Source organism: Chlamydotis macqueenii, chromosome 9 (assembly GCF_036417535.1).
Source record: "Chlamydotis macqueenii isolate bChlMac1 chromosome 9, bChlMac1.mat, whole genome shotgun sequence".
In the NCBI taxonomy this organism is placed as follows: domain Eukaryota; kingdom Metazoa; phylum Chordata; class Aves; order Otidiformes; family Otididae; genus Chlamydotis; species Chlamydotis macqueenii.
In genome coordinates this window covers 13,799,316-14,072,034 of record NC_141564.1, presented here as the reverse complement: position 1 = coordinate 14,072,034, position 272,719 = coordinate 13,799,316, and the positions used below count along the sequence as shown (strand labels likewise).

The window sequence follows — 272,719 nt, the reverse complement described above, 5'->3', positions numbered from 1 at the left end:
GGGGGTCACCACCCGCCCAGGGGCTCCCTCGCAGAGCCCAGCGGTGGGGCTCAGCCCAGTCCCCCCTGTTTAAAAAAGCCAGCGGGTCGCCCAGCTCCTCTTCTTCCCAGCCCGACAGGAGCGCCGAGGGGTCTTCCCACGCCCCGCTGCCAGGTCCACGCCTGCCTTTAATAACGCACCTCTACTTCTGTCAGCTGCCTTTGCCTGTAGCTAACGGTAGCTTGCCCAAAAGGAACGCTGCCCAAGGAACGCACCTTGCGCCCGGCTGCCTGTGCTTGCCCCACCAGCAGCCCTCTCCCGTGTCGCTGCTCTCCACGGCGTGCTCGGCTGGGACTCGTCAGTGCGCTGCTCTCAGTGCCTAGAAGCCGGCGGTTAATTTTACAAAATTTGCATTGCTCAGAAATTGCCCAGCCAAGAAAGCCAGCTGGGGTGCCTGTCGGCCCGCTCCACTACTGTTCCACCGGCTTACACATCTCTCCAGACACTACCTCACAAATTATTTTTACTACTTCCAGGTAACATGTAAAGATAATATTGTAAGGGCAGGAAGGGACACTTGTGTGACTTCACTAAACGTCCCCTCAGATGGATGACAGGGTAAGTTTTCAGATACAGCACTTAAAAATTTTGAAGAGCGCTGTAAACCATTTAGAGGGGTCTGTGAACCACAATAGGGTTTACATTTATTTTCACATAGTACTATTTTTTTTTCCAGTAGTTGTCCTCCATTGCAGATTAAGGGAGCCGTTGACCATTATATCTCATCAGATGCAACCCCAGCAGTGACTGAATAAGGGCTACATCCATCTGGCAGAGTATCCCGTCGCCCCAGCAGTGCTCTCAGCGTCCCATACCAGCTCCAGTGACCCCACAGACCCGGGGTGAGTCAGCCCAGCATGGAGATCCAGCAGGAAACTGCCAGTAATAAAAAGAAAAGGCATAGTTTTCTGTTGGCCCAGTGAGCTGAACTGGCATGGCATGTGACCACTATTTAAGGGAAAGAGAAGAAAAGAAAGGAGAAACAAAACTGCCCATTTTGGCAGCCACTCACAGATCAAGCGTAATACTGAGCTGCTCTAACTCAAATCGGAATGGTTGCCTTCCTCTACTCAAAAAAAAAAAATTAAAAACATCTATTTTCTGTTAATGTGTTAACTCTAGTACTGTCGCAGTTCAGTTCTGTGTTGACTACATGCTGCAGCGACCTCCTTACCGTTTTTGCTAAAGGCTGCTGTCAGCCTAGCCGAGCTTTGGTTCCTGCTTACCCAGGACACATCGGTTACTGGTTTTTATGTAATGACTCAATCATTACTTCCCCTGATTCTCTGGAAATTCACAGTGGTGCAGTATTTGCTAAGAGATCAGTACTAAGGGTTTGGTGATCCTCTCAGGCAATTTTTAAAATACTTTCTCATGCAGGTTTTAAAGATGGGTGTTACACGTGGAAGGCAAAAATACCTCCAATTAAATATGGGGACATTGTGCTGTCCATTTTCAAAATTAAGAACAGAAAAGTTAACTGAATAATTTGAGCTTTTTTTTTCCACTGGATTGTTATTGTCTTTATCCAATATCCAATCTAAATCACTGCTAGGATTTTCTTTGTACCTCAAGGAAATGCCACTGGGTGGTGATCAGTGGTATTGGCCGTACATATTTTCACTGGATTCCCCTAATTCATTACTCCTCTTTGCAAACTGTTGATTTACCCATTGCTATCAGTTTGTCAAGTTTCCACCCATGTCTTTGTTGTTGCCTATACCTCCTCTTTTGAGCAGGGTGTTTTGTTTCATTTTAAAACCAGAAAAGCCTCCTTTGGTGACATTGAAATTGTGAGCATTTGAGTCATCTAATAGCTCATCAGTGAAGAGCTCTCCCAATTTCCATTCAGATTGTGCTGAAGTATTTCCTCAGGCCCACTTTTGCTCATAATGCTTTTAGCCTTGCAAACTTGGCAGCAGTGTCCTCAGTAGAGTTATACTAAGGCGGGGACATTGAAATGGGTACCGCTCTGCCTGGATATTGAGAGAAAGAGAAAAATAGAGGCAAAACATGTAAGTAGAAGTAGCAGACACCCATACAGACCAAGAAACATTACTATGATGAGGAGAAGATTTTTTCTGAACTAAGTATTGGCTGGTAAAAAGAGCCTACCATATGACTCAAAGGAAAAATATTATGAAGTTATTTGTGCTGTTAAACAGAAGCTCTTATTCTGTCATTCCCTATTAGTAATAAGAGTAAAAAGATTTGCTTTGATACATGTATTTCTATATTCTTCATCAAAATTCCTTTAGTAATTTTCAATTAAAATTAATTAATCATCACATTTTTCAACCCATTGCATATTCTAATGTGTTATCTTTATCCCCATTAGAAGGTTTCCCTTAACACCTAATTGCTTTTCTTTTTCAGTCGCTGGCAAATTTGAACTCGTTTATTGCTTCACAAACCTCAAACCATGCAGGCTTTTATTAATTCAGAGATTAATTTTGTGGTTGGCACGTTCCTTCCACCCATCTCCTTAAGCTGTTTCTCAGCAGCTTTCCAGCTGTCTTGGCATCATTCTGGTTTGTACCGCTGAAAGTGCCTCAAGCTCCACACTGCTCTCCCGCAGCATCGCTGCTTCTCTAGGGAAGGCATAGGTCACAGGGCATCACAAGTTATTTCCAGGTATACACCTAGAAATCATGGTGTTCAGTGCTTTTAAAGCATCAGGTGCTCAACCTGGTGGAAAAAAAAAGGAAAAGAAATATTACAAGAGAAACAATATTTTTTCTCTGTTCAGTTCACCTTAGTAAGGCTGGTTCACAGGAGGAAATGAGCTACAGCACACAAGCCAGCACCGTCACCACTGCTGGAAACATTGCAGCCATTCACAGCCAGTGTAATTCCTCAAGACTTTGCTCATTAAGGTGGGAGGAGGCAAGCAGCTTGGGGCTTGAGGACAGAAGGAGCAGTAAGTCCTGCAGCCTTTCTTAATGGGCTTCCCATGACTATTCTGATTTCATAGTTACATACATTGCACCTGAACCTGAACTGGTCCCACAATAAAACTTATCAGCTCCTTTACAACTTTTTGTGACTAGAACATTTTTCACCGGTGATGTTTCTTGGTTGCTTCCTCCCACCACCTTTTCCCTAGTGTGGAGGGTGTACGCTGTTTTCCGTGTCTGGCTTTGCCCCACCAAACCCTGCACTCTGCCAGACGAGGCACAGATGTGCTGAACGATGCTCATTAGGTGCACAGCATTTAGTGAGTCTCAGGCTGACTAATCACATTTTATATGCTTTCCCAGTCTGACTGTATCCACTGTTATCTCTCATCTTAAACTGTAAACCCTTCAGGGCAGAGACTGGCTTTCTTACCTGTTGTACATTATCTAGCTGATGGGGGCCAAGGATTTTACATGCTTCAGCAGTACACAGTGTAAATATCGTTTGCTGTAACAACATTTGCAAAGTTTTTCTCCTTTGCACATGATTTCTAAATCAGCCAGGACAAGAACCTATCTGGAGATCATGTTTGTGTACAAAGTCTGTCTCCTGCCAAAACTAAGATATCCAAGTAGCAGAGAAAATAAATCAGAACCTACTGTTTATTTATTCAGTCTCTTTAATGTGTATATATTAGCATGTTCCACCCTGCCTTTTCTGGTAGTGCTGTATAAATACGTGCCTTAGCTCGGAGGAGGTTATGGGAGCCACCTCCACAGTGCACAGGCGCCCAGCTGGCCATATCTGGTCCCAGATGCTGCAAGGACACCTCTGCCAACCCTGTGCCACCAGGCCCTCCCTAGAGACAGCTGTGGGATCTCCTGTGGGATATCTCTGGCCCCATTTGTTTGACTTTCCTGGCAGGGGCGTTATGTGCTTAGGGGGTGAAGTCCCCTTGGCCCACTCTCTCTAATCCCCACACATACTTAGGCAAATAAAAAGAGCCTCATAAGAAAAGGGGCTGAGAGTGGCTATGGCCCCATGCCTTCCCCAAGTCACACAGGGGAAGGAATTGGCTGTGGGTGGATATGACATCCCTCCTCCTACCTTTATTTGTTTTTCTTGACTTCAGTTGCTTGCAGGTTCTGCCAGCTGAGGTTTTCAAGTTCAGTAAGTCAGCAATAGCAGTGGTGTCACTGCCACGCGGGGCTCTTGGACCCAGGCATGGGATCAGCATGGGAACATCTGCCTCTTGAACTGAGGGCTGGAACTCATGAACGCACAGACAGGTATATGGTAACCCATGAAACGGGGGTTAGCAATCTGCAATTACACTTTCGCTCTTCAAGAAGATGAGTCACACTCAGTTGGAAGCTACAAGTCTTCAAGACTCCTTTGAAAGCTCCTTAAACTACTTTGGCAAGCCTGAGTTGTTAAACAATTTATTATCACTTCTCTGCCAGAAGAGCTTGTGAAACAGCTTAAAGAGCAAATTGTACAAAGTGCCTAAGATTGTTACAGATGAAGCCTCTCTTTTCTCTTGTGCCACCCAATCCTTTTTCCTCCCTTTCCCCAGACATCCAGTTCTTGGTTTAAAATAGCCTGGCTAGTTATTTCCATTACAACAGCAGCATATCTAATAAGTCACATGCCTGCAGCAGCAGTCAGAGTGAAAGGGGAATTCATTGCTCCATTTGCTCGAAACAGTCACTTTTTATAGTAGATGGCATAAATAATACTGTGCTTTCCCATTCCTCTCGCTAGCCTCACAACTGCCATGGGAAGCAGCAAAGGAGGTGATGCCTCTCTCCAGGTTACTTCTCAGGCCCTTTAAAGACTATTCCCTCCCTAGAAGTTATCATCCCTTCTCCTCTTCTGGATCCCTGCTGCCACAAAGCCGTAACTGAATCACTGTGCAGCTACTTGGCACGTCATTTTTGTTGGTACTTGTCCCTTTCCCACCTCTCTCCTTTATTTTGGATAATGCAGAAGTCTTTCAGTCGGACTTTGCCTAGCCTGTGTCAGACCTGAAGAAAAGTGGGATCTGAGTGCCTTTACCTGCCTTCACATCTCCACTGTCATGCAGCATGTACCCCAAATCTCGCTGGTGGATCATCTCCACCAAGGACACCAGTCTCCCAGTGGTTTGCAGAGGGCTTGTCACATCCAGCCCCTGGGCTGGGCTGAAATCCTTGGGCACCACATCAGCACTGGTGATGGTGACAGCAGAGCAAAGGCTGCTGCACTGTGAGTTTCATAGCAGTTTTCCCAGCCAGAGGGAAAAATTGCTAAGGGGACCCAGCAGGTACCTGCAGAGCTACTGACTTCACTGGGAGATATTCCAGTAAGTGGGGGGAGCTCCATCCATACCAATGGACAGCATAAATGCAATACTAGGTAACTTATTTACAGGTAAACTACCCCAGGACAGCTAAGAAAAAATGAAGCAATTATCTGAACAGAGCTAAAAAAAAACCAACAAACAAACCAAAACCAGCAAACCACACAGGCAAATCTCAAATGCAAGACTCTTGCGAAACAATCACTTTTACTTAACAGAGTACAATTGGCAAAGGGCAAGTGCTCGGTCATTTATCAGTTGGCCGCAAGTAAGGGGACTGTGAAACGAATCTGCCTCTCGCTGCCCACCCAGCACAGAGGACAGATTCAAGCTCTCTGGCAGCTTTCCTAGCTGGAAAAGGAGACAGCCGCTCCGGCTGAAGAATGCATGCACACCGCTAATGGACCTTGCCATCTAGCAGGGCAATGTTTTGATTTCATATTAGAATTGCTTGAAAATAGGGCCTTTAATACCTCTATTGTTGTACATGTCTCTCTCAAAGTATGTTTAAAGGTCTTAATCAGACTCATTTCCTTAATTTCCAGCATATCTCTGAAAATGTATTATCCCAGGCTGATGGCATCAAAGAGTGAATTAGGAATAAAGCCAAGTGAATAAAAACAAAGATATTTCCTTTCAGTTACTGTGCAGCCTTCACAGACTACAGAGCATCAGAGCTGCTGAAATACCACTGGCACATTCTTCAAGATCTGCAAATTAGCGCCTTGCTTTTACACCCTTGGTGGGAAGCGGGGACACGGTCCCTGTTACACTTAGCCCGACAAGAGCTGTGCTGTGATGAGCAGCTTTAGATTTGCAGCACTAGAAAAATGTCTTTGAACTATTGCTGTTTGGGTTCCCAGTTTCTGAGATGTATTTACCATAGCAAAGTTCCCCTACTGAACCAAAGAAAACCCTGGATTTTCGTTTTATAGCATATGCAATGCTTGCTTTCACCTTCTGTCCTTCCATGACCTTCCGGCCATCCCGGGCCAGGCTGAAGGTCCGTGCAGACCACCAACCCATCCATCTCTGAGGGAGCTGAAGTGCTCTGAAATCCAGGGTGAGGAGACAGCTTACATACCCTCCCATCAGGGAATCAAACACAAGTATCCCTTTTACTGCCGTGCCAACGAGGACCGCAACATGGGCAGGATGTTTGGCACCAACAGCTTCTCCGGAGGTTTATAGCAGATCTCAAACCAAGATGCCCCTGCTCTGCCACAGATCTCAAACCAAGATGCCCCTGCTCTGCCAGGCTAAGGGACAAATCCTGACTGCTGCTGTGCCTGGAGACAGGAGATGATTTTTAACAGCGTGATCCAGGGCAGAACAAGCAGAGTTATTGCTGAAGTGACTTATGCAACCTTGTTCTCACAGCACCTCCTGGGAAACCGCTCGGCAGACTGGCAGTCTGCGCTGTTACAACAAAGCGGAGGGCTGGGAAGCCTTTCTTCTGCTTAGTGCTCTCCAGAGCAAGGCTGAGCCGTGCCTGTTTTCAGAGAGCACAGGGAACCACGGCCTGCGTGCATCTCCTCTCCTTGGCACGGTGCCTTGGAGAAGGAGGCTGAGCAGGTTACACTGTCTGGCTATTTGGCCCACCGTCCATCATCCTCATTAATAACTTTTTCATCTCCGTTACTTCAACTAAATGGGCAAAATCCACAAGTTTATTACGGTCTGAGGAGCTCTGCTTCTGCAATGCCCTGTGCCACACCAGCGGCTCCATTTGCCCTGCAGACCGGCGACATCGCTGCCATTGGGACCAGTGAGCCCAGTTTCACCGGGCCTGGCATGAGCTGGAACTCAGGAGCAGGCACTAAATGTGCTGATGGGAAAAGAACATCTTGTGCAAGGACCAGATAAGATCGGATCACCAAGACACTGAAAAGCAGTGTCTAGGGTGGGCAGAAAGCCTTGGGAACACAAGCGGCACCGCCTGGTAGCTGCAGAGCGACAAGAGGTGAGCAGCTCTGCACCAGGGATGCCTGTTGGCCTTGCTGGGTCTGGGCGCGCTGGGCTGCTGGGCACAGCAGCATCCAAAGGCTCCTGCTTGTGAGCGGCTTGCAGAAACCGGGGGCAACCTGCCACTAAACCCAGGCTTGGGGGTCCTGCCTCCAGCTCTGCTCCGTTCCCAAGCTCCCCAAGCGAGGCAGGGGAGCGCCCCCAGCACGGGAGCCCAGTTTCCCCACGTCGCGGTGGCTGGGTTTGCTGGCAGGCAGCAGCACCCCAGAGCGCTGCTGGCAGAGCTGCACAGCCAGGGAGCCCCTGGGCTCCCACAAAACAGCTTTACAGAACACGAGTCAAGATCGTGTTTGAGGTTCATTTTGCTTTTCTGAAACTGCAGACTTCAGAAATCACCTGCTTTTCTTTCGTCCCCTGCTGCTCAGGCTCCCTCCATCTCTCCAGCATTTCCTCAGCAACAGCAGGCCAGGAGACAGCGCTGCAAAGAAGCTGGGGAGGACAGTCCTTTGCTGACAGGAGCCAGGGTTTTCCATGCCCACCCATAGTAGCACCGTGACAGAGCTCGGCAGTGCTGCCACCTGACAGAAATGGGCAGCTCTGGGCTTTCTCCTTCCCCCAGTCTGTACCAGAAAACCATTTCCCCATGCTCTCCATCCCACAGCTCAGCAGGGTGGGAGCTCCAAAGCCACCACTTCTAAGCAGCAGCTAAAGCAGAACAAGAAGCTGCTGGATCCTCTCCACCATCCCCTGCCCTCTGGGGTCCTTTCTTTTGCAACAGTAAGGTATTAGCGTAAGAAATGACTAATTACTTTTGCAGCTCCACCCTAATGAAGCAAGCTCACCTGCCTCCTCAGGACAGGTCATGCCCCAACAACCACCTGGCTGCTTGGTTGCTCTAGACACCTCCCGGGGCTCTGTGGACACGCAGGCTGCAGCACGTGAGGAGACAAGTGGATGTTGAGCGGCTGTGGGGTGCAGCAGCGTTTAGCCCCCTGCCCCGGGCTGAGCGAGCAGCAGCGTGCTCTTGGTGGCTGGGAAACCTGAAGAGAAGGCTGTACGAGGAAGAGGGGTGCTTGTGTGACAGCACTACCCACCCGCTCACACACATGTGTGAAGGTGTGCATCCGTGTGCACGTGCCTATGCACCACATCGGGGCTTCCTGCAGCCTTCCTGTGCGGCAGCGTGGCATGTGCTGATGGAGACCTCCCCAAAGGGCTGCGTCCATGGACAGGGTGATCTTTGGGCCCTTGAGGGCTTCATCCAAGACATCTGGCCACACTGCTCCAGCAGCTGTGCCTGACACCCAGGGACCTGGCTGGACACTCCTTTTCTCTTGTCCACAGCTACAAAACCAGCAGATTTGAAGGTCCTCCTTTGAGCCCGAAGCAGGTGAGCTCAAGTCACCCCATGGAGCAGAGGACACTCAGCAAACATACTGAAACCACTACATCTGCCCAAACTCGAGCTGGTGCCAGCCCTGTTGCTGGTCTGGCTGGTGACCTTGGCTGAGCACAGCATCCCCATCGCATCTCTGTCCCCGAGCGGACAGATGCAGTGCAGCCCCTCAGGAAAAGTCTTCTCCAAAGCTGCGCCCACTCAGAGCATTCCCACCCTGGCCATTGTTTTGGGAACGGCTGGAAAATGTCAGCAGGGCGCTGGGTGCGGGTGGGGGGGTCAGGAAAAAGGAAAAACAGATGATTAGGTTTTTTTTTAAATCAGCCAATAAATTATATTAACTTTTCCATTGACCTTTTGTGGGGTCACATTATCAGACTGGTGAATGTGGTTCATGAAGATAGTATTATGCTCAGATTTCAAACTCTGCAGAAAGTGCATCCCAAGCAGTATGCCAAAATGGAAACGTCAGCTCGGCTGGAGGGCTGTGCTGCTCAGCGGCGGGTCTGCACGTTACCCTCTTGAGGAAGGCCACATCCAGCAGCTACATATATTACATATATTGTTCCCAGGGAGGCTGGGGATTTTGTAAGGTCTGACTTTGCCAATGGGGCCATTACTGCTTTCTTCTTGAGGCTGTGGTGGCACCAGAGCTGCCTGCGGAGGGGCTGGCTTGCAGCGGGCAGCCGAGATGGCCTTGCTGCCCGTGCTTGGCCAGCGAGCCGTGGTGCAGGCAGCTGGGGACGGGGACGAGCAGCTTTCCTCGGCCAGGCTATGAACACTGGCCCCGCACCACGGTGCCATGTGTAGGACAGGATAATGTTCAAAGCTTGGGAGGGAAGAGGGTGTGAGGGTGCAGCTATGTGCCTTGGGTACCTGCAAGGGTAAGGGGAGCGCTGCTGATCCTGGCTGCCCCAGGGCAGAATTTACCAGGTGTTGGCAGGACCGCAGCATCGTGCTGCACTGTATTGGCTCCATACTGCAAAGCCAGCAGTGCCAGCCCCTTCTTCAGCTGTGGCACCTTCCAGGAGTGCCGGCAGGGAGCAGGGACCGTGCCAGCCCATGGGAGCCAGCGTGACCCTGCTGCCCCCAAACTGTCCTGGCCCTTGGGGCAGTCACGGCATGGACAGAGGCCTCGTCTCACTCTCTGTCAGCCAAGCAAGGCCAAAATTAGCCTCCCCTGCATGTGTGCTGGGTAGAAGAGCCACAATTGTATCTCAGGAAAGCATTATTGTACTCCGTGAGCCCTATCTTATCAGGGAAAGGAAAATGGGACTTTGACAAATTGCCTCTGTCGCAGCCGGGGCAAGCACATGATTTTCTGTAATCGCCCACCCTGGCTGCAGCAATGCCACGGCCACTATTGTTCCTGGCCCTGGCGCTGTGCCGTGCAGGGTCCGGGCAGCTGCGACCCTCGTGAAGGCGAAAGAGCACGAGGGGTCCCGGCCACGCTCGCTGCGGCTGCACCCCATACAGTTGAAGTTAGATGAGCCTTCAAGTGCTGATAAGGTGACATCACCCGCCTGGAACGGGGACTTGAACTCTTTTGCAAGGGGAGATGGTTATCAGCGGCTCTGGCAGGGCCGCGCTCACTCTTCATCCCCGCAGCTGGAAGCAGAGCCACTCTGACACGATAGGAAGGGTTTGTTTTGCTTTGCACAATGGCTGCTCGGATCCTGTCCCTCAGCGGTGCGGAGTACAGCACAGGGCACTTCAAAGGCTCTTGGCTTCGAACCGCCATAGCACAGGGGACCCAGCACGGCCAGCAGCCGTCCTGCCCTGGGGACACTCAGCTGGCCCCAGGGTCAGCTCAGTCCCTGAAACACAAGTTGCAACAGGAGGCACATTGTTCCCAGTCCCAGAGCAAAGAGGATCCTCACCTGAAGAGCGTATGTCATCTCACCAGGAAGCCCAAGAGAAGCCCACAAACCCACCTCCACCTGCCAAGCATCCCCACAGCGAGAGGAGCAGGTCACTGCTGCCATCTCTCTGCTCCTCGCTGCTGTGAGGCCACCCTGGCAGGGCAAGGAGGGCTGAAAGAGCCTCTTCATTGGGTCCAGATCCCCCACAAACCATGTGCACAGCAGGGAGCAACAGGTGCTCGGCTCACCTCTGTTGCAAGCTGCATGGCAGGAGAAGACCCAAAAAGGCAGCTGTGATGGCCATTCATTGGGAGATCCAGCAAAGCCTGCAATGGCATCCCACAAGGGACATCTGCCTGGCCTGCCGGTTCACCTGTCCGAAGGGATAACAGCGAGGCCACGCTGCGTGCACGCAGCCAGCCTCATTCTGCGACTGCCATGCACGGCTGCAGCAGGTCTGGCCTGGGAACACTGCAGCGCACTGCGCACCGGGAAGAGGTTTCCATCCCCCAGGCACAACCGTGGTTGCTGGTGAGGTGATCTCCATCGGAGGTGCCAGGGGTAGCTCCCCAAATATCCCAGCAGAAGCAGCCACTGAGGGAATGGGCAGAGAGGTTACAGCAAACTGCACAGGTGTGTAATGCTGCACAGTGTTACGGTGCTTTGCACCTATTTTTGCTCTGCTGCCAGGTCCCGCTTCCCACGGCAGGATGAAGGGACAGACTGCCAGGCATTGCAAGAGTCACAACTGTGCGACCAAAGCTGCTGCTGTCCTGATTCCTGCACATCTCCCTGTGCCTACAGCTCAGCCCTCCGCTTTCCAGAGCTGGGCCATCATTGTAAAACCAAATGGAAAAAAAAACCCAAAGAAACAGGTGGACTGAATACAAAATCTGAAAGGGCTGAGACAACTGATCTCCCCTTGCTGCACCCCAGGGCAGAGAGCAAGCGCAGCTGCTGCAGAGCTGCAAACCATGGTAATGTGTGATATGCCCGAGCCCCAGCACCCTCCCCCACAGCTCCTCCTTTTCCCCAGGTCCCTGCAGCCTGCAACATCCCTTCCCACAGCCTGAGCGAACACCATCGCGCCCCTTCACAGCTCCCATCCCGGAACCCAGCAGGACAAGGGCACAGGCACCGCCTCGCCAGGCACTGCATCCATCCCACTGCTGTCTGAAGCTCAGCTGTTAATGGCGGGACACCAAAGCAGCCCTTGGGGAGGACCAGAGGCTCAGCTCTGAAGCCAAAGCAGAGCAGGGCAGTGCAGGGTGACCTCCTGCAGCCCACCCTGCCGCTCCCAGCAGCCACAGCCCGGGGGCTTCCTGCGCCACAGGGGCAGCCCTGGCTTGCCTCCCTGAACTCCGCTCATCATTCATCCCAGTCTCACTGCCCAAAATAGCCCACAATGACTTCCGCAGTTAATTTGGGCCTGCTCTGAGCCTGCAGGCTGTAATCTGAACTTGTCTCTGGCTAGCTTCATTCCAGACCTCCCTGTCCCTGTGCTCTGAGATGCAGCAGGGGCACTCGTCCTTTCCTTTCCTCTGCTGCCCCGATGGTACTCACCCCATCACATCACACCTTTGGGACAGGACACCTCCTCAGAGGGTCACCTCCATCCTTACTCAGGTGCTATCCACGCCCCCTCTTCTCATGGCCTACGCAGCTCTGGGCACTTTGGGGGATGCCCAGCACTGTACACGCTCTGGCATGGCACAGATCCGCTCGCAGCCCTTGCTGCAGCAGCTCCCTCACAGCACCGCGCTCCTATGGCCAGCCTCTATGGCAGCAGCTGATCCTGCTGCCAGCCCTGCTTGCGTGGAAGAACCGTCCCTGTCCCCACCACTCGGACACATACAGCTCATCACCCTATCCCCCAGCCCCTCAGCAGTGCTAGACCCTTTCAACACCTTCTGCCACCAGCTTTGGGATGTTCATACATCAGCAAATGCTGTGGCCTCACCTTTCTCAGCTCTTTCAGACCATTTAAAGCAAGATTTCTCTTGTCAGTGCGTAAATGAAGGACACGGATGGGCTCACAGGATGGAGCAGGAGCAGGCCAGGTTACCTGTCGTTTCAAGACTCACTGGAAAGCACCACAAACACCGCAGCCCTGTGCCCGCCCATGCAACAGCCTCACACCCCAGCTGCACCTCGCTGACCCAGGAGACCCTGGCTCAGGCAGACATCCTCCTGCTGCGCTTTCGAAAGCGGCTGAGGTGCCCACCCCACCGTCTGCAGCGGAGACTTTTGTTTCACTTGGGGTTATCTTATCGCCATAGGAAAGGCAATACAGCAGAAGAATTTCCTTTCCTTTATGTTTCCAGCCTTTCCATTGTCTGGCGTCTGGATTTCTAAGCCTTGCCACTCAGCGATTGCTGGGGCCTTTGGAAACATGAATGCAGGCGCTTCTTATCAGCAGGAGCTCTGCAAAGGCTCCTTTTGCTGCTGCAGGCAAACCAGGCAGGGTCTGACCACCTCGGGGACCCCTCCTCACCCTGCTAATGAGCCGTGCATGTGCATTTTCCACTGCCAAGGCAGGTGCCAGCTCAGCCTTCACCTGGAGGGATGGCAGTGCCATGCTGCATGGCTCGATGAGATTTGACCATGGCATTGAAAAACCATAGTCTCCCAGTTCTTGTTTCCTTCCAGTTTATTTAGCAGGAGCAGACCCCAGAGCAGGATGTGTGCCATTGGGAAGGAAGGACAGCTATAAGCCGCCAGCACCTCAGAAAAGTCCGCGAAAAACACCATCAGCCTAGGATGATAGGAAAGGTTCTTTCCTTGACGTGCTTCTTCTAGGAGCCACCACCACACATCCTGGGGCAAAGAGCTAAGCTCTGGCTGCAGGGAGCAAACCGGCCCCAGCTGTGCACTCCTGTGTAGAAAACTCTTCCTCCTTGCTCTGTAAAGGAGAGGAGCAAGAGAGCAGCCAGGCAGGTCCCCAAGTCCCCAGGTGTCCAGGGCACCCAGGGCTTGCCCTCCCAGCATCCCAGGGCTGGGTCAGCAGGGCACAGCACATGGATTTGAAAGACAGAGACAAGGTTTGAGACAAAGCAGTGCTTCAAGTGTCACAAATCCATCAGATCCTAGGGATCCCCGCACTGTAGCTGTGGCCTCACCAGCGCACACGGGGCCCAAGGCAACTGAACACGGCCAGTGCTATGAATGCAAACTGGCTGCTCCCTCACGACTTTGGCATAGGCTCTCACATTTCTGCAGCTTCCTCTGGTCTGCACCACACACATTTTGAGGCACAAAATCATCCCAGGGCAAGAAATTCACCTCCCCGTCGCAGGAATTGGCAGCACTGTCTCTACGGCAGCCGGTGTGAGCAGACAGTACCTGCCAGGCAGACCACGAGCGATGGGTCAATCCCCCACGTACAACACTTACACATATAGAACCTTCCAAGTGGTTTTTCTCGCTGGTCCCTGGCCTGCAGTGCTAGTGTTTGGCTGGAAAGGAAAGGGTGGCAGCCACCAGCAGGAAGCCACAGTGGGGACTGTCCCCATCTCCTGCCTTGCTGGGCGGATCAGCAGGCTTCAATTCCAGAGCCTGCAGAGCATGACCAGGGTGCACAGCGCTTGTAACACCCAGTGCTGGGGAAAATACCAGCGCAAGCAAAAGAGGAGACTGCTGAGTTTAAACCCAGCCATGAGGCTGCACCTTTTCCGCAGCCCCAATCCCAGGGAGTGCAGCCAACAGCAGTGGGGAGTGGGGACCCCCACACCCCGCTGCAGCAGGACAATGGGGAAAGGAGATGCTGGAAGCTGTCACCGCTCCACGCAGGCAGTGCTCCTGGCATGGCAGCCTGTAATGTAACAGCACCCCAGAGCTTATCACCTCTCCCAAAGGAGCCATGAGGAAGCACCTTCTGCCTTTTACTGCTTGCTCAGCTGGGGGAATGGGCGCCTGGGATGTCGCAGAGGGGCTGTACGTTGTCCAAAGCTTCCAGGGCACAGCATGGACTGGGGCTGAACAGCAGGGCTGGGCCAGCTCCATTGCACGGTCAGGTCTTCAAAGTCCCACTGCAAAGAGAAAGTGTCAGGCGGTGGCTGAGCTGGGTGCAAGGGAGCCCCAGCAGCATGGCTCCCCATGGGCAGCACAGGGCCTGCGCTGCCTCTTTCCAGAAAGGGGAATTGGCTACTAGAAACCAGAAAGTATTTGGTTCTCCCTTTCTCCACGATAACACAAGCAAAGCTCAAAGCAGAACAACGCTGGTTTCCATTTTACTCACACACTTCCCTCCCCTGAGTCACAAGGGGCTGGGGATCAGAGGGGGACATTTCCAGTAGTGCAAACCCAAATCTGCTCCACCCAGGAAGCCCAGCCCTCCTGCCCTGACACCACCCATGGGACAGACCCTTTTTCCACAGCCTCAGCAAGAAAAAACCCTGGGGCAGAGGTCCTCTGACCCAGGAGAGGTTTCTTTTCCTCTTGTCCTCACCATGACCTCTCTTCATGTCCTGAGATGTCTTGGGCACCTCAGGCATTTAGCCCTGAGAGATTATACTCTGAGGCGCCCTGTGGAGCTGCTCCCTGCCTCTCTCCCAGCAGCCCAGTGATATTTTTCCCCAATATTTTTGCTGCAAAAGTAAAAACAAACAGAACAAACCCACAACTAAAACAAAAAGAAAACCCAAAACAAACAAACAAAAAACACCTCAAGAAAAAAGCTAGACCAGAGCCACCACATAGAGGGAGTGACAGCACAACGGTTGGAGCAGAGGAACCTGCTAGGGTCAGGCAATGGCATAAAGCTCATGAGAGCAGGAAAGGAGCTGTGAGCAGAGGGAAAAAAAAAAGCTGCTTCTTACTTTAAAGCAATGGTGTTTCAGGACAATCAGGAAAGAGCTGCTTAGCTTCAGCAGAAGCATCTTTCAAGGCCCTGGACCCAGCTCCTCACTTGGCAGGGCAAGAGCCGCTTTGCCCACCATGGTCCTGTTGATCACCTTCTGGAGCAGGCTGGCTGCGAACAGCTAATTTGTGTGCCACCGTGCCGGGGTGCGTGCGGGGGAGTCCCTGGGGACCTGCACCTCTGCGGGGACCCCTGACTGGAACAGGACCCAACACTGCAGGCTGGGCGGGGGACGCCCGCCTGCATGGCCAGGGCTGCTCTCCCTCTGCCTTGGAAAGGCCGGCCCCTAACGGCAGGAGAGAAGGATTTCAGCCTCCTCCAGAGAAATAATGAAGTTTTTTTTGATCAGGCAGCAACTGCAGGAAGCTGGCGAGATGCAAGCATGGCAGCCCCTTGCTGCAGGACTCCCTGGTGCAAAAGGCAGCATCCTGTGGATCCTTGTGCTGAGATGTCACGAAAAAAAAGAATCAGAGAAACCTGACCCTGCCCAGCCACACAGCCTAGCCTGCAGATGGGGAAAGGACTTTTTTGTGTAGTACTGCCTCTGCAAAGCTGAGGGAGGTGAAGCTCATACATCACCTGCCATGGACCACAGCGTTAGAAGGGCTGTGGCACCCCACAGCAGAGCGGCTCAGGCATTTGCAGTCAGTGAGTGCATCCTGGTACCCCCCTCTCTTGCTCACCCACGATGCTTCCATTTTCAGGACAGAATTAAAAATATTGCCTTCCCCCAAAACAGACCCTGCAAAGCACATTTTCCAGGAGATGGACAGCCTAGGCAGCAGTTCTGATGTGCAATGGCAAGTCCTACATGTGAAGAACAGCCCCAGCCTCCTGGCCCTCCAGGGCAGACCTGGGCCAGTGTTACACCAGGGAGACCTGCACTGAAACCCTCTTGCAGCCAACAGCAGCAGCCCAAATGGGAAAAGTCCTTGGGAGAAGCTACAAGACCAGCAGGAGGTAGCAGGGAAGCTCTGAGAAGGTACAATTCTTACCCCTCTCTTGATAATAAAAACTCCACTAACTAGTAGGCAGACAGGAAAGAGAAAGGCTAGCGTAACAGCTCCAACAGGAGCCCTGCAAAATCTGGCTTCTCTGCCAGCCAGAGTAGAAACACCTTTCAGCGAGCCTGGATCTCACCCTGGCCTCAGCCTTTTCTGGAGCGGCCATGGACAGGGACTCCCCAGGCAGGCAAGGGAGGCTGCAAGAGGGCTGCCACACTTGTGCGAGGGGACGCAGAGATGCCATGGTGGTTCACCCACATCTTGAGAGGGTAAATTAATCTCCGTGTTCCTTTTTTGAGCTCTGCTCTGCAAAGCAGCCTGTGTGCCTCAGCAGCGTCCTGGGCATTGCTCTGGGAGGGAGCCATCTGAACAGGGCTCAGTACCAGGGCTGTCACCGCATGGGGTGGATGGCTTAACGTATATGCTGCAGCGGGGCAGAGCCCCAAGGGGAGAAGAAATAGCATCTAAAGAGCCAGGAGCAGGCACTCACCTCAAGGTCTGAGTTGATGGAGGCAACATCAGAGGAGCTGGATGAGGACAGCCCAGTGCCCAAGGCTGGGAGTGGGGGGCAGGAAGGGGGCTGCAGTGGCACAGGGTGGGCTGCACCCATCCGTGTACCCCTGGGCAGCCTCGCCACGCCGTGACCAGTCTGATAGGCAACAGAAAGCAAGAGGAGGACGTCAAAAGGAGACATCACTGGGGACAGCACCAAAACCCAGCAGCCCTAGCACATGCAGAGCACCTCAGGGCTCACATTGCACAGCTGGCCTCTCCATGCTGTGCAAGACAGCAAGGCAGATGCATCACGCCCCACCACACACATCTGGGCACACACCCCACAGCCATGCACAGAGACACCATTCTCTGTCAGAGGGGTGAGAGCGTCCCTGACCCCCTCCCCGGATCCTGCCCCAGCCCCAGGGGTGGACTGAGCCCTGACAGCCTCTCACCTGCTGCACCAGCCTGATCATCAGGTCTAGGCAGTGACTGGTTGCCACCGTCCTGGGCTGAGATCTGGATTTTGGAAACACGTTAAGCGGAGCCCAGTTTGCAGCCTGCAAAGGAGAGTGAGCCACGTCAACTACAAGCAGGAGAGCTGCGCCCGCACCACAGCCTGCACACCAAGGGGTGCAGCAGCCGTCCCCATCCCACAGCAGTGTCACTCCAGCCACACCAAGAACTGGGGACCTGATGGTGCTGAACAAGATCCCTGCCTGAGCAGGGCATGTCACTCAATGAGTGAGACATGGCCAGATCCTGCAACCTGGCCCTCCCCACCTTCCAGAGGGAGCCGAGAAGGTGAGGGACCCCCACCAGCCTCCCTCCTCACAGCAACATTAGGGCTGAAGGAGCATCTGGGAGCTGCACACCAGTGTCAAGCTGCTTCCAGGTCAGCATAGCAGGAAAACACGTGTGGCCCTGTGGTGAGGGTCAGGTTCCCAGCACCACGTATGTCCTGCAGCATGCTAACCCTCCATAACCCTCCTCCATGGGACCCCGACATCCCTCCACCTTCCCCTGGGGAGGGAGAGCAGTAACGCTGTAATGCTTCTGAGCGGGGCAGCTCTCCTTTCCACCCTTCAACCAGAGAGAGATAAAAACACCCTCCTCTTCCTCTGCTCCCCCGCCATCTTCCTCTCCAGCCGGGAGGGCCCAGGCATGGGGAACCTCTGGTACAAGCCGTTGGCCCATCTCGTTCTTGGTCGTGCAGGCAAGGAACAGAAGCTGAGCCTCTGTTAAGGGTATTTCTGGAGTGACAGCAGAGCCCCCCTCCCCACACCAATCCCACAGCTCAGGCACCGAGGCCAAGAGAGGAGCCATGCCCCATCCATCTCCATGTCCCAGCCAAGACCCCCAGGAAAGGAGCTGGGAAAGGATACGGCCATGTCCAGCGCAGCCGAGCCCAGGGCGATCAGGAGCCAGGGCACAGCCCTCAGGACACGCGCAGGCTGCTGGTTGGGGGTGACAATCGCTGCTGCGTAGAGGACGCCGGCTGCGGCCGAGCAGAGCGTGGCCCATAGCCACCTCCACGGGCATGGCTTCCCCCTGCACTGAGCAGCCCAGAGGCTGCTTCGCTGCCACAGACCCCATCCCCAGCTGGGGACACCACATCCCACTGGGATGTGGGCTGCTGTACCAAACCCTGCAGCTGCCCCAAGGACTGAGTAGTTGGGAGGGGCTGTGCAGAGGGAACAGGCACCCCGCATCCCCCCCAGGGCTTTTGCGACGGGATGCAGAAGTCACCATCACAACTGGGGAGCCCTGCCTGGGACTGGGGGGCATAAAGGCAGCCACGCCAGGCAGACACTTACAGCTCTGGAGAGCGTGGGGATCCTCGCCGTGAGGGCAATGAGAGCAGAGAGCAGCCCAAGGGCAAACCCCAACGCTTCCCTGTTGTCCTGAGGAATAGAGAAGAAACAGGGGAGGCAGGGGAACCCCTCCATCACAGCCCATATGGAGAAGGTGGCCAGGCAGATCCCAGCACACACCATCCAGCATGACCCCTGTGCCCACCGCCCCCACCAGCTGCTCCAGGCCCCTCTGACGATCCCAAGGACTTCACTCCCCTCCTGCCAGACCAGAAGTGCTGAGGTCCGCAGGGGCTGCCTTTCCTGGTCCCCATCCCCTGGGGTGTAGGGGCTGGGGTGGCTCCTGGGGGACCAAAACACTTCCCCTGGACCAGCCTCAGGCACCCCAGGGTCATGGAGACCTCGGAAGCCGAGATGCCAGCTTTGGCAGGGTTACTAAAGGCAAAATGCAACCAAACCGAATCCACTGGTGCTCAGAGCCTGGCAGCTGCCTGCGGTTGTCCAGGCTCTGCCTGCTACACGCTCAGTCCTTGGGGTGGGGATGAGGAAGGGGCAGCTCACCTCAAACACAGCCCCGAGCAGTCTCCGCTGGGCTCCCCGGAACTGCTCATGGAAAGGCCCGGTGCTGGGTGCCAGCAGACACCTGCCAGCACCCACGGACAAGGGCAAGGCAAGGGCAAGCAGACCGTCCCGCAGCTGCCGCCTCCTCCTCCTCTGCCGGTGGAGGGGCAGACCTGCATGGGACACAGGCTCACTCTCAGGGCATCATCCTCAGGGACAGGCTTTGCCCCATCCCACCCTCATGGGTCTCCCACTCCTCGCCCATCCCAGGGGCCACCCACCCACCTCCTGCTCGCCCGGAGTGCCATGCTGTTACCCCAGGCGCTGCTGTCCCCAGAGTGCCCACACCAGGCAGCCCAGGCAGGGGCATGCAGTGGGTGCTCCTCAAAGCCCTCAGGCTGCCACTGACCTGCACCCATGGCAGGAGGGGCACCTCTGCACCAACCTGCTGTCTTCTGGGACTCAGGCGAGCACGGAGGAAAGAGGGTGAGCAGGAAGCGGACGATGTCAGCCACAGCCATGTAGGCACCTGTGAGGATCTGGGGAGAGACACCATGGCCCACAGAAGCTGAACCTCCCTGAAATGCAGCAGCTCACAGCCCCTCACGTGAGGGGCTGCATTTGCCATGCTGTCTTGAGCCAGGCTGCCAAAAACCTCCCCACCCAGGCCCAGCACCCCAGGGCAGCAAAGCTACCAGGAATGGGTCCCATGACAGCAGGATGTCCCCACTGCCACAGGGAGCCTTGCCCACCTGGATGCCAAGCTGGCTGGCGAGCAGTGCTCCAACTGCATTGCAGATGTGGCCCAGGAAGCTGTACAGGAGGCAGAGGATGGGTGCCTGCCGCCGGCCCTGCCCTGGGCACCCGCAGGACAGCCTAGGGCAGAGGGACAGGCTGCTCCAGCTGTGCTCTGTGCTGTGGGATGCCGGAGCTGAGCAGCCCCACAGCCTCCCGCAGCCCAGCCGAGCCCTGGGGAGTTACAGCGAGCAGGCAGCGATCCAGCACAGGGCAGCCAGCGTCCAGAGCCCCAAGGACACGCAGTCCAGCTCCCCAGCCAGACAAGCTGCCGGCCAGGCAGCAGAGCCACTGTGCCCCACGGCCAGTGTCCCCTGCATGGCTGGCTCAGAGTCCCTGGGCAGGGAGTGCCACCACTGGCTGCTGGCACCGCCCCACAGGTACCCACCCAGCACCACCCTCCACCCACGGTACAGCACCCAGCAGCTCCCCTGGTGTAGAAAATACCATGTGCTGCTGGGAGCAGACTCTGGCCCACACAGGGCTCCCTAAACTGGGCAGGAGAGACCTGGAGGAGAACGGCAGCTCCTGCTTCTGCTCTGCAGGGAGGAGAGTTGCAGTTCATGATGCAAGCACAAGATACTGTAAAAGGGGAATTCAGCTTCAAACTGTATTCCCAAACCATCTCTGCTGCAGACATCAGTGCAGCAGGTAACATCATCAGCCAGGAAAACAAACTGCTTACATTACAAAGCAAAGCCCCCTAAGAGAGGAGGCAGACTGCCGGGGTGCCGAAAGTGCTGCAGATCTTGAAAAAGAGACCGGAGGCGGTTGCAGCCTGCAGGCTGCCTCTATGTGCGTAAAGCACTTCAAGAAAACAGCACTCAAATGCTGAAACTTGCCTTCTGGGGAAAGCAATGGGAGCAGCAGAGGCTCATTCAGCAGGTGGCCAGGGTGAAGCACAACATCCTCTTTGTGCAGGCTCCTGACAGCAGCGCAGACCTCACATCGCCTCACGCCTACCAGCTGCTTGTATGCACTGTACTGAGTTGTCAACACAGCCCGGCCGGCATTGCCCAGCAAGGGTAGGGCAGGGTGGGTGCAGTTCAGCAGCAGACCAAATCACCACAGGAAAGCATCAGTTTACCCACGATCCTTGCCTACTACCTAGTTTGCCCGCTGCCCAATAGCGCCATAAAATATTAATAAGCCTTTGGGTCCACAACTCTTGTTTATGGTCCTTCCATCAAGGCAAGAGTCCTTTAGCACAGCAAGGAGCAGTTTGTGTTTAACAAACCTGAGCAAACATTATTTGCTCAGTCATATTTACACTATCCTCCACTCACCCACACAAACACTGCAAGTGGTTTGGCAGGTTTTGTGGCCAAAGGTTCCTGCGAGCAACAAGCAGAGCTGTCCCAAGCTGTCTCAAGCCCTGGGGAGTGCTGTTACTCACTAGACTTAGAAGGGTCTACACCAGGACACAGCCTGTCCAGCAAGGAGGCTCATGGAGACCCAGCTGGCAGGAAAGGGCTGAGAATGCAATAGAAGAAAATAGGCACATGCAACAAGAACCAAGAATTCAAAATGCTTTGAAAGGAGAGAAACAGAATAGAAAAATATTTTACAACTTCAATAAAGCATACTCCAACTTCAATTTGACAAATAATAGCTTCACACAAGACATGACAAAAAGAAATGGGTGCTTCTGAGTGATGAGGTCCCTAAGTATTATAAGGGACAAATGCAGAAACCATCCCTCCAAGGAGAGTGGGGAAGTCTGATCAGAGACCAATTTGGCTAGGGCACAGCCTCTTCCAGAAACAAAGGCAAAAATCATCTTCTTCAAGAGAATCAGATTAAACAGTCTCTCCTGAGAATCTACTTTCCGCTAGGGTACACTGATTTAAAATACCACTGACGATCTTCATTCAGTATAATTAATGCTTTAGTTTTACAGGTGGCAGGGAAATATCTTCCCTCCAGTGACGTAATTAAGAACTTGAGAGCTGGGACTCCAGGGGAAGCAGGAGCCTAGGCGAGAACTCTGCTGTTAGGAGACCCTCTGCATAAGCGGTGCGGTGAAATCAGCTGTACAGGACAAGCACGCAAAGGGTCACAAAGCCAAAACCAGCTTGGTTGCACGCCCTACATCTGCTGTGGCTTTGCTCAGCAGTTGCTTTCTTCTCTCCATCCACACTTAAGGCCTGAGAAGTACAAAATTACAAGGCAGCAGTCCCTTTTTTAGTATCGGAGATCAGTGTTATCTGTTACTCTGCTTCACCACCTAAAAACAAAGTATAATTTGTCTCTCCAAGCCTTTTCAGTCCTATCATTACTCCCTGTGCTGGACTAGGAATGGAAAGCACTGATCAAGTGCACATTTTCTCAGCAGGGCAGCCAAGGAGTAAATCTCACTTAAGTCTGACCCCAAGCAAGTACAGTCTTTTTAGCATCAAATACTAACATACACTTTAAAATCCGCTACTATGACACTTCTGCAGCTAGGTCAATGCGTAACAGATTATGAGACAACATGACACCATATGGGAAGTATAATCTCAGATATATTTAAGGACAAATTAGCACCAGATTTTTGGCCAGTCACACAGAGCTAATGTTTTAAAATACTAACAGGAAGTCACACAGAAAAACAATTGATACCAGCTCAGTGTGAAGGACATAAAAGCAGCATTTTCCCTGCATGGTGTGCCATGCTCTGCTCTGCCTTAAGCTAGGAGACAGGGAGTGGTTTCAGTACCGGATTCTACAGAGTAGGGCTGGTATAGCACAGAAGGAAGAGGGCAATAAAGATCTTTTAATTCATTTTTTCAACACACTGAAGTGTTCTGTCAAATCAACAAACAAGCCTAAAAAAAAAAAAAAAAAAAAAAAAAAGGAAGAGATAAGCAATAGTGTCCCAAAATGTAACAAACATCACTCATTGAGATTCAACTGTAAAGATTTTAGTCAGTTTTACAGGGCTTGCTTTGATCCCAGCAGCTATAAAATACATCTTCTATGGAAGGAAAAAACATTCCCGTATGGCTCCATCTGCTCCCATTGAAAGGACATTTCAGCAGCAGTCAAATGTCTGGGCTGGCTTCCAGATAACCCGAACGGCCAGGTCTCTTTTGTTCTCAGAAGGGATGAGCTCAAACTATCAGAGCTGACTCTTACCCCCTGCCCAAGCCAATCCATAGCACACAGCTCCCAGGTGAGCTAGCGATGCCCACTTTTCCTTTTCTTCCCCTCAGTTCAGGCCCGCAGGACAGTGCAGTCCCTGCCCTGGAAAGGCCAGATATCAGTGCTGCAGCTAGGCCTCCAAGTGCTTAGTGATCCTGCGAATTTTCTCCTTCTTGTTCCTGTTTCCGTGTTTCTTCCAGGGCTTTCCTACTACACTCCCAGGATTGGGCGTAGTCACAGGCAGAAGGCCGCTACCAGGCCGGTATCCCATTGCAGCGCGGACTCCTTTCATCAGGGCACGAACGTTCTCCTGGAAGAGGAGACAATCACCAGTGACCAATGAGAAGATATTTAACCACAAGGAACTGTGATACGTTAGTAAAACCAGACACAGGCAAGCTCAAACCCATCAAGACCTGCTCAAGCCCCAGCTCCAGAGCTGCAGGAAAAGTCACGCCACACAGCTGAGTCAAAGGCTGCCAGCACACTCCAGTTCTGTCTGCCACCAAGCCCTGCTGTGCCAGGTCCTCAGTGTCTACCACTGCAAGCAGAGGTAGTATGTTGCCAAGACACCGAGTTCCGATAGACATTAGCTACGGCACTAGGACTGATTCTCACAGTCTCTGCTTTGCACACAACAAATTGTCTTTGCAAATACATCTGGCGTCTGTGAAAGCCAGAGACTAAAATAACTTGCTCAAGTCTGGAGTGTGGGTAGCACTGCTGGGGCTCACAGCTCATGCCAACACTTTGGGCAGCCAGAGCAAGAGTCTGGTAATCCCAAAAATTCTTTTCAGGTCGTAGCTGTCTGAAACAGCTCACTGTTTTTCAAAAAGGGCCCAAGTTCTTATTTTCAAAATGCATGACTATCTTTAGCTGTGCTGAAACAAATACACATCCAGCTAAGCAAGCAGAACAGATCATGCTATCTATGACTTGTCCTCTTCACTGCTGAACACCTTGTTCTGATCTTTGTCAGGTACACAGACCTGACAAATCCAGTTACAGATTTCACACTTCATTATGAATCATTAATAATTTTTTTCAGTAGTACAGGGGCAAAACAGGTCCTTGTGGGACCTAAGAAGCAGCATACAAGTTAAGAGAAATTCCCACTTTCCACTTCATTTTGAGATTTCTCAAATTAGATTTAAAATCCATTTCTGTGTTCTTTTAATTTGATTTCAGGTTCTGAGTCAAAACAACCATGCAGCATTAAATCGATTGTCTTAAAGAAGCTTAGCGCGTCCCCTGAATACATCATCTCAAGAAAGAAAAGTTAGTTTGAAGGGTCTGTTAGTCCAAAACCACGTTCTTGCTTGGTTGCAGTGTCACGTCACCCTCCTTCCCTATCTTTCTTCCCAGCCACTCTCTGGTTGGCTGAAGATTGATGCTAGGCCCATAATGACCAGCATCACCCTGCTGACCTTTTAAAAATCAATCATGTGCACCCCATTAGCTATCTTTCAGTCACCTAGGACATTCCCAGTGACTTAAGAGATAATAAAAAGAACAGAGCTCTCTTGGGTAGAAATTACGTGCAAATGCCAATGGCATCTAACTCCATTAGCAACCCAGCACCTCTCCATCCTCAAAGCTATTTTTTTCAGTAAATATGACACCATCAGTGCTGCAGTAAAAACACCTAGAATAAATCTCCTCCAAAATTTACCTGGTGGAAAAATGTTTTATCCACCACGTTTTCAATTTGTTTTGCTTTGGTATTCTTCTCAGGCTTCACCTGTCCACTGGCCTGCACAGTTCTGCCCTCTGGACATCTTTGGTGCTGGAAACCGTTTGGGTCAACACCAGGAGGTGGATGGCAGTATAACAGCTTCCCCTGTAAAGCAATGGGACACAATTATTACCAAAAAAACTCAGAGACCCAGAGAGGAAAGAAAACAACTCCAAAGCTAAGAAGAGCCCTGAAGTCTGGGGACTCACACTGGCAAACTATCAGTACACTTGATTTCTCCTCCCATGCAACAACTGGCTTGACTTCTAAGTTAAAGTACCATCCTACCTCTACTCCAAAGCACCATTTCCAGCTGCACACAATACAGCACAAAACTCTCAGGAGTACTGGAGGATCTGATTAAAAAATACTCAACAATAAGTTGCTGAGAGGTGCTGTAGAAGCCTGCAGTATTACAACTCTCATTATAACTGCAGTCCTTAGTGCCAAATGCTGATCCAACTATACAAAAAGGGGTTTGTTTCCTGAATATCTGTTGCCTGTTTTAGAGATATGATCATTTATTTAGCTAGTATCTTATTTTTAAGCAATCATCTTTCTAAGATTAAGCAGCAGGAGACATTTCATTTATTCCTTTAAAATACAAAAATAGCTCAATTTAAAGAGTACTTTAATGTATTTTGATTTTTTCCAGAGAAACAGAATTCAGTTTATTGTGCTCCTTCCTGCTCCAGTGAAACCTTCAATTCACATCCTAGCAGGAAAGAAAACCCAGATGTAGGAAGCACTTACACTGACATAGTCTTTCAACACGTATCGAGCTGACCTCGGCTGGTCTGGCTGTCCATGAGCTGTCATAAAGCCTCTCATATCTGGAAGACAAATCCAAAGTACATTCTGTGTCTGTACAACAAGAGCATTAACACATTCTTTTCTGCTGCCTAACTACACATTTGTATCCTCTCTCTCTCAAAAAAAACCCCTACCTTAGAAAGAGGCTTCTGTTGGGGAAAGCAGGGAGGAAAGGGGGACATTGCTGAGTGCAGAGGTGCGCAGAAGCATCCTAACCTGAAAGGAATGGTAAGGTCTGACTTCTCCCTACCACCAGAAAACCTGCTGTTTTTTTATTTTTGTTTTAAGGACAGAGAAGATTAACTGCATCAGAGAATCAGACAAGGGACATAAACTTTCACCGCGTTCTTCAAAGTCTAATTCAAGATACAGCTGATGGGAAGAATCTAAAAGGATGAGAGCACCACACACTGCACAGACTGGCAGGGCATTTACAACATCCTCAATACAACCAACACACCTGTCAGATGAAACTGGCAAAGCACCACTGCAATGCACACATAAGACTGGACATTAACAAAGACCCTTCCTGAGAGGAGGACAAGTCCTAACGGGGAGGTTCAATGCACGACAAACCTGAGTCAGGCCTAACTTTAAAGAGTTCTCCTAAGGCTGTGTTTAGGACCATGCACGCAGCGTAGGCAATAAGTTTTAAAGGCACCACCACTCACATCCATATGCTGTTAGCAGCTCCTCAGCTGTCGGCTTTCGATCTGGATCCTCATCTTCCCTTGGCCTTATGATATTTATTCCATAGGTTGCTTCCAAAATATTTCGTGGGATATGCTGGCAAACGTAAGCTAGTGAAGGAAACCACCTGGTGATTTTCAGCTACACAAGTCATCTTGCCCTAGTCGCTCCAAGAGACATTAAGAAATACTATGAAAAAATATTATGAAAAATCATTCATATCTGACAAGATAAACTTGAAATGAGATGGGGAAAGACCAATACAGCAGGGCTGTTTTACTCAATGCACATCCCCACCACCCTCAACGCAGGAGCATGCATGCCCCTAGCAGGGCTGCAACATGCTACATTGCATACTCCAGATACAACTCTTGCAGACACTCTCACAAACACTATGCAAAGGATATTAGAGAAATGGGTGGGACATGGTCCCTCATCTGGTCTATAGGCAAAATTCCAGAACAAATCATTTCTGCCTTGGTAGAGATGAAAGATGGCATCACCAGACCAGGACAATCACAAAGGCACAGGCCAGGCTCCACATACAGGGTCTACACAATAAATAACCAATTAGGTCACCATGGCAAGTCAGTGCCCACAGAGGAAAAAGGAACAACAACAACAAAAAAAAAAAAAAAAAATCAAATGCATAGATGAAACATGGATGCAAACGAGAATAAGCAGAAATTCTACTAACAGACACATCTGCCCTGCTGGCCTCAGCCAATGAATTAAGGAAATCTGATGTGGAAGACAGCAACACTTGCAAAGTTCATAAATAAGGTGTCCAGACGGGGGCAGCAAGATCTTCAGCTCTCCAATCTGATGGGAGAGAAGAAAGCATTCCAGAAACCTTTAACTGTGTTGGACCTTTTGAAACAGGTAGGAAGTTGCACAAGTACAAATCCCACAATGCTCGTTATAGCATTGCAGTTGCTACCTCAAAATTAAGAGCCTGATGGATATGAAAAAGGCAGCGTAAGTAGACTCATTCACAGCAGTGACTGTGGACAAGAAGGATGGTTTGAAAGCTTGACCTTAAGCTACTCGGAGGAGCACTCACTTCTCAGGAGTTCTCTCCTCATGACTGCTGTTGAAAAAAGAAGGGCCAAGCTACCTAGATAAAAATCAGGAGATGGAAAATATCTCCTGTTGCCCAGCAGCTCACACGAGTGATTCTCAAACTGTAGCAAGAGACTGGAAGCAATAACTAGAGTTCCAAAGTTATATACCTCAAGCCCACCAATCTACATCCTACTCTGCCAGGCAGAGCTCAGGTTGCAAACAGAGTTCTCAGCAAGTCCATGTGCGTGCAACTAGTTCATAATGAAGCTCTATTCCACTGGCAAAAAAAAGAAAAAACAAAAAGATCAATGCTCTTTGTTACCAATACCTGAAAGTGTTTTGTTCGGCCTGGTGTAGCAGACACTGACACTTTCTTATTTCCAAGGATTGTGTTGATGGTCGAACTTTTGCCAACATTAGGGTAACCCACCTAGAAGTGGAATGGTAACAGTGAGATCAGGTAGCACGATATCAGAAGATTGGCAGAGCTGAGACACAAAAATACTTCAATAAAATGTACTAATAAAATTAAGGCAAGCAGTGGGGAACACTGAGCTCCAGGAACTTCAGAATTAATCTTTGCACAAAATCCTCAGTGATTTGTGCTTGCTAGTTTTTTTTACCCTTATAGGAAGCCAGGCTACAGGATGAATTCTTCCCATGAAGGCATATGGAATTAAAATTTAGATTAAGCAAATTCCATTAAAGCACAAAGTCCAACTCACCAGCCCAACATTTACTTCCCCGTCCTTCACCCTTGGTCCATTGTGCATGGTTTTGAATATCTCCAGCAGCTCATTTCTCTGTACCAGATGACTGAAGTTCCTGATGTTCCTGTTCTGCTCCTGCACTACACGCTGCACTGCGGCACCACCAGTCCTGCTTTCCATCCTCTCTGGAATAACAGCATTTACTTTGTCCCCACCTTCATCTTCAGAACAGGTTTGCCAGGCCTCATCTTCATCATCTTCACAGTCTTCATATTCATCACTAGTGCCATCATCACTAACCAGAACTTGGTTTACAGTTTGCAAATCATTGCCTGTGGATGTGCTTTCTGCACTGTCTTGTTCTGTGTTGTCTTCTCGACTGGAGCTTTCATCCTCAGAACCACTCGAGTCCTCTGCTGCATCTTCAGCGTCTAGTTCCTGCGTGAACAGTATTTCATAGGTGAAATGTAAAGACAATACTTGCAAGACAAGTCTTGCTGTCGACTGCAGCTGCTGCAGTGCAGTCAACTACCTTTTCACCAGCCAGATCCCAAGGACTGACAATTCACTCCTGACAATGTCACATAAGACTCCTAAAAATCCTAACCAGGATGGAGAAACAACTAGCTTGTTTTAGAAGTATTCCAAGAGGGACTGCTAGCTTCATTGTGAAGTTCTTAGAGGTTTTCTCTCCAGAAGCACAACTGTGAATGCGCACACACCCACAGCATCCTTACAAACAGCAGCAGCAGAGCCCAGCAAATTTTTTTTAAAGTTATCAAGTGTTCCTAGTAGTAGGAATGAATGTAAATTTTTCAAGATGTTTGGAACACAAACATTCTGTTTCAAGAATTAAAATAATTTCAAGCTGTCTTGTTTTCAGTACAACTCTTTACATTTCTTCCCTGCAAACAGTTCACATTTAAGAAGAAGACCTTTTCATAACAGTAGTATCTTGAACTTTCTTTCCAAAAAAGAAAACAGACCTAACACTTTCAGTGACGCTTTTAAATCAATCTGTAAAAACATTTTATTCAAGAACCATAAACTAGCTGAATAGATTAGGTATTTTTGAAAAGAGATGTGTGATATTCCATAGCTGAATAGCGATGGCTGTAACAGATGAACCCTGTAAAACCTGGAAGTGGCATTTACTGGTAACAGATAACTTCAGGCAACAGGACAGTTTGTTCCACTGGGCAGAGGGGAGAGAGAAAAATCCTCTGTACAGATAATCACATCCCTCACAGCATCCCTCTTGGAAAAGATTCCAATTCTTTCAATGAGTTACGAGTTTGCAAACAGATCTACAAAGGCTGTTTCTGTAGCTATTCATCAGCAGCCTCAAGGAACAAATTTACATTCGAGTTCAGTATTACTTATCAAGTCATTAACCTCGAAAGAGAAGTTCTAAGCACCACAAACAGGGACTGAAGAGCGTACCACTTTGTTCATCATTGTACTCTCACCACTTTAGTCTCCAAATCAATCATTAAAATGTTGGTTTACAGCCACACAGGTCCTTAGAATAATCCTTCCCTGAGTCAAGGACTGTGCCCTACATAGAAAAGTGCTCAGGTATATCACAAGCATAACTGCAAAGAAAGTTATCAGAGGCAGCCAACACATACTGAGTTGGAACTGGTCATCTACAGTACCTGTGCTTCTCCGGAAAGCCGTCTGCACTCTGCCAACGCTGACCAGAACACCACCTTAACACCCTCCTTCTCAAAAAACTGTGCCCAAGCAGCCCGCTGCTCCTCACTCAGCAAATCTGCTTTGTTTATCAAGATCATGTTCTCCTTGTCATTGCTGACTTCCTTAACGTAGCTTTCCTGAAGAAAACAAGCAAAGGATCAGTTCATACTCCTCCTCCCCCAGTGTGATATAAGAGCAACAGGACAAGTCAGCCCACCCAGCTCCATGTGAGTGTAGCTAAGCTTACTGTCCCCCGGGCTAGACAGAACTGGTGTTTAGCAGACAGCTACAGGAACAAATCGGAGCATGCAACTGCCACAATATAGGTTGTTTCTGGCCACGTGTGCAAACATCTTGTGTGCTTTGACCCACGGCAAGACATTAATCAGCACCTCACTGCAGGAACTCCTAAGATTAACTGTTTGAACAATTTCATATCTAACTGATGCACAGTGTTCTATAGTCTAGCATTACAGAGTTGTCACTTCAATAACTCTTGATCCTTCAGTTTCAGCGCAGTAATCCTCACCCATTTTCATTCCCCTATCCTCTTAAACAGAACAATTCCTTTAAGTGCAGACATTTTAGTAGGTAATAAGGAGTAACATAACTTCTGCTAACATCTGCAGAACTGCCTCTAAATCCACAACACTCTGTGTCAACTATCAAAAAACACTGAAGAAAAATAATTTACTTGTGTAAATAAGATATCCAGTTAGGCAAACAGCGGAACAGCTTCAAGGCGGCTGAATGTGTTAAAAAATAAATCATACAGACTCTAAGAAATAAAATGATGACAACATTCAAGAAGGTGACTTACTTACCAGATCTTGGCATCTAAACAGAAGGGGGTTTCTAGCATCTACTATCTGGACTACAATATCACTGCAAAAACAAAAGAAAGCCCCATAAAGTACTCTTTGTTACAGCAGCAAGGCACAGCACATTACTCGCTTTCAGGTTTTGTTTGGCATTTCAATGGTTTTAACCGTATTATCCTACCAAGTACCTTCACTGAATTAACAAAGCACCTGAGCATCCCACACGCCCCAACAGAGCCATACTTACGCTACGAGCCAGTACTGCTGTACAGTATTTCTGCCTCACTTGGCTGATTCTCCTGTACAGCCAGCAAGGGGAAAGCAAACCTGTGAGTTTCACCAACCCACCTACCCTTCAGAAACGCTGAGCAGGCAAGAACCAGAGTAGTGGTATTCTATCCTTTAGAACATTACTAAAACCTGCAATAATACAACTTTATTTCTGCCTATTCTCATCCCCAAACTGCAGCAAGGTGGCTACAGAGAGGAAGAAGAGGTGGTTTTCCAGATATTCTGGAACACTGTTGTCCCCTTTGCATGGAGCAAGATGTACTAAGTCTCCCACAAATGACTTGACCAAGCATTGGCTGTTAGGCATCTTCAAAATTTATCTTGTGGTTTTCTTGTCACACAAATCATAGAACAGCATCCGGTAAAACATGCTGCTCCCTCATATAAGCAAGGCCTTGCATGTGTGCTTTTAGGAAATGTCTTCCAAATCCAGACACCGGGTTGTCACCACACATGTGAGCAAGACTCACCAGTTAGTTCAACATGCAAATCAAATGCACTGGTTTCAGATACCAGAGGCATCCATATTTCTTTTTTTCAAAAGGAGGGGGAAAACTTAACTACAGCCTCTTCCACTAAAACTTCTCCAGGCAGGTAATTTGAAATACTGGTTGCCACATACTGATTCTATTTGTTTGACAGGGATTTCTGTTAACTCAGGATAGCCTCAGAACACCAGGTGGTGAATGGAAGAATTTCAAGCCTCACTATACAGTTGGTTACATACAAAAAACAAAACAAATAAATCAATAAACCCCTCAAGGGAATAATTTAATAACCTGCATGGGTACAAAGAGGTACTGAACAGTTACGATATTCAAGGACCAATACGAGAGAAAGCTGACACCACGGCACTGGGCTGGGATACAGAGAAGTTACTGAATCACACCCCTGGGAGCTAGTTTGAAGCAAACAAGAAGAGGCTGATAACGGACCAAATTATCTAGCAAGGTAAGGGACTGGACAACTTTTCCGTTCGATTCTGAGACAGCGTCCTCACTCTACATGAAATAAAAAGCTCCAGCAAGAGCCAAAACGCTTTAATGACACATTCCAGCCACCTCAAAATACACAATAAACTCACACTGCACATCACGATACCCTGTAGTGGTTGCTCCCAACCCAGCTCTTGCCCGGCCAAAGGCCCAGCAGCACCCAGTACAAAGCCACTTCTGTGAAAGGACCAGCTCACCATGACCTCACTGGTGAAGTATTTTTCAATTTTAGGAAAATCAGATGAGATGATCTCAAACTTAATTACTACTGAAATTAAATGCCCCAGTTAGATTAACATAGCAGATAGCACTCCTATTGTATTACAGCTCAGCAAGGCAAACAAAGCTATTTCTGTGATATGACAGGCTGCTGCCTTTTGTGCTCTGCTGCAATTTCTCTGCATGGCAAGAGGCCAAGGACCAAGAAGCTCGCTCTTTCCCAATGTTATTTAGTTGATCTCCCTTGCCTCCTGCCCCTCAACGTCAGGCTGCAGCTGTGCGGTTGCGAAAGAGGGGAAAGGGTTAAAGGACCTCAAAGACACATTCTAAAACAAGGCCTCCCACACAGAGTTACTGGAAGAGGTGAGGAGTAGCAGCATCTGAAGAATCATCAGAGACTTGCAGTGAACCACCTGCAGAATCGCAGTGCTGAGAGGCAGCACGTACCACTAAGCAGCTGCCCTTCTTCATGTCACATTTTGATCACTTCAAAACAAAAATCACTTCAATGCTGATAATAAAACATTACTAACTGTAATTGTTTTTCCTGTGCGCAGACACTTGAAGCTTAACTCAAAAGCTTCAATTCAGGAAAACACATTAAACATTATTTTAAACAGCAGACAGTGATATACTTTACCTTCTTTCAATGACTCTCCAAAGCTGCCGCCAGAATTCCAAGTTTCGTTCAAATGGGGTTAGAATTAACTTTTTTTCTTCCTCAAGGCTAAGGCAAAACAGAAAAAAAGACATCATAATTGGCCCACATCAGGCAATAAGCACACCATCAGTTCTTCTTCAGATCCAAGAGGCTTTTGTTTCAGACACAGCTGACAAATGGGACTCGCACAGTAGGCACTATTTCTGCTAGTTTTGCAAATAGATCAAGCACTTCGGTTAACTGCCATCATGGGCACTGGTTCAGCGGTGACACAATGGCTCCTGATCATGGCAACGGAGAAGTGGCAAGTGACAGAAAGAGCAAAGACTCATCACAAGCCTGTCTGTGAAATTTCAGAGCCACAGTAATAAACTAGAGAAGCTATCCCAAATGCCAGCAGTTATTACTCAATCGAGTACCACCTGGAAAAAATAACAAATTTGAGGATGGCATGTGAAACAGCTCCACACAACCCTTGACTTGCTGTTACCACCACTCAAACAACTTTACCCGGGGCAAGTGTGGGCTGGTAGGGTGTGAGCAGATACCACCTAACTCCACAGGCCAGGGGATGCAGCGCTGGACCAGCACAAGCTGCTAGACGCAAGCTGGCAGCACCGTACTCTATTCAGAGCAGCACTGTTGCTTTTAGAAGACACATTCACCACTCCTCTACTTCACACTCCATCCTGAAAAGTTTTACCTGTAAACAGTACAAGGACATGCACACACAAGAGAGCTTTGCAGAGCTCACCAGAGAGATGCGTCTGGGCCATGGCTGGGATGTCTAGCCTTCCAGAACAAGTACAGGCGGCTACTGACAAGATGTTCATTTTATTGGTCCAGCAACAACGAACAGAACCCACTGCTTCCTGTGTCTCCAAATGCCACTAGCCACTTACCCAGACACAAGTGTCATACTCACTGGGCAAGCTGTCGCCTCCATTCGAGAAAGCTCTCCCTCTCAGCTTGTTTCAAGTCCTCTGGACTGGTTGTCCTATCCCAGCGTGGCCTGTAACAAGCACATTCTGGAGTGAGTGGTCAGAAGTGGCAGTTAAAATATTTACATTACTGCAATAAACATCCATAAAGAACACAGGTACCACACACGCAGCTACACCGAGACTGTTCTAGTTCAGATGTGGACGCAGCTGTTTTCAGCAGCTTTAAGTACATCTTTTTTCCTTGTTCCTTCTAAACTCCACTAGCTAGGAGGGCACTATCCTATGCAGAGTAGATCTCACAAAGCTGTTTTCTCAGGCTAAGATTTCCGGGTCATTTAAGATGGAGGATTCACCTCTCTGTCTACCACGTACAGAGATCTGGAAAGGCTTACTAGGTGGCCTAGATGCACCAGCTCCAGCAGTGCCGGGCTCAGAGCAGGAAGCCCACAAAATCAGGACAGACTGGCTGAGGCTGGCAGCATCCACACGGCAAGCAGGCACCTGTGCTGTGTGTTACAGCAGGCTCATGCAACCTAGGTAGTAGCTTCCCCAAAAACAGGCTATGGACAAGGCAGAGGGCTGTCCCCAGGCTTGTAGCCACAGAGGGGCTGAGCCCACTCAGCAGCGTGGGATCCAGGCCCAGCCCTGCAGGACTCACCTCCGTGGGATGCGCAGGAACTGCCGGTTCTCCTCATGCAGCTGCTGGACACGCTGAGCCTCCTGGGCCGTAAGCAGGCCGGTGCGGCTCTGGGCAGACACGATCTGGATGTTCAGACGCTCTGCAGGAAGGGACAGACAGCCATCCAAAGCCAGTTGTCCCCATCTCTGCCTGTCACCAGCCCTGCTCGGCCCTGCTGCCCCACCCCACCCCTGCTCACCCCCAGCTCTGCCTCAGGACCCCACTGCCTGTCTCCTGGCCCCCTGCCCGGCCAACCCCATGGCCTGCCCCAGACATACTCCCTGTCTCCCATCCCAGAACCAGTCCTGGCCCCTCGCCCAAGTCCCCAGTCCTAGGACCCCCTCTCCACCCGCCTCGCCCCCCAGGTTCCCCTCACTAGGCCCCTCCCCAGGCCCAGCCGCAGCCCAGGACCCGGCCTGGCCCCTCACCTGCCACGAAGCGGGTGCCAGCCAGCTCGGCCGTGGCCAGGAACTCCTCCAGTGGGCTCTGCTCGGGCGCCGACCGCAGCTCCGGGCCGCGCTCGCCGGCCACCTCGCTGGCATGCAGCTACCGGGATAAGATGCCACCGTCAGCCCAGGCCGCCCCGGGTCCCCGCCGCCCCAGCCCGCCCGTCCTACCCATGATGAGGTGCCGCGGCGCTCCAGGCCGCGCTGCCGCTGCAAGCAGCGGCCCAGCCCCGCACCCCGCTTCTTGCCCATGCCGCCGCCGGAGCCGGAACGGGAAAGTGCAACCGCCCCGCCTCCGTGGCCGCACCCTGGGTTCCTCCGCCGCGCCCCGCCGCCCGCGGAGCAGCGTTCCGGCGAGGCGGGTTCCGGGGCGGCTCCGTGCTCCCCGCGCCCGCCTCCGGGCGGCGCCACAGCACCGGCCCCGCCGCAACCCCGTGACCGTTCCCCCCGTGACCGCCCCCCGTGACCAGCCTCCCGGGGCCGTCGGTGCGGGGCCTGCTTCTCCGTCGGTACTTGTGCTAAGCGCCCATCCGTCCGGCAGCCTTCCCGCCCGTCCATCCACCAGCAGCCCTGCGCGTCCCCACGCTGCCCTGCCTGTCCGTCCGTCTGTCCACCCACCCACGCCCCCCAGGCTGCCCTCCCCGTCCATCCAGCCCCATGGCGCTCAGCACGGACACAGGCCTCTCCGACGCTCCCCTCCCCACGCCCAGCTCTGACCCTCTCCCTCCCACAGAAGCCACCAGCCCCACTGTTAACACCCGGCACCAATGCAAACCCGCGGCACGGCTAAACACGGCGCCCGAGATCTGTGCTGCTCCATGGACCCCAAAGCAGAATTTTGCTCGCCGGTGGGGCCTGGCGCAGACGCTGTCTGCGGGAAGCAAACAATGCCAGCAGCGAGGCATGCGAAACCCTGTCCGGGCAGCTGGTGATGGGGCAGGGGTTTTGTGCGTCCCCCTGGGCCAATGGTTGCCCCTGTGCCCTGTAACACACCCAGCCCAATGCAGGATCCCTGTTCCCGGTCTCCATCATCCCAACACAGCAAACAGTGCACACGAGGAACAACGGTGACAAAGAGGGATCCCGGATGTGGCAGTGGAAGGTGTGCTACGAGGCAACCGCCAAAATCTAGCCAGAGCCTGGGCATCTCTGCAGTCTGTCCTGCAGACATGGCCCACCCAGCCAGGGAACCATCAAACGGATTTTGGCAGCAGCCATTGCAGCCGGTCTGGGTCAAGATGGGAGAGGAGGTTAAATTAATAAACAACTTGACCTGTTCTTGTACAGTGAACTGATTTATGAACCATTTCTCCTTTATGGATGTTGGGTTAAGGCCAAACATTTTTGACTACAACTCCATCATGTGTATCAGTGGTAATCGGAGAGTAACCCGGCCGATCCCTGGAAAACGCAGGCACTGCCCGCACAGGTGGGCAAAGCCTAACCTCAGGTGCTGGCCGCCAGCAGCACGGCAGCCTGCAAAGCCCCGTGGGCAGGAGTGGTCTTTTCTCACGCTCAGCACTATGTGATGCCTCCCCATGATAAACGCTCGTCAGGAAGACACAGTTCTTCCTTTCTTCTTTTCAAAGTCGGCAACCGTACAGCATAAATTTCCCGAGTACCTCTGAACGCTTGCCATGCTCATCCCAGCCTCTGCCACCACCGCCATCCTGGCCCGGCTCCTCCTTTGCTTCCTGAAGGCAAATAAGACAGATGAAAGGGGACCAGCGTTCGCCTTTTCATTTACATGAGGTGCTCCATTGGAAGGTTAGTGGGCTGCAAACAGCACACAGTGGTTTAGTAAATTCATTTTTAATCAAGTCATCTTTAATAAAACCATCTCAGGTCTTCATGTGGGCATGGAGGCAGTAATATAAGTGCTCATTACTGTATTTCTTTTGTACTTCAGTTAAAAGTTACCTTCCTTCTACACTGCATAATCAACCACCAGAGCAGCCAGCCTGGCCCTTCCCCACGCCTTGGGTCTGGCAGCACTTCTAACCCCACAGCCGAGGCACGCGCAATGCCGTTCCCAGGCTGCCCAACCAGCGGCAAAATGCTTTAATAATCCCATCGACACGGCCTCAGCAGTGCAGCCTCAGCACCACCAAGGTCCTTGGCTGGCAACACAGGCACCAGTATGGAGCGCAGAGCCCGATGTCCCTCCTTGGGACACAGACAGCCATGACCGGTGGCAAGAACTGGAAACAGAGACACTCTGGGATGCACAGAAGTGCTGTCACAGTGGGGAAAGATGGTTCAGGCTTGCTCCACCACCTGCAACCCTCTGTGCATCCTGGGGACAGTGAGATGTGAGGGTAACCTGAAAAGCAAAATCTGTGCGTTTTGATTGGGATGTTTTACCCACACATTGCCCTTTTTTCGCACAGCATTCACTGATTCCAGACTGAAGCGCTCCAGTCACTGCAGGTATTTTCTGCCACCTCTGTGGGAGCTGCTGAAGAAATGCCCAAACTGCCCTCAGTCTTGCAACAAGTGTGTTTCTGGGTGCTTCATAAACACTAAGGAATTATTTCTGTCCGCTGATGCCGGCAGCACAGCGAGGATGACTTTGAGCAGAGCGATGCTGAAGGAGATACAGATTGGGTGATCCAAGTGACAGAGACACCAGAGTCACAGCTCGAGTCTTAATTGCCTGTTTTTAATTCCAACATTTCTCAGCCCATTCCTATCGCTCTGTGCATAGTAGGCTTCTTCTGGTTTTACCTAAACACGACAGCCTGCTTCTCCTAGGAGACATTCATCCATGGATTAATCACACGCAGTGAAAAGGGCCAGCGAGGAAGAGACGCTGTCACAGCGCTGCACAGAGGCATCTGTGTGTGCCTGCCGAGAGCGTGGACGGCCAAGGAGAGCGCGGAGGAGAGGGGCATGCTGCTGCTGAGTCCAACAAACCTGTTGATTTGCAGCCTGCTTCCATACGACACGGCAGCTGCCATGGCATAAAAAACGAACACGATTTTTGCTGCTGGCCTTGTTTTCACAACTCAGCTCTTTGACAGCAGTGCTCGGGCTGGAGTGTAATGCTGTCCCTGGGGAGCAGGCACCCTCTGTGCATCACCAAACCTCTCTCCACTCCTTTGAAGTGCGTTAACTGAGAGCCCAGTGCTGCCAGCTCTTTGGAGGGTGGCCATGGCTTTGGGACTTCTCACAGAACCCATTGCATGGACGAAGTAAAATCTGCCATCCTCCTAGCGCACTGTAATCATCGACTTGTGTCAAAAGGGCTGGCTTCCCTCCCAACTTCTGCCTCTGAGCCAAACCATTGCTCCAGTTTTTGATGCAAATCCTGAGAATTATATAGCAGCAGCAGCTCTTTTTCAAAAGCCAACGACACCAGTGCATTTTTTGCCTAAAGGAAACATTGTTCTTTCTGGATAACTTTTCCTCCATTTTCCTCTAAGGCAGCACTGGGAGATCTCAGGACTGTGTCTCTAAAATATTCATGTGATGGCTATTCATTATTCATCTCGGCTCACAATGCTCAATTCAGCGGTACTGCCAGCCTCAGCCTGACAGGCAGACCCATTAAGAACCCCCCCCCGAAGCACCTCTGAAAAAGCACGAAGACAATTTTGCTCTGTGCACAACTGCAGCTGCTTGAATCCCCTGCCTTCCAGCCACACGGAGAAGCACGCTGGCACCGCAGGAACAGGGGAAGCTCGCTGCGTCCTGGGCCTCTGCACCCCCACAAGCTCCCCCACCCTTTGGGGACAGGCTCACTCCCCTCTAGGAAGAGCAGCACACTCAAGGCTGAGCCCTGAGAAGGCACCAACCCCACCAGGGCCCTTGGGCAAGATTTTTAGACTCCACTTCTTCCACCAGCCCTGTGAAGATAAAATCGCCTCTCCGCCTGGCAGGGTGGAGGAAGATTAATTAGAAAGAGCTGTGCATGTCTTTGAAGGTGCAAAGCGCCGGGCAGGAAGCTGGGAGAGGATTTCTCCAGCTCCCGGAGTGCCCGCTTTGCCTGGGCAGGCTCAGCCCCGCTGCCCACCACTGCCTGTCCCGGCTGCCCCTCTCCACGGGCAGGGATGGCCCGGTGGCAGCAGTCCCCAGGATGGGGCATCAAGCAGAGGGTGCCGCCCTGACACCACCTCTGCACCCCTTGGCTGGCAGCATAGCAGGAGGACGGGTGCCTGGCACAGCCCCGTTGGCACAGCAAGCTCCCCTCAAGGGTGCCGTGACCCCCAAGGGAGGGCTCTGCACCCCCAGCCACCGGCTACCCTTCTAATTATAGCTGTGGGCGCAGGAAGCGCCGGGGCTGCCTGTGCAGGAAGCGGGGTGTGCCGCCCTTGGTGACTGCAAAACAACCTTGGCGGAGGTGTGCTGCCATCGCCACGGCCCCGCCAAGCACCACAGCCCTGGCCTCGGGGCTGCCCCTGGGCTGTGGCACCCCAAGCTGCACCGGCATTGCCCTCGGTGCACCCATGGGGGCCTAGGGCCATCGTCACGTGGACCCTCGCGGTCCTCACACTTTAGCATCACGCATGCCACCGGCCCCAACCCCTGGAGCCCCATCGGGGCAGGATGGCTGGCAGGATGGGGTGCTGCTCCCCTTTGGAGAGGCAGGAGGGCTGCAGGGACGGCATGAGGCACCCATTAAGGACCGTTAAGAACCCTTCTTCCTGCGCGAGCAGGAGATGCTGTTCCCTGCCCTGCTGACTTGTCTCAGGCTACAGCTGCTGCCAGTGAGACCCGGATGATGGCTGGCCAGCGGGGCTGGGGGCCACGGCACCCTGCCTGCCCCCGCTTACAGCTCATGGGGCCGGGGCACTGCTCAGCCTTTCCGTTTCGTGGAAAATCCTGACAGTTCAGCATTTCCTTTGTCCCAGTTCGAAACAAAGAGTCGAAACTTTGACGTTTAGCACAGTTACAGAGCCTCTGAAATACTCTGTTTTGGAAAATACTGAAATGCCAGTTTGAGATGTTTCACTTTGACTGTGTCACTTTGTCTGCTGCAGCACGATGAGCTCTGTTGCTATCTGAGAGGAGAAAGCCTGGGATGTTTTCATACACTGACAAAATCAACACATGCCCATGAATTATTTCGGTCTTGTCATGCCAACTTTTCCCAGCTCCTTTTTCCCGTTGCTCTCCCCAAGCAGAGACCCACATCAGCTCCAGTCCCAGCCGCTGAGCACAAAAGCCATCCCCGAAGCAGGGCTGCTCTCTGCAGGGTTTTACCCTCTCCCATCGGACAGGCTCCGGCATCTCCCCACGCCGCGCAGGGCAGCCTGGCGTCCCCCTCCAACAGAGGCGGTGGGCAGCTGCCCACCTGCCTGCACCCCGGCACGGCAGCACGCCCCAGAGCCTACGGGCTCACGGTGGGGTGAGACCCCGGGGCTTCAGCACAGACTGGAGCGGCCAGAGGAGGAGGAGGATGGCACGGGGCAGGGAGAGGGGTGTCTGCCAAGGGCCAAGGGCAGCACTCGCCGCGCTGCCGGCGCGGGGCAGGCTGGGCCACGGGTGAGAGATGGTATCTTACAGACTTTCCCACGCCTCGCACAAGCTCTCCAGGTGTGCGCGCGCAGGCAGGTGATGCAGAGTAGCTGCTGGGGTGTTGCATAAATGGAGAGCAGGCTGCTGTGCTTCCCCCGGGCTACAAGGCTGTGCAGATAAGCCCCCAGCGTGCGTGTCCTACCCAGCACGGGTGCTGCTGGCCTCGCAGGCGGGGAGGGAGCCTCCTGCTCACTGGGAACCGGGCAGCATGCCCTGGCCCTGCGGGGCAGGCTCCCCTCTCCCTGTGCCTCAGCTTCATCTCCTGGCAGTGAAATACGGACATCCAATGTCACAGGAATAGCCCCACGCTTTGGGCGGGTGCCCCAAGCTTAACTGGGCTGCTCCCTGCTGCCAAACCTCACCCAAACACTGCGGCACAGCTCCTCAGCCCAGCACGGGACTAGGATGGGTCAGCATTTCGTCTGGGAATTGCCGTCACAGGCCAACAGGACTTGCAATGCGCTCTTCTGTTGCCAAAGTGCGTGGTGAGTCTCCATACCCAGAACTGCAGCAGCTGCCGCACAGCAGGAAAGAGACAGTCCTGAAGCTCATTTGGCCCATTAATGAAGCAAGGAACGCTGCGACGGTCTGGCACACCAATTGGTGCACATGTATGGTGAGGAACTGAGCTGAGACAGTTTCCATCCTCGAGCAGGTCTGTAACCACAAGACACCTTCCCTCCAGCTGCACTTCCAGCTGGCCCAGAAGCAGCTACGCTGGGGATGCTGCGGCTCCCCGGCCACCACCTGGAGCCCCCAGAAGGTCTCTGAGGGGCTGATGAGGAAACCTCCACCCCGATGGACACACAGATGTGGAATGGCTGCCAACTTGGGGGCTGGGGAGGTGAGGGGAAGGCAAGGGGGTCTGAGCTCCTCCTCACCTTACATGCCGCTGGGGTTTGCAGACAGGTATGCCCAAGGACTGTCAGAGACACAACAGCTTGTGCCAGCCGTGCTGTGAGAATTTAAGATCTTCATTCCTGGAAATGGGTCACTTTAATCGGGATGGCAGAGCACAGCGTGGCTCTGCAAACAGCTCTGTGGGAGTCCTTATCCAAAGTGTCCGTGTATCAGTCCCAGCCCCCCAGGCTCCAACCCCCCCTCTGGAGGCACTGCTGCAGGGAGGGGTGGGGGGCTCCTTGCCAGCTCCCTCCCACCCGCAGCAAACACCTGCCTGCAGAGCCGCCAGCCCAAGACCCAGGACAGGCTCCTCTGCCCGCAGCCGCAGGCAGGCAGGGCCTTGGCAAGGCAACCCTCTCTCCCACGGAGAGGCCGCCGTGCCCACGCGTCTCGGAGGAGCAGCCAGGGTTGCTCCGGGCCTTGCAGCGCTCAGGCACTCTTTGGGGAGGCGGCGGCCGTTCGGCACAGGACAGGTGTGGGTCTGGGGGCACAAGCTGGGAGCTGCAGGCTCGCAGCACAGTGGTTCAGCGGGGCACCTCGAGGGGAGAAGGCAGGTCTGTGGGCACCGCGGGAGTGCCACGCCGCGTGTGGGTGTCACATGTCACCTTAAGCTGCCGGATTTATTTTATGTGCACAGCAGCCTCTTCTGTTTTCACCTCGCAAGACAAAGGAAAAGCACATTGGACACTTCTGGAGGTGAAATGAATTAGCTCTACAAACCAAGGTCTCCCTGCTAAGCAGCAGCGTAGTCCTGCAGGCTGGCATGGCCGAAAGCAGGGACCCCCCAGCTGGGCTGGGCTGCTGCTGGGCCCCGCTGGCTGGGACAGACCTCAGCCCCTCACCAGTCCTCCTGCGGGGTCCCAGCGGGACTTTGGCCAAGAGGCAGAGGTCTCGGTTCAGCAGGGTGCTGAGCCCAAAAGGGCATCTCGGTGGGTGCTGGGCTCACACCAACAGGCCCGGCCAGCTTGTCGCAGACACGCAACAGCTCGTGTGTGCTGACCGGTGCGTGCCTGGCCAGTGCAGCTCTGCCACTGCAGTTTTCCCAAAAGAAAATGGGAGCATTAACACGTTCACTTCTCAGGGCCAGCAACAGCCTTCCTAACGCTGCAGAAGTGCTGCGCTAGAGCCACCGAAGACAGGAAACGCAGCGTCTTACTGATCCACACCCACCACCGGCCTCTGGAAACCATCAACGCGGTCAGGCGTCCCCGGGTACCAGCTGTGGCGGAGCAGCCTCAGGGGACGATGCTGCCCTCCAATGCGGGGGTGTTTTTGAAATGTAAGCAATTGGGCAAATGCTTTTAATAATTTGACACCAGTCACTGCGGTTACTTGCAGTTCCCAAGTCATCTGCTAGATGGCATAATGTAATAATGATAATAATGATAACGATAACGATTCACGGGTTTGTTCGAATTGATCCAAACTCTAGAAATTATTTGTCAAATAATTTAAGCAGGTGTTTACGTAATTTACCGCACATGTACATACTGCTCCCCTTTTGTCGAGCGTTTGTTGAAACCCTGGCAAAGCGCCATTCTCTGCAACCCGGGAATTTCTGTTCTTTCTGGCAGAGGATATGATACACGACACGGGAAGCTATAGCAACGACACAGAGACCAACTTTCTCGTTATGTCCGTGACTGTACTCGAGCAACCCCAGCAAGAAGTAACAAGACAGCTTCTTGTTATTCGGCTGCTATGTACAAATAAAGAGCAAAGCATTACTCATACATAATAGCTTTTATTTGCTGCAGGCCCTTCGGCTCCCAGAGCCGGACTAACCAAATCAAAGGGAAGATTATGTTGCAAGAGCGGGACTCCTCCACGGCACGCCCTGGCCGGGAAGGCTGCTGGGGTTTAGGCTCTCCCGGGCGTGGGGACGGTTTTTATTAATTTTATTAATTTGGGAGAGTTTGAGCTGCCTGTTCCCCCTGCGCCGGCTGCCTTTTCTGGCACCCTCCGCGCGTGGTCGTGGGGCCGGCTCTCGTCTGAGCCCCAGGGCGGCCCGCGCCGTGGGGAGTGGGCCGGAGTGTGCGGGGCACATCGCGAGCCGGCTCCCCGCTCCCCCACGGCCCGGGCGGCAGAGACCGGTGCCCCCGCTGGGGGCCGCACTCCGCGGGCCGGGGCGAGCGGGGGCAGCGGGGGGGCTGGGGGCCGCCCGGCCGGGCTGGCACCGCCCCGCGCCCGCCCCCTGCCCGCCCCACGGCGCGGCGGGGCCGGGGCCGGGGCCGGGGCCGGGGCGCCGCGGCGGGCGGCGCAGAGCGGCGACGGGCGGCTCGGAGCGCGGGGGCCTCCCCCTCTCCGCGCCCGCGGAGCCCCGACGCCTGCCTATATCTACGGCCGACGACGGCCCGCCACTCGCAAGGATGTGAGGCGGGCGGGCAGCCCAGCCGCCGCCGCCGTGGGATGCGCCCCCCCCGTGCCCGGAGCCGTCGGCGCGGCGCGTAGCCGCGGCTCCGCGGGGCGATGCTGCCCTGGAAGCGGAGCAAGGTGGAGCTGGTGGCGGGCGAGGCGCGGCGGCAGAGCAAGCCCAAGGGGTACGCGGTGAGCGTGCACTACTCGGCCCTCACCTCGCTGGCCCGCGCCTGCCCCGAGAGCGCCCTGCACCGCGTGGGCAGCATGTTCCGCTCCAAGCGGCGGAAATTCCGCGTGACCAGCGAGGACCCCACGTACACCGTCCTCTACCTGGGCAACGCCACCACCATCCAGTCCAAGGGCGAGGGCTGCACCGACCTGGCCGTCTGCAAGATCTGGAGCAAGAGCGAGGCGGGGCGGCAGGGCACCAAGATGAAGCTGACCATCAGCGCCCAGGGCATCCGCATGGCCCACGCCGAGGACAAGGGGCTGCGCCGGCCCGGCCACCTCTACCTGCTGCACCGGGTCACCTACTGCGTGGCCGACCCCCGCCTGCCGCGCGTCTTCGCCTGGATCTACCGCCACGAGCTGAAGCACAAGGCGGTGATGCTGCGCTGCCACGCCGTGCTGGTCTCCAAGCCCGAGAAGGCAAAGGCCATGGCCCTGCTGCTCTACCAGACCTCGGCCACGGCGCTGGCCGAGTTCCGCCGGCTGAAGAAGCGGGACGACGCCCGGCACCAGCAGCAGCAGCTGGTGGGCGAGCAGAGCATCCCGCTGGTGCCGCTGCGCAAGCTGCTCAACGGGCAGTGCTGCTACAAGCCGCCGGTGGAGCGGAGCCGCAGCGCGCCCAAGCTGGGCTCCATCACCGAGGACCTGCTGGGCGAGGAGCAGGAGGAGCGGGCCATGCACTGCGACTGCGAGGACATCCTGGAGGCGCTGGGCGAGCCCGAGGGCGACCTGCTGCGCCCCGGCGCCGGCCGTGGCGAGGGCCCGGAGCTGGGCCAGCTCCTCCGCGACCTGGGCGAGCTCAGCTTGGGCAACGACCTGCGCTCGCTGCGTGCCGACCTCCGCGTCCGCCGCCTGCTCTCCGGCGAGAGCACGGGCAGCGAGTCCTCCCTGGAGAGCAACGGCCCGGACGGCGCCGCCCCGCCCTGCGACGGCGCCGAGCAGCCGCCCTCCGGCGACCCCGACACCGGCTGAGCGCTCGGCCTCGCCGGGGCTGCTCCGGGACTTTTCCGGGCGTGCGCGGCCCCTCCGGGAGCGCGCCGGGGCGCCTCCGGGAGTGCGGGGTTCCCTTCCCGGCGCACCGGCTCCCCAGCGGCCCCGCCGGGACGCACCGCAGACGTGCGCGGTGCCTCCGGGAGTGCGCCGGGGTCCCCCCGGGTGCCCCGGTTCCCCGCGGCGCCAGCGCGTCCCGGGGAGCGGCCCCCCCTTCCCGGTGCCGGTGGCCGCCGGAGCCGGGCCCCGGCCCGCCGTGGCCCGCAGAGGGGAGGCGGCCGCGGGCTGTTTACCTCCGGCTCGGCCCTTGAAGATCTGCCAAATTCCTGGAATAGCTTTCCCCGGGGAGGGCGGCGGGAGGGAGGTGTTGCGCCTTGTTTACAGTCAGAAATCTCACATCGGAGAGGCTCTCCCCCCGCCGTTTTATCCATTAAAGTCACTCCATCGTGCTGTCGTGTCCGAGAGGTTTGCACTGTTGTTAATTTTTTTTAATTATTATTATTATTATTATTTTTAAGTTAGACCCTTTTTTTGGGCTCCAGTCCTGTCCCCGGTCTCAATGCTCTTAGATCTTTTGCTGTGCAAAAGAAGACTCTACTTGTGGCTGTTCACCTGTACATAGGGAAATGTATGCAAATACATTTTGTTATTTTTAAGAACACCACCATTGCGATCTCCTTTGTTTGCACATACGTGAAGAAAATAAAGATGACTGTAATTTAAAAGAAACTGGGGTCGCTGTGGCGATCTGGCCTCTCTGTGTGTGCGTTCCTGTAAGGAGATGGAGAGCGAGAGATCCCCTGGGATGCGTTGCAGCTGCAGGAGGGCCCTCGCCAGCACTGAGCGCGATTCCTGAGCTGGCTGGAAATCTTACACTGCAGGGAAACACACCATGTGCTTGAGTTCTCTTACAAAAGACACAAGGATGAGGTTTTTTTTTCTTCTCAGCCTCTAATAATAGAGGCAGGAATGTGTGTGAAGCCTTGTGTTGGGGCTCTCTGGCTGGATAATGGGCTCGAGAACCCTAACTGCATCTCTGAGGATGCCGTGGGGCTCAGGCGTGGGGCGAGCTGCCTCATGCTCAGCAGCACACTCGTGGGCACTGGGAGCACCGTGCAGCCCTCACCAGGTTTGCAGTTGGGCACTGCCACTGCAGATGGTCCCTCGCCGCTCGCAGTGCCCGTCCCAGCCAATTTCATAACCTCACCCAGGGTAAGCAGTGAAGTTGATTAGCCACGGGACTGCTGCGGTATTTTTAGCTGTAAATCTGTAAGTGGCAGGCTCCCAGGGCAGTAGAGATGTTCCGGTTTCATTTGTCCCCAAGTGGAGGTATCAATTAAGAGATAATTAATCTGGCATTTCTGATGTCTAAATTGTTTCCACTGTGCCTGTGCTGCAATCGGGAGGGTTGCAGGAATGTCAACGAAAAGCCCAAGCAGCTGCCAGGGCCAGGCCGTGCTCCTTGTGCAAGGAGCCAGCCTCTGAACTTGTAAATATCTCATTAAAACGGATTGCAAAATCTGCCACCGCACCAGCGAGAAGCTTTTATCATTGCCTCAGTGTGAGCCAATCTGAGGAGCGAGGCACGCCGGGGTGGTTTGCATGGGAAAGGGCAATGGTGAGAGGTGGGAAGCCCCTCTCAGACAGGGGCCACACTCAGCCCAGGTCACATTTGGCCCGTGACGGGCTGCGACACACAGCAGGTGACAGTGGCCACGGCTGGATTTGAGGCCGGTCAGGCTAGCACTGCTGAGACACACCTCGCAAAAGAAAAAGTGCCTCTTGCAGCTCTTCCTCAGGCAAAGCTTCCCTCTCCTTTCCCAGGGAGGGAAGGGGCAGGCGATGAGGGGGAAGCAAAACACCAGGGAAAGCTCATCCTGCAGTGCTTTCCCCAGGGCGGGGGCTGCGAGGCCGCCTTGCCCGCAGCAGGGAACCTTCAGTGCCCTGGAGATCACGAGTGCCCCAGCTCTACACCGAGGGTGCTCGGTCGCTGCCTGCTTTCTCCTGGGATGGGGGACGCTGGCAGCACTTGGAGCAGGGCAGGGATGCGGCTCCCCAAGAGCAGGGCACCCCAGCAAACGCGCGGGCTGGTGTGAGCCAGCCCCAGTTGCTGAATGACCGGGCAGTGTTTGCTTTTACATCCTCTGTGTGTGCTCAAAGGCGGTTAATGGCATTAGCTCAGTCAATGCCTTTCCTCTCTCCAGAAGAGCCATCATGTCTGCGGCGGTGAGGAAAGGTTTTTATCGCATGCCGGAGCTGAAAGCAGAATTCCCTGAGCAGCACCGGCAGCAGCCAGGGCCTGAAGCATTTCCCCTTGAAGGCATTAGCAGGGCCACTGTACAGCTTCCTTAGAGGCCTGTACAGATCATTAGTTGTAAACGGCGGGTCCAAATCCCCTTGTGCCTTGGCTATTTTGGTGCCAGAACCATTGAATAAAAAATCATACAGATGTCTGCAGTGTTACCATGAGGTTATTTATGTGTGCTTAACTGCTGTGCAGCATGCATGAGCCTGCGAGTGAGAACAAGTGCACGTGAAGAGAAAAAGGTCATTGTTTTCTGCACAGCAAGTCTGAAGGAGCATCTCCCTAGGATAAGGAGAGGAGGAGAGAGTGAGACCCTCTCTTAATAGGTTCTGGTAAAGGGCTGAGTTGCTAATGATTTTCCTTTGACACTAGTAGCTTCTTGCCAAGCTGAAAAGCCTGCTGCCGGCTGATGGGGCGGCAGCCTGCGAGAAGCACAGGGCTTTGGGAAAAGCTTCTGTGGGACATACAGGTTCTGCTGACTGCTGTGAAGCCGTTCCTGTCCCAGGCTGTGCTCCCATCAGTAGAGGACAGACTGTTCTGTGGTCTCTGCTGAGCGCTGGGGCTGATGCCCCTGTGCCAGGGCTGCTCCCTGCAGACAAGGTGCAGCGTCCCACCGAGCGCGGCACAGCCCCTGCTCAGGCTGTGGGCAGAGACGTGCGCTCCTCCCTCAACCGGGCTCCATCCATCAGTGCTAACTCAGCTCTAGAGCTGAGGATGGTGAATCAGCCCCTGACGCAGCTGAGGCGTATGGGCTGCACAAAGAACAGTGCGGCCTCTGAAATGTTGCTCCCCACCTGCCCCGTCCCAGTGCTGCTCTCCCAGGGACGGGCTCTGCCACTAGGTTTGGACTCTGTGGGGAGAAGTCAAACGCAGGAGCAGATGTTTGCAGAATTACAGGTCAAGCATTGCTGTCTGCCACGGGTGCAGATCACTGCCCTGCTCACGGACACATCAGCCAAGGCTCGGTGGGCCGTGCTCCTGCCTGGGCTTGGGCAGCCCTTGGAGGTTTCCAGCACAGCAAGGTTGAACACACAGCACCGACCTAGCAGACAGCATATGATGAACTGGCCAGAAAATACCTGTAACAAATGATACAGCACCAGGAAAGACAATGATCCCACTCCAAAGGTTTCAGCTGCTGGTTTGAAACCAGCACATGGGGCTGATACCTTGGCAGGTCAGTTTAGGTACCCCACCAGGTGCCTGCGATTTCCCGAGCATGTTATGGCTAAACAGAGCGTGGGATTATCCCAGGTCACAGCGATGATTCCCTGAATGTGAAGAGATTAAGGGAAAAAGAGCACTTGTTGCTAATACTATTTGTTGACTTTGTGTATTTGCTGGTCTACTCCAGACCTGCTCTTGCACATGAGGCTGATGGGGGCCAGACAAATGTGGAAGTGTGTGCAGGATCCCACGTGCAGCTTCTTGTTTTTCTCTGCCCTTCTCCTGTCCTTAGGTCTTCCTCATCCACAACAGGAAAAAAATATAATTTACAACCAGAAAAATGAGCCAGTGGTCAAGTGGAGCGAGCCAGGTCACAAAATGACTTTTAGCCCAGACTGCAGTGCTGATTTAGATCCAGGATTATTTGCAGTCAGTCTGGGGACATGCCTCTATGGGTGACATCCAGTTCGTCTGGCCAGCAGTGATACTGCGAGAATTGCTGGCTGAGGGGGTGGTGCAAGGTCTGGTTGCAGGTCACCAGGCCAGTGGTGAAAACCTCTCATTTTTGGGGGTCTACAGGCAATACCAAGTACGGAGCACAGCTCCAGCCCCCGGGGTGGTTCCAAGTCACCTTCAGCACACACACTGCGACTCTGACGGGGAAGCAGGAAGGCATCAGGATTTCCTCCTCAGCAATGTGTTGGAGAAGAGCAGCTGACCTGCCCCACTGCTGTTAGTCATCCCCAAGACACCACAACTCTCCTATTGCCCAATTTTTAGCCATCACACAGAAACTCCCCATTAGTTAGGGCGAAAACCCTCAAATCTCAGCTGCAAAAAGGAGGCGTGGGGCCAGATCTGCCTCTGTACCTTCCAAGCAGCGTGGGTGGCAGCAATGCACAGCCCCCAGGGTCCCATCAGTGATGGAAAAAACCTGCCAGGCTGCAGGCTGTGCACAGTGCCTCACCTCCTGCTTCTCCAGGAGCCCAGAGTAAAATAAAACAACCCTGCATTTCTAAGGCCAGCAGCAACCCCAGCTCCTGCAGAGCCTGTGTGCTGCGAAGGCGGCTCCCCCTCCGCACCCCAGTCGCTGGTGGCAGCGGGGGCTGTTTTCCCCAGCAGCTGGAGAGGGATGATGTGCAGGGACAGGAATGCGAGGGCAGGCAGCTAGGGCAGGGCACGGACAGCGTGGGGTCCCAGAGGCCAGGCCAGGTCGGTTCATCCGTGGGGCTTGAGCCCCACAGATGAACTGACCTGGCCTGGCCTCTGGGATTCTGCTTCTCCCCACAGCTCCATCACCCACCCCAGGCAGGGTGTCTGGGGGCTCATTGGGGCTGCATTTTGGTTAATGCCCTGCAAGGTGCATGAACTGGGGGTGGGGGGGATCAGCCGCTGCTACGAGCCGGTGTGAAATCAAAGCCATGCATTCAAAAAAACATGACATTCCGCTTTGCCGGTGGGGGCCTCTGCCCGGCGGGAGGGCTGCGTGCTATGAAAACACTTGGAGAAACAGTTATATAATGAAGGACATGGGCCCAATCCTGCCCTCAGCTTGACACAGCGTCTCTACAAGGAGCTGAGCTCCAGGCTGCAAGTGCCCAGCATCCCTCCAGGATCCGGCCTTGCTCACTGCGTTCCATGCCACTGCCAAGGGGTGGAGGCGAGAAAAAGGCTGCAAAATGCTTTTTCCCAAGATGAGAGATGCTCTGCATGCTCAGTGTCGGTAAACCAGAGCCCAGCTTCAATCTGCAGGCTTAAACCAAGCCCAGCTGCTGGCAGGAGCTGGACAAGGTCTGGCATGGGATAGCTCAGGTTTGCCAAAGCACAGAGGATGCTCACTGCAAGTGTCTGGGCTTTCATGCTACTTCCCTGAAGCTCCATCACAGGTGCCCTGGGCTCGGTGATGGCACATCATGGTACATATCATCTGTCCCCATGCCCCAAACGTGTCCTCAGCTCTGCGGAAAGGCCGTGAGCTCTCCTCTGGAGAACTGGCCCCAGCAAAGAGCTGTGCCTGTAGAGCTCCTCCTGTGCTCCGAAATGGGGGGCAGCTGGCCAGCCTGCCTCCTGCAGCCCACACAGATGGGTGCCACGCTCAGCATCACGTCCAGATCTGGAAATCCCTGCTGCTCAGCCGCGGGCCCTCTGCAGACCCCCGGAGACGCAAGGAAAAGGCTGCGGGACGGGATTCATCATGCTTCCCATGGCACCATGAAGTTGCATGCAGTCTGCTCGGATGCATGAGCAAGCTAAACTGTGATGCTAATTAGAGCTGACAGCATTCCTGGAGGGAGTCGGCAGAGCAACAGCACCGAAGCCGCTGCTGCTGGTTCTGCGTGCAGTTGGGCTCCACAGGAGGCTGGCCTGGGCACGCCACGGCCCTCGAGTCCTGCTACGCTGAGCTCTGTGCTCACTCCAGCTCCAAAAATCAGGGTGGCAGCTACACCCCAAGGGACAGGAGATGCGGTGCCAGAATCCAGCCCTGGCAGCCGTCTCCTGCTGAGCGTCTGCCCAGCATCACTCTGCCCTTTCCAGCCAGCCCTGCCTGCAGCTGGGCACTGCCTTTCCCAGCCCCGCACGCTCCCATCCGGCGCCCTCCTCTTGCTCTGGCTCCTGGGCCCCTGAGCGCTCCAGCCCTCGGGGCCGCTGCCTCTCACACAGCTCTTTTCCCATCCCAATTTTATGCTGAGTAAGAGCTGCCACTTGCTGCTGTTTCGGCAAGTGCTGGCGGGGATCGCCTGCTCCGACACACAGTGCGGGCAGCCTGGAGCGGTGAGGGCTCCTTCTCCTCTGGGCAAGGAACGGTTAAGGGAAATAGGATGAAAAGTTGGTATAAATAATTCTGTAGCTCCTCTAGGAAGATTGCGATTTAGCTTAATTACCATAATTACATTTTCAGTCTCTCTGCTAATAACTACGAAACAATAGAGCCAAATGTGCACGCAGCCACCTGCTTTCCCTACCAGCTACTTCTCATTCTGCTGCACGAAGCAGGTCCGTGGGGACGGCAGGGCAGCCGGCAGGGATGGCAGGTGGGGATGCAGTATTTCCCCAGCACCTTGTTCTGGGCACTGGGAAGCCTCATTGCCCTCTGCCTGGCACAGGGATTTTAACTTCAGCTACAGGATTGGTAATGATCCATCTGAGATCGATGATCCATCTGAGAGCGGCCCACTTTGGCACAAAAACATCTTCTCTTCTCCTGAAAGTTGGGAAGAATAGTCTGGATATATTTGTTTCTGCCCATGCATCCTGTGGTTGCTGACCCCAGGGGCAGCTCCGTCCACATCTGCGGTGGCCCAGGAGATGAGACCAGTGTGAGCAGCGAGCCGGTCCCAGGCAGGAATGTTAATTGGCAGTAGCTAATTAAAGCTGAGCGTTAGCAATGAAGGCTTTTGAACATGGACAGGAGCATGTTCGCCCTGCAGCCTGCTTCTGGCTTTGCTCATCTGGGAGGAAACAGAGGCTTCCCAGCAGTGGTGGGGGGCAAATCATGGGATCTGTGTCCTTCTGTGGGGAAGCCCACCACCTTCTCTGGGGGTCCCAGGAGAGCATGAATTGAAGGCAGCCTGCCGGGGCCCTGGCAGCAACAGGCAGCATGGCCAGGAGGCAACATGAGCAAGGGGAGGATGCAGCTGAAGAGAGCAGAAGATATGCTGCATCTCCATCATGCACAGACCCCTGAGGAGCAGCCAGGGCCATAGGGAAGCCCTTCCTGATCCCACCATCTGCCCTCAGCTAGGATGTAGCCTGACCCGCCTGGAGGCATCCCCGATGCAGGAGCAGCAGAGAGATTTCTGCTCTACTCTGCCCTAGATCAGCAGTAACAATGCTCCGTGTCCATGTCCCGCATCCCCCCAGCATCCTCAATACCTCCGCACATCCAGCTCTGAGCAGTGCAGGGCTGGGGCAGGCCTGCCACACTGCTCCACCAAGGTACGGGACAAGAACTGAGCCGCTTATCCTTAGTGCTGCTCTGATCTAATTTTACTTTCTTAAGCAATGGCCAGGCTTTAGAGAGTGTCTCATAATGAAAAGGCTCTGCATGGTAAGGAGGGGATTCCCTGCACCAGTACAGTAGTTATCCCACACACACCAGTACAGCAGTTATTCCCACAAGACCAGTACACCAGTTATCTCCCATGCACCAGTACAGCAGTTATCACCCACGCACCAGTACAGCAGTTATCCCCCATGCATGACTTTGCTGCAAAATACCTCTGGCTCCAGCCCTGGCTTAAGCGATGTCTCAGCAGATTTCTAGCAGAGTGTACAGCACGATACAGTCACGCAGGAGACCCTAAGGTCCACGAGGATCTGCTGGAGGTGGTGGCCAGGAGGTACACAGCCATTGCTAGGAAAGGCCACCGGAAGATCTACCTTCTCCCTTTTTGGACTCCCAGTCCAATCCCATAGAGACCTTTTGATTGTTGCTGCTTTGAAGTGAGCTGAACCCACTGCCTCAGACCAGGTTTCACTGCTGTTACTGAAGGGAGAAATGCAAAGGAAACCAGACCCTCCAGGGCTCCCACCACTGAGCGAGGCAGAAGAGTGAGGACCACTGCGGACATGAGGTATGGCAAGGACCTGCTGTGCAGCAGTAAGAAGACTGAAAGCCTTTATTGCAACCCAGACTTGGGGCTCATCGGCCAGGCCATGACAGTTATTAGTCCCACTCCCCAGTTCGGGCTGCCAGGAGTCAAGACATGACCTGTCCTCAGGTGTGGTCCATGACCACGCAGCATCCCAGCACCTGCGAAAGCGGCTCCGTGGACACTTATGCCCACGCTTCCTCATGGCACCTTTGCAAGTAACTGCGCAGAAAGCTATTTTGGGACCCAACAGGACTCTCCCCGATGTCAGGTCCAATTAGTTATATCCCACAAGTGAAAAAAGTCCCCCTAAAGCCAGCTCTGGCGGGACAATGACATTAAGACGTTGCAGGTGCTCATCTGAGTTTCCCAAGCAAACCAGGAGCTAAACATAGCCCTGGGAAAGTGGCAGGAGAGGGTGGCTGCCATCCTCTGCACTGAGGTCTCTTGGAGAGGTCTGCTGCTGTGCTGGCCATCCCTTCTCTTTCATAACCTGACCTTCCTGTGATCCGCCCTGAACGGCAGCAGGCAGGATTCACCTGCCTGCAGCAGGACTAAAGCAGGGATCAGTTTGGGCTCATCTTGGTAGGGCTGACTCATGCTTTACCCCTCCCACCAAGGCCCATCAAATCTCACCGTAGTTTTCCAAGGAAAAACCCATTTGAAAAAGAAAAAAAAGAAATTAGTCAAAATAGTGAGAGACAGAGAATTTTAGGCATTTAATATTCTCATTGTCCTCCTCCACAATGGCATTATCCTTCTCTAAATAGATGCAGAGCTGAAGACATAACAACACCCTACTTCCCCCAAATAGCCTGAATGAAACAAATGCAGGAAGTCTGAAGGGGTTGGAGCAGAACTGCGGCCGCCGGGAGCCCGGGCACCCCGTGAGCTCCTCAGGGCCGCCGCGGCTTCGAGGGGCTGGCAGCTGAGCTGCAGCAAGCCAAGACCGAGGGTCCTGCCTTCCAGAAAATGGCGATGCTGCCCTCACACTGCGAAAGAGCAGATATGGGAGCACCTGGCCCTCGACCCCCGTGTCCAGCCCCAGTGTTGCCCCCCGTCCCTCGGGGAGACACCGGTGGGGCAGCCCTGATGCGTGAGACCCAGTGGGAGAGGTGCCGCAGAGACACAGACCCTGCACCCCAGTAGGAGCTGGCATGGCTCCATCCTAAGAGCTGGTGACAGTGGGCTGGCCTGCCCGCTCCCTGTGCCATGGCAGCCCACCCGGGAGCGCCCGCCAGCCCGAACAGCCCCAGTGCCAGCTGGGGACAAACCAGAGTCCCCCAGTTTGGTGCATCCAAGCTCCCCTCAGGCGCCGGGAGCCGTGCATGGGGTGAAAGGGACGCCCCAGGCTGTTCGTAGCCACCACAGGGAGTTGCTTCATACGGAGGCTTGCAGTTCGCCCGTAACGGCCGCGTGCCGTGGGGAAAGCCCCCTCCCTGCCCTCCGCCCCAGAGCAGCATGACTTTCCCCCTCCTGTGCCGGTGCTGAATCCCAGCCAAGTGCCCAGGGCTGTGCTGGGACCCCAAATGGGAGCCATTTCATCCGGACTGGGGGCTTTCACACGTGAGGGCAGAGCTCCCAGCAAGAGCCATGCGGAGACGGGCAGATGAGGTTCCATCCCGGGGAGGGTAAGCCGAAAGCTGGAGGGCTGGCGCCCGAGGCGAGGCTGCGTGGGCCCCTCTGGCCAACATCTGCCTGAAATCACAGTGAGCATCATCCGGGTTCGGCTTTAGCGCAAGGCACGGGAAAGCTGCTCCCGGCAGTTACGGCACTTAAGCAACTTTTCAAGATCGTCTGTAATGGCAGAACCGGCAGTAACTCACTCGGAGGTGTAGTTAGACTTTCCGTCCCCGAGGAATACTGTTGACTGAAACCGAAGTGCAGAGGCAGGGAAATTGCTCGATGAAGTGGTTTAGTAATTGTGAAAAAGAACTTGTTTTCTTTGTCTTGCAACAGCAAATTGCACAACGTGACCTACAGCGGCTTCAGCTTGGCAGGTTTTCAGGAGGAGGCTGTGGGGCAATTCAAAATTCAGACTGTAAGGAGTGAAATTATTCCAAGGCTGTTATGGATTGTACGGGATCCATAAGGAACATGGTGGTGGGAGACTGCGGCGGCAGCGATTGCACTTGCTTTGCTACTCGGGTGCCCTCCTCCTGTTTAGGGGGCAGCTCAGTGTTCCTGGGGGTGAGGTAAGTGCAACAGCCCACATATGAGAGATGCATTAACAAGGGGAGCTTTTAAGAGCTCCATTTGCTGGGTTGCCATAAGAACCATTACGGTGATGACTTTCAGCCATTTAACATAAAAAAAAACCTCTTTGGCAAGGTGAAGAGATGCTCTGCAGGTCAGCCCGGGGTGGAAGGAGAGCAAAAGCCACTGGGCCAGCTCCAGGGCTGCGTAACAGCTCACACTCAACTAGGATTAATTGCTTGTCTTGGTGTTACTCCTATGTACGCCAGGCCCAGACGTTAGCTGGATGTGCTAGGACAAAAAAAGGAGAAAAAAGTAGTGCTGAGAGAAACTGGCAGCAGAAATGACAACGAGTCCTGGCCAGGAGAGCAAACCTGAGCTGGGGTCTCTCTCTCCTCCTTTTCTTCTGCTTCCTTCCCCCCTCGAGATGTTGCTGCCCCATCCTGACTTTTCTATTTGGATGGGAAAGGGAATGTGCTAGCATGAGGCAAAGGGACACTCTACATTGAATTCAAGTCTAAAAAAGCTACCTGGTGTTAAAAGGAAAAAGAAAAAAAATAACCCAACAAAAACCTTCCAGCTCTGTTTTGTCCCAGTTTTAAATGTTAAAATCTGTACTTTGTTCTCAGCTATTGTTGCAAAATTGAACCACTTTCAGCCTCTCACCTTACTTAACCGCAGGCTACCCTCACGCAGAGCTGCTGAGTGCAGCACGGAATCAAAGCTCTTGCTTGGCCTAGAAACCTGAAGCGCATGAACATCGCTAAAACGCACACAAGGAGCCTGGGCTTTGAAGTGGAGTGAAGGCAAAAGCCAGCGAGCCCCCGAAAGGACAGTTGGTGCGTACTGCTCCCAAGCTGCCGTGTGCACCTCCAGCTGAGAGACATGCTGTGCTTTACAGCCCCGTAAAGCCTTCTCGATAACCGCCGTGGCCTAGAAATGACTCGGTGCTAGACGATGCTCTTAGGAGGCTGGCGGATGTTGCCAACTTTCTGCAGCAGCCCAGCAGCTGGCTCCCAGCTGGCTGTGCCGCCCCTCGGCTCGCTGCACCGAGGGCCCGGCTTGAGGACCTGCAGCACCCGTGTCTGACGAGCGCTGAGCTTTGCTCAGCTGACCCCGAGAGCATCTCCTCTCTTGGGATGGAGGGTAAACACCTCCGGCCCAGCAAATGATGCAGGCGCGTTGGCCTCCCCGGGGGCTCTGCCTCCATGACCAAGTCCAACACGCAGAGCTGCCAGGATGGTGTTTCTGTTTCTCCTTGGAGATGCGGCCCTGGGAGAGGACCAAGCTCCAGCAGCTCCTCCAGCTGGGAAGACGCCAGTGCTCAGCAGGAGCATCCTGGCAAATGCCAGCTGGTGTCCTCCTGGTGTCACTGAGTCCTGCTCAGCCTTGGGCTGCACACAGCACTGGACTCTGCATGGCAAGGGATGCTCCAGCAATGAGACCCACAGCCGCTCCAGCCCCATTCCCAACCCTCCACATGTCCCCTTTGCTGCTGCCACTCTCCTGAGCTGGCTGTGGGGCGGCTGCCCCCCGAGCCTCCCCCCAAGTCCCCCTGCACCCAGCGGCTGCGGGAGAAGCCCTGACCCCTGCCAGGAGCAGGTTGGTTGCTCAGCCCTGGACAGGTGATGGCGAAGGTGACAGCCTGCCAACCGAATTCCTCCTGCCACCCAGCCAGATCCGTACTCTTGGCCACTGTGCAGGATTGCTGTGCAAAGCCAAACAGCCGCTGCCCTTCCTTTCCCAAGTGGCCACTACTTATCAATGAGCAAAGCAAGTCCTCGCCTGCGTGAGCATCATTTTGCGAGCGTTTCCGCACGGAGCAAGCGACCAGCAGTGCTGGAGAGTCAAAGTCAAGAAAGCCATGCTCTCAGCCATCCATTCTCTCTCTGCAGAGGAGGCAGGGATGCGCCCGCTGCCAGCAGGTAATGTAGGGAGGATAATTCACTTATCAAGTCATTTAGTTCAATTCTCAGTTATTACTACTGTGCTTTCTATTTCTTTTAGGTCTTGTGTAATCTCCCCTGCTCTGACTCATGCTACCCCAGTGTCAGAGCTGTGTACTCTGTTAGCACCACTTCTGAGACGCACAAGCTGCTTAGCTGCTGCATGGCCTTGCCAAGGGGACCCTCTCCCCTTCTTCCTTCAGCACCAGACCCCGACCTGTCCCCTGCAGCGCGGCAGGAACAGCCGGACCTCTGTAACCTGCCCCAGCTCATGGCCCCGCGCTCACTCAGCAGCACTGATTTGTCTGCAGTCACTCCACAGGGGAAGGAAAAAGCTACCTGGTGTCTGTTTTATCTGTCTCCATCTTAAACATTGAAGAAAGGTGTTATTTGAGCTCAGCCGAAGGGTAATTTTCTTTTTTTTTTTTACGATTGGAACTAGAGTTATATGTGCAAAGCCGTAAACGGTACCTGACACTCATCTGCTCTTGATCACCCACTGTATCTTTCAAATACAGGATCCCAGATCAGTGCCACGGATGCACCCACAGATCCCCAGAGACTCCAGAACAGGCTTTGGGTGCTTTCCTCCTCCCCAGTTTGCCATCCACGAGGCCCCTTGCATTGCTCCTGGAGGCCAGGAAGGTGAAGGCTGCGTGTGAGCATCCTGGCTGCTGAGCCAGGCTCCAGCCCCACGGCCAGGCTCCCTGCCTCAGCATCCTGTCCCGGAGCTGATTGAGCTGCTACTCTCTGATCCCGCCTTCCCAGACAGCACATCTTGCTCAGTTGCAGCTCTCATAGCTTAATTACAAATGACGTATCTCATATCACGGGGGATATTATTTACACAACAGCTCTCATCGTCTGATACCTGCAGCGAGATGACAGCATTGCCATAGAGCCCAGCACAACACGTTTGGGTTACTGCTGGTGCTGCCTCAGTTTCCTTTCTTGGTGCCTGAGCCAGGAGCTGGCACCCGCAGCCCTCCACCCCCAGCAAAGACCCTGCTACTTGTGGGCTTTCCCTTTGGCTCCTCAATCCCACCACCCTGTCTGCAGGCAGGGAACCACGACCCACACCAGACACCGTGGGAAGAGCCAGTGGGACGTGCAGGGATGCGCACAGAGGCATCCCACGGCGAGGCCAATGCCACCCTGCATTGCCACCCTCTGCCAGCCCTCTCCATGGCAGGGCCTGGAGGCAAGGAATGCTCTGCGTGCGTTGAGATGCCCAGAGCTGGCGTGCAGTGGCAGCTGCTTTAGGTAGCCAGCCACAGGCTGTGCTGGGCAATGAGGCTTCATGAGTTATTTATGAGCTACAGGAGGGAAGTGGCGATAAATAATACATTGGCACTCTCACATTCTGCACGCGTGTGTCTATAGATAAATATTTCATTCTCCAGGAATACGCATAGACGCTTGTTGATAAATAAAAATTGGAAAATGTTCTATTGGATGGTTTTAAATGTGACTCTCAACTTGCATCCGAAGAACACAGTGTACCTTGTGTACAGCACAAAGATGCTAATTTCCCTCCGCAGAGGCTGCCTCAAATGTATCACTGCAGCGTGCTAGGCACCGTGCCTGGTGTGGCATGCACTTCTATAACAACACTACTCAAGCGGCTTCTCTAATCATACCTTGTACTGACTGGGCTGGGACATAGCTGTCAGCCTTCTAAATATTAGCAGAGAGACCCAGAAGGCAGCACATTGCCTCTTCTAAGTGTCTTTGCAGTGTGCTCAGGCATGGCTGGTGATGCCAGGCTCGTTACCGCTGTTTAATGAGGCAGGTGGTTTCTCACATTGGAAAAGCATGAGATACGGAGCAGGATGTGAGCAAATCCATAGGTCCCACCAGCCCCACCACCGGCATGAAACCGCCGTGTGCTGCTCCCTACGCCAGCCTTGGCAAGCAGCACGCGCCGGCAAACAGAGTGCTGATCGCACTGTTCCTGGACAATTCGCCTGGTAGACACCGATGTAACATATTGACATATTTGGACTTTTTCCAGTGTCTAGGTTTGGCTGCACTGGCTTGTGGGTTTGGTTTTTTTTTTGTTTTTTTTTTTTTTTTTTTATGAGAAACCCTTTTTCTCTCCTGTGCCCAGTTATCACCAGCTGGCTGCAGTGCCATGCTGGCTCCGGTCCCAGTGGTGTGCAGGCAGATCCCAGCACTCACCATGCCATGCTTCATGCCAAGACCCAGAGCAACACCAAGGGATTTCCCACCTGGAAATCCCAGGGATTGGGCCAGGCTACAGCAGCAGAGCTCGGCGGGGAGACTTTGATAGTTGGCCAGGGCTCGTCCCCATCAGCAGTCCCAAGCAGTGGAGTGCAGCACATCAAAGGGCAAAGAGGAATAACTCCTGCTGAGCGCAGCAAGGCTCCATGCCACAAGAGATGGTAACAGGCCCTTGGGAAGGGCAAGGCGCAGGGAGCTGCTGCCCTGGGGAAGGGAAGCTCCAGGTGGCTCCGAGGAGCTGCGGGGCAGATCCAGACTCAAGAAGAAAAAACAGGGAAGAGGGTCCAGGTCAGGGAGCAGAGTGAGGAGACAGCAGTTGAGAACTCAGGCAGGAGGCTGGCAGCGTGCCTCCGAAAGTGTAACTTGTGCCTCTGCAGCCCAGCACCAAACCACTGGGGATCGTCTTTAGCAGCCCTTCTCCTCATCCTTTCCTTGGCTCCCTCGCCAACAAACTGTCCATCCAGTTGGCAATGAAGTCGTAGCTATGTTTCTCTCTCAGCATGCCCTGACGGGCATTTTACTGCAGGGTTTCCCCAGGAAACTGCCTGTCCAGTGCCCGCTCCGAGGGGCATCGTTGAGCCGGAGGAGGTAGAAAACACGAGACTCCATAGGGAGCAGGACTATTGAAAGGGGTGCTGCTAGCCCCAGGTTTGGGAAACCGCACTGCCACGGGGACACACACGGCAGCGTGCCAGGGATGCAAGCAGCACCCCAGAACTTGCCCAGACCACGTGAATGCGGTGGTGCAGAATCACACCGTGCAAAACATGACTTGGCAGGCAGTGCTGGTGGGGAGACGTGCTTTGATGTCGTGTCAGCCAGCTGGAATTACAGCCTCGTCGGCTCTTCCTCAGGAGGAGATCTGCATCACTGGGAGGAGGCTTCACGACAGGCATGCAACAGGAGGGCACTACGTCAACACTGCCTGTCTGCTCGCTGTAGCCATGTGCCACCATTCCCACTCACTCCACACCTTCATCCCCTGGCACCTTCTCCTGCTTACTGCACCGCATCACTGCTGTCTGCCAGGAGAGTTTCATTTTCCTTCTTAGCAACGCTTTTTGTGTGGTGGCACCTTTTGCTTTTCCCCCACCTGATACTTGCATGAAGCATGCAGAAAGAGAGAATTTTTTTAAGCTGAACAAGTCTGAAACCACAGTACGCGTATCTCTAGCCTAGGAAGTGGGGGAATTTTACTTCTAGTCTGATCTAATCCCTCTGCTGCAGGTCCCTACTTCTTCCAGCCCCATTAGGAGATGTCCAGGCTGTGTTATACGGCAAGAAATAGGTTCAGAAAGAAGATACATCACTCCCATGCCTCATCGCCTCCTTCTTTAGTACGGGTTTATCACCCTGAATAAACTGGAGCAATTGTGCAGAAAATTGCTCCATCCACACCATGCCCATGAGGAATTTCTGCTCTGAGTTACTGGCTGTCACCAGTGGCCAGACCCACCACTGACAGCAGTTTCCCAGGAACATCAGGCAGCATAAAGGTGCTGTGGGGGTTGGGGGCTCTACCCCGCAGGGCAGGACAGTCCCAACACCCCAGAGCAGGGCACTGGGGGCAGTCCCAGCCCCATGGTTGAGGTCACAGTGGGGAGGTCATGGTGGGAAGTCCACCTGCAGGTCTGGTCCAGCGGGGCCCATGGCTGGGCAGGCACAGCATCCTTGTGCTCTTCTGCTCCCTGCCGCTCTGAAGAGCGATGCCATCACGTGCATGGGGTAGGGGTGAAAGCACATGTCCCCAAAGGTACATGTCTCCCTCAGGCTGGTGCCTGCACGCTGAGCAGGCAGGGCAGGCTGCACGCTGTGCCCAAGCCTGGAGCTTTGCTCTCCACAGGACGCTGACCCAGTGTCCTGCCCCTGCTGGTCCCAGTGTGCTGGGCTGGTGGGGACAGGAACAAGCAGGGCACGAGGACAAGTGGCTGAAATGTCCTACATAACAGCACAGGGGGAGGAGAGCCTCCACCTCAAGGACTTTTGTACTACCTGTGACAACCAGAAAGGGAATAAAAATAGTGCCTATTGTGGTGTGCAGGCAGCGGGCTGCGGCAGGGTTGTGTAACGTGCCAGCCAGCGTGGGCTGGCTCTCCCCGGGATGGTGGGGTGGCTGCAGGGATGTGGGTCACCCGGGCACAGCCCGACACAGGGCCAGGCAGCAGTGGTCCCCGGGGGAGAACAATGGGGGTCCCAGCCACTGTCCTAACACCTAGCTGGACCCCTCAAGCCCCAGTGTGGGGCTGCTGCCCCTTGTTGCCCCACTGCTGGGAGTAGTCAGCTCCGTCCTCTGCCACTCATCCGCAGCAAAGTACCAGTGGCCATGCCTGTATTCCCCCAGCCTGCCCTTCCCTGGAGCAGCCCAGATCCCGCAGCCTCTCCTCCCCACACTCCAGCCCTGACCAGTATGACAACTCTCCTCTGGATGCTCTCCAGTTCCCCTGCCTGCCCCAGAGCTGGAGCCTGAAGCCGGCCAGAAGCAGCCTCACAGCTGCCCAGGAGAGGAGATACTCTCTCCCTACTGAGCCCTGCTCTGTGCTGGCATATTTTCCTCTAATGCTCGTGCTCAAAACTGTGAGATGAAGAAGGGAAAGACCATTGACTGCTCTCCAGCAGCCAGCATGGCATCAGCAGGAACTGGGAGACCTGGACTGTGCCAAGACAGCCGTGCTGACGTCCTCACCCTGCGAGCTGCCAACGTGCCCGACGCCGCAGCTGGTGTGCTGGCCTGCTTTGCCGACTGGCTTGCAAATTGCTTTCCGATACCACGGTCCTGTCAAGTGTTTCAGCAAAAGCTTGATTTTGCTCTTTTATGGATTACACACAGGTCTGTCGGCACTTCAGCAAAGAGCTCAGGTAATAAAAGCAGAAGGGCCAGTACCTGCCTGCCCAGAGCATCTGAACTGTACCCCAACCAGTGGCAAAGCATCCGCCAAGGGCAGGCACCGGTGTGGTCAGTGCTTGGCTCATGTTCCCTCTCTAGGCCTAGCCAGGTTGTCAGTGGGAAACAGATTGTGCCAAGAGAATATAAAATGTTTGACACTGCCCACCCAGAATATGCCATGTTTTTCACTGCCTCATCCCACCCTTAGGTGCAGACAGGAGCAGACCCAGCCAGAGGAGCACCACTGCTAAAACGCGTGGCTCAGGCCAGTATTTAAGACATTCACCTCAGCAACAACCCCATCTTGCTGCTCCGTGACAACCCTGGGCACAACTTCAAAAGCGCCAGGAGAGCATCTTCCTGTAAATCTTCAGTGCCCTCACCAGTGAGTTTGTCCCTACTTCATCCCTGTGTGGCTTTTTCCCTCCTTCAGGGGAGCATGCAAACCTTGAGAGATAAGTCCTTTCTATGTGAAGTTTCAGGTTTATTTATACAGCAAAATGCCACTTCAGTATAATGCAAATGGAGGAATCCCTGGGAAGCAATCAAAGCAAGCAGGGAGGTTTGTTCGCATCATTTCATGTCAGACAAGCTGGGATGAAAGGACCGGCTAGCAGGAACCACTGCCTACAAATGCCACCGCGCTTTTGCTGCTCCTGTGCTGATTGTGCTCGTGTGGGCACAGGGCTGGAGTGAGCCGGGGCTCTCTTCCACACCAGCTCTGGCAGATAACCTGTCTTCCCCCTCAGCCTGGCTCCTGGCCCGCTGCCTGATCCGTCGCTGCCACCAGAACAGATTTCCATGAATTGCAGCACTTTCTGCAGCAGATGCCAGCGTGCTGCCCACCTGGCCACCCAAAACCTAATCCTGCCCCACAGCCTCATGCTCAGTCCTGTCTCTTTGCCCTGCTCCTACATCTTCATCTCCCCCCTCTCTGCTGAAAGCCAGCTCCGGGTAGCTCATTGCAGCCCCTGCCAGACAAATAAGCATGAGCAGCTGGAAGGCAGGTCCTCAGGAGGGGAGGGGGGCTGTTGGTGCCCATGCACACAGCAAGGCAGCATGGTGGGTAACGGGAGATGGCAGCAGGACCACCAGCAAAAGAGCTGGCAGAGGAAAGTATGGTGCATGCTGAGTGGCCATCACAAGCACCACGCCACTGCCTGTCCCCAGGGGAAGGATGGGGACCACAGTCACCATTCCGCAGTGTAGGAGTGCCCGGCTCCTCTGTGAGTGGCCCAAAAGCATGCAGGGGTGTGGGGACAGCACCCCCTCCCCAAAGGCACTGTCCTCAGGGGACAAAGCAGGCTAGCCATCAAAGCCAGACGTTGTCCTGGGCACGGACAGGTAGGCAGGGCTGTGCCCGCAGCCCCGCGTCAGGCACATGCAGAGCACCAGGGAAAGAGGGACTGGGCTCCCACACAGCCCCTTCTTCCTGAGCAGGGGAGGACAGGCAGGACCCATGGAGGAGGAGAGGCTGCTGGAGGCTCAGAAGCTGCAGACCTCGCGTGCTGTTTGAGGGTTTGGATGCTTGCAAGAGGAAAGCCTCTGGCACAGCTTAATCCAGCTGAAGCAATTGTGCTTAGATAAAGCCACTCATTGCAAATAGCTCATAATGAGGGAGTTTAGCTGGATGAATATTTCTGGAGTAATTGCAGCTTTGCCTGATAACACAGGCAGCTTAAATGGGTTTGCGCTATCCCATTATATGGGAAGCAGAGAGCTCAGTGCCGGATGACAGCGCTCCTGGCCCAGTGCTCAGGGGTGCCCAGTTTCCACTCCCAGGCAAAAAGGGCTGATTTTCCCCAGGATCCAACTAATCACACTAGGATGCCTGCCACATGAGTACCAGCCAGGTCATCCAGCATGGGCGAGGCTCCTACCCGGGCAGCACAAAATATTTAGCTGGAAAGGCTCCTGGGACACCAGGCCATGTGTCACCCTTGCCCTAAGGGGGCTGCACTCCCTGCACATCCCCAGCACAAGCTTGATCTGCTCCAAGGACCTTCCCATAGGAAGACATGGACATCCCAGAAATAATCAGCCCATTTTTAAAGTTTCGGAAGGCTCCTAGCAAATCCTCCCCTGGATTTCCTTCCCCCAAGCTTTTTCTCACCCTCTGCCTCTCCCCTGAGATAGCAATCAGTGATACCGCAGGTTTAATTAATGTTTTTGACTTCCAGCACAGGGATGTGATTTCTCATCTGTGCTTTTGCCAGAAGTTGTCCTATCCTGCCAAGTGGGCTGGTAATCTGGGCAGGCAAGACTGGCTTCATACCTGCAGCTGCTAACGAGGCAAGGGGTTGTGCCTTCGGGATCGGTGGCAGATCCCCAGTGCTTGTGCCAGGCATCACGCGCCACTGCTGAAAAAGCTGCAAGCTGAGGCAGAGCCAGGACCTCCACTGGGATGGGAGGAAGAGGAGGGACCACTCAGCAGAGAGGCGACCAGGCTGGGTTTCTCCCAGAGGGTGCCCTGGTGTGGGGGTGCCAGCGGGCAGGACGCGGGCCTTGGGAAGGGACGCAGTGTGTTTAACCAGATAATCCTTGTTTTCAAGCAGTGGCAGCATCAGCGCTGACCCTAGCTCCTGCGCTGCAAGCCTCAAGCTTGAAAAGCCCTGGCAGTGACTTCTCCTGACAGCAAAGAGGGACAAGCTGCTCCCATGAGACCCCAGCCCATCTCCCCCGCAGCCCCTCAGCCCCATGCAGCGCCAGTGCAGGCTGACAGCATGGCAGCACCCAAATAGCCCTGATAACAGCTGGGACATTGCCGTCATCCAGGGCTGTTTTGGGGCCTTTCTAGTTTTGTCCAAAATACTCAGACAATGTAAAATTAGCTTTTGCCCTACTGCTAAAAAGAAATGCTAATGACATGCAGCCCAAGGGCTAAAGATGGAGCCACGTCTATTAATACACTAGTGTCTTCACCCTCTGGAGCGAGATTTCCAAGCCAGCATGCTCCAGCACAGCTGAGGATTCGCTCAAGAACCAACTTCAGCCATGACTCCCTTTACTGCAGGGTGGCAAGAGCACACAACACAGGTGGCTACTTCTAATTACAGGGAGGGCTTTTTCCCTGGGGTGTTTCTTTAGTGCTGACCAGCAGAGATGTGCCATTACAGCCAAGGCAATCTCTGTAGGTCAGCATGGTCTGGGAGACGGTCAGGCAGCCCTGGAAACAAGGCAGCGGTGGAGGCAGGAGGAGTGGGGAGCTCACTCCATTGCGTGCACTCAGCAGGCACAGGCTGGTCCCTGGGCAACCGGGGCTTCAGGTCCTCAGAGATATCAGCACCAACCCAGGAAGGCAATCTATGCCAGCCACAGCAGGGAAGGGGAAGAGAGCCCAGACAATGCACTGTGCCATAGGTTTCAATCCCTCCTGCAATGTGCGTGCAGATGGGAAAGGGAAAGCTCAGACCCGCTCCCATCACAGCGGCACCCGCCCTGTCCCGGGTGGAGCAGGGAGACATGCGGTAAGAGGAGGTGATGATCCTGTTTTTCCCAGTCTGGCCTGCATTCCTGTGTTACTGCACTTCTGAGAGCCCCAGAAAACCCTCACATGGACCATAGGATTTTAAGTCTATTAATCAATTATTAAACTAAATGTGGGAGATAAAAGCTTCCCAGAAAGTTACTGGCTGCATGCAAAGCAGGAGATGTCCAGCTTGTCTGTGGCTGAGCAGGAGTACCTGAGGCAAAACCCCTTGCATTGAAATAAAAATCCATGGGTGGATAACGTGTCCTGGGAGCAGAGCCTTGCCTCTTCCCGGCCATAGATCACCCATGAAGCGGGCTGCGCTTGTTATCCCTGCAAGAAGAGGGCTGGCAGCTCAGCCCAAAAGCAGCCAGAGCCATAAATGCTGGGTTGTGCCGACAGGTCTGCTGCTCATTTACCCATCCCCAGAGTGCTGCTGGCGGCTGTGCTAAGCACAGCATGTCCTGTCCACCGGCCGGCTTTACACCTCTGATGAGCAAAGGGCAGGAGGGATGCGGGTTTCTCTGGCCACGCCACATGCCTGGCTAGGCTGCTGGGAACCACCAGCTGGGCTGAGGAGGCTGCAGTTGGTGCTGGAGGGTGGTGGGGGGAATTTGTTAAACGCCTGCTGTGAAACACTAGTTTCTCTGAAACTTGCAGCAGAGATCTGCTCGCTTCCAGGCACATCTGCCCTGGTGATTGATGCGCACTGACCTCGCTGCTCACAAGGCTTTCTGATCGGTGAGCTCAGCCCTGGCTCTGGCTGCGTCTTCTCATCTACTTAACTATTTCCCTGGCAGTGGCAGTGGGGACACAGCCAGAGCTGTGGGCAGCAAAGATGGAGTCAGGGACACTGAGGGCTATGCATTCTCCAGGCTGGGTCCCTGCAGCACTGCAACCGGACTGACCACATTGGGCCAATGCAAGCTTCCAGGAGCATCCTTGGCCCTTGCTCCTGGTGGCACCCAGCTCTTCTTGGGGACCTTCATGTACTCCAAAGGCAGGTTGACAGGCAGCATCATCCACTCCCTTGCTCTCAACCATCATAGAGTGGCCATGCCAGAGGAGTCTTGGCGGGGGGGGGGGACGACGACGACGACGACGACACAGACACACACAACCTGTTCCAGCCTCCCCTCCCAGGGTGGGCAGGGAGGCAGCAGAGCCATGACACCAATCACAAACTCTGTTAAATGGTCCATGGTGCTGAGTGGCAGCTCCGAGTCCTGAAGCTCCCAGGGGACATAAGGCTGCTTAGGACACCCTAAGCTCTTCATGCAGATGAACACTTGAAGCCATCAAAGAGGCCTTAAAAGCTTAAGACAGGTAAATGTTTAAACTGCTCTAAGCCATCACAGTGTCACAGCCAGGTCAGAGGAAAGTCCCCAGTGCAAAACCATCCCTGCGTGGTCACTCCCTGTCCTGGCAGAGCAGCCTTCCAAGGCCATCAAGCTCCTGCATCCTCAGCTGTCTTTCTCCCCTCATCCCATCCCTCCATTCTCACTATCCTCCCCATACCACATCCGCACGGCAAAGGGTTGGGTCACCATGTCCCTCCCAGTACCATATTTATTTTCTGTCTAGACACTGGCGGATTTGACATGCAGCCCTCCAAACCCCAGCCATGGCTTTTGCTCCCTGTCATCAGGAGAGCAATAAAATAAATATGTTTTCTGTGGGCAGTTACATGCTTAATTCAAACTCTACCCACTGAAAAGCCTGAATGAAATTGCACAGAGTGCAGTTGGTGCCCCAGGAGTGCTTTCATAAATAAATCTGAAGGTTTCAGTGGGATGTTTAATACACACTAAATAGGAGTCTGCCACAAACGTGTCCTCTTGCTAAGAGACAGCAGAATATATCTCATCCACAATAGCAGATCAATCCACACAGATTTTCCTCAAGTGGTTTCTCAGTATCAGTAATGACTCGTTCCTTCTAGTTGCAAAGAACCGTATTTGCAGTAATGGGATACCACAAATTACTTCACTTGCTTCCAAGATGCTGAAGCTGCCCTTAAGCTTAATACTGCAAGTTATTGCAGGTATCTGCTCTTCTTTCCTCTGAGGTATCATGAGAAAAGCCTTACTCCCTGTCTCCCTCCCAGGTCTTGTGTTCCTACATGTTTATTTTCAGTGTGGGAATAAATTGAGCTCTCCAGTTTGGGACCCTGGGTGCAGGATGCTCGCCTGCTGAGCTTCAGCCCTGTACCCACAGTCATTTCCCTCCCCAGACTGTTAACTCAGCGAGTGCCACCAGCGTAGCATTTCCAAGCATACTCTTATGGGGCAGAAACACCATGTCCCTTCCCAGAGCCCTGCCTTGGAGCAGGGCTTGCTTTCGGATTCCCTCTTTACTTTTAGGAATGTTTATTCCTACAGCATCAACCTTCAGTTTGCTGTTTAACTTCCCTGGGATACACACCACCTGAAGCAAGCAGGCTTTGCAAAGTCAAAGCAAATTAATGTTTTACTTTGATGCAAGAAACACCACATCCAGCCAAGTGATTTGACACCTGCACAATCCTTTTCAGCATCCTCCCCGGCCCAAGTCGTGTTCCCACCATAGCATCCCATCCAGCGCACAGCACTGCCGCCACCCCTCCAACCAGTTCAGTCCCCTAAAATTACTCCAGAATAGACCTCTTATGATCTTCTCAGCTTTTGCAAGGAAATGACAACTACCAGTTGTGACCAGCGCGACCCATATAACACACTGCTTGCTCAGAAGTTCAGCCTTGAAAGTGCCCCAGCAGCCACGTCGCCAGCCCTGCGCCATGGAAAGGAGGGATGGCCGGTATGTGATCAATCACCACTTTTAGCCCTGCGACAGGCGTGAGAATCTGCTGTTGACTTCTTTCATAGATTTTTCTCTCTATGCAGAGCTATAAAGAAAATGGAAAAGGCAGCCAAGTACTTTGATGTGGATCAGCACAGAGTTCCCAGCGTTCGGGCAGCCACTTCAGACTCCCCAGGTCACCAGAGGATGCTTCTTCCAGCTAAGGGCCCAGACCTCTGAGAAAATCCTGCTCCAGCCCCAGGAACCTGGCATGGGTGAAAATATATTTGGAGAGACGGAAGGATTTCCATATGAAAGAAGGAATAGACTTGGGAAGAAATAGGGAGACTGCAGTGTGCTGCTAACGTGAGAAGTACGCTCATGAATATGGACTTGGTAGGAGAGCCTATGAACCCTCATTTCCACGCTCTGCAAATGCATGCAGACTTATTTTGCATGCAGGAGAAATCCTTGCGTGTCCCAGCTCGGTACCTGCGCTGCCAGAGGGGCTCTGGGCCCTTCCAGCAGAAACCTGCAGCGGCACGCTCAGGAGGCTTCTGTGCCGCTGCCACGAGACTCAGACCCTGCGGATGGGGACATACCTGCAGGTCTCATCCCAAAAAGCACTGCTTCCCACTGCTGGAATGGGAACCAGAGGTCAGCAGCATACTGCTTGCAACACCACCTATTCCTCCTCCTCCCCTGTTTGTGACCCTATTCCCTAACTCACAGTCCCAGTCTGGGAGACCCCGGGACCCCAGCACAACAAATACTGGGAGGCAGAGTTCCCTAAGGATGCGGTACCTTTTGTGTTGAGGATTTTCACATGTACTTCACAATTTCTTAAAATAAAATCCAAGCCCAGACCAGCAAATTGAATCCTTTACAACAGTGCCAAATTTCATAGAAATTTCTAAGCCTAAAAAAAGCAATTGATTACGATGCTATTTAAATAATAACCATGCAATTACATCACGAGAGACAGGAAAATAGCAAGAGAATTTATTTAAAAAGCCAGGCTTACTCAGCTCTTAATGGAGCACAAGTGTTCACTCAGGCATCCTTGGAATGAGATTTTTCGAATTAAGGTTGATGATAGCCTGAAATCATAACCTCCGTACTGTCTACAAGGCTTTCATTCTATTAACTCCTGCATCTCGAGCAGGATGATAAATTCACTCAGTAGTGGTAAATTAGCACTTTTTCTTACAGCTTGTATTTTCTGCAGATACTGTCTGCAATCCAGCCTGTGCTGGTGCCGAGAGCACTTGCAAAAAGCCTTTCTATTCAACTGACTTTTAATGACTCAGAAGCTTTGCTGCTGGGGAAATTTTGGTCCCTGGGATGAAAATAAATGGGGCATGCCGTTATGTCTCGCTGCTCTGTGCTTTGCCATTTCTGTTTTTTACAGAAATATCCCTGGAGTCCCCAGAACACAGACCAGCACATTTGTAACCCCAGCCCTCTGGTCTGTGACCTGGTTCAGCTTCATTTCTCCTCTCTAGGTTCATAGTCCCTGACATTTTTTAGGAATATCTTGACACCGTGAACTGTCATTTATATCCCACAACTGGTCTGTCACCAAGTTTGTACCAGGATTGCTGCAAGGGTGACAAGGACACATGCTGACAAGTGAGGCCACTGAGAGCAGGCATCTCAAGACCTTACTTCATTGCACAGCCACCAGCATCCTGAGGACCCTCCTCTGTCCGGGACACCTGGAAGCTACTATAAAAAAAAAGTGACTCACTGCTGAAAATAAAAAAATACTTAGTAGAGAAGCAGCTGCCTTGAGTAGCAGCAAGGGGCTATCCTGCTTAGGATGCCATCTCGCCCAGTATCCCAGCTCCAGCTGTGGCACACAGCTGACTCCCAGAGAAGGGTGCAAGAAGAGGGTAAGTTTAAGGGCATGTCCCAGATGTGCCACATGTTATCAATAAGTTGTGGCCGTGGGACTTCCTGAACCAGGTGACATCTTGCCTTTGTAGCCTCCAGCAGACAGCAGCATCAGCTGCCTGCCTCTGACATTCAGCCCTCGTGAGGGACTTTTTTGCAATGGCAAAGCCCCTCCAGGAATGCAGTCCCCATATCAGCAAGTGACACCACAGTAAGGCACAGAGAGGCTGAGGAACACATACACATCTTTTCAGACAAGCTCTGGATGGGAGCCAAGCACAGCACGGACTCCCCACAGCAACACATCTGCTCCCAGTGCTCCCAGGATGCTTCTTCAGTCCCACATCCTGACTTGGGAAATGATCTGGTTAGGAAAAAAAGCACAAGTCTCATCTACAGCTCACGTCCACTAAGCAGAGCCATCCTCCTCCAGAAGAGGTACAAGGGGAGACATAGGAGGGGACACTGTGGGGATTGAGAACTGCCTTGGCAGCAAAGTCTTACGAGACCAGAGCTACAGATTATAGGTGAGAAGAAGCAGAAAACCACTGTTCTGTGCCTGTGGCATTCCATGGAGAGGAGAAACAGGGAAGACTGGTCTCTGGCACTGCTGCAGGAGTGTGGAGGTGACTTGAACAAAGCGTTGCCTAAATACAGTATTTTGTCTATGGACAAGAGAGGCAGCAGCAAAGAGCTTTTCTGATTTATACTCAGGGCACAGGTACAAAAAGTAATTCAGTAAATAAAATTAAATTCCAGCTGGGATGGGCTCAGGCTCCCAGAGAAGCTTCCCCTTAGGAAGAGCTGATTCTCCAACAATCTGACATTTAAAGTGTCCTAAGTTCCTTAAACTGGACTCATAACTGGAAAATGCAGTGGTGGATACCACCTCTGTAGTGACAAAGGGAAAAATTCAAGTCCTGATTCCCTCAGCCCCTTCCCCTGCCTGGTATTTTTCCATGGCCTGCTTACCCTTTGGAAACATCCCAAGTTCCTTCCTGTGGTGGTCTCTGAAATTCATTTAAATCAGGAAATTACCCTGCCTGTTTTTCTCCATAGACTACATGTGTCCAGGTTGACAAATCACAGCAGGACTGGATGTCAACCATGATTTAACTCCTCGCATCCAGGGCCAGGCCCTTTTGAAGGACACCTGACTTCTCAGCTCCATGGTGCAAAGCACATCAGGTCTGGCAGCTCCAGGCGAGCGTGCCAAACTCGCAGCCTCTACAAGAGGCTCGTCGTAGTTACCCTTTGCTGGATCCTCCCTGACTCCCCTTCTCCCTCCTTGGGACTGCTTACAGCACTTGGGACATGGGCACACTGTGGTTTTATGCAGGTGTACGCTCCACTGCATAGCAGCAGTGATGCACGGAGCAGTGTGTGGATACCATCAGAACATGGGGTGCTACGTATCATCCCAGGGCACGTGGAAGCAAGACCCATGGCACTTCTGTGACAGGATGGAACAAGGCAGAACATCTGTCAGCATGAGGGAAGGGGCATCAAGGAGCAGAGCCGCAGGGCTGTGCAGAGAGCAAGGCTGTTTCCCAATGAGACCAGAAATATTGCAAGTGTTGCTACAGGACAGGACACAGCCGGGGTCATTCTCCAGCCGACAAGCTTGCAGGGGCTGAACAGCTCTCATCTCCCCAAGGTACAGTTGAGCCACAAGTGCCCTCAGTAATTAACATCAGTTTCTCACAGCTACATCAGTCTTTCTGGTGCATCAGGTCCTGGGGGAGGACCAGTGATTTTCCTGAGTCTGGAGCAGTCCTGGCACAGATGCAGCCTCAGCAACCAACCTGAGGTGCCACATGAGCTCTTGCTGTGAGCACTGGAGCTGTGGAGGCCCTGCCTGAATAACAAAGGCAGGACGGTCACTTCTGCTTTTTAAAAGACTCCTGTGGTCCCCATATAGGAACAGATCACACCCATGGCTGGGCATGGCAGCCATGGCAGGTGGCCAAGTACAGATTTAGGGTTGACTGTAGCCTTTAAACTCATGTTGTGAATGATTTGGAGAGCTCCCGGTCCTTCTGAAATGATGATTCACTTGGCAAGCTCATATACATGGGCAACCCAGGCAACCTTCTGACCTAGAAGCATATCTCAAGTAGAGAAAGTGCCCGGTGCTCACTCCTACCACCAAACTGCCCAGACCCATGTTGCCCATCCTGCCTGGCAAGGTTTTCTGCAGAGGACCAGGGTCAGAAGGAGGGAGCTTAAACTGCAGGACTAGGCCAGGGCTAAGCCCAGCCAAGGCTGCCATATCCTCCAGCTCAAATGGCCAAGCAGAGCCCATTGCTAGAAGACAAGAAGAGTTGGAAAAGATGATTAACAGAGACTTGGAAACAAAGCTGGCTTGATTTCTTTTGAAACGGAGAGCAGTTCCTCAGACAGCAGCCGGCATGAGCCTGCACAGCTTCCAGTGGGAAGGAAGATAAGTGTTTGCCTGGACGCCATCCAACTCAGTGAGAAGGCAGACGCATTAAGGAGGCGAGAGGTTCACAAACAAACCCATGGCTCTCAGTCCCAAGGTGCTGAGACGGGCTTTTGGGACCCCAGCTTGGGCAGAGGCCACCCTGGAGCACCCTGCCCCTTTCCTTTACACCTGGAGACAGCGCCAGGCATGTCTTGTCCCTGTGCAAGGCAGAGCAGAAATCAGGCAGGAGATGGACCCTTCCAGCAAAGCCAGCTGGGCCAGGAGACATATGGAGCTGGTTTACAGCCTCTGGCAGAAGCTCCAGGAGCTGTGACAGGAGCTGGCCAGGACGGAGAACGTTGCTGCTGGTTGTTTCAAAGTCTGCATTGCACTGGCCCTATAAATCAAATGGGGAGATGCAGTAAATTAATCATGGTGGGATTAAACGGATTTCTCACTGGTATTACACCAATGCCATTGAGCCTTGCTCCATCTCACTCATTTACAGGGGCTTTAAATAAAAGCTTCCCTGCATCGTTAGGGATGTGGGTAAACAAAGCACCAACTCCTGACCAGAGCGACGGGGAAGGTGGCACTAGAAATTTGTGCTGCACACCACCTTCTGTGAATGGGAGGAGAGATCAGGGTGAGCTACTTCCAGCCAGAGCGGGAGGAGAGCTCTGCTCCCCATCACCCAGGATTGCAAAAGACCTGGTGGCCTCCACCGGGCTGCTCCAGCTCGCAGCTGCGGCAGGTAGTCCAGCCACAAACCACACAAGCTAAGAGAAGGATTCTTCTAATTAGAAGTAAGTCCCATGTATTAAACAGCCTACAACACTTAAAGAGCTGTTTGTAAAGAAAATGGTTTATTTCCAGGGAGATGGCTCACTTACGACAGCTGTAAAACCCCATTAATGAGAGGATATGAGCTCTGGAGCTGTTACGAAATCCACTGGCTCATTTCTTGCCTTTAGTGTTGCTTACAATTCAATTTGTACTCAGGATCATTTGTTTAGCAGACCTTAGTACAGCTAAGGCAAGTTAACTGCATCCAGCCCTCCTTCATTCCCAAGGCACAACCGCGTGCTCCCAAAGCCGGCCTGCATGACCCATGGAGTGCAGCTGCGACCCCCCTGCCAAGACAGGGCCATCCCACAGCCTCTCCCCACCACAAGCACTGGTGCACGTGTCCCAGCCGCTGCTTGCTGGGCTCTCGGCAGCTCCCCGGGTGACGCCAGCCCACTGCCTCTCCACACCCCATCCACGCCCAGGGGTGCTCATGGTGGCTGAGGCAGCCCTGCAGAGCCCTAGCATCATCTTTTGGGCTTTACCCCACCATCTCCACAGTGCTCAGCGCACCTTGCACCCAGCCCATGAGGGCAGGCTCCTTTGCAGCTCCGCTCTCATATGGGGCAGCAGCCTGGACTATGGTTGTGACAGCACTGGGGGTAGGAAAAGTGGGGCAGTGCCCCATCCCAACCCCAGTCCCTTTCCCACAAGGACAATTAAAAAATATGTATATTCCCATAGGAACACCACTCAGCTTTCCACATTGAAGAGTCAATTAAACCAGACAGCCTCTCCTGGAGCTTATTCTGTACGGTAAAATTAAACGCTACCGACAGCTTCACCCACTCATCTTCAACAAGTAGGCAGGAAAACCCCGCTGCAACAGCTCCAGCACCAAGTTACACCAGGGCAGAGACGCCGACCCATCGGGTAGGAAATGTCTGGGGCAGAAGGGCTGCTGACACCACCAGCCCTGGGCATCCCCATCGTCGATGCCTTCCCCACACCAAGATACGAGCGCAGCTCGTGTTGACTGCTGCGCAGAACTGCAGTGCACTGTCTCCATTTATTTGATTTGTATCGCCTGAAGGAAAACGCTTTTGCTGTCTTCATGCACCGCAAGAATTTGGCTTCAAAATAAAAGCTCTGGGGACCTGTCATCACATGCTTTCCTTCCCATAAAGAAAGGGCAAGATCCAGTCTTTTTGAGCTGAATTGCAGAGAAGTGCTCGAGCCCTCTGCCGCTGCTTTGCCTTGCTCACAGGTGACCTTGCAAAGGTTCTGTTTGAAAGCAGCCCAGTCCTCCTGCTGCAGTTTTACATCAGAGCTGTCATGCCCTGACTTCCCCACTTCACCTGGAGGACTTTGATAGCCTTTGGAGGAGTCAGAGAAGTAGTAGCACAGCTCAGGCTCTTCCACCCTCAACAAATGCTCTCAGGCCTGGACCGACATACCCACATGCACAAGTGCCGTTACGTCTTCCACCGCCATCATGCGAGTGCTCACGTGCATGGCGCAGCCCTGTGCAACGCCGCGGGATGGGAACAGATAGTGTCTGCTGGGGGTCTGGGTCATTCCTCTCTGTGTCCGGTGAGCTCTGGCAGGATTTCCTCCTCTCAAGGGCTGTGGGGAAGGTACGTGATGGTGTGTGGGTATGCTGTGCTCAGCCCTGCTCCGCTGGCCCCACGCATGTAGACGTGACCCTGCAGCTCCCAGGGACAGTGGCATGGATGGGAATGGCCTGCAAGAGTCCAAAAGAAAAGCACAGGGCAGAGCTGCTGGGAAGGAGCTTCCCTTTGCTCTTGGGAATAAGGAGTTGAAATTCAGTTCCTGAACTTCTCCCAGTGCAGGTATTGGTTTCTTTCTCATCTCAGACACCTCACTTTTGTGCAATGCACTTTGTGGTCCATAACACAGATGCTCAAACTGAAGCCCATCATGTGGGATGTCACTGCCTGTGGGGACACCAGGCAGCTGCTGCATGCCCTGGACTCCACCTGCTTCCAGACACCTTCACGCCTTCACCTGGCACCTCCACAGCCAAGGGCACGCCCCCACCCACTGGAGCACAGCCTCCCTGCCAGCCCACCACCACAGCCAGTGCCAGCCAGAGAGCTCATTCCTCACTCTGAGAGGAAGAAACAGAAATATTTCAATTATTTACTTTGCAACGGACTCCAGTCCCTCAGATCAAGACAGTCAGAACAGCAAATAAAAAAAAAGTTTCCTTAATTCTGTGTTACTCCAAAGCTCTGTTTTACTCTAAAATATTTGGCTTGCTCCAACACCACTGTTGGTGTTGTACCAGATCTCACTCCTGTCTCTCACTTTCTCTCTGCCTCTCCTCCCTCCCCCTCCTGTTTTTCCCATCTGTGTTTGGAGCAGAGGAAGCAGAGATGAAACACAGGCTGCTGCCTCTTCCTGCAGGCTCCGAATCGCCCAAACCAGTCGACTCAGTTCAGTCTGTGTTTCTTTGCCCACTGATGACAAGCTCTGCAAAGATCACGATGTATTTACTCTTCTCCCGGTACAGTGAGGAAGATGAAACATGAATACTCAGTGTATTGTTACAGAAACTGCGAAGAGAGGCTCTGCAAATGCGATGGCTGGAGGATCCAGGAAGGCTCTGACCTGACCCAGCGCAGGGCCCTGGTTAAACAATTTACCAAGGGCTGCCTAGCAGCTGTGCAAGCTTCATGCAAGGCAGCCCACAGAAATTATCTGCTTATTCCCTTTGTTAGGATCCCCCCCGCCCCCATCCTCCAACTGCCTCTGAAGGGAAAAAAAAAGGAGGGGTCTTGAAAGCTGCCACCAATTCTGCAGGGAACTGTGGCGTTAAGGATGCCGAGGGAGGTGACCCCACCAGATTACGGTTCATTCAGCAGCAGCCCGTGGGTGTTGCTCACCCAGAGAGCAGAGCCATCCCTGGCAGCTCCCTGCCCTACTTCTCTTTCAGAAATGCATAATTGTGACACTGCGTTACATAATTTATCATGTTACATGGAGATCGGGGCCGTCCTTGCGCAGCTTATTCCTCTGGGTGTTCGAGCTGCCAGGGAGGAGAGAAAAGAAGTCCTTGCAAGGGGTTTTCTCAATTGGAGGATTGATTTTGGGAGGCCCTGTGCTGCAGTCCCACAGACACCACTTCAGAAAAAGCTTTTAGAGTTCAAAACAGAGTCTGAGAGACAGTATCCCACAGCACGCAAACAAGATGAGTGGCATGGAGACCACGGTCTAAGTTGAGAGTGGATCTGCAGAGGTGGCATCCCCCGCCTGCACTGTCCACAGCTCCCTGGCACGCTGCTCTAACCACAGGGCGCTAGAGAGGACCCCAGAACATCACCAGAGGCTTCCCCAAACAGCCTGCTGCTTTTCCAGCGCTCCCTTATGTGCCAACCGAGAACGCAAGAAAGGGGCAGCTGCGAGGGGGTAAAACCCTCCCTCCTGCCACCTGCGGTACCCGCAGCCAGGGGACAGGCTGCAGAGCCAAGCCAGCGGTTGCTGGACCAGCATCGTCCCAGGGGAGGGTTACACGCTCACAGCCACAGTCAGACTAAACCATCCAGAAAACATCTGTGCGGAGCAGCGGGAATTACCGTGCGAGGGCTGATGGCCCAGAAGGTGCTAATGCAAGCAGGGGCTCCGGGTGCCAGCAGCCCCGCGGTGCCTCCACACCTCCCACGGGAGAAGCTGCACGTGTGACATGTTTCTGCCTCCTGCACTCCCAGTGCAGGCAGCACAGTCCCAGCTGCAGCTCCCTGCTCTTGGCACGTGGGATTTCACTGGGATCCAACACCACGGCTCATCCCACCAGCGGCAGGACGGCCGGCTCCAGCCTGCATCCTCCCCCACGCCAGGGCGGCAGGCGTCTCTCGCCTCTTCCCCAGCCCGCCGGCGTGATGGGTTTTGCAGACACAGCAGGACTTCCCGTGTCAACCCACTCAGCTGTTTAACCTGGAAATGAGTCTGTCAGCCCCAGGAATGACCACACTGCCCCAGCTCTGGAGCCTCCAGCCTGCGCCAGCTACTGGACCTACCCATCAGGGAGGGGAGACCCACCATGCCTGGGGCAGGGCAGAGGCACTGGGCTGCTAATGGTCACGGCTCAAGCCATTTCTCCCAACACCGCAGCAGCAACCTTCTGTGCACACCATCGGACAACCCCAGCATAGCCCCGTAACCACTGCCTACACCCAGGCCTCCTCACGAGACAGGGTGCTCAGCAGGGCACCACCAGGAACAGACGGCAGACTGCAAATCGTCCTTGCTGTCCTCAGAGGGAACTTGCTTCTCCCGTCAATATTTGTAATTGATTGCCGCTGATTGTTGTGTCGAAGGCTGTGCAGCAGAGGAGCTGATGCAGCGTGGTACCCAGGAGCTGCAGGAAGGATGGCTGCAAACCCAGCACTGGGCAGAGCCTGGGGCCTCAGCTCGGAGATGGACAGGGCCAGGAACACCCCAGTGCCATCCGTTCCTCCCCTGTCGCCAAACAGCTAAGGCACCAAGGTAAAAAGAGGTGTCCAAACACAGCAAACACAGTTAAGCACTCTGTACTCTTTGCCAGCATGGTTCTTGAGAGAGATTTGCAAAAGAGCTGTTGTCCCCTTTTTTTTTTTTGAGAAGACTAGAGCCCTGCCTGACAAGCTGGGCTCCTGCCTTGCAATCCAGTTTCCTCGAGGTTTTTAATGCCACCTGACGTTCTCAGCTAAAACATCACATGCAAACAGATGCTCTGACCATGTTTGAAGTGCAAGAGAGAATTAGAGATGCCATTCGACTGTTACGAGCAGCTCCTAGGGGATCAGCTCCTGGTGTTGCATAATTTAATACTTTAACCAATTAACTAAACGACTAGAAAAATCTTTCCTGGTAAGACAAGCAGACAACATAGGCTGATGGTGCCATAAAGAGCAAGGAGCACATGCTGTTAGTGCCAGTGATCTGAGTCACCCAGGGAACAGCCACAGCCCCAAATACACCTTGAAACCATGAACACAAGGGCAGGCTGGAACCTGAGGGCAGAGATGCTACGAAGGATGAAAGACTCAGAACAGGGAAGCAATAGCTGATGACATGACCTAGGGACCACAACTGCTGAAACCAACCAAGTTGCCCTGTGATGTGAGGTCACTGATAAATCATTGTCCTGTGCTGGACACAATACCCAAAGAAAAATAAAATGCAGGTTAGAAAGGTCTGGAGGTTTCTGGTCCAACCTTCTGCTCCCAGCAGGACTGTTCCAAACACTGGACAAAAACATTTGAGTTTTGGAGACTGCAAAGAATGGAGACCCCTCACAATCACTTCTCTAGTGACCTTGTCCAACATCACACCAGCCTCTTGGCACAAACAGGTCAGGGAAGCAGCCTGACCAAAAACAAGCCTTCAAAGTGGATAGCACAAAGGGCAAGATATTGCAGGCACAGCTGGTGGACACAGACACATGGGAAGGCAAACTGAGCCCTCCATCATTGCAAGGGGAGACCAAACAGCACCTCAGGGCTAAAATGTGACACTCAACAAAAGCCACCTCAAAATCACTAGCAGTCTTCCTACACTGAGATAGATCAAACACTGATCAGCTTACCATGAGCTGGGGGAGCCAACTACTGCTGCAGGTCTCGAGCAGAAAGAAGAGCAAGCCCTCCTCCACAAGCAGGAGAGTGCCTGTGCCTGCCTACATCGCCTAAATAGCCCGACCGGGACCAGCTGGGCTGCACAGAGCCCATGGGCGGCCAATAAAAAAAGCAAGTGAGGGCAAGGCACAGGTGTGTGCTGCTGTGGGGTTGGTGCCAGGAGAGGTGTCCATCTTACTCAGCTGTCAGAGCTCCCTAAGGTAGCTGCTGACCTGCAGCTGTGAGAAGCCCCCACACCAGCTCAATCAGCCTTCCATTGTACCTCTGTTAGCCTTTTTGTCCTGCTCATACCTACCGGCATCCGTCATCACAGCTTCCTGGGGTGTGGCTGTGCGTGTGCGGGGCAGTGGCCGGGGAGCAGCGCTCTGGGATGCTGCCCTTCCCATGGGCATCTTCCTCTTTCCTTCCTCCTTCTTGTGACTGAGTCAGTCCCCGCACAAGCCTAGCACGGTGACAGCAAACCAGACACGCGAGCTCTCGCACGGGGCCTGCAGCTCTGAGGGAAGTGCCTTGGGGCTGGGACGGGTGGCGAGCCTTTTTGGGGTGTTGGGGAGCAAGCTGGGAAATGAGTGATGCTGGATGCAAAACCCTGGGGCTGCCGCACAATGAGGTCTCCACTCCGTGGTTGGGCAGCCATGGGTTGCACCAGGCTCTGCTTCTGCATCAGACTCTGCTCAGGGATGTGGAAAGAGGCATTTGGGGTGCGGAGCACCGTGCGTTTGCTGGGGTGAAGGCGGCCAAGGCAGGAGGGAGGGGTTGGAGCTGGGTAGCAGCCCAGGGGCACTGCTGTTTAAGCTGGCTGGAGAGCCCAGCCACCAAAAATAGCTGCCACACAGCTCTTTGGTGATCTACAGGCAAAAATATGTCCCAGCCACACGGTGGCATCCTTCAAAGAGTGTACAATTAAAAAGCAAGTTTGCAATTTGATAATTTCTAGAGAAGAAATTAATTGCTACCTGCACCTCGCCTGGCTCTGCCTGCTGCGATGACCGGCGCACACGCCAGTTCGGGAGCTCCCGGGGAAGGGTAATTATGGGAGGAGGGAACCGCAGGAGCCCGGCTCAACTCTGAGAGATGCTGCTCACCCTACGGCCTCGGCCATGGCCATGCACACGTGTGCGTCGGGCACACCAGAGTTAGAGATGTTTGGGTTACAGTGCCCGCACGGAGGGGACGGGGAGCAGGCTGATGGCCCAGTGGAGCAGTTGGGGGGTCGGAAAGCCCCATGCCATGAAATCTAGAAACGATCGACCAGGAACGGGGCATGTGACTAGAAAGGCCGGAGCAGTGGCCAGGAGCTGCCCCAGCTGCCCCCCAAAGCTGCAACCAGGAGAAGGTGCACGTCTGCGTGTCACAAGCTTCACGAGAGGTGAAGGCATCTGCAAAAATAAAGGCAGGAATAAAAAGCATAAGTTTATGATGAACTGCCTGTACGTCAGGAGCCCACAAGATTGATGAGAGAAGCAGTGAGCACAAGGAGAAATCTCTGCCCAAAAAGGCAGAGGGTGACAAATCACGCAGGCAGGAAGAAAAGGAAAGGTGTTTGATAAATATTTCTGCTCAGCATTTGGGAGACAAAAGCCAAACAATACGGCATGTTAGAAAATAAAATATAATGGTTATAAAACGCTTTCAATCCTATGAGGGCTTCAGGAAGATGTTAAACAATAGCTACCGCGGTCAGATTTTCAAATCAGCAGGTCTGACACATGGGTGAGCGTAGAGGAGCAGGGCGAGGAGCCGCCTAATTAGCACCTGCGGGTCCCTGGGACTTCCCCCAGGGTCCGGGCGCTGGCGCCCTGCCCGAACCTCCACGGAGTAAACAGGATGTCCCAGGCCGGCCCAGCCGGCATCAGTCCCGTGCCGAGGGGCGAAACGGCTGCAACCGGGTTCGATCAATAAAGCTTTGAAGCAGGGAAATGTCATTAGTGTCAATTAGCACCGTTCTATGGAGAAGAGATCTTGGCACAGCTACGTTCTTGAGATCGCCTGGATCAGTCGAATTTGTGACAGCGCTGGTGTAAGATGCTTACGTAAGGCGTTTGGCAATTCCAGCGGCGTGGAGCAGGCGCACAGAGTTAGTGCCTTGGAAATCCAGACACTCCAGAGGTCCCAGAGCCTTGCTGCAAACCCGGCACCGCCGCTCAGCTAGGGTGTTTCCAGGGGCCTCCGGAGGGGACCAATTCTTGTCCCTCCATTATTTAACACCTTCTCGGTTTCTCGGCGAAGGCAGAAGATGCCCAGGCCCCGGTGAAGCGATCCCAGCACAGACATGGCCCCAGGAGACGGCTGTACCGGACACCTGGTGGGGGGGGCTGCACCCGGGGAGGCTGGGGACCTCAACCAAAAAAGATGCCCCCTTAGGGAAGGGACGGAACGCAGCCACCCAGGACAGGTTTGAAGCTCCCCGACAGACCCGTGCCCAGTGTGGGGGTCAGCGTTTCACGAGGAGACAGGGAAGATGGATAAAGCCCAAAGAAAAAGCCAGGGAGCGACGGAGGGATGGGAAGACAGACTTTTCATGGAGAGAAATTCCCAGGAGGCTATCCACGCAGACCAGAAAAATAAGTTAAAAGGCTAACTTGATCCCAGCTTATTAAAGCTCTTTCTAATGTGATTAAATCTTCGGCAGTGCCTCTGTTTGGCAGACAAGGATGAAAGAAGTCTGCGGTTGGAAATAGGCACGGATTTCAACGGGTGAGGGTAGCTGGCCCCTGAAATGCTCTGCCAAAGCCTGCAGTGCGTTCCCCATCCCTGGCAATACTGTAACTGAGGTTTGGGTAGGCTCAGCTTGTGTGTCCCAACCTGGTTGTCCTGCCACCTTGTCTCCAAAGCCACACGAGGTCCCTGTGCATGAAACAGGTCTTCGCAAGAAACGTGTTATGGAGAAATTGGGAGTGGGTCTGTCTCCACCCCAAGGGGAGCCTGCGGTGCCTGAGCAGCTCCAGCGCACAGGGGATGTCCCATTTGACCACGCGCCGGCACTGCAGCTTGGATGGAAACTCTGACCCGTCATTTTCCTGCTGGGGACACAGCTGCTTCCTTAGGGATGGGGACACATTGCTTCCGCATGCCGGGTGATCGAGGACACGCAGCCGGAGGGCAGGACTGTGGCCAAAGTGGGCGCAGCTGCTGCCACCCAGGCACCCTGGGAAGGTTGTGGTGAAGCAACCAGGTGCACACAGTGATGAGCTCCCAGGAGACACAGATCCCCCATCCCTGCACCACAGTGGCCCCCAGCATGGCCACCATCATCGGCCTGAGTTCAGGTGGGTCAAGGAGTGTGACACAGCCCTGCAGCTCCACTGCAGACAAAATCCGTGCTTATGGACCGGCCTCCTGCCACGGGGCTCACCTTCGTGACAGCCAGCTCAGCGAGGTGCACTGGGACTGTGGGCAGACCGAGAAGCTATTGATGGGCTTTCATAAATACTGGCAGAAAGACAACCCCAGGGAGAGACCTGGATTTACAGCTGGGCTCTCCCTGCCTGGCTGAGCCCCCTCCTTCATCGTTTAACTGGAGCAACAAATCACAGTCCCCGTGGGCTTGTCACTTGCCGGGTTTTGACGGATGCCTCTCCTAGGCAAATCCACGTGAAGACACCTGGTTGCTGCTTTTTAGAAGAGAGTTTGCTGCTGAGAAGAAGCAATACAGAAAACCTGGCTGATTAATATACTGTCTTCTTTGACATGCATGCTGGAAAAGGAGGAGTGGATAAAAAGGTGATGATGAGCAGTATGATTAGAGACCCACAGGGGGAAATGAACGTGTACTTCAAATTGGAGGCAGCAGAGCACAACACCCGAGCCACGATTAAAGATGGATCCTGCAATCTGTCCCTGTGTGGAGGCCACTGGCTTCTCTGTAATTCGGCATGTAATTGGAGTAATTACTCAGAGCTCACCCTAAGGAGCGTGGTGGAACATCGTGTCGGGTTGTTTCTCTCTCCGGTGATGTGACAGCTCCATGTAAATCGCTCTGAAGTACCTGGCTGTGATGCTGAAGGAGCTGGCTGCAGGCAGGGCAGCTCCATGCCACCATCATCGTGCACCAGGGCCACAGCTGAGCGGGGCTGTGCTGGCCCCTGCACCCAGCCCATGGGAATGGAGCAAGAGTCCCTCAGCCCAGCACACTCGGCAGCAGAGGCAGCGCCCAGGAATTAACTGCCTGGCAATCATTTAATTCACGCTCCTCTGTTCCCCTCAGTCCTTCACATCAGCACCGCTTGGCAGGCTGGGCTGCCTGTAATCCCTGCTTCGCATTCAGAGCTGCATCTAATCCCTTCAGCGGGCAGCTGCCCTTCCTGGTTGTTTCCCTCTGCTCCAGCCTTGGTGCATCCCTGGTGTGCACGTCGCCATGGTGTGCCAGGGTGATGTGCTGTTGGTCAGCGGCAAAGCATCCGTCAGTGGTGTGGTGATGCCCACTCGTATTAATGAAGGCATAATGAGCCTGCCATGGTATGCTCATTACGGCAAGCCCAGATATCGGTTCCCAAAGGCAGCCAGTCCCCAGACGAGCTCCGTGGGTGCAGCGAGCCTGCAGCATCCCCTGACTCCCTGCCCTGCCAGCGGCTGGGCGCTCCTGGCTGGCAACCCCCCCCCAGCATCCCACTGAGTGTGCGAGCCCCGGGCTGGAGGCATCTCCCCAGCGCGAGCCACGGGGCAGCTGGGCAAAGGGCCACAGCCCCTGTCCCCTGGCACAGCGTCACGGGTGAAGCCATGTGCCAGCCAAGTAAAGACGAGGACATTTATTTGCCACCTTGAGACCATTAGCTGAGGAGCATGTTTTGCAGAGGATGCTGGGCAGCTCCTGGCTCTGACCACCAGCAGCGTGGGGGACGCAGTGACTGCTGCCGGGGCTTCCCCCTCACCATGAAGCTGGTGGGATGGCAAAGCAGGGGCAGAGGGACCTGGCCCGGCTCTGCTCATCCCTGCTCCAGCACAAGCCAAGAGCAACACTGACAGGCATGAAGATGTGGGAGATCCTGGGGGCAGGAGGGTGCCCTGCGTATTTTGAAACTCAAAGGGCGGAAGATTGCGCCTCACGAGCAACAGGGCACAGAATGGCCCACGGCCCAGTTTCGGTGTCTCCTCTTCCCAACGGAGGAGCTCAGCAGCACTGGAAATCAGGCTGTGACGTTATGCAAGACCTGTACACGGCTGCTTATTGCTTCCTAGAAGCCACATAACAACCCTGCTCCCCATGCCCCAGAGCATAACCTGCCAAAAAGCACGTGTGCTGCAAACTGTGAGGGCTTCCCTCCCCACGGCCGCTGCTCCTGGGGGGTTTGAGATGTCACCCCCCGGCAGGCAGGGACTCTGCTCCGCAAAGTGCCCGCTTGGCCGGAGCTCGCGGTGCTTCCCAGCACTGGATCAAGCACACACTGTTTTCCTGGCTGCAGCCCTGCGCTGTCGGGAGGTGTTGATTAGCTTGGCTGGTTGCTAATTGCCAGGAAGGGCCGGGCGCGGAGGTCAGGGCGTTCGTTCTCCGGGAAGAGTCAGGTCAGGGCAGTGCCAGCTGGGTTAAGCCGGGGGGGGGCTCCAGTCCTGCTTGGGGAGAAGGGGTCCCACCAGTGCCAGGGCTGGAAAAACCCTGCTGCTGGAGGGTGGTTCCCTTTTAAACTCCAGGGATTTACATTGGTTTGGAAAAAACCCAGCCAGACCCTTCAAAATTTCCATCTGCACCTCACCTCGCATCTGCATCTCACGTGTAGAAAGAAAACAAAGACAAGACCTCAATATACAAAATGTTCCTCCAAGGTGCATTAGGACAGCAGGGCCACAGCCGCATGGTGAGCTGCTGCATGGCCCTGTGTTGAACAGAGACCAGCACCTCCCTCTTCTGTTTTAATTTTTTTTTTTTTCCCAAATCGCCTGCAGCTCTGCCCTGGCGCTCTGCCTCAGCTTCCCCCAGCAAAATGCCTGCGTGCCCGTGGAAACACCCACGCTCCTGTTCCGCAGCGCTGCCGCGCGTGCCGGGAAACGCTCCGTCCCACCCTGCAGGACCCTGCCTCTGCTTTAAAGGCTGGAGAGGACGCCGTGAAGGATCCCACACACCCACGTCCCCATGCGCAAGTGCACACCGATGTGCGCTCCCCCTCCCTCAGGCACTCGTTCCCCTTGGCCAAGTGTCCCGTAGCGCAGACAGAAGGGACACCCAGCATTTTGGGTCAGGTCTTGCATGAAGCCAGTCTAGGAGAGACAGTGAGAGCATTTAAAGCCTTTTTGCTTATGATGTCTAATAACGATAAGCCTCCTAAAAAGATGAAAGATGCCCTTTGCTGCACTTTGGAAGCAAGAATAAGGCAGGAAGAAATGCCAGCCTTAAATTACTGTGAAAGCTGACACTGCCTTTTAACATTTAATGTGCAAAAAGTCTCTGTCCCACCACATCTTGAAAGAAGCCTGTTGCATTATAAGTGTGACTGATAACGACTGGAGATAATTCGTGCCTCTTCCTGGCGGGTGCAAAAGCTGCCAGCAGATATTATCTTTCATGCTATCATTTTTCCCTCTGGAGGCGTAGGTTTGCAAGGTGTGAACATACATAAATCCATGCAGAAAGCCCAGCTGATGTCCTCCTGGTGCAGAACATGTATTGTGAAGAATGGGAGCCCTGGCTACAGCACGGTCTGGGAGCAAGGAGTGGCCAATGTTTGTGGTGATCTCCTGAACAGGCAGAGTAAAGCACCACATCTTGATTTATTTTGCTTTTTGATTTATAGCTGAAGACTCTTGATGCAAAGCCTCCCATGGGAAGTGTTTCTCTGAGGCTGAAATTGTTTATTGGACTTAATGCAACCAGCAATAGGTTTCTAGTTTCCCCTCAAGCTCTCAAGGCTTTAAAGACAACACCCTTGGCAGGTATTTTCACCTAGCATCGCTCTGAAAGAGGAAGAATAGCTGAAGCCCCTGGGATTAACTGCCCTTTCTGTGAGAAACATTTATCACTGTTCATGCAGCTCTCCGCAATCTTTATTTCTATCAAACGCCCGTGACCAAAGGTCTTTGCCCTATCTGAAAACCTTTCTTCCCCATCAAACACAGATCATGCAACGCTCCCCCCTACCCTCACAAATTTCATCTTGCTAAAACATTACAGTTTCCAGATCAACTGGGCAAGGAGTTCTGCTGCTCCAGTATACTCTCTGGAGCACGATGTGCTGCTGGAGAGGAGTGGGACCTCCCCAGCACGCTCTCAGCCTGGGTTTGCAATGGTCCCCAGTAAGAGCCGCTCCATGGGCCAGGAGGTCGTTGTGGACCTTCCCAGGAGATGCTCCTGCTCCCTTTTCTTACAGCAGTGCTCAGAAGAGGTCCCACAGGCTTGGCACTGGCACCACAGGGCTGGGAACTAGCTGAAAGTGCTGAGATAAAATTTTCTCCTAAAACAGCAGAACACCCACCGCCCATTCGCAAGAGGGAAGGGACAGCTGTGACCCACATCTCTGCTCCATGGTGGGATGCTGCAGAGGGAAGGCAAGCAGCCCCACGGCCTTTCCCACACCACACCAGCCATGGGCAACAGGCTAAAAAGGTGAGAGAGCGCTTTCCTAAAATCCTCCTCTCCTCTACTTTGCTTTGTTTGAACAAGGAGAAAGCCGGCACAAGCAGAGGAACCACGGGAAAGCAATCCCAAACAGCTCTGGGGGGACCTCATGCTCAGCGTGGGAGTCAGACTGGAAAACCCAAACCCTTTCACATGAGCCCACACAAACCCTTTCACATGAGCCCACACAAACCCCTTCACATGAGCCCACACAAACCCCAGCAGAATTTTTCCCTCTGCGTTGTCCCAGCACCGCCCTGGGCCGCTCTCTGCGGGGAAAGCCCACACCGAAACGTTGTGCTCAGGACTGGGCTTACCCAGTGAGGTTACCCCAGGCTTCTGCTCTTCACACTGCCAATCCAGGCAGGGAAATGGCAGAGCAAAGATTTATATTTATCCACAGCGATGGAAAAAGCATGCACCTGCCCCCTCACCCCCCCCTCCCCCGCCCCCCCCCCCCCGTTTTGTTGCGGAGGTTTGTCAAAGGGCTGGAAGGCAACATCAAGCTGTGCCCGACACTGCTGGTGGCTCTGAGCTGCTGAGAAGGTTGTAGGAGACACGGGAGATGAGCAGCAGACAAAAGTTAGGTGTATTGGATACAATAGCTTAATTCTTTCATCTGGAAAATAAACTGTTAAAGGGGCATTTTCTCTGATTGCCATTTATACTTCTAGCTGTAGAAATATCAGAATATTTCCAACCGTTGTTTGTTAATGGCAGTTTGAAGGGAGAAGAAACCATTGTCTGATTATTTCCAAGGCAGCAATGAAACTGAATTGACAGCATTTGAAAATACAAAAACTAAACTCCAAGCAAATGGTTTGAACTTCAGCAATATGTGCAGCTGATAATGGCAGTGTTCAACCGGTGAGACACTGTCCTAATGACACACTCACGGAAATGAGGAGAAATATTTGCTTCCAGCTAATTGCTGAGCTTGTACGCTGTGTAATACCACAAAGTGCATTCTAAATAAATTATCATTTGATCTTGAAGGTTGTGCAACAAAACTTTAAATTGCCTTTTCTCATCATCAAAAGAATTTTGGGATTACAGGGGAGATTTCATTTTTTCGGCTCTGAGTCCATGGAAATGCAGAGGCGTGCCCTGACAAGCCAGTTATCTTTACACTTTGCCATCTGCGATGCTCTGGAGATGTTTCCCAGCTCACAGACGTTTCCTCATGCACGAAGTGAGGGCTGCGGAGCCGCACCGTTCAAGGTAGGGATGGTGGGATCTGGGCAGAGGACCTGCCAATGCCTGAGCCCGCGCTGTGCTGCAGCCCCCTGCGACGGGCACGCTCGCAAAGACCGGGCAGCGGGAAGCAAAGCAGCCTTTGGCATCACCCTTAGCCCAGGACACCCATCCGAGATAAACACAGCTCCGAAGAAAACGAGCCCGGTGCGGGTCCCTGCGTCCCTGTTCCCAGCAGCTCACGCAGGCGAGGGGCAGCATCTCCTCCCGACGTTACCCACGGCGCCAGTCCCACCACTGCTGAAGCACTGCGGATGCAGCCTTGGCAATGAATTCCTCCTGTGCTACAAACCTCAGCATTCCCCCATTTGTCATTTCAGCACAATTTATCTTTTCAGCAGAAATGCTACCTCACCTAACACGGGAGCTCTGTCTCTGCTGTCCCAGGCAGGTGTCCCGGAGCGAAGCATCCCCTCTCCTGGGGCAGGCGCCTGCCCCCTCCCCTGCCCAGCTGAGCCCATTACCTCTCTGTTGGCCTGACATCTTCATTTCTTCCACGATACGCAGCACATTTTTTTAAGGGGCCTGGTTAAAAATAACACGGTTTGATCTTCTGTGTGAGAAAAAACTGTGACACCTGTTCTCCGAAGGAGAAATTAGAAAAAAAAAAAGCAAATGAACTTGGCTCTTAACTAAAACCAGCCAGCAGCGGGGCACACCGCTCTGCCAGGGACCTCCTGCAACCACACCACGGAGCCCCCAGGTCTCCGGCTTCTGTAAGCGAAACGAATGGGTTCACCCGTGCTCCACACGTCTGGAATTTGGAGCACCGAACATGCATTTTACTGTGTTGAAATCTGACAGCAGCCTGGACCTGGATGGTGTGTAAGAGGAACCCTGAGAGCCCGATGCATACCCAGGCAGCTGGCGGGCGGGCAGCGGTGCCCGACCCCCAGGACATCGCTATTGTCCCGGTGCACTCCCTGCTGCTCACAGCCACCGAGGGTGCCTGCAGAGCGGGCTCCATCTGACACATGCCTTCCCTGGGCAGGTGTGGGACAGCCACGAGCGTCCTCTCCGTCAGCCAGTCCCTGCTGCTGGCCTCAGCACTGATTTAGCTTTGGTCAGGTCCACGCCTGCTCTTGTGTTACCAGAAGGTCGTATTTTACAGGAGACTAGAAAGGACTTGGAGAGTATCAATTACGGTTTTCAGACAAGTGATCCACAAAAAGCAAAGTTATTTTGAGAAGGATAAATGTAGCTGAGACCATTATATATATAATTCATGTCTGCCCACAGCATTCCTGCTCTGCTGAGGGCGGTGGCACTTCAAACTCCATGGCTTGTGCCAGATATGACATTGAGGGCAGGAGGACTTTGCTTTCCAATGCTCCTGCTTCCCCAGGAGGACTTCTGTTTGCAGGAGGTCCCCCCAGAAGCTTGCCCTGCCACCCTCCCATGCTGCTCTGCGTGCCCCCACAGCTCTGGTGCTTTTCCAGGCATGTCCCCAGCACCCTGCACCGCATCCTTCCCAGCGCACATGCGATGCTCTGGGTACCTGCTGAACCCACCAGAGCAGGATGAGCATCCCTCCTCTGGGAGAGATATGAAAATGAAACAGGGAAAAGCACACACATCAGACCAGGACACCTGGTTCCCAGGTGAGCGTCCTGTCCTCTCCAGTCCAGGACTTTTGGGACTGGCAGCTGAAAGGACGGCCAGAAAATCCAGAAATTCCCTCCCAGCTCCAAGTCAGACAGTGATTTCTCAGCCTCTGCTTGTTTTTCCCCTCTAAAACTGGGACAACACGGTCCCTTCACAGGGAGGCAGGGCTGAGCACAGGCTGCAGAAACCCGCGGGCAGGAGGAGCTGCAGAAGTGCAAACACCAGTAACTTTGTACTGGAGCCCACAGAGTCACTTTCAGACTCTGTAAGTGATGCTGCCGACACCCACTCAGCCTGCCTGATGCTCCTGCCCAAATTCAGCTGACACATTCGTTCATTAAGAACCCGGTACCCCGTTTTTATGACAAGTGTATGACTGCCTTGGCAATCCCTACTCAGCCCAGCATTATTTAAATGCTTCTCCTATTATTATTACTCGATAATGCATCCTATTACACACAGCTCTTGCGGGAAGGAGAAGATGAAACACTGTGCATTTCATATCCTCGTTCTTTGCCGGAAAGAACTTCACTGAAGCAGTGACGGGCAAAAGAAATCTAGTGGCATCCGCTGAAAAATTTTTGAGGTTTACAAGTAAATGATTCATGATAGGATATTTCGTTACATTTGGTTTAATAGTGCTGACTTCTTCTGTTTCCTATTTTTGCAATGTTTGCTGCTTTGAAAACGCGAAGCACTGGTGTGTCAGCATGGGCACAGCATGCCGGCCTCCAGTTTCTCTTCCACTTTACGGTATTTTCTTCCAGGTCAGTTACTGCTTCTTTTAAAAACGTGGTGTTCAAAACCCTGCTCACTGCTCTCTTGCTCCGGGTCAAACCTTTTTGACCTGGAAAATCTACTATCCACTGTGAATCTTACACCAGTTTTCCCATCCTTTTGCCCAACTGGAGAGAAAGGCTGCTAGCTCGGAGTTGGCAGCCTTCTCCTTTGAGCACCAGCGCAGGACCAGCATCCTCCTTGCCCTCTGCACCGGCATTAGAGTTTATTCGCATTATTTAACTGGAATATTCTCCAGGCCTGCTGGACTCCTGCCAGGCACTGCTGTGTGCTGTGGTTTACAGTGCCAGGACATCTTTCCCAGTTATCAGACAAAAATTCCTGCTGGGCACCTCTGCCTTTTCTATAGCACCAAGAGCTTCCCAAACCGCTGAACAGAGATCCTATTTAATTGCAAAATTTCATTTCTTCCTGGCAGAGGGTGTGAACGTTGTCCATTCTCCTCACTTGCACCATCCTTGTCCATAACCTGAAGGCTGCTGTAACCCCTGGAGAGGTGCTGCTGCTCTGCCACCCGACCCCAGCTCTGCAGCGCCCAGCCAGCCCGCAGGGACGCGCGCAGCCCGGCAGAGCAGACGCCGGCGGCTGCAGCCACGTAACCCATCTGCCTGCTCTGCCCTGGAGCCGCTCCTGCCCTGAGCCCCAGTGCAGCTGCTGGAACAGGTGCCCCCGGGGCACGGCTTGGCACGGGCAGCGAGCGGAGAGAAATCCCACCCCGCTCCCCCGTACTTGGGCGCGTTGCTTCAGCAAGGCGAGGAACCGGGGGACAGGCTGACACGGAGCTGCCTACTCTGCCTTCCAGATTGCCTCCCTGCTCTCCACGGCTCTTCCTTGCACCCCTGGGTTATGCCCTTCCGCATCTCCACCACCCAGCATCTGCTGAAGACAAAAGTTGCTCCCATTTCAGTACCTATCTGCTCCGTACCACGCACATCTCCTGCAGCTCTTCACGTTGGCTCTGCATTTCCCTCCACTGAGCAGCTCAGCATCCGTGGCAGGTTCTGCCGCGTCACCATCCACCTCCATTTTCCAGATAATGGTTTTTGACTGGTTTTGCTGCAGGACCAGAGGGCCTGTCGGTTCAGCTGAACATCCTTTACCTGGACAGCTCTTCGTGCCCTGTTCCACAGCCGAGGGGCTCAATGTCCGTTCCTTTTTCCCCGCTTTCCCTGTGGGCATTTTCAGGCACTCTGTACAAAACTTCCCTGTCTCTTGAGCACAGCAGGTCCTGCTGGAAGGATCTCTCTGCTCGTATGATTTTGCTGTGTTCCCCAGGCAGCCAGAAAAGTCCTCCAGCATAGAAAACAGATGAGTTTGAAAGTAAAAAGCATGCAGCAAAAAAAATACACCTCTTCTTTCTGACACACTGCCTCAGGTGCCACAGGGCATCTGCAAGCATCTTGTTCCCTAAACGGAGACTGTCTTTTCAGCTTACAAGGGCCTGTTTACCCTGACCAGCTCCGAGGAGGGGATGCGTTATGACAAAGGCCCTGAACCTTTCAACAGCTGCACAATGCACTCAGAGCGAGCAGTCTGCATGCGATAAGTGGAGATACTTCAAGCAGTGTCTTCTGTGAACAGGGCCCTGCGCGCAGCCCGAGGCTTGAACGGCTTTGGGATTGTCACCAGAAGGGTCACAAATTGCTGCTGAACAATGGCCAAGTGGGAGCAGGAGGAGAAGCTGGTGCGGGGGCTGTGCTGGCCAAGGCTGGCACCGGGGGACAAGCGCCCTGCCAGGGCTGCAGGGTGCCAAATCCATCGGGAGCGAGCTGGGAGAAAGAGCTCGAAGGTGCCCGTCTGCTCAGAGGGGAGCTGGAGCCCCAGGGCATGGTTTCCTACCTGCCACAACAGTGGTGTGGCAACATCTGCCCCAGGAAAAACACATCTGGCTCTCAGGAACGCCCCGCAAACTGCTGAGCATCCCTGTTCCCAGATGGGCAACGCCAAAGCCTCCCATCAAGGCCAGGCCTGTGGCCCACTCTGGCAGCTCCGGGCTCGGCTTTGTTTCAGCCTTTTCTTCTGACAGGCAAATTGCCCAAATTAACAGTGAGACTTTAGGTACAACATAGTTAATTCCCCTGAAATATCTCAGTAAGGTGATTTGCTCCAAGTGCTCCCCCCATTAGCAGCTGGCTAACGAATAAATAATTTCCAGAGGAGAACTGCACAAATGGAACCCTGACGGCACTGAAAAGGCTAACAGCACCAGGCAGCAATTTCTTAGCGATTACTAATTAAAGCCGCGGAGGTTCGTGACAGCCAGAGATGGAGCCACTAAAAATCTGGCTGACATATTCACAAGCAAGGTGCTAGGGAACGCGTCCCTCCACGGCGCTCCAAAGGGTTTGAGAAAAAGCTCACAAAACAGTGCTGCAACCTAATAAAAATCTGCGTTAAAAGGGAAAAACAGCAGCTGCCAACCCACGTTCCAGGCTCACTGATCCTTTTTGCCTCTTTCTGCTTTCCCTCGGGGCAGATCTGGCGCTGCCCGTGGCTGCGCTGAAGGCAGAGGGGTGGTTCGGGCGGCCGCTCGCTCTGCTGCGGCCGGGCATTTCTCAGGGCAGGCAAAATAATAGTTTGGATTTTTTGTTGGTTTTTTTTTTTTTGTTTTTTTTGTTTTTTTTTTTTTTGCAAAGTCAGGAACTCCATCTTAGCTCTTAAGCCTGTTGTTATGGTTTGTGTTATTCTTGGCACGCTGACTGGAGTGCGCTCAGTGTGAATAGCAGAGAGCTGCAAAGTAAATAGAGTCTCCTCTGGGAGCAGGGAGAGGGGAGGGGGGTGGATTGCTTAATGGAGCACCCCAGCGCCTGTTTGGGTTAGGCTTACGGTAATTGCTCCCTAGGTGAGTTTATACCAACAATTGATCGTTTCAAATAGGAAAGAAGTACAAATGAGTAAGAGAATAAACACTGACAGTGTTATGAAACGCAGGAGAGGAGAGCAAAAATCCCATGCAGCTCAAGCGCGGGGCTGAAAGCGAAGCCGGCCAGAAAAGAGGGGATGCTGTTTGCTTTACGTGCAATTTCTCATGAATGCTGAATGACGCAGGGAAAGAAATCGAATATTCTCCTTCAGGTCAAGCTAAAGAACTGCTTTCCACAGCCTGATCTTCTACAAAGAGTTCAAGGAGACCCCTCTGCTCTCCCATCTCCTGCTCTGTCCTGGAGAAGTGCGGGGCTCTCGGCTCGAGCAGCGCTTTGCTGTGAGCAAGCTGGGGAGAAGAGAAGGAGCAGGAAGCCCACAGGTGTGACGGAGGAGGTGAGCTGAGTAACCTTGGTGTAAAGCTCACCATCCCCTGGCCTGGGCCACTACAACTCTCCTGGGGGGTGCAATGCCCATGGCCCGTGGGGCACGGCCTCGTCCCCTGCAGCCGGCCCACGCTGGCAGGGTGTCCCCTGCTCCCCAGGGCTGTGTCCCCCCCATCACTGTGTGTCACAGCACTATGTCCTCACATGCCCAGGGCTGCCTTTCACCCCCAACCAACCCAAAACCAGGCCCCAGGTTCTGCAGGTTCCCTGTGCTGGGCAGGGACCAGTGCTGGCCCGAGGACATGATGTCACTCCCTGGGGACCAGGAGCTGCCAGCCAGCCCCAAGGCTGCTGCCGCAGGGCCACCACAGCAAAACCCCAGTGCCCAGCAGCAAACCAGTGCTGCTATGTGCTTTCTGAGCATCTTCCATCTTGTGCTAGCGGTTGCTAGTGCTGGTTGCAATGGCCACAGCCCAGCGTCACAGGGAGCAGGAGGGGATGCTCAGGTTTGGTCCCGTGCGTCTGGAGCAGCGTTTGCCCGAGGCTGGGCTGCGCAGCTGGAGGCTGAGGAGGCATGGGGACAGCAAGTCCCCATTTGCTCAGGAATTACCACTGAAGTGAGGGCAAGGGATGGCCCAGCAGCTCCCAGCCGGCTGGGCAGCAAGCACAGCAAGGCCACAGCATGCTCACAGCAGTGCTGTCACCCTGGCCAAGCACAGCAACCTCTGCTTCTGCCCCAAAGCGAACTCAGCGGCAGCACCCTCCAAAAAGGCTGAGCCAGCAGCCGCAGGCCGGCGGGCCCCAAGCAGCTGCGGTGGCTTCTGCAGCTGAGCTCATTAGTGCCTGCAATCAGCAGGGCATGAAGGGGAGATAATTACACAGGCAGCACGCCCCGGCTGCGTGCAGGGTCTATATATAGCATCGCGCGGGTCCGCGCCGCCCGCGGTGCTTAGTCACGGCCCTGGGAGCGCGCGGGTCGGGGGGTGCAGGCACTGCCGCGTGGGGAGCTGCGCCGTCTGCGGTGCCTGGGGAAAACCACCTCGAGCTGAATTAAACATTTCACTAAGTTTTTCCCAGCTGAAAAGCCGCAGCGAGTTTCCCAGTGGACTGCCATTTTGCACAGAAAAAATCTGGAAACGTTTTTTTTTTTTTTGTAAAATACCTAAGCAAAAGGTTTCAGCCTGTGGGCCAGGGTGGCCGCACCAAGGTGTACCCCCACCTCACAGGCCCCAGGACCCCACAGAGAGGGAAAGGTGCTCCCAGCCCTGTGAAGAGCATCCCCTGGCCGCAGGCAGACGGTGCCCAGCGCCTGGCTCAGCCCTAGGGGCAGCAGTGGGGGACTCGGCCCCACGCAGCCCTGGCTCCCGAGGACGGCAGCCTTGGTGTCACCGTGTGGCAGTGCCATCCCAAACCCATAACGGTGCTTTTGGGCCAGTCCCGACACAGAGAGCTACCCCAGAGCTCAGCCCCCTGGAAAAGCTGTGTTTGCTCATTGCCCTGCCGCTCCCCAGGGCCGGTGACATGAGCCACCTGGCCTGTATCTCCAGTATGGCCATTTCCAGATGGATGGCAAGGTCGTGTCCTGGCACGTGAGGCCCTGTGTGTCACTGGTGCCACCAGTGTGTCACTGGCGCTGGCAAGCGCAGGGCTGAGTCCCTGCAGCAGCAACTGGGGCACGGCGGGGGCTGTGCACATGGGGCAGCCCCGGGAGCCGCTCAGGGCAATCGCAGGGGCCTTGGGACATGCCGAGGTGGTGACAAAGTGCTGATGCCAACCACGGGCCTGCGACACTGCACCAGGAAGCCCTGCCCTCTCTCTGTTTCACCCAGCACATCCGGGAAAGCAGCGTGGCACTGCCAGGGCACGGGTGAGGTGGGTGGCTCCCAGGGCTGCTCCCAGCCACGCAACACAGGGACGTCCCCACCCAGCTCACACCTAAAGCAGAGCGGGCGGCATCGACCGAGCAAAGTTTCACTCCGGAGTCCCTGGGAGGGCACGTGCTCTCTGGGCATGGCAGCAGCTCCGGCTGGCTGAGCCACCGCAAACCCTCCTCGCTACAAACCCTCCTCGTCCTTCAGGATGCATCATCGCGGTGCACCGCCCGCCCTGAATCCCGACCCGCTGCAGCCTCCAGCACTCTGGCTGCTTGCCTTGCCTTGCACAGCGAAGCCTGATCACCTTGGTTTTTGGTGAAAATGTGAGCCTAACACAGCAGCTATTGCTTCCTTCACCAGCCCTTGATCACCTCTTCGCGATTCCTTCCCTGCAGAGCTTGTGTGCTATTTGGAAATGGATCGCTTCAGTAAATCAAAGACAGTAGGGTTAGGGCTGCAGCCTGCACCGCAGCCTGCCTTCCCCTCACATCAGTTAGAGGGAGGGGAGCCTTTCCCTCAGAAAAGATAAACGTTTGTTCATGGACACAGGGGAAGGAGCCCAGGAAACTCCTGCCGCACGCTGCACGGGCTGCTAGCAGGTTAAGCCATAATTAACTCCCCATCCCTCTCTCCCGCACGTGCTCGTCACACAGATGCACGCACAGACACACACCCAAGCACACGCTGGTTCGGTGTAAAAATAACCAGGGTGGAAAGCGTGTTAGCGCGCGTGTGCAGCTCCTCTGACAGGCACTCGCACAGGAGCTGGCAGGCACCAGCCGGGCCAGCTGAGACAGGATTTATTTGGGAGTGCTCAGGCCTGAAGCCCGGTAAGTCATGGCACAGGCAGCTCCTGGCTTCTTCCAAACCAACCTGAGTACGGTGAGGATGATCTTTTTTTTGAAATCTTGTTTGTGTGCCAGCCCAATTACTTGCATCACTCACTTGGGACGGGCGTGAGATTAAGCACAGCAATAACGTACATGGGGCACCCTTCTCAACTGCCCAACAGATAGACATCAACTAGCCTCTAATCATGACAAAAAGAGCACAACCCTCCTAGCTCACAGGACTTCAGTTCTGCCACAGAAAAACAGCCGAGTGCGTTTCACATCTGCAGCTTTATTCTTGTACAAAAGGTTAAAGACAAGGCTAAAAAAATGAACCTATTGGTGCACGCTCACTGAACGCTTTTAAGACAAGACAGGGCAGTAAAGCTTTTATTGCTAAGAACCACCAATGGAAAGCTTTAAAGCTCACCTAGCATTCAATTTCTGTTTGTAAGTAACTCAATTCAAAGCAGCTTTTCAGTCTTTAAAGCCCTCTTGCCTTTCTGGAATGCTTCAAAACAAAGATGACCTGAGGACGGAGTCTGCTCTCCAGAGGGACCAGACGGATGCCCTGTGTGAGGTGCAGAACTGGGCCACCAACAAATGCCAAAACAAAACCCAACTGCGCAGCTGTGGGCTCTTGCTGATCACTGGCCAAGGCAAGGGTGCACAGCACCCAGGGAGCCAGCACCCTGCAATGTGCAGAAGCAGCAGTCGCCTGATGGGCCCTCGGCTGTCCCCATGGCCCGGTAGCAGTGGCACAGAGCGGCACCACGGACGTGCCTTGAGCAGAGCCAGGAGCTGAGCCCAGGCACGGCGACTGTGAATGTCCTGCTCCAGCTACCGGACTGCGCTTCCTCCTGGAGGGATGAGGCTACAGGCAGCGGGATACTGAACAGTCTTGCGATCCCTAGGGATCTGCCTGGGTTGCAACAGATCCAGGCTGGCCACCCTTCCTGAGGGACTGCTGGTGCAGCCACCACGGCTTTGCAGGGCTTGCTGCAGTCAGTGGCGGGTGCCCTAGTCTTCAGGGATTGGGGTGTTGCAGTTCCCATGGTAAATCTTGACCTCACCCTCACACTGGAAGTACTGGTCAAACACGTCGCTGTAGCCATGATCCCTCCACCACGTGCAAAGCTGCCGGTTCCAGGTGCAGTCGAGCACGTGGAAGAGCTCCGGGTGCTCCATCCCCACCATGGTGAAGAAATCCTGGTCCCCGAGGTGGCCCTTGAAGTGGTACTTCTCCGTCAGCTTCTGCACCATGGCGGGCTCCAGCAGCTGGTTGTAGAGCTTGGACTGCCTCATGGCTTCCAGGTTCAGGAGCAGGACACCGCTGTTGAATCCAGGCAGCCCGTCAGGAGGGGGGTCCCCCACTTTGGTTTGGGGGTTCTCGCGGCGATACTGCCAGAATGTGTGCCTGGGAAGAGAAGAAAAACAGGGGAGTCAGTGAGTACAGCCTGAAGAGCAGCCACCTCAAGTCTGGGCAGGCCTGGATCACAGCACAGGATCTACCACCCACCCAAGGGATCTCACAGTGTCTGTTTTCCACTGGCTGGAGGCATCCAGCCTCCCTGCGCAGCCCAGTCCTTCACAGACTCTGGCTCTCTCCATCCCCCTGCACAGCATATTGCCCAGACCTCAAACCAGTCTTCTTGCTCTCTCCTAAAGCCTCTTTTGTTTCTACCAGCATCGCCCCGGTGAGCCAACAGGGCAGAGGATCGTGTGACTGCTCACATGGCTGTGCGGGAAGACGAAACCACATCCCCAGTGCCTCGGGCAAACCACTAGAAGTGCCCCCATGGCTGGTAGGCACCAGGAAAATGTCCTGCAGTTAATGGGATTTCAGCAGCAGAGCTTGCATCATCATCATCATAATTATAATCATTTGATAACAGGGAAGCTCCAGATCAAAGATGGGCCCCAGTTTGAGGCTGTGCAAAAAGAAGGCTTGAAATAAATCTGAGTGGCAGAAATATTCTTCAAAATAAAAATGAAAAAAATAAATCCAATGGCAACATCTCATTAGCTACACAAGCACTGCCTTCCCTTCAGCATTTGCAGCCCTCGATGGGCTCAGCGGTAGCAGCTCCGGCAGACAGGCTCTTCACCAGCTGATTTCCAGCTGCCAAGGAGAAGAGCGTGGTGCAAGTCTAGCAATGCACAAAACTAACTCCAGAGGGTGATTCAAATGGGAAAAATTCAGAGTACCTAAGCAAGCAGCCCAAAAATGTCTTTGTCTCCTTCCTCAGCCCTGGGGTGGTGAGCAGACCCCAGCATACACACACTGGCTGCTCCCACCTGCAGGAAATTAATTCATCCTCATGCCCATTACCAAGCAGCTGGGGTTGAATTCACCCCTCAAAATTGCTCCCATTCAGATCGAAAGTCTTCTGTCCCCAAGCAGCACCCTCTGCTGCAAAGCGGGACAGCTGAGAGCTGGCCAAGCCTGTGGTTTGGAGGAGGGCACTCACCGGCTGACAGCCCAGGGCTTCCAGCACTGCGGTCTCCTCCCAGCTTTAAGGCTTCAGGCAAAGCTACACCAGTTTTTTTTTTCGCATCTTGCTGTGAAGATGTCAGAGGGAAACACTGTTAGAAAGAACAAGCCAAGCCTGCCACTGGTTCCTCTCCGAATCTGTCGGACACTGACCGAAGCCTCTATGTACCTCCAGGAAACAAGAATTTGTTGGTAGATGGCATGGATTTAGCACCCAAAGGTTTAAAGCGGTCCCAGGCTTGGAAGCTGAACTAATTCAGATGTAAGAAGATGCAGGGACAGCCCCTGGGACAGCTCCAGAGTCACGATGGGTAGTCCCCCACTGCAAACATTTAAATTGGAATTTTCCCTGTAAGAAGCTGCGTTCAGCTCCAACAGGCACTTGCTCAGGGAATTCTATGGCTTGTTCAGAGATCAGTCTGTTAAATCCACCCTTCTGGCCGTTCCCCGGGTCCCCAGCACAGCACTGCGAGACTGGCCATGGCGAGAGCCAGGATTCAACAGCCACCAGCAGAATTATCCCAGCAGAAAACCTGGTTCTATTAATGATGTCAGCCACGAGCACCTTTTTTATTTCCTGATCCAGAGAACCACAACCATCACACATCATCACTTCCTTACAACGTTCCCTTTACATGCTTTAGATTCAAACCTCTGATACTTCTCATTTCGTTAAGGGTCTTTACACCGCTCCCTTTCGCCTGACTCAGGGCAGAAAAGGTTTCTCCAAGCGCCAGTTTTCCATGGAAGGAGGGCTCAGTTTTTGAGCAGCCGTCTCCACGCCTCCCAGGGAAGGGGAGCGGAGGACTGGCTGCCTCATGGGAACCCACGGGCAGCGGCGCTCGTTTGATCTAAAGGGCAGGGGAGGGATAAAAGGGCTCTGCCTCTGCAACGAGCAGCGATGTCTCGGGGACAGGCACCAGGCCACCACAAAGATGACTCGTGGATGCTCACGAGAAAGGGAAGGCAAAGTCCTCTCCAGGCAGTGTTAGAGGGAAGCTCAACCTGCAAAGACAAGACCCAGTCTTGCACCCATCAGCCTCCCAGGGCGCTCAGGTCCAGGGGTCTGAGCAGAGACTGGCTCAAGCCCAAGCAGTGCCAGGAAAGCCATCCTCGTGCACAAAAAAATATGCTGGAAGCTGGCAGGAGGGAGAGGAGGGGCAGTGCCACAGAGGGAGGCACCTTTCTAGCTTCACAGCAGTGGAGCCAATTTCTTTAACATTATCTCCAAAACCACACTGCCCAAGCTAAGGGATGAGATTACAGTCCCTGCAAGCAGCTAGAATAGGAAAAATACAAGCGCCCAAGCCCTCGGCATCGCCAGGCCGCAGCAGGGCGAAAGCAGATCAAATGACTCAATTTTTCAGCGATGCTGATCCCCAGCAGATTACTTGGTGACAGCTGATAACGAGAAGGGAGCAACGTGCCCTGTTCTGCAGGGAGAGAACACAGACCGACACGCAGCAACTGTTCATCCCTTCCTCCCAGCGCTGGCCTGACGGAGCCATCCTCCCCCGGCCGCGCACAGGGTCTGCAGGGGAGTGGGGCTGGGGGGGAGGACAGGGCCGTCCCCGGGGAGCGATGCTGGGGTGACATCCAGGATATGACGAGCTGCGGGCGGCTCTGCAGGGCCGATGGCTCGGGAACCTGCTCGCAGCACCATGCCACAGCCTTTCCAGCACTGGGCTGGGGCCAACCGAGGGAAAGGTATTTTGGCAGGGCTGCCGGCAGCATCTGTTTAGCCTGGAGTTCTCTCAGCTTTTGTCCTTCTAACAGAAGCTTTCAGCTCTCTCCTCCTGCAGGGGCCAGGACACAGAACAGCACGGCTGACAGGCACTCTGTCCAGGTGGAAGCGGAAGAAGCTGTGGGTATGAGACCAAAATTTTCTTCGGAGGAGATGGGGCTGGGGAAGGACAGTGACAGGCCAAAGAGCTATCTCAGCCTGCAACCGCGCCGCCCTGTCCTGCCGGCCATCGCCTCGTGGCACCCGCCTCAAATTTTGGCAAAACACGGGAGGAAAACACCAGGGGCTTGATCAGCGCACTGCCAGGATCCAAGGAGGGGCTGCTGGGGATGCAGCTGCCCAAAACAACCATTAAGGCACCAAACCCCAGTTGGATGCAACGGAAATGAATGCCCGTCCCAAGCCCTTGGAGCAGCCGGGATCTCCCATGGGACGGGTGGTTCAGGCAGACCCAGAGTGCCGCTGGCCTCGGCTCCGGGGTGCTGGCTCCCTGCTCCTTGGCAGCGAAAGGCAGGGCAGGAAGGCAGCCCGGAGATGCCGGCCACCGCAGGGATGCAATGGGACAGGAAGTTGCTGGCCGGGAGGAGGGGAGGAGAAAGGAAAAGCAGGCATTTCGGGCTTTTGTTAACTGCCCTGGCCCCTCTGGATGGGAGGGGAAAGAGGTGACCCTGGGCCCCCGACCCCGTAGCGGGGTGCGGGGGAGCCGTGCGGGGCCACTGCCGTGAGTGCACGCTTGCAGCCCCAACGGGCTTTGCTTTGAGGAGCTGTTTATAAACAGAGCCGGCGTGTGCTAGGAAACATCTGGAGACGAGCATTTCCAACCATTCAAACGCTGGGCCCAGGCAGCCCAGATAAAAAAACCCTGCTTCCACCAGGACTTCCCTTGCTGGCCCAGTGCAGGGCGCTCCGGCCGCACCTCCCCTGCCTCGCAGGCCAGCCGTCACAAGCCCTGACTTGCAGAACTGCCATCGCGCGTTAAAATGCCTTGGTGGGGATAGCTGCCAGGGGGAGAAGGGACCGCGCCACCCGCCAGCTGTGTTTTGCAGGTCCTTCTCTTGCTGTCGTGCACAGCAAGGGGCAAAGGCTGGGTGGGGGGAAGACTTTGTCCAAACCCATCAACTTCCACTAGTTTACTTCTCTTCTGGGTTATGGGACAACCTGATGGGAAACCACTCGTAAAGCAGCACGGCACCCTTGCTGGCAGGAAAGGCAAGGTGGAGGAGTTACTACCAGCTGGATGACCAGCAGTAAGCCCAAAGCACGAACTGGGCCCATAGGCAACGAACTGGTCTTTCGTGCTGGTACCCACCTGAGATGTTCAAGAGGCTGCAGCCCTGTCACACCAGCTGCACAGCCACCACTGGCCTTGCTGATGAGAACATGGATCCTCCCCATGGAGGAAGCGAAGCCAACAGCCACAGGACATATCTGAAAAAATAAGGGGTCTGTAGGATTCTGGATGCTATAAACATTCCTGGACCAGTAAACTCGCTGGAGCTCACTGCTTTGCACCCACCTCTTACCAGCACTGACAGAGTTTCGGCCAGCTGCCTGGGAGGGCAGGACAGGAGCAGTGATGGGCCAGTACCTTGAGGACACACTTTGTAACCAAGCCTTTCTCACGGCGGTCAAGGGCTGGGGAGACCCTGAGCCCCATCCAGCCTGGCATGGAGCTCCTGGCACAGCAGGGAAGCACAGGCTGCCAGCCGTCCCTCTCTGCGCCACTCCGACAGCAGCCCTGCCAGCCCAAACACCAACTAAAACAACAAGTGCACGCTCTTGCTACCTCTAAATAAGCTTTTCGGTTCCTGAGCCAGAAAACAGGCGGCTGGCGGTGTTATCCCCAGCTGCAGCTGCTGGCAAACGCGGCTGTTCCTGTGCAACAAGCAACAAGGCGCGAGCGTGCCGTCCTCCTCTGCTCCACACCAGTGCTCTCCGGGGTGGGCAGGAGGACATGGCGCATGGCTGCGGTCCCGCTGAGCTGCCCACCTGCCCGGTGCCCAGTACCTGCGGGGCCCCGGCGAGCCGGCTGAGGGGGCAGACGGGATGGGAGCCCCAGTGGGAAGTATTCAGTGTCCTGATGGGGACGGGGGGACGTGTTTGAAACGGAGGAGAGAGCAAACAGAGAGGGTAAATAATTGTAAAGGATTCTGGCGATGACAGGTACAGGCTTAAAAGCAGCCTGGCTCCCACAGCAGCCCAGAGGCCCCCTCAGCAGCGGCTTCTGCCTCACACGGAGGAGAGAGCACAGGCGGTGGAGAGGGAAGAGCGATGGCACAGTGATGACCGTGTTATCCATCCAGGGGATGATGGTGGCTTTCCCCTCTAATCCTCAGCAAGAAGAGCACAGGCAAGACACCTTCTCCTCTTGGCTAAACCTCACTGCGCGGAGCAGTAGCCAGCCCCTTACCACCACTGTGATCGACCAAAGTCAACCCTGGGGAAAAGGCCATCTCCCCTTCCTCCAGTTCCCCTCCACCCAAAGGCATCGCTTCAGTGAAGTCGGGCTCTTCCAACTTTCTGCTGCAGCCAGAGGGAGGCGGCCATCCCGGGGCCATACCCAGAGCAGGATTTGACCCACGCTCCCCCTTCCCGCCCCAGCGCTGCCAGACCACAGCCAGGCGAGCTCAGCCCTGCTGCAGATGGAGGCTTTGAAACAAAGCGGCCCTTGTTGCTAATTGCTTCTTTCCCATGTGCAAACGCTAAACCCCTTAAGGAGCTGGGCCGCACGTTCAGTACCAGCCTGGCCCGGAGTGCCTTAGCTGAGGCTGAGCAGCTTGTGTAACCCAGGAAATCTCAGCTCCACGCTTGTAAGATGTACCCAGCGACATGCAACGGCATCGCCAACACAGCAGCACCCCCAGCTCTGTCACCCTGGGGCAAAGTAACCCCAATTCCCAGCCTGGGACAAAGGGCAGGATGCGCCGGTGTGCACGCCACGACTGCCTTGCCCTCCTCCGACAGGTTTGCTAGGTTCAGGGTGAGGGTCCAGTTCAGGCAGGACCTCCAGCCCTCCCCTGGAAAACACTGATGAACTGATGGACTGAGCTCTTCAATGAAGACATCAGTTAATTCCTTAATAAACTTCTCACGTAATGCACAAATTATGTCTGTACAGCGCTGGTCTCTAATAGAGCATGGTCTGCATGCCAAACTTTTAAAAGGCCTGTATTTGGAGCAGCAAATTGATTCTCGATGATTACATTTCTGCGTGGACTTAGCAGTCCAAAAATGAGCACACTTAAATAAGATGATTAGTAGCAACTTGCAAACGCGGTTTGCAAGCCAAACCTTTCCCTGGGAGACGGATTTTCAAGGCCAGACCCCCTCACCATGTAAAATCACCCTCTGAGTAGACACGGGACCATAAATCCCTGTCTGGGTCACATCGGTTTCCTTCCCTCTACAGCCCAAATGCCGGCGGCACCAGTGGCAGTGCGGAGCGGTTGGCTGTGCGTGTCAGACCATCCACTCATTCAGCAGCGGGGAAGGACAGCGACAGCCTGTTCAGAGGGCACTCTAAAACACCACAGGTCTAATTATTCCAAAAATGGCAGATTTCTCTAACAACCCTGAGTGGATGCCACTCTGGCAGCACTCAGCACTGTCTGCCTGCTGGCCTCAGAGGCACAGGCAGCCTCTCGCAGGCCACCCTCACCCACAAACGGGGCTTTCAGGAGCAGGGAAGATGTTTTCCCTTCACAGACATTCACCTGCTGCCGTGGGGGAGAGAAATAAAAGGCCTCCATCCCTCCATCCCTGTTCAGGAGTCCCAGCTGTGGGACACTGCACTGCTGCAGGGGAGTCCCAGCATGGAGGAGAGCCACCACTGAGCTTCGGAGAGCAGGCAGGTGTTGCCAAAAACTCCAGAGGATTGCTGTGAGCTTCCCCCTGTGGCCCCAGCACCACACAGCTCCAGAAAGCATCCCAGCTATGCAGCAAAGCCTTTTGATTTCCTGTTGTTTGTTTGTTTGTTCCTTCGTCTAGGGGCTTCAGCTCTTGGAATCTCCTTCTCCACTAAGAGCTGGTGAGGAAGCCCTTGGCCGAGCGGCACCAGCTGCCCTCTGGCTGCCAGAGTGGCTGCATCTGCTCCTCCCAGCCCATCTCTGGATGCTCAGCTCCAGCAGCCACTTTCTAGAGCAGATTCAAGAGCTAAGCTGGGCTGGTTTGAGACCTCTGCTAGCATCTGCAGCTCAGAATCCCCTCCCTACATACTGCAAACCCTTCACTTGGGTGGAAGGAGTCACGAATACCTGTGCTGCACAGGCCAGCTTGAGCCTCGCCACTGTCCGTGAACAGCATTTCTCTCAGTAGCCCCAAACCAAGCTGTGACCTCCCAAAAAGCATCACTGCACAGCACGGACCTGCTCTTTCTTTAGTTCATGCTCTCCCATGACAAAAAAAGTAACCACTGAAGATGACAGCCATTGTGCAAATGTCCAACCACCCGCTCACGGTGTTTAGCGTGCAGGTGCTGACAATCTTCCAGTGCAGCCAGGTACTCCAGCAACCCCAAGATGCCACCAGTGTGACACTTGCCTCCAGGCACTGAAACCACGGCGTTCAGAAGCAGAAACTGAGAAGGTCAGGAGTTGAAGACAAGTGCAGGTACGGTAACCAATACATGCTCACCTGACACACCCTGGACTTGTGTGCTATAGCCAACAAAAAATCCCGTAGCAAAGTCACCGCAAACTTCTCAGGCAGCGCTGGCAAACAAGGACCACCACCCATGTGTGCTCTTGTGCAGGATGGCAAAGTCCTCGCAGGAAAAGCTTGAACCCATGCTTGAAAAGTCCTGACTGCCTTACTCAAACACACAAAAGCGTCTCGATTGTTGGAAAAAAATCATGTTTGTAATGCCCAGTATCCCAAAGGGGACAGTTAATAGCATTAATATTATTAATAGCATTCATGCTAATCAATGCACAGTTGTGGTTGTCAGATCTTGTCAAATTTATTAATTGTGTTTCAGGTTTTGTTGCTAACAGGGTAAGTGCAACGGGCCCTACATATTAATGATGTGCACAGATGTAAACAAAAACCTTTACCTTCTTGGATAATTTTTAATCGGAAAGTAATGCTGAATTCCTGAAATCAATTCTGCTGCCAGTTCCTTGTAGGTTCTGCTTGTTCTGTAATTTTGGCTGCTTCTTGACAGCCACTGCCAAAGGATTCCTAGAACTGTTCCCCCCACACATCAAGCAGCAGCATTTGCCCCAAATCAAGCCAAAGCCTCGAGAAGGTTTAAAATCCAAAGTCTGGCTTGCAGGACTGTGGGCAGGCAGCACTGGCATCACCATGCCTGGCGGGGCACAGACAAGGCAAATTCTCCTGCCTTCGCCAGCTGAGGGGCTTGGGAAACACAGAGCCCGTCGTGACAGGCAGCTCACTGCTTCCCCAGGGCAAAAGAACTTGGAAAAGAGCAAAGGCTCCAAACCAGGGCAACCTGCCTGCATGAGGAGCCCGTGACACCAGACGAACTCAGGCAGGAGGACCTGCCCGCTGGACATGGTTATATCTCCAACTCCGGAAAGCTCCATCCCAGGCAGAAGCCCCGGTGTGACCTAACTATTTATACAGAGCATCATTGTCCACCCTCTGTAGCCTGATGAGCAGGACACTGCCAGCTCACCTGAGTAGCTGAAATGCTGCAGGGGAAAACAAGAGTTTTAATTAAGGTTATGACTCTGCAGAAGCACTTCCTTGCATAGAAAGCCTTTTGGACTAGGCAAACTTCAGATGCAGATTTTAATCTTTCCATCAAAATCATTCTTGCTGAAGCAAGAGCTCCCGGTCTCGCCACTGCCGTGGTGTGGATCTTGTGCAGGCAGACACACGAGCAGGCATATGTCAGCACTGGGAAGAGGCTGTGCATGCAGGCCAGCATGGAAACTTCAGCCTGGCAGGAAGCAGCCAGTGCTGCCATGGGAAGCCCACAAGCGCCTAAGAACCGAGTGTATGGTACTGAGTGTCCCCAGCAACCCTGACAGCGGGGGCAGCCCCTTGTGGGACAAAGCTCTGCCTGTGACCCCATCCACAGAGGTGGCGATCATACCTCGTGTCACACACTGGATCCAAAAGCCACAGGGAGGACAACGTGTCTGACCCAGGGATAGAGTGCCACCTCCCTCCACTGCGGCTGAAGAGAAGCAAACCTCACAGCAACAGCCTCAGACCTCAGAACGACTCCTGCACCCCATGTGGGCTCCCCCAACCTCTCCCTCCGCACCCAGAACCCCTGCCAGACACCGCCCTGCAAGACACAGCCAGGAGGTGGATCTGCAGGGCGATCCACGTACAGCTTCAGCAGGAGCTACTGCTCTCCACAGGCCACTCCAGCCCATCCTGAGAGACCCCAAGGGACAAGCCAGCCCCAGGCTACGCAAGAGTTAAACCCCAGCATTTGCTTTGCAGGAGGGCCAGGAGATCCTGTTGCTCAGAAAAATGCATTTGTCCAAGACAAACAGCAGCCGGGCATTGTTTCAGCATGAGTCAAACAAGTGGAAACGCTCCCGTGCCATCCTGTTTTGCTGTCTGGAGGTTTCCCCCTACCTTCAGGATGTGCAGGCAGGCTCCGGGACACTTCCTATCTGCTGTTCTCTTACTCCTCCACTTCCCGCAAGCGTCAGTACCCAGTGCACAGTGTGCTCAGTGCAGCAGTGCAGCATTCGAGCGCTGGGCAGTCCCAGCCTGACCCTGAAGTGCAACCTACAACCAGACAGCCAACCAGCAGCTGGTAGGAACAGCATCGCCTCCCAGAAAATAGTGCATCATTTACAAAATACACCAGTCTGCACCCATTTACCTCCTCTGACAGGCCAAGCAAGTAACAAGGATCCAACATAGCCAAGTGCATTGATCTCCATCCATCCCCTCCATTGCTACAGAGAGGGAAAGATGGCACCCAGACCTTTCCCAGCCACTGGCTTACTCTGCCCCGAGGGTGCCAGTCTACAGCTCTGTGAGTAAGCTCAGGAAAGCTTTGCTGACTCACCTCTGATGTTTTGCCCCACACTGGCTATCCTGTTTTTAAGGTTTTGGTGTTGTATGTGTGTCCACACAGCCACAGTTCACACAGACACAATCACTAGGCAAGGGTGCACCCACACTTTTGCAGAGTCACAGCCACAGGTACAGCTCTGGGAGCCATGTCCTGCTTGGAAAACACCTCCTGGTCTGCTGTGGGAGCAGGCACGAGGATGCTGGCATCTCCTTTGGCTGCAAATCCAACCACATCACCTTGCTGTCCTTGCTGAGAACGCTGTGAGTACAGAGGAGCAATGTTGGGATAAATCCCCCTGGGCAGCGCTGATGCTGCAAAGAGTTGCATGAAGTGGGGAGGAAAATACAACTGGAAATTGAGAGACTGCCATTGCCTGTGCAGCCTGGTAACCCTCCTTCACCCCCAAAACCAGTTTTCCCAGAGGCTTCAAACCTGTGCACGTGGTGAATCACACAGCCGGAGCTGGCACCTCGAATCACACAGCCGGAGCTGGCACCTCTTATTTCACACCTACAGCAGGTTTTTATCTTGCTAAAAGTACAAAAATAGCAAAGATTTTTTTTTTAATACAAAGACACTCATGCTTTGTCAGCTCGTGTTTTTGTCTGGAAACCCTTTTAGCAGGGAGGTGCGAGCCCCACAGGGCAGAGGGCTTGGTGGGAGAGCAGGCTGGCGTTTGCACAGCTTGCCTCACGCCGGGTGATCTGGCGACAAGAAGGATCGGAAACTTGTTTTCACATGAAGATCAAAACAGCACAAGCACAAAGGCACAACATAGCCCAAAGTGACCCAGAACGTCAAAACTGCAACAACAGAAAGTTCAGCCCAAAAATGCAGCCTCTGAGGGCTGTTATCACTTGGCTTGTTTGTCCCCACCGCAGGCGGCAGGAGTGGGGAGAGCAAGGGTTCGGCTCGGGTCAGATATTCAGTGCTCAGCCCTGCTGTCCCATGCCTTGGTCCTGTGCCTTGTCCCCTGCAGTGCCAGAGATCTCTCCCTCCAGCGGAGCACCCCAAAGCTTAACTCTGTCCCCTCCAGGCATGCCCGGTCCCACAAACCATATCCGGGCAGTGGGACACCACCTCCGCTCCCTAGCTATGCGTGGAACTAACACAAAGCCGATCCCTGCAGAGACAGGAACATGGAGCAATTCCACCGTGCGCTAACTGCAGGCGAACACACGCTTTTCTTACCCCGATACAGGCTGCACCACTTACTAATGGGATCTGCCCTGCAACGCCGACGGAGGCTGACAAGCTGGCACAGCACCATGGCCATGCTCGGCTGTCACTGCCCCTTCTGTCCTGTTTTAAGGTCTAACAACTGGATGTAATTAACTGGGGCTGGATTTACCATTCCAGGCACCAAAATCCTGCCAGGACGCCCAAAGCAGACACAGAAGTCCTCCATGCTCCGAGTGTGGTGTTGCCGTACAGAGATGATATCTTAGCATCCATGTTCCTCTGGCCCCAGCTCTCCCTGACAAGAGCACAGGCCAGGAGGGGAGGTGACATTTCTGCCATGGGCACAGAGATGTCGTTTTCCATGATGCCTTCTGCAGTTTAAGCAACCAGAAACGCTCTCGTGAGCATGCTCTCAGCTGGCTTGGGCTTCTAGGAAACAATTGGTTGTGATTAACAACCACAGGGGTCACCAGCAGCTGAGCAAGGCTCTGATATCGGAGATGCTAGGACCAAATTCACATTCTAATAACGGCGCTGTGTGATTTGCAAACTTCAGCTCCAAGTATAAATCACTTAAACCAAATAAAGTCATGTTTGAGAACAGTACTATATCATTGAAATGTCATTGAAACCTTGATGGAGGGTGAAGAAAAAGACACAATAGGACAAGTTTTATCCCTTTCCATAGACAATCTGTTTTCTTATATTTATAATTATAAAGAAAAGGGGAAATTTCAAAATTTCCAAAATGCAAAGTGAAAGCCTCACTCCAAAAGTGCAGCCTGCAGAGGGGACCACCAGGAAGTTGGGTCCTAAACTACCAGCAGACCCAACTGCTGCATGGACCTGAACCTCCACGACCATGGCCAGGGCCAAGGCGGAATCCCAAACTGTTCTCATCCAAAGAGGATAAACAGGAAGCTCAAATTCTTGCTTAAATTTAAAGAAAGATATTTTGTTGCCCAGACATGAGGGGTGCCTGCCCTGCTCTGCAAGAACCACGTGAACAGCTACATGTGGTCCCAGCATCACCTCGTTCTCCACAGATCAGCCCAGGGGTGATGACCCTCCATTCCTGGCCTCTAGTCAACCCTGCAGCTTGCAGACAATCTCCTGGTCTTCCAAAGAAGTGCCTGTACAGCTTCTTTTCCATCAGTCCCCTGCTGGTGAACTTCTCTCTGAGTCCACCCTTGTCCCATCCTGCACATGCAGCTGGAATGGCTGCTCCAGATCTTTGCAGCTCAGCCTTTGCCCAGGAGTGCTACTGGACCTGTCTTAGGAGGTTCAGTTATTGATCTCACTACTAAGGCTCCCAGTAGGGAAGGAAAAGACATACAGAGCTCTTAAGCTTTTTTTATCTTTCTCCAAGAACATTTCCATTAGGATTAGCAAATCTAGCCAAGCCATCTCAGACGCTCAAATTCTGCTCAGCTGAGAAACCATTAAAGCATCCTGAGTTGATGATCTGATTCACCCCGGACTAAAACAAAATCTGAGTTTCATCCGTGGAGCAACACAGGCTAAATTAAACCAATTTATTTAAATCAATTTGTTTAATTTAATTAAAATGAAACAAATTTATTTTATCTAGAAATATCTAGAATAGAATATTTCAGTTGGAAGCTATCTACAATGACCATCTAGTCTGTGTCCCTGAAGCTCACCGGTGGCTCACGAGTGGGAAGAGCAGGACCACCCATTGGTGCATGGCTCCCACTGCTAGCTGCCACCACAGCTGGCACCAGCTGGTGGACCAAGGATCTGAAAAGCAAGTGACCGCAGGGCTATCTGCATGCTTGCAAACCCAGGTCACCAAGAGAGTTGCCCACTCGCACTTCCCTGGGGAAATATTTCTTCAGCAGAAGGTGCACTGATACTCCAGGGACCCAGAACCTCACTGTTGCCCAAACTCAATCCCTACTCTCTGCCTACAGAGAAATAAAGCAACCACCAAAAGCCTCCAACCAACGAGCACTGGAAGATGCATCTCTCCACTCCATTGGTCATTTTAGACATTTCCCAAATGATTTCTCACATCAGCACACTTGCTGCAAGCAAGCTAATGCCTGGAGAAAGCAGACTGATCTGCTTAAACATCATGCCAGGGGGATTCTCCAGATGCTGGGTCAGATATTTCGTGGAAAACACAGGTGGAAAGCAAAAAGGAAAGCTAGACAGCAGAATGCAAGGCAACCACACTGCTCAGAGCGAGTCCCCAAGGCAGTACTGGCAATACTTCCCTCTTTGTTGGATGAACATGATGTGTGAGTACAGCTGAAACACACTCACCCCAGGTCCACGAGGGATAGGAAAATGTTGCTCCTGCTTGGTTGGGCAGAGCAGCAATATTCACAGCCAAAACCTCTGAGCCCCAACGTACAAACTGATGCTCCAGAATACAGAGCACCTCAACAGGGATGGTTAGGGAAATACACCTCTAGGAGATACACTATAATCTCGGTGTGGATTTTGGCACTCATGACCAGGAATTTGGCTCTGGAAGCCTTGTCACGGTGTGTGAGAACAAGGAAACCATAGTGACACTGTACACTTCGTTCATACTGACCTACAAGTTTCAGATTAAGTTCCCACGCAGGGATTAAAGCAGGGAGACTGCATTCCCCTAGATTTCCTTCCAAAGACCAAGCTGAGTTGAAGAGAAGACACGCCAGCCACCCGCTGTTCACTCTCTCCTCCCCATGGGGAGGGGGCCATACCTGTACACTGGCTGCATTTCCCTGGCAATCCCAATGACTGCTCCCTCCGGGAAGTTGTCAAACTCATCAAACAGGTCTCGGATGTTGGTCTTGTACTTCAGGTCCAAGTCTACCTGGATGATCTGTGTTATTTCTGAAAGCACAACAAAGAAAAGCCAGCTATATAAGACGAGATTGTAACCAGTGATTACCAAAAGCTATTTGACAAATTACACTCAACGAGGATTTGGTGCAATCAACTCCGTGGGCAAAACTTGTCTGATTCAGGGCAAATGCAATCCAGCTGCAACCTCTACAGAAAACTACCAACCTTCAACCATCACAACAGCATGCATCACTGCGCATTTCAGGCATGATTTACTTCAGAAACCACTTCTGGTGACCTCCTGCTTCTACCCACCCCTCTCTCCTTCCTTCCAGAAGACTGCTTTTCCATATGACTGGCAAAAGCCAGAGGGTAGCTTCAGCCCAGCCTCTCCCTTTCTGGAAGTGCTTCTGCAGGAGCAGCCACACAAAACCGCATGGTCACCTTATGCACTTCTGGGAAAACCTTGCTGTTTGCTTCTGGGAAAAGCTACCAACTCCAGGAGCATTTCCCAGCTCCAGCCCACAGAGCATCCCCAGCTCGAAGCATCAGAGCATTTCCCATCACAGACAACATCAATAATTCAGTAAGCCACATGACACCCTCAGCAACACCTGCACAAGCTCATTAGCTGCCAGCAGCCTGACACGGGCTTCCCCGAGGGCAGAGATTACAGCCCCCCGCCTGCACAGCACTGCTAGCAGCCCGGAAAACTTCTTTATTGCCAGTGGTACTCTGTCAGAGAAACAGAGGATTGTGCAGACACAGAAGTGTCTTCCACTTGCAGTGGGAAAGCTGATAGTGAGGAGAGGCTGGAGGACATAATTCTCAAGACCAGACCTGAGCTCATTAACATGGTCAGGCCCCTGCCTGCATTTGTCACAGTCTCCTCTGCAGCACATGAGACCGATTGATGGAGATGTTGCTTGGGAGAGGGTGCAGAAGACGCGCTTTGTCAAGACTGCTTGTCCCAGCTGGATCTAGGGATGTTGTATGGATTGCAGCAGGCCAAACAAAATGCACCAAATGCAAACACTGCGAGAGATCAGACCACTCCATGGGTTTCCCCCGCCCTGGGCAAAGCCATGGTCACCTTCTGGCCAGCCGGGCTCAGCCCTACCTGCAGACTGCGAGCGGAGTGGAGCCATCCCCCGTGGCACTATGTAATGCCAACACTATACGCGTTATAAAAGCCAAGAGCAAACTGGCTAGGTTTCTTAGCAGTTGGCACTAACCGGATTAAAAATACTGTATCAACCTGTTTGGGCCCCACTCATCATTCACAGGTGCCGTTACAGCTCTTTGCAGCCTAGACAGGCACATCACCACCGCTTTCACAGCGATCAGCAAACAAGGCCCTCACCCTTCCTCCTGCCCAGTCCTTGCAGACAGGAGGACGAGCCCAGCCTGCCCTCACCCCCTGCTGCCTGCATCCTCCCTGGCTACGGGCAGGGCTTCCCATCAGGCTGGCATTTCTGGGGCGCTGCCCACGCTCCAGCCATCACTCCACCGCAGTTCCTCACCCCCTTGCCCCGCCGTGCTCAGGACAGGCTGCTGGCTATCCCCAGCCTACTGAGAGCAGGAGGCGATCGCTCTGCTTCAGGCCCCAAAGCCACTGTTGGGACGAGAGACCTGGGGATGTTGAGAGCAGCCAGGCACGGGCAGCTATCCTCTGGCACAGGAACGGAGCTTTGCCATTTCCAATGCCTTCGTCACTTGCTGTTTTTGTTTCAAGCAGATGCTGGCCTGTACAGCAGCTCTGAATTTTTTGCAGATCTTGCACTAATCCAGGGCTCTTGGCAACTGGTTGTATCTACCACACTGTCCTCATTTAAGAAGGAAAAAGCCCCATGAGGTTAAGCAAGAAATATACTGCTTACTCTGCAAAGCATCCAAGCAGAAATATAAATCAAGGAGAAATAGTGTCTAAGCTACAACCCAGGCTGTATCTCAATTTATTTTTTTAACATCCATCACTCCCTATCTGCTAAAAGGAAAGGCCACACACCCTTCAGCCAGCAGTACGGCAATCCCCAGGCCTACCCAGTATTTACCATCACCATAATCCTCTGTTTGCAAAGATTTAAAACCCAGGCGTAGTAATTCACTACAGGCTAAAGCAGGTCTTGATCCAAAAGCAATTTCCCTCAGCCTTCCTAACAGCCTTAGAAATTGCTAGCACAACTCAAGCAGACGAATAGGCAGAGTGGAGGATTTCTGCAGTGAGGAAGGAGACGTACCCCAAAGACACCAGACCACAGCCGTGCAAAAACCCAGACCCTTAATGCTACTGCACTTGAGAACATCCAGACTGGTCACAAAACTCCAGGGCAAGGAGACCTGGACCTCCAGTGTGAGGGGACCCAGACCTCTAGCACAAGCTCAGCCCAGCCAAAACAGGGTGGGAGCCGGAGGCCAAGGCGCTGTGGAGGACAAGGAGAGGGGCTGGGGTTCTCAGGAGGATCCCAGCACAGCTCACCCCGGTGCTCAGCAGCCTTCCTCATCAGAGGAAAATGCCTCATCATGAGCAGATGCCTCATCAGGTTTCAATTAAATCAACCGTGAGGCACGTCATCCGATTGTTCTCTACAATTACAGATGAGCACTAACTGCAATTAATCACAGCACAGAACAAAAGCTGAGCCCAGGGGAAGCACTAATCCCAGCCCTGCCTGCCCCAGCACCAGCACCCCACACTAGTCCCACGCTGTGCTGGCAGAGCCCCCCAGGAAAAACTCACTAACAAATCAGACCCAGAGAGCGCAAAGTACTTTTCCTTTTTTTTTTTTTTTAAAAAAAAAGCAAGCATGAACTGCAACACTGAGACAAAAACGAGCATGGGGGACAATAAGTGCTGCTTTGCCAGATGCAGCTTGCACGGACAGATTAATGGTCAAGATGATTTCTCTGCCTGTGACTGGCAAGGGGCCAGGCACTGATATTTATGATTTATCATGTTCTTTTGCTCTTTTACCAAGCACTTTGTCCCAGCTGCCATGTGGGGGTGGAGGAATCACGTGCTGCCTTAGGCACAAACAGCTTGGAGGGGTCCAGCTGGAAATGTGGAGAAAACCTGAAAGTGTTTTGCTCGGGAAGCGAGTTTTCTGACTCTGCCATACTGCACCCTCTGCACCATTCAATTCTGGCTCTGCCAGCCACGGCACATAAAGGAGAGTTATGCCACTCAAAGCGGAGATGATCTCCATTAGCACGGACAGCTTTACGGCACAGGCTGGCCCCATTTAACGCTCATAATGTTTTACTGCAGCCTCGTACCAGCAATCACAGCAGGGCTGCTCTCCAGGCTCAGCTCAAACCCTCCCTCCAGCTGCGTCCAGAGGAGAAAGGCCAGCTTCAGGGATGTGCGATCCCACAGCAGGGTCTGCGGCACTGGAAACCAGGAGAGAAAACCACCACCAGTGCCCAAGCCACCTTGCACCGGTGCTCAGCTGCCTAAGCCCTTCTCGGCTATTTGCCTTTTCCTGCTCCAGCACCTTTGCCACCAGCGAGCCGCTGCCTCCCAGGCGCTGCAGGCAGCAGCAGCAGCGTGCACTCCCCTTGGGGCAGACGATGTTGACACCCTCCCTGCACAGTCGGGGCATCCATGGGTCACCTAGTGATGGCCAGAACTAGGCTCTGGAGTACGACATGCGATTTGAGAGGCTCCTATGCGAGCTAGCACCATTTACACTCATCCCAACAACTTTCTCCGTACGGGGGTTGTCACCCTGGCAAAGCCGAGCCTAGACAGCAGGCGCAGGGCTAGGGCGTAAGTACTGGCCTCAGCTCCAAACTCTCTTCTTCTGTACAAACCACGCCAGATCTGGGGCAGAGGGATGCCACCACCGGCCGACGCAGTCACTCTGCAGAGAGGGGAAAGGAGTGAAAATAATAACAACTTGTATCTAGGAACAAACAGCGAAACAGAGAGCTGCCATCACAATGCAAAAGGCAGCAGCTGTCCAGCAAGTGGCATGGTCTTAATTACTGTTAATTAAGCAGTGGTTTAACAGCTTTAGACTAGAAAAAGCAAGAATTGAAACCTCCTGGAGGTAGTGTAGCTGTCCAGCCCATCGACAGGCTCATGTTGGCGCAAGCTCGGCTCCCTCCTCAGAGTAACAAAATCCTGCCTGCAGCTGGTCTGGCAGTGGAGCCACTGCAGGGAGGAGTGGGATGGCAGGAAGGGACAGGCCACCGCCCGGCCAGGTTGCACGTGCATGTGCCCAAACTTCAAACACACTCCTGAGGCAGATGCCTGTCACCAAGTCTGGTGGCAATTTGGCTCTGCTCCTGCCACCCTCTGCACCGGGGTCTCTACCTATCTCAGCAAACCTGCTTTTAAGGACCTAAGCACCCTGGTGCACCACGCCAATGAGGAGAGACTCCTCCAACACGTACCAGATGGGAGCATCCCCATCTCCCTGTGCCTCTTCTGCACCACAGCAGAGACCTCTGGGGCCAGAGACTGGCGCCTTGCGCCCATGCAGAGCAGAAGAGGTGAGAATAAAGAGGACACTGCCGGGATTGCTGATCATCCCTCGTGTGCTGCGTGACCCAGGCATGCCGCTTCACCATTGCAGCCAGCAGCAGCGAGTCCTGCAACACAAGGAGGGAGGAGCCCCCTGCATCCTTCTGGAGACTGCACGGGGGGCAATGGCCTCACAAGGGTAGGGCAATGGGCAGGTACAGAGAACTGCCAGATGCTGAGCGGCTCAGAGACCCTCTGCGGGGACAGCACTGGCTGCAGGCAGTACGGGTGATACCACACAGCAAAGGGACGGGAGTGTCCCCTGCTGGCTGCAGCTCTGGGTGTTGCAGGGCTGCGGACGGGGGTCTTGGGAAGGCACAGGGTGTGGCTGTGTGTTTTGCCACTTGATTTGAACCATCAGAAGGAGGAGGGGATGGGCGGCCCAGGGTCTCCAAGTTGGGGTCAGCAGGGCTGGAGGGCTCAGGTCTGCTGCTCCGCAAATGCTGGGCACACGTGGACAGCGTCTCCACCTCTCTCCAGTGCTTTGGGTTTGGCTCTGATGACTGATAATTTCTTTTAGCCATCCCCATCATGACAGCAGGACATCCCAAGGAAACCAGGAGCTGGGAAGGACCAGCAGTGACTTTCGGATCACTGCCCTGGGCAATAAACCACCCGGAGCAGGGCGGCAGCACTCTCTCCAGCGGGCAGCGTGCCTGCCGGCAGCAACAGGCAGCTCTGCAAAGCTGCCCATGCTGGCTGTAAAACCAGGATCCTCCGCCCTCGCCGGCTCAGAGGGATGCGTGGCCAAGAAAAACACCACTCCCACAGCCAGCACCAAGGCCAGGCGTGGGTGCAGGGCTGGCAATGGGCTCCGGAAGGTCCCTGTGCAACCCAGAGGGTGCTGCCCAGCAGAAGCAGCTGGCCAGTCCTGAAAGCCTGAGCTGCAGCGAGGAGCAGAGCACAAGTGCAGCTGCGGTGCTGGGCAGCGATGCCGGCACCGTGACAAGCCCAGCATGGATACGTGTGGTTTATTTACACAAACACACTGGGTTCTCCACCCTGCCCTTCATTAGAAGCTCCCTGTGTTTGGCTTACCCTCCCGTGCTGCCAGCTGCCCCGGCTGCTCTCTCTCCTGCTGTCAGCAGGGCTGTGAGCAGCTTCCTCTCAGGCTCTGCGCTCCCCCTGCCAGGCCTTATTTTCTCCACAGATAAAGTCTCCTCTCTGCTTCCAGAATCAATCACTGCTGCCCGCACAGCTGGCCTGACAGCACCAGAGAGCCTCGCCCAGAGGAAGGCAGCTGAAGCTGGTGCACACAAATGCGTGTACAAGCACAACAGGCTCTGCAGAGCGTGCTGGCAACTGGGGGGGGTGCAGGCCCCCTCCCCAGGACCTGGTGCTGCTCCGGAGCACACCCTCCCAAGAGAAGACGATCCCACAAAGCCCTGCACCAGCAAGGCTTGCCAAGGCGCAGACAGCTTACCTTCCAGCTGCCCACTTAAACACAGGGTCCTTGCCTCTGCTGAGCAGCCAAGGGTCTCCTCTGCTCCCTGGGGCAGCCTAAAGGCCCCCTCCCCATCAAGCAGCCTCCCCTCCCTGCAAACAGGGTGCCACGGGAGGGCAGGAGGCGAGGGGGGACATGCCCAAGAGCCCCGGCCTCTAACCATGCCGTGACGCAGGTTTCTGCAGCACCGATTAGGCACCCAGCGGAGCAGAGCAGCAGCTCCTGCACAGCAATCCCAGCCTATCAGCTAATTAAAAAATTAGGCTGCCTGCCTAAGGACAGATGACAAATTATCGCTACCACCCATGCAGAGCAGGCACCTGGGTGATCTCAGGGGTCTGGTGCAGCAGCGATGGCTCCGGGTGCTGATGGCTGCATCGTTCTGCTCGCCTTGCTCCACGCCCCGCAGCCATCTCCAGAGGGACGGGGAAGACTCGGCAGGAGATGGATGCATTTTGTTCCAGGAAATTAATTCTTCCTGTGCATCCAAGTGCCTCCTCATAAGCCATCAAGGTCTGAGGGACTAAGATTTAACGGTGCTCAACACCTCGGCTCTTAACCAGACTCCAAGGCAGAGACATCGCTTAGCACACAACAGCTTTCAGGATGGAACTGGAAGTGCTGCTCGCTATGTATTTAATATACAGTGCCGCTGGGGGAGGAGTGTGAAGACACTTTTTGGAGCTGGAGAAAGAGCAGCAAGAAGCCTAATAATCAGACAAAATAAGGTTTAATTCCAGGTTGCCATGAATTACAAAGCAGTGTGGACGGAAAGCTGTGAAGTAACAGGCAGGCGAGACAGAAAGGGAAACTAAAAAGAGATACAGGAAAATAAATGCACTAAGGTGGATGAGCTCACGTCCCAACTAACTGCACGGGGTGGGGGAAGGGGCTGCAGGCAGATTTTGTCCTTGTTTCTTCCTGCTAAGCTCTAACGAGCTACGGCAGAGCGGGAAGCAAGGCCGTGGGGCAGAGCAGCCTCGGCATCAGTGCCGGGTGATCCGCAGCAGCTTCCCCTCTTTGGGGACGGGGAGCGGGACTGGCTGGGGAGGGAGGAGGGCAGCACCCACCTGCAGTGCCGGGGCACCGAGACCCCACCGCTCTGCGGAGAGGGAGGAAACAGCCGCACGCGCTTGGCCCGGCCTGACAGATCTAGGACATCCAAAAATAATCATTGGTGGCACCACAGCAAGGGGCGGCCAGCGGAAATGATGAGACGCGACACCACCCCCGGGGACACGGGTCACACTGGCTCCCAACAGCAATGCTGCCATGGGGAAGGGGCCTTCACTGTGCAAAAGCTCCCGCGGGGGCTGCCAGGCATCAGCCTAGCAGCATCCACATCCCCCTCATCACAGCAGCCCTTCTTGATGGCTCCTCTGCAGCAGGGCTGCCAGGAGAGGCAGTACTGCAGGCAGCTGGATGGGGTTAGTGTCTCATTTCGGCAGGTGAGGACCGCTCTGGAAGGCCACAGCCTCCAGCACTTACCTGCGGTGGGCTTATTTAGAGGTCTGCTGTTGGCTGCTCCCCAAAAGCACCATGAAAACAACTCCCATGGCACAACAGGCTCACCCCAGCATGGAACAATGACTGGCACCGCTCTCCCTACAGTTCACAAATCCATCACTGCAGCCTCATCTCATCACAGGATCTGACAGGAGTGAGTGCAGCCCAGAGACAGGCTGGGGAAGGAATCTGGCTGTTTTTCACGTGGCCGTGGCATGAAGCAGGGAGGGAGGTTACAACAGAAGACCAGAAACTATTAACACTCCCTCCATCCCTGTAAAGATGGAAACATTTTTGCCAGAAAAGAAACCCTTCAGCTACTGCAGCATCCCCTGGGAACTGAGGCTTGGGAGCACATAGCTCTGGGGCCATCTCCCACAGCTCCACGACAGACCTCAATTTTCTGTGCCTCTTCACAATATCTCCACTTTGATAACGCACAACCAGGCCTGGAGCATCTGGGACACAGGCACTCTCCCAGCACCCTCCCAACCCGCTGCATCACTGCATACCCCCGATGTGGTGGGGCTCAGCGACAATGCCAATGCTCAGCCAGTAGGAAAGGATCAGGAGTGACACACTCTCACAATGCTCATTGCCACTGAATTTTGTGGGTACCGTGCACCAGGAACCGCTCTGCAGCTGACAGGAGGAAGAAGAGGAGGTGATGCTTCCCCATCTCTCTCTGCCAGGCTCCACCTTATCGACCTCTGATGCACATTTCTTTGTTCGTGGTGTGACCCAGGATTAATGCACTGTAACTCACTGCACACAGGCGCTGTTGAGGGGAAACATCACGTGCAGTCACCTGGCACCCCGCGGGCAAACAGAGCCCGATCCAGACAGTCCCGCATTACAGATTTGAACGTTGCAGCTGCAATGGCAAACCCTCACGCACGCACACCTACCAACTCCTGTTTTCCCAAAAGCAACAGATCACGTTTTCAGGATGCTGCCTGCCTGCTTTTACAGAAGCGCGCTAGCAGAAGACAGCTCCTTGTCAAGGCACTGTTCCAGCAAACAGATTATTTTCCTGATACCTCTGCTTACCAATTCCCCCTGGCTCCCAGGCTCTCCACCTCCTCAGCCAGCAGCAGGAGGGCTCTGGGTGCCTGGCCTTGGTGCAGCCAAAATGCCCTGAGAAGGCAAAGCACAGCTCAGCGCTCACTCCAACACGTCTCCTCCCTGGCCTTTGCCCTCCCTCCAGCTCTGCTCGGTGGGAAAGGCATAAGCGGATGCTCACAGAGGCCGCTTTCTCCGGGCCGGGACTCCCAGAGCAGGCAAAGGCTGTTATCAGTTTCGTGGGAGACCAAGCTGGAGCCAGCAGCTGGAGCTGCTGCAAGCAGCACCAAACCCCAAGCAGCCTGGAGCTTGGTCATTAACAGGCAGCTTGGAAAAACATCATTATAATCTGGTTTACGCTTAATAATCAGTACAGCGGTTGACAATGAGCTGGAGAAATTGCCCCATTCAGAGCCTGAGGGCAGGGAGACCACCGGAGCTGCCGTTTGATCCTTGTGTGTCACAGCCGTTAAGTCTGGACACCCGTTATGAAGCTGACAGCACAGCTCCCTGTCGGAAGCTGCTTCCCCAGACACGGTGCCGCTTATTCACCTGCAACAGCCAGCCGTGCTTGCCCCCATCACGCACAGCCAGGTACGCCCAACACACTCCTGCACAGCTTGCAGCTCAGGGAAGTCCCGAGCAGAAGCGGTGTCTATCAGACAGCAACTTGCAATGATTTCCTCTTCCATAAGGTAACCCAGCATCTACAACACCCCATCCCACGGTAAGAAGCTCCAGGGATCACCGCACCTGTGTGAATAACCACTGCACTCTGTTTTAAACTCGCCTCTTGCTGACATTGATGTTCCCTAGTTCTACAAACATCTGCCTTGCATGGCTCATGGCTTCGTGGACCGCACTGTAACCCCCTCGGCCAGCCCTCTCCCAGATCAGAGAGCCCCAGTCAGCCAGGTCCATCCCATACAAGAGCTCCTCTGTGGACCTCTTACAGGTTGTTCCCAACAGACCACGTGGATACGCCTTACACTTCAGCAATACATAATGATCGGTCCCACTCTGTTCTCCTCTTTGTTTAGTCACACAGAAACTCACCCACTTGCCCCACTGCTGCTTAGTTCCCTTAGTTCCCCCTGATGAATAACCCCATCAAATGCGCCTGCAGACCAAGCTCCTGAGTTTTCAGTCAGCAAGTCCCCAGGTCTGTCTTCATGGTAGCGTACCACCACCTCCTACTTCTCTTACCCATCGCCTCTCGTAAGCACTGCGAACAGTGGTCTTAATAATTTAGTCATATCTCACCCTACTGATTTCCATAGTGATACTTACATCAAGTATTTCCTCACCAAATATTTTCTCCCAAATATTTTCCAACACATCCACTCTTACCCCATCTCATAACATTGGAATAAACTAGACAGGGAACTGGCTCTCTTCCCCTTCTGGGTGCCATGCCTTCAAAGTATTTAAAACAGGCAGAGAGTGAACTGAACAGCATTTGCCTCTCTCCCTGGCTGTTAGCTAGACACCTTCTGATGGCTCTTGCTGTCTGCTCGCAGAGCCTTCTGCAGGCACATGGGTCATCTCTGGCATGCAGGAGGCATCAAAGCAGAAGAGAGGCTGGGCACGAGGAGGAACTGCTCCTGCTGAGCTGCTTTCCTGGAGATCTCCAAGCCTAATTTTATACACATGCTTGTAAGAGATCCCGTTAGGGGAATTAAACATTGCAGTCACATGTTATCCTGCTCTGCACTCTTCCCTCCACTGCCTGTGTGAAGACAGAGCCGCGTCAGCACAAGCAAGGGGCCCATCCTCGCTGGCACCCCCTCTCCAGGCAGATATCTCAGCCGCGGCTCTGCTCAGCTGCATCCCACCAGTTTCGAGGGAGCAGAGCTGCATTCCTCTCCCTGCCCACCCAGGGCCGTACTGGGATTAAGGAGTTAAGTGTTTCACCAGTGCCTGAAAGATGCAGCATGCTGCATGAGGGCTAACCTCGCGCACGGCAGGGCCCAGGGGCCCTCTGCACCTTGTGCTCATCTCCCACCCTTTGTCAGGGCTTCTGCCTTCATGCTGAGTGGGTCAGTGGGAGAGAAACTCTGAGAGCTTCCTGACACGCTCCAGGTGGGGAGGAGGAGGACCATGTTCAGAGATGACCGGTCAGGAAACCTTGCTGCCTCTGATTTGTCAAATATCACCTTCAATCAAGTTCTGCTGAATACCCTCACTGAAGGCACGCTACCTCCAGCCAGGTTTCAGAGACTTCCCTGAGCTAACAAATTCCGCTCCTCTACCCGAGTTGGGAGAGATAACCTACAAAGCTGCTTCTCTGTCCTGTCCCATTTTTCCTCTGCTCCTTCTCTTCTCCCTCAGAGTCATCCTGCTGTAGCACAATCAGCAAAACCAATGGAGTCAAACACCAATGGCAGTCTTCAAAGCTCTGCCCAAGCTGCTGGATCCTGATGTCTCTCCCTCAGCCCACCTGCTGCTGAGGACACCCACCTGCTAAACTAACTCTCCCTTAAAATCACCTGACTTGGGCCAAGGATGGGAACCAAGAATTCCCTGCTGAGCCCACAGGTTCCCCTGTCCACCCCTCTGCCACCTCATCTCCTCCTCCCCTTGCCTATGGCATCAGCAGTCTGTCCCATGACCTTGCCTGCCAGGCAGACCTGCCCAGACACAGCTCCTTCACATATCCATAACGGGGGTTATAAAAAGCTTGCTGGGTTCTCTGAAGTTACAGGACTAAAATGACAAGTAATTAGAGGGATTGAAGCCAGCCAGGAACTGAGAGGCCACATCTGGATTGGCATACTGAAAAGGGAAGTGAAAAGTTCAGAGTCCTTGTCCTCTCTTCCCCTCCTAGCACTCCTCTGCAAGTCCCAGGATCATTTCACGCTGGCATTGTTCTCATCCTGGCAGCTCCTCCTAAGCCCAAATCCTGCTCGTCCTCTCCCTGCGTCACTTTCCCATCACTTCTCACTTGCAAAACCATTGCCATGCATCAAGCCCTCCTCCAGCCCCTCGGGCCTGGCCACGCCGCATTAAGACAGGATTTATGACCCTCAAGCACAGACAAGAATTATGCGGTCTGCACTTCTGCACGCTGCATACCAAGTCCCCAGCTGGTTTAAATCAGATTAACTCCACTGATGTAAGACATTTAAGGCAAGAGAGTTCCATGATTTACACCAGCTAAGAAGCTGTTATATTACAGTTTGGCAGCTACAGGTTTTAGATCTGAAGTTTTTTGGGAAAGGATCCCAAGCAGCAGTGAAAGGCAGAGCAGCTGAGTGGCAAAACCCGTTTATTCTCAGTGCAACATGCACGCAGCCAGCATGTGCTCCACAGATCTTTTTTTTTTTTATAAAAAAACCAAACCCTGGTGTTCACTTTTGAGTGCCATCAGTCTGCAAAGTCAGTGTGCTATCACAACCACAAGGCTCCAAACAAATCACTAAGTCACCGTACCTCGGAAATGCCTCCCTTCAGAAAATTACAGATTTGGGAAACTAAAGCCAGGCAACTGTAATGCAAAGGTCACTAGCTATTGACAAAAAAAAACCAACCCCAAACTATAGACCAATTAACACAAATGCAAACCAATACACAAGAGAGCCTGACATTCAGATCAGGGCCTTCATTTCTGGTGGAGACTGCTTAAGCTTCCAGTCAAATCTGGCTTCCACAAAAAACATGATGCTAACACTATGGAGCCAGATGTGCCTGCAAAGGTCCACAAAAAGATGCAGCGTTCAGGACAGATGAAATGGCACAGAAATGCACGAGAAAAAAAAAAAAGCTAAATCTGCCTGAAAAGGAAGTTTAGTCCTTTCTCCCTCACCTTAGCAAAGTGGCTTCTTCACACCAGTAGAGGCTGGTTTGCCAGAGCCAGGAGAGCGGCAGGAGCCCAGTGCCATTCCCACGCCACCGGCAAGCCTGCAAGTGGGCAGCAGAGCTGCAGCCTTCCCTGCAGCCTCCCATCCGGTGCCGGCTGCATGTTGGGAAGCAGGGAAGGGGTGGGGGAGCCCCACCAGCCCCATAAATCACCAGGCATCCTGCGCAGTAAATCTGACCTCCCTTGCAAAGGAAATATAAATCAGCTTTACTAGCAGCTTCTGAAACAAAAACTAAGCTCATGAAACTGTAAAAATGCCTCTTTAAACATCCTGTGCCCCAAACAGAACACTGAAAGCCCCGTCAGGCTGCGGGAGAGCAAACAAGCTTTCCAAGAGATGAGACGACTAGTGAGTTGACAAACTGAGAAGAGGCATTTCAAACTGAGCAGCTTCTTGCTGGCAGGCGGCACAACAGAGATATCTTTAGCACATGGTAAAGACAGGGTAGGGAATCAGGAGGAGTGAATTAGCCAGCATTAGTACCTTCATTTGTATTCAGCCTACTTCAAAGCCCTCACCGCACAGACATGACCAGACAAAAAAGAAAAAAAAAAAGACTACCCAAGCCTAACAAAGAGCAAAGTACAGCACATTCACTGGAGACCACGGAGTAGTGATTGGTGGGGGTTGGATGGGACCCTCGGGGCCACCTCACCCCACAGCCCTGAGGGGGACAAAGCAGGTCACCTCCCCGCCTGCTCTTCCCTAATGCCTGCCTGCAAAATTACACACCACTGCCCCACTGCTTAACGAGCTAGCACGGGACGGCTGTGCCTGCCAGACAGGGCCATGTCCAGAGGAAGCCTCACAAACCACTGCAGAGGTAGGAGCTACTGGGCAGAGCTAAACTGGCACAGGGCTCAGCAGGGGCACAGGGGAGTCCCAGCAAGAGCAAGACTGCGCCTAAGATCCACGGCAGGAAGTCTGCAGGGAATATTATAGCTGGGCAGAGGCTCCAGATGCCATGGAAGCTGCCAGTGCTAGCCATGGGAACAGCTATTTCAGCAACACATGTATGAGGAAACAGGCCACCACTGCATGGCGTCCACAAGCAGGTTCCAGAGGCTGGCCTGGGACAGGATGCTGCCCTCACCAGTGCGTCAGGGCAGTGGGGCAACTGGCAGGGAGAGCCCAGGGACCAGGACCGGGAGGGTACAGGCAGGGCTGGGGGAGCTCTGGGGAAAGGGTTTGGAGCCCAGGGATGCAACATCCTCCTCGTGTGACCGGTTCAAGGCTAGAAAGCACGGCGGTCCCAGGAGAAGCACTCGTGTGCAGCCAGGGAAGGAAAACATGGCATCAACTGAGCGAAGATCTCTTTGCCAGCTGCCTTGTTTTCCTGCAGATTTATTGTTGTTCCCACACTCAGTAACAGCAGAGTGAAGGCTCAATAAGGAAAATTAAGTGACCAGTGGTTGCTAATCAGCAAAGCTTTCTAAGAGCTCACCGAAGCCAAGAGGAAAGGCTCAACAACCTCTGATGCTTGCTAGCACCCAGTCAGGCAGCTGCACCACGAACACAAGGCACCTCTTTCAGCTGACACCCCACGGGGAAGGGGGCTGTGAACACACACAGGGCAAGCACTCTCGCTCCTGTCTCACCTCTCCTACCGTCCCAGGGCATGAGGGCAGGGCCAGCTGCCCTGCGGCAGTCTCTTGCCACTCATGCCCATGGAGACCTGGATGTGGGCAGTCTTGGACCAAAGGGTCTGTCACTCTGCAGGAATGAGCAGAACCCCAGGAGCTCAGCCAGAAGTTTGTTAGCTTGCTTTGCATTTCAAATAGCACTGGATAACATCTCGGCGCAGGGGCAAAAGAGAGCCTGTGTTGCCAGAGACAGCTGCTGAGGCAGCTCAGTGGAGGCTTACCTTTGGGCATGATGCGATGCATTGCAACCGACAAGAAGAAGATCGAGTCGCTGTAGTAGGTCCCTGATCCAGCGCTGAAGTGTTTCTGCATGGCTTCAACGATTGGAAACAGCTTTTCCGTCAGCTCATTCACATCATGGACTATTACCTGGGAGAGACACCAGAAACACCACTTAGCCGCCGCCTCTGGGGACTGGCCCAGCGCTGGCAGCCTGTGCTCAGCCTGCACGGGCACGGGGCGAGGCGGGGGCTGTTAAAGCACAGATGCTGCTGGTTGGCACCGCAGCTGCACAAAGGGGCCCGACTGCCCCAGCCCCTGCATGTCCCCCAGCCAGGAGAGCCAGCTAAGCGTGGCAGGGAAAGGAGAGGATTTTTATGGACATTTCATAACTGTGAGATGGGCAGAGACTTGAATCCACTCACACAATCAAGCGCATTCAGTGTTTTGCATTTTTTTTCTGGTCTGTTCCCATTGCCTAACACAACCACATATCTGGTCTCCCATACGGAGTCCATCAGAAGAGGCGACAGTTTGCTCCAGGCTCTGGCATCCTGCCGTTCTGAGGCAAGCCAGACCACGTCACTTACCCTGAGGACTACGACTTGCTCCCTGCTACAGAGGCAGGCTGCCACAGGGCCGGGGACGCAGCCCAGATTTCTTGAACCTCAGCCCCGCACGGAGGCAAGCTCTGCAGCACGTCCTGCCAGAGCTGAAGGGGGAAAGGGAGGATGGGCCACAGCATGCTGACAAAAATACAAACATCAGGAGTTACAGCAGAGCCGAGCATCTTCTCTAGATGGATCTCAGCCTCCTTGTGCTGGAGCTTTGCTTGCACTCAGCCAGCAACGCAATGGTCTGCACTCCTCAGTCCCGCTGGAGCCCATGCACCAGCACTGGCCCTGGCGCGACTGCACGGGTCGTGGCTACGGGCCAGAAACAGGAGCAACTGCTAATGTAGGTACTTTGTCAGCTACTGAAATTTTACAAGCTTATAATTAATTTTGGTCAAAGTCCGATGAACAGGAACTTTAATGCCGCCTGATGCTTGTTACATACACAGAAGGACACAGGTCACTGAATCATGCAAGATAACCAGAGGGATTTTCAGGGTAATTAAGAGAGACGAGGGACACAACCCCGGTGCGGATAAGGGGGAGTGCGGGAACTCGAGTGTGGAGACTTGAGGTCGCGCTGCGTTCCTCAGGCCAGGGAAAGCAGGAAGAGCCCAGCAGGAACTCAAGGCCGGCGAGGGCACGACTTTGCAGCAGTACTTGAATTTTGGAAAAGTGAGCCTATACCCCTTGTTTAGGGGATATTGAGACACTTCCCCAAGCTGGCCTTGCCTTCAGCAGGGAACTCAACTCCACAATCTCCCTAGGTCCCTTCCAAACTAAACTACTCAACAGTTCTATGCTTTCACTCCTTTTCCCTACTCCTTTTCATCTACTTAAGAGCAAGGAGCCCTGTACTATACACACGCAGGATAGAGCATTTGCTTTTTTTTTTTTTTTTTTTAAAAAAAACCCTAAACCAAGTCAAGTGCTTCAGAGGAAAAGGTGGCTCTGGAGCCTAAGCTGGTGGAACAACCATCCTCTCTACAGGATGCACAAGGGGCTGCTTTGATGCCCTGTGAGGCTGGCAGAGAGATGGAGGCAGCGAGTAGTCTGGAACTTCTTCCTCCCACACCTTCTTGCAGAAAATGTTACCCAGATTAAAGTGCTCTCACATCAGAGCAGAGCTTGCCAGAAGCGGGGGTCATGGGACCCACAGAACACTGAACAAGGCAAGGTGATGGGCCCATCCTGACCCTGGGCACGATGGCTGAGCCCACGGTGGGGTACTGCTGGAGTACAGTCACAGAGAAGTCCCCATTGCCCCCCTCCTGGGGCGGACACCCCAAACACCCACCCTCAGTGACTGGCCCTTGTCATCAGCCAGGCACTGTATGAGAGCCCTCACGCAGGCTCCGCAGCCAGCACGTCCCTTGGTGGGACAGCCATGCTGCTGGCGTCCCGGCTGCTGGGCCTGGGGCCAAGCGCCTGCAGGAGGACAGCAGGAAAAACACAGAACAAGGTGTACGAGGAAAGTGCATTGGGAGAGCTCAGCAGCAGCCACACCATATTCCCCAAACACAGCACATTCCCCAAGACGCTGCAGGGGAAGAAACTCCGTTACTGATCACATCACGGCAGCATCTCACCCCAGCCCTGCCAAGCTGCGCGGCCAGCTTTGCCCTCGCGGTTAGCACTGGCAGCGCTGCAGGAACAGCCGGGAGAGCAGCACGGCTACAGGGAGCTGCTGGTAGCGATTCCAGGTGACCAGACACAGCAAAACACCACTACTCTCCAGGTACAAAGGTACTGACCACCTGTGCACAGAGCTGAGCACCACCACCGCTGAAATGCGCGATGATCTGCTCCCAGCCCAGCTCAGCAGGGGCAGCTTCAGGGTCTGGCTGGACTGGAGAAGCACAGAGGAGAAATACAGCACCTGTAACCACCTTTCTGCATCCGGCAAAGGCAGCCTGAGGTCTACACAGCACACAGGAAACAGCTGAGCAGGGGGAAAAAAAAGGTCAAACCAATTCCAGTCACCTCTGAAATGAGCAGAGTGCCAAGCACCAGTGGGCAAAAACCATGGGAAAAATACTCCTGAAACTCCAGACACAGCATCATCCGCCTTCCCTCCCCTGCCAAAGAAAACAGGAAAACTTGTGTCTTTTGCCCACTCTATGGTTAGCCACTTCTGCAAAGCAAACTCCTCAGCAGCTGAATCTTCCTTCCGCAGCCACAGGCCAGCCAGCCTCGCCAGGACTGAGGGCTTCTCCTCTCCCCACTGCTGACTTTAGCACAGCTTGTTGATCTGCTGCTAATTTTGTACTTCGTTATTTATTTATGTAGCAGCTTTCAGTAAATCCCCGTAGCTAAATCCAACCACGTTTGCTGAGGACATTAAAAGTAAGTTCTAAGGGTTTCCTGTGAAGCACAGTTTTATAAACACACACCCCACACTGAGAAAAGACCCTTCCAATTGATTCACCAGAAAAAAAAAAACCACGTTTCGTTTTTCTTTAATTTTCCCTTCTTTTCATGCTGGGTATCTTCGCAGCTCCCTTGTAAGCACGGGGTGACGGCAGCTCGCCTACGTTCACCCCATCATGTCTTCACACAGCGCCAGACCCGCCGAGGAGTCGGCGTTTGGCAGCATCCTCCGTGGGGCTGACCTAAACAAGCAACCAGGAAGGAGCAGAGCGCGCAGTTAATTTTATTCTCGGAGGGGAACGGAATAAATAAGCGATACGAATCAGCACAAGGAGTCGGAGCTGCAGGAAACGGGTTGCAGGGCGAGCCGGGGCTCGTCAGACTGCCGAGACAGGCTCGCTGCGGGGCTGGCCGGAAAGCGGGAGAGGCTGCAGATATCACCCCGCAGCCCACGAGGGGACTCGCTCCCTGCAGCTGCGAGCGCAGAAGCCCGGTGAGAGCCCGGTGGAAGCCCGGCCGGCCGGGGCTCGCAGGAGGCGGCGTGGGCGGAAAGGCCAGGCCCCGGCCGGGCGCGGCCCGCAGCCCTTCCCCCGGCACCGCTGCTCACAGGGGCTTCCCGGCCAGCTTCCTGCTCCCCGCCCCACGCCCCGCACTCCGCGGAGCACCAGCTCCACCTGCCGCTCGCTGCCGGTACGCGGCGCTCCCAGCTCCACATCTGGGACACATCTGTACAGGCACCCGCGGGACCGGTGACGCCGCGTCACCTCTGCCCCGGGACCGGGACAGCCCAGCAGGGAGGGTCCGGTGCCCACGCTGCTCCCACGCACCCCACCGCGGGCTGGGATGCGGGTCTGCTTCCTGGCCTTCCCGAACAGAGGATCCGCCTGACCCCAGCTCCGCCAGAAGGGGAGGGCAAGGACAGCTCCAAAAGCAGAGCCCAGACCGCATCCTCATGAAGCAAAAGCTACGTTCATGGTTGTCCTCAGTCCTGCCTCAGCAGCTCAAGCTGCCCTCTGAGCACTTCATCAGGCCTCGTCTCCGGGTCTGCTCGAGCAAAACAGCGTAAGAACCAGGAGAGGGTTGGCGGGGACGCCAAAAAAAAAACAGGGAAGGAGGGGTCTCAGGATGGAGATAGGTTACTGCTGGAGCTACCCAAGGACCAGGTTGAAGATCAACCACCTTCAACATTTAACAGAACAAAAGGTCGAAGTTATGGACTACAGAAATCGGCACTCACGTTTCCTGCTGATAAAGAAGAGGAATGAAGGAGGCTACAGCAAGAATAAAAAGGCACTCTCACCTGCCAGCGTCCCAGAAATTGCCCCAGTATTAAGGGCAAGGCAGTACACTTCAGCAGCATACAACAGCCTCTGCTCTCTAGGAAGCCTCTACCTAAAAGCAGGGAAGCAGATAGATCTGAGGTGTGCTGCCAACCACAGCCTGGCTAACGAAACCAGGGTACGCCAGGCTCTGCCAGGAGAGGGGGAAGAAGCTGTGTCCCTGAGCAGATCCCAGTGAGATCTCACCTCAGCCCTCCAGACCACACTGCTTGCTCACGTCCAGGAGAGATCAGTTCTGGCGCAAGATGTACTCACCCAGCCGTGAGCCAGGCTTTACTGTGTCCACAGGCACCTACAGGCAGAGGCCCACCCTACAGCAGACATCACTGCATGCCCCGACCTCCCGCTCCCACCTCACGCAACATTTAACTCACAAGCCTGTGTCCTCCTGAAGAAGCAATGCTGGCAAGGCTGCCCGCAGAAGAATTTGGTTTCTGAGAAGAGCAGGCAGTGGTAAGGCAGCCACAGGCACGCAGGGGTGTTTGCAAGGGATCTGCACATCATGGTGGCCTGAGGGTCCCGGCTCAGGGGACACGATACCACAAACCTGAGCTAGGCTGTCGCACTGCGCCATCACGGAGCACCGCTAGCCCACCCTGCTGCAGCACAGCGGAATCCCCCGAAGGCAGCTGTGCGCAACCCCCCTAGACAGCTGAGCACTGCCAGCACGGTGCAGGTTACCCGCCACGGATGTGTGACCTGACTGAGCACCGGCATCAGCGAAGTGCTGTTAAAAGAAAAGAAGAGGTGGGATTATTTACCAACGTGATTTGTATGAACAATGTTAAGGTTACACCTCTAGTTAGATCTCAGCAGAGTTCAGCTAATATTAAATGCCTAAAAGATGAAAAAAGAAGCTACAGAAGAAGCGGAGGATACTTCCAAGCAATGGTCTGCAGCGGCACCTCAGGAGAGGAGAGTCAGGTCCTCCAGTTTTCAGACACCTGTTTAACATGAAGGGAAGTCTAACTTTGCACAGACTGCACTGACTACATTTTTGGGAGGCAGAACCATTTCTCTGGCAGGTAGCAGGATGAACATTAGCACATGGAAGCACTCCAGCCTTTGCAGGCTCTCCACTCCCTTTTTCAAGAGCTGCCAGCAGCAGGGCAACAGCCTTTTCTGACCACGGTCCTGCAGGACCACCTGGGAAGCCACCTACCCACAAACACACAGGGTCCTTGCGCTGAGATGCTGAACCGGGGCAAACGACGGGGTCTTCAGGAGAAGAGCAACATCGCTCAGAGCAACTGCTGTCCTCCAGCAGAAGCGGTTTGCCGGAGCTGTTCCCAGGCCATGCAGCCTCACAGCCCCGGGCAGGATGATCAAGTGAGCTGCAGCGGGACGGCTCTTATCAGGAGGGAGCTCAGCTCTCGCAGGACAAACCCTTCAGAAGATTCAAGAGACTGGGGAGAGATGCGGCCTTCTCCAGCGCAGACAGGAAGCAAGTACCCTCCGCGGGGAGCTGGAGCAAGGGCTGGCAATCCAGAAACCTGCTTCCCACTGGAATGCGGCCCCCTCGTCTCGCAGGGAGAGGGACGTTACCGGGACACCGCGCACCACCTCCCGCGTAACGCCAGGAGGCGAGGGCCCCGGAAGACTCTGCGGCAGGGGTGCACCCAACGCCCGGGGCACCGCAACGGGCGGGCCCGGCCCGTGCTGAGGCGGAACCGCGCTCCCCGCACCCCCCAAGCCCCGCACCCGCCGCACCTGATGGCGGAAGGCGGCGCCGCGCAGCAGGTCCCGCAGCAGGCCGAGGCCGATGTCCCTGCTGGCGCCCTCGGTGACCAGGTGGAGGTGCAGCGCGTCCCCGCCGCCCAGCCGGCCGTGCCGCAGCAGGGAGCGCAAGGCCGCCTGCCCCTTGGCGCGCAGGGCCGGGCTCCGCTCCGCCTTGGTGAACATCAGCAGGAGGTGCAGGTCGCGGCCGCCCCCCGCCGCCGCGTCGCCGCCGCGCTGGGGATGGCGATGGGCCGGAGCGGGCGGCGTGGCCCGAAGGCGGCGGGTGGCGCTGGAGAAGGTCTCCCCGCCGCCGCCCAGGTAGTAGAAAGCGCAGACGGCCAGGGCGGCGGCCAGGGCCAGGGCGCAGGGCTGCGAGCGGGCCCAGCCCCAGCCCCGGCCCGCGCGGGCCATCGCCGCCGCCATGTCGGGGGCGGGACCGCCGCCTCCCCCCGCCCCGCCCCGCCCCCAGAGAGCGGGGCCGTGCACAGCGTACAAAGGTTTAATGGAGTACAGTATTTACAGTGCTTACAGCATGTACAGGCCGCTACCGGCACAGGGAACAACGCCTCTCTCTCATTTACAATGACAAACTACAGCAATCGCCATTCACGGTTCCGATACAGAGTCCACAGCGCGATCAGCGCGCAGGGGCCGGGTACACAGTCCGTACAGTCACAGCCGGGGAGGGCGCAGGAGAACACAAGCCGGGTGCTGCTGGAATGCTTAAAAAACACCAAATACAGAGGGACAGCCGGATCAAGGAAAAAAAAGCTCGTTATTTCAAACCTCTCTGCTGGAGAAAACAATGATTTCTCAGCGATTTCTATCAAAACACGGAAAAATGACAAAACTGAGCAGGATTTTTTTTTCCTCCTCTATCTTCTCCTTCCATGGGAAGAGAAACAAGAAAATACTGTATACAGAAAGACAAAGCAAGTGTATGAAGGGCATATACCAAAGTGATACATTCATCCTTTTCCCCAGCATTGCCTTTCTTGAGTCGTCCCTCTTAAAAGTGTGCTTTTGTCTGAGCAGGGCAGCAAGACACTGCGGCCATCAGGCTGCACACACAGTGGCATAAACTCTAACGTAGGAAAAGCTGTCCATTTGTGAATGGGGAGAGAGGGTACTTACAAAAACTGACTCTCAGAATACTCTGTTTTAAAGAATCAGCTCAGTTCTTTTGACAGTGTAAAAATACTACATCCTTGGTACTTACACATTATTTGTAATTCTATCAATTGTTCCTTTCATATTCATGGTGTCATTTGAGATTTTCATGATCAAAAGGCAGAGTTAACATCCATACTTTAAAACAGATGGCTGCAGAGAAGAACCAGAGTCCTGGAAACAGCCAACCCTATGCTCATTTTAGTTTTCACCATTTTTCTTTAGTGCTACAAAGTTTTAGCTCAATCAAGAACTCTAATCGGGACAACACATGTACTGATGTCATACTGCAAAACAGGAGACACTTCCTCTAATATGAGGATTTTTCTGACAGCAGTTGGAAGGTCTGGTTGCATTTTCTAGAACTATTTCAGCTCAGTATACAAACAGGTAAAATATAAAACCCCACAGAGTGAAAAAGACAGTATTAATACAGGATCCTTTAACACACTAGGATTAGAAGCCACAAAAGGTACAATCCAAAACTGCTGAAATCAGCAGAAAGACTGCCACTGATTTCGGTGACTTCTTGGATTAGGTCCTTATTGGTAAGGAGGCTGAAGACTACAACATACTAACAAACAACTAAAACACAGGTTCAGAATGCAGTATGTGCAGCTTGTGAAAGCAAAGAAAGACTTCTACCATCTACTGCCTTCACCCAAATTTACAGGAAGAAATTCCAGCATGTCTATTGTAATTCAGCGGCATGATTCAGTATGGTAATTCAAAAATGTAAGTTTATACGCATTGTGCTGACATTAATATAAAATATGAAAACTTATGAGCAATCAAAACAATACAGACCATTAAGGAGACACCACAGACACCATTTTAATGAACATGCAAAGTAAGTAAATTACACTTTTGGAATCAAGATGCCCTAGAAGATATGTTGAGCTCCCTGACGTTTGTCTTTCCAAGAGACTGTTGTAACACGTGATCTAACTCTGGCTAGGAAAAATAAAGAAATCTCTCAACCTGTGGATCAGGTATGTTATTAGTCTTTTAGCATAAATAGACTGATACTGCTTCCCAGACAGACAGGAGTTGGGAATGCAGCAAATGGATCTGCAGAACTACAGGGAAGAAATTTTCTGTCCACAAAGTCATCCTGCAAAATTTGTCATGGAGACTTTTGTGGCTAGGAAGGAAAATACCAGTGGAGATTTGAAATAAGTGTCTCAGATTTTTCCAGCAGCATGCACTGAGATAGCAATTATGCCATTAAGCTTTAGGTAGCTTTACATTACTGCAAATCATGCTGTATACTGCCTGTCGTGCAGGCTGCAAGACAAATCTTTAGAAAGACCTATGTTTAAAGTGTATACTATGCATAGCTGTACCTTACATTGTCCTATACATATACTGGGAAATTTACTTTCTCTAACATCTACCAAAACATCCACTGCTATTAAGTACTGTGGATTAGGAAGCATATTATCATTTCATAGACAGCTATTTAAAAAACAACTTACTAGAAGTTACTGCTTACAGGCGATATTCTTAAGTTTCTTATTATTCAGGCTGAATACACTCTTTAAATGGGCAAGAACTTGCTTTTCCTAGCATAATTAGACCACACACAAAGCAAGAACTGCTTTGTAAGATTCTTCTGCTTGGAAAAAGCTTCTATTGGACATTTCTAAAATGCTATTAGCTTTGCAGCAATGATCATCCAGATTTGATGCATTATTATATATTTGATGCAAACCAATAAATATTTGAAATACCTTGTTAAAATTTAACATGCCAGAAAGTTTAATTTTACTATCATTTATAGAAGTTTTTTTACCCAATTTTGCTTATCTTAGCCAGCCTGGAGAAAAGCCAATTAATTTCCTAAATACATTTAAACAGCAGGTTAGCATAATACCATAGCTATTGGGATTGTTAAAAACTCACATTGATATTATGTTACCTAAAAATTCTCCTCATGCTGTCCACAGGGCAGACAGAGCATAAAGAATTGCATCTGCTGGTTTGGGGCTTCAGGTGATTACTATCTAGGTGTTAAATAACCTGACACACAAGCATGTATCTACAGACACCATTTATACCTGCGCAGCAGAACAGAGCTCACTACTGAACAGAGCAATCTGTGTTGCTGCCCTCAGAACACAGCCGGAGACTATGCACATTCATTACTTTGCAAAAAACGTGCAGTGAAATTCCTAGGTCTTCTCGTGCACACCTCCGTTTAGACAATGCGTACGCATACAGATCTTTGCAGATTATATAAAGGGTACTGCTTCCTGAAATAAAGGATTAATAGTCCGAAATTTAGTGTGGCTGCATTGCATACGAGATTCTATATATTCAGCTTTAGGGCTAGGAGTGAGAACAGCAAAATGAAAAGGTAACAAACAGCCTTCATACAACTGTTCTACACAAACTCCATTGGCTCAATGTTTATTTTCACATCTCACATTTCAAGTTTTGATGTCAAAATACTGCAAACAAACCCCACATCACGTCCAGAAGGATTAAGTTTATTTTTCATGAAAGGTTCCACATGCTGATTTAAAAGTATACTTGCTGTACAGGAAGTTTAATTTAGGCGGGGGGGCAAGGGAAGGAAAATAGATTGCTCTTAGAAGCTTGTTTCTCCAGGATATTGTGACTGACCTGCAGTCACTAGCATAAAGGCCAGCCTGGTGTTAGAGCTTCCACTGTGAAAGAGCTTGCGAAAGACCAGGAGTTACCGTGTCCTGTTATTAACAGCCTACCTCTAACCTAAGTCAGCATAGGAAAAAAAATAATCTGTTAAGTTATAGGCCTACAAATAGGACAATTCAGTAAGTCATTACCAGATTTCCCTTCCAAACAGTCCCAGAAAATGCAACCCAGACCTTCTTGTCAGAGGCACATTCTTTATGGCAACAGGGAGACAGAGGACAGTAGGGGACACTAACTAGCAAAGCTGGTCTGACCATCCTGCCATCCGGAGTCTGCAACGCGTACAGCTGCGCTCTGCTAACTTTATGTACAAACCGCAGACAAACTTTGTACTTGCTAACAGGTACTATTTTTATACTGAGCTAGCAGATATGTATGTTTTTTTTTTTTAAGCATTTTCTTCAGCTGCTGAGGTATACATACTGTAGAACACAAAAAACTCATACATTTCCCCAGCTACCACAATCTAGAGCTACATTACAGTGGTCATTTTACCCAAACTATCTAACAAAATGCATACAATTCATTCTGTTAAAGTAAAAAAAAAGACTTGCACTATAAGGATCAGGTTCTTTTCCTTCTTGACACTTAAGACTTCTGGGTATCTGACTGCTGGAAACGGTTTAGCTTCTCTGGATTATTTGACGCCATTTGAGAAAAGTCACGAAAAATGTCCTGATAAATTTCATCTCCTAGGTGGAAAAGAAAAGGGAAACAGTTTTAAACTTTTGTGATAGGTAACACCACCCACTATTGCACAAATGCCCTAGTGCACTACCAATCACTGTACCACACTTATTCATGTATAAAGATTGCTTATAGATGGAATGATGCTGATGTGAACTCTTTGGGACTGTTTACTTGCATGCACATTCTGTAGAAGCAAATTAAGCAAAGCCAAACTATACCTGAAATAGTACCTCACAGGCAGCCACACAGAGGAAAGTTCAGAGTTAGAAAGGAAAAATGAAAGCATTTTAAGCAATGTAAAAAGAAAAATGTTTATTAACTATTAAAGAATAAAATCCCTGGTTTTGGAAGGAAGTGCTAAACCGAGATTCTCTTCAGAAAAGTAGAACTATGGCCTAAATAAAGATTTACTTGGAAACAGAGGTCAGCAGTCTTACAGCCAGACAGAACTCTCTATGAAATAAACAATCAGCAAGCAATAGTATAAAAAGAAGGAATCCTAAGTGTAGAAATTTTTGTTCATCAGTCCTTTTGGTATATTACTTCAGCAAATACAATTTTTTTTACATGCATTACTGAACATTCATTAGATCTTTTAGTTTTATCTGTAAGAGTGATGATATTTTAAATATCTTTCATTTGTTTTTTTTTTTTCCTTCACCTTTTGTGCTTAAACACAACCCAACTATTAGTACACATTCTAAATGAGGGATGGCAGCAATTTCCACAAGGCTTGTCTCCCTCCCCCTCCCTGTCTACACAGGAAAACACATTCAGGAATGATTACTTCTTGAGTCCTTGCCAAGTCATTCCTCTGCCACTTTAAAACAGACATTTTAACATTTTTTTCATCTGCTGCAGCATTTTGGGCCTTGAGTTCAGGTTTCATTTTAAAACACTAACCATACCCTGTTGCCTTCAAATAGAATTAAACGCAAACATTTGGTCCAGTCAGGAACTATGCTGCCATTCAAATTTTACGGTCTTCCCAACACAGATGAGTGCACAGGACACAAGATCCCAGCACTACTGTTCCTTGCTGACAGTGTGATTAATAGCATAACAAAGAAATCAACCTACAGTCTCTCTTATAAAGTATGTTGAACACGAAGATTCCCCCCGCCCCCCCCCCTCCCCAATATGATTGTGGAAGAAAAGTATTCTTCCACCACTTTTTTCCAAAGGGCAGTTTTAAAAAGGATTATCTTGTGTGCATTTGGCACTACCGTGAAAAGTTACTGTTTTGTTTTTCCATCTTTTAATGCACATTTCCAATATTAGAACTATTATTCTTTTGAAGATTAGACTGCATTCATTTGAAAACACTTTCAGAAATGATAACTGCCCTTCCAGAAATATTTAACATGCATGGCATGTGGGTTTATATAAAAGTGTAACGACACAATACTTCCCAGACTTTAAAAGATAAATACATTCAATATTGCTCTACTGGGAAAAGTTAGTCCTAGTGGAATTCCCTTTTGGTTTTCAGGTTTAGTTTCAAGTATGTTCTAGAGATGAAGCAGGCAGAGGATACATTTTACAGTAACAGTTTCCGCTAATTGCCTGCACTGGGAGATAAGCACAGAATGAAGGGAGTTGTAACATCAAAAGAACAGCTATGAAGAGCACAAATTGGAATCAAGCTTGCACGATAAAAGCAATTATACTTTTAATAGAGAAGTGGGTTCCACTGGTGAACTAGTACTGTAGTTCAAGTTGTCATATTTGGTTCTTTCAAATTAACTTGAAAGAAAAAAGAAAAGCTATTTTTGCAAGATCCTATGTGGCTCTGTTTTTGGCTCTATTACCTAACAAAAATATTATATACAAAAATAGACTAAAATAAAGTGCCCCTTCAGTTTGTATGCTGCATTAAAATATGTAATACTGTAAACCTTATAATTATTTTAAAATCCTACTTTAAAATTGAATTCTGCAAATTCCCTTTCCAAATAATGTTTTCCCTAAAGTGCAGATTTTATGTACAAAAATACTGTAACACTGCTTTACCATTTAACACCAGAGTAACTCAAAAGGCACACATCTTACATTCAAGAAAAGACAGGAAGATAAAGTGGCAATACTAATATCAAATAGTTCCCAGACACTGTAGCACCAGAAGATGAGCACTCCAGTATTATACAAGAAACAGTACAATGGTGCATATGGCTTCTACCACCAGAAACTTTTTGTGGGACAAGCTAGTTTCAACTAGTTCCCATTCTAGGAATATTTTGGAAGACCACCTGTTCCTTGCAAAGCAATATATACATTCTCTCAGCAGCTCAAACCAGCTGAGTATGTTTAAATTAGAAATGTTGATGCCATTAGCTACATTAGTAATTGTTTATCAACCACATTACTAAAGCAGAAGTGTCCAGTTGATTTCACTCTGATGACAGCAAACTCATACATAGATATCTACCCTCACATAGCTCCCAGCAAACACACAATTGTCTTAAATCCTTATTTTCATCTAGAATCAGAATTTTGGAAAAGACGAGTTCTAAAATAAGGGCAGCGCACATAACTGAACATGTATATGCAGTGAGAAAGACCTGTCTCCATTATGATCATGTAAATGTACCACATCTTGTGACAGCCAAGACAGGTTTTGTGCTTACACTTACACATTTACACAGTCCTCCTAGCTCCCTAGCAGACATCAACATTTAAAACACTCAAATATTTACTTCAAGAGAGAATTCATCAAGTAAAGAATCAAGGAGAGCAGAGCTGTGCTATCCAAAGATCCAGTGAGATCTCCTGGCTGGGATGCTGTGCTACAGCTTATGGCCTGAACTTCAAAAATTACTCTAATGATACTCTCCCTCTGATTTTGAGCAAGCTCTGTCCCTTGTGTCAGCTCTACTTTCCTTTGTCAATCTCACCTGTTATACAAGGGTCAGATACTGGCTGTAAAATACCTGCATCAGATTGTGTCAGTTGCAGTCTCTAGATTCTACTGTGATACAAACTGATAAAAAGGTCAAGCTATTTTCAATGAAAGACTTTGCCAGCTTTTAATTTCATCCCTCTAATTAAAGAATCTGTCTAAAAAAATATTTTAAAGAAATGTCAGGGAAAATAGTCTCCCCCATCTCCCGTTTAAATACATTCGTATTTTCATGTAAGTAGTATTTGTTATGAATGAAACATTTTACTAAACATTTGTAACATTTAGTAACCAATTGAGGCTTTTTGTACAAACTATAGAAACACATTTTCTGGTTTAGTAATTCTGGATTTGTGACAGGTCAATTAAATGATCTAAAAATATTCATTTGTGATTTAGCACAGAGCTTTTGAATCAAAATACCTCCCTCTCTTAAAAAAAGACATTTTACTAATTGAAATTATTATTTTTACCTCTTAAAACAAAAATGAGAAGACTCAAAAATACTTCAGTATTTGTTACCTTCAGCCTCTCAGTGAAGTCGTATGCATTATATCAGAACAGAGATTTACATTCAAAATGGCCAAACTGGCAACAGACTTTTTTTATATATGTAGCCTGCTACATTTTTTGAGTGGGGAATTCTTCCCAATTTCAGCTCATAATCAAGTATACACCTCTAAATTATCTGTTGCTCTGCCAAAGAAAGCATTTGAATGTCTGAGTGTCTACAGTACTTTTATTGTTTTAATTTTAGTTTCCTAGATAAATTTGAAAACTCTATCTTCTTAAGGAGAAACTTTAAGAAAGAAATAAATTAGGTTTATTTAATAGAGTTCATCTGGGATATCGACATGAGACTCAGTGTTGTCCCTTGAGTATATTCCAGCCCCAGCCTGGTAAAAGACAAACACACGCAATCCTTATGAATCAGTTGAAAATACCTAAGGGCTTTATAGGAGTAAGCCAAGAGTACTCAGCACTAAGTCTTAAAAATAGTGTTTGCCTTGCACTACTGCCAGGTGTAGCAGCATCTTTTAGCTGACTAACTTGACATTCAAGTGTGCCTTAATTATTGTTATTAGCATGAGATTAAATTGGGTTCCTCTGGAAGCATACTATAATAGAAGAAACGGGTTGCATAAATATCACATCAAAACATAGTGTAAATTGGGACTGAGTGCCTGAAGATAAAGTTACACATATTCATTAAACAATTTGTTACTTTCTTGTACCCATTGGCTCAAATGTCTGCCAATTCTTTTTTTTAATCAAATAAGATACTAAGCATACAAAAATACATACTTAAGAATGACTGCTTTGTTTCTTATTTGTATCTCAACAAATAAAAATATTTAAAAATACAATTAGAGGGAACAGTACTTTCCTATTTCGGTCTAGAGTTATTTTGAAATATTTGATGTGCATTTTTACATTTGCGTGCAAGCATTTTTTCTTAAAAAAAAAAAAAGAGGACTATTCCACAGGAGGAGAATGGTATCCTGTACTAAGATGAACTCAACCTATGAGCAACCCAGGTCAGACAGCTGCCATTAAATAACATCAGGTAAATCCTAACATTACATGAATTTCAATGGAACATCAAAAGGAGAAAACTGTGGACAACTACCAGCAAAACAGGTTGGTAATGTACTACCTGTACTACCATAGACTACTATGATCATGTACTTAAAACACTCTCCTTTTAGGTCCTCTAAACACTCTTACGAAGTCACACCAGTGAATTTCAATGAAGCTGTACCATGTGTCAGTTGTTTATAAAAAACATTATTGTACGAAGCTATCTTAAATTTCCCTCAGATCCTAAGAATCTAATTGTAAACTGATAAATTCCTGAATACACTTCTTATATTGCATTTCGGTATGGTTATTAGTGGAGTATTGACCTGGCTGTCCATAAAGTCCTTCGGATTCCCTCATTTCTTCATTCATCCTTGCTAAACGCAACCTATGATTTAGGAAACAAAAAGAACAATGTCATCTTTAAAGCACTAAAAAAAGCCTGCAATTCAAGACGTTCAGTGCACTCCTGAACCTCACACCAGTGAGGTCTTCTACAGATAGCGTGCAATCTGATTTTTTTTCTTTTACTCTCCCTGTTTTTTGTAAAGGAATTTTGACATTTCTCATGTTTTTTGCTTGAAACAGAATAGGAAAATCTAGTTACCCAGTTAAAAACAGAACTTACAATGTTACAATATCTGCATTTGCAGCTTCTACTGCTATACTCAATGGATCTTTCCCATCTTCATCAGTGGCATGCTGGTTTGCTCCTCGTTTTAGGAATAAACACACTTGTCTGTTTAGAAAAAGCATTTAGGAATAATTATCACAACAATAAAGGAAAAAAGCAAATAAATTGAAGCTAGATGCAATGTATTTGGCTTAAATTGCCAAGAATCTCTTCAACATATCAAAACAGTGCTATTCCTCTAGAACAACTAAGATATTAACACAGTAGTAAGCAAAGCCTTTAATTATTTAATCTACATCAGAAAGACAGCCTAAGTCAATTCATACTAGCGCAGCAAGGAGTTGAACACTGCAGCAGTGAGACTACCTTCCTGTATCATCTTAGGTTGTAGAACCAAAAAATCTCATCCCTTTTAGCATGACAGGCAAGAACTGAGCAGGATAAATCAATACAGTAAAGAATACAGTTCACAGGTGCCCGATTTACCCAGTAGAAACTGATTTAATTTTTCTCTATTATAATTCTTCATCTTTATAAAGAGGGCATATTGACTTAGCTTAAGTCTGAAACTCTCCCAGGCTGTCAACTTGCACGCTGTTTAGAATTCACGCATGCAAAGAGTTTGGACACCACCAACCAGATTATGTCCTCATTTGAACTGAGCTGGTACAGGCCTTCAGTTTAAAAGCTATGATTCCAAAACTCAAGATGTAATATAGTACATTTTGAAAAGAGAAACACTCTTAGTGCAACACAGAGGTGGGATGAGTCAGAAAAAGCCTTGGCCCTCACACAGCACTATTTCTCCTATTTGTATCATATTTCTTAAGAAAACAAACAAACAAAATCTCATGAGTCTTCACCAAAAGTCCATGCTGTTTCAAAGTATTATTATACAAGCTTTTATGAGATGGACCAAAGTGTGTTTATATGTGTGTTTTTCTAGCAAATGAGGCTGCTAATTAAAAAACGTTACTAACTCTCTCACCACAAGAGTAAGAAAAACTTGTATCACCTGAAATACATTAAAATGTCAGAATACGTAGGGAAATGAAGCAGCTTCACATTAACAACTACAGTAAAGGATGGCCATTTACAAGTCCTGGAGCAGTGAGTTACCCAGTGTGTCCCAGAACTGTGGCATGGTGCAGGGGTCCTCTTCCTTTCATGTCCCTGATGTTGACATTGGCCCCATTCTGCAGCAAGAATTCACAAGTAACCAGTGAACCCTGTGGAATGAAAGCAAAGAAACAATTCAGCACCAGATCTCCAGAGTAAGAGCCAAATCTGTTCTGCCTTCTCACCATCAAGTCATCTGGCACAGGAAATAAGACATTTGCTTGCATACTAAATTTAAACACTACTAGGTTATGTAATTCCAAACAAAGCATTAACAGAAAAAAATAGTTCAGAAAATTTTGAGAGAACATTGTAAAGACAACTTCAGCATCACATTATCATTCATTAGTGAAGCAAGCAGTTCAAAAGGAACAGTGACACAGAAATATCCCTATTATTCCCCTTCCCCTCCTCCCACATCAGTTGGTTCTGTGTATCGCATACCCCTCGCACTGCCTGAATGAGTGGTGTTGCTTTGTTTTCTTCTACATTGACCCAGTTTACTTCAGCTCCATGGGCCAATGCTTCTGCCATGTCAGGAAGATTCTTCTCAAAGGCAGCTTGATACAGCTGCAATCCTGGACTAGGCTGTTTGGAGTCACAGAGCACAGAAGACTCTTGCTTGTCTCCTTCTGAAAAGGAAAAAAAAAAAAGCTTATCTAATCTCTGTTTTTATAAAGCTACCTCTAAGAATTCTGACCAAAAATGTCATTTTTCTGGCACAAGGTAGCTCAGGTTTTGCAAAATGCTGTGCATTGCTGCCTCATTCTGCCAGAAGTCAGACACCTTTAGCTTGTTCCAGCATTCAGGCATGGCCACTTCACAAAATTATTACCGCCCAGAATACATTCTCTTCACATATGAGTATCCTTCAACCTACATATTCCATGCCATTTCTAAGAAACAATTTTACATTAGAAGTGTGTTTTATCCTATACCGGAAGATATGAATAAAACTAATTTCCTGCAGAGATGTAGGCATACAAATGTATCTTTATTTGCAACAGCTTGATACACCTGAATACGAGGCTAATACTGTTCTGACCTAATTTTCATTAAAAGCCACCATTGTCACTTACCAATTAACTTGCTGTGGCTATAATCTTTTGGACTAAAGCATAATCTTTCTTTTCATCTCAATATCAGCTATACAGAGTGAAGTCTGGGAGATAAAGACATTGTTATATATAAGCTTTCATGAGTTACAGCATCATAAGTGTTTCCACAATGGAGTTAAAGAAAGAATCCAAGCCACATGTTGCCTGCCTGAAAACAACAGCTGTGAACTACTGGATTTAAAACACATCTCAGAAGAGTGCTTTGATGTAGAAGAAAGTTTGCTTTATAAATAAGTGTTTTGGATATTTTGACAAGCAATACTCAATACATCTGTCAGACCAGGATGCTAACATTAAACAGCAAATAATTTCACCAATCAATTTCTAGAACTTTGAGTAAAAGGGGGTAATGTTTAAAGACATGGTCAATTCCATGTAAGTAGAAAACAAAAATTAAGCATGAATGCTGAAATAACACATAAAAGCCTATTGTGACTTAACAAGAATTCCAGCTCCAAGGATTTAACTATTTATAAAAGGATTATTTATTTCTGTGGAGACTTGTCTGTATCAAAATGCAGCATTTCTCTATCTGCAAAAAACCAAAGTTCTGGCTCAGTATCATTTGACTGGAAAAAACAGTTCTCTGAACTCATTTAGAAGGATTCAATGTCATTCTTGCTACCAAGCCTGGAGGAGAGAAAGGTCACTCAAGTAATTATTACCCTTTCTTATAAATGTTTCAGCCCACCAGACAGAAGATAAATTAATTGTATCACCAAGTACCAATCTCTCTTACAAGAAGATGCTACCAAGAAGTGATCAAATTTTCATCTTAAAGTGCAAAGCCTAACGCACCTGGTTCATACAAACTGTTGACTGATATAGTAGAGGCAAGGTGTTCTCTGCTGTCATCAACACTCTGCTGGATCCCGCTGTCACTGCTTCGTACTGTTTTGGGGAGAAATGGTAATTACTATGCAGACTGTAAGTTACCTACTCTTCACAGAAACCATGATAATAAAGCAAGCTCTTATACTTGGTCCTGAATACATAAATTTTGTAATGACTAGTAGTTATTCAATATTCTTAACATATCTGTAGAAAAATATGAAGTCACATATTGCAACCATAACATGTATAATAATAATAAATGTAAAAGATAATTAGAAAGGAAAAGATCAGGATAAGTAAAAAAGCTTAAATTATTTCATGAAAACACTAAATAATGCAGTAGCCTGGAGACAATGGATTAAAGGCAGGGAGATGGCCACAACACACAATGGATCACTAGTGCAAATACTGAACACGCCATAGCTGTAGTACTTACTACTACGTAGTTTCGAAGAGGTATCAAAGTAGGAGAAGAGTGAATCTAGTTCATCAGGACAGAACAGAGACTCTCGCCTCGCCTCGTCGCTACTTACAGCAACCGCTGGGACATGCAAGTTAGCAAAGCACAAAGCAGGCAGTAAGGAAGGGACAGGGCAGGAAAGAACGTTATTGGAAAAATTAAGAAGGATGAAAATACGGAGGAAAGAAGGTAGTTAATATGTTTCTGAATGATAAGCATCCCCACTCCAAATTCTTCCTCACCTAAAAATGCACATCTCTGAGCAAGAATTTTCTCTCCTATACTTCTGAACTAGGCTATGACCCACTAAAAGAGATTCCAATTTCTCTGCATGAGACATGGAATCAATTACTACAAAAAAAAAATGTTACTTTGAAAAGAATACATGTAATATAGCTAAGGACAGAAGTGTGTAAATACCTTTTTGGGATGCCACACCTTGCTCCCCTGCCAAAAGGGATTTTTCAGGGCCACTGTGCCTTTTCTCTTCCTGACTTTGTGGCAAAACTTTCATTCCAGATTCAAGCAGAGATACTGATGTAGGCTGCTTCTCTACAAACTTTCTTTCCACATATTTTGCTCTGATGTATGCTTCCTTCTCCTGCCTGTCATATACAAATTCCCTAGAGTTAGTAAGCTAATATTTTAATATATTAAAAGAACATCCATTTCATAGTAAAGCCAGTAACCAAAACTGTAGTTTGGCATTGCACATAAGACACACAACACATTTTCAGAAAGATGAAGAGCTGTCCAACTCTTTCTAGAATCTTGATTAAACTTTGCACAAGGCTCAAGAGAAAGTAATTTTGTTAAGTTCATATATGTATATTTTGTTTCAGGCAGAGACTATAGAAAGTGGTATGTAGAAGAAACAAGCATTAGCTACCATATGCTACTTAGAATAGACCATTTCAGTCGGGAGGGATCTACAACGATCACCTAGTCCAACTAGACTTCCTGGTATTAATCTTTTATACATGTTTTACACTGTTAAGAACCCATTAATATAGGATATATTTAGTTTCTTAGGAAAGTGTAAATTGCAACATTTGTTAAAGGAATATTAAGATTGCACAAGAGAACCATAACAACAACAAACATCAGGTAGGCACAGCCACCAGTGCATAGTGAAATACATTTTCTTGTAACCTGAGGTTATAATCTTAAGACATACGCCCTGGTTGTGACAAACTGATGAAAGAGGCTGTTAAAGTATTACTATTGAAACTGCTGAAAAGCAGTTACCACTAGAAGAAATATCTAGCAAATCTCCTACATTATTTATATTATTGTTGTCTCTGAATTGCCAACAGTTTAAGTGCTGATTTCTACACCATAAAACTGCCTGACAGCAAGCAGAACAGAACTGGAAAGTTTTAAACAACATCATATATAGCAGAACAAAACATTAGGAAACTGCCTTCAAATGCAAATTAACATTGGAGAAATGGAAGACAGCAGCACAATCATTAGAAGGCTGCTGTAAAGCAGCAGAGCTCATGTACAACATAGGCAGAAAGAAAACAGCGTTTTGGGGGATCAGGGAACAAAAGTCAACCTCAAGAACAGAGTCACTACAAACAAAAGGCACAGCCACAGGCTCCTTCCAGGAGCACTCACAGACCAAGTACAGCTGGCTGAGATGGTACAAAGTAGACAGGAAACAAAATTAACATGTCCCTGTTGACAAGACAGAGCAGGATGCTAAAGAGTTGTCATCAAAAGGAGGGAGAGATCAGAAAAAGCACAAGAGGACAAAAGAAGCCAAGAGGGACCAACAAAAGGAATATCCAGTAAAGACAGAGAGTGAGAAAGAGGAAAGCAAAACATATGGTGATAAGGGAAAACGAAGAATAAATCAAAAGAGCATTACTCAGTTAACTGGCAGCATCTTTTAAAGCTGGAGGCTGAAGGAAGCAACAAAAAAAAAAAAAAAGAGGAAGTAAGAGGCATTGCTAGTAAATGACTACCTTTGGCTTCCAGGTTGCGGCTTCTTTACTCCCACTTTTTCCAACTTTGCTTCATATATTCTATTTATAACATCATTTCCCAATTCACACATAAGCTATGAAAAAAAATAAATAAATTCAAACACAGTTGCCAAAGGCTTTATCTACCTAGTTAGTTGTTTTTAACATCACTCACCCTATTTTCACAACTTGGTATTGCCACTGGTAAAAATATTTTTACAGAAATAAGCACGGGTTTATATCATAATGAAATAATCAGCAAGTAGAGACACCAAATTCCAAGAAAGACAGCAAAAAATACTCTTTTAAAGTGCCCTTCCCTTCTGAAAAGGACTGCGAAAAAGACCACCTGTTATTCAAGAATCTTGTTGGTGCTATCAGAACGACATCTGCAGGCCTCATTAACAAAGGTACGCTTTCCACCAGCTTTGCCAGTAGCTATTCTTATCCCATTGACAAGAGACAACTCAATCAATTCTATTCCTTCTTGTCCAATAGACATTTTTGCTAAACCATAATCTGTTATGTCTACAGGAAAAGACAAAAGACAAAAACCAGCCTGCGGATACTACTTTAAGGAGAATTTGGCCCATGAAGTCCAGCCTACTGACAGCAATGAATAGACTTCCTGCTTTGAACGCTAGGTGGAATATTCAACTCTGGTATTTTCATGAACAGGACAACAAGTGTAGTTTTAAGGTTTTTGTTTGTTTCCTCAGCGTGAACACATTGATATTAAAGTTACTTAAGGTCAAACCACAAGAGAAACACCCCTACTCACATTGTCTTTTGATTGCTCAGAACAGAGAAGCAATACTGAAGTACCAGAACACCACAGCTAGAAACAAAGGCTTTGCATCAGTTATCCAGCTGCACACATGTATCCATGTGCAAGTACCTACTTCAGCATTTCAGTGTCACATGATTTTCATAACCATGTTTCAAGATAAAATTTTGGCACACAAAGAGTACAGGAGCAGTTGCATGAATGTTCTTGTATAAGGCATTAAGAGTATGAAACCAAGACCTCACTGTAAGAGCTGACAATTGAATTTTCAAGTATGACCACGCTTTAGGCTGATATAGCACTTTCAGAATTTTTCAGAACACCATATCAGTGGTCTATGAACAGATTTCCCTTTTTATATGTTGAAAGTATGAGATGAAACTTACTACGAAAAGCACATTTGCAAACCTGAAAGCATCATAAGTTTGTAAGATGAATGACTACTGCTACTACATGTATTATAAGAAAGTGTGAATTAAAAAAAAAAAAAAAAAGAACAAAAAAACCCCACACAACTATAAACACTTTCTACTCACTGGATACAAATGCAAGTGTTTCCTGTATTGAACTTTCTGATGCAGAGGCTTTAGAACAACAATTTAAGTACCAAACAGAAACTTGTTTCAAAAATGTACCTTTAGAAGTTCAGGTTCCCATGAATCCAGCGTTAAAGATCTTACTTTTGAGAAATGAACTCCCAAGCTCCTAAACAGCATGAAAAAACATTAACCTGTAGCTGCATGATGTGTCTTACCTCAGAGAACTTTACCATTAATTTATACAAATAAAGCAGCTAAATTAATTGTGCTTACAAACAGGGGTCTCTAATCTTCCTTCAATATACATTTGAAGACGCAAACATTACCCTTCCTAATTAAGTCAATGCACAAATCAAATGCAGCTCCGAAGAGCTCCCCGACCTGTGTATCCCAGAGCACTCGATGCACAGCGTGATTCCTAGGTTGATACTGGCCCAGCGAGGATCTGCCAAACCACAATCACAGCAGGCAGCGTTACCAGGAATACACTGAACTCGCTGGAGAGCACTTTCTCCCTTTAACAACTTCTCTTTTGTCTCACTGCCAGATTCTAGGCTTCCAGTAGAAGGGGATGATTTCTTTTCCTGCTTCTGAAAAAAAAAAAAAACAAAAAACAAAACAAAACAAAAAAAAAAAAACACAAACCAAAAAACCCAAAACAAATGAGACACACACTAAATTAACAAAACAAAAGTCCTACAGATACTGACTGTGCACTAGAACCCTAGAAAAATCACTTCTGCATTTAAGGCCAAGGAAAGCCATAGAACTAAAAAAAATGTTTCACTTTTTAGAAGAAATGTAGAACTTAATATGAATATTCAATAATCCTATGAATTTTAATAGCATAACAGAAAAATCTTATCAAAACATACAGTCAAAGTAATATTAGTAAGATGGAGTGAAAGATAGATCAGATATAAAACATAGCCTTCAAAATTCCATTACATTTCCACTGGAAGACAAACAATGGATTCTTTCCCCCACCCCCCGCCTTCTCCTCTCACAATAAGAGGGTTTCTCCGTTATTTAATTTGCAGATATAAAGAGGGACGGGTGTGTGTTTTTGTTTTTTAAACTCACCTCAGATTCATCCCCTTTCTCTCTGTATGCTGTAGCAATACTGGTCTGAACAGCCTTAATCCACGCCTGCCGCAGCTTTTCCGAGTCAGCCTGAAGCATGCAGCTTCTGTGACAAATCACATGTGTACTCAGATTCAGAGAGACTAACCAAGCAGCTAACATCAAACATCACATTGTTCAATAAAATACAGACCCCTGAAAAAGTTTCTTGCTATCACCACAAGTACATTGTTTAGCAGGCACCATCTAACAAACCTATTTGTTTTGAGATAACAAAGCAGCTGACCTGTTACGAATTGCAAACTCCTTGGTACAAAACTATTTGCAGGTCATGCTAAAACATACAGATATGACTCTTCAAATAATCCAGAGAATGGCTTAACTTCCTACTGTCTTTCTTTTTTTTATTCCAAATTTTTCATTTTTACATCCTCACATGCCATTTACCTGCATGACTAATCACACAAGATACAGGTATTCGTCCCTGAAAACAGTTTAATTCACAGAGATCAAGAGACAATTATTTTAAAGCTGTCTTACAAAGAGTGACCTACTTTTCATAACAGTTAAAGGAAACAAGTCATAAAATAAAAAACTGTTGCAACACTTATGGGCTGAAAAAGTATAGGCAAGCAGGAGCAAAATCCATGTTAAAGTGAACCACAACTGAGGATGCAAACTATAGGACAACAATCTTATGAACAGAAATGTAAGCAGGAGTGGGGAGTATAGATAACATCCAAACCTAAAAGCAGGTTGACCTCAGATCAAAAATGTCAATATGGTCACATCTCAAAATCACTAACGATCCCTGGCTGCAGCAGGACTGCCAAACCTCTCCAAACACAACCAATACACTGTACTGCTAGAGCTGAAAGATTTTGATTTGGTAGTTCCATTCAGTGCATTCTAAGACATAACTTAACACTACTGAGACAATACCTTATTAATAATGTTTCTCTTTACACCAACCAGAAATTTGGAGAAACGGATCTATTTTCCACATTACTAAGCAGCTTGATATTATCAGCTACTACTAAGCCACAACAGCTCAACATGCACAAGCCATTTATGCATAAAGCACAAGAACGCGTGTTTATGCCAAAAGTAAACTAAATACTAGGAACACTTCTCACAGCATCACTTACTCTTAGCCAAAATTTCAGAGAACAGAATTGCTTAGATACTTTTCCTGTTTTGATCTATCCCAAGCGAAATGTCAATCTTGCATTTCAAGGCAACGGGATGTAACGATTTTTTAAATTTTTAAACAAACATGCTCCGTCACTTCTCCTTACTTTGTTGGAGAAACCACCTCAAAACAGAAACGTCTTTCTATGTCTTCGCAGTGTTTAACTGTGCAAAGCCGCAAGTCTTCAACAACTACTGTGGGATTATCCTAGGAGAGAAAAATTAACAAAAGAAGTTATGTGAAGGGAAGATAATGTAGTTGCTAATAATGCCAAATTATTTATCATTTAATTTTACTTACTTCTTTACAAAAATGTGTCTTCCAAAAAAATTTTAAATAGGTAGGATCAGAAATACTTAGCAGGACATATTTAGATAAATTTTAACGTTTAGTTATATATTATGAAAATTTAATACAAACTTTGGATTGCAGGTAAAAAGGAATTATCCAAACTACTAAATAATCAACACCTTAAGTTTAAACAACAGTATTCAAAGGAGTTCAAAGATGCAATTAACTCTCAAATAAATCAAAGATTATACCTAGATCAGCAGAATTTTAAGTGCCAAGTACAAAACCAGAAGTTGGATGCAGTGGTTTCAAAAACTTGATTCAATTCATAAGCACTCTATTCTAAGCTAATTGCATTTTAAATTTGCATTTTTTAAATACATAAAAATAGAACTGGGATTCACAAGCACAAAACGTGCAACTCAAACGTGCTCACACAAACCTATTTGTTTCCTTTCCAATCACAAAAATGAAGACCCTTGATTTAACAGCATCAAGGGACAGCCTCTGAACCTGGTCTGTTAACATGGAAGATAAAGAAGTAGATTCTAGAACAGGAAACAAAGGGGCACAGGCCCAAATGTTGATGGGAAAGGCTGGCTTCTACAGCCTGGGGCAGAGTAGCACTTGCTGCTGTGATATGCAACAAGTGCACTTTCCCACCCGCAAAAAGACAGATATTGACTGCTGAACCACCTTACATTTTTGATATTGAATACATGCACATGACACCCCTGTTTCATAACAAACGCTTTCATGCCTTGTTTTTCCCCCCTCTTTCCCCAGCTGCCAAATTGGGTATGTGAACCCAGTAAGTAACTGGAGGGAGCAAGTCCTGAAAGAGTTAAACACAACTGCTCAAAATCAGCACGGACTATGTCAGAATATTTTGCTGCCAGCAAGTGTATACAAGCCCTTCAGGACAACAATTTTAAGGGCTCTTCATAAACCTTCTCTGCAACAAGGTAAAAAAAACCCACAGCAAGTAAGGTATGTGCTTACAGGTCACTGGGCAGGAACCTCTAAATCTGTAAGTGTAGCTATTAGTCTCATTTTACAAAGGGAGAAACTAATTTAGAAAATGCAGTAGGTTGTTGAAGACCACACAGTACGCCAGCGCCAGCACTCTGTTCCTCCCTCCCCTGATCATCACCCACACCCCAAACTGCCCCAAGCCAGTTTTTGATGCCTACCTTAAATTTCTTCTGGTAGACAAGTTGGTTATTTTGTATTGAGAACCAGCGCCTAGTCAAACAGAGAGACATCCAGAGAATACGTAACTGAATTTACAGTGCTTATTTGACTGAAAGGTGCTAACACACAGCCTACAGAGAGACTGCATGAAAGAATTCACAGAAGTAATGCTGCAGTCAGTTTGTGCAAGTATGTTGTGAGAATGATGAAAAAAGGCAGAGACAAAACAGAAAAGAAAGCAAAGTTCAAATAATTTGAGTCCTAAACAAACACATTCATGTTATGACAACATTAGTTAAGCTACAACAGAAAACATTTACATTTCAAAGAATATTTAGCAGCAAGCTACAATTTTCAGTAGCTGTTTGATAACACAAATTCAGATAGTCTGAATAACAAAAATATCTGAACTATGTAAACTACTTGGGAAATATTTCTGAGAGTAGAACTAAAAAATAATTAAGGCATTAAAATACTAGTGTTGCTATCCCACGGAGATTTAATGTCTCTCTCTATTTACCATTTCTTAAAATTTTAGATGCTGAAATAAAAGGACTACATACAAAACCAAAGCAAAACCAAGGAAAACCTTTAATACAGGATTCTGACTTAAGCCTCAGCTTTGTAAGAAAATATCAATTCAAAGATTTAATGAAGGCATCCTATAAAATCCAAAAGATAATGTAACGCTTAGAAACCCTTCTGAACTGTATCCTTCCTTGTCAAACTCATGGATAGGATACAATTCATCAAGAATGGAAAGATCATTCATGTTTTGGAAAATATTACAAGTGCCTCAAATCTCAAACATCTGTGTTTTATCAGACCACTGAATGTATAAAAAGCAGCAGCAAAGAACCATCCCTTTTCTACCTCTTCTGGGGATGCACAAAACAAAAGCTAACCAAATGAAGGGAATGTAAAAAATAATTCAGTCCTGCAGTGAAATTTACACTTTTGTTTTGTTCAGGCTTATAATGTGACCTTCTGTTTACCATAACATAATTCCTCAGTTACCTCAAATACCCCACTTAGACCACACATCACTTTTTTCTGCACTGCCAATTAGTTTGAACAGCAACAGTATACAAAATATTGTATTGCAACTTGTTATTCTCCACAGGCTGTTGAACTTCACACTACAGTTTACTACAATTGGTAACAAGAGGGCTCCATGTATTTATTCAATCAGCACAAGTCATTCATTAAAAGAAGCACACAAAGATTTTTAAGAAAAATTTAGATACGTATATAAAAAAGTTAGGTTCAAATCAGAATATGTAGTGTTTGTTAGACAAGTTAGTACTTAGTAGACAGATGAGATTCTACCTTTCAACAATTAATCTTTTCAAATGTTGTGCAGATTTTTTAATTTAAAAAGCAACAACAGGATCTTCTTTTAATATTGGGTTTCCAAAATAATAACAGTAATCTTTTTGGGTTAAGACAATTGAACAGAATAATGCAAAAAGTTAAGTACTTTTTCAATTTATTAACAGCAATACTTTTGATCACTGCTATTTAAAAGGTATCACCTTCACCATCTATTTAAAAAAGAAAAAAAATAGATGCAGTAACTAAGCCTCACATATGAGCATAAGGCAGCTTATTGCTAATATTTAAATAGCTAACAACAAAAAAGTAGACTAGAAAAGGAAAACAAACTCAGGCTTTTTATGTGGTTTTTTTTTTTTAACATAACACCAAGTAGAAAAACATAAAAAGCAGTGCCTAAGTGAAAATGGTAAAGAAAAAAAAAAAAAAAAAAAAGAAAAAAAAAGGAGATGCAGCTTTGCCCCAAGATAACATGCAGTGGAGCAAATCCCTAATAATGGCCTTAGGTAATGTAATTAACTTCACTAATGCAATGCTTAATTTGTTCTACAGCTAAGTACTTAGTGAGTTACTACAGTAAATAAGCTCCAAACTAATCAACTGGATATAAGTGAGCACACAAATTTTAAAACAAAGTTGTGTCATCTTTAAAGCCTACTCAAGAAATTTTCAAAGTATTCCAGCCCCTTTTGTTCCTAGCAGAGAAATTCAATCTGTTTAAGAGACCCTTCTAGTCCAGACAAGTGTGGGGTTCTTTTTTTTGTTTTGTTTTGTTTTTTTTAAAGTATGTTTTATTGAACAAGATCAAGAATTTAGGATGTAGTGTAAATTGTAGATCATACTTCTGAAGTAAATGTCAACAGAAAATGAAGTTAATATACTTTATTGTATGCTTGAAAAAACAAAGTGGCAGCCTGTTCTCTAACAATAGCACCACAGCAGTTTTGTTTTGAATTATTTCAACTTAGTGAAGTACCATTAATAAACCCTACTCATTACTGTAAGAAACAGTCTACAGTGCTGGGAGTCTACAGTGGTAGCAGCCAGGAAACTGAGGCACAGTCTACGTACTGAAGGTGCAAGAGGGTACAGCATATCTACCCTGTTCTAAGAATTCATACACACAAGCCTTTACGCAACAGCTGTGTAGTAAGTACTGAACATTATCAAGGTTCTTTTAAATGTATAATTCTGTCAAAAAAAAAAAAAAAAAGAGAAGCATGGTGAAGGAGAAAACATACTTGAGAAAAATCTTAAAAGTAATTTCACTGCCCCACTGAGTAGTGCTTAAATATAGCTGTTTGGATTTAGAAACAAGATGTTTTCCATAATTTATACCTACACAATTTTAAAAAAATATTTGTTAAATAGGAAACAATAAAAAATTCATTGAAAAGCATTTCAAATTTCTGAGAACTGAGACAAGTAATACAAAAAATTATAAAATTTAAATTGAGTTTCACATAAAAATTCAATCATGCTTAACTGATTTTCAAAAGGAAATAATTTTCTTTACTATTTGCTATCAGCACACAAATGAAACAGAATGATTAAGAATGCACAACATTTAAAAGTTACATGTCTATTCCCAGTGCAGTTGATGAGAAAAACATCTCACCAACTTCAACTGGGAAAAGGAAAACACTGATCTCGTACGCTCAGAAATCTGAGTGGAGAAACTTTGCTGTAATTCCTTTTTAGCTAAAACTAGCTCAATCTTCTAATCCTTTTAAAGGTGTTGAGCACTATGTACACTGGCATCCCAGGCAGAATCCTTCTGTTATTTTCTTAGACTGAGCCACTTATACATCCATTGCAAGTAATCAAAATTAAATGCAGGGTTAATTAAGAGCTTGTTGCGTGCCAAAGAAATATTGGGAAGGTATAAAAGAAGCTGGTTGGTACCTGATGTGATCTGGCTTTTTCCTGTCATGTGAAAAAATGGGGTAGGATTAAAACATAAGGGAAAGGAGGAGAAGGAATGAAAAATGCAAAATGAGCAAAATAAGCAAAGAATTAGCATGATCTGAAGATACAGCAGAATTGAAAAGGAAAACATTTAATGCATCCAACCTAAAATCTGTTCAGAACACACTGGTGTTTGATAAAGGCTTCTCTCCCTACACACATTTGTTCACACAGATCTTTCTTCACGACATGGATCTATTTTTCATTTGAATTTCTAGAAACCAAAACAGCTTTCCACCTATTGCTCCAAAATAAATTCCTGATGCCTTAAAGAAGAATTGTGTACAGAAAGATGTATCATTTACAAACCGACATACATTAACAATAGGTCTCCATCCTGTAACTGTAAAAATTTACAGTATAAAGATATACTTTTTATTCCACTAGAGTATGTTATCAGACATACTCATGTACATCATACACTATCAATTTAGTGACAATCAAAAAAATTGCAACATCACCAGCTCTTTCATAATACAGCAACATTGAATTGCAAATAGCTGTTGTGGTTTACTTTGTAACCTGCTCTAACACTATTTGTTTCTCAAGCCAGTGTCATGAAGAACTATTTCAAGAACAGGAAACTTGATGAAAAAGGCTAAATAACTCAAGTCTTCGGACAATTAAACCCAAGCTGCCAGTTGCCCCAGGAAGAAACTACACCATCCTAGCAAAAAGTTACTTTGAATTGGAAACAACAAGTTTTCATTCATTAGCACAAATGTGCCCCCCTTCAAAGAGCATGCGTTTGATTTTATGGTTTTGATTTTTCTCCCCCAGCAACCAGAATTTTTCCAGGACAACACACTATGGTGTCCATGGATTCACTGACCAAAAGATGCACACCGAAGCATTGCAATTATTTAATTTGTTAGCTAGAATCATACTGATGTGTGTCAAACCCACACAAAATCCACTGTACCATTTCCTTTTCTCTTATGTTTTTAATGCTGGCAAGTCTACACTAATAGTGACAACTACAAGGATGTTTGGTGCCTTAATTCAGTCATAAAGGAGCACTTTAAAAGAACCACTGAAACACCAATGGATGGAAAAGAGAAGTTACCATTTTAAATTGCAGGGGGGTTGGACCAGATGACCTTTGAAGGTCCCTTCCAACCCTAACCATTCTATGATTCTATGATTCTAAATACGTATTACTAACAACAGCACAACCAGCAGCTGGCAAGGAAGATCAGTGCCGTCACCCTTGGTTCAGAACATCAGGAAATTCCAGAGTTTCTCTATAGGCAAATTCTTCCGGTTTTGTTTCAGCTGGATGATTTTCTACCCACCTCCCCCAAAGATAGGCATAAAATGAAGCAGCAAACTACCTGTCCGATAAGAACGCTGAAAATACCTTGTCTGTCTTGGAGTCTTTGACTTCGGCTCTAAATTCCCTCATAAAATAAATAATTCTCTAAAGGTTTCCCTCTGCTATTTCATCATACATTTTTGTGCACAGAACAGTTTAGTGCAATGACACAGTCCTTTTGTTGTACTCTATCTAGAGACTGGAAAAAACACTCTCCCCTCTAATTATGGTAAGCTTAAATCAGTATTATCTCCCTGAAGATGAAGCTGCAATACTACATAAGTAAAGCATTCCATCAGTGGAAACATGCAGTAGAAGGTGGCAATGACCACTTCAGTCCCTACAACATAGCAAGCAATGACAATTTTTTTCAGAAATAAAAATAGGATAAAATAACTTCTCTTTTTATTATAACATGAAAAATTGGGCTAGATTCAAAGACTAATAGTTGTTTTCATTAAGGTCTTAAACATATATTTTTTTTGTGTTATAATAGTGGTAGTAGTTTCATAACAATTAGCAATGGCTTGTGAACATGAAGTACAAGTCTTAAATGATTGATTTAATTTTTAAAGTTTATAGATAGCATATCCAAAGCCATTCTCTAATTCTGAAGCATACAAATTAGTGAGATAAATTATCAAGCCTATCAAATTGCCTACCAGTGAGATAAATCTCAGATTTAAAAAGGTTAAAGGTTTAGTTTCATTGAATACTCCTGTAACAAACAGAAGAAAACTGTATATAAATCGAATATATAAATTATATATCAATATATTAAAAATATAAGTTATATAGTAAAAGTAGGTAGCTCTGACTCATTACTGAGCTGTTTACCTTGGCTCTCAAATAACTTACTGTTTGGATATATTTTCATTAGATATGTTCTAACTTGTAACTTTACCTGAAAGAATAACATTGCATATCTTGATTTAATTATGACTTCCCTGTATTTATTTTGTGTCCATTTAAATTTCAAACATACACAAGTTATTGAATCTTACTCCTTGACCAACTGTAAGGTAAGATGCATGTACAGTATCAGTAGGTACGAAGCCGCATGGAAAAAGAGTATTTCTCAGCTATGTTCCAACACTCCCATCCTGCTCCCTTCTGTTACCTTGCCTCAGAGCAAACCCTTTACACTATCCAAAACAAGAACCCAGAGAGCGAGTCAGAGTTTTGTCTTCAGTCATTTATGAAAAGCCTGCAGTCCTCCCTGCAAAACACCTTGCAGAAGAGACCCTTTCAGCCTGCTGAGAATCTAAAGGACAATCTCCTGCCCTGTTACTGTGGAGTTTTCCTCAGCGTGCTTCCAGTAACATTTTACTTCAGACCAGGAATGTGTTTTTGAAGCATCTCTCCCCGTTTTCTCCCTTCACTGTCCTTTGTTGCCTCACAGATTTGTCCTGGAGAACCCTGAATTCTGCTTGGATGAAGCTAACCCAGAAGGTACATCACAGGTAGATTATCAGACCACAGGACCCAATTAGAAGTAGTCCAAAGCAAAATCCCTTAAACTCGTTGCATGTGACTTGCTAGTGCAGACAGTCTTATTGTCACCAGTGGCCCTTGCATCAGCCTACAGATTTAAGTGAAGCAACTCAAATTTGTCATAGAATTGTGATGTTTCAAGATGCTCAAAGGATTATAGAATAATTAAGGTTGGGAGGGACCACACATCCAAATGCACATACTAGCCTTTGAAATGCAGTAAATAATTTAACAGAAGTACTACTGCAAAAATTGCAGAACATAAGATTGTAAAAAGAGCTTTATATCGCAACAAATTAACTTGAGAATTCAAGAACTATATTCAACTCTACTTTAAGTGTTTCAGCATATATAATATTTCCTTGAAAAAAGCACACATCCTTAGAGATGCAAAAGAAATCCTGTTCAGTGAGAAAAATATGTACACAGTAAATATACATTGTTGAAGGCACAAGACTAAAAGCATTTTGAATTCTCAACAGGGTCATCAAAACTGCTAAGCAGAAGTCACTGTAAAGGCCAGGAATTGTGAAGGATAATAACTACAGCTTATCTTTCAGGAAAAAATAACCTGTCTTTCACTGTGTTTCCCTGCTTCCAGTGGCTACACAACTTCCATTTTCCTTTGTCCTCGTAACACTTATCTTCCCAGCATATACATTTACATATCTTGTTGTGTATACAATCATAAGGATTGCTCTGTTTCAATCCCAAAGTACGGCTAGAACTAATTAGAGAGACAGACCACACAGAACAAAGCTCACTTTCCATACATCAGACTTCTTCAGACTAAGATACACACTTAGAAAAATGGCTTTGAAGTGTCGTCTCTACATTAATTAATAGTCATCCAAGTGTTCTGTCAAAATTGTGGAATCAATGAGTTGCACAGGCTGTAAGTCAGACCAGAATTTAACTTAACAAGCAGTATCTTAACAAGCTAGTAAATAGAGGTTCTGAATAATTACCTGTTCCAAGTCTTGAAGGCGTTGCTGGCTCTCTTAAATAGATAACCTTCCATAACAATACCATTGGCTGCATCCACATTGTATTCTAGTTTAGTATCATCACTGGAATAATCCTAGTACAAAGAAACAAGACAAGAAAAAGACATTGCAGTTTCAAATGAAACTTCAAATACAGGCAGCATTAATGTAAAAAAAAATTAGGAATAACATTTTGCTTGTAACACTTACTAGTCATGCCATGACTGACTCTCAGCCCTTGACACTCCTAAAAAGTATTTTTAGGAGATGAAAATGCTGAAGATTTTTACTCTATTGTGCACACACGGGGAACTTCTTGCTCAGGTATTGGTGACCTCCATGGCCAAGTAGACGGCAAATATTACTGATGCTTCAACTGCTCGAATGGTCTCATGTATATTCCAAAGACAGGCAAGAGGAATGTATAGGAAAAGGGGCAACGAGGGTTCGGACTTAAAACTGAAAAGCAACTGCAGCCTGTTGCAAACAACTGTACAGAGCCAGCCGTGCTTTAGCATTTTCTTCAGCTCTGTCATCTTGACAAGTGAGTCAGATCAGAACTCAAGACAAGTAACCAAATAAAGATGATATTATCAGTTATCCCTAAATTAAAGTTGTCAGGGTGCTGGCAGTGATGACAAGAACTTAGTAATTTTTTTCTTTACATCTCTGACAAGAACAGGAAGCTTGAAGTAGGACAAGATAATATACACTTTAATCAATCTAATAACAAATAATAACATGTAATAATAGTTAATAACAGCTTTACAAATTTTAGAAAGGTTAACTGCTTCACATTGCCAGCACAGACTCTTCCCAGGGAGCTACAGAGCTCAGGTACACGGTGAGTGGGAGGCTAACAGCTGCTAAGCATGCACGAAACAGCACACATGGAACAACATTTAGCATAAGCTATGTCCAAAGATCAAAATGCTACTATTTAATATCACTGTTAGTAAAATATATCATTAAATAGACTACCAACATATGGCTTCTTCTCCTTAACTAAAGCAGAAGAGACATCACTGAAAATTAAGTTCCAGAACAAAAAAACCAAAAAAACAAAAACCAAAAAAACCCAAACAAACAAAAAGCCCACAAAAAAACCAACAGGTTAAATACTGAAGACACAGGACATTTCATACTGTAACTCTCCCGTCTCTTCAGCAGGTACTTTTTGTAAATTGCAAACATCAGCTTTGTGTGAAAAGTATGTCTGTAAATCTGTTTTGTACTTTGGTCCTTAGGAATTTGTCTACACATAGGGGAAAGAGGCTACACCCAAAAAAAAAAATCAGCTTCAAAACCAGTACCATTAGCCCTATGTAATATGCCAGCCTGCACACAATGTTTCTGCTACACACAATGTTTATTTTTATATATGCAAATGGTTTGGTCCAAAGCACATGTAATTAAACAAGACAGTGACATGGTTACAAATACCAAAGGGGCCCTTTACACTCCCAGGCCAGCACTGCACCAAATTCCATGAAACTACTCACAGTGTTTTCAGCCATTACCAAGCTAAAAAGACAAACTAAACTTGAAATATTAAATTTAGATTTTTGTTAATTCACTGGCAGATGACCAATGCAAAAGTAAGAGTTAAAAAAAAAAAAAATGGAACTATCATACCACTACCATATACTGACCTAAATAAACATATAGGTTGCAAATAAAAGCTTCTCAAAAAAATCAAAAGTCTGCACATTTATTATTCAGAATTTAATAACTTTGATTTTCTGCCTGTTTTCTAGACCAGACCATACTGAACATTAAAAGACTTGTAAGTACAGTCAAATATCACAATACAATTTTAACTTAGTATTTCACAACTTATGACATACACAAATATCCTCAAAGTGTTAAAAGTCCTTTGTTTTTTTCTTATCCCTCAAAAAAAATGAAAACCCCTATAAGAACAGACTTAAGACATGCTGATGTCACATTCCCTCCCTTCGCAAAAACCTGATAAATTACTCTAACTTACCAGCTCCCAAACATAATGAAACCTGCTAAAGATTTGCATCTTCCTGCCTCCGGGATGCCTGAAAACTCCTTGTCTATGAAAGACAACATACATTCCCTCAGTCTTTTCTGTCCAAACTACTATGTAATCACATTTTCCTCCAGGTTTGGAGAACTGCAACTGCCTTTTCCAATGAATCCAGCTTTACGCTTTGAAGGCACGCAAGCATGACAAGGAAACTCCCTTGGATCATTTATCATTTTACACTCTCAGTCCAAATTGTCTAAAACACTGAGCCTTCCTCACGACGTGCATTTAGTGTCATTTTTCATGGCTTCCCCGACTGACTTCCACCTTTATAGAGCAGATAAAGACACAAGAGCAAGCAGAAAAATGTTTGATATTTTCTCAAGTATCCATAGCAAACTACTAACAGTGGGAGAGGGCAGGGAAAGTAAAGCTTTATTCATATTAATTCATTGATAAAGTTATGGTCAGAAAAAAGGTAACAAACAAACAAAAAACCACAACACATTTAACTTCAATTAAAAAAGATAAAAGTAGAAAAAAGGAACTAGGTAAGTTTTGACTGATCTTCTGTTCTCTAATTAAAGAATGGGAGAAAAGCAGTCATATTATAGTTTATTTTTATCTTGGCTCATGGAAAAGTTTAGTGAATCATGAAAAATAATCAGGGAGTGGATAAAAGCACAGTCATCTCTTTCCAGTGTCCTGCATAAGAGAATCACGTGTTAATAAGCCCAGTCACTTTGTGACTCAGGATTCTGTATTCTTCAAGCAAACATGCAGCTGATAAAGACTGAATTTTAAATACCATTTATTTACTAACGAGGTGTCAGTTAGGACTGAAATAGGTTTCACCTAATCAGACCTAAGAAAATTAAGCCAGTATTATGACAGTTACACTGAAGTGCTGCATCGCACATTTCATTCAGATTTGAAGGAAGGAACATCTATGGCTTCTATTCTGATACTCATTTTTCAGGGTTGGCCAGCTACTGGAAGGGCAACATGCAGAAGTGGGTTACATAAGCAAAGCGTACAGCATGCTTCCATCCCTTTTTTCCCCTTTTTCTTTAAATGTCCACGACTGACAGCAAACCAGCTGGCAATGGACAAACAACTTTCATTTGCACAATTAATGCTGACCTGGTGGGTCACAGAACACTTACTGTTCTTGACAGTGTTTCAGTGAATGCATTTTTGTATGAATTTATCAATTTATCACACATACGTGATTCATTTCATAGCTTAAATGTTTTCTGTTTCTCTACAATATACTTTTCTTGTTACCAAAACATAAACCCCTATGCTTTCCAGCAGCAGAGTTTCCAATGTACTTTTAACACGCAGACTGCTAGCAGGTCATGAAAGCTATTCAAGCCATTTTATCAGCAAATCTTAGGGAGTGTGAGTATCAGTATTTTAACATTGAATACGTATTCAGTAGGTTTTTTTATTTTAGCGAAGCAGAATTTTTAAAGTTTTTTAAAAGGCAGTAAATGAGAGAGCAAAGAAAACACTGATCTGAAAAGTAAACTAAACAGAAGACACTGATTCTGTAACCCCTCTGTTTAGAAAGTTGCTTCCATTCCCATCCCATTGGCCAAAGAGATGTTTGTCATGCTTAAACTGAAAATCCCTTGAGGAAGGGCTTAAAGCAAAAACAGGCACAAGTATTAAAAGGTACACTCCAAGACAAAGTGAAAGAATGCAACAATCATTGAGCATATGAGTCACTTGGGATACCGGCACATCTTTGTTTTTTGAGGCAGGAATTAGTCTGCATTACTTCTCAATAGCAGCTCTGGTTTATACCTGCTCTATGACTGTGCTAACATCTGGTTTCCTGTCACCTTCTTTACTGAAGATGTTAAAAATTTTCAAATCATTCTCACTCCAGCTGTTTCCCGAGCAGTTCTTTGGATGCAGATTTTTGTTATGAAAGAGGGATTTGAATAAAATGAAAACTATTCAAAATTAAATGCAAACATTTTTAGCATATCATTTCCCTTGTTTAAGAACAAAGTATTAGCTTTGTCACAAAACCAAAAAAACCATAATGCTGTTTAAAGGTCCAACCTATTTTTAAATTATTTCTTAATTCAACACGTTACTACAGCAATGGGCTGCAAACTGCGCAGAACACAAGAGTTTCAAGTCTTAAATAATGCTGATACTGTGACACCAGTCTTTTGATAGGAATCTTTCCCTATAAAGATATATTGCAAAAAGTTCCCAGAATGTTTATGACATCTCTAGAATAATTCACAGTATGCATTGCTCCAGATTAATAAAGAAAAAAATAATTTCTTACACTAAAAAAAAATTGTTTCCTGCATATTTGCTGAGTAAATACAACACAGAAGTTAAAACAAACAAAAAAACCTAGACATGAGTTCTCTTAAAGACAGAAATCAAACTATAGTGGCGACCAAGCCCTTCCATGACTTTTGTCTTAGCCTCTCAAACAACAGCTGAATTAAATAGGATGATGATTATAAAGAAAAGTGATATGAGTTATTTAATTAGTGTAATTATTCTGCATGCATATGCACATATATGCAAACACAGGTAGTGGGTGGGTAGGTGTGTGCACATGTGCACTTACCTATACATTTCAGAAAAGGAACTGTTCTTTATCCACACAATGAAGAAAAGGCATCATTCTGAAGCATTAGATTAAAACTTCAGTATATTAAATGCATAAATACTTTATGGAATATTCAACACAACAAGCAGAAGTTTCAGTAGTTATAAAACATGGAAGGATTTGGCACTGGGAGATTTGGGAACATACGCCTAAGGGGCAGCCGTGGAAAGCAACATGACAAGTCATGAGAAGAGAACAAGGTTGCCATCCTGGTCAGGTTGACTAGATGACAAATAATGATATAAAGAACAAGATTCAAGGTCAAGGCAGTTCAAGATCCTGAAATCCTGATGAGCTGGAAATAAACTTGGTGGGAAGGCTGGGAAAAGCAAGTAGGAGGAGACAAAAAAACCAAACAGACAAGATGATTTGAGTAAGAAACCAAGAATATGATTTGACAAGCTACAAGAGGAATTTCCAATAAAGCATGCCCACCAAAGCCTAGATGCATTAAACTAGGCATTATCATCACAAAAATGCATCAATTATTTCACTGATAAGGACAGGAGACAACATATATAACTTGAAACACAGAACTTTAGAGGACAACATACAACACAATCTGACTGCCTTGATTATATCTTAGAGACAGTGTAAAATTATCATTTCATTTCAGTAAGGAAAACTACATAAATAGCATCATTATGATTGCCAAGAAACCAAGAATATTTATATTACACACAGATATACCTTATCAAGTTTCATGAAATGTAAAGGTTTCAATAACCATTGATACTATTAGAAATAGTTACCTGTAAAGCAGCCTCAAGTAGCATTTGAAGAAAAAGCAAAGACTGTAAACACTATTGGAAACAGCAATGACCATAATTCACAGTAACAAGTTATGATTTCTATGGCAAATTAAAGGATAATCGCCCATAACTTACATCTTTCACCAAGCACAGCTGTTCTCTAACAACTACTGCCCACTCCTGAAACCAGGCCTATTGAGCCCAAACTTTGAACATCAACGTTAATTTTCAAGTTCTATTCCTTTCCCATTTCCCCTCTTCCTTTCCCTTCCTTGCCTGTAGTTATCTCCTGTCTGCCTCCAAACACAGCACATCAGCACTGCCCTAAATCCCAGCATCACATCTTCTCAATTTCACAGTTGCAGCAATCCTAATGCTTTCCACCAACTCCTGCAGCAATGACAGGATGAGGTGACAAAAACATTTTTATCAACCAAAAATGTTACCTCTTGACATTAGTATTAATATTAACTCCTACTAAGGCTACCTAAATTATAACCTTAACATGTTTTCATTCCTGAATTTATTTACTCAGATTTCTTTTACATTATGCTTTTTTTTTTCCAATTTATGCCACCTGAACAGATACAGAATGTATCTGAACGACAGTGAAGTGTTGCATTACCTTTAAACTGGTATCTAATCCCTTTCAGAAGTACCTACAGTAGTAGCTCACTACCAGAGAGTTCAGTGGAAATATTTTTAACTTCTAGCATTATACCTGCAACACCAATACTGATCTAGAGCTTCTGAAACATCCAAACAGAAGTCATTCCCCCCACAACATGAATTATCTACATTTTTCTCAACAAGCAAAAGTAAGAATTATTACACACACAAATCTTCCCAAAGCAGCAATTTAATATTATCACTTTCATATCCGTGTACAGTTGGTTCTACGGTTCTATGTATACTTCGGTCAAAACTAATTATAGTATTCTGTTCTGCAATACAAAATGAATATCTGCAATCCAATCCTATGCTTAATGATGTGCAAGTCTATTTCTCCGTACTGAAGATACCATCCCTCACAGTTCTGATGCAGAGATGCACTGCTGGGGAGAGATGCTAGAGATACAAAAATGTGTGTGCATTCTCTCAAGTACCTTTTGTTGGATAGTGGAGTGCTTTTGCTCCATGTCTCTCTTCTCCTTTGCAGCATCTACAGCCAACTGATCCAGCTGTAAAGAGAAACAAAAATTTGGATCTTTAGATATCAAGAGAAATTTGGCTCAGTAGATTTCATAATGCTGACAAAAAAGAACACATTATGTCTAGACATTGCATGACTTCTGTTTTATGTGCATAGCATAATTACTTCACTGGTCACAAAGTGTTTACCTTTAATAACCACCGGCACCCTGTTTAAAGCACTGCACTACCATCCTGAGTTAACCTCTATGAAAGGTGTACATTTCTTGTAAGCCTTAGAAGCAATGTCTCAAAGAACAGCATGGTGCCAAGCATATGCGACTCTATACCGCATTGGTGCTCAGGCTCCCAAAAGAATGACTCATCCTTTAGCTGCTCTCGCTGGCTGGCCGGCCTTTGCAGCAGCACTGGCATTCGCAGCAAAAACTAGAAGGAGCGAATGTGAGTGATTTTATTTCCCCTCCACAAAGCAGGGGAACTGCCTCAACCAGGCTTTTGTATCAATAGCCTCGATCGGGACACCAGCAGTATTTGGGCAAGACTCCTTGAAACCATTCAAACTATTTCTAGTTTAAGAAATAACATGATTTTGCAAATGAGAAACTGTCACAGAGGATTTAAGTTAATACCTTTACAAAGTCTGTGATAACGAAATAGACAGTACCAAAAACTTGCCACAAGCATGTCTATAGCATTACCATATAAATCTTCTCCTTTTAAAACAAGAAGGAAAAAAAAAAAACCCAGGAAATTTTAGATATCTCCTAAGAGTAAGGTGGGGTGGTTTTGGTCTTGGGGTTTTTTTTTTGGTTGGTTGGTTTTTTAACCAGACTTTGATGTTTAAATAAGAAATATAGTGAAGTGGAACAGTAGGTGCTGTCTGAAAGACCAGTTAGCTTGGTACTTGTGTGACACGCTATGGAATCTGATGAACTCCTTGTTTATCTAGCCTGTAACAGAAGACTGCCGTTATCCCCAGTCACAGCGTCTTCCTGAATAACGACACAGATTCAACACTGAACACAGCGGTACAGCCTGCAGCTTTACATCTGTGGGACAGACCTCATTCTGCTCCAGGTCTAGAACAAGGAGACCAGGAACAGTGTGCAACACCAGTTTTCCAGCTGAAGTCTGCCACGTGGCAGAGGGCACATATGACCAACAGAACCTCTAATTCACACTCTAATTTGATCACCTCCATCCACTCTCATAACCACAAGTGAGAGCCCCTGCCAACTCTGGTCACTTTCCCCAGTGTTAGATTTCCCCTACTTGAAAAGATACAAATGAGAGAAAAAACAGACAAGAATTGTCTCTTACACTCTTGTGCTAGACAGTCTCCAACAATTAAAAAGCTATCAGATAGCTGCAACATCTGGATCCAGTTCCATAGTCTGTTACTTTTCTTAACTCTTCTCTCCCTGGCTTCCTCTCTGGCTCAAATGGCTATATCAGCACATTCACACCTTACAGGTATTTGTCAACACGAACACATTAAAGACTGAAGTGTCCAGACATCATACTTCTGTATTTCTGATTTATAAACAACAGAAGAGCCTCCAAAACAGAGATCGGGCTGCCATTGTGCTCAAAGACTGTTCTGCATCACATCCCTGGGAAACTCATTCTTTTGTGATGAAGACAAGAACTGCACCAAGGGCTGTTCAAGACTTCATAGGAATCAAGTTTCTTGCTAAAATCTCAAATACAGGAATCTGTACATGGCCCCCAAGAAATTCTTCCTCCTGCCCTCCTTCATGAAACAGAAGGTAGCCATGTTCAGAATAGGGCAATTGCCTCTAATTTATCTCAAATACAAGTGTTTGAGGATACATTTACACAGCACAAGTGCCAAAACTAAGTTCTCAACAGTAGCTTGTTTCATCATTTACTTGTTTTTACAGTCAAGACAGAAATGCATCATTCCAGTTTCCAAACTGAGACCAGAATTTCTTCTTTTCAGTCAGGTGAGCAGCACGCGAACTATCTTAAAAAAAAGACCAACAACATACAGCTACCAAGAGCTGTGGCCAATCATGCAACTGAACTATCAAAAACACAGTCATTATACCATCACCAGGTAGGCTTCAAAAAATTATCTTTTTCAAAATACTGCATTTACTGGTAAATATATATTTATAAACATATAGAGCTGAAAGTGGTATTGTGCAGAGAACTAAGACTAAAATGTTCAGCTTTTTCAATAGTAATCTCAGAATGAAAATTCAACAGGTTTGCTTTTTGAACTAATATCACCTTCCACACGAAAGTGCCAAATACCGTAATCTCCATGCAAAAGCTTGCACTACACTCGTGAGTCATTAAAGATTCCTTTACAAGGATCTGATTCACAAGTAATCCTACCCTGACCTAAAGTATTCAGGAATCAAAATTCCTCAGTACTATGTCGTCACGTCAACCAGTTATTTTGAAAATGAAAAACAAAAGAATTAAAAATTCTAACTATACTGTTTAAGATCACTTCAATTTTAATACTTCAGGTGCTGTTAAACCCTGTAGTTAAGACCATACACAAAATTTACCTGGGAATGAAATCTCACTTAACAGAAATAATATGACAGTATTTTCAGAAAAAAATCTAGCAAATCCCTGTTTTGTTATGTCACAGCATACCTTCCCTTTGAGCTGTTAAATGCAGAAGCTTCAACCAATACAAACTGCAAAGCCATTAACTGTTAAACTTTCCGAAGCTATTTACAAGTGTGCTTCTGTCATGAAAAACATCCATAGCTGAAAAGCCAAGGTCTGTTGCAAAAGGGAAATTTAGCAAGATGAACAACTTTATGGTCTTCAGTCTATCTTTGCTCCAATTGTAATATATTTTAAACATTCTCAGTTTGAGATTTTCTAAATTTAACTTCTTCAGTTGCTATGATACCAGCATCAAAATGAATGTCACATAATGCTTCTTACCAGATCAAGCAAAAGGATGACCAAGTCATTTAAAAATAACCTTGTGTTCCTTGCTCAAATAATTTCAATGAACTGGAAACATCAAAGCCTAGCTGGTAGCATAAATCACTACCAACTCCGCAGTTTTTGTCTCCTCTTCCCATCCCCTCCTCTGCAGAGGTACAGGACACACACTCTATACTATCAAAACACTACAGTTAAACAATTACAACCCAAACCAGAAGTATGTGAAAGAATAAAAGGCACAACTACAGACAGGGTCATGTGCACCTGAACCTTTCGAGTGCTGCTGCTACACCAGACACTGAGGGCTGCAGCTGTACAGCCACCTCCCTTCTGGATGGCAGTGCCAGCTCAAGCAGCCTGCCTCTCCATCTCCTGTCAGCTCCACCACTTGCTCACCATGCACACACAAGCACACACCTTCCTGATGTGCGTTTGTACAAGTAATTGAGACCCACAATAACCTGACTGGGGACTAATCTAGCAGAAAAATAACTGTTTAGACATTTGATTGTTGAAGTTATTGTCCACGGCTCCCAATCTGCTTCACTGCACAGGCACAGAAGCAGGTTGAGGGGCACAAGATGACAACAGCGCTGTGGAAGGAACAACCAGCTCAGAACAGCGTAATTTCTTAGACATTCAGCGACACATCTACTTGAGATGAATGCAAAGAAATATTTGCTGTTATTTATTTACTTTTGCATCTGGATAAACACTTAGAATTTGAGTTGGCTTTGTTTTGTGGATCCATTGAGAAGTGACAATAGAGGGGTCTGCATCAGTGCAGTTGTTGCAATTCCTCAGATTGAGGCCAAAAAAAAAGTGTTATACAAGTATTTCCAGGCTCATCCAATTCGCACAAAAAACAAGTGAAGACACTACTGAGTCTTCTTCCTGCATCACAGACAGATCTTCAGTTGAATATTGTGTGTTTTTCATCTATTTTGCACAACCATTTTCAATGTCTCCTGTGTACAGCTGGCTGTGGTTCACCTAACCTTTTCATGAATCCCTCACTGAAAACCCAGAAGTTGCAGTTGTGTGTTCTTAAACTTAAACAACAAAACTGCGCAAGAAGGATTCAGTGTATGAACTCAGTTTCGCACTACTTATTAAAATCAGACTTCTGTTTTACAGTCCAAGTTGCTACTATCAATTGTATTTTTGGCCCAGTGCATAATTTACACGGTAAATAACGTATACAAGTAGAAGGGAAAAAAACTAACTTACTTTCTATTGTTAAATACATTTATAACATGAGTCATACACAAAAATTTTTAAAACAATTCAGTGTCCCAAATACCATAGAGTATCTCAAACAGCACTACACAGCTATGTTTACATACATAAATCCTAAAGTTAGTATTCATTTCAGTAAATAGATAACTTTCAGTTTCTATTTTCGTTCAAACCACTTACAGTGTATTTTTACGCTTTGCCTTTATCACACTACAGTTCCCTTTTTGTCAAATAAATCCATGATGCACCTGATATGTATGCACATATCCAGGTTTCATCCATTCCAGTACATAGTTATGAATTTTTAAAGTAACTTGTTACCTGTGCACCAAGGTCTTTCATGTAGGGCTCAAGTTCACTAAAAAGATCATAGCCTTGATGGAAAAAAGCCAGATGGGCATACATAAATGATAACATCTAGAAGGCAAAAAAAAAGTTTATTTTTTTAAAAGGATAAATATTTATCAGCTATCACATAAATATATAACTTAACTAACCCAGACGAACAAACTTGAAATAGAATTCCACAGTTAATTTCAGTTCTCTTGTGCCCTGGCAATTTTACATCAATACCTCATAGAGCTTCCAATGTTGTAAATAATCATGCAAGGTAAGGGCAGCAAAGAACCAATACAAAAATCTAAGAAATTAGTTGATAGGATTAACCTTAAAAAAAAAATCTACTTAAGGGCACAAAATTACTTCTAATTCATGTCACCTGCAACTTTTGTTATCTTCTGTTTAACTAGGACATGGAAATTTCAGAGGGGCTACGGAATATTTTTACTAGTGATCCAAAACTATAACCTTTATAAACATAGCTGGCAAGACTGTTCAGTCTTAAAGAAAACACGTTAGGAAGATGCAGAGCAGAATGGCAAGCACTTATGCTGTGATCCAGCTGAAGTTTTTGCTATTTAAAGGAATTAAGGAAATCATGGGAAGGCAACTTTAGACCTTTGAAATAAAGGTACCATTTAATTTGGCAGTCTCTATCTCCGTAAACTTTTTATAGAGATAATATGAAGCACAAAAGAGTACAATCAGAAGAAAATCAGCATGCAGATACAGCTGTATATTAATTTAGCAGACACCACACTAAAGCATATTGCACATGTGCTATTACAATGTTATGTACTAAAAAAATACCATTTTAGTAGAAAGAGTTGAATCCACCTTTGAATAGGTTATAAGTAGTAGTTATTGTTTATATATGAATATAGCAGATGTAAACAGCAGACTACCTGACAGATAAAGTTCAATTTTAACCATGAAACACAGACCAAAGAGTCCACAGCAGTGAAAACCTTAAAGTGTCCAAATCTGAACCAAAAGGACTGCCAAAAATAGTTAAGCATCTATGCCCACTTATAGTAAAGGGCAATCTGACCGTCACCAAAGTGGCAAATGTACTAGGAATATTTCTATGTGTAAAAGGACTAAATTTTTGATCTATGGCTTTGCAGTCACATTTTTAGTTTCTGATGTATTTAAGTATTTTCAATACAGAAAATAAAGTATATCTTACCGATTTTAAGATTTCTGCTCTTCGTTTAGACTGAAGAACATTGATCTAGAAAAAAAAGCAGCTTATTTTATGCTACTTGCAAATTTTCCCCACAGAAGCAAACTTCAAATTACTTCCCAATAATCATATCAAAGCTTAAAACATTCAAGAACATAACTCAGTATCAGACTTCACAAAGTATTTTTAAAAGATGCATGCTAGTTTTGTCATTGTATTAAAGTGATGCAATCAGAAAAATCTCGCGAAGCTAAGAGTTTCATAGCAATAGTCACAACTTCCTTATATTTTCCTTTCTAATTAACACATCACGTGCTAGCTAGAAGTAATACACCTTTCAAGCAAGGAAAATTGGTACTCATTCTCAAGAGACTTAATTATATATGTTTCAAATACTCTTTGAGGGTATTTGAACCTGAGTTATGAGCTAACCCAGCTCACCAACTTCTTAAAGAAGCTGCACTCAGCACCACTGCTGTCTCCTGCCAGGGGAGAGGAAGGACAGTGGCATGTTTATTTTTCCCATCGAGTTGACATTGTCTAAAATGTCACAAAACTGGGATGTAGCCCCAGCCTCTGAAACAAGCAAGATCATAATAGCTTTAATAAGTAACTTTTCATATATACTTGCACTTTCAAGCTGGCTGGAGTCACAGACCAACAAAGTTGCCCTAGAACTTGAAGAATTTCACATTATATAGAAAAAAATAACTGATTTTTCACATTTACCTAGTTCCTCTATCCTCTTTATCCCCTAATCTTTAAGGTTGTCTTCCAGAACTACAGATTTTACTTTAAAAGCCTCACTTAACAGAGACATGCATGATTTTGTTATTCAACACATCTCTGCCAATTTAAAATTCCAGCAAAAGAAATAAACTTACTGAAGCTATAATCAAAACCAGATTGTACTTCCATACAGGATTCTGGAAAACCTACTGCAGCAAAAATAATTAAGATTTGTTTGTATAGAACAAACCCTCAACTTGCAAGGCAAAAAAAAAAAAAAAAAAAAAAAGGCAAAAAAAGTCAAGCAAAAGTTTTAAAATACAGTTTAACAGTTTAAAGCCAATATAGCTACAAAGAGACCATAACTGTGAAGACACTCTTCCAGAAGAAAAGAGTCACCCAAGTAGAAAGAATTCCTAAAGCTGAATTCATTTTTAGCCTGCATTAATTAAGAGACACTGAAACTTTCCCCCGTTACTTTAAACGCATCTTTATCACAGGAACTGCTTATCCTTTGAACACACAGATTCCAGGAGGCAAACGATCTGCAGTTCAATCCACAAACAAGGGACTGGCCTTTAGGAGTGACTGCCAGCTTCATCCCCCACTACTGTTTGATGTTAGCACAAATAATCAAGTGGTACATAATTTACATGACTTTTTAAACATCAAAATGAACATTTTCCTCAGTGTTCAAAAGGCAGGAGTTCAGTGTTGACCACTGACCACCATATCTGTGCATGTGCCTGTGCTGATCAGATCAATTCCACTTAACTTTACAGTTACTAGATGCAATCTAAAGAACAGTCAACTACGTTTTAAATAACTGACTAGACCGTCACAAATCAAGATGACAACATCTAATATACAGACTGCATCAAGTAAATTAATTTTGCTCAGATTTCATTTAAAAATTACTTGCAAAGTTATTCCTTTTTCACTGAATCTCCACAGCTTCCGAGAAGCTCACAACCAGAACTTCTAAAGGACACATCTCTAGCTATACGTAACAGATGGTTTTGAAAAACAACTTACTGTTGCACTTACCTGAAGAACATAATCAAGAGCTATGTGTCGAAAACATTTCCGCGTTGCAGTCAAAATATTGGTTGCTTCCTCTACTTCGTGTTGCTTATTTCTTTGAACTTGGGCATTTTTTACTAGAGCATTCTCTTTTTCTTCACTAACTTTTTCAAACTGTTTCTTCGCATCTTTAAATTTCCTAATATCTCTATAAAGAAAAAGGAAAGACAGATAACCAATTAATTCCAAAGCATGAAAGAAGTGTTTAAAGACATACCAGACTAACCATGCTCATGACTGTTATAGGTAGGTTGTTTTCATATTCTTCAATAAATGCTTGGATCAAAGGGAAATCATATGAAGTATGATAGAAGCTTCTCTTTCTCTTCTGAGGAAAGGACAAAATTGAAATCTAAATAAATGCATCACATGCTTACTAGGGAAAAGCTTTGGTAAACGCTTTTTTCCCTAAGCATAGACAATGACAACACATAATTAAGATCAGTAATTCATACTATTTCAACATTTTTGCAGCTGAATCTAAAGCCTCACTTGATTTGGGGTGACTTTTGACAAGCTTTGATAGGCACTTCTCAATTTATGGCTGGTGATTTTCAGGAAGGATGCTTCACCAACCCACTCAAATGTTTTTAAAATCTATTTTAGCTATAATTTTTCCATCACAAGTGCAAATTAACTTACTCTTTAACAAAAGTCTGAAGCTGTGCTTTAATCGATCTTTGGGTCTGGTCAAACAGGATCTGAAAGAAAAGCATTATTATGTAGGTCAATAACTTAGAGATATTCATAACTTTTCATTTTAGACATACACATGGTTGTTATGCAGAATTAGATTAGTAGTATTAAAATCAGCATGTCTCTACTATCAAAAGATAAACTCCTTCAAAGTAGTTTTGAAATAAATAAAAAATAAATACTGCAAATAACACAAACCCAACACTTTTTCCTACTCTTCTATTAAAGACTGTTTATAAGGAGAAACAAGATCTCTTGGCATCTTATTCTCTCATCCTGACAAAGATCATAGAACACATTTATTATGATTATTAAACAGTCAAGAATATTACTGTACAGACAGCCTTGAAGAAACAACTTCGAATGTTAAGTAATTTTTTTTTTTATTATTCTTAGAGACTTTCACAATTCAACCAACAACTAAAAGACAAATGAAACCATAAGAAGAACACATCCTTAACTTCTGGGAAAAAACCACAGACTGAAATTAATGCTGAAAATGTAACACACTAGTAATTAGTACTATCTCCTTTACATAATACATTTACAAAAAAACACCCACTGTTGAACTGCTAAAAAGAATGGTTGCTTCTTGTTTTAAGATTAACCATTCTAAGCCACGCTTCTCAATTTTTTTTTACCATTTGGTGAGGCGAGACAGGGGGCAAAATATAATCTATTAATTCAAACTGTAAAGCTTGAGAAATTTGTTACATTTCCAAGACCAAAGCATACGTGAATGTCAGACAACTTCTATTTTCTCTTATGACCTCAGAAATTCTAACTGAGGAATGAAAAAACACATTCCTTCAGCTTCACATCTGCCCTCTGAGTTTTAGGACAGAAGGGAACAGGTCAATGGCTATGGGACAAATCCTTTCACCACTTATTGTGCATACCACAAATTATGGCTTCATTTCCTACTCCTCCCTACCTGCCATTCTGTATGATGGAAATATACACGGTATAATCACAAAAAATGAAGAGGTGAAAGAATATAAGTAGTAGTTGGCTTAGTTGAACAGAATCTCTTCCAAAAAGGTAAAGACCTTTAAGTGTTAAATAACTGCATTGAAAGAGCAAGACAAGAACTCAAAGTTTCAAGTCAAACAACGCTTTCTTTAAACGTTCTCAGTCTTAGTATCCCTGTTCACAAAATTCGGAAACGAAAAGCTACGCAACACCAAGTACTAACAGCAAAACCCTTACCAGCTTGTTTATCTTCTAGAATACTGAAAGAAGGAAAGGATGATTGAGTTTAAGTCACCCATTAACAATGGTACTACATCCTCCATTCAGTCTCCATTTTTGGACGTTTTCAAGACCAAATGGGATGAAATCTTAAGCAACCTGCTCCAACCTCACTGATTTAGGCAGGCAGTTGAACCAAACATCTCCTGAGGCCCCTTCCAACCTGAACTGTCCTATACCTAACAGTAACAGACAGAAGATCCTGTTTGTATTCCCACTTTGGGAAATCAGAAAAAAAAAAAAAAAAAAAAAAAAGACAACTAGAACAGATAAAGAACTTCTTGACAAGCTGGAAGTCATGCTGGGACTACTCCCACTACTGACATTTAAGCTTGCCAGTGCCTGAGGAGTGCACCAATCAAGATCAATACAGAAAGACTGTAACCAGATGGGAACTCAGCCGATTAGTGGACTCCCAGAAATACGAGTCTTGCAATCCTGCTTACAGTAATGAAGAGGAAAAAAGTGCTAGGCAAAAAAAAAAAAAAAACATGCACATTTTTTCCCTAAAAGGATAGAAAGAAGTGTCCAGACCATGATCTGACTAGATCTACAGCCTTTCCAACACCTTACCTTTCATACACTCCAAACCAAGTCTAAAAAAGCTGCTATTTGCCATAAGCTGCTGAAGCTACTCCCCCACTGCTGAATCACTGAAGATGCTGCGTTAGTCTGGTTCCCAGTCTTATTTGTGGCAAAGCCTTATATGGGAAAACTGACAGTCATCCAGATCTCAGTGGGACATCTTCTACCCCTTCCCTCCTTCCTCTGGACAACGCATGCCTCTCCTCTCTCTTCCTCTAGCTTCTTCTCACTCATGATGTCTCTCCTGTCAACCTGGTCAACAACAGAGCTGACACTTTAAGCTGAAGTCCTGCTAAACTAAGTAAACTCACAAAAAGCAAAGCAGGACCACAGTATGTCTGTCGAAGTCCGTAATATCCCTCACTTCTTATGTTTGTGCCTTCTAGTAAAAGCCACTGTTCTACTCACTATGCTTCAGCACAACAAGGAAGTGGAGGGGGGGGGGAGCAGGACAGAATTCAGAATGGTCCTACTTAGATCTGCAAAGAAACCTTTTTTTTTTTTAACATGGCTTATTATTTGCTTTCTGCCTTCAAAATGCCCCAAAGGGAGAGTTGTACAATGTGAAATTTTTCCAAAGCACTGCAAGCCACAATCATGTAGAACAATAAGAGCAGCAGGAATAGAGGACCTGGGTTAGACGTGTCAAAAAGAGCACACTGTATAGTAAAGACACGGGTAAGAGGGTAACCAACGGCAAGTGTGACGAGGAGTGTAATACAGGGACAGTCAGCCAGATTCATCTGCTCAATCTAATCTGTAGAAATCACGGACAGGAAAGTAACACTTTCTCCCGCTACTGTTGCTCTGAACCTTTGCACTACCTTCTCTCTACCATCAAAGTATCACTGTTCACTTATTCCCCTCTTTACCATTTTCATTATATTAGGTGTAGATATGCACACCCCATATAATGGAAACAAAATCCAGTTGAACAGTATTAACCTGCTTCCCTTTGTTTCCCTTCCATTCCATGCATTTTCAAAAAAAAAAAAGCTAAATAAGACAGTTTTATGAAGCTAAGTTAATGCTAACAAACTTAATTTCAGCTGAAGCTGTTTGAACTGCATTCTCTGTACCTCATTACACTTTAAACTCCTAGTTTAACCTCTGCGTATTCTCAGCACTTTGGAGACACTTGAGTTACTTTCCAGTGATTTGCTGGAAAATGAAAGAAAAGCAGTAGGGGCCAAGGGAAGAGGATGAAAACAGAAGAATAAACACATCCCCTTGTCTTTCAGGATCCAAGACTAAACTCTTAAGAGGAGGAAAAAAGAGAATCAGTTTTCAATTAAGGCAAAATGGAGCTTTTTGATGAAATCTGACATGCTAAAAATCACTACTGATCTTAAATCCTAGCATTTTCTCCTTTCTCTACACTTGTCTAAATCTCATACTTCCAAAAGCAAAACCACACACAAATCAGATGGTCTTCATTCTGTACATTATAAAGGATGGAGAAAAAAGTAGAAATTATAGAAAAGGTAATCATTATTTCAGGCTAGCAAAGAAAGATGCTCATAGTTTGTCACTGCTGTCCATCAGTTGGATTAAAAAAGATGAAACTATCTAGTATTTACTCTGTCTTACAGCACTAGGTTTTCGCAAAGTTTACAAATTCCAAACAAAAAATAAAGCGAGATTAAAATCCGCAGAAAAGAGAATATTTATAAATACTTCATAAGCAAAACAGAAATAAAATATTTACAAGTCTAAAATGAGATGTATTCAATACCACTTAAACCATAACTTTGCAAATATTATCAACAAAAAAGCTTTAGCATTATTCTGTTATCAAATAGAACTGGAGGTAAGCCACCAGTGTCACATTTCAGCTAGGAATACTTACATTGTGATAATTGATCATTTCCTGTAAGGTGTCAGAGAACTTTGTCAAGCTGGTCTGCAAAGAGAAAAACAAAGTGGTTTAAGTCGAGCACTACGAAATAGACACAATACAAAAGCAACATTTCAGGTTTACAGATTTTTTCAGTAAAGAACTTGGGAATTGATTTTCTGTAGCATGATTATTAAACTAAAAACATTATGCTAGAAGGAAAACATAGGAGTAATACCAAATAAATCTATTAAAGCTACAAGCAACAAATATGTTACTGCTACCTACCTATACATAAAAAAACCAAACTGAAGTGAAGCAGGAAAAATTCAAATTAAGCTGACTAAATTGTGGAAAGTTCACATAATTTAACACATTACTTTACATTATTTAAACATGACACTATAATAAATATTGTTTAATGCTCTAACTCCAAAAACCGGGTCAACATGCTGTAATCATCACTACAGATGTGTTTAGTATAGAAACTACAGCTTCACAGCTGTTCCGCTTAATATCAACATCAATCTGTAGAATCAATGTCTCAAACAGTTAGAAAAGAACAATCCCTAATATATTTGGATAAGTACTTACTGCTTACACAACTGTAACAAAAACCTACTTGGAATCAAATAATACAGGTTTTACTAGTTTGCCATTGCACTACATTTCTAGCAAGTAAGTTTCCAAACAACAACAGTTTCAGTTGCCCACAGACTGCACTGAAGTTCACAGGCATTAACAATTTCAACCAGTGTGTGAGAATGCACACATGCAGTTGACCTTCTATTACATAAAACACATGAAATATAGATGATACACAGAGATATTCACATAATTATAACTGCATATTACAGAATTTCATACCTCATTTCAAAGTAACATTGACAGGAACTGTTGTGTCCCGAATTAGCCTAAGGTGACATCAGCCTGATGTTACAACACCAAAGCAGGCTCTGTACATTTAAAAATTTGAATTTCTATATATTAGGAAGTGCAAGTTCCAGGACCCAAGAGATCAACTCAGGGAATTTAGTTGCAGAGAACTGGCTCTTAGGATCTCATTACTAGAATCCCTTTATTCAGCAAAGTAAACAGGGTAGCTGTTCACAGCTTCAACCTGACTTTCTCCACTCCTCTCAAGCTGACTGTTCTTAACCTCACACATTTTCTGGAATTTGGAAAACTCTTGCCATTGCAATTTAAAGCTGAAACTAAACAGCATAGACACTTGCAGTGCACCACAGTCAAAAAACCCTCACTCTTAAGACATTCCAAAGAAAAAGGAACAGAAAGGCAAACAACAGTAAAAACTTAAACTATTTCTCTTTTCAACTACTTCTCTTAAAGTGCCTACCTCCACCAATGCATCTTTACAGGAATATTGTGCAAGGTCTCGAATTCCATTCATGAACTGCTTGTTCGCTGTACAGAATGCTTTCCCAGTATCAATCATTGCAATACAAAGCTTCACCAGCTAAAAAGAGGAAAAAAATGACAAAGTGGAAGTTTTTGTTTTGTTTTTTACATCACTATATACACATGAAACACTGAGCTTAGTTAAGTTTAAGAAACAAAAGATTTTAAAAGTTAAATTTTAAATTTGCAGAGTCCCACATTCTTTTAAGAGCTCTTTATTGTATAGTGATGGCTATAAAAATACTGCTCTAGGTCAACTGATACGCCACTGAGAAAGTTAATACTCTTTAGAATTGTTTTATCTTTTGTTTTTTTGTTAATAGAGATTTTGTACAAACTTCAGGAGAGAGGGCTGTACGAGGGCAAAAAGCGAAGCAACTAAAACGTGACTGGCTAGAACTCAAGCAAGTTATAAGTGTTTTGTGGTTTTTGAGCCAAAAAGCCCCCCAAAACTCCACACCAGTTGTTTCCTCTTGAGGCACTCAGAATACAGGCACAGGAAAGCAAAAGGCTATCTGTGCAAAGCATGACTGAAAAGAGATCTCAGAAGGCAACATCAATCATGTTTCCAGACTACTCTCTCTCTGATGGGTTTCCATCCCTCCCACTCACTGCTTCGGTCAGCACCTTAGCTATCATGCTACCTCAGAATCTGATATGAAGGCCATCAGTATCTCGTGAGAGATGTTCTCCCAGTTTTTGAACCATTTATGCACTGGGTCATCAACAAAAGAAAGAACTATATGCCTTCTTGAGAGAAGGTATATTATAACTGAGTTTCCACCCTAAATCAAACCGAATAAAAATCAGAAGATTGAACCTTCATCTCTGAAGGATTTTTCAAGGATGTTAGACAAATTTTCATGAAGAACAACACAGAAGTACTTGATCCTATGTTGGGGCAAGTAAACTACCTAAGTGACTTTCCTGCCTTATTTACCCAGTAGTGTTTATGTTTGCTCAGATCCTCTTATGTAAAGAAGAAATCTGAGCATCGTCTCCCACATTCTGCCTAATGGCCTTGAACAATGGACAGAAAAATCACTACTGACATGATCCTTTTTCCTTCACTTTTGCTTATGCCCAAAATACCAACAAAGAAATAACAAAAGCCTCTAAATACTACTGGTTAGGAAACCAATAAATGAAGAAGCACTGAAAAGATGCTATATCTAACCTCATATACACGCACAGAGCACGACAAAAAGCAGGATGAATTTTATGGTAGTTAAGTCCTCAAAACGAAAGCAAAGGATACATATAACTGTCCTGCTGTGACTGTGCCTCTGACTAGCAAAGACAGAACGCAATGACTTTAAATCTCTAAAACAGAGTATCCAGACATCTTCACAGTATGCAGCTGTCATAAAACATAAGCTCTAAACGCAGGGAAGGCCAGCCCCTGGCTTTTAACTCACAAGAAAGCTGAATTTGCACGTGGCTCCCACTGTGGGACTGAGTCACATGAGCGTGAGGGGCCACAGGGGCAGGAGGGGATTGCACAACCCAGACCCCCAGCTGGGGCTCACACTGGCGGCTGCTGCTGCTGTTACTCAAGCCTGGGTCTCCAGGGCCCAGCTGGGCCCTCGACCCAGATCCAGCCCCGCTGCAGCAGCAGACTCTCGGTCAGCCACTGCTGCTTCTCAGCTGTGAGCTTAAAACAAAACCTAAACACATCTTTTTATATTTTTCAGAACAGACACTGTTGAATTTAAAAGCTTACCTTGTCAAGTTTCAGTTCCAGTTCTGTCACATCTCCTTCTACTTCTTCTAAAGCTGCCCTGCATGGTTAAAAAATGTTTCCCTGTAAAACTTTACACAAAAATACTCTGGGACTAGGGGAAAGGGGCAGGGACATGATAATTTAACCCATTTATTGCCAAAGTTTCACTTAAATTGCAACTATAAAACAGTATAGATTTTTAGAAAACTGCAAGAACTGCAGAAAGTTTGAGCAGGAAGAGGAAAAAACTACATCATCAGACAAATACCGACAAAACACATAGCTCAGTAATAAAGACTTGGAACAAAATTTTATTAATCGTAATGTCACATTGAAATCGGTTTCCTCTATTGTTGCACAGCAAATAGTCTATATGCTTGAAAATAATAAGACAGGCAAGAAACTAAAAGCCTGAAAAAAATTTCACAAGTAATTCTTTTGGTGATGCTCCCAGCTCAAACCAGCAAACCTACAGCTATTTAATGAACCACCTTGCAACGAGACTACGAAAAATACAGCATTTGCCATGAATCAACTGGCTTAGCAGCAAAGTTCAGATGCCACACTTGTTTATATCCTTTGCCTCTAGTCTAGACTGGTTGCATCTTTCAGGCCAGTCAAATTCTACATGCCAATAAAAGTTGCTTGCGTAAAGCATTTCTAAAGCATAACGTTTTAGGCTAGAGAGCTGATGTTTCCTTTGATGCCTCCTTCCTTGCTTACTGCTACCTGAAAATAAAGAAGACTAAGAAAGGATGACACTTTGTTCAGAGAGTTCATGAACACTGCTGTTTTCGTCAGGGCAGTGCCTTAAGAGCTTGAGTGTACCGATTTCTGGCAATGAATGCTACACTACAAAAATCTGTTCAACAAGGCTGGGATTTCACGTTACACAGAGGGTGGTGGGAACAGCTGCATTCCCATCCCTTGCTCCCATCACAGGACACCTCATTCGTTCGGTCATTCCAGCATAACTGTTCATGGAGCCAAACTGTTCACCAGTTATAGGCTGCCTTGGGGAAAAAAAAAAAAGTAATAGGAAGTTTCCTGTAACACTTTCCGGAAAATTGGATCAGGTACATTTCACTCCTACAAAAAACTCTTCCTGGAAAAAGTGAGACAGGCAGGGAAATACAATTTGGAGCAGGAATTTCTTGAGCCAGCTTTATCAGTGAGGAAAGAGTACACAGAGCCACAGCTTTACGGTCTCTTGCTAATTCTGTTCTAGTTCACGTGAGTTCAAGCCAAGAACAAAAAAAAAAATAATAAAATAAAATAAAAAAAAAGACTGGATCAGGTCCCAAACTTGGGAAAAGCAGTTTTTGCAATAATAGTTCTGAAAAACACTGCCATTTCCCTGCAGTTCTCAAACACTGAGCATGACATCCCCAGGCTTTCTGCAGATTTCACTAACACATAGTTGCATTCCAGTTTTTGTATCTAAAGGCATTCCCACAGTAACATCCTAAGTTTTATATCTAAGCACATTCCTGTGCAATTACATTCTGGCTTCTGCCTCTTCTTCAACTTCAAATCATTAAGGATTTCAGGCAACATCAATTTCTCTTTTGCTTTATTTATTTTTCTTCCATAAACGATTAACTTTCAATTAAGTCTCTAGAGTTAAGTTTTGTTTCAGAGCACATTATGGAGAAAAACAAAGGAAGGAAAAGTATCTCAATATTTAGATTGCAATTTTGTATTCGTTTGTTTATAATCACAGTGCAACTGATCTTTATTTGTTTGTTTGGCATTAACATAAAAGCATGATTAACTAGCTTGTTTAAAGAACTGCAGCAAGATCTGATAAGAAAGGTTTTTTTGGTGTCTAACTAGCAAAGAGTTCTAGCTCCAGACTTTTAAGCTCATTAAATCCTAAGTTTCAAGATGAAGAACAGCGATGAAGGCAGTGAGAGTTGGCAGAATCAAGACAATATATCTGCTCAGTAATTAAAGCTGTATTCCAGGGGGAAAATTTTAAGAGAGAATAAGCACAACTGAAAGAAAAGTAACATCAAAAGACTGAAAAGATGAGGAGCAGGTCAAGAAGTAAGTATAATGCAAAGCAGAAAGAGACACCACGGGAGAAGGGAGACATACGGCCCCTCCACTACTTGATGCATTGCAGATCATCGAGCGACCGCAGCCCCCTGCAGCATCAGGCTGGTGCTCTGGGCTACTTCCCACCCCCGCCACATGATGGGGGAAAAGCACATCTGGGCCCTACAGCTGGATATGGCTCAAACAGCTGTTTGGTTCCAGACAATCCTCATTTCAACTCTGTTTCTTTGTGTAGAACTGGCTACTTTCACTGCTTCCATCATATAAAAACTAGAAGAGTTATTTTGATGCAAACATGTTCACAGTATTAGACTAACACTGGATTACAAGCATAAGAACAAGGTAGAGGATGTCTTCAGACTATCAGAATACAGACATATCTAATAATACATTAACATGAAAGCACCCATTTATTCACAAAAATTATTTTCCTACTGAGTCAGCAAACACACTAAGAACAGCTGATCTAAGCTGTGCTATGTTAATGCTATTCTTGTTTTTCTTAATTTAATACTTTTTGAAGTCACATTACAAAGGTGCATTTACCTCTAAAACATCTGTGTCAGGAATTATTTAAAGTTCACAGAAAATTGTCATAATTATGAGTAAATCTCATGTCCACAGCCAAGACCAAATCTCCAGCTACAAACACAGGAAGTGGTCATGAAACAGCAGGGGACCAAGTGCCAGGCCTGATGTGTACCAAAACTGTGGCCCCTCAGTGAACTGGGAGCTGGGAGCAGGGTTTGCGTCAGAGTAATCTTAGCCAGAAGGCTCTGGCATTAGGAATAAAGATCAGATCTGCCTCAGTATATGAATCAAAGTCAAAGATCTGTGGCTGTGGCTCCCCGAGATGTTCAAACACTGCATGGCAACGCACAAAACCAAAACAGCTGCTTAAGGGTGGAGGACAACTTTTATAAATGGGCAGTCTCCTGCACCCTTCATGCTCCATAACAAGGACTCTTCGGAATGTGCTTCTCTCCTCTGCTGTTCCTCCTCTCCTCCACCACCCCCGCCAAGCACAGCTCAGTTTGCTGGACACAGCTTCCTGCACAGCCACAGCTGCAATGCAGGAGGAATGCAGGAGATGATGGAAGAAAACTCAAGATCTGCCTTAGCAGCTTTTTAAATGAAGATAATGTCACCAGTTACCTAGCCCAGCATACAACGAAGGAAAGTTGAACTCTAATGTCCATCACAGCACTCCCCTTAACTGACCAGTGAAATATTTGCTTCCAGGTTAAGGTACTACAGGATTCCAAGAAACCCAGGAACCACAGATGACAGCTAAACTCTCCTCTAGAAACAGAACTGGTCACTCCTGGGCCATGAGCTGCAGACATGGGCTAAGGAAATAACTTAGGCTGGACTAAACCACTACACACTGCTGACCACAACGCCAAGCACACTGTGGCCACGGACAAGTGTCTGCCCGGCCTGTTACTCTCACAGTGTAAAAGGTGGCAATGGTCAATGCTTTTAAAGCCAGCTATTCTTCAAATGGTATCTAACCACTATCGAAGCCACATCCACTCACACATCACGTTCTAGTTTGCATTTTTAGACTTTAGTAGTCATTATAAATTAGATGCTGACAAACAACAAATTACAGAACTCAAAGGTGCTGTGGATAATTAATAATTAATTATTAATTCTAGAATTAACATGCCCCAATATAAAAACATTCAAAAGAATAAAACCTCATTAATATTTTACCATAGTTTGAGGGGTGTTTTTTTTTTAAATCTAATTAAGGAAAGGTTAAAGCCTCAACGTTAGATTCACCTCTTGAATACACTTTCAGAAAAGTAGGAACAAGTACAAAGTTACCTGCTACTCAGACTGGGACTTCTGAATACATCCATATATTTGGACTCATAAAATGGGAACAACAGATTCTCACCACCACAATTTCAATAATATTACTGCTAAAATCTTGTCTTCAAATCTAGGAAAGTTACAGCTCTCCCACTTGCACGTATTCTATGCGGAACAGCCCCTTAACGCATAGCTTTGTCTTCATTGCAGATGACGTCCTTCCAGCTAACATCCACTACATTCAATAGTATAAGGCTGATGTGCAAGACTAGTCACAAATTATCAATAGCTAAATTAAAGAATTTGAGTACACATATTCATATTTGACTACCCTCGCATTTTCTTTCACCTACTGCAGTATAATTTTTTGAGACTGGCTATATATCAGAAGAGTAAATAAAAAAGCATTACCATGTGCCACTACCAGTGGAGAACAATTCAGCCTTGGAGAGACAGAGAACACTGAATGTAAACTAACAAGCAAATGGTACTGCAATTAACTCCCTTTCATCTTCTTCAGTTGCACTTCATTTTAAACTTTAAAGACATTAGGAAAACTGAAAAGCAGATACAGAGATACATACCGCTGACTAACTGCAAGGGTCAAAGCTGGATAAAGCTACTGAATGTGAAAAACTGGAAACAGGATGAGGTACAGAAGTGCAACATAAGGATATGCACCTGATGATTTACAGGAATGTCTCCTCCTCTGTGCCAGAGCCCATCTGGGCTCAGCCCATCAGAAAGCAAAAAAGGCCAGTAGACATTCATCAGAGGATGGACTTCGAGGTCTAAGCATGATGCAAAGGCAAATTAAAACCCAAGTATACCACATAGGACACTATACTTGCTCACCTAATTGGCCTGAGATAGATTTTTTTCTTAATATATATACACACACAGACACAGAGCAGTTGCACCTTGGTATCACACTTCAGACTCTAAGCAACTGCTTGCAGATTGGTTTAGAAACAGCCCCACACTAACTGCTGAGGGTAAAATCAGGCTGGGGAACACATAACACCACGACTAATGCCATTGCACAGACAAATACAATGTTGACAGCCAGGTCCTCTAAATAGCAATCTATTGGGAAAGTCACAGAAGAGACAAGATAGCAATACCATACCAATCAAGTAAACAGTCAGTTCTACTAGAGACACATTTCAAACCCCCATACCCTGCCTGTCCCCTCTGCTAAAAAACCTGAAGGATCAACACACATTTCACCTACCTACCTATGCGTAACCTAACACGGCTATGGCAAAAACATGAAAAAGGGAGTAAAATTTGGTGATGCTGTGACACCCAAAGTAAGCTGTAACTACTTTATAACCAATACTCCTGATCCTCTCCACTTTGTATGAGAATGGAGGATGAAAGTAACACAACCTTTCTGAGCAACCTGTTCCCATGCTTGACCCTCAGTGCATGTCAGCTGCATTGCCACAACTTTCAGTCATCATCTCCTTCTACTGTGCACCTAAAACCAAAACTCCACACTTATACCATTACCTGAACTCTGCAACCTCCTACTGGGTAACTGAAGACAGCAATTAGATCCTCCACGAGCCTTCTTAGCCTGAAGATGGCCACAGGACTCATCCTCTCCTTCAACTCCACGTACTCCATTCCAGTTGCCTTCAGCTGCACGTCCTTCATTTTGGTAATATCTTTATCACACTAGCAGGGCCCTAAACTGGTCGTAACACTCCAGACTTAGCCTGATGACTGCTAAATACAGGGTAATCATTCCTTCCCCTCTACCTGCCAGCTATGCTTTTGCTAACACAGCCCAGTACACTGCCAGTTTTCACCACTGCACAGGCACACTCTTCACTGACAGTCCATTTGCTGTTCACCAGGACATAAAGGTCCCTGTTTGCCAGCACAGCTGCGTGGGTTTGTTCCTTTTCAGAGGAAGTCTTCACATTCATCTTGGTTAAACTCCAGGAAATTTCTACCAGTGCTTTCTTCCACCTTGCTGAGGCCCTTCTGAATGGTTTATCTACCCTCCAGCATATCACCTGCTCCCTCCTATCACTGTGTATTTCATTTGATTTCTTTTATGTACAGTTAGACATAAAAAGGTATCTAGAGGCACCTTAACCAACATGCTAATAATACATACTTTTGGTACATGCACAATGGCATCAGACAGCCATAGATTAAAAAAGAAACATGACATATTGAGGGACAAAGAAGTCATACACTGAACAATAAGGCCTAATAACCTTGGATAACGGCACGGATACATACAAGAAGAGTTTTATAACTTATGAGATGTGTCATAACCATTAATATGGCCTGAAGAAAGAACACTGTTGCAGCCTGTCACAGAGCCCATTGAAGTCCTGGTTTGGCACCACAGAGCTTTTTCCCTGCTGGCACAGAGCCCCTCCATACTGAGGAACAGATGATGAATGCTTCCTGACATGCCAAGATGAACTTCCTCAGTCACGCTAGTACTCCCTACATTATTAATTCTTCAGTCATTGCCACAAAACATTTTATCAATAGCTTGGAAAAGCTTCACAACCTGAACAGTAGGACTCTGAATCAGAAATGTGACATTCTCTTCACCCCCACCCTGAAATCCTAGCAATTTTCTATGAGCTTGGTGGATTGAAATACGGAAACGCATTTCCTGAACTGAAGATTATCATGTTGAAGAATAAACCAAGTTGTCTCAGGTCCACAGCAAGCAATATCTGTCTTTCAAACTTCCCCAGAGTAAAGAAACAAGAATAAAATCCTCAATATTAGAAGAACTATTCTTCTATTCCTCCCAGGTCAGGCTTTTCCTCTTATGAAATAAGCCAACAGTATTTATTGAATTCACTTAATCATTAAACCAAAAGCTTGCTTGTAGGTACCAGTTTTCAAGGTCTTCTTCAACTACAAGTTTAGCTCATCCTCAGTAATTCACACCGTCTTTGATATAATAAGCAAAGAAACAGGATAAACCCCTTCAAGAGGCTTGCTCCACGTGATTTGTTCTTTATTGCAAGACGAGGCTCAAAAGATAATGAGCATGATAAACAGATCAGCCTTCAAAATGGAAGAAGTTGTATTGCACTCAAGATACATGGCTGCTGATTACCACTAAACTTGCAGCAGCATTTAACGTACCATACACAGTCTGTAAGAACATCTGTGCTACCTGCCGGCCCTAAATTCTCCCCCCCGCACTCCTCTTTTGAAGTAAATTGCCAGAAATATCCAACACTGTTCTTTTCCCAATACTTTTGCCTAATATTTTCCCCCTAAGGTTTTTTTACCTCAGGACAGCCTGACAGTAAGCCCAAGTAGGAAATTAGCAGCTATTTTCTTCCACAAAGATTCAGATTTTTTTTTTTCCATCTTTCAACTTAAATGTTTTGTTCATTATGGGACAGCTGTTAACAACATGGGGACACAATAGTGACCAGAAAGCTTCACAGACAAGAAGTTGATTATATTGCTAAATGTAAACTCGATAAGAATGCAACACATCACAATACCTGTCCTGCACAGCTTTGACTAATAATTCAACATCTCAAGAGTGAGTCAAAAACTTTTTAGCAGGCCTCACTATCAGATAAGGAAGTAGGAGTATAGTATCAAGATGTCGCAACAAAAAAAAAAAAAAAAAAAAAGCAGAAACAAGCTCAAGAAACTGATGGTGCTGTGCAGAAACTTCTTGTTGCTGAAAACTTGGAAACATCACAGGGCTGCTTTAATCTCCTAAATCTCAGCAGCTACCCAGGAGCTTGATCACAGAAGCAGCAGAATGAATGAAGGATTTCAACATTTGAAAACTAAAATATGTGGTAAGGTCAGGAAGTGGAATCATACATATAACCATCAAGGAATCAACCGCAAAGGATAAAAGATAGGACATCCCTCCACCTAAATACTCTGTCCTATCTACTAGCCTCAAGATCTGGAGCTCCTAGTCAGATGCTAAGGAGTCACATCAACTTTTCAAAGCTATAAGTAATAACAATCTGAGGAAGAATGAAGAAATGAATCCCTGATTTGGAAAGATATTCCTCATGTACCTCAAATGCAGCCAGTATAAAAGACAGGGTAGCAGTGCCTGAAAAACAAAGAGTAAATATCACTAGATCCCCCTGTATAGGAGTCTCAGCATCAGTATGTTCAGAACTGATACAGCCCAACTTAACCACCCATGCAGAAAACTTCCCATAAAGTGGAGGCAACTGGAGATCCGAGTACTCCATAATTAATCTAGGAGCATTCTTTACTGACACCATATCAGTATTGTTTGTCCTTTATGCCTTTGCATTTGATTGACTGCTTCAGTACAAATGCATTGAATCTCAAGACAACAAAGTGCGTAAGCATTGGGAGTAGGAGAATACAGAAACACAGTGTATTGACATTTTCCTCAAATTTACTGTTTTCACATTTGGAAAAAACCCAGTCTTTTCTTCTTCATCCCTCTCACAAGTGATAACGGACAATCTATTAGAAAAATAAGCATTTTGAATATTATAAAATAGGAACTACAAAATGCATATGCCCTGGAGAAGATTTAAGTATTCTTTGGGTACATTTAGTAACTCTTCTCCCACTACTTTTAGTCATAAGGAGATTTAAAAGACCTTGGGCTTTCCTTCATCATCGATGCCAACTGCAGATAAGCTACTTCTCAACCGGACGCTCACATATCCTTTATTAATTACATACTAAAGGTTTCTCATCTCAAATCATCTGCATATATTTTCAAACAAAATCTCTCAAGATCTCTAATTACAATACAGCGGATATGTTGCAATAGTACACATACTTTACACTTCATCACGTCATTTTTCATCATTAGCTTTGGGATAAATCAAGTAGGATAGAATAAACAGGCATATATATTATTCAATATTAAACACTTGAAAAGAAAAAAAGGACCCCAGGAAGAGAGTAATTTTAAAATGCTACTCCACAAATTGGAGATTCTTCTGGAGAAGAATCCCGTAGAGATATTCACACATGCATACACTTTTTAAACAGACTCTGATTTAGCAATACACAAACAGAAACAGAAGTTGCATTCTCAATGAAAGAGAGATTCCTCCATCATCCTAAGCAGTTTTTACCCTCAGTAACAACCCTGATCAAAGCCAATACTTTTGTTCTATTCTTGTCGCGTGCCTGATCTGATCAAATACTGTTATCTACGCATAGATTACCCAAGTTAGTCACCTACGTCACCTTTGGAAATGAGTAGAAACAAGCTATTTCCAGGGTGCAGCTCACCAAATCCTGACACATATGGCTAAAACAAATCCAGAGGCACCTGGAATACAACTATTACCCTTCATTAAGATTTGAAGGAGTCTAAGCTGAAGATCTAGCTTAGAAGAGAGATGGCTACAAAGTAAAAGATATTAACTCCAACTTTCCTGTTTGAGGAAATTTAGAAAGAAAGGGTCTATTTCATTAATTACTCAGTTCTTTATACAGATAAGAACTCGAACCGGTTGACATGAATGCTACAAGCCTAGGAAAGATAGGATATTACCTACATTTCCAGTTGAGCAGTCTTCCAGTCTTCTTACTGCCTAGTCCTAGTTAAAATCACAAAGGCAACATTGCTCTGCCTATGTTATTTTTCCTCTTCACCCACCCAGCTCTTTATTAGGTCACCTTCAACTTAAAGCATGTTAGTAACAGCATATTACATAAAGTCAACAATATTGTAATAACACCATACGTTCTCTGCATTAAAGTTCACCAGAAGAATCCAGCTAAATGCAGAGCATGACTACTTCCATGAAGTCCACCAAACAAAAAACCCCGCAAAAACTATACACAAGCTGCACCTTTCGATCTTGACAATAAGCAGTGAGGAAGGGGACAGAAGAGACCCAGTGCCTCGCTGGGTAGACACCATGGAGTAGAAAACTAAACCCCATCTCCCAGATCAAATCCACGTCTCTTGTCAGAGAGAAGGGATAACATTCACTGCCAGCAGTCAGGCTCCGAATACAGCACGCCTTTCCATTCTACCAAAAGATTCAAATTTCAATCCACAAAATGTCATTCCAAACATCAGTACACAAAGATCTGTTACGTGATCTATTACATCACAGAAGTTAGCAATATTTTTAAAAACAATGACAAGATCACTAATAATTGAAGACTAGGATATTTAAAATACATAGAAATGTTGAGTGTGTTTGATGTCCATGTGTTCCTACTTAGCTAACATCTGGCACCCAGAAAGATGGATATCTGGAATTCTCCTGCACAGAACTTTTTTTTTTGTCAAAAATGGAACATCAGATGGAATACATTTCACTACATAGGGTTTCTCCAATTTATCTTTGTATTATGTCCAGCTTAATATAAAAAACCCCCACATTTTGGAATTTTAGAAACTTCAAAATCACATCCTGCAAACTGATCACTAGCTCTGCTTTATGCTTATTCACACAGAATTGTCAGCAGAGGTCTATGAAGACATATCATAAATTCATGAAAAGCAAAAAGGTAGTTTGTACATGTGCACTAACCACTGTTAGACCATCTCTCTCATGCAAAACCACAATACAACTATTTAAATCCCCGTTACTATTGACCCATGAACTCTAGAAATTATTCAAGAGCGCTGTGCCTGCACATTGTAGAGTCTTAGAATTTCACGCAGAAAACTTAGAATACCAAACAGAAAGCTGGATTCACAGAAAGATTCATGCCACAAGAGTAAGTTTGCCAACCATCTGACAAGCATTTTCTCCGTTCAAAACCTCCTCTCATTCATAAAACACTTGAAGTGATTATTTTGCAGCAAATTATTTTCTTAGCCTTTGTGTCTTGTCAGTTTGAAAACGTATACAGGACATCATCTCATAAATCAGATTTCTCCCCTACCCAGGTATAAGTTATTCACAGTGCACCAAAACAACTGATTTACCAGGTCTGAGGCCTGGATACTTTTAACATTCACAAAGTAGATGTTAACCTTAAAGTAATTATTCTGATGCATATGCAAGGATTCCTCTTGAAGAGATCATCAGGAATGCAAAACAATGTTTTAGTCTATCAGAATGCTTGAAATTGTTTAGTTTATAATCACAACTATAATATTTATGATCTGTCATGTTCTTGACCTAGTCTTTTAGTCATATGAAAGAGTAGCAACCAACCTGGATTTACTTTGTCACGCAGAGAAGTATGGAAAACTGCAGATATTAAAATAATGTCCACAGGCTAATCTATTTCCTCATAACAGTCTTCCATTGCAGAAAGCTACTTTCACTGTGATTTTTGTTACAAACCTGCCACTGTCAAAAAGCAAACCACCTAAATTATCACCTAAACTCACAGGGATATCCATCTCAGACAAGCAGCATGGCGTCTGCTCAAAAAGATCACAAATGCATTTGCATAGTTTACACATCCATACATGTTTTAAAACTGAATGTACAAGGGGGCTTGGGGGGAGGAGTAAATTAGTCAGAATTTATTCTTCTATTTCCTGTCCACACAGATGTAAGGCACTGCAAGACATAACACCAAGTAACCACATGGGGTTTTTTGGTGGGTTTTGGCTTTGTTTGTTTATTGGGGTTTTTTTCACTCCCTCTGACACCTGTATATTTGCATCTCTTTGAGATACTAAACTAACTGATTTAACCAGAAAGGCCTGCATCAAGACCCAAGCAAAGAGTTCTTGACTCTGTAAACCATAATTTCATAGGAATGTTTCTGTAGTCAATGAAAATCAAGTATTTTCCTTTCCCGTTTCTCCCAAAGCAGGTTATCAGGATGGAGTTTGCTTTGAGGACTTTTTAGAGTGATTTACTACAGTAAAAATTTACCAATAATTTAAGTCATACTGTTCACTGCACAAAGTAAGAACAAGAAAAATACTGACTTTAAGTAATACAGTTCTGATTACAAGGTTGTCAAGAAGCTAAGCCTGAAAAAAGATCACAGGACTCTGCTAACACAGCTAAATCAGCACATTTTCTATTTGGTGACCGATGATTTCAGACACGTACAGGAAAAAGCAAAGCTACCCCAAACCCACCTAGCCCAAGACAGACACCATTTCTATTTTCTAGTTGCCATCTTCCTAATGAATATTGTAGTTACTAACCCTGCTTTCCAGATATTTTAACACTGATATTCCTCCCTCCTCTCAAAATACAAACCTTTCATAACTTAAGTTCTTAATGTAATTACATGAGATGTGCTTAGCCAACATAAATCAGACACTCCAGGCTAAAGAATCAAACCTCTTCAAATCTATATTTAAAACTTCAGTGACTGTAAGAGCCTGTATAATTAGTTACATTGCACACACATACGCATAAATAAGCTGTCCTTCTAATTCCGCAAGTACTCATTAAAGATCAGCTGCACAAGCTTAATTACTGTCAGTTCTTCAGCAACTGATCCTGCTGCTGTGCTATAACAACATTACGATAGCTAGCAGATTTTCTTACTACTTCCACTGTAAGCTCCCTTTTCTCAGTGTGTGGGGTCTTTTAAACATTCCAAGATAAAAACTTAAAAAGACCAAACCCAAGGAAATCGACATTTTAAGGTGCTATTAGCAATTTGAGATATAGTTAAGATATTTTAGTTTGCTGTTACTTAACATAAATCAATCAAATAACAAAAACAGAATCAGAATAAAAAACTCTAACCTTTGTAATACATAATTATGACAGCCAACTTTTTTTTTTTTTCCTAAATTAAATAACTTGGGTGCACAAACCTAATCAAGATAACTTGATTCCAGGACACACTTCTGTAACCTCCATTAGGGAGGACTGTAACAACTTACTATTAAATTTGAAAAGGCTTAAAATGTTTCAGTGTGAGAGATTCTGATGAAATGTACTTGAGAGGGATCTTGGATGAAACTTCTAACTCTAGTATGATTACCCTAGAAGAAAACACTCTAACATTGGGTCCTATTTTCCAATATATCCTCCTTCCTTTAGGTCAATTATTTTCCTCAATTTACATTGAGATGTACAGATGTAGACACAGAATCAAAAATAAGACAGTCATTGACCAGAGACTAAGTAGAACAGGACTTGCTTCACTGTAACTCCACAAAAGCAAAGAATTAGAAAGCTAGAAGCACTCTGTTTAACTAACTCCATCAGACTCCTAGCAGTACAGAGATGTTGTACACGTGTAACTCACCAGCATCCCACTAAGATTGTCCTCCACGTCACTACACTTCAGCTATGGTAAGTGCTGCTCTACAACCACATACTGGAAATTCTAAACATCATGACCCCACAAGTATGAAGAACAGTAAAGGCAAACTTACAAACGTTTGGCAGCTTTTTCTTTCGACTTAGTGTATCTCTCTTTTTCTGTTCTTCTGCAATACTTTCCACCCTGCCTTGCCAAGTAAGTCACAAACTTGCTTTTCAGTCCTAAACACCAAGAGCAGAAAGCCCAAACCAAACATTTGTTTGGAAATTCTTCCTAAAATAGCTAGGTGAGTCTGAGCAAAACAAACAGATTTTTTATGTAGACAGTTCTTGGTCGCATACGTCTTAACACTTTAGATGTGGCTGAGTTTACCCATGGGAGCAGCCTCAGTGATTTCAACAGTACAGCACTGTAACCACACACAGCTTACCGCGCTAGAAACTCCTGCTGAATAAGAGAGCTTTGCTTGCTACTCGCAGTACTGTCACGCAGCAGGTGAGGAGCAGGCTGCACTGCAGCACCATACCCGCTGCAAGCCAACACAGAAAGGCCAAATTTACTGTTCTTCTAATTTCCACGTTTTCTTCAGAAAGTAATAAGCAGACCAAAGCTTAGGGTTAGGCACATATTCTAATTTCTCTGGCTACTGAACAAGACCTATTCCACCTAAGTTAAGTAAGTCACTTGCCCATATTACTCATATTTTAAAGTGACAAAACACTCCCTGTTACCTGGGAAACAGATGCTTAGTGACTACACTTTGGTTACACAGTACTGAAGAGAGAAAAAAAAATAATAGATCTAGAAAGTCACGAAGTGGCATGAGTGACCCTACGTAAGCAGGAGGTGTATCTCAGCTGGCCCCATGTAGATAGATCAGAATCAAAGCCACAGAAGAAAAGCAACGCACATATCAGGGACTTCAGTGACAAGTCAATCTTACCTACGCTGCAGGCCTGCCTACACAAAGCAATGCTTCAGCTCCATCCAAACTGAAGACTCCCCATACAACTCCCTTTGAAGGGAGCACACTATAACCACCAGTTCCACCCAGAACCTACCCATGATGTACTTTTACTAAGAATGGTAATTGTAACAGTTACATTTATATTCTTTCATCTACCTCCTTCATCCATCATCTGCTCTGCAGCTGAGGTCTCAGGAAGTGAATACAAAATTGAATAAAAAAAAATTTCAAACTTCAGCAATAGTGACAGATAACGACAAAAAATTATCTAAAAAATACAGTTTTTTACTGATGCATTTTTAAAGACTGGAATAGACTGAAGGTTATTCTAGAGAGTTCTTACAATTGCACACATCACAAGCACAAGAATGTTGCTTTTTCTATTATTTGTTGTTTATCAAGATATTTAACTGTTACTTTCAGCAGATATATTTCCACATCACTTAAACTTGCTTCCCCTTTCTAAAAATTCAGGTTCAGAGCGATTCATGTGACTGCTACAGTGTCTATCTCACTCATTAAGAGAAAACATCCTTTACTTAAAAGAAAAAAAAATGAAAATGAAACATCAGTGTAAAAGCCTCTACCATTAAACTCTGAAACTGAAATTCTCATTGCTTATAGATAAGGAGAAAGTATTATTTCACAATACTATTTGCATACAAAAAACCACTCCAGGAATTCCTGATTACATCAAACTTGCCAGCACAGCTCAGTTCTGACTACTCAAGGACTGCTCCAAAGCCCCTCCCCAAGCAGCTTCTTCATTTGATGGGAAGTCACGGACACACTTTAGGAGAACTGCAAACGCATTTCCTTGCTAGATCTTTGGTCTGTCCATACTCTAAGAGAGGGAGTCATGAGGGATAAGCATGTGATTTTAGCAAGACTATTTTCAAAGTAGCTTTAAAAAAAAAAAAAAAAAAGTTTGCCAGTTTGTACAAGTGTGCCTGAGTCCATAGCCTTTCCCTTTTTGAAATCAGTTTTCCCTTGCCCTTTTTGAAATCAGTTTTCAAACCTCAAGTTTCCAACCCAAAACTGATCTGCTATGTCATACGTTTACAAACCTAGCGGTGCAAATAAGCCATCAGCGCTTAAGGTTTTATAATTCAAAGGTTTCTTTATCTACTGGGGGGGGGAGGGGCATGCTTTACTATGAAATAACAGACCATACTTCTGACGTGAATCCTTTATAGCCATTATTATCTATCACATATCAGCCACTCAACAGCAACAACCCATGCTCCCTTGCATTTTAAGCAAGCAAACAAATCTTTATTTCTTTGATTTGGGTAACTATGATATTCCCAATTACATCTCAAAGCCAAAAGAGATCAATACGAAGTTCATGAGAAACAGACAAGCAAGGAAGCCATGTGTCCGAAGCTCTTCTGTAGTGGCATGTTTTAAAAGATTTAAATAGCTCCCTGTGAAAACAGGGATTTGGTGACTCAGGAACTCTGATTCACCCACAACTATAAGAAAGTAAACTGTGACATTTCTACACAGTAAGTACCTCCCAGCAGGTTTATTTAACTGCTCCAACAAGTATACTGATGGGAAGGATGGAGACTACACCCACCTGCTCAGCAAGGTCAGGAGAAAGCTGCAGCTCCGCTTTGCTCTAAGATAAGGAACACAGCACAGGAAGGTGCACAGCACACACTGCTCCCTGCAAGAACACTAGGACTTTGTAACCACCTTGCTCTACACTAGTGTCTCTACCATCCCTTAATAAAACCACTGCAGTAAACTCGATTTAGAAGGTTTCTAGTATTTGGTTTAGGTAATTCATATGAACACTAAGAATGATCAAAGTTATAACAGCAAACACTAATGACTAATAATGAAATATTAATTTCTTCCAGAAATATTACAGGATTTTTCCTTCATGATTTTAACCACTTCTTATCAGTTAAAAGTTGGGAGGATGTTTTGGTGGCATCAAATGATTACACCATAAGATTTTCTGCAATTTCTTCAAAGGCAGTAGCATCACAGAGTGTCAGAAAGACCATAAGGTAATAGAAGACCCAGACAAAGTGTTTTCCACAGTTTCTCTCCCTGAAGAAAAGGAATCAAAAGGTGCAAAAGGACAGTGATACAAAATGAGTTCAAATTAACTAGTATGTCTTAACTTGGAGATAGCAGCACACTTCTGCTCACAAATTTTAGTCACAATTTCTTGCTTTCTCAAGTGTATTCTATACTTCAGCAGATATCAGTAATTTTTTAAAGTATATTTCATGGTACAGTTCTGTAGTCAAATTAAGTCGATTTAAGACTTCATTGTCATCAGACAGGATGGACCCACATTAAACATAGTTGTGCTGTAAAGCATGTGTACTAACAAGCATGTCCAACTCTGGGCAAAGTTTGGTGGAACAGCTAAGCCAATGTAAGAGATCCCTGCTGCCCAGGGAGGGGAGGGGTCTCACTCCCCGCTGTCTTCCTCTAGCCTTGCTTCTGGCGGTGAAGTTTCCTCTTCCTCCTCCCCAGAAGCTTTAGGAGGGTTCATACCCCTTGCAATGCTGACTCAACTCACTAACCAAGCAGAAAACCACCCAGTCTCTTCTGACAGTGTCTTAGCTCATTGAAGGATCCAACAACATAAGTCACAGTCTCCAGAAAAAAACCGTAGCAGAAGCAGCCAGGGACAAGCTGGCAGCAGAGACAGGAGCAAAGGAGGGAAAAACAGGAACTCCAACTTCTGCCAGTGGTGAGCCATTCAAACCTTCTTCTCTAAACTCCTCCACAACCCAGAACCACGTGATTGCTAAAGCTGACACAAAGAGGAGGTGTAAACACACAGCCAGGGACCAGAGGAAGAGCAGGACTATTTCCCTCAACAGTCAGAGTTCACCCAGCCTGCACCAACCACAGACCCACAGGCGCTCCAAACATGGGCTCAGCACAGGACAGGAGAGGCACAGCAGTGACACATCACATCAAGTCACGGCACCCTTCCATCAGGTACCAGGCATGGAAGGTGGGCCTATGTGCACAGACCAGCCACACATCCAACAGAGAGGCAGAGTTATGTTGAGTAGATACAACAGTGCAAACAAAACAAACCAAACCCCAAAACAAATAAACAAACCATAGAATGGATATAAGCATAGGGAAAGATGAAGGGGAAAGTTGCCCAACATAGCAGAAGTAAGCCTACAGTAACAACAGAGAAGTGGTCACTCAAGTAGGGAGAAACAAAAGAGTACATGCCTTGGTCTGACAATGGGAAGCAAGACTATACTGAGCTTGTTTAGTACTGGCACCCCAATAGTGGGCAGGTTGAGTATGGACATACGCAGCAGACGCGGGCAGGAGACGCTGGGAGCTGAAGCGTAAGCACAACTCTGAAGAACCGGAGACAGGCCACTGGGGAGCTCACACCCCGGAGCCGGAGCAGGCATTGCTTCGGCTGCTGATCACTTCCTGCACCAGCTGCCTGCCGCCCTCCGCCCCCCATCCGCTCAGGGGCGAGAGACCCCGGCAGCGCTCGCTGCAGACCGAGCCACCTGCACAGGAACCCCAGGTCCCGCGCACCGCCCGCCCAGCCGATGCGCCACACGCGCTGCCCCTTTCCTCGCACCTCCCACACCCCGCTCCTCCCCACAGCCCCCCGCACCCCAACAGGCCCCGCACCCCACAGAGCCCCACAACAACCCCTTCCTCAAACCTGGCCCCTGACCTCCCTACGCAGCCCTCACAGCCGCCCCTGCCCTGCCACCCTACCCTCGCCCGGCCCAGGTAACCGCCTCCCCGCAACAGCGCCGGCCCCAGCCCGCCACTCTCCCCGCAGCCGGTTGCCCACGGCTCGCCACCACTTGTCACCGCCAACTCCCGTCCCCGCAGCCCGGCCCGCCCCGCCCCGGCAGCTTCTTCCCCACCCTGCGGACACCCAACCCCGCTTCCTGCCCCTCGGCGCGGCCCCCAACGCCCCGCCGCTCCACCGCGGCCTGTCCCCCCAGCACGGCCCCGGCCCGGCCCCTTCCCGGCGGCACCTGAAGCGCGGCGAATCCTTCAGGCACTCCTCGAAGTCCACGGTCACCTTCATCCTGCCCTGCCGCGGGGCGCGCCGCTCCCTCCGCTGCTGCTGCTGCTGCTGGTGGTGGTGGCGGCGGCAGTGGTGGTGGCGACAGCGGCGGGGCGAGCCCGAGGCGAGCCGAGGCCGGCCGCCGGGCGGGGCTAGGCGGGGGCGGCGCTCATGGAAGGGCGACGAGGCCCGGTAGCGGGGCGCCTGCTGCGGGAAAACCCGCCGAACGGCCCTCCTCTGCCCGCCTCCCGCGCCCAACCGCGACTGACGGCCCAGACAGCCACTGAGCGGCAGGCCGCAGTAGAAACAGCCAATAAGATGCTGACGTGGGTGGAGCTTCCCCCAAAGCGGCTTAGGGCGGGGAAAGGGCAGACGGCCCATCCAGTCGCGGCAGCAAGGGAATGGTCCGGCCAATCACAAGGCGACAGAGGAGGGCATAACAGGAAAACCTCCCAATAAGTGAGCCACTCACAGGAGGCAGCCAACCGTCGGGTGCTGCAGGGATTACTTCCTCATCGGAGTCCTGAAGAGTGACAGCCTAGTAAGCCAACAGAAAAACCCCCCATTGGCCTCCTACCAATTGGCAAGCTCCATTGCCACGGCTACCTGGAAGTCCAATCCCAGCGCTCATAAACACCGGGGGGGGGGCGGGAGGAGGAACACGGGACAGCTCCGGCGCTGCGATAGGCTGGTCCGTCCGTCGCTCGCGGCGGATGACGTTGTCCCGGGGGCGGGACCCTGTCGCGTTGGGCGGGGAGCTGCGGCGCTGCGCAGGCAGTCGTTTCTAACTGTGGTTGTGTTTTGTTTGTTTGTTTTAATTAAAACCATTAATTAAGCAGGGAACTCTTCCCTCGCGGCTGAGACGCGCGCGGGAGGGCCGGGCCCGGCGCCCAGCTGAGCAGGTGAGGCCCGGTGGCTGCGCCGCCCCCCGCAGAAGTCACGGCCGCGGCCGGTGCCCGGCGCGTGTCGGTGTCGGGACCGCTGCCGGTCGGTGTCGGGTGCGGGAGAACCGCGAACCGCGGGGCTTTTCCTGAACGAGGAATGCCGAGCGTGCGTGCCTGGGCTTTCTGTGGAAGGCCTGCCTGAGAGTGCTCCGCGAGGGCTTTCCGGACGGCGAAGGGACTGCAGCGCAGGGTGGAGAGCACCACGCGGGTTCTCTCCTGCTTCGCAGTGAAGGGCTGCGCAACGCGGTGGATTTCTGAGCCCTGAAGGGAAAACAGAAAGAGCTTTAACCAGATCGGCACTGCTTAGCGTTCCCAGGTGTAAATATGACAAAGGCAAAGGGGTGTCAGCCGTCCCCGCCACCCTCAAAGGCAGCGGCAGAGAAGTGCAAGTTACTGTTCTCCTCAAGCTGACCTTGGCAAAGCAGCAGCGATGTCGCACCAAGTCACAGGCTCTGTCCTGCAGTTACAGGGACAGGTGATCTGAGTTGATGACATTCATTCCCAGCTCCTCCAGGAGGCTGAGGAGCTGCCGTACCTGCTCCCAGCGAGCCTGCTCACCCCCTCCATCCTTCCATCACCCGCACCAAGCTTCACCCTCTATTTTTTTATCCCTTTCCCTTTTTCTTCTCCTGACTTTTCTCTCTCCCCTGACTTCCTTTTGGTCTCACAAGGAGAAACAGTCAACATAGAAGGATAAGGGGAGCATGAGACTTTTTTCCCTTCTGAGAAGTTGAATACTGCTGTACCCTCACTGTCCCTCCCATCTGTTGAGGCATCCTTTCACAGAAGCAAACGGAAGCTTTTTGGTTGTGGTTCAGGGTTTTGGGGTTGTTTTGTTTTGGTTTTTTAAGACTAGTAAGACATCAGATCCACACTACAAGTTACACAGATGCAATGATTGTATATTTTTGTGAGCTGCTCCACATAAAAAAAAGCAACAAGTTCAGAAATTTTTGTATCACTTAGGCTGCAGTTATGTTGTGAAATCCACTTTTGAACTAAAGTGTGCAACTGAAAAGAGAGGCCAGCTCTTTTTTTTTCTTTTAATACAGGCTTACTTCCTAAGGAGCAGTTGGTGTTAGTCATTTTCTGTTACTCAGTGCTAGCGAGTGATTACTCAATGCTGGCCACAAAGAGATGAGTCTTGCTTTAATCCTACAACACACAAAGAAAATTACCTTGAAAAATGCAACCTTTTTGGCGCTGCTGTCTTAAATACACTATTTGGGTTCCCAGATCTATCCTCACATCTAAATAGCGAAGCGAACACAAAATCTGAAAGTGGGTACAAACTGATGTACCTCAAAGCTACGCTCGGGAATAGTTCCTCATTTGCAGTGATGAGGAAGTTGCAATATTGGTTTAAGTATTCATGTATGAACACACCTGCAAACTTCACAGTAGCTGCCAGTTTCTTCTAAAAACCTCCAAGAAGTCAAACCAATACATCTGGCATCAGTGCCATAAGGCAGTAATGAAAACAAGGTTTTATTTATGTTGTGACACTTAACACTGGTTTCAAACAAAATAGTTACATTTGTGAGGTGGTATCATAATAAACACCACAAAAGTTATGTTACAGAAACAGAGTTCTGGTAAGATACATATGTTCAACACAAGAGAGCAAGCTGTGGAAAAAATATTTGCAGCTTCCACAAACTGTGTACAACTCAGTGTGAAAGAAACTTTAACAGAAAAAAAACTTGGAAGATATAGTTAAGGCTCTTATTTTTAAGTGACCTTCCTATTGGAAGCATATTGAAAATATTTTCTCTAAACAGGATGCAGCTTGAGGACTTGAGCCTGTGCAAGAAGCTTCACGATTATGGCGCTGTGGAGCTCAATGTCCACATTAGTAGGGGCTGCGTGTCCTTTGTTTCCTCTTTACACCACTTGCTACTGTACAAGTGAGCTTTTACCTTATGCACCCCAAGATAAAGACCTGCATGCAAGCTAAGACACCATCAAACATAAAAAGAGAAAAGGCATTTCTCCTCTTGTCCCCGTTCAGCAGGGAACTATAACTGGTATTTCCACAATAGAAGGAATTCTTTGTTAAAAAAAAAGAAAAAAAAAAAAAAGCTCTATAGAGTATCTCTGGTTACTGAAAAATAACCTTGCTTCTTTTAGCTTTCAAGATGCATGAAGCCTGGATAAAATCAAGTAAACCAGCCTTTCAGTTAAAAGCAGCGTTGAGTACATTGGGTTGCACTCCAGAGGAGCGAGATGAAGAGGCACAAACAGAATTTTTGCTAGCACTGAAGAGAATTAAGATAAAAACAAAGCCTTTAATAAAACCCGTAACTAAAAACAGTGTAAGTTCCAAAATGGCATCTAATTACAACTTGGGGGTTTGGTGGCACAGAAAAAGGGAGATCAGCTCAAAATCATCTGGCTGATGAAGAGATCTACTGTACAGGCCGAGGTTCATTTAAAACAGTCTTCATCAATTTGTGTGTACTGTACCTCCCTCAAAGCTACATGCCTATTTCATCCAGGACTTTAGAAGCCACTACAGGAAGAGTCTTTACAGGAAGTTAGCAAAGGGGTTTTTTTTGTTTATAAACAAAATGCTTTGCAGGCATTGTAAAATATGAAGTAGCCCCACTCAGCACCGAAATGAAAATGAGGTCTCGGCCACAAAGTTGGGGGGTTGGAGGGAAGGAGAGCAGGACATGACCTGATTTCTGATGGATTCTGCTGTAATTGTGGGTAAAAGTACCCACTTGTACTTATCACAAAGTACAAGTTATCTGTTTTACAGCATCGCAGAAGAGCTCTGCATTACCCATGCTCATTGATCAAATCTTGAGCCATTTGTGCTCCAGTCTGAAAGCAACGCAGCTTTGTGGAGCGCTGCCACTCTCCCAGTACGACTTCACTGCCGTCAGCGGGGCAGACCGAGCCAGTTTAAAATACAGGTCGGTGCAGACATTCCACCAGTCTGAACACTGCAAGCTGGTATGTAAAGGATACAAACTAAGTTTAGAAATCCTATTCTTTGGGAGCCAAATTTAAAGCTACAGCAAGTCACTCCAGGAGTCAGAAGTATCTAAATGCTTACTCTGCCCCTGTTTATTCTATAGAAGTGACCACGTTTGATACAAGAAAAAAAAAATAGCATTTTCTATATTGAAAAATTATCACCACCACACTGGGCTGAATCAAGAGTTCAACTCCTTCTTGTGAAAAGATGCTATTAATCCTGGTTCAGGCCCTTAGAAGAATAAATATCCCACAACTGACAACTCTGTTAGCTACTAAGGAGAGCAGATAGTTGGGAAAGGCACTGCAACACCCAGTTAGCACAAGTCACAGCTATCTTTGGCCATGCATCCATTTTAATGAATTATTCCTGTATAAATCTTTCAAAGGACAGCATCCTATTGCCTTATTCACTCTCAGTCTCTCTGGGATTTCATGAAAGCTCACACTTGAGAATGCATGTAACTGTAAAATAACTTTCATTCCTTTATTCAAACTTCACATATACAGTGGACAAAAAGACATTTTAAAATAGATCCATATAATTATATGGATTTTTGCAACATATCAAATTCAGATCAAAATTAAGATATACACTGTATTCCATAACCAAGCTAAAGCTTAAGTATATACTTAATTTATGTAATAAAACCCAGGAACTACTCTGAATACTGGAACATTCACCAGTCAAATTCCATTGAGTGGGAAGTTGTTTACAGGAATTTAGAGGTTCCAAATCCCTCTTTACAGGGGCTGCACAACCACACTGTAAACAAGATTTTGAATTAGGCAGTTTCCCTTCTAGTCTTCCAAACAGTCTTCATTTTTACAAAAGCAGTTGCTCAAAGTTGCAATGGATACAGGAAGATTTAGACCAGTGGTTTACCAATCCCAAATGAGTAGAACATCATCAGCAGTTATCTTTATATAAAAGAACAGCCAGAGCCTAAACTCAGCTCATCTTCACAGTCTTGATGTGGACTCATTCTTAGGTGTCTTTCCTCAGGTGCTTGTGCACTCTTTGTGAAGCTGTAAAGGACCAAAAATTTGAAACAAGAGCCAGAAGAGTGACAGTGGATGTGGTTTTAAGAGAAAAGTTGGAGGGAATTTCCATGTCCCATGTTCTCACGATAAGCCAAAGAGAGCTCCACAAAACATCCAGTCCCGATGGAAGAGATAATGACAGTTAAATGCAAAGTTCAAGTTAGCATATTTCCAGTGTAAAAACATTCCCTCCACCAGACATTAGTACTGCCTTAGTCAGAAACTAGTAACTGATTCCAAACATCACTCTTAAAATATAATACAGCTCTTCTTCTAAAGACTGGGAAAGTACAGGTAATAACATACTGAAATCTAGACTAACAGGTCAACATTTTACAAAGAAGTTGTAAGACTTAAATAATCCCTTTTTAAACTGCTTAACACATTTGATAAATAGCTTGCATTTCCATCTGATATACGCTGTACCGTTCTCTCTTGAATCCCAAACCTTTCCGTAAGAGATACCACACCTAGAACACTGTCAAATAAATAAGTGAAAAACCAAAAGATACAGTCTGTTTCGAAGCATGAAGAGTAACAGGACATTACGCAAGATAATCAGCGTTATACATACAGGGAATGCCATTCTGGTTGAACAGATTATGAAGCAGTATTCTCCATGAAATACTAGGCACAAGAATAAATCAATTAGACAGGTTTTTCTGCCTAATGGACAAGTCTAAAATTAACATTCTTGGCAATACAACATTGTAACTGATATGCTTCTCAATATTTAAGAGCCTTAATTGCAAAAGTCATGAAGCGATGTTTATATTTGTGTCTTTGACAAGCAGTTACAGTTCTGGACAGATTTCTTCTATGCTGTGTGCTCTGCTTTCCAGCTGGTCATGAGTAGCATGTGCTGCATAAGAAAGATTACAAAAAAAACCCAGATAATTCTTCACATTCATTGAATATTTTCAAAACACACAAACATCTTCCTGGAGTCATCTTTGCTTCTCACAGGTAATGTTTGCTGACCCATTTTAGCAGCCTACAAGCTTTTAGTTTGAGAGTGCAGAAACTTCTGAAATAGTTCTTTCACCCTCATGTTCTGAAGAAACGGCTAACACCCTTGTTGAGCATACCAATCACTAAATGCTCACCACCCCTGGAACTGGGAGGATTTAACCCAGGAGTTAAGAGAGAGCCCAGTTTGCAGAACTAACATGAGGTTCCTGAAACACAAGCAAGCAAACTACTTTTTGGGTCAAATTTCCATTCCAGATGAGTCACTTTAAAACAAAACAAGCTTATAAATGAAGGAGCACAACCTGTTGTGGTTTTCAGGAAGTCATTAAACTCATGGTTTTGACCCAAAGAACAGCAACAAATCAGAGAAGGCTCCTTCTCATTAGTGCTTTTCCTATGAAAAAGCCCACTCTATATTAAAATAAATAAAAAATATAAACATATGTGTGTATATTTATAAATGTATGCGCACCTGAAAATTCAGCAGCATAAAGCAAAGATCAGAGAAAACCACATCCAGATGATAATCTTCTTTTAAAAAGGCCAGTTAGGTTTCAGTACAAGTTAGACTTGGTAACAAGTGCAGTTTAACAAGTGAATTGCACAGTTGACAAGGAGAACCAATTTGTGTATGCTCCCAGCCCTCTCCCTAAAGTCATCTTTGGGGCGATGCTCACCCTGCTTAGGAAAACACGATGTATTCTGGATCTGCCAAAGGCCGAAAGAGCAGACCCGGTCAGCTGACAGCTGAGCTGATCAGCAGTATCTGAGCAGAGTTATCAGAGCAATGAATGCTAAATGAACCGTAAGGAGAGAACAATAGTTTTACTGCTTGTCAATTGAACTGCTATAGATCACACCCTTGTGTGTGATACTGTTGTGTAGCAGAAGTAAAGACAACTCTGCACTGAAATAATCATGCTTAAATCTACCTGCATCAGGAATCTTTCATTCAGTGATTTCAAAGAGAATTTTTAAAGGAAAAAAGTGTTTGTGGAGAGGGACAAAGGTCACTATTTTGCTGGCAAAGTCTATTTATGTCATTCATGGAGTCATAAATAGGGAGTAGCCATAGGAATTCCAGAGAAGCTGAAATGCTGAAGCAAGCAATCCTAATGCAGTCTATTACAACTTGAACTTTCTTTTCCACCAAAAAGCCTGCCTGCTATAATCCATATGCATGGGATAAGTTACAACTACTTGAGACAAGAAAGGAGTGACCCATGCACTTAAAGTACTTGGTAGCCCACGATGAAGACAGGGGCAAAAATATACAAACAGTTCTCACCATCACTGACTGGACTGGCCATCTTCAATTCAATCAGCAAGAAATCTCAGTCTGTAACCAAGAAGTGCAACTCACATTAGTGGACCTGGTAGTATCTTAAAACCATTAAGCCTTCTTAAAACCTGTCCTAAGTCTTTAGCCTCTTCTTCAAAAGGAGAGTGTAGAGATTAGAAGAGTTCTGTTAGTTTTAGTCAAATACAAATCAGACAGATTAGAGGGTAGAAAGGAACATTGGATAAGAGAAGCACAGAAGGGATCTTCATGGACAAAAATTATTCTAAGTGAGAAGAGGATCTCAAATTGCCTGAAAAACAACCCAAGAGCCAGTGGAGCCCTAGAGTCACAACAGACCACTGAGAAATGCCGTTTATGTCACATCTTGACCTCAAATGATCATCAGTACTATGGAACTCATGTTATTCCACTGGAATAGAAAAGACACTGCATGCCAGCTCTCACTCACATAGATGGACAGTCTCAGACAAAATAGGTGAGTAGTAGCCACATCACCAGATGATCTCCGTAACTTCAGAAGAACTGAAGTCAAATGGAAGAAGTTATCAAAATGCAGCTACAATACAATATGCAAAGACAGACAGACATTTCCTTTGCAGTTAAAAGCAAGCATCAGAACTGTTAGTCAGTTTAACAGAACAAAGCCAAAATAAGTCATCACAAAAATCAGCTCCTGCATCACCCAATACACTGAGTAAAGAAAACCCTCCTTTCCTGCTCTTTAAAAGAAAGCACTTTAAAATATAATGATTTGAAGTCAAAGAGCTCTTTGAAAGCTATCCAGATGAATAATCATTCCACACGCTTGCAGTCCTAACAGGGGAATCTCAGGAACAAGAATATTAATAGCATTTTTATCCACTTCCATGAAGGAAATAACCAAATTGAAATACTATTTTAAATACCCAATTGCCTAATATAACCAAAAGCAGGGCATGACCAAAGAATTCAAGTAGTGAGTGTTAAAACAACTATTTGAGAAGTGTTCTGTAGCTCTAATATCTGTTTAAGTAACACTTATGAGTAAGGAGATTTTTTGTGCTCTCAGAAGACAGATGAGAGAGTGATAAAGAGATATAATCTCAAGAAGTTACTTCAGTAGAATTTTGAGATTATTTCAACACAGCTATATTGTTGAACATTTATCACCTCAATGTATGAATTTCTTAAAACATAAGTAGTGGCAGAAGACAGAGGTTTATTAACAGTTTTGACCATATTCCATCATCTTTTGACCAACCTTGCCACAAAGAATCACACAGGATCAGTCTGAGGGCGTCCAGTTCACCAGCCATTAGAAAAGTGAGATCAGTTCTTAACCTCAGAAGAATTGATCAAGTACAGAGACCAAAAGCTATAATAGCTGATGCAGAGATTAGGAGATAACAAAACATCAAGGTTTGTTATGCAGAATGATACAAAACAAAAATTAAGAATTCAGAACTACATCAAGTTAATGGAAAGTATTTCTGTCTGCCATGGTGTGAAGGTGAACCAGTTAGTTCATGGGTTGATAAACTGGCAAACAGTCACATGTATGGAATCCGCTGGCCATAAGCAGTCTAAAGTTGATAATTACCAGTTGTGGCTCTGAAGCCGGTTATGAGGCAATGTGGAATGGACTTGAACAACAGAGATGGAAAAATGCTGCAGAGGTGTGCCTTCTTTCCACTGGCAAATGTAGCTGGGGAGCGGAGTTGCCTCTGTTTTACAGCAGAGAGATGGCAGCTCAAGCCATGGAGAAAGGTCAGAAGGTTGCCTGTTGGAGGCCTCCTTTCCCCTGGAGAGTGAAGTTCTAGTAAACAGCCATTATAAGGTGTATGGTAAGTTAGTGGATAAAGTGAGTCCATTAATGAGTCTGACATACACCAAATGACCCTTTCAGAGCAATTATGAAGGCATTAGTCCTCCTGTAATAAATAATGGGACCAAAACGTCCAATCCACAGGACTTAAAACCACGCAACTTTGCATTGTGAGGAACTGGAATTTATTTTAGCAGAGTTCCTAGTTCACATGGTTGTGAAAAGCAGATGTGAACTGAGTTAAACCCATGCAGCATCTTCCCAAGTCTGCAGACTGTGCTAACATTTCATAGCTTTGCCACGCAACAGATGAATGAGGCTTACAGACTTCACTGCCACTAGTTTCATGAGCAAGAAATGTCTTTTTTTTAATCCCAAAAACTTGTTTGAGTTGTTACACACAGAAATGGGTAGTGAACAGCTGTAATTATTCACCAGAAGGTCACTACAAAAATCAAGACTTTTATTATACAGTCTACCCTTTTCACCCAGAGCGGAGCTTAAAGATGAATGAGAAGGTGTCAGTCTCTATAGTTTTGAGTTTCCCATCAAGAGACAGCCCTGAACCCCTATCCAGAAACAGCCCTCAGCTAAGAGTCCCAGACTTTCTTACAGTACAAAAACCAAAGGTTTTTATAGGTCTTATTCCATACTCTAGAAATGAACATGTGTGCTTAAGGACAAGTGCATACTGAAGTCCTAGCAGCAGTTTTACATTACAGTAAGACAGGGAGAAGTTCTTACTTAGGAAGTTAGATACAGTCCTCTCAACAGGGAGGAAGCATTCATGCTAGTTTCCCATTGCTGGCTACAGGATGGTTTGAGAGCAAAATGGAATTGAAGCACAACATAAGGCCAGGCTCTCCCATGTGGCCACAGCTTCAAATGTTCTGTACAAGACAACAACTCCTTTAAAAAGGATGCTGGCAATGTCACTACCAAGAGTCAGTTACACTGGGGAAACAGTATGAAGCAGAGGTGTTTGCTTTTCTGTTGTGCCACAACAAACAAAAGCCCACATGCTATTTAGCAATGCTGATGGTTTAGTATCAGGACAGCGTGCAGTATTACACGTGGAGCGTTACATACATACCATACCCTTTCTATTCATTCGCACACTTAAGTGTATTCATTTCCCAACAGCTGAAAGGACCACCAGTACTTAAACATGCTTTTTGATTAATCAGTAGCTCACCATGTTCGGTAGCTTCTGTATTCATTGTTTCTACATCATGCATCTCTTCATCCTCATCGTCATCCTCTTCTTCGCCATGTAGTTCCTTTGCAATGAGCTGTCTTGCCAGTTTGATGTTTCGTCCTTCATTGTAGTGCATTTTTCTCTTCATTTCAAACTGTTTCTTTTTCTCTGTGGACAAACAAATGAAAATATTTATTTCTTCCCTTAAAAAAAAAAAAGAAATATATATTTCCTCTTCAGAGGAGCACCAACTGCTTCCTAGGTCAATTCTATTCCTACCTTGGAAGTATGTTGTTTATACGATCACGCAATCACTGAATTAAAATTCTTTTCTTCAACCAGCAGAGTGTTCTTTTAAATGAGTCTGATCTACAAAAAGGCTAGTAATTAATAGACTGGAAAGGCTGCAGCACTTTTTAAAAGAACCTGTCTGCAAGTAAGAGTACATCTGAATTAAGAGAAGCATCTAGTAACAGTGTAAGAAATTCCAAAGTTTTGCAAGCTTTGTTGCTAAGTAAACTTAAGAACAAATTGAGATTTACTGGTGGGATAGAAGCTGAACTTTTGCAGATGTCCAGTTTGACTCCTGGCTAGCTACCAAAGGCCAGTTATGAGAGATATATTTACCACATGTAGAAGAAAATATTTTCCACTTTCCCCATGGCTTGAAGCCTAACTCTGCTCTATATATTAAACATTAGCAAGTCAAGCAGTAACACATTATAATTACATTAAACTTTGCTTATTGGCAGCTCAAACACTGGGGTTTTTTTTCTTCCTTTAGAATAGTAAAGTTACATGCTCAAAGTTGGGGCCAGGAAAAGTGAGAAGTAACAGCTAGATAATGCAAGCCTGAAACATTAGAAGTATTATTGTTTGACTGTTTCTTCAAAATGTTCTAGCCCAAGCTAACACAAAACAATATCTCTGTTGAAGACGCAACTAACTTCGGAATAAGTGACGATTTCCTGCTGGATCCATCTACCAGTTGCTTTGAAAACAACAGAAATATCATCCGTATGTTCGCAAGCAATTAGTAGCATCTTAATTGCAGTGGTACTCATTGAATTGTTAAGTCTACCTAAAATATGTTCAGATTAAGAAGTAGTCCATCACCTCAAAACCAGAAGAGGTTCTTATTTGAGAAGTCTAGGTTTCTTAAGAGGAATTCCTGCATCTTAAGCTTCTATACAAGGGGGCAGCCAGTAACTGCAAACTCCTCTTTATATGTAGATCCCAAACAAAACACTCCTGATTACAAACAGACAGCACATTTAATCAATCTTTTACTTACCTGTCCAAGACCACATATCCCCATTTTCAAATGACAACGTCTTTCTGTTAGATTACTTTTTCTTCCCAAATATTTCTTACTGAAAAACTGAAACTATTTGTAGGGAAAAAAACCAAAACAAAACAACTTATGCCTACCTCGTTCTTCCGGTGTTAATTCTTCATCCTCTTCCTCCTCCTCACTGCTTTCCTCTTGTTTTGCTATAATCTTGGGTCCTTTACCTTCAGCTGCAGCTGCCAGTCTACATAAAACATGCAACACAAAATGCTGAAGCAGCAAGTTTTTTTACTATTTAAAATACATGGAATTTCAGGATACTCATACAAACAGCTTTGTTCATTATTTTTGCCACATTTGTGTGTACTTACAACCTGTACGAGGTTTTAAGTACCAGTGGCACTATCAAACACTGAGAACTACTTAATTTGACAGTAGCAAAAATTTGACTTCTAGAGAAAATAGTAACACTTTTCCAAAAAGAAAACTACTCCAGAAAACATAAAATTATCTTAACATTTAGTCAATCTTCTATGACAATACTTACTTTTTACTCAACACATCTGCTTTTAAGGGCTCATTTGATTCTGAATCACTCACTGCATCCTCATCATCTTCTCCCACCATGCTTGGAAGGCAAACAAAAATAGCCTCTATTAATAATCTGCTGCTTAAAATTTTATTGATAAAACAGTCTAAACTTTACAACACTCAATTAAAAGCCTCCTTTAATACTTTAAAAGCTTTCCAGATCTAATAAATATTTATATGAATGACAGCTTTATACTCTAGTACACAGATGTTAACTGAAAAAAAAAAATACAAGTCAATATGAGTCAAATTTATTTATTTCATTCAAAGCCTAAAGCTTGCTAGACACAGACCTTCTAAACATTGACTTTGTCCATTTTAACAGCTCTCCTTGATAGCTATGAGCCTTTATTTAGAAGCTTTGTAAACCTGAGTATGTTGCATATATCCAATCAGCCTGCACAGTCTGTCAGGCAATCAGCCATAGTAAATACTACATCAGCCACAAAGTCAATTTTGCTCTAAAACTACTGTAATTTACTACCAGTTTAGCAAGCCTACCTGTGATAAGGAGTACTTGGCTCATCTATTTTCATCAAGCCATAATCTTTGCCTGCTGGGTGGTACGTAGCTATGATGTTCATCTCATCCCACTTCTGGGATTTTTTACTGAAATATGAAAACAAAGTTAAATTTACTTATATTCTAAAAACAATTAGTTCTGTTTGCCCACAGAAAAGGAATGTTTAGGCCTCTGCTACATACTATAAACAAAGAATACTGTTACGAGACATTCAGAGTATAGCTGTTAAACACTGTTCTGTACATCTTGAAGTCATGACAAATTATCAGTGCAGCTTAATTTCCCTAACAATTTGCAGTAGCTAAACAAACCCAGTGAACTATAAGTGTTTTCTTATTCATGTATATACACATATATTTTCTCCAAAGACTACTGGTCTTGTTCGATCACTGACCCATTAACTGTTTGCTCTTGTTCCAGGTTACTGTAAAATCATTCTTCCTCCTATTACAACCCACATCACTTCAACAAAACCAAATAACTTCCACCTCACCTCTGCTCAGTAAGCTGCTATGATTATTAACAAAACTGTGGCATAAACAATACTAACCAACAAATAACTTCCTGCAGGAAAATAAATAGCACTGAACAAGCTGATTGCTAGTACTGCTTTTGTCATCCTAAAGTGGAATAATGAAACAGAACTGATTCACTGCTGTAATTAGGCCGAGGGAGTTTCACATTTTACAGAGACAGGCACCAGTGACATTACATTATTTAGAATTGCCTCAATTAATCATAGAAAGCGCTATTTTATGTATGTTTGCAAAAATAAAAGCCCACCCAGACAAAATTTATAAGCCACAAGGAAAGCAACTGCCTGGTGACCAGAGGAAGAGTCACCCCTCCACTGATCTAAAAGCCACAGAAATGTTTAATCAACCGAACCCACCAGGTTCCACACTGTCTCTAAAAACGTTATTGCAAGCTTCATAGAAGTGGTCTTTCCCTTAGACTAAACCAAGAAATTTAACTTTAGAATAGTAAAATTATTCCACTATTTAATATTACCTTATGTATTAACATATTCCTGAAGTGTTGCAAATTAATTTGAAAAATATATTAAATCTCAATAACACAACTGCTCTTGGGCAGAATGCTATCTGTAAAACAAAACTGATAAAGCAAAATTCCAAGCACAAACTAAAATTTACATTTATAGAGAGCACTGCATAATACAATGGGAAAAGACTAAAAGGATTAAAAAAAAAAATAGATGCAGCAATTGATGCTGAATCTTATATGCCACAGACTTATACTCCAGAAATGAACACAAATTAAGTGAGCTTAATCCCCTTAGCATATAGCAACCACTGCCAAACTCTCGTGTTTGAGGTTTCAGATCTATTTAATCATTTTGTTCGAACTGCAACCTAAGCGGGCAGCACGTGAGTCAGATTGCCTGCGCTGGCAGGGTGGAGAGTCATGAGTTTCATGATGACAAAGCAAGAGCTCTACTCCAGGAATGCCAGTTATTCAAACCTATTTAGGAGTTGAAAAATCACCACTTAAACACCAGCTAAACACCTGCTTAAAGTTCATCGATGACTAACACGGTTACATAGTGAGCGCATGAGAATTCTCACTAGCCATAGCAATCGAACAACAGTACACAGCCCCTACCACGAGAGAGCTTTGTTGAAGAGGAAATACGACAGATGGGAGAAACTTCCATCGCATGCTTTGAGTTCACTACACTTGCCCAGAGTGCATCAAGATTTACTGGCTGGGCTCACAGCTCAATACCTAATAATAAAATTGGCAGCCTTCGAAGAATCTCTTTGGCATACGCTGCTCTGGAAATTACACAGTCCACAGCCAGCAATTCAGTAACATATGAAAACAAGATTGAGGAAGATTTTAGTGGTCTAGTTTTTCATACTCATTTCTTTAAACTCAGATTCCAACACTAAATGCCTTGGCTGCAGAACATCTCCCAGAGCACAATTTAAAATTCAGCTAGGAAAAAAAAATTGCCATTAGTGGCAAACAGACAAACACGTCATTTCACCCCTCCAGGTAAAAAGCCATCACTGGAGAGAGTGACTAAGTGCTCCGAAAACAGACCTCCCTTGATTGTCTCCCATTTAGCATGCTTTGGCATGCCTGAGCAGCATAACATGAATGCTAGAGCTCAGGACCGTCACAGGAAAATGCTTCCTGACACCCGTTCAGATACAGAAATATGAAATCTAATCTTCCTTAGGAAAATCAGATTTGAAAAATCTCCAAAGTGCTCATTTCTATTCTCTCATATCTTTAAATACATGTAATAATTTATTTTGAGACCACACCTTGACAGGCAAGAACTTCCTGCAGCAATATTATTCAAAGGAACACCTCTCACACCCCACTTGCTCCTACCATAGTAGACTCTTCTCTTTTACACACACATCCTAACTTAGTTACTTTGCAAAATGCCAGATCAGATCGTTCACAGGCTCTTACAGGCGACTTAAGGCAAAAAATGCCGTAGGTCAGGAATGCCAAGAACATATCTACCATTAAACCATCATCTCAGCTCTTAGGATGCAGTTCCACTGGTGTCCCAATTTCACCAGCTTCCCTCTTGCATCGTATTTTCATTAAGGAAGTCTTCCAAAGAATTTTACCATCCCTAACAACAGTGCAAGGCCAATAATGATGCAAATACATGAGAGCTCTACTGAACACGGTGCTTTAAAAGATGACAGCTGACACAATGAGCTCTTTCATCTGCAGCTATTTTTAAAAGGTACTTAGATCTCAATTTCAGTATTAGAAATAAGCAGAGAGACTGCTGATAGAAGTGCACAACGAAACAGATGCTTGAATTTATAAACCAATTTTTAATCTTCAAGGAAAATCACAGCTGTATTACTTATCATTCTTTAAAGTACAAGAGTCAGAGATAACACTGATCTAATAAAATATTGCCAAGCAAAAGTAATACCTGCACACAAACCAGCTTGAAATACTCTACACTGATCTTTCTAGAAAATCTTCCAATGCAGCCTGCCAGGTTTAGCCAGTGTCCTTTAACTTGCAAGGCAATTTCAGAATTAATCTAATTGACTTTATTGACTCACACTGGTAAACAAGAAATAGAAGCTGGACTTCTGCCCACCTAACTGCTTTGCAAGAAACTACTGTGTACCAGTATACCATATACTCAGGTTATCGGTTTGTACTCTAATTTCTGATCATTCTTCAAGATGGTACAAAATAGATTGCAGAAAATTAAACAGAGGCTACCAATAGCCAGTTTTACTTCATGTCCCGTGCGGCAGCGAACACTTAGTGCTACATTATATTAAAACTAGAGAACAGGAAGAAAACACAACATTCATGTAGCACATTGCTTCTCACATTCACCTCCTTCAAAAACATCACCTCATTCCTTCAATTGTGATAATTTCTCCCTGGAAAGCAGGAGCTGCTAACGTAGGCAACAGAGCAAACCAAAAACTTTTCATTCCTACCTTGCTGACTTTAGACAATATTAATTACTTAACTAGGCAAACAGGAAAGGAGTATTACCATAAGAAAAAAAAAAAAAAAAAAAAAAAAAAAGATGATTGCATGTCCATTTTATTTTGTCATTATTTCTCTCCTTGCAATACTGAGCGAGGCCCCAAATGAAGAAAACCATCAGAAGTCATTTTATCAACATAGAGTTCAGGTCAAACCCCGGTCATCACAACATGATGGAGTCTCAGAGCAACGCCAGGCAGCACACGCTGGGTGCTAAGATCAGGAAAAGTGCAAGAACTCTTACTGGTCAGGGACAGCAGCTGGCTGGCTACAACCCAATTCTTGCTTCTTCAAACTAACTCAGCACGTTACAATTAAACCAAGATTTTCTTGCCATTCAAAATACAAACCACATGGCCAGTGCGTGTTCTCAAAGTGCGAGATGTTTACAGATGAATCCGAGCAAGCAAGGGTGCATCTCACTGACGGCTCAGCCAGGAGAAGCCCTCTCCCCGGGGACACGCTCCTGCTTTACAGAGAAACACACGGCCTCTGAGGACAACACGTCTGCCACGGCAAAGCGCGTTTCCCACCCTGCCAGCTACCCCCGCAGCACCTGTAAAACCTTCCAGCTTGTCTTTCTGAACGAGCATCCGAAGGTAACACCGCTTCTGCGGGCGCTCCATAGAGGAAAGCATCGCAGCAGCGCGGTCAGCCTCTCGGCAGGGGGCACGACGCGGCCCCCCGCTCTCCGCACCCGGCACCCCCAGCCTCACCCGGCGGCCTCCCCCGCCTGCCCACCGCAGCACCGGCAGCGACCCACCGACCCGCTTATTCCGTTACCGCGCTGCCCGCTTCACATCGCCCCCAGAGCACCGGGCAGCCCGGGAACTCCCGGCCGGAGACGCCGCCGGGCAGACCCCGCTCCGCGGGAACGAGTGGAACGGCTGGCGGCAGCGGGGAAGGGAGGGGCTGCCGGCGCCCGCCGCCGCCTCACCACCACCACCACCACCACCACCACCACCACCACCACCACCGGGGCCCCGGCCGGGCCCGGCGCGGCCCTCACCCGTGCTCATGCTCGTTCTCGTCGCGGGCCGGGCTGGCCCGCCGCGCCCCGGGGGCCGTTCCCCCTGCCGAAAGCTTGCCGCCGCCCTTCTTCAGGATGCCCTTGATGGGCCCGCGGCCCACCGCGCCCGCCGCCGAGCCGGCCGGCACCGACGGCACCTCCATCGCCGCGCCGCCCACCCGCTTCCGGCCTCCTCCGCCGGCACCGCCCCGCCTGCGTCACAGCCGCCGGCGCGGGGAGAGAGGGAGGGAGGGTCCCGCGCCAGCGCCTCAGCCCACCAGGACCGCGCCCCCTGGCGGCCGGCGGACTGCCGAAATCCCTGGCTGCTGCGCGCCTGCGCGGCCGCCGTGGGGACCTCGCCTGGGGCACGCGTGGGGCTGCGGCGCGCGCCGCTGGCGCGCAGGGCTTCCGCGAGGCGTCGGGCGCTCGCACGCGCGTGGGGGTCTGGCTCCCCGCACGGGGGAGCTTCCACGCGCGACTTCGTGCGCGCGCGTGGGGCGGGTCACGCACATCTCTGGGGCTCCTGCGCGTACGTGGGCACGTCTGGCGCTCCCGCGCGCCCGTGGGGCTCTGGCACGCGCGTGCTGGTTTTTGCTGCGCTGTTAGCGCAGCCGTTTGCCGGCACGCAGGCTTGCGCGGCGCGTGTGCGCGGTTTCTCGCCGCGAAGGCCGCGGCTGCCCCACGCAGCCCCCGCTGCGGCGTCCCCGGAGCCCCCGCCGTGCTGCCGGGCGGAGATGCGGTGTCCGCCGTGCGGTGCCCCGGCACTGAGCGCTTGGCGGAACCACCCGGCCCCGTCAGGGCTCTGCGGGACAGCGCGGTGTCCGGAGCGCCCGCGCATCGCGGCTTTCTGCCGTGGGCTGCAACGCTCCCGTTTCTCCGCGGGGCCTGCGGATCCCAGTTCCTGGCTGCGTCCAGGGGTGGGGGCCCGGATGGGCCGTGGGCTGGCAGCACAGGCACGAGGGGATGTGGGCCACAGCGTCGCCGTCCGTGTGAGGGAGAAAACAGGAATCGGATGAAGCGGTGATTCAGCGATCTGTGCCCAAAAATCGAACGCGCCTGGGTGGCACCGTGCAGCTGTCGGCATCCTGGTGTGTCCCTCCGTCATCCTTATAGCCCAGGGTGCGGGTGGAGTGCTTGATTTTGTGTCACAGGAACTGTGGCACGAGGATTTAAAAAACAGTGGGTTTGCTGGCAGGGCTCAGACGGTGGGGGAAGCCCACGCACCCCACCCCAGAGAGCTGGAAAGACCCCTGGCTCCTGCAGCGACCCGCTGAACTTCAGCCGTGGTTGCTCGTGTTGCGTTGCGTTCCCGCTCTGGCGGTGCCATGGCTTCAGAGGAGGGGCAGACCCCCCCACCCCCGGCCTGCTCAAAAAGATTCTGCACCTGGTAAGGTACAAAAGCCCCGAAGCGGATATTTTGATTTAATTTTTAATGAGTTGCATCAATGCTATTCAAGCAGAGTTGTCGCGGTGCCCGGTGAGCGCCTGCCAGGGCAGATGCAGTGCCAGCAGGCACTCGGCGCGTACAAAAGCGGTGAGCAGGGTGTCAGGCAGAGCCTGCCGTCTCTCGGTGTTCAGGAAAAAGCCTCGGGCGGAGAGGACAAGGGAACAGCCCCGTCTCTTTCTGTCTGCTCACAGGTGCTCTCTGAGCTGACCTCCTGGGAGTGCAGCACCAGGCTCACTGGAGGCACGAGAGGACACGTACAGACGCCGGGGATGGAACAATGCTGAATTTCTGGACATTTTTAGACTTTAAAAAGAAAGGGCCAGATCTGATTTCTAGTGACTTGACAGCAACATGTGCATACAGCCCCGCACCAGAACACATCCAAGACCCGCAGTCTCAGTTCCCAGGCTGCGGGACAGGACCGACCTCCCGTGTCTGGGCGTTGCTGGTGGGAAGGCAGTGCCCGCGACGTCACTGAGACACCGCAGACTCCTTGCAGGCCCAGAAGCATCAAGACAAAAACGGGAAACAAACCTGGGGCTGTGTGATGAAAGGTTTTTCCCCAGGAGTAGTACTTGCACATCACATCTCATACCCTTTCCCATCAACATACTGGAGGACTCACAACAGCAGCAGGGCTTCACGTCTGCATTTCAGGGTTTCTTGTCTTCGCCCATCAGCTCTGAATCTGTCGGTTACTCTGCAAAAGTCAGAGCGAGACGAAAAAGGGAGAAGAGCGATAGAGGGAATGACAGCAAGGAGTAACTCGGGGCTGGCAAACTACTGTTAGCAAAGGGATTGTTACATTTCTCTGTTACACAAGAGAACTTCTAACGGGTAATAAAGAAAGCAACAAAGTTCATCGCTGGTCTGGTGCTGTGTCACTGCGTGCCAGGAGTTACATCTCGGCAGGGCAGTTAAGTTGATCCGTGGGCATCATTTTGTCAGTGTCGATCTTGTAGGACTGGAGAACACTCTTCAGGTGTTCCACGGTTTCGGGGTGCATCTCGGGAGCTCTTGATTTAATCCAGGCGTAGTCAATGTGGAAGAGCCAGAGGATGTTAGTGCAGGAGTAAACCAGCGAGTAGTTTTCATAGTCGGTGGAGATGACCCAGTAAGGTGCAGAAGGCATGACTAGGAGAAAGAAGGGCACCGTGAATGCGATGCGTAGCTGACTGTGACCGTCTCTGCAGCACTAGAGCCACGGCTCCCGGTGCTGTTCCTGCTTTTGCTGCTCCTGAGCCACCCAGCTGTGGTCAGTACAGGGAGTTACAGTTTATGAAAGCCTATCAGGACTCCTTGTTCTGCCCAGAGGGACTTGAGAAAGCCACAAAGCTCTGACAAGCAAGGTCTCACTGGAAAGTTAACGCTATGACCTGAACAGCTCCTCCAGGCCACCGAAAGCCAGCCCAGCTCATACCCGTGTGAGGGTGCTTGCTGGTGGGAAGGAGCTGTGGGGCTAGGAGCTGACGCTGGTGACCTGAGGAGTACAAACCACCACCACACACTGCCCTGGGGTGCCCTGCCTCAGGGAGCCGGCTGGAGCCCGGACGGTGGGAATCAGTGTGGCTCAGCCCATCCCACCAGCACCAGACACCTGGGCCAAATTCTGTTCTCCATCAGGCTGCTGTGCCCAAAGCATCTGCTCTGATGTGGGACAGCTGCTCCTGCTTCAAACCTTCAGGCAGAAAGCAGAGGTGGGTCCAGCAGGCAGGCAAAAGTGCCCCAGGATTTATTTCTGATGCACGTAGAGGTGCCAGGCGCTGTTCTCTGGGGCTCTGCAGCGTGAGGTTGCACACGCTGCAGGTGAAATAGCTGCAGGTGATGCCTTAGCAGTGCGCAATTAAGTCTGGCAGTGCTCATGAGCAATAATTTTATCTCTTTTGCAAGAACCCATGCTCCACCCCTTTCTCCAAATAACCCGTCTGTGTGAGCGCTGTGAAACATCCAAGGAAAAGGCGTGGGGGAGCAGAATAAAAAGGGAGCCAAGGGGAAACTTCTGCTCCCTCTGAGTGTTGCTGCAGACAGAGGAACGTGCTGTGCAGCATGAATGAAACGCACTGCACCTCAGCAGGCCCCTGTCATGTGTTACATTGGCAAAGGAAGGAAAAGCAAACAAAACCAAATTATTACTGCCTATTAAAAGGCGCTTGCTAGCAGAGGCAGGGTGGGCTAGTAGCTATACCGCAGCGTTCAGAGAAACAAGCCTATTCCTGACCCTTGCAGCGGCCGCGGGGCTGCCTCCCCCGCCTCCCCTTTCCCTGTCCCCATCTGTGACATGGCCCAGAGGGACGGTAATGCCGCTGATCTTTCTAGCTTTGAGATCAGCTGCTGAGGAGTGCTCCAGCACTGCAGAGCCAGTTGCTGTAAGTGCTGTGTACATACCAGCAAACCACTGCCTGCCAGTCACCACGTCTGTCCTAACCCTTCGCCATTGCCTGGTCGTGCCGCCCTAAAGTCACCAGGGGAGCTTCACCTCTTGCGTTGCTGGTTTTGCACCCCTGATAAGATGGCAGCGGTGCAGGCGCTGCCCTCCCGCAATGCTTGGACCACAGCACTGCTGAGGCTGGCTGCCAGCCTCCCAGCCACACACTTACACCAGTTGTAGCGGACACCCAGCTTGGCCGGCTCCTTTACATCCATGTGCATGATTTCTCCTTCAGCTTCGTTGACTTTGCCATTGGAACTAAGGGGAGAATGGCAAGGTGAGAAATAAAATCAGGTGAGTTTGAAATAATTTTTTTCTTTGCTTCCACTAAATCATCCCTCTTGACACATCCACCTACGAAGAGGTGGCTGAAACACGTACCAGCTAACCACAGATCCCCGAGGGACAGCTCGCCCCCGGGGACAGCTTCAGCAGCGCTGAGGGCCAGGTGCCAGGCGCAGGGCCAGGTGCAGCAAGGCAAATGCTGTCCCCTGTTAAACCACCCCAGCACCCCAAGGTGCCTCTTTCCAAGTGCCCCTGCCAGCGGGATGCTCTTCAGTGCCACAGGGACAGTGACGGGGAAGAGGGAGAGGAAGACCCCTTCATGCGGGACGGGACAGTCCCGGCACTGACCTCAGATGCTGCCAGGGAGCAGCTCAATTCCTGCTAGTTGTGGAAGGCATGCGTGCACGTCTGTTTAACCACCTGTGGTTTTTCCAGGTCACAGCGGGTTCCTCCACACACACATTACCTGACCCTGCTTGGTGAGCCAGGGTTTGTTTTGCTGCTGGTTCAGAGCACTGTCCTGCTGGCAGCAAGCCCGACGACGCGGGCTGCCCATCTTATAATTGCTTTTTCCCTGGATGCCTCAAGATCTGGACGCTGCCTGCGGGGCAGAAAAGTTTCACGCTTCCCTGTGAAGCCGGAACACCCAAGGAGGCAGAAGGTAATGCTGCCAGCAGCAGAGGTCGAGGGGCTGATGCTGGAGCCACGCATGGCGCACACCTGACCCAAAATATTCCTGACATTTCAGGGTCCTGAGCTGCTGCAGTGGTGACACCAGATTAATCTCCCACAGATTAATGCAGGCGCAAATCAATGGCCAGCTGTTTGCCAGGCGCTGCCCTAGCAGTGGAGCTGCAGAGACCATGCCGCGCGGTCAGCGAGCGGCTTGGGCGCTGCTCTGTGCAGGACACAAGGGATGTGTTGCTGTGTTGTTGTTATTGTGAGGCAGAACAAAGTCCCCATGCCATGCCAGGGCGTGCAGGGGACAGCACTGCACTCCCCGCTTGCTCCCTCGCATTCATTCAGCCACTCACAGCAGCACCCCACGACAGCCGGGGCTGATGATGGAAACAGTCTTTGCAAAAAGCCAGGAGGGCTCGGGATAATTGCAGACTGTCAAGTATAATAGCGGGAACAACTGGTGCGTTCACTTTGCTCACTGATTTAAACTGACGATTGCCGATCCCCTTACACAGCAGTTACTAGCAGTGCAAGGTAAAAGCTCCAGAAATAAGGGTGACAAATGTCTGCTGTAATTGCAGCAAAGCCTGTTATCCCAGCAGAGCTACTGCAAGCACAGGGTGTCCCTCCGCCCCCCACCAGCACCCCCAGACACAGAAACAGGCAATTTGGAGAAAAATGACCACCCAGGATGGCAGGAGAGCTGACAGGAGTGCCACCCCTGTGGTGAGGACACCGGCCACGTGCAAACACTTACAGCATCTCCTTGTGGATCACCTTAAACTTCCCGTTCTCCTTCAGCGAGTAATTTGCCTGGATGCACCTTCCTTTCTCAAAACTTGAGGGCAGCTTCTCTATCTCGTACCATTTTCCCAAATACTGATAAAAGAAAGTCCAAAGAGAAGCTTTTAGCGTAGGAGGGCTGAGGCAGAGCAGCCCAACTCGTTTCCCAGCCTTGTTTTGCCTGCTCGGTTCGTGAGCATCCACCTCCGTGGGGCGGGAGGCTGCAGGGGGTTGGCGGGGCCACAGACCCGCGCTGGCAGCTCTGGCACAAAGAGTCAAGACCGGACCCTCCAATACCACCCTCACCCAGGCAGTTTGCTGTTGCTCCCATGCTCCCTTAGCCTAATGTGCTACCTGCCCTGAGGTTTTCAGAGAGTTCTTCACACCTTGTTGATATCGAAGTCTTCTTGGACTGGTGGATCTGGGCACGGTCCCATGTGAAACATCTGGCCTTTCCCAAAGCCGAGGAGGCTGAGCAGGACTGAGAGCCGCACTGCCGTGCTCAGCATGGTTGCGCTGGGGTGCAGGTGGGAAATGGACCTGGGGAGAGGAAAACAGATGAGCTGGGGTCTCTCCGGAGCAGAAATTTGTGTGAAATATGGCAAGAGAGACAGGACATCTGCAGCAGGGCATCCTGGGGGCACAGTGAGGAGAAAAGGATCGAGAGAAGAGCACAATGACACTGTACCAAATAAGTCCCAGCCCAAAAGTTCCTCAAGCCCTGCTGTGCTCAGGCTGTGCCCAGCAGCTCTGTGGGAAGCAGGGCAGAGCCTGGTGAGAGCACTGGTACCCATCACCCGCACCTGACACCCAGCGAGAAGCAGGGGTGACAAACGCCCAAGGACACTCAGGAGCATCGTCCTTCATGCAAAGCTGAGGCGAGGGGAGAAGCAGAGACATTTGCTATAAAATGCTGGAGCTGCAGGAACATGCTCCAGAGCCGGGCCCCTGGAAGTGAGCGTGTACACCACAGCAGGAGCCTGCATGGTGGTGGCACATCCCCACATGTGCCAGGGCTGCCTGGCTCTGCAAGGTGGTGGGAGGGACAGCGCGGCTGCCTTTCGGGGGGAAACAGCTTATGTCTTCATGTGCCAGGATGTACACAGCGCTGCAGGGTGGGGAAGTTGGTCAAGACAAATCAGCACCAAATAAAACAGGAACTGACCCCCTGAAGGTGTGCTGTGAGGAGGGAGAGGACTCGTTTTCCTGCAGCAGGTCCTTACAGCCCTGCACCCCACGGGTACGGTGTGGCATCCCCTCTGCTACCTGCTCTCCAGCGGCAGGGCAGAGGTGGGAGCAGTGCTGCTCACCCCCAAGCAGCCGCTGGAGCCAGACCTACAGACCCCACAGCACGGGGCTGCTCTGCTTCCCCAGCCAGGAACTCCTCCACAAGAGCAGTGGTAGCATCTTCCCCAAATTTAAAAGAAAAGCCCAGCCTGTATCCAACCACAAGGCACGGGGCCCGCTGCGGACGCAAACACAGCTACCAGTTTGAATCTCTTAATTCGGAAACGTACCTTGGCTGACGAGGCGGAGTGATGCTCTGAGGAAGACCAGGGCTGCACAGAACAGCTCTGTGGCGAGCTCTCCGCCTCGTCGTTTTATAAACATGCTGGGATCATCATTATTCCGCACTAGCACAAGCCACTCCCTGGTCCTCGACGTGTTTTGGTTTTTTGGCAGGCCGGTCAGCTGCCTTAGATCTGCAGCTGGTACGAAGCCGGAGATGGGCTGCAACTTGGCTGCTCACCCAGGCAAACAAAGGCACCCCACGTGTCTGGGCATCGCTCTGCAGCTGCGGAGCTCTCTGCGATCCAGGCGCCCACGAGAGCCTGGGACCTGGGTGCAAGCAGCAGGGAAAGGGGAGAAGGGCCGCAGCCTTTGAGAGGGGCTGGGGACAGCAGCAGCTCCCGTCCTGGTCCCTCTGGCCCGGCAGCCATCGCCATGCTCCCAGGGGGACGTGCAACCGCCGGGGGCCACGCGAGCCCTGGAGACCCTCTGGGTCACTGCAACGTCCTCGTCCCCATCACAGTCACTCACGGGGTGCATGGGGAGGATTAGGTAGTGGGAGACATCGCAGGCTCATCTGGGGAGCTGCAAGACCTCTCAGCAATTTTTCCTCTAGTGTTAAATCTCACTGGAAGGAAGGATGCCTGTGCAATGAGTTCTGCTGACCTGGCAGTTTTTCCAACAGGTGCCCAGCAAACGACTTTGACAGCAGAGCAGCCATCTGTGAAGGCAGCCAGTCCCCAGAGTTATGCAAGGAGAGTTGAGTAACAGACAGGATGCTCTCTGTGCTTAATTACATTTTCTTGTAATCTAATGTCTGTCGGGACTTTCTCTCTAGGTGTGTTTTTACACGCTGTACTGCGTGCCTTACTCGCACTGCACACACACTCCAGAGCCCCTGGCTGCCCAAGTGCCACCCCCAGAGCCACCAATAGCTCCGTCCTGTCGCCTACCAGGGCCACACTGCTGAGGTGTGCCCCAAAACACGGCCACAGCCAAGCTGCTCCCAGGACCTCGATGGCCATCGCAGCTGAGCACGGCTCGTCCAAAGCAAACCCTGCAGTGCTGGCAGGGATGAGGAGCTCGAGGGGAGCGCTCGCTCCGTGGCTTTGCTTGCAGCGCTTGTCACGGGGCAGGGGAGCACGCAGGGGCTCTCCCTGCCTGCACCCGTCTCCCTCAGCGGCCTGGCAGCCACCGTGTGCATGTCCCAATGGGGTTGCTCTGGCAGCCCACATCAGTCAGAGGTGTCCTGCAGACCCTCTGCAAGCCTCACGTTCATCTGCACCTCTTGTGACACAAACAGGTTAGAAATCAGAAAAACCCTGGGCAGATGCCCTGACCTGAGCGGCACGAGCGCTGCCCTGCCATGGTGCGCTGCGGAGGTGGGGTTCCCTGCACGAGGCAGACCAGCGAGCTCAGTTTTAGTCCTGAACTTGGCCTTCTCTCCAGCCTTGGCCACAGCAGAGCCTTTGCCCTGCGCGCATGAGGACAAGCACGTGGAGGTTGCGTTGGTGCGCGTATCCACGTCTGCACTCTCCTGCGGGATGGGGTGAGGACTCCCTGGCTGTGGTGGCAGTGTTTGGCCCTCGGATGGAGCATTTCTGACAAAGCCTTTTGCCCTGCTGCAGCAGGAGGGGCTCGTGCCTGCTCTGACCTCCAGGCACTGCCCAGCAACCAAGGGCTGCCCTGCAGAGACATGCCCAGGTGGCCAGGCACGGCATCTTTGGCTCCTGGCACCCTGCGGCCAAGGTCACAGGGGAGCAGCGAGCTGTTCACCCAGCCATGCTCTGTGAAAGCTGCTGCAGGAATATGCATTCACCTGGGAGCTGGCCAGGAGGTGATGAGGAGCCAGGAGCCACCAAGACCTGACACTTCTTGAGCCCAGCAAGAGCGAGGGTGACGTGTGGGGTGGACTTTGCTGTAGCCACCAGCTCCCTCGCAGCCAGCACCAACAGCAGTGGAAGCAAACCTCTGTCTTGGTAGGAGGCACGGAGGTCCCACCTGCAGCCAAAGACAGCGCTTTCAGAAGCCCTACAAGCCAAGAGGCATCCTGTGGGTGCCAAGGCGCTGCACGCCTTGAAGCACAGATGATGAGAGCTGACAGCCAAGCTGGCTGCTGGCTGCTGGGACCTGTCTCCACGCGAGCGCTGGCTGCACCTTCCCCAGGGGCACATTTCTGGGCTCTGCCTGACCGCGGCAGGAAGCACCCAGCTATCTACAGGCTTGGGCTCCTGTGGCTGAGTCCCTGCTCAGGCCACCAGGCCAGGACATGTTCAGTGGCCACCCCAGCCCCAGCACCACCAAGTCCTTCCTGTCATCCCACCTCCAGCACCACCGGTGCCGCTCGCCCGCATAGATCAGGGCCCTGCTCCATGTCCCACCGGTCGTTAGCCCAGAGCAGGACTCTGCTCGTGAGCCCGTCTGCCTTCAGTGCACACCAGAGCAAGGGCTCAAGGAACAGCATAACCTTATAATTGCACCTAATTGTGGGGTGGGGAGAAGTCATCTCCACCTGGTAAGCAGTTTGTACCCTGGAGCAGAGGAGGGGAGGCACATCAAAGGGCAGGAAGCTGGAGCAGGGGTGGGAGGACAGGAAGGAGGAGAGCTGGGGGGGGGGAACCAGGGCAAAGGAGGGGGGCACAGACACGCTCTGAACACTTCATGCAAGAATGAAGCCTCCCCCACATTTCTGGGTGACGAGGCAGCTGCAAGGCAGGCATATGGGGTGCGTGCGCAACACGCGGAGGGCAAAGTGCCACAGGGGTTGGAGGACACGGCAGCGCTGCCCGTGAGGCGCGTGCGGGTGCTGATGGGGTGTATGGGCAGAGCCCACGCACGGGGAGGCAGAAGTGGGTGCAAAGCACACGTGGGGTGGGAGTGAGGCGACACGAGCTACACAGCACGTCCAGGGTGGGCAGGTGAGGCTGCCCTGCGCGCGGGGCCCACGAGTGGCGTGCGTGGGGTGAGGGGCACATACAGATGGGCTACGTCGGCTGGGATTTTCTCGTGTTACCCAGCTGTCCATTTCAGAGACAAGGCTCAGCTGGCCCTGGGGAGAGGAGGCAACGGCATTGAGTGCTGCTAGCAAAGAAACCCCCTTGTTGGAATGAGCTGGAGCTGCAGGTAAAACCCAGGCAGCTGAGGGCTGGGACAGGGCAGTGCCACACCACCCCTGAAGCTCTGCCTGCAGGTAACCTGGCTTAGTGCAGAGATTGTCCCATTGCACACCCCAGGGCACCCTGAAATCAGCTCTGGGCACCCCAGAGAAAGGCTGTCTTACCATGCCGTGTCCCCCAGCTGGGATTTCAGCAGCTGCAGAGGAGCCCCCAGCAGCTTTGCACCTGCCACGGGATGGGAGAGCAGCTAGAGTGACACCATCACCTCAACCCTGTGATGAGACATGGTCCAGCCCTTGACATTATTTAGGACAGCCTAGAAACTGCCCAAGCTGTCACCCACGGCAGAATCCTCCAGCAGAAGCAGTGCAGGGACCAGGAGCTCTGGGCACACGCTTTGCTTGTGGGACACCACCAGCTCCAGCCTTGGGATCCACTAGCCCAGGGCTCCATGCCCATCCCCATGAGGAAGCTTCCATCTCCAAACGGCATCTGAGCAACCCAAATGCACAGGGGCTGGAGAGGTGCCACAGTCATGGCTATTTTGCACCATTTTGCATGAACAGATCCTGCCTTCAGGCCTGCTGCCTTTGAAGCCCCAATGCTGGAGCCTCTCTGTGACCTGTGGTGTCGGGGCATCCTATCCTGGGACCCAGGATATCCTGGGAGTCCAGAGACTGCTGCCACGGAGACACCGTTGTGTGCATGGACAGCTCTTCCTGCCTCAGGAGGTGCCTTCCCTCCTCTCCCTGTCTTTTTTTCCTGCAAGTTCGTTTTTCTTGCTTTTCTCCCTCCTCTGAAGGAAACGGGGCTTTGGGCTGGCCAAACAAGTTGCCACATGCGTATAGAAACAAAATCGAGCTTGCAACAGACAAGACAGAGAACAGGAAGGCAGGTGGGAATGTTCCTCTGCTTCTAGGAGTGACAGAAAGTGCTTTGAAATCTGGTCATGCAAAATGGTTTAAAATTTCAAACTGCAGTTATGACAGCAAAGGAAACAGACAGACTCTGGAAGTGTGAACTGGCCTCTGGGATACGGAAGCTTGGTCCAAGGCAAGTGCATGGAAGATGTTGTGATTCATGTAGATCCAATTAGTGAGTAGCTCTCCACACTGGAAGTTATCCAGGTATGAGTTCAAAACACAAGAAACCAAACAGAGAGATTTAAGAAGCTGTAAAACTAAAAAAGATATTATTATTTAAGGGGCAAACCCTGCTGTGCAGGACCAGCAGCAGTTCTGGCAGGGCTCCGAGGAAGGACCCACTCCCTGCCCTGCTCAGCGCACCAGTCCCTGGAGAGAGGAGCCAGAGGGATCCCTGCTTTTCCAAAAGTAGAAAAAGCCAATCAGAGCAAAGAAAACCAAAGCCAAAGAGGTAGAAAAGAGATAGCAGGACAAGTGTCTGCAGACAGAACTACATTGCAGAGCTGGAGCTGGACTGGCGATACAGCTTTGGCCCGGTGGCATCTCCACCCTGTGGATGTGCTCACCCTAAAATCCAGCGGTGAAGCAGCGCAGTGAATCCTGGCTTTTCAGTGTGTCTCAGGAGCGCCCCTCACCAGGCCAGCCTTATGCTGCTACATACGGTAAAAAAAATCCTTGTGTGGTTGCATTTTGCCGCGGGGTTGTCACAGCACAGGCTGGGTATCGGGCAGGGCAGGCGTTCAGCCAGGATTCGTTCCCAGTGAGAGCAGCGAGGACGAGCACAGCAGAAGGGGGCAGAGTAGGACTTCTCCAGTGGATGCGAGAGCCGATCCCGCCGTCTCCTACCGGACTCCCGTGGGCCCCTGTCTGGGAACACCTGCTCGGATTTACGTGCCACGGGTGCTGCGGGGCCCTGGTTGCCGCAGCTCACTCAGGGTGCTGCTCCCCCCTCGCACGGGCGCGTCTGCGCCCCACCGAGCTGAGCCCCAGCTGGCACCCCGGTGCTTGCTGCCATTCTCTGCATCCAGCCTCTGGGGGGATAGCTCCCACATTCTCCCGTGGATTCATGATGCTTTTTTTCTGAACTCTTTAAGCAGCCCCTAGCATACTGAAATTTATTTTAAATGCTTTAAAAAATGTCATTAAACATACTTTGAGAGCACCTCCTGCAACGGGACTTTCTGTTCTCCTGGGGGAGGCAGAGTGATCTGTTTGCGGCATCACCAGCTCTGTCCAAGAGATGCCCAAGTACGGCTATTTAAAGCCCACAGCCCTGTTTTCTGCAGCTAAAGCATATTTCAGCACTTTACCTCAGGAGCACGTTAATACAGTTATACAATTCTATTTTCTGTGACCTATATACAGCCTACATCTTCCTCGCAACATAGATTTATAATGTGTGGGTAACTGCAGCTCCGCTCACGGAAAGAGAGAATAGATTCTATTGCACTAAGAAATGCAATGAGGAAATCTCCTGCAGATGATGCCATCCTGCCAGCCAGGCAGGGAGCCCTTCAGCGGGGATGTGGGGTCTCTGGCTGCAGGAGCACTTCAGAGCAGGTCAGCAATTCACATCAGCTACCAGAAGCGCAGAAATCACACACGGAGTTTGAGGGTGTTTCAGGTATCCCCTGTTCCTACACTGCAAGACTGTTTTGTATACATTCTGTATACACACTGGGAAGATCTGGATGTGAGGGCGGCACTTTGGTCCTGATGGACTTTTCCACAGGCCAGCACAGCACTTCCAGCCCCCGTCTCTGAGCGCCCCGATCTCACACCACAGGTTGGAGGAGAATTTTGAGAATCCCTTCTCTGAAAGAGCCAGTCACATCGCTCCACACAGGCTGCAGAGTGCAAGGACGCTAGCATACGTGTTTGCCTTTCCCCATGAATAGCTGCACTGAGGCCACCGAGCCCGCGCACACATGCCTTGTGTTGAAACACAGGCCTAAGTGTTTGCTAGACTGGAGTTCACGTTATACAGAAAATAAATAACATAAATTCAGTGGTCAGTCCTCTGACTTTGCTTCGATATATAGTTACAGTCTGAAACAGCACAGAGATACCATTCATAGCGAGTCTCGTTCAAACAAGTCAGGAGATTTTTAGAAGTGATTAGTTTAGACAGTGTTAAAAATGCTTTTCCCTGTGCTGCGCCCTGGGGATACTAGCCGGGCAGGTACTTCATGTGAAGAGACTCAGAGTGAGACAATGGATGCTTTATCCAATTAACCTGAATTTTTCTGAAAATAGATGTCATACATTACACTCTCAGCCATAATTATTCTTGCAAAATGGTTGTTACCCATGGAATAGAGCAAAAGCTTCCCACACCAGGACAGATGAATAGGAGTGTAGGAACTTCCGTGGGATGCAGTGGACCAGCCTGGGACTGGTTCTGAGTCTGTAAGTGCCCGTGTGCAGGCAGAGCTGGAAGCCAGCTCCCAGCCCCTTCCCATGGAGAGCGGCCTGAACCAGGAGCCAGACGCGGCTGTGCCGAGCGCCATGCTGCCCCCGGCGAGCTGGGGTCTTCCTGCTGCCATTAGTGCTGCAAGTGGGCAGAGGCCACCTGGCATGAGTGTCCCCAAGGCTTGAGGGAGCTCATGGGTGGGTCAGGGGAAAAGTGGCAGCAGTGAGAAAGAGGGGTGCTCTAGGGGATGCAGAGTCTCAGGGACTCAGGCGAAAGAGTTTGTGTTGGGGGGGGGGATGAGGATGGGACTTACTGTGGGGGCTGAGGGCATGTGAGGAAGATGGGGAGGAGAAGTCCTTCCTATGTGTGCATGTGGTGTGGCAGCAGCTCTCGGTAAAAGCACGAGCACCATCCCCACACCAGTGCTGGCTCCGAGAAAAATCAGTGCTGGAATCACTGGTTGGGAGAGACAGGCCCCTGCAGCCACGGGGTGACTGTCCTGCATCTAAGCTACCCTGTGCCACAGAGCCAAGCCACCACACTATCTTGTCCTCTTGGAAGATGGCCATTGCCAGCTCGAAGCCTTTCCTGAGCACTCAGGCAGATTTCCTGTAGGCACTCTCCCACTATCAAAGTGCACCTCGGCTGTACTGGGGCGCTTGATCCCCTTCCTCTCCAGAGGGCTGTCGGGGTAGGTACCTGCACAAGCGTTCATGCTCTGCTTTCCAGAAGAGGAGCCGTTCAGCCATACTCCAGACACCCACTGGATATCTCCAGTGGGACACAGGGACTGCCATGCCCCTTCCTGCGGTAGGTGATGGAGCCATGGGGCCTTACCAGGGTGCATTCCCTCTCCGCTGGCTCCCTCATTAGCCATGCTTCCCGGAGCAACGGTTGCATCTCATTAACGGCAGAAAGGGAAGGTGCTCCGCTGTGCTCCGAATGCTTCAGCACCCCTGAGCCGGCAGAAACCGGGAAGGAGATGCAAAGACGGCGGTGCTGGCAGCCTGCTGACTGATTGCCATAGTAACCCTGGTTAAAGTCCCACCAGGAAAAACGACTTCTCCTACAGCATTTGACCCCTCAAGGTGACAGGTACCACCAGCACCCCCGGGAGCACGATTTCTCTGGCAGGGAGGCCCTGGAGTTCAGCAGTAAAAGACGATGTAGAGCTTTCCCCCAAGCTGAGTTCAAGGTCCCTGGGCAAGGTGCCCGTGGGGTGATGGTTAACCTTGGTACCCATTTAAAAGCAGCACAACAGTGTTAATGTCTGCCCTCAACCCTGGCACCTTCTCCCTGAAGCTATAAAAATTCAGAGGACTTTATAAGCCACTTGTAGCTGCTTCACGCAGAAGACTAGAGACGCCACATTTTTTATTCTGCCACAAAAAGTAATTCAGCCTATGGACAGGGGGATAACATCTGTTCTGGCGTCAGTTGTAACAACAAAATGAATCAAACAGCACTGCACTGCATTGCAATGTGTACTTTTTGGTTTTCCACTTTCCAGCATGGGCACGGTGGTGGCAAAGATGGCTAGGATGGTAAGGGAGCTTGGGGCAGGCAGAGTGATTTGTTCAGGGCACGTAGCAAGCTCATGGCAGTGCCAGGACTGGAAGTGCTGGATCTCAGTCCCAGGCAGAAGTCTTTCCATTATGCTGTTAAAACAGACCAGCTCTTACCTGGCTACTCTGCAGAATGCACGCTCTACAATCAAAGTAGAAATTCTTTCTTTGACTTTACCTGTTTCTACTTTCATTGATGTCTTGGCAAACACAGGGAAGGAACATCTGCTAGACTTTCAGGTGACCAGAGCTGCTCTGGCTGTGTGCTGGAGCTGGCAAAGACTGAGAAACTTCACTGCTCTTCACAACATCATCTGTCAGGTCCTGCACGAGAAAGAGCTTTCATACGAGGGGCCGTGCTTGGGGGGTGGACAACCTTGTGCTGTGCTGGCTAGGAACAGGCAGGCACAGGGGAAGGCAAGAGCGAGGACCTGGTAGGAAGACCAAATGTCACCATGTACTCTTGAAAGCAAACATATAAAACTCATGGTACTGTGGCCAATTTCGTGATGCAAGGGCTATGAAGCTGCAGAGCTGGCAATGGCATAGCAGTACCACCGAGTCTTGGAAACCCTCACTCTTAATAATACAGATGTTTTTCCAAAGAGCCAGAAAACTTCAGACTCTTCCTCCATGTCAATTCCTTGGGGCTCAAAGCTGCCCAGTGGCAAGGGTTCCTTCATTAAGGATGACCTGATAATGATGTGCTTTATCAGAAGATAACAGAAAAATGCCTCCCTGACCATAGCTACGGGACCAAAACACAAAGAGCTTCTCTGTTACGGGCAGAGGAAAGTGATACTGCACACCCACAGGCAAGGGGGTGGGCAGAGACCCACTCTGTTACTGCTCTGTTGGCAAAAAGGGCTGTGAGGCAAACCACCCTCAGGGAACCAAATTAAACCACCCTGAGGGAAGGGAATTACCACATGTTCACTGCGCCATCTGTGTGATAACTGCACCTGAGCACTGACTCAGCCAAGCACGGTACCCAGAGCTGCTTTCTGCCCCAGTGAGCTGATGCCACCGCCAGCCCCGCTGCCCGCACACCTGGAGCGGGAGATGTGCTCGCAGCACAGCTCACCAGGTCAGCGCACGCCTCTCCCTGCATCCCCTGAGTGCTCAGAACAGCTGCTTCACTACCAAGATATGGCCAGAGGAGCCACCGTGTGCTGCAGGAGACCTGCACGCATGGCCGCTTCGTGCCTCCTGGTAAGCTTCTGTCAGGGCAAAAGTATTCTTTCACATCACTGTTGTGAGGTGAAGACACAGGTCTGCTCCCCTCCTCACAGAGAGCCAGGGGAGAGGAGGATATGGCTGTATCAGCAGCATCGCCGTGGCCCTTCCAGCACTGCTGAGAATGAATTAACTGTACCTGGCTCCAGGCCAGGCCCCGGAGGTGGAGCTGGCTCCATTACAAATTCTCATGCTATTTGTAGCATCTCTCCCATCCCCAGGGCTCAGGCTGCTGGCTGAGAAACCTGCTGGAGTTGGGTTTGGTTTGTGTCTAAGACATTTCTCAGCATTGTGGTTGCACAAGAAGCTGAAAACTCATGTTTCAAAACCCCAGCCAGAAGGATGGGTGCTGCTGTTGCTATTTACACAACACCACCATGTTCAAGGGGAGGTCTCCACACCAGAAAGATAAACCCACCTTGGGTTTTCTAGGTCTTAGAAGTTTCTAAAATGCTAAGCAAGGGTCCTATTTCAGGGTGCACTGGGTGGCACTGATGCAGATCTGGGTGCCGACAAGCAGAGCTCCCCGCAGAAGCAGCAAGTGAGCAAAGGTGTCCTGCTCCCATGCGCTGCCCTGGCTGCTGGCAGAGTGGCAGAGCCAGCATCTCTCTGTGCAAGGAAGGACCTCAGCAGCTTTCTGACCTGTTGTGGCTGTTGCAGAGGTCTTCAGCACAGCTCCCTAATCTTCATTTGACATGCTTAACATTTTTTCCTTTTTTTTTTTTTTTTTTTCCTGATAGTGCTGATTGATGTTTTTCTTTAATTTCTTCCCAAGGAAGGCAAGGAGCCCTGGGGGAGGCAGCCCACCCAAGAGGCAGCGAGTTCTCACACGGAGACCTTTGGGAGAGGGAGAGCACTGCTGGGGTAGCAGAGGTAAAGCCCTGACCCGGAGCAGAGGAGAGTTGCCCTGGGTAATCTCCCATGCTGTTGTCAGGGCCGTTGCTGTATGTGAAAGCACTGCCATCACCAGCCTCCTTTACCCAATAACATTTCTGACAGTTCCTCAGCTGCAGCTTCAGAGCCAGGCATGCACAAATCCTTCTCAAGTCCTAAACTCTTCCCTAACACCTACTGACTCCATCCCAGGGGTCAAAGCACAGGTTACATAGCAGACAGTGCCACCATGCCACAAGTCAGTCATATGCATCGTCTGTATCCATAGCTGGGCCCGCGAGGCAGAGAGGAGCAGCCACTTTGCAGACACCCTGGCATCCCTTGCGCTGTTTTTTTGCCAGTGCTCAGTAACCAGACAGCACGTAAAGGACCACCACTTGGGAGGAAAGTGGCACACACAAATATTGTGATGGTCAGCATTCTCTAAGAGAAATCACATCCCACTGCCTACAAACATTCCTCCAAATGCTAGCTCTTGCCCGGCAGACTGTCAAGCATAGTTCCCAGTAACACTGCACAGCTCACATTTGGTACAGCGCATCTCCAGGCCAGCTCCACAGCCTGGAGATGGCTCTTCAGCCACATCAGAACAGCAAACACCATCAGCCACTCGTGACAGTGGAAAGCCCAGAGGAAAAAGCGTCTGTTCCCATCCTGTGTAGCCCATTGTAGAGATAAACACATACAGGACTGTCAGTGAGGGATCTCCATAGAAGCTTCTTGTCTCTGCCTGAAATGAACCACTTCCTCCGTAGCTCCTGCCACTCAGAGAAAAGCTTCTGCTTTCCCTCGGCTTTTAGAGATTATCTTTATTCACTTCACCTGCAGTAAACTTTTTGTTTTCTAAACTCTCCCTTTGCTGCTAGTGGGGGTGTCATGTTGGAGCTAAGTCAGGAACCACTGGTGCCATGAGGTCTGGGGGACACTGTGTGACCTGGGTTTTGTCAAGACAAAGAACCTGAAGCTATCTGGAGTATCCAGACTCACAGCGCTTGCTTAGGAGGCTCCTTGCTGTGTTAAACAGAACCAGAGCAAACACAACATGCAGAGACCACCTCTTGGTTCCCAGTGCCATCACAGAGAACCACACTGATCCGAAAGGGAAAACAGAAACACTTTACAAAGGCTAAAGGGTGCAGCAAGGAGCTGTACTACCGCTGTCTTCCAAAGCATTGTGAGAAACATGCAGAAAAAGGTAGCACACTGCCACGGCCTCAGCAGCTGGCTCTTGAAAGGAAAGCCACAGGCACCTTCGGCAGCCTGACTCCTTGCAGGATGCCACAGCAGCAGTGAGCATGGACTTCCAGGGGACTTCACTGAACTTCCGTCTGTCTCCTCCGTCCTCTGCCTTTGAAGGTCACTGTCAAATGGAACTGAGTTTTCTTCCCTCAGTTACTCACCAGCAAGACAACGATCTGCCCTCAATGTGTGCATTAATGCAACACTATGATGGCAAACAAGGGTCTGGCTGCCTCAGGGAACAGACTTCAGAAACAAGTTTTCACTGAATGGCTGCTGGAAGCTCAAGATGGGAAGGGACCTGCTTGGTCACCTTGGCTTTGCTCCCCAGGCTCAGAGTTCACGTGATCATCTGCACCACACAGAAACCCTTTATACTTGTTCATCCTGCACCACACAGAAACACTTTATACTTGCTCTTCCTGCACCAGCACTCTGCTCCTCTTGCCCCTAGACAACTAACTACTCAGCGCTTCCCACCCAGGCAGAAACCAGGTCAGGCACTGACAGCTCACCTGAGCACTTCTGGGGGCAGAGGAAGGGACTGGGGCTCACATGCTGTGAAATCCTAACCCTGACTCGGCCACAAGGTCCTTCACGTGGACACTTCTTGGTTTGCAAGTCTCCATTCTGTCTGAGAGAAGAGCTAAATCCTTATTACCAGGCAGCCGCAGAGCACTGAGGCAGTGAATAATGTACAGCACCACTCTCAACAGTGTTATTTGAGGGAAACCACATAAAATACAAACACCCATGATGTGTGTGTTTGCAGAGAGGCCTCTCTCTAGCTGCTTTCTGCTGATGAAATGGGTCATACTACCTGACCTGCTCCAGGCAGTTCTTGCTGAGCCTCCACAGACCCACCACCTGCTGAACCACCACCACCTTCTTAATTACTGAGCCCAATTAAATCTCGACCTCAGATTCAAACTGGGTGGCAAAAACAATGTAGAAATGAGCACTGGAGACACAGACTTGTGCTTTACAAATCTCTCAGTTTATTTTTCTCTCTGTGCAAATCAGTGTTAGTTAACATTACTCACATTTCACAGTGCAGGAGGAAGAGGTGATTACAACACTGCTTAAGCTGCAGTTCAGTGGGATCAGTCCCGGATCCCAGGCCAACTCCATGTGCTCATGATCTGTAATAGAAAAGAACTGCACGGCCAGCATTTCCAGTAGTTGTTACTTGTAATACGAGCTACCTCCACAGCATCTCCAAGGGAAGCCTGCTTCCTTCCTCAGGCATCACAGCATTCACAACTGCATGCAGACTCCAAGCATTTACAGCCAGCGGCATATAAAAAGTTTATGGCACAGTTTCCAAGTCAGAGCTAGCAGAGACAGATGAGGAAAGAGCAAACGATAAGCTCTTTTCATAGCCCCTTAATCTCACATAAGACAAAACAGAACAAAGTTTAGCAGTGGAAGGGAAAGCTGATCCCTCGAGTAAGAGAGCAGGGTCCCAGCCTAGGCAGCAGTGCCCGCAGCCCGCTGGCTGCTCGGCTAGTGGTCACCACTGGGACAGAGGGAACGGGGCATGAAGCCAGGCAGCCCCCAGCACTTGGAAAAATGATTGAAATCCCTCTACATGGCAAACAGGAGACACCCTTGGAGATACTGTGCACAAGCAACTCATGCCAATTATCAGGAGGTTCTCTGAGGAAACAATCATGTGTGACATGGAAATTTCATTGTGCAATATTACAAAAAAAAAAAAAAAAAAAAAAGTGTCACTTAAAGCACCCTTCCAGAGCTCATAGTGGCTGCACAGTGCCCTGCCACTATTCAAGTGCAGAGAGGATGAAACAGAAAAACGGATTTGGGAAAGCAAGAGCAGCTCTCTCACCAGCAAGAGGGAGCCTAGCATGGAGCAGTGACGTGAGGGAAGCACGGGGACAGCTGGACAGTGTCTGTACCACAGGCTCCTGTACCTAAGGTAGCAGTTAGAGGAGCCGAAGTTACTTGCTACTTCAGATTCAAGCCTGTCCCACAAAGCTCAGCAGGAGCAGCTGGAGAGAGGCTGCAAGTTCCAGCATCCCCAGGGACTGACTGAGAGACGGCTCAGACCTTGCTCACTGTTAGAAGGGCTTTTCCCTGCCCAGCCTGCCTGCAGTCGCTGGCTCTGGCAGTTCCAGGCCACGGTGCTGGGAGGGAAAAAACTGTCCTTTGCAGGGATCTGACCCCTCCCCCAAGCTAGGTAATGAGGCTGTTTAGAGGCAGTGCTGCTGTTTTCCTGGAAAGAGCAGACAGTCACAGTGCCACAGAGCTTCCTAGCAGCATCATGAAAACAATGGAAGGCTGCGACTGACCCACTTTCAATCAAATGGAAAACTCTGCTTTTGTTTCCCATTTTAGTTTCTCCCTTCGAGACATCTCATAGCAACAGCTTTATTCTGCTATTAGCAGCCTGTCCTTGCAAGGAAAAACGAGCCCATTAATGAGCCAAATTTATCACTGGGGAAACTCTGCTGACCTAATTACAGTAGCCTCAGATTTGACCTACTATGTTAACCTTCTTCTGCCTCACCCACAGTTGAAAGAAAAAGACATTTCAACATCAATCAGGACAGCAGGCAATATGAAGAGCAAGAACTAGGAAAAAAAAAACCAAACAAAAACCAAACAAACAAAAAAACAAACCAGAAAAGCCATGGCATTCTCAGCATTTCACAAGACAAGACTTGAAGCTGTAACCTGAAGTGAAAGCACATACATCTACAGGGGAGATGCAAAAAAAGCGTGCAGAGCAGCCCTAAGTCAGCTCTAACCTGTGCGTACGTACGAGCACTGGAAGGGTGCCTGAAGGACGGCCATTTACAGGGTGGCTCCGGGGACGTACAGCCAGTCGGCAACGGCAGTGGGCAGGTGAGTCATGACTTGCAGCCTCACCCACCAGTAGGTCTCCATGGGATTGTAACGGTTATTTGGGTACGGGGAAGTGAGCGCATCGGTGATGTCATTCAAGACCAGAGACATGTCCTTCAGGCCACTGTTAACGAAGGACTTCATCAGGGCCACGTGGTGACTGAAATACTCCCTCCCATAGTCCTCACGCACAGTGTCACTGGCTCCGCTCCACAGTGCCTCAGCCTGCTTGTCGATGCCATCTGCAGTCAGGATGCCTGTCGCTGCCACAAAGTTGCTGGGCTCAATGAGGATGACTCCAACACCCCAGCGGTACATCTCCTGCCGAAGGCAGTCCGAGAAGGCTGCCACCCCGAACTTGGAAACGCAGTAACAGGAGCGAGATGGACTCGCCATCCGTCCCAACATGCTTGTCATATTCACCACACGGCCTAGAGAGAAAAGAGCAGGGAGAGCTGATGGGCTGCAAAAGCAGCAGCCAGAACATCCTAGTAAAAAGGTGCTTTGTTGGATGCTGATTTATAAAATCTGAACCTTGAAGAAGCATGCAAATCCCCTGTTAAGGAGCCTCTCTCCCGACTCAAGCAAGGCTAGCCCCTGCTCTGACCTCCTCCATAGACGGTATGCATGCCTGCCCCTGTATTAAAAATTATTTACAAAGCATACAAGACATTTCCCTTCTAATTTCCAAGTAGGGAAGTACCCAGATCTTCTGAGACTACTAGCTGTGTGCTCTCACATCAGGGTGCCCTGCTCCTGTAACCCATCAGAGAAGAGTTCAAGCTCCCAGCTAGCAGTGTTACGGGCTGGAAAGCACACAACACAGCGTCACGCTGTACAAGCGTTCCGGTTCTTTCTGTAAGCACGACAGCTTATTTGCAGCCACTCTGCCTAGCACAGCTACATGCTTTTAGACCTGAGCTGGATGGCAGAGAATCAGTAGAGGTTTCTCTGAACCTGCAGCACGAGCAGCAGAGCCTGCTCACCCAGCTGGCTGGCCAGGAGCGCCCAGAGTACTACCTACATGCCTGGGAAAAATGGAGAAGAGACTTGAGGTGCTGTTGTTTACAGGGCAGTGAAGAGCAACTGTCCTAACTCTCACCAGCGGCCCATGCCAACCTGATTTCCAGAGCTCCGGCAGCCTGTGTTACATCACCCATTGCCTAGGAGCAGTCATAGCAGTGGTCACTCTTCTGTGGGTAGCTCTGTCCTTCACCAAGACAAAATGTGTGCAATTATGGTTTCAGATGCACTTAAAAGCAGGCCCTTGAAATCTCAGCAGCTATTTTTATAGAGAGGATTTTTACAGCCATGGAGCATGACACCATTTTGCAGCTTGAAATTTTAGCCGAGAAACAAGTGGGCCGCTCTGCTCTCTAATCCCAGACCTAAGTGCAGCTTGGAAGGACTGTGAGAACCACCTGCTGACGTGATGCGTAAGCTACCTTTTGTAGTGAGACGGGGCTTATTTAGGAAGTACTTGCTTTCTGGAAATGGTATCTGAGCAATCTTCTCACTATAACCCCTTTCTGTCCGCACAGAACACACAGCTGTGCCAGCATTCTCCCACACATGCTAAATAAAGAAGCTCTTCAGGGTTCTGCCCATACATATCTTTTTTTAATATAAAACAAAGACTTTTGATAATACTGTTGTCTTGTTAGATTCCTAAAATGGCTGTTATTGACTCATTTATTCCACCACTGCCACTCTGCAATCATCTATGAATTGAATAACATGAAGGGAGAAGATTCAGTTATCCAAATATAAGCACTTGGTGGACTCAGGAGGTCAGGATTATCTTGTCTGGCCTCCAGTCACTTTTTCTAAAGGTAGCCTGGAGTCCTGTGTCATATCTGCCAGCACTGCATAAAGGTCTCGGATATCCTGGAATGTTTAAGATAGCACCTACTGTGTAGGTGCCTAAACTGCCCCAAGAGAGGCCTGTTCTACCAAACGCTTACACAGCACGTTAAACCCTGCTGCCTAGTTTGCCTGCATGCCTCAGACACCCTCCTTGGACTGCACAGCCATTCCTCGAAGCACAGTCCGAGTCGTGATTTTCAGCTACCTCTTTGCTGTGCTGCAGAAGCTCTGAGTCTCACCACACTGCCCAGCCTGTACCTTTAGCTCTGCGAATGAGAGGCAGGAAAGCCTTTGTCACTCTCACGGTGCCCCACAGGTTGATCTCTGCCACCTTCTTGTAGTTGTCTAAACTTGCAAATTCCACCTCTCCGAAGGTTGAGACACCAGCATTGTTCACCAGGCCCCACAGACCTGCCAACAAACACACGGTTAAAGAGTGGAACGAGGAAGAGCGTCACAGAGCAGCTGCCTTCCTTGTTATTCAAAGTAACACAACCCCTTCACAAAGAACTGGGCACGTTTGTAGAAAAAAGTTGTAGAGAGCAAGGAGATGAAATACACTTTTGGTATACCAGAACTGCAGCCAGTAGGGCTTGTTTGGAACATCAGGGAGAGTGAGCACAAGCATTGCCTCCTTGAATGTCTCCTCTAAAGTCAAAAGCTGTCCTGGGGCTTTCTGCGGCTGGATCTTGCTGACCCTCTTTTACACCTCCTGTTAGTCCCAGGTGTGTCTTCACTCAGTGACTTTATCATGGCTTCTGCAATTTGGAGGGAGCTGGACTTCCCCTCAATTAAAAAAAAAAAAAAAAAAAAAAAAAAAGAAAGAAAAGAAAAGAAAAAAAGGAAAACATATCTTTGATTTCTAAACCCCCTTCACAACTCTGACACTGTTTTGGAGAGTGCATGGTATCAATCTGCAACTTCATGACTCAGTTAACAGCTGCTGTATTTTAGTCCAGGTATTTGGTTTCCCTCGACTCTAACTATAGCAGAAGATGGCAAATTTACAACCAACCCAGAAAACCACTAGAATTTAACAACAAATATCTTTTGTGCATGCAATCCTGTCAGAATTAAATTGACTGCATTTACTAAGAGCTTCTGTACTGAGCCCCTTACATGTCCAGGACTTAGCAGGTCACTGAGGACTTGACCCTTCAAAATAATTACTGCAGGAGTCCCAGTGGCAAACATCCATAGGACTGAATCCCTACTTTGTGAATTCGCTGAAGCACAGGACTATGCAGCCATAAACTGCAGGAGGAACAAACAGAAGAGCTGGAACAAGATCATAGAGTTGCTCCTCATTAGATGTCCTACCTTACACCAGAGTTATTTTTCACTGTGGAAATACTCAGTTGGAGTCAGGGCCCATTTCCACTCCCTGACCTTCCTCTCCACCAAGAACAAACACAGGGCTAAGAAGGAGTCTTCATGTCCAGGGAGCTCTGACTTTGCTATCAAAAGCACCCACGTCATGCCACTCTGTTGATAAAACTTATCAAGTGCTCTCTCAAAATTTTTTTAGCTGTTTGCCCTGCTTCTGCTCCACAGCTTCTCTGCCCTGATGTATTAAAGTCTTTTAACAACTTCCAGTCTATGTTTATTCATGGTCAGATAATAACCATGTATTGTGCTGAACATAGCCCTCTAAGCAAACTGCAATATTCTACCATTGCTCAATAAATACCAATGGAATTTGTCCTCCTGGTGAATGTAAAGACCCCAGCATGCCCTTGCTTGACTGTTCTCTACTCTCACACCGGCCCCAATAACCCTGCCCTGTTCCCAGCTAAGTTCTTTTCCCTGAGGGCTGTTGACCGCCACCTATAGCGGACCAAAGAAGGTCATGCCCTACTCAGCCGTAACAGTACGTTAACCATTCTCTCATGGTCTATCCCAGAATGGATTTGCCTATTTGCCTCTCATAGCTGCCACCATTCCCACATCTCCCAGCTCTCACATGGTGATCCCAGCATTTATTTTGCCCTGCACGCCTGTTTCCGACAGACAATGGTGAATATTCCTCCAGTGCAGTGGCCTGCAGCTCTGTCCTTTTCCAGAATAACTCTTTCCCAATCCCCACCGGGCCACAACAGCCCAGGGGCTATTTGGGATAACAGCTCAGTCATGGCCTGCAGCAAAAGCCAAGAAAACATCTTGCTCACCTGTCCTTACTCCTGTTTTTATTAATCAAGTTTTTAAATGCTGCACTCAGGTAGTTCTACTCCTGCTCTGCCCAAGATCCCTTGCCTGTCACTGCTGCACTTACTGAAGCTGCCAGTTTTAATGCGGCAAGACAACTCCAAGATTCACACTCATCTGGCAGCCAGCACAGCACCTCAGCCTGAACGGGGTCTCCTGCACTGCTGCAGAGCAGGCTCTGATCACTAGCAGGAGCATGGGAACAGAGCATCTGATGCTGTCATTTCACTAATAACAAGAAGCTACACAGAGCAAGTGTGTCAGGAATTTACCAGAGACCACAAAAGACTTAAGCTCCCAGTCCCAAACTGACCCCTGCAGAGTATTCCTGATTTTAAATTTCTCTACAACTACTTCCTATTTCTTTGGTTATGAGGTTAGATACAGGAACATTCATGAAAACACTGTTTACAATAGCTCACTCCTGGAATTTCCTTGCTCACCGATCAAGTCACGTTAGGTACGGAACAAAGTGCTGACAGGTACCTGTTCACAGAGCTGTTTGCTGGACAGCAGTGTGTTTACTGAGCAGAGCCTTATCGCTATTATTTCTTTAGGGTCAACAATACAGTGGGAACTGCATAAGATGGAAAACAAACAGGGGCACTCCCATCGAAATGAGTTTAGCCTTATGTACACAGCACAGTGAGAAGAGGCATAAATGTACACCACAAGAACTGCTCTGCACTAGCTCCTCCACAGCCACACAGGGTGCAACAAGCACCTCTGTGCAAGGCACTTCAGTCTCAATAGTCCCTACGTTTCAGCACTTATTTATTGAGCACTATTTGACCTCAGTCACACTGATGCCCCTAAGAAGCCTTTCCTGCTTTGCACACTGTGCTGGAGCAAACAACTACAGGATAAGGCTCTGAAGAGCAAGAGGAACCAGTCCAACTTGCTGATCAAGGATGCAAGACTCCTCTGTCCCTGCTACACCATGGTTTTGCAAACAGTGCTGTGTTTATAGAAGGAACAGAGCGGCTCCCTTACAAGCTTTCACTCAATGGGAAATGGCTCCGTGCCACCACTGCTGTTGCTGGGCGCTTCAGGGAAAGCTTGAGAAGCACGGAAATGTGTGATGAAGGCTAGGTGATTGTGTAGGAAGAAAAATCATGCAGAGGGAACATGTGTGGGATCAGAGCTTGTACGTAACTCAGTTACATTTCATATGCTTGTTTTAGGAGGAAGGGTGTGCTAACGTAATTTGCATGAAGATCAGAGCTACTGTTATTTACTGACTTTATACTTGCTGTGAACAATGACAGGCCCATGGCAGTCTCATCCAAGCTTCAAGAAAAGTAACCACCCTCCAGCCACACGACCCTTAAGTCTTGGAGCCACAGATGTGAAACTTGAGTCCAGCCTCAGCCTGGGTCTACGGCTGTTGTCCAGCTTGTTACTTGTGCAGAGGCTTCAGAGAAACCTATGGAGGCCACAAGCCTTTCAACCTCACCACATGGGAAGAGGTTAGGTGGTGTCACACCGGACTCTGACTGTAAGCTCACATCCCAGTGCCAAATCACTTCCAAGAAGGAAAGAGGCATGCAGAAGGGACTCCTGTCTTCCTTCATATGCTCTTAGGACCCATGAGTTGGACTCACAATTAAGGTGGTGTGAGGATTAAGGTGGTCTACACCAAGTCCATCCTGGATCCTGCTTTGCATCACCTCTGGGATGCTGCATGGCAAACTGAAAGCATGGATTGACCTAGCTGAAGAATAATCCAGGTTTGGGGGCGGGTCAGTTTTGTGCTCCAGCTCAGCACTCAGTTACATGAACAGATTGTACAAGCACAGCAGAGGGGATAGCATTAAGCAGCCAGGGCCCATCTCCTCTTCACTAGCAGGGTCACTACAGAAAGGTCTGCACGAGCCAGGAGCTGGTCTGCAGGAGCACCATGAGGGGATGGGGCTCTAGCCATCCTATGCCTTTCAGGGACACTCAAGGAGAAAGACAGACGCTCTTGTGCAACTCATCACTTTTTATGGGACATAGAGTTGGAGCCTAATCCTCCAGCCAGCCTTGGTCTCTTTCCATGTAGCCAGCACATCAACAGCAAGACAACTCTCCTCACTGATTTGGGTAGAGCACTGCCTGACTGCCAGCCACACACTGTCACAGGACTCCAGACTTGTTAACCCTCTTTTGGTGGTGCAGAGGGGGAACGACCTGGCCAGCACAGGGATTGCTCTGTAAGAAGGATTCTGTGAGCACAGTAAGGAGTCAGTTGTGCTGGAAACACAAAGATCCCCACATACCTTCCTCTGGCTCCTTCAGGGTCCTTTTCACAAAATCCACAGCCTGAGCCACCTCCTGGTCGCTGCACACATCCATCTGTAACACTTGCATACGATCTGACTTCATGTTCTTCAGCTCCCTGGCTCCATCTCCATTCTCATCCTGTTCACCAGAAAAGAAAGATGTCCCACTAAGAAAAACAAAGAACAGTAACGCAGCTTGCAAGCGACTACCATATTCCTGTTCCCTCCAGCACAGCCCCTATATCTGCATCAGTTACCTACTGCTCTGAAGGGCCGCAAAACCCCTGCTGTCAGCTCCTCACACAAAGGGTTTCACATCTGTAACACTGTCAAAGACTGTGCCAGCCTGGAATAACCATGGGTGACTCTCTGCTGCCTCAGTCTCCACGCTGTGCAGGTAACATAGCAAACACTTGTACACAAATCAGAGTCAGATTTTCTAAGCTTAAAAGCTAAAGGCTAATTAAGCACCATACTCATCTCATTCCAAAATATTGCCTGGCTTCTAATGAAACAGGATTGTCAGATGCCATTGAAGACAGCAGGGACACCTGTGGCATGCCTAACAGCAAATGGTCTGATGCTACAGGACACAGCAGGAAATGTTTACAGATGAGCCTATACAATAATATTTTGCTCTTACTACATAGCAGAACAGGATGCACAGGAATAAATGCACAGTGGAGATCTGCCACACAATGACAAGATTACAGACACAAGGCATGAAAGGAGGGGATTCTGGCTGAGAAAGCAAGAACAAGTTGGTTTGTTTTTGGTTTTTTTTTTCCCCACAATAATTATAGGTAATAAGAATGTGATGGCTCTGCTTTCCTTTCTCTTTTTATTTTTCTCCCTCACCACTATCATTAGAGATTCTGTTACTACTGGGTTTTGATGTTGTTGGGTTTGTGGGTTTTTCTTTTGTTTAGTCAAACCTAAACACAGTTCAAGTTCCAAGTTTTCCCTGGTCACTTCCAGACAGGATTGCTCCTGAAACCTTACAGCCTTGCTCAGGTGGCATATAGCAAATAAAAATCAATAGAGCACAGATTAGCCATGCAGTTCCACAGCAGGCTCAAAATTTAATCCGCCAAACTACTCCCTGAATCACAGGCTCTGCCTCATGAGGGAGGAAGAAGTTATGAACTGGTGAGTCACCATGCCTGGCTGCCACTCTTCCTTTAGCACTTGATACCAGCTCCCACAGTACAAGGGCAAACAAGGCAAGCAACCCTCCCACAGTCACCTGCTTGGCTGCCTCTGCAGCCAGGCTGATGTAAAAACCATGTAACTGCTTAGCTTTTCTATACCTGTCCCAGGCTATTTAATGAATATAGTACACAACATCATGCCTCCACCTCCAGTCCAGTGAACAATGATGTGTAATGAAGGAAAAGAGCTCAAATGTCTATTTCAGCCTTGAGCAAGACAGAGTAGCTCTCATAAAAATCAACACATCGTCACACAGGACTTAGGACAACAGTAGGAATGAGTTTCTGGCCCTATGGCTGCATAGCATTTCACAATGGAGTTATTTCCAGGTATCACAAAAATAACAAATAAAGACTTGAAGCTTTCTAAAGCACATCAAACACAGTAACATGCTGTATCTAGCCCGCTTATCTAGCCACAAAAAGAATCTCTCAAAGTGGTATTACAAGTAGTTAATAACATAGTCACCGAAATAATATATTCCCCTCAAAACGGGTGAGTGTTGTGTGATGTCCCACTATGAGATGCAAGAGCATCTTCCAGAAATAGAGTTATACAAAGCAATTTTCAGCTACTTAACAGTGAACAAAGTGGAGCTAATTCAGCTTGTAAGAGAGAGATTTACTGTATCTATATGGAAACAAAAACCAGCTATATCTGTACAGTTGTCATTTCAGGGCACTGAAAAGACATTTCCCTACACGTTTTTTAACATTTCATAATGCTTATAAACTAAATAAGAAAGAGGCTCTAAGTGCGTTCCTTGTTCAGATACAACCTCCTCCTCACTTTTTAAGGGTAGATTTGCTGGCCTAGGAAAATACCTGGAGCAGTTCCTGTGGGAGCAGCCAGGGTATCCTCCCTAGGATGGCCTTCCTGGCCTCGGGATGCAACAGCAGGAGCCACACAGCAGCATGAGCCAAGCAGGATCCCTAGCAGCATCCTGGTAGCACTGGCCTAATTGCTACTGCAAAATCTCTCTCCCTCTCTTTTGGCTCTCACTTTTTTTTTTGTCTGACTTTCTCCTCTCAGAGGACCTCCCAGCTTTCCCTTTCCAGTTTCATCAGAGTTTAAAGTTGCTCTTCTCCAGCCCAGCCTGCTGCCCAAGTACTCTCCAGAAAGGCCTTCTGTGGGACTCCACTGTTTCCTCCCCGCTATCTCATTTCCCCCAGTTATCCTGCCCTTGCAGCCTTGCATAGTTCTGCCTGCCCACCCCACCCTGCACCTAGCAGGGGCTGCTCGTGGGCAAGGAGTCTGACAACCACACAAGCCCTCTCCAACCAGCAGAAGAGCCTTGCTCCAACTTTTGGCTGCCTCCCCTTCCCCCTGCTCGCTCCTCTCCTGCTCTGGTTCAGATGGTCCCAAGGAGGGACATGCAGATCATGCAGGGGGCTCGTTATCAGAGAGTCCTCCTGTAATGGACCGAGCCACGGCCTTTTCTTAGGGAAGCTCATGGGATTCAGGATTAGGTCCTGGCAAGCACTTGGACATCCACAGTGAGATGTCAGTCAGGAATCAGGAAGCCACAAACACAATGGTGAACACCGGTGGATCCGGCCAGCTCGCTCCGTCTGCGTCAGTTCCCCCCTTGCCTCGCTGCTGTCTATCTACCCACTCCCTTCCTGTGTTTCCTAAGCACAATACCTCGTATTTGTCATTACCGGCTTCTATCTAATTGATTTCAGACTCCATCTGATCTATCAGGATCATTTTGAACCCTGTTCCCCAAGGACCTACAATCCTCCCTGCTTGGCAACATGCACAGTTCTTTCCACGTGAACTCTCTATTCCAGAAAATACTTCCAAAAAAATTTCCCTAAGACTGAACCGCAGTCACAGACTAAGTTTCCCCATAAGACTTCATGATGGACTGTGTCAAAACCCTTATTCAGTACACATTTATTCCCTCCTCCTTAACCACTCTACTGCTTAGCCACAATGAGATTAGACTGACATGCACAGTCTGTTCCCGGTAAACTTTTACAGACTGTGTATCACACTGTGATCTAGACGTTGGTAAAACTGGCAGTTCAGTGTGTTGCAACTTCATCTAGCACACCAAAGGTGGGTTGCCTAATTTGCAATTCCAGAGGTCTGACTCCTTTGGGAAGGGAAGTACAGTATCTGCCCTCTTCCAGCCTTCTGGAAATCCCCTGGCCTCCATCACCTGAAAACATCACCCATGGGGCAGAAATCACAATAGCTCATCCTTTAAATTCTCTTCAGTACATTTTTTCAGGCCTGGTGAACTTAAACATATCCATTTATGTAAGCATTCCCTGTTCCTTCACTTTTCTTCCCCGCAGTCCTCATGAAAACCGCTGGCAGTAGGCATCTGAAAACTATTTATCCTTTTTTTTTTTTTTCAGAAAGATTAAAGAAAATAAAACAATTATTATTTCAACTTTTTATGCACTTTCTACTTTTCAGGTTATTTTGTAATCAACTTCTGTGTGTTTTTCCATCTTAATCCATATATATTAACAGAAACTTTCTCTGTGGACTTACTTGTCCTTGCTAAATGAAATCCCTTCTGCACTTGATCCTCTCCAGTTATATCCCAGCCTGCTTGCAGTACTCATGCTATTCCTGTAGCTTTATTTTTGGCTATCTGGTCATTAAAAAGCTCCTGATGCACCAGACAGTGTACCATCTTGTATTTAACGTGAGAGCTTTCTGTGGTGGCTAGGACATCAGGGATCTTTAAATTCCCAGTATAAAAGCACACAAGTAAGCGATGACGGAATAACTATGTGTGAACTAATAGCCTGGCATCTGCTCTGCAACAACTGCCCCCCTACCTGCTGTGACCCTGCAGTGAACCTACGGCAGCTCACTCTTCTCTCATGACAGGGTACGTTTCCTTGCATTTGTCACGAGCAGTTACCGCAGGGTAGCTGCATCCTCAGCCACACCGCATGTGCGCTCCTTCGCTTACCAGCAATAATCACTCATATCTTGTTCTTCACAAGATATCTGACCTAACAGCTCCCTGCCTTCAGTGATGTTTCCTGCTTCTTTTAGCTCCATCATCCTTTTCTGCAGTCAATATATGCTTCCTTTTCTCGGAGCAGTCAGCTCTAGATTTATAATCACTTTCATCCCAAGTGTGTTCTACCATTAGATTTTCAGTAAGCTCCTGCTCATTCAATTTTAAATTCCTAGGCTATTATCTCCCTCAGCTAACACAAGGCTGTTCCATGAGGATGCTGGCTGTCCCAAGAACCATAAAAAGCATTTGGCATTTATTACTTCTGTAACAGCTACTCAGATAACTGTGTTACCACGAGACCCTGACCTTCAGATGCACCTAACAGCAGATACCAGGGGAAGAAAAATATCCACAAGTGAAATCCTAGGGCACTGAGTCCAGTTCCCCTAAAAAATTATTATACACATAGAAAAAGAAAAAAAAATAAAATAAATCACATTCTCCTACTCTCTAACCCTTCAGGATCAAGTGTTCAGCTAATCTCCCGAAAGTCACCCGCAGATCAACTATGATTGCTGATGCATTTTCCATTTCCACACAGAAGTTGCTAGGTCAGATCAGAGGGGACGTTGAGGACTGCCGGGCCATTCTGGGACATGTAATAATCCATGATCAAGAAGTATTTTTTTTTCCCCAATCAATATAGGAAGCAAGCAGGGCTCACTTTGGGAACATTTCTTTTCTTTATGTGGCCTCAAATGGAGCCTGGCCCTCTCTCCTCTGCACTAGCACGCTGCCTTGCGAATAGCCCTCTCAGACCACCCTATCTCCCCTCTCCTTTCTGTTCCCTACACCTGCTGCTCAGCAAAGGGAGTCCCTGACTTGCTATTGTCACAGAGGCAGGCATCCCAAAGCAGCACATGACATGATTACTGAAGGATTTACAGAGCCTCCATATGGAAATTTCCAAACAATGGCAATTTTCCAGCAGGACTCTCTTGCTCTCAAGTTGCACAATATTGTCAGCTGATAATGATTTTCCCTTCTGGTGTGGTGGAAGAATATAACCTCTGCTGAGATCACACATTCAATGAGAGACCTTTTTTGTTTGTTCTCACCCTCCACACTACTTAAGAATCTGTGGTCATCACTCCCTGAGCACCTGTGCTGAACTGCCATCTTCAAATGGTGAAATAAGTGGCTATGAACTGATTTTGAACAATTCATATCAGAAATTATATGAGTTTTTGACTATCAAAACAGGAAAAAAACATAATAAGGGTAAAAGCCCAGCTGAGATGGAAGTGGAGCTAGCCCAATTTGTAAAGGGTATTACACAACACTGTTACCTGCAAGTGCAGGGACTGGGACGATGGGTCTGCAACCCCTTCTGATTCAGTGTACCTAAACTGATCTCACAAGTAAGTCCAGCTGTCAAACACAGGTGACAGAGGGCAAGACCTACAGATATCAGAAAGGTACAGAAATGTGTTTGTTCAGCTATCCAGAAACTGAATAGTTTCTTCTACAGAAGCTGTAGAAGCACAGTTAGAAGATACTTTGGAAACAGAATCTGAGCAAGGCTGGAGAGGCATCCTCAAACCTTGAGTTTGAGGAGAGTATCCCCAAAGCAAAGTGACAGAATGAAAGACAGCAAGAGAGATGCCAGGGAAGACAGAAAGCCATAGTGCTATAGCAATCTTGGACTATCAGATTTACTGTGTGTTATGATATTGCTGAGATACTTCCAGCAGTGAACAGTACCCTACTGTGCAAGCTACTGTACACACAGGCAGCTGACAGACAGTCTCTGCCTTAAGAGCTCAGAATTACAGGAATGACAAGATGCAACAGGCAGATGAAGCAATGGAAGATGTAACGATCTCTGCCCACTGCACTTCCCTTAGGTCTTGGGCTAGGGTAAATGGAGGCTGCAGATGAAGATGTTGTCACTTGAGAAGCATTTTTCTCCAGCTAGAGAAAAATTTTGATCAATATTACTACTCACCGCAAGCAAGCATCCAGCAAAAACAGTAAATCCCATTGCGTGAAGTCGTTTTGCCAAGGCATGTCCAAAACCTTTGTCACAGCCTGTTATTAGCACCGCCTTCCCTTCAGCCTGTGTGAAGAAAGACAGTAATACAATACCAGCAGATATTACAATGCTGCAAGCACCACCAGCACCAAGAGAAACAGCACAGGAGCAGCTTGCAGTGCTGCAGCCAGGGCCAGCCAGCATTTAGGACAGTTCCTGCTGCAAGCCACAGTGGGCATATACCTGTCTGCAATCTAAACCCAAGAGTTTCAGTGGAGCTTCTGTCAAGTTAATCAGCATAAATGAGAAGACAAGACTGCTGTGTAGAAACGCAACCAGCTCCCAACTACTGTGAAACCCTAAATTTATTCAATTGCCATTCTGTAACAATTTGTGTTGCCTTGGTACCTGAGCTAGAACATTAGCTCGCTCTTTCAAGTATCAGTGGTCAAAACTGAACAGTTTCAAAAGAACTCCGTGATCTACCAGATCACATGTGTTATGAGAAAGAGCAGCACAGAAAAATCCAAATGACAGTATATCATCTGCTTGAACAGTACAGCAGCTCTTTTAACTGCAGAGTGACTCTATTGCCTATTCTCTACCTACTCCCACTCTCTGCGGTATTTTCCATGCTGTATTTTAGCATCCAGGAATGCGACTACAGGTTAGGGTTTCCTTCTGAAGTACCGCAGTCTTAACAGGAACAACTTATCAGACTCTATGGTTCTCTCCTACGTTATTATTATCTTTTGACTGACAGATAAATTGAGAGAGAAGATTTGATACTCCATCTGGTATGACACAACAGGCTTGTGACAGATCTGAAAACAGAATCCCAAATCCCAGAGAGAATCCTGTAAAGAAACACTGCACCTTCACCCTCATTCTTTGCTTGAAAGCCGTCTCTCCCCTGTTCTCCTCACCACAGCTGTGAAGCAATGAACCCACAAAGCTTAGCCCAACTTGCAGGCACGCAGCTGCACTGCTGCAGACTGCTCCAAACCAAAGCCACGTTGAGGCAGCAACGTGACATCATAATAAAGATCTAGAGGACACAATAAGGAAGTGAGGTCACTTCCATCTCTATACAGATATCTCCACTAATATTTCCTGCTACTGTATTAACAACATCTGGAATATGAACATTCATATTTTATACTACTTACATATGAATTGCACCAGCTTGTCCAGCCACTTTTTTTCAGACAGAAATGGGGCAATGACTAGTGCTCTCTGATCTCATTTTGCTGACATGTGCAATAGTGAAGTGGCAATAAGGAATAATTGCAGGGCGATAGTGATCAGAGCATTACTGCGCAAACTCAGGATGTGCAGACAGTAATAAGCAATGAGCTACACCCTGTCCTGTTCTCCCTCTCGTGTTGAAGCTAGTGCTTCAAAGTGGAGTAATGATCTGAAGCTGAAATGAGAACAGATCAAAAGCCTATCCTGCATTTATCATAGACACCAACACTAACACCAATTCCTACGCTCAGGCAAGGAGCACCCAACTGCAGGCTAGCTCTACTAAAGCTCCGAAAGTACCTACAGTTAAAGGACATACAATAAGTGAGAATTAAATATACTGCCCTCAGTTTTAGTCTAATTTACAATGACACCACTCCAAGAGAGATGAAGATCAAGTATGAACCAGATCACAGAATTTGCCAAGGTCACCTCCCACATTAATTGAGCAACCTGGGCCTTGAAGAAGAAAGGATTTGACTTTTTTCTCTGCCTCACTTCCTCACACCCTTTGCTTCTGAATCTTGAAAACAGAGAGCTTCCCAAAAGAGCAACAACTGAACAGAAGATAAGGAGTTATAATCACTTCCAGAGCCCTGGACAGACACATGCAATACCCACTCCTCAGCCATCATGAGCTCCCTCATCGGCTGGTCTAATAAGGACAGAGCTCAGCTGCAGGAAATAAAAGCAAATGGCTGGGCTGTATTCCTGTGTGCATCTAGTTTCAGCTCTCAGCAGCTGGTTTGCTTTCTCGGGTTAACAAAAAAAACTAACAACCACCACATCAGCACCAAAATATACGCAGAAAGGAGGAGGTTTTAAAATCCTCTCAGTTGTCTATAATGGTGAGAAAAGTGAGGAACAATTTATGGTATGAAAAGGTTCCTGTGATTATTTGTTAACGATTTGCTATTACCTTAATTGCTGGTAATAAAACATGTGACTACAGCAGTGTGGTTCATAACAGACTGAGGCCCCAGCAGTGCTAACGAGCATGCAAAGAAAACCCAAGGGATGTAACAAATCTCACATCTGCAGCTGCCCACTTCCTGGAGACAAAGAGCTCCCAGGGATAAGAGCAGGGAGTGACCCCATTCCCAGCCAAAAAGATCCTATCCCCAAAAAATCTGCAAACACATAAAAGCCTGATCATTTGAAAGTCCCAAGATAAGGCCTAATGGGCCTCATTCCTGGAGGTTGATAAGGTCAGTCTGCAGCTTGACACAGTGCTAAGACAGACAGAGCATTACGGTGAGCCTGCTCAGTGTTTTGAGGAACTTCAGGTGCCTCCCTCACTGTCACTCACAGTGCTCTCAGGAAATACTGTACCCCTGTACGGCGCTGCCAGGGCACTTGAGATCTGTTATGAGTGCAGAGTAGTAACTTCTTGCAGTGGAGGTGCTGCTGTGGTATCTCAGCAGGGTCATACTGTCTGTATCCTCGCTGTGACCCACAGCACTGTCACATGCACTCCATGCAGGTCAAACAGCCCCAGCGAGGCAGCCTGATTTTAACCTCCAGCCAGCTCAGGTGCGCACATCTCACTACCTTTTCCCTCTGGGATATGATCGCTTTATTAAAAAGTAGAATTTATTTTACTCATGCAGATGAGCTATCAAAATTATACACATTCATTGCAAAAGAGAGTAATGAAAGTGAGACCACTTTTTCAGCCCCTCTCTCTGGACAATGTGGGAAATCACCATGCGTGTCTAGACTTTTTCCTCTTCTACTGTGTCACTTGTTTTTTTTTATTAATTTGAAGATGAGAACAGTTACACAGTAAACTTCACTTGTTCCCTTTTTCCAGAGTCAGTAAATTGAGATTTTCACTCCCAGGAAAAGGAACTGAACGTATTTACTAAAGGGAAGGTATTTTCTCAGATGGGGAACGTCAGAGGAGCCGAATGGATGGAAGAAGAGCCAAGTGGGAAGTTGAGAACAGATCAAAGCTGTTATCTGGTGGTTTCAGAGGGGCAGGACTGAGCTGGAGGCCCTGGAACAAAAATACTGGCAAGTTCTTCCCAGTGCCTGCAGAAAGCTTGTCTGGAGCATAGAGCTAACTCCAGTCCAGTGGAAGAACCCCAGACATTTTGCATTACTTTTTTTTTAAAAAAAAAAACATTAAAAAGAGATGAGTTATGTAATTCCATTTCACTCACAGGGCTTTTTTTCTCCCTTACACTCACTTTCAAATTTAGAGCCCTGGAACAAAATCCACACCCCCGCTGTTTGGGGACCCCTGCGAAGCGGAGCGGGGTTTGGCAGCACTCAGCCGCACCGCGGCCCGGGCCGAGCCCCGAGAGGACCCGGCAGCCCGCCCGAGGCTGCTCGCAGCCCGGCATTTCACCTCCCCTCGCAGTGCCCGTGGGAGGCCTCCGCCAGCCCAGCCGCCCACTCGGGCAGCGCCGTTTCGGCTGCCACAGGCGCGACGCCTCAGCCCCGGCCCGGTTAAACTGCAGAGGCGGGCCTGAAGGCGCGGCGCCATTTTGGGTGCCGGAGGCCTTCCCCCCGGCGAGCCCCAGAAGGGACCGAAGCCCCCAGGTCCCTGGCCGCGGTACTCACGGGCAGGGCGCGGCGGGCCCGCCGCGGCAGGAACAGGAGGAGGAGGCGGCGGGCCAGGCGCCTCCCGCCGCCCGCCAACAGCAGCACGGCGCCCAGCGCCAGCAGCCCCGCCGCGCCCCGCATGGCCGCAGCCTATCGCCGCCACCGCCCGCGCCCGCCCCGGCCCTTCCCCCGACCCGCCCCCCGCCGCGCCCCAGCAGCCGGGACACCGGCCCAGCCTCATTCAAACGGCGGCAGCAGCGCCCGCCAGGCCCGACGGCTCCAGGTAACGAGCAGGGGAGCCGCCGCCCGCCAGGCCTCGGCGGGAAGGGGGCAGCCGGGAGAGGTCTCGGCGGCAGCGGCAGGCCGGCCCCGCCGGACCCCTGGCTGCCGGGCCGCCCGGTGACATTGCCCTCTGCCGGCGGGGAGGGGGTGATCCGGGTGGGGCGGGAAGCGGGGGACATCTGCCCCGGCGCGGCTTCCACCTGCAGCCTGCCCCACGCCGCTCACGCGTGGGAGGCCGCGCCCCGCTCCGCGCCCCACCGCTTCCGCGGGCGCGGGGCCGCCACGCAGTCGCGCGCCCTTAGCGAGCGCCGTGAGCCCGTTCCCGGCGGCGGGGCAGGGCCGTTCCCTCGCCCCTTCCTTTTCCTCACAAAAAAACTGCGTGGGCAGCAACCGAGCTCTCGAATTTGATCAAAACCCCCGAATTTCTGAGGATTACCGGAGCCAGCCAGTCTTCCTGAGCCTACACCTCTCCTTTCCGAGCTTGGTGCCCCACTACTGCTCTATTTGTGGTAGTTGTGCTGTGGGTTTTTTGGGTTTTTTTTTTTGTTTTGGTTTGTTTTTTTTATGTCGGGCCTGTTTCCTAGCAGGCCCTGAAGCTGCCGTGGCAGCAGCCCAGCCTTCGGCAGAGATGCAAATAAGCCCTAACAATTAAATACCCTTTTTCTGCTTTAATATAGAAGCCTGTGCTTTAAGCCAGGGAGATATTTTTTGTGCACTGGATCGGTTTTATCCAAGATTAATATGATTGAAATTAACTTTCTGTGCTTAATTCTTGTTCTTGAACTGTTTTCAGCCCATCGTGAGTTTAATGGTGGTTCCTTGTGCATGGTCCAGCATCACCAGCTGCTTAATTACAAATACATTTATTTTTAATCGTGTGGCTGTACTAGCTATAAAGCCCAAGGATTGTTTTGGAAACGTGTAACATAGCATCATCTGTGACTTGAAGTTATGTTTTAGTTTAAAATTATTTCATATAGCTCACTTGAAACATTATATTCCATGTAAGTACCTTAATTTTTAGTTGTTTCAGAGCACACAGTTAAAGATGCATTAAAGAAGGACAAATTGACATTTTCTTTAAATGCCTCCCTGCTTGTCAGTTTACGTACCTTTTCCTTATTTAAAAACATCTTGAGGTAGTTGAAGGTTGAGCCATTTATCTCAGTGTGAGGGACTGCAAGGGGAAAGATGAGTTCCTTTGGACTTTATTTTCCTGTTGAAATACATGGAGTCAGCATGATTTACAGAATAATTGAGCAACTAAAGCAGAGGTGCTGTCTTGTGTTTCAGAGCTGAGGGAGAACAGTCTTGCTGTTGGTAGAGCGTGTTAATTGAAAGCATGTTGGCTTCCAAGCTGTCGCGGCCTCTCCTGAACTCTGTGAAAGCCCTGAATTTCAAGGACCGAGGGAACAGCTTCAGGTAAGCAACTTGATGGAAAAGTAGAAAGTGTGAGATCTTGAGTAAAGCACATATTGAGGGCTCATTTGCTTTCAATGGGACAGTTTATTTAAAGAATCACAAGATGGTTGAGGTTGGAAGGGACCTCTGGAGGTCATCTGGTCCAACCACCCTGCTCAAGCAGGGCCACCTAGGCCCGTTGCCCAGGACTGTGTCCAGAGGAGGATGGAAGCTCCACAACCTGCCTGGGCAAGCTGTGCCAGTGGTCAGTTGTTGAGCTGACCACTGGAGGAGGTGGACTCCATATGCAAGGAAGCGTTGGCAACGTGGTGGGGTTTTTTTTTGTTTTTACACTTTGGCAATCATCTGCAGTCAAAAGGGGGTTGAGTAGAGCATTAGTTCAATGTTAAGCAAGGATTTATTTCTGAATAGCAGCAAGTAGGCCTTGCTGCAGTGCAAAGAGCTGTCATATACTTCTACGGCTTCATTAAAGAGGCAATGAATCACATGAAATGAGAGAGAAAGTTGAGAGGGAGGGTTTTAGTGGGAAGTGGAGGTGGGCTGAGTAATTAGGCTCTTTTTTTTTCTGAACATGAACAGAAAATTGTGTATCTAATTCTAATTCCTAGCTCTGAAAAAAATACCTTTAATATCGATATACGATGGGAACCCTGCTAGTCCAAATTCAGAGCAAGCTGAGTGCTTTCACTGGCTTTGCTGTAGAGCAGGGTTCCCAAACAATGGTGTGTGTACCACTAGTTGTACGTAAGCCATTTGAGAGTGGCTCATGGCCTGCTAAGCAAGAACTGCCACTTCCAGTGTTGTTCTGCTGCTGATAGTAGGATGTCCACCACCGCCACTGTCAAGGATGGCTCGCTCCCCTAGCAGGGTGTTGTAGAGACCAGCGATAGCTACGCTGTTAGAGATTTCCTAGGCAAACAGACCCAGGCCTTTTATCTCCTGTTTACTCCACACACGCCAAAGCTGCACCAGCAGGATTCTACTGTGGCCTTAAAAATACAAATTAATGCTTTATTAACTTGAGAAAAGAATTTTCAGCAAATTCTTTTTTTTTTTTTTCTTTTGTTTTGCTTACTGTGTATTTGTACTTTGTGTATCTTGTACTCAGGGCAAAAATGTGTTGGTTTTTTTCAGTACCCCCAAGCTGCTAAACCTGAAATGGAAATCCAACTGTTCATCTGAAAGGCAGTGTTGTCACTGTACCAGTATCTTAATGCGTTGAGGTAGCATTTATATACTTGGCTCCTCAAGCTGAGGACTGCCTTTTCTGGTGTAACTGAACAGAAGTGAATGCGTAGTTACAAGCACAGATTCAATTTGAGGACCATCTGTGCATTTTAAAGCTCTCGGTTGCGGTCTCTAGAATTCAGTCATGCACAATGACAAAAATGGCTCGTGGTACCTTAGTGTACTGTGTGGGGGCTAACATCACATACGCATCTTAGCTGTTTCCTCTGGTTACATTCCTGCTGATCAGCAGCCGGCACTTTATGCCCTTGCTTTCAGGTCAAGGTAGGCGGAATGTCAAGGAGTTAGGCTTTACAGGTTATTGTGAATAGAGTGCAGCAGATCAGTGCTCTGCAGTGAGATAACAGGACCAGACGTGACACTGAAAAATAAAAATCAAGTTCATGCAACTAAAAAAAGTGTTATCAACGTTTCTGGACACTGAGACACGTCAAGAAGCTTATTGTTGAGATAAAAGTTCCCAGCCAGGGTTGCAGGTCAGTGATGTTAACGCAGACTTTGCCTGGGGACTGACTTTTGCACGAGTTAAATTTGTTGTAGCTACTTCAAGAGCTGATTGGGCTTGTGACACGCAAAGTTAGAAAAGGAGCTAAACGGTTGCAGGAAGGTGAGCAGACACCATTGCCTGAATAAAAATCAGCTCCTTTCCCATCTGGTTCAAGGCTTCTGCCCTGGCAGACCCTTTTTCTAGCCTTGTTTTCCCAAGAGGCAGTTCAGAGGCCAGAGTGCCTGCAGATTGCTGTTCAGCGTGGCACACAGGTCACCCTGGGAGTGCCTGTGATGTCTGAGCAAGGAGGTAATTGTAAATGGTTATGCAAATTCACTTAGAAGAGCGGTCCGGAAGATAAGCTCTGTTGAAGGATAGATGTTAGAGGGGCCAGAGGGTAGATGAAGTACAGCAAGTCTAGGGGAAGGCCAGAAGGCTCTGGGAGCACACCATCAGTGCCCAAAGCAAAAATGAAAAAGCTAATATAGTCCAGAGAGGTGGTTGTCAAGGACAGAGGCTAGGGTCACACTGATGTGCTTTATTTAGCTTTTCTAAATGTAATCTCACTCCCTGAAAGGCATTGTTGCTTTGCTCTGGTCTGTCTTTGTGAACATGGTTTATCTTCCTGGGAGTCAAACACACTATGTGGAGGAGCTTCAGATCTGCATGGCAGGTGTTGCTCAAAGACACAGTGTCTCTTAGCTTAAACAGTTGCAAAGAGAGGATACAAAATCTAAGAGTATCTGATGGGTAGGCAGTGCAGGGGAAGACATGTTGGCCAAGATGTCAGAAGGGTGGAGCTGTGTGTAAAAGCAGTGAGATAGATCCAAGCAAATTCAGCCTTAGGCTGGTTATCAGAGATAATGCCGAAGCAGAATACTTTCATCAGACAAATGAATAACTTCCCCTACTCCAGCTTTGTGCAACTCTTAAGTGAGAGTGTTGTTGCTGTTGGAAATGAAAACGCTGTACTGCCTATTTTGTGGGTGGAAGCAGCTCTGTGCCTCCAGAACAGCAGAATTTTAGAATTCTTGGTATTATCCAGACAGCTTCTACAGCTGCAAATAGCATCAAGGTTTTTTAAGAAACTAATGTTTCCTGCTGTAGGAAACACACAGGCTCAGGCTAAGGAGACCTGTAGGCTGGATTCTGTCGTCTCAAATGACAGTCTGCATCATGTATAAGGGCAACATGATGTTCCTTTTCATGTGTGTGCTGCAGCACCAGGGTACAGACAAGATATTCCATGCCTGATTGTTCTGTTGCATTGGTTGGTTTGTTGTTTTGTTTTGTTTTTAACAGGCCTGTGCAAAGATTTTGCTTCCCTCTCTTGTCCCCTTATGGCAGCCGCTCTTATGCAAGTGAAGTTGATCAGGTGAGTGTGATTGTGGTTTCCAGGAACTAGTTCTGCTGAGCTGGGGTTTTAAAACCCCTGAAGCCTGGTGACCAAGTTATTCTTTCCGATTTGCCAGAAAGAATCTGAGCTGGGCCTCTCCAACATTCTCTGCATTCTTTCCTAGCGCAGAGCTTCCATTGACGTAGCACAGTGCATGCTGCTAAGGATGGAAATAAGCAATCAGACTAGTGGGGTTTTTTTCTATTTTTGGAACCCACTCAGCAGATGAAATCTTCCACATTAGAGGGGAGGGAATTTGCATGACAGGCTGTTAATAAAGCACTCTTTCTGGAGTATGGTTGTGTAAAGAGATGTAAAGAAATCAGTGTGTCCTCACTTCTTGATCTGGAGAGTGGTGCTTTTCTTTAACAGACCTCTCCTTGAAGGTGCTAACTTGCCAGGAACAGTGCCAGGCAAAAGGAAGTGGGATGTTTTGCCCTCTTGCCTGTCTTGTGGCACAGAACTCAGCACTGTAACAGTGCTAGAGCATGCACACTTTGCTCCATAACCGTGGGACAGTCTCAGAGGAATTGATATATGGCACTTGCATCACTGCTAGGTTTCCAGCGTGACCCTGATCAGTCTCTGTGTATGCTGGGGAAATCCAATTTTCTAGTTTGTTAAAAGAGATTAATTGGAATGAATTGCAAGTAATTATTACATAATCCCACCCACAGCAGCACCTTGCTGCCTGCGCACCTGTCACTGCTGGCATATCTGATGCACCATGCAATTTTTAACATGTTACTTAACTGCAGCCTCTCTTTGGGTTAGAAGAAGGGGTTTGGAGAAGGAAGGAGGTATACTTCTATTTAAATTGTAAGTTGAAAAAATAAGACCAAAAACCAACCAAACAAAAAGACTGATAACCAACTAGTCTTAATTTCAAATATTAAACCCACTGATTCTGCTTAGCTTTTAAAACCCAGCACTAGAGGGTTTACGTGCTAGAGAGAGAAAGATGAGGGAGCAGTCAGTAAGGTTAACCCGTGTCCTTTCTTCAGTCAAGCTGTCTTCTCCATGCCCTACGGGCTGCATGGCACATAAGAGAGGACTCCTGCCTGGTTTGAACATACAGGAACAGTTCCTACTGAAGGGAAAACATGTCTTGGGAACTGTCTGGTATATTTTCAGATTTCAAGATGGATGTGAACTGCCAGAGAATGGTGGTTTGCTTGGTCTCTTTGCCTTGGGAGCCTGTTGCCAGAGGTGCCGAACTTATGTGTTGGGAGGATAGTGATCCTGCCTCACTGGAGTGAACTCGGTATGAAACCTTTGTTTCTTGTCTTCAGGAGGCACTGGGTGGCAGTAGCTGGCAATGAGTGTAGAGAACGTCCCTAGAACAGACTTCTCCTGGCCAAGGACATGGTTTTGTTCTGTACGCTGCAAGTCACGGATTTCAAGTACTCAGTTCCAGTGTGTGTTTTGTTCTGTTTTGTTTTGCAGATTGGCAGCAGAGCTGTGCTTATAACAGGTTGTGACTCAGGGTTTGGATTTGCCTTGGCCAAGCACCTGCATGCCAAAGGCTTCATTGTTTACGCTGGCTGCCTGCAAAAGGTAGGGAAAACAAAAACTTTATTCTTCACCTGTGGCATGTGCACAGATGTGTAGCAAATCCAATCTTCCTTCTCCACTCTGCACAGCTTTCTGCCAGGGAGAGGGAGGGTGATTGGTAGCCCAAAGGGAAAGACCTGTATGCTTGAATTTCATAGAGCACAACCTGGTCTAGACCAGAACCAGAACTGAACAGTATCTAGGGAGGTTCTTATTTGAATCACAGCATTGTAGTCTGTTCCATATCTGATGGACTGGAACCCCAAATTTAATTTTATAGGCCTATCCATAAGAAAATTTTGAGAACAGGTTGAGTCTGGACCTTTGGCCCTGCTCTCTCTGTACATATTTAGGCAGGATTTATTTTGATTAACTATGACATACACCAAGCCACCAGTGATTTTCTGGCATGTGGTAGGAGCATTTTTTTCTATATTCATGAGTACAGCCATGTCTCGGTGTGTATTGATGATCTCCTGAATTCGCTGTGGAGGCAAAAGAGTTCCGCTGGTGCAAATGAGAGCAGAATCAGGGCACACATAGCTTAGTGTCACAGTCCTGATACACTCTCCAGGAGTACTCTGTATGTCAGTCAGAGATGCCTGGTCATGGAGAATAGGAGAGTGGTTTAGCCTGTCTCTCCTTCTAAAGCACTGCTGTTTCAGCTGCTTGGCCACTTCCAACAGAAACAAACGTACTCCTCAGAATATCCTAGAGTGGGTCAGTTATTTTGACCTTAATCTTTTAGCTCACTCATCACTATGAATGTATCTTGCATAGTTAATATTATTTAAAAAGAATTTGCCAGGTGTGTTTTAATGTTGTCAATACTCTTTCTGCTATTAATTTTTCCCTTATTACTAAGTTTTGCTTAAATTATTAGTTTATTTTTGCTGCATATTTTCACAAGAGAAGTTTGTGTTTCGATAGCTCTGTCCCTTGTGGTGTCTCAGCTTTGGGTCAAGGGTTTATTCGTTAACCTGGGCTCCCTCTACAGGCTTCACAGTAGAACAAGACACTTATGAACTGCTGCTTCTCAAAAGGTGTCAAGGAGAGAGAGAGGGTAGATGAATACTTTTTTAGTAGATTTTGCTACTCAGCTTTTGTAACTGCAGATCAACATTAGAGAATATAAGAACATTGCAGGCTTAAAAAACACTGTTTAGAATCATAGCCTGCCTCAGTGTTGACAGGAGTAAAAAATTTCAGAGCTGCAAAGTTACTTCTGGGTTTCACTTCCTCTGTCTCAGCTGCCAGAAAGACCTGTTTTTCAGTGAGCATGTCTTTAACTGTCATGGAAACCTCCCTTCCATTTTAGTGTCTTAGTACTCATCTACCGAATGCGTGTTAGAGGAGGCCACAAAGATGATCAGAGGCTGGAGCACTTCTCCTGTGAGGACAGGCTGAGAGAGTTGGGGCTGTTCAGCCTGGAGAAGAGAAGGCTCTGGGGAAACCTTACAGTGGCCTTCCAGTACCTAAAGGGGGCCTACAGGAAGGGCCTGTTGTAATAGGACGAGGGTAATGGTTTTAAAATAGAAGGAAGCAGATTCTGACTGGACACAAGTAAAAAACTTTTTACCATGAGAGCGGTGGAACGCTGGCACAGGTTGCCCAGAGAGGTGGTGGATGCCCCATCCCTGGAAACATTCCAGGCCAGGTTGGATGGGGCTCTGAGTAACCTGATCTGGTTGGAGATGTCCCTGCTCCTTGCAGGGGAGTTGGACTGGATGGCCTTTAAAGGTCCCTTCCAACCCAAACTATTCTACAATTCTATGATTCTAGTGGTCGTTCTATTGGATGCATGTTAGTGAAAAATCTTGGCTTCTGACAATTTTAGCATAAGCTGACATGCTGAGCATGCTAGAATTCTTCTAGGCTTTGATCAATATTTATTTCCTCACCAAAAATCAGCGGAAAACTTTGCTGTATCACTGTGTAATTAAATATTGCTTCTTTAGCTGGACGTGCATCCCATGTTCCAAAATGTGTGTGACTATGGCAAGACTGGTAACAGCGGTTGTCATCAGAAAAACACTGTAAAGTGCCAGAGCTCCTCAGTTGCCCTCCTGTATATCCTCAGGCCATATACTTTATGTAGAACTGCTCTGTAGGGCTAGACTACAGAAGACTGAGCTGATTTCTTTTTGTGCCACAGGTTTCACTAGCAAAACCAAAAGTAGAATTCTGATCAGAGTGTAATTACTGGTGGTGCTGATTTTAGGGGCAGAAAAAGCCTGGTGTGTTTTTAGATGTTAGATAGAAGTGGAGGTAGAAATAAGAAGCGTAATCTTTTGCTTGAGTAGATTTGACCTAGCCCTAACAGAGAGGAAATGACTGTGAAACTTCAGTGCTGCTTTCATGGCACTGTTTTTCACAGCACACCTGCACATCAGAAGCATAGTCCAGCTTGGGAAGCCGTTGTGTCCTCAGGGTATGCACTGTTCTTAGGAACGTCCTTATTGCAGATTAAAAGTGTGTACAGGGCTGGCTCTTCATCAGGAAAGGTTCCCTAGAGTGTCCAGATCCTGAGCACCTAACTGTATTTTACTGAAGGAAACTGAGAGAGGTGTTTAGAGTCATGACAGAGGGGAGCCCAAGGATGGATCTGTGCTAAGTGTAGTATTTCATACATGGGGTTTTTTTGTAACATTTTCACTGGCAAAGATATTCCTTTGAGAGCTGTGTTGATGCTTCATTGCCAAAAGACAGCAGTAGACTGGATCCAGCGAGCGATCATGCTGCAGCTGTCTTATTTTTTCCTCTTTGGTTAACAGCTGGAGGAGCCAGCTGACGCAAGATGAAGAAGGTATTTTTCCATCAGTATCTGTTACTAGTAGACATATGTGACAGGTGACAGGGCCACCCTTGTGTGGTATCTAAAGTGTGGTGTCTGAAGGGAGCTCTCTCTCAGGGAGGCGAATGGGCAGCCTGGGTTCAGGCTGCAGAGACAAGCACCATCTCGTTGCCAACTGCCTGCTGGCAGTCTCTGACAGGGAGAGCCTGTGTCTTGAGGTGTTTAGAACAATCTAATATCATTCAGCAGTCAGGAGACAGCTCTGCTATGAAGAACTGTCCTGTTCCAGGGCAGAGGAGAAAAAGCTATTGATCAAAAAAAGTCTCATCTATCAGGAGTGAAGAGCACTATGATGCTTGCCTGCTGATGCTGACACAGTGAGCGTGGCTACCTGGAGGGTTGAGTGGTGGGGGAAGAAGAGCTCTGAGCAGCTGTCCTGTGGAATATGCTCCATGTCTAGCCTGTTAATGGGGAGTAAAAGCTTCTAGTGAGGGATGATACTGAGGGGACAAAAGGAGTTTCTTATAGTAAAGACAGGAGTTTTCCCACAAAGTGATTGTTTGCAGAGCTAGACCTCATCATCCTCTCCAAATCTACCCTGGAGAGGCCAACACAGTCCAGTAGCTTATAACCATGGGAGTGATTCTGGGATAGTCCCAAACGCATATTAGTATGCCATGTCCGTGTCCTGGAAGCACCATAGCCAGGCTTCACCACTGTAAAGGGACTAGCTCTGGACATGGCAGCCTTGCTGCTAACAGCACCTGGCCCATGTGAAAGGTATCTCAGGGGCTGGCTGCAGTTAATTGAGTAGATATGTGTATACTGGGGGAATGTGTTGTTCTGAGCTGAGAAAAAAAAGGAGTAGAGATGGGAAATGGGAGTCAGAAAAAGCTCATGGAGGGGAGGGGCCAGAGAAGAGAGCAAGATGCTGGAAATAATGCCAAGGGGAATGACTAGCTGGCAAGGGGGCCAGGCGCTTGATAATTGGAGTCTGTAGGAGTCAGTTGGAGGCAGTAGGTGGGTTTCCAGGCAGTGGGAGCTGTGTGAGTAGATCAGCAGAAGAGAGAGAGGAGTAGGCAGGCAGTCCCTCTTCTAGGACTGTCACTCCCAGAGCTGGCAATGTGTCTGGGAAGCACGTGCACTGTACATGTCCAGACACTCGCCTACTATTTTACACCCTACCCCCACCAACCTATTTGCTGTACCCTATATGCAAGCCAAAGTGAGGATGGCACCATCTTCCCATACCTGTGGCAGTGGGGCACAGCTTGATCTCAGGAGCTTGTACTGGGCAGGAATCGCCCTGCTGGGGCAGATCCGGCTCTGGCTGCTTTCTTGGTGATCAAAGCAGTTTGTACCAGCTGACTCGGTGACAGGGCTCATGGTCAAATGGAGGTGCTTGAGGAATGGAGTTCTGCTTCAGGAGCAGCCTTGTCTGTTCCCCTTCCTCTTAGAGCTGCAGGACTGTCCTGATTATTCTGTGACTGCCCTGTGCACTCTTTCGCTTCATTTGATGGTTGCTACGCATCTGATATTCTACACAAGCTCTTTGCCCAAATTCAAACCAGCGCTTTCTTCCCCTCTAGGACAAGGGACATGGCGGCTCCAAGGATCTGGACAACATGAACAGTGATCGCATGAGAACTGTCCAGCTCAATGTCTGTGACAGCAAAGAAGTGGACCGAGCGGTGGAGCACGTGAATAGCAGCCTGGAGGACCCAGAGAAAGGTAGGTGCATGCAATGGGCTCTAAGGTCGCATAGATGGCAGGAGCTCCCTCAGCTGGGCGCTGAGAGCGTTTTCAAGGGCATATTTCAAAAGCTGAGCATGTGGTTGAAGGGCACAAAGCTTTGAGGAGCAGCAGTGCAGAGCGAATGGCCCGTTTAAATGTTGTGCAGTATCAGAAAGCAGCTTCCCACTTCAGACAGCATCTATGAAGAAAACTGCTTTTTTAGTCCACTAGCTCCTATAGGGACATGAGCAGAAATCAGGGTGGTCAAGGCCCTGGGATTAGTGCTCTGTTCCTGTGACCTGAAGTTTTTTATCACTCTCTTTATGTTGTAAAACTTGGCCAGTGTCCAAAGCTTGGGGATTATCAACGGAGATGTCTCTCCCAAACTTTCAAAAGGCAAAGGAAATGGAGAGGTTTTCCAAAGGATTTCCCATGAAGCCAGCTGAGTATCGTTAATGCCATTGCCAATAGTACCAGGTATTGCAGTTATTACCATATATTACAGATTTCAGAGCTCAGGGGGTAGCTGTAACTGACGTTCTTAGCCTGCCTGCCTCATTCTGCTGAGGTGATAAGAGCAAGTTCTGCTCCAATACTGTGAAAATCCCAGTTGCTTATGCATTCCTGAAACTTTAACACCCTTTGGTGAACTAGATTTTTCCCCTAAAGAACATCCACACTTCAACACATGAAGGTTGTTTAAAAGCAGAACAAACAGTAATGTTTTATTTTGGATTTTGCATAAACCTCTCTTTTACTTTTCTTTATATTTAATTTTTATATATGGATCCTCTATATAAATTAAGTTTTCTAGCCTTGTATTCTCAAGCACAGGCCAGGATGAAGTTGCCTTTTCTGGGCTGCTTCTGAGAACACAGATCTGGACACAGAGAGTCAACAGATAACTGAGGTTTTTCTAAGGAGCAGAGAAAAGTCATCCCAGACCATCCTCAGTCTGTTTCCTGTGCAGTTAGGATATTATATGAAGTGAGTTCCGTTCATTCCAAATTCCTTTTTAGTCTTTCTTTTCATCGCCAAATGAGTTTGTAGCTTCCGTTGTTACTATCTCAGTTGCAGGAGAATAAAAGGGAGAGGCTGTGGTATGCGTGCCCACCCATTTCTACCCGTGCCCACATCCCCCTTCCCAGCATTGTAGACATTCTAGTTCTTATGGTGGCACAAGGGATTTTACTTGGAAAGAATTACTCTTTTGTTTCTTACAAGGTCTTTCCTATTCTTATTATTTGTATTTAGAGACTATATTTTGCTTCTTTTAAAAAATCACAGCAGATAAAAAGAGAATGGCACGGAGAACAGCTTAGATGAGGCTGAAGTTCTCTATTTGCTGGCTCAGAACTTCCCAGGAAGCCTTATTCCCAGTACTTTGTGGCTGCATGGTTGGGCAGTACAGGCAGATCCTGAATGCCGTTATATTTGCTCAGGAGACTGATGTTCCCTCTGCGCTGTCTTCTGTCTGGCTTCTATCGTCGCAAGTTGTAATGAAAAACTCTATTATATGGCTCAGTATTCTGTTAGCAAGGCATTTTCTGAACTACTCTCATTGGTCTCACAGAAGGAAAGCTTTCTGCTTGATTTTGTCTTCCAGGGCTCTGGGGGCTGGTTAACAATGCTGGGATCTCCACATTTGGGGAAGTTGAGTTCACCAGCATGGACACTTACATGGAGGTAGCTGAAGTTAACCTGTGGGGGACTGTGCGAACCACCAAGGCTTTCCTCCCGCTCATCCGGAGGTCGAAGGGTGAGTGATCTCCTCCTGACTGGTATTCCCTGGAACAGGTCCCTCATCCTGCTATGTTAGAAGCCAAAAGGCCTATTATGCTTCTCTCTGCACCATTGGCCACTTTTGTGACCCACAGCATACACACAGACAGATTTCCTAACCGCCCTGAGTTACACAGCAAGGCAGCAGTCCTGAAAAACAGTTATTATTTCTCTTTCTCTTCAGTGCTGCCTTCTCCTGCAACATCCCATGCAAGATCTCATCCTTCATACCTTCTTTTACCTGGTCAGAAGCTGCAGCTCACCATAAATTCCAGTGCCAGGAGCAATCCTGCCCTCTATACAAAAAACAGCTGTGGCAGGGTGGGCAGCAGCAGTGTACTGTAATGTGCTGCTTGCAGGGAAGTTGTCAGCTGTGTGCTGTGTTACTTTGGGAGCTTGTAACACATGAGAGGTGGGGTTTGTACAGCCAAAGAACACAGATCTGGAGCTTGCATGGGTCTCAGAATAAAGGGGCAAAATCTTTCCTGTACTGGGGCCAATTGCCTGACTAAATGAGAATACTTTTTCCTCTTGAGCCGTCCACAGACATTAACAATGTTGTCCTGTGTTGCAGACCTAGGCTGTATGTGGCTCAGGCAGCATTTCTTTTGCTGTGGACAGGTATCCACTTCTGTGGTCAAAGTTTCTTTTGCTAACACAGCTCAGAAATGAGCACTGATAGAAAGTGCAGAGAACTGCAACCTCTGATTAGACTACAGCATGCACAGTGTGCTACCAGCATTCTCCCCAGCGAAAATGGATGGCTTCTGGAGAGGAGAAAGGCCCCAGCTCTGTGCCTGGAGCCATAATCCAGCTGTCACATAGAAAAGGGTGCAGTGGACTTAAGACAGCTCTGCCCGTTCATGGTGCAGGAGCAATCCATTCCCTTTTAAGAGGCAGACACTAGCAGCTACTGTTGGGCTCCTGAATTTTGTGCTTTTTACTTGCAAATAAACAGCTCAGCCTCGGTGCCAGAGGCTTTCTCTGCTGCTGCTCCCTCTTGTCTGAGCTCAGCCCTGATTGCTGCTGGGCAATTTTGTTTCCCACCGTGAGGCTCTGTCCAGCCTCTTCTCTGTTGCCTGTAAAACTGAGCTTTGTGTGTCGCTGTGTGCCCGTGCCCTCAGGTATAGTGAGCCAGGGAGCTCAAGCAATGGGCTTTTTCTCCTGCCTGAAGGCCATTGCATAGGGCAGCAATGCTCAGATAGAGCCACGAGCAGCTCTGCCAGGCAGCCCTTACGGATGTGCAGTGGGCAGGCGGGTGCACGTTCAGGATTCTGTTGGGTGGTGCTGTCGGGTCACTGCTTGGATCGGGTACCACAGCTGAGCTGTGCTTTGCCTGGCCTCTGCCTAGGTCGTGTGGTGAACATCAGTAGCATGATGGGGCGGATGGGCAGTCCTGCCCGGTCGCCGTACTGCATCACCAAGTTTGGCGTGGAAGCCTTCTCCGACTGCCTGCGGTATGAAATGCAGCCCCAGGGGGTGATGGTCAGCATCGTGGAGCCTGGCAACTTCATAGCTGCCACCAACCTGTACAGCCCGGAGCGAATCAAAGCCATAGCCGACAAAATGTGGGACGAGCTCCCCGAGATAGTGCGCAAAGACTACGGCAGGAAGTACTTTGATGAGCAGGTCAGCAAGATGGAGACGTACTGCAACAGCGGCTCAACAGACACCTCGCCGGTCATAGAAAGCGTCGCCCATGCGCTCACCTCCACGGCCCCTTACACCCGCTACCACCCCATGGATTACTACTGGTGGCTGCGCATGCAGATCATGACGCACATGCCTGCTGCCATTTCGGATCGGCTCTACGTCTATTGAGGCTTCACACTCCTAGGCTACCCAGGTGGGAAATTTGTTTTAAAAGAGAGTATTGTACACACTTCCCATTAGTTCTTTTAAAATTTTTCTAACCTCATTTCAGAGTACTGTATTTTAGCTCTAAAGGGTTCTTTTAAACATCTGACATAACCTGAAGGGCAGTAATTTGCAAGGGATGCTTCATAGGCAGGAATACATGATGTTTTTGCAGGGACATTGATTCTTTGCTATTTATTTCATGTAATCCTTTTTATTTCACCTCAAATATCAAGTTAAAATCATTATTTAAACTGCAATTGCTCTGAAGTGTTTTCAGAATAATTTCTGCTGATGGCTGAATACAATCTTCACCATTCCTGCCTAGGATGCACCCTTCAGACCATAAAACAGAGTTTCTTACTCATATGAGCATTCCCGTGAGTGTGAGCAGCTTTACGCACAGGACCGCAGGCATCAGGATTGGCCCGTGGTAACATTTCTCTTCAACAGTAACTGAACATCAGCTCCAGACTTAGTTTGGAGAAGAATTTCACTCCAGCTCCTATAATTTGTGAAGATCGCTGCTGAGCAGCATGACACCAGTGAATGCCGTCCTTACCAGGGGCCTCAGAGCGACACTGAAGTATTTGTGCAGCACCTTGCACAGAAGAGCCTTAACCCTGGCCAAGGCCGCTAGGCACGTTGCGGTGCAGGTGATGGTAACAATAACGACTTTCATTGAAGGAGTCACTGAGCTGAAATACATCTAACATGGCGTAAATCTAACAGAATGTCCATAACAATAAAGTTAATTTTAAGAGCAGTTTAATTTCCATTATGGTTGTTTACATGCCTGAAAAACATTTGTTTTGTACAGTAAGAAAATAAAAGAAAAAAAAATCCTTTCATGGGGAAATGTGGAAAGAGTTAATTTTTTTATAAGCTTGAAAGGCAAAAGAAGTAATTAAAATAAACATTGTTAAGAAAGTTTAAGAGAAGTGATCTCACGTGCTCCAGTAACATACCGTGACATGATCAAACTGCTTTGGCTTAATAAATGTACACATGAATGGTAACAAAATTCAGAGGCTCTCTCTTTATTTTTTAATATTTAAGGTAAAAAGTTCATATTCTTTAGTGGTGATTTTTTTTAAATTGGGTTCATGCCTGTTACGCATACACACTGCATTCAGAGGCTGATTTGCAGTCTTGGGTCTTACATGTCCGCCTTGGATAGTGCAAGGCTTCTGTACGAATAACAGCTGTATCCTGCAGCTCGTGCCAAATACGTCCAACCCCTGGACTCTGTGTGTTCACAGCCCTTAAACCTGCATCTGTACTATACTCCCACGGAATACAAAGGATTATTATGGATTATTCCCTGGGAGCAGGAAGAGAAACTGATCACTGAGGAGGGGAGGGGGGTGGTGGTGATTCAGCAGGGCAGGCACATGGCAGGTCACTGACAGACCCAAAATAAAACCTTGGGAGAGACTTACCAGCTTTGTGATCTTCTCCAGAGTCCTAGCAGTGGTAGCCGCATCTTGTGGTGCAGAAAGGAGTATTACCTTGTTTTCCGATAAGGGAACTTTCCTCTGTGACAAAAACATAAGGATGTGAACCGCAAGAGACCCCAGCAGGCACAGGGATTAACTTGCCAGGCAGAGCAAAACACCTGGATAATAATGTTTGCTGCAGATGACACAGCAGAAAGAGAAAAACCTTTACAATACAAGTTAGTGTAGTCTAGAAAGTGATCCCCAAGATGCTAAGTAACACAAAAAATCATGTAATTCCACTTGGGATGCTAGCTCCCAATTTTACACATACTGCTGGGTTTTAATACAGACATCAATGGAGTTAGATACAGAAAAGACGGTGCACAGCTGAGTTCTCGCACTTTGGCTCAGACACCTCTGAGAGCAAATGTAGCAGACGTTTAACAGTTCCACGTTCATTCCCAGCCAGAACAGCGATAACAGCACTTGCGTCTACACAGCGTCTCTTCTGGAGGCTGCTGAACCCTTTCGCGTAAGGTGTCGGCAGGGAGCTCCGAAGCCGTGCCGCCACACCAGGGCTGGAGGAAGCCTGACAGCACCGCTGCCCTGCAGGACCGCGTGGCCTCATACGATGTGTAGGCTGTTCCTAGGTTTCTGTGCGAGTTTTCCTGACACTGGGAGAGTTCAGTAGCTGATTTGTGGTCAGGAGGGAAGCAAGCTGGCTTGTTTTCCTGCTGGGATCTTGGCAATCCCACAGTTTCAGGGTTTGCCCTGAGAAGCTCATTAAAAGCTAATCCCCTCTGGTTTTGCATGAGTGTCCTTGCAACTCAGGGCACTCTAGGTCCTGCCTGCACTGTGCTACCACGACTCCTGGAACAGCTTGAACCCACCAAGTTTATTTGAAAACTAAAAATAAGAAAAGCATAGCAAAAGCGGACTTGGCTGGGCATTTGGTCCTCTGCACTCCCGGAGCTGCCCCAGTGGAGCTTCCGCTCCCCCCTTGGGAGGAGCTGGGGAGCCTGGAGGGGTCAGTTTGCAGGGTACTCACCGCAAGTCTCTAGTCTGATCCCAGCTGGCTGGAGGGAGGGCTCTCTCTTCCCAAATTTCTTGCCAGGCAAAAATTGTTGGCAGTGATGCAACAGATCTCACCGTGCAGCATCCCTTGGGCAACCTGGAGTTAAAAATAACTTTCCCTAGTGTTGTGGGAGGCGGCAGAGACGGGGTAATTTTAACTACAGCTGTTACATCTTGTTCTGAGCCTTAATGGGGAAATCATAAGCCCTACCCACTTCAGAGCTTTTTCCTCCTAGTGACGAGGGTGATGAATGCTGCTTTTGAGACCAGTGTTCAGTGACCCCTTATTGCCACATTAGCTGGATGAAGTGCAGGGATTTCCCAGTTAAACAGAAAATCATCTTGCAGCCAGGAAGTTGTACAGCTTTGGGAGAGCTGGTCCCAGGCCCTTGTCTCAGCTCCCGCATCCCAGTAGAGGTCTGGCCCAGGCTCCTTCCTGGGCAGATGCCTCAGCGCTGTGCGTCTGGCTGAGACATGGTCCTGGGCTGGCTCTGGATCCAGAAAAGAGGAAGGAACTTGGTTTTGAAAAGAAAGTGTCTTCCCAGTAAACAAGAAGGAAATCATACGCATAACTCACCTCCCCAGGGAGGTGCTGCTCAGGAGCACAGCACCAATTTCTCTTCCCTCTCTCCAAAGAGCAGTGTAGGGCTTGCTGGGCAGCATTCGGGTGCTGCAGACTTAAACTGGTGCTTCTCCCTGTGAGATGAAACACCAGCGTGGTACCACCAAAGCAGCGAGCAGTGAGTTCTTTCCTCACTGCGCATGAGTGCAAGAAGCAGGAGATGCCAGGGCCAGGAGCAGCCCATAATACACTTGGCACATGGATGGCAGGTAGCGCTGGCTGTGCCACACCACGCTCGTCACCACTCGTCACCTGGGCCTCACGGCCCTTGCTTGGCGGTGGGTGAAAGGGAAGCTGTGAATGTGCCCTAATTTTGGCAGGCGGCTGGGGTAGCACCCGCTCCGTCAGCCGGACGGACTGAGTGCCTGGAGCAGCTCACCATCACCCCTGCCCCCATAGCAAACGGGGCTCCCAGCTTGGCCTGTGTCACTGGGGACGTCCACCCACGGCCACGCAGAGAGGGACTTGCAGCAGCGCAGACGCCATTCTGCAGCTCCCCTGCAGCCCGTGAGGGACAGGCAGAGGTAGTTTTCTTCTACTTTCCAAAGGGCCCCAGGACTTCAGGAGTGCCAGAAAAACTGCAGATCAGGCTGCTCTGCTTCCCGAGCCAGGAGGCAGCTCGCTGCGGTCTGTGGGAAGCGGAGGGGTGAGGAGCCTGGCTAAGATGTAGGTTGCTGTCTTAAAATAATTTTTGCTAACACAGTGCTTTGTTTGCTGCTGAGCGTGGTTATTCGAAGATGCCTTTTTGTCAGCATCTGTCCCCAGTCACAGATGAGTCTCTGTCTTTCTGGGGCTCTACCACCATCACGAACTGGAAAAGGCACTGGACCTGGCTGCAGGCTCCTCCACTCATCCTCTCCCCCCACTTCCCTCGCACAAGGTTGTGTAATTATTTGTGTGATGTGGGACATCTTTAGCAGAAAAGCTTGGGAGCCCTGTCCTCACCTCCCACATGAGTCCTGGGGAAACAGAGCTCTCCCGAGGTGGGTGGGAATGCTCCGGTTTCACTGCCATGCAGCAAGCAGATCGTCCCTCCCGCAAACCAGTTGGGATCAGACCGTGGTGCTGAGCTGTGCCCTGGGAACCACGGCCTCGCTGCAGTCACCCCAGACACCTCCAGCCCTCGGCAAGGACTTCGGCCCATCCTCCCTTGGCATCTCTGCCAAGCTTCAACGTGCTGGTCCCTGGGGTATTTGCTCCCCTCACTGCTTACCCTCCGCCAGCACACGAGGCT

The 272,719-nt window shown here is 48.4% G+C and overlaps 9 protein-coding genes and 1 long non-coding RNA gene across 18 annotated transcripts; 3 read left to right on the top strand and 7 right to left on the bottom strand.

The window, feature by feature from the left end:
• Positions 1–17,794: 17,794 nt before the first annotated feature.
• TMEM44 (transmembrane protein 44) lies at positions 17,795–20,348 on the bottom strand. Its single transcript, XM_086754852.1, has 7 exons — positions 20,215–20,348; positions 19,986–20,127; positions 19,679–19,772; positions 19,234–19,406; positions 18,676–18,762; positions 18,244–18,438; positions 17,795–18,088 (listed from the first exon to the last, which is right to left on the bottom strand). The coding sequence occupies exons 1-7, from the start codon at positions 20,346–20,348 to the stop codon at positions 17,795–17,797; spliced, it is 1,119 nt and encodes a 372-aa protein (XP_086610978.1).
• Positions 20,349–22,517: 2,169 nt separating this feature from the next.
• LSG1 (large 60S subunit nuclear export GTPase 1) lies at positions 22,518–35,186 on the bottom strand. Its single transcript, XM_086755010.1, has 14 exons — positions 35,093–35,186; positions 34,904–35,021; positions 34,455–34,575; positions 33,778–33,864; positions 32,832–32,918; positions 30,690–30,750; positions 29,826–30,002; positions 28,183–28,605; positions 27,786–27,887; positions 26,800–26,943; positions 26,374–26,497; positions 25,643–25,722; positions 24,827–24,994; positions 22,518–23,464 (listed from the first exon to the last, which is right to left on the bottom strand). Exons 1-14 carry the CDS (start codon positions 35,171–35,173, stop codon positions 23,285–23,287), a joined length of 1,953 nt encoding a protein of 650 aa, XP_086611136.1. The 5' UTR covers positions 35,174–35,186; the 3' UTR covers positions 22,518–23,284.
• Positions 35,187–43,597: 8,411 nt separating this feature from the next.
• FAM43A (family with sequence similarity 43 member A) lies at positions 43,598–45,646 on the top strand. Its single transcript, XM_086755037.1, has one exon. It carries the CDS (start codon positions 43,811–43,813, stop codon positions 44,897–44,899), a length of 1,089 nt encoding a protein of 362 aa, XP_086611163.1. The 5' UTR covers positions 43,598–43,810; the 3' UTR covers positions 44,900–45,646.
• A 7,027-nt stretch (positions 45,647–52,673) lies between these two features.
• On the top strand, positions 52,674–56,393 carry LOC147599687 (uncharacterized). The gene is made up of 3 exons (XR_015259363.1): positions 52,674–53,199; positions 54,941–55,176; positions 55,859–56,393. It is a non-coding gene; the product is annotated as an uncharacterized LOC147599687 (long non-coding RNA).
• Positions 56,394–96,671: 40,278 nt separating this feature from the next.
• Positions 96,672–132,367, bottom strand: XXYLT1 (xyloside xylosyltransferase 1). The gene is made up of 4 exons (XM_086754602.1): positions 131,924–132,367; positions 125,892–126,039; positions 111,543–111,675; positions 96,672–97,816 (listed from the first exon to the last, which is right to left on the bottom strand). Exons 1-4 carry the CDS (start codon positions 132,353–132,355, stop codon positions 97,420–97,422), a joined length of 1,110 nt encoding a protein of 369 aa, XP_086610728.1. The 5' UTR covers positions 132,356–132,367; the 3' UTR covers positions 96,672–97,419.
• Positions 132,368–132,417: 50 nt separating this feature from the next.
• ACAP2 (ArfGAP with coiled-coil, ankyrin repeat and PH domains 2) lies at positions 132,418–199,054 on the bottom strand. 3 transcript variants are annotated; one of them, XM_086754465.1, is made up of 24 exons: positions 198,884–199,054; positions 180,848–180,905; positions 179,063–179,182; positions 177,718–177,771; positions 173,979–174,037; positions 173,301–173,484; positions 171,528–171,572; positions 170,321–170,416; positions 165,775–165,849; positions 159,256–159,368; positions 155,416–155,436; positions 152,175–152,226; positions 150,797–150,897; positions 149,499–149,604; positions 148,797–149,005; positions 148,512–148,581; positions 147,090–147,184; positions 145,537–145,721; positions 144,621–144,713; positions 143,149–143,336; positions 142,705–142,814; positions 141,580–141,690; positions 141,278–141,339; positions 132,418–136,473 (listed from the first exon to the last, which is right to left on the bottom strand). In XM_086754465.1, the coding sequence occupies exons 1-24, from the start codon at positions 198,934–198,936 to the stop codon at positions 136,370–136,372; spliced, it is 2,364 nt and encodes a 787-aa protein (XP_086610591.1). In that variant the 5' UTR covers positions 198,937–199,054; the 3' UTR covers positions 132,418–136,369. The 3 variants fall into 3 exon arrangements, with proteins under 3 accessions (XP_086610591.1, XP_086610593.1, XP_086610592.1); XM_086754467.1 differs by lacking the exon at positions 198,884–199,054 and adding an exon at positions 195,603–195,662; XM_086754466.1 differs by lacking the exon at positions 155,416–155,436.
• A 2,260-nt stretch (positions 199,055–201,314) lies between these two features.
• On the bottom strand, positions 201,315–216,270 carry PPP1R2 (protein phosphatase 1 regulatory inhibitor subunit 2). 2 transcript variants are annotated; one of them, XM_086754579.1, is made up of 7 exons: positions 216,093–216,270; positions 211,549–211,656; positions 211,004–211,084; positions 210,597–210,700; positions 209,163–209,333; positions 206,149–206,199; positions 203,307–204,750 (listed from the first exon to the last, which is right to left on the bottom strand). In XM_086754579.1, exons 1-6 carry the CDS (start codon positions 216,254–216,256, stop codon positions 206,195–206,197), a joined length of 633 nt encoding a protein of 210 aa, XP_086610705.1. In that variant the 5' UTR covers positions 216,257–216,270; the 3' UTR covers positions 203,307–204,750; positions 206,149–206,194. The 2 variants fall into 2 exon arrangements, with proteins under 2 accessions (XP_086610704.1, XP_086610705.1); XM_086754578.1 differs by lacking the exon at positions 206,149–206,199 and having other exon boundaries at positions 201,315–204,750.
• Positions 216,271–217,503: 1,233 nt separating this feature from the next.
• APOD (apolipoprotein D) lies at positions 217,504–223,290 on the bottom strand. Its single transcript, XM_010123511.2, has 5 exons — positions 223,234–223,290; positions 222,103–222,256; positions 221,691–221,812; positions 220,137–220,225; positions 217,504–218,673 (listed from the first exon to the last, which is right to left on the bottom strand). Exons 2-5 carry the CDS (start codon positions 222,223–222,225, stop codon positions 218,438–218,440), a joined length of 570 nt encoding a protein of 189 aa, XP_010121813.1. The 5' UTR covers positions 222,226–222,256; positions 223,234–223,290; the 3' UTR covers positions 217,504–218,437.
• Positions 223,291–235,586: 12,296 nt separating this feature from the next.
• On the bottom strand, positions 235,587–254,053 carry LOC104484927 (D-beta-hydroxybutyrate dehydrogenase, mitochondrial). Of its 4 annotated transcripts, none has more exons than XM_086754429.1 (6): positions 253,810–254,053; positions 249,967–250,077; positions 243,812–243,953; positions 239,604–239,756; positions 237,383–237,910; positions 235,587–235,753 (listed from the first exon to the last, which is right to left on the bottom strand). In XM_086754429.1, the coding sequence occupies exons 1-5, from the start codon at positions 253,930–253,932 to the stop codon at positions 237,429–237,431; spliced, it is 1,011 nt and encodes a 336-aa protein (XP_086610555.1). In that variant the 5' UTR covers positions 253,933–254,053; the 3' UTR covers positions 235,587–235,753; positions 237,383–237,428. The 4 variants fall into 4 exon arrangements, with proteins under 4 accessions (XP_086610555.1, XP_086610553.1, XP_086610554.1 ...); XM_086754427.1 differs by lacking the exon at positions 253,810–254,053 and adding an exon at positions 253,407–253,791; XM_086754428.1 differs by lacking the exon at positions 253,810–254,053 and adding an exon at positions 253,407–253,791 and having other exon boundaries at positions 237,397–237,910.
• On the top strand, positions 253,939–269,371 carry BDH1 (3-hydroxybutyrate dehydrogenase 1). 3 transcript variants are annotated; one of them, XM_086754434.1, is made up of 8 exons: positions 253,939–254,074; positions 255,367–255,495; positions 258,533–258,605; positions 260,073–260,183; positions 264,564–264,705; positions 266,315–266,467; positions 267,842–268,336; positions 268,676–269,371. In XM_086754434.1, exons 2-7 carry the CDS (start codon positions 255,416–255,418, stop codon positions 268,309–268,311), a joined length of 1,029 nt encoding a protein of 342 aa, XP_086610560.1. In that variant the 5' UTR covers positions 253,939–254,074; positions 255,367–255,415; the 3' UTR covers positions 268,312–268,336; positions 268,676–269,371. The 3 variants fall into 3 exon arrangements, with proteins under 3 accessions (XP_086610560.1, XP_086610558.1, XP_086610559.1); XM_086754432.1 differs by having other exon boundaries at positions 267,842–269,371; XM_086754433.1 differs by lacking the exon at positions 253,939–254,074 and adding an exon at positions 254,426–254,582 and having other exon boundaries at positions 267,842–269,371.
• The last annotated feature ends 3,348 nt before the right edge of the window (positions 269,372–272,719 follow it).

What these genes read in the sequence shown, in the direction of transcription:
- LOC104484927 (XM_086754427.1), bottom strand. Translation starts at nt 253,589, where the DNA reads ATGCCGGGCTGCGAGCAGCCTCGGGCGGGCTGCCGGGTCCTCTCGGGG. An exon ending in TTGCTGGATGCTTGCTTGCG is followed by an intron (nt 243,954 to 249,966) that starts GTGAGTAGTAAT and finishes TCTGGTGAACAG; the next exon opens with GATGAGAATGGAGATGGAGC. An exon ending in TCTCATTCGCAGAGCTAAAG is followed by an intron (nt 237,911 to 239,603) that starts GTACAGGCTGGG and finishes TTTTCTCTCTAG; the next exon opens with GCCGTGTGGTGAATATGACA.
- BDH1 (XM_086754434.1), top strand. Translation starts at nt 255,416, where the DNA reads ATGTTGGCTTCCAAGCTGTCGCGGCCTCTCCTGAACTCTGTGAAAGCC. An exon ending in ATGCAAGTGAAGTTGATCAG is followed by an intron (nt 258,606 to 260,072) that starts GTGAGTGTGATT and finishes TTTGTTTTGCAG; the next exon opens with ATTGGCAGCAGAGCTGTGCT. An exon ending in CCTGGAGGACCCAGAGAAAG is followed by an intron (nt 264,706 to 266,314) that starts GTAGGTGCATGC and finishes TTTGTCTTCCAG; the next exon opens with GGCTCTGGGGGCTGGTTAAC.
- TMEM44 (XM_086754852.1), bottom strand. Translation starts at nt 20,348, where the DNA reads ATGCAGGGGACACTGGCCGTGGGGCACAGTGGCTCTGCTGCCTGGCCG. An exon ending in CCAGCCAGCTTGGCATCCAG is followed by an intron (nt 19,773 to 19,985) that starts GTGGGCAAGGCT and finishes GTCTCTCCCCAG; the next exon opens with ATCCTCACAGGTGCCTACAT. An exon ending in TCCCCACGCTCTCCAGAGCT is followed by an intron (nt 18,439 to 18,675) that starts GTAAGTGTCTGC and finishes GGTCTGTGGCAG; the next exon opens with CGAAGCAGCCTCTGGGCTGC.
- PPP1R2 (XM_086754578.1), bottom strand. Translation starts at nt 216,256, where the DNA reads ATGGAGGTGCCGTCGGTGCCGGCCGGCTCGGCGGCGGGCGCGGTGGGC. An exon ending in GCAGATGTGTTGAGTAAAAA is followed by an intron (nt 210,701 to 211,003) that starts GTAAGTATTGTC and finishes TGTTTTATGTAG; the next exon opens with ACTGGCAGCTGCAGCTGAAG. An exon ending in TACAGAAGCTACCGAACATG is followed by an intron (nt 204,751 to 209,162) that starts GTGAGCTACTGA and finishes TTTCTTATGCAG; the next exon opens with CACATGCTACTCATGACCAG.
- APOD (XM_010123511.2), bottom strand. Translation starts at nt 222,225, where the DNA reads ATGCTGAGCACGGCAGTGCGGCTCTCAGTCCTGCTCAGCCTCCTCGGC. An exon ending in GTGATCCACAAGGAGATGCT is followed by an intron (nt 220,226 to 221,690) that starts GTAAGTGTTTGC and finishes TTCTCCCCTTAG; the next exon opens with TTCCAATGGCAAAGTCAACG. An exon ending in GGGTGTCCGCTACAACTGGT is followed by an intron (nt 218,674 to 220,136) that starts GTAAGTGTGTGG and finishes TCTTTCTCCTAG; the next exon opens with TCATGCCTTCTGCACCTTAC.
- FAM43A (XM_086755037.1), top strand. Translation starts at nt 43,811, where the DNA reads ATGCTGCCCTGGAAGCGGAGCAAGGTGGAGCTGGTGGCGGGCGAGGCG.
- XXYLT1 (XM_086754602.1), bottom strand. Translation starts at nt 132,355, where the DNA reads ATGGCGGCGGCGATGGCCCGCGCGGGCCGGGGCTGGGGCTGGGCCCGC. An exon ending in GCGCCGCCTTCCGCCATCAG is followed by an intron (nt 126,040 to 131,923) that starts GTGCGGCGGGTG and finishes TGTCTCTCCCAG; the next exon opens with GTAATAGTCCATGATGTGAA. An exon ending in GCATCGCATCATGCCCAAAG is followed by an intron (nt 111,676 to 125,891) that starts GTAAGCCTCCAC and finishes TTGTGCTTTCAG; the next exon opens with AAATAACACAGATCATCCAG.
- LSG1 (XM_086755010.1), bottom strand. Translation starts at nt 35,173, where the DNA reads ATGGGCAAGAAGCGGGGTGCGGGGCTGGGCCGCTGCTTGCAGCGGCAG. An exon ending in TGGAGAGTCATTGAAAGAAG is followed by an intron (nt 30,751 to 32,831) that starts GTAAAGTATATC and finishes TTGTTTTTGCAG; the next exon opens with TGATATTGTAGTCCAGATAG. An exon ending in GCTGCTAACAGCATATGGAT is followed by an intron (nt 25,723 to 26,373) that starts GTGAGTGGTGGT and finishes TTTGTCTTCCAG; the next exon opens with ATATGAGAGGCTTTATGACA.
- ACAP2 (XM_086754465.1), bottom strand. Translation starts at nt 198,936, where the DNA reads ATGAAGGTGACCGTGGACTTCGAGGAGTGCCTGAAGGATTCGCCGCGC. An exon ending in TGGAACTGAAACTTGACAAG is followed by an intron (nt 179,183 to 180,847) that starts GTAAGCTTTTAA and finishes TCCTCTTTTTAG; the next exon opens with CTGGTGAAGCTTTGTATTGC. An exon ending in TGAAAGACCTTGGTGCACAG is followed by an intron (nt 165,850 to 170,320) that starts GTAACAAGTTAC and finishes TTCTCTTTACAG; the next exon opens with CTGGATCAGTTGGCTGTAGA.